Raw genomic sequence first — 208171 nt, 5'->3', positions numbered from 1 at the left:
TGTTCCCTCCTTCAGGGGAGAGGTCCTACGGCTCTGTCCTTGAGACCGCCCGGGTGGGCAGCGGCTCCCCGGCCTTCCCGCTGGAGGCGGTGGGACTGACTCACCGCGAGCCCGCCGCGGGGCTGACGGATCTGCGGCCGGCGCCAGCCGCCCTGTGCGTTCTTGGAGGCCTCAACTGGGTCCCAAGGGCACGGGGTACGGGGCGAGAGAGGCCATGAGGTGTTGCCGCCTCAGGCGGGCAGAGCCAGGGGAGGGAAGGAGCCTCTCAAACCGGCAGCGTCGCTGCGGGCGCTCTGGGAGCCTTTGATAACGCTGCATGCATAACATTTACGGAGAGAGAAAATTCTCGGCTTGTAACGCTGGCCCTGCCCCCAGGAGCCCTCCCGCGCCGTGGAAGCCTTTGAGCCATCCTTACTCCGAGCTGGGTGGGTGAAGCCTCAGCAGCTTCACGATCACCCACCCCGCTTTCCCTGCCTCACTGATATTTATACAGGTTTAGCTGCCTGCGACACTCCTGCCCGTCCCAGGTTTGGGACAACCTGCCCCGAAGCCACGGCAGATGGCCAGGCAGTCTCATCCAACTCGCCTTCTTCAAACTGCAATCTGAAATGGCATCTTACAGCTGCTCTTTAAAAAGCACCTTTACGAAGGTAATAGGTACGTGGTTGCAAGGAAATCCAAATTGTCCACATTTCTATAAGCTGCCTAAACATATTTCACTGCAAAACGCCTGTGACAAGGTCTCCATTTTCTTAACTTTTAGTGGTAATTCGTGACCTGACAAATTAAAGAACTAAACTCCATTTAATCTGTCCCTGCATCTATTTCTCATGGAGAAACTGTGGACAGTTTACTAGATCACAGAGAAGTTGACTGGCTACTTGCTTGGAGTTTCAGTTGTCCATAAATCCACTCAAATTAATCTGCATCAGTAATGGTGATAAAACCAACAGAGGAAATTAACACAAAGTAAATTACACCTTATCTATTAATAGAGTATGAAAATCTCAAGGTTTATGATGCATGACTTAAAAGCTATTAGTAGTCATTAAAAAAGGGGGAAAAAAAACCCCAACAACCACCACCTATTATGTAGTAACTGCTGAAAATCTCATGCAGTTGTACAAATGCAAGGGAAATATAATCCCTACTTGGAAATGCTATACTCTATAGCAATGGACAAAGCCCAGGATCTAGAGAAAGTAACAGCACTGTGAATGCTTCTGTTTACAAGAGTTTTTAATGTGTGTATTACAATGTGATCAGAATCTCAGGTAGTGATAGGATTAGGGGGAATGGAATGAAGCTGGAGGTGGGGAGATTCAGGCTGGATATGAGGAGGAGGTTCTTCACCATGAGAGTGGTGAAGCCCTGGAATGGGTTGTCCAGGGAGGTGGTCGAGGCCCTGTCCCTGGAGGTGTTTAAGCCCAGGCTGGATGAGGCTCTGGCCAGACTGATCTAGTGTGGGGTGTTGGAACTAGATGATCCTTGTGGTCCCTTCCAACCCTGATTGATACTATGATACTATGAAAAGTGAAAAAGGGAGCGAGGAGAGGTGGAAAAGTTTATTTGCAGCTTTTCCCTCCATAGTCACACAAGATGAATTTGGGACACTGAGGACTGGCCCAGTGGAAGAAGTAAAGCAGATCTTTAGATATCAAGGCATTTTGTCATTTTTCAGTTGTACATTTTGCTCTGTGACCTCACTTCACAATAAACCAGGAAGTGTTTTTGTGTTGCCAGCGAAGAAGCCGACTGCAGAATTGCAGCACCACGAGTGTTTCGCTCAGCTGTACTCTAAACAGTTTCTGAGAACGTTCCATTCTTCTTGTAGTTCAAATATTAGCACTGCTATCCATCATTGTGCTGAGGGCCTTCTCATCCATGGGAGAGATCCTGCCAACAGAGGGAAGGAGCCTGCTAAGAGAGGTTGCAGCTACAGACAGGAGCACTGGAGGAGAGACAAAGGATCAAGAGTTTAATACAAAGAGGTAGGTTTACAGAACTGACAAACGTATGTAGGTTTGTAAATACTCACAAGTTTTCAGCAGGGTAATTAAACAGAAGATCCCAGATTTATGAACTACACAGTCCATAGCAGCCAAACAATGAAAATTAAATAGGAACATTTTGGAAAATTTAATTGCCCAGGTGTCCTGGGGTGCAAGGTGTTGGCTTTTTGTTTCCACCTTTAATTACTGAGTCTTTCTGGATTAGGCAGCCCATATAATAAATCCTGATATATGAGGTCTTAGGGAAGCTCACAGTTTTTGTATCTGACATTTTCCCTTCCAAAGACAACAAGATCCAGCACCTAGCATGCTCACTTACATGTAAATCAAAGCTGGCATCCCTATCCAATCAGGAAAGTGAGATCCAATAAGCACAACTGCAAGTGCAGAGAGCACACAGACAAGTAGGCTGCTCCACGTGCCAAACAGCACAGGAATTTCAGAGTATCAGCTCAGAACTGGAAGCAGATGTGTCACTACAGAATACTCCAAACAATTTAAGTTCAAATTAATCTATGACAGTAATTAATCTATGACAGTAATTTGCCAGTTACCTTTTAAAAACCATCAGGAACACTCAATAAACCAGGTAGCTCTCTTGTCTGAAGACATACTTAACCACACCCTATGCTGTCCTGTTTTCAAGAGGCTCTTGATGTTGAAAACTCCTTAAGCAATCTTACTGCTTCCCACAATTAACTATTAGAAGATCACAGTAAGAGCAGCTAAGTTTCTGTCCAGTAGTCTTTATTTTTTAAGTTAGGAAATGTTGGGAAGGCATTCTTGTAATACCAGTGGACTACTGTGACTAATATGCTGTGCTTAGAGTGTCAGGCATTGAAGAAGTTAACATTTGCTTCTATCTGTTCTTTAATGGGAGACATTTATCTCGTTAAGCAGGTATTCTTTCCTCCCTCAGGGCTTCACCCTATTGCATCCATTAGCCCTTAGAAAGTGCTTGCAACACTGCATTCACACGCAAGCTGTCCAGTTTGGGGAGCAAGGGCTGGTTGCAAGCAGCTTCTGCCTGAAGAAAAACCTACTGTTGTGGTATCTTCTGATACCGTTTGCACTAGATACACACATTTGTCAGAAATCTCTGACCTTACTAGGAAACAAAACACAGTTTAGGAAGCAAGCTGCTGCTTTTAGAACTCAAGCTTGAAAATAGAGAAAGCTCATTTTAAGCTATTTAAAGAAAGTAGAAAAGACACTTTGTATCGCTCAACCCTGCGCTATTCAGTTTCAGCCCTTGCTACAAGTACTAAAACTGAAGGCCGGCTGCAAATAAAACTGTTTGCTACGCAACTTTGTAAACTACATCTTAGTCTCAGTGGTTTGAGGTTCTTCCTTGAACAGATTATAGACTCTGTAACTGCTACCAACTACATTTTGAGGCTGATGCACCAACTCATGTAACCTTGTATAAAAATCAGCAGTAAAAGAGATTTAGTTTTACTCCTGGCTTATTACCTACTTGTTCCCATATTGCAAAGCCCATCCTTTGTTATTTAATAAGGAAGAACATGGTGTCAGAAATCCACATTCCAGCTGTTGTCTCTAAACTATTACTTTGCTCTATGGTGTACATCCACATGCCATTGGTGTATACTCCAGTCTTGAGAGCTATCTGGTACTGACATCTCCTTCCCTCCCTGGGAAGTGAAAATGAAATAGTAGTGTGCCCTTCTGTGACATTTCTCAAAGCTTGTTTGTAATCATTCCCTTTGCCCCCGAAGTGTCATGGGCCTAGTTCAATTTTGCTGTATGTGGAAGCACAAAGAGGATCAGGATGCACCTGCAAACTTACAGCACATGATATTTCCTTGAATTGAAGGTTCCAAGTTGGCACCATTCATGGAGAGTGTTTCATGTAACAATAGGCTGCTGTTGTTCTTTCCAGCTCAGTTTACACACAGCTCAAGATTCACCGACACATAAATAAACTGTACTCTCCAATAACTTTCAACTATCTGTGTAGTGTGAAGGGGGGCAGGAACTGATTGCATCTTCTAGAAATGCATAAAGAAACTAAAGTGAGAGATAGTAAGAAATGTATGAATAAACCTTTCCAGTAACCACAGTTCACAGGTTTATACTTTTGAGAGGAATTTAACAACAAGTAACTGGACCGTTACATGAATTCATTATCATGAATGACCATTGAATGAATTTGTATCAAATGATACACAGTAATTATAGCTGTTGTCAAGAAAAAAAGGCTAAAAATTACCAGAATCAGGCAACCACAGAGTTACAAAGTTAGGCAACCATGAAGAGTCTGTTTTGAAACCAAGGCAACCAGAATGAAAGGTCCTGTAGAACAAACCTTCAAATTAGTCTCTAAGTTAATTGTTGTTAGTATCAACTTCAGGCATTGTTCTTAAAAGGTTTGGGTAGGAACGGTAACAGAAGGCAAGGATGATCAGGGACATATTGACAGATGATAGAAACCAAACATAACCTTTAGTCACCTTAAGCTGATCATAATACATTATGATGCTAAACCACACAGTTCTAGACGTTAGGATATTCACTGCCTCTCAAAGACCCTTACCCACTGAGATTGCACAGTGAAATTAAATCCTATTGTACCTTTAAGTGAAGGCAAAGAAGCCATATTCCAATCAGCTTTAAAGTAAGGGTAATGATCACTAGTAAACGCTGTAAACAAGGATATGCTAATTATGACTGCGTAAGCGAAGGACTGTCTCAACAATCAGTGTGCTAGCTTTGTGGGGGTACTCTTTATTACCCTTTTCTGCACTGAATAAGACAAGTATCTCAGTCTTTGCACACTGGGAAAGGAACCCACACTTGAGACTACAGGTGTCATGCTGACCCTTTGATTCAGAAATATTGTTTAAAACAAATTATATGCCAGCACATTCCAGAACCTAAAAGGGGCCTGCAAGAAGGATGGAGAGAGACTCTTTACAAAGGCCTACAGTGACAGGACAAGGGGCAATGGCTTCAAACTAGAGAAGAGCAGATTTAGATTGGATGTTAGGAACAGGTTCTTTACTACGAGGGTGGTGGAACACTGGGACAGGGTGGGGCCCCATCCTGGAGATATTCAAGGTGAGGCTGGACAGGGCCCTGGGCAACCTGATCTAGTTGAGGATGTCCCTGCTGACTGCAGGGGGGGTTGGACTAGATGACCTTCCGAGATCCCTTCCTGCCCAGACCATTCTATGATTATATGATATCCCTTGTAAAGAGATCTTTAACTGTAAAAAAAAATTCTGAGCAGTGGAAGACCAGCAATAGCAAATGCTGTTTCAACAGTTTAACCTTTCCCCCAGATAACTGTCTTATCACTTCCTTGATGCTGTCAAGAAACAGGCCTTCAGAATAAAAAGACTCAAACTACCCAACAAGCGTATCTGAAAATTAAATGACCACCAATAATTAGGCATTTGCAATGCTACTTCTGATATGAGCTAATGTTTTAGAAGTAAAAATTGTAGCTGGAATTTCAGGGGGAAGTGTCCCTTTTCCCATTAGATAGAACATTAGACTAATTTTGAATTTGGCAGCTTAACTACAACCACTATGTTATGCTGACAAAACACAGGAGTAACTTGCACTTTGACCCATGGTAGTAAGATTCTGAAGAGCTACCAATGCAGCATTTGCATTTTCAATGCCATAGCAAGTTGAATTCAGAACCACCTAAACTCAAAGCAACAGCTGATTAAAAAAAGAGAGAACATAAGCCAAACAATAAAGCTACACAGTTTAGTACATTAAAACAAAACCAAAGACAATGGTATTTGCATAAGGTTCCAAAAATATACAGATGGGGGGGGGTGTTAAAAAATAAAAATCACTGTACATAACTCTGAGGCTGCTAAAGTGACCCAAGAGACTGAACAGTGCAAGACATGCTTTTGTAGTTACAAGTTCAAAACAGAAGTGCAAAAAGAACTTAAAGCTTTGTCTGAAGCCATTCACCTTTTAGGAAAGCTTAGAATATTGTCGTCAGTGTTACAGAGAAATTTTCATCCCACCCCCCGACACAATACTCACAAAATAGTTCATGTTTTTCCATAATACAGCATTTAATTCAAACAATGTCCTCCTGATCTTGGCTACCGTAGGGACAATTTGTTGGACACTTAATTAGATGTTGGCCTGTGAATCAAGCGATGCAAAGGCAGCTTCTCAGTTCTTCAGCTTTGGCTAACAATACCTGCGCCGGGCAGGGAGCGGAAGTGGCAGACAGCCTAGCTTGAAACTCTCCTGCAGCTAGCTTCGTAAGACCACCTCGCTGTAGGAAAGTGGTTGTGCTGAAAGCAGATGCTAAGTTATGGATGAGGAACAAAGAAATTGCTCTCTCCCAGAAGTTAAGAACAATTTCAGGCAAGTGCTTTTAGCAGGTTGACTAAGCTGTGCATGCATCTATCCATGCAAATGTAGAACATGGCTCCCAATACCTAGAACCAGGGGGTGTGCACGTCAAGACTGGATAGAAGGCCCTTCACTGTAAGTTTACAAAAATATATAGCCAATACCATAACTTCAGAAGTCAGTTTTACTCATTACAGAGATTTCCAAAAAGTATTAACTGCTTTTCAGACATTCTGGACAAGGTCACTTGTAACAAAAAAGGTCAAGTTCTCCAAAAGAAGATTTTCCAAGTGGATCTTTCCTTCAAGTGAACAGGACATCTGGTTTTACGTTTAACTTTTTGAGTCATTTAAGACTGAATTTATTATGGATTTTATGTGAACATATGCATAAACACAAATAAGTTTACTTTGAACACATCTGCACAGAAAGAGATTAACCTTTCAAAACATAACAGAGCAGGTCTGGTTAGTATGTAACTATTGCAACTCAAAGATTCTGTGCATTAGGCCCACCCATACAGAAAGCAGGGGAAAAGTCTCAATGAAAGAAAATTACTGTTCAAGTCTAAGTGGTGTTTTGAAGAGCCAGCAGCCTATGTGACACCATGAAGCTAGTCACAGTATCCAAACAAGCAGACCTGCTTGGGCTACTAAAGCAGTGTATCCTCCTGAAGGTGTCATTCGCTCCCAAGTTATTTTCTGTTCCGAAGGCGTTTAGATTTCCTAGGACAGTCTGTGGATTCAACCGCCTTCCGTTTTCTAGGAGATTGTTCATTTGAGTTAGAACCTGAAGAATTTCCTACTGTGCTCTCCATCACCTCTCGCAGCTTCCGTTCAAGCTCAGCCAACCGGGCATTCTGTTCACCTATGATTTGGGTTTGCTCAAGCAGTTTCTGATCTTGATCTTGGAGTTGTTTCTGTTGCTCTTGCACTTTGATGCGAATCTCTGAGATTTCTCGCTTTAGCGACGTCAAGCCTGTGCCATTTGCTTTTACTTGCTGCTGCAGTTTGGTGACTTCCTGTCTTGAAGGGCTCTGCTTGGAAAACAGCTGCATTGTTGTCAGTGCTGCAGAAGGCCCTGGAACTTCAGAGAAAACTGTGATTAATCCTCTATATCTTCAGCACACAATTTCTACCTTTGTCTTAGTTTTCATAGGTTGCTTATCCCTACTCCCCAAGCATGAATCTTAACACTGGTTGCAAGTTACATGAACATGTAAAGAGATTTAGTCATTTAAGTGTCTAATAAGAGCATAAGATATCTCAGAGTGCAACTGATATTTTAAAACCACTTAGGTTTTCAGTAGGCTAGAAAACAACTCATTCATTTTCTGTATTTAAGCCCCCCTCCTTTTGCAAAGTTAAGCAGTGATATTTTGTCATCTAGACTTAGCATCACAGATGTTAAGTCAAAACCCCACAACATTTCTATAAATTACTTTTCACAGAATAGTTAAATAAACACATTTCAATAGAGCAGCACAATTCTGCTGTCTTAGCTGTAGACAGCTGAAGCTCTAAAGCTTTGTGGTTTGGGGCTTAACAAGATATTTCAGTTTAACTTACTTTTTAGAAGAAGGGGATTTATTTTCCGTGCTTCTTTAGAATCACTCTTCCTAAGTACTAAAACCATACTGGAATTTGAGCTTGGGAATGTTGATTTTAATAAAGTTCCTGCAAATCAAGGAAACTAACAGCTACTGTATAATTTCTTTCACTTTTTCTATCATAAAAGATATCCATCACTTTCTATCATTTTACTCTTCTAGCAATGCTGTGTAAGAAAGATGCAAACACTAAGCACTACAAAGACAGAACAGTCTGGCACAGCCTATAACAGTCATCTTCCTCCTCCTCTTTTTATCTTTAAGATGCCAGCATAGATACAGTTATGTGACACTAAAGGGTTGCCTTTAGATAGGTTATACTCCTCCCTCAACACAAGATAGGTTTTTCATGCCACATCAAGCCTTGGCCTTGAAAAAGCAATTGAGATCAGCTGTGGTTTTGGGAAATACTGCTTTGGGAAATGAGGTGTAAGTAACAGGATAATTAAGAGGTGGTATACACATTTATGGCTAAAAGGATGGACAAGACACACCAAAACCAACAAGCAGCTCCTACAGGTAATCCTACAGGCTTATCATTTTTGCTTAAGGTGTAGGTTGGGGTTTTTTGATTTATTATTTTCCACTTGTTTGTTGGGATTTAAAAAATTTTTTTCAGTTATCTTTTCTGAGAGTTAATTTCACAGTTCCTAAGAACTGTGAAGATGTTCAGCATAGGGATAACACTACAGCTCTAATCCGCTGCTTTTGGCCACTATATGAGGCAACTACCTCAGACCTGGTCAGACTTTCCAGAACTCTTGTGAGCCAGAGTATATGAAGGACCAGTTTGTTTGGTCACCAGTTGCCATTTTAATTACCTTTTTGCTATTACCCAGAACTATTTTGCTTTTTAGCATACACATTAGTGCTCCAGGAAAGTTAAACTAAGCACATACATTCTAGCTCTCTACACACTACAACAGCCTAGGCTAATTCATTTGCTGATTGTCCTAAAAATAAAAGGCATCAAGTTGTCATTTCATGTGCCAAATTTCAACCAAATGCAATGATAAAGTCTCATTCATTGCTGGCACAAAAGCGTTTGTTTAATGAATACACACCATGCATAATTCTAACATACATTCAAGTGACTGTTCTTTTGGTAGGACAAAGGCTCCTTAAATTTCAAAGCGAGTGAATTTCAGTTAGCATTCTTAAGAAACAAGTATCATCAATATTTATGTAATAAAGCTCCCATTTAAGGGAGGGAGCCTTAAAACAATACAGTGCTGTCAATTTTTACAGAGAAAAGCAACAACTCAATAAAAGTTAACTATATGTTGGAATTAATACCTGGGGCAGTTCCTATCAGACGTCCCGATACATCTGACCCAGGCATCTTTCTTTTCAGTATTGGAACAATCTTCTCATCAAAATATTCCATAGCCATGGAGGAAATGTCCCTTAGTTCTTGAAGAACTTCATGAGCTCTCTGAGGAGCTCTTGTAGAGTTTACATACCTTAGCACACGATAAATTTCATCTATTACCTAAAACATTTAAGAAGAATTAGGATTTTCTGATGAAGGCAATATTATCTCAGATCATTCTAGGAGTTCTGACATATTTTTAGTACACATCTACTGCATGCCATGGTGTGCTTCAGTTTTTTTTTTAAATGAAGTGTTTGTGATATATCAGAGAAGCTGTTCACTTGTCTATCACAACAACTCTCTTCAAACTCAGGAAATAATGATCATTTTGTGAAATTCTGGTTTGCTGCATCCATACTTGACTCCTGAATTATATAATCTATACTCAGCAGAGCACAAGAATTGTGTTTTGGAGAACCTGAAGCAAGATACTCTAAGCCACAATGCAGAGCAGTCACTCCCCCAGCCTATTGTGAAACACAAGAATGAAGTAACACCAATTATCATTATGTCAGCCTGAAGAGTTCTGAATATTTAAGAGAGTCCACATGCAAACATTCAAAATATTTTAAAGTCAGATTAAGTCCAAAATTATATTAGTTTTATACATCTTTATAAATTATATTCATTCATAGAACATTGATCCGCTACTGGCAGAGAACATAAGCACCCTTTTAACAGGTTTCACAAGCTCTTTGATTAGGGAACGTAGAGATGGAAAAGTGGTCAGGTAATCTAAGACTTATACTCTGAGGCAGATCAAGATAGGGGTGCTGGTCTCTTAAAACAAAAACTACTGACACAGGTATTCTGCACAGGATTAATATTTGCATAGTCTCCTGAAGAACACAGACAATCATAAGACAATACAATTGCATCTGGTGTTTTAATGGAGGCTTAGCTGAAAAGTTGCTGAAGTTAGACAAGACTGAAGTGTCTTGTCATTCAAGAAGCTTACAAAAGACTTCTCTAATTTTACCCATACTGTATCCATTAACAACAACATCCTCAAAAAATCTCTTCCCATCCTCAAAAAAAAAAATAATCTTGCAGCAGGACTCTGCTGTCCCCAGGAACCTTAACACAGCATGCTGAACCTGAAACCAAAGATTCACATATTCTAACATAAAATCACTTCCTGACAGTTCTGTAGCAGCTTCATTCAAATGAAATTTCCTGAGGTGAGGAGGGCAGGTTGAGGGGGGGCAAATCACAGACTGTAAGTGAACACTAAGCCTTGAATCTGCTTGGCCAAAAAAGGGTGGTTCGGTGAATTGGTAGCTGTGCTGAAAGCACTGGCACTACCAAGCTCATACACTGTCAGTAATTACAGAAACCTTCTTAGCTGTTCTATCAGAATACAAAGTCCTTATGACTCAGTGCTCACAAGGCAAACAGCTAGCAAGCTCACTTGCCCAACTCCTGAGTGCTCCAGGCCTAGATTTAAATGTTGCCCTTCTGTCTACTGTTAAAGCACCACTTCTTTTACCATGTAACAAGGACTGAAGTTTGACTATATTAAGTTTATTAAAACACATGGTATATATAAAGTTAAATAAGAATTCACATTTAACTATGATTTAAAATGAATATCAAGTCAACAAGACTACAGAGAAATCAAGTTACCTCTTCAAGAGGAAAAAAACCCACATTTCATGCTGGCAGCCTATCTTAACAGAAAGATGCCTGCCATCCTACATCCAACAGCCAACTTTTCCATTCATCCCAGGACAATTTAGTTATCTGCCCATGAAAAATTAATACCAACATATCCAAAACTCACAGGGAAAGATCAATGATCAGAGCATTAGGCTAATGTTCACAACTCTTGGTTTGACCCTGAGCTGTACCAGTCTACCTCAGAACATGATTCCCTCAATTCCCCTGTGAAATTCTGATTTCAGAACTCATAAAACAGTGGTATCTCTCTAATGTAGACTCTCCTTGCATAACCTACATTTCATGCTGTGGTGGTACTCTGAAACACCACAATTGTTTAGTAGTATTAATATTTAACACATTTCATCAATGCTTAAATGCAGTTTCACCTGCTGTACAAAAACACCCCATCTACCATAATAGTGGACAGTGTTTCCACAGACTAAATATCTTAGTTCAATTGATCTGAAGTATTCAGACCCTTAAAAAAGCTGCCTAAAATCTTCCTGATTGTCTGACTGCTTAGTGTTACCCACAGTTTAAATTACTGCATCTTCTGATGACCTGGCCTCCAGCTGTGTTGTACAACCAACAATCCAGCATTAAACCCTGCATTGTTAAAGGCAGGATAAGATGTCTATGCCACAAGTCCACCATCCATCACAAATGAAGAGAAAATGGAAATCTGGTTTAAAATAAATAACTTAGAGGCTGGTTCATTCATGTCAGACTGGCAGACTCTGGTTTTAGCAGAGTACTGGTATGTGTGTATGTTTGCAAGTATCTGAAACACTTTCAGAGTATATTTGTGTGCACATATATAAACAAATACATAGATCTCTCTACGTAAATTTGTCCCTGCTTAAGTTGCACAGTCATATTTTTTAAGCACATTATACATTCACATATTATAATGCATATTTTACCTTTCCAGGTATGAAGCAACAGAGATTGGAATCCACATACTTCATGAAAGTCATATTTAACAGAGAGAGTCTCGTTTCTACTGCAGCAAGGATGTCTGCATGTCGAGCTAACGAATGGTTTCTTCTCTCTGACTCCCGTCTACAAGACAGACCATTAAGGGACACCAGTTTAACAACAAGTCAACGAAAATGCAACCATGAAATCACTTCAGGTTAGTTTCACACTTAAAATTCTCTGAGGTTTGAAAGTGTAACCACTAACATTAGTTCTGTCTTTATGGAAGAAAAAAAACCCTAATGTAGTTTGAGAACCAGCTAGTAATAGCATACTGCGCTTTCTTAGCCACAATTTGTTCTCTTAATTACATCTTGTGTGATCTATAAACTCTGCAAGTAATTTAGGACTATTTTAAAAACAAGTTTTCAGTACTAACTAGCAGTGGACACTGAATCAGTGTGAGTATTTTTATGCCTCCATATTCCTATACAGAAATGTCATCAATTTAATGTTATTAGCACTGGCTAATTTAGGCTGAGATATAAACTCTTTTGACAAAGGTTCTCTACAAAACTAAGTAGCATTTATTTTCTTCACTCTGACTGGGAAATCCGATAGGACACAGCAGCAGCTGCACTTAGTGAAAAGAAAAGGCATTGCTTTAGTGAGAAACTAGCACCCAGTAATGCTCATGTCAATCCCCTCCCTTTTCCATTTAATCCTTGGCACTGAAAAACAACTGATTTTTTTTAAGGTGGAATCATAGATAAGTATAGTGGGTTGACCCTGGCTGGATACCAGGTGCCCACCAAAGCTGCCCTGTCACTCCCTGTCCTCAGCTGGACAGGAGAGAGAATATACCTTAAAGGTGGTTGTAGCCAGGAAGGGGTTGGTCTCTTCTCCCAGGCAACCAGCACCAGAACAAGGAGACACAGTCTCAAGTTGTGCCAGGGGAGGTTTAGACTCAAGGTGAGGAGAAAGTTCTTCACCGAGCAAGTTGTCCGTCATTAGAACATGCTGCCCAGGGAGGTGGTTGAGTCATTGACCTTGGAGGTGTTCAAGAGGAGATTGGACGTGGCACTTGGTGCCATGGTCTAGTCATGAGGTCTGTGTTGATAGGTTGGACTCGATCCTCAAGGTCTCTTCCAACCTTATTTATACTGTGATAACAAAAACCTCATAGGTTGAGATAAGGACAGGGAGAAATCACTCAATTACCCTCATGAACAGAACAGGCTCAACTTTGGGAAATTAATTTACTACCAAATTGGAGAAGGGCAACTAGAAATAACCCTAGTGGGGTTAAAAGTCCTTCCAGCAAAACTGCTCCAGCATGGGCTCCACTCTCCACAGGTCCAGGCAGGAGTTTGGTCAGCACAGGCTTCCTGTGGGGTGACAACCTCCTTCATAAAGCACATCCACCTTGCTTCAGCATGGGGTCCTCCACAGACTGCAGGTAGATACCTGCTCCACCACAGACTGTAGAAGGACAGCTTGCCTCACCACGATCTTCACTATGATTTGCAGGGTAATCTCTGCTCTGGTGCCTGGAGCGCCTTATCCTTCACTGACCTTGGTGTCTGCAGAACTTTATCTCTCTCAGTCCTCTGTCTGCAATTGCTTTTGCACAGTAACTTCTTCCCCCTTCTTGAATATGTTATCACAGAGACATTACCACAGTTGTTGATGGGATTTGGCTTGGCCAGCAGAAGGTCAGTCTTGGAGCTGGCTGGCATTGGCTCTATCAGATACAGGGGAAGCTCCTAACAGCTTTGCGCTACCAAAACCTTGTCACGCAAACCTAATATAGCAGCTCATCAGCCAAGGCAGCTGGTCTTGAAAAGGAATGGCATTTATTCATTCCTAAAAGTCCTTGCTTGATTTGCCAGAGGAGTTGAGTAAGTCTTCTCTATTTAGAATACCAGACATTTCTCCCACAGTCCAGTTTGCAGTTTACACCAACTTACATTCATCCACACTATTATTCTGCAATTAGATCCCAGATTGAAGGTGCTTTTGCAAGTAAATTAAACCCACATGTGACTCAAATTTTCAAGACATACAAACAGAATTAGCCAGCAAGAAATTCCTTTTCAATGGTCTGCTTGAGAGTCCAGAAGATTTAAGTTTAACTACAGTTTTAACTGGTACATACCTTGGAAGCTGAGCTTTAACTTGCTTTTGACACAAGTTGTGATATCTTTCCACTTTCAGAAATCCCTGATTTAGCATCCTTTGGCAAACCAAGTCCATTCGCTTACAAACCTGTATTTAAGCAAAAAGAAAAACTTAGGGCTCAATTAAGGCCACAAGTCAGGTCTATTATTACCCATAATTGCTGGGGAGATTTTAATGGAAGTTGCAAATGCCTGTATCTGGCTTTTAAACTTGGTCTCTAGAGTGATTCTGGTAGATCAAGTTGTTATTTTGTAGTCTTAAAGAAAAGAGGAGCCTTTAAAAACAAGTTTTCTTTCAACATTGAAGGCCTGTATTTTTGAAGACAGCCATAATTAAGTTTAAAAACTTATGCAATACAGTGCATGTGAAGCAACATTCTTTTTGTATATAAAAAGAGGCTTCTCTGTTTAACAGATTCTTTTATTTGCTCTGTTGGACACATATAGCCTCATTTCCCCCACCCCCATTTTTAGGAAGAAAGGACATGAATAGATGCAAAAGATATAAACTGATACATTTAGAGCTTCACAAAGTAACTAACTACAAGACAAAGCCACCTTACACAGAAGCTTAAAGCCATTTCAATTCTGAATGTGCAAGAGCTTAGTGAACCAACTGTCCTTTGGAATCAGTTTGGGTTTTTTTTTCAGTTGGTTAGTTTTGGTTTTTATTTGGTTGGTTGGGTTTGGGGTTGTTTTGGCTTTTTTTGCTGTTTGTTTGGGTTTGTGTTTTGGGTTTGTTTTTAACTGAAGGACACAATTCCCACTGTGACCTCTCTTTCCAATGCATTAGCTTTGTCTTGTCTTTTTTTTAAGTAGTGGACACCACTTCTCTCCATATTGTACTCAATTCAGAATTGTAAAGTCTAAGTTTATACCTTGGGAAAGAAGATTCTCACTGCTCCAAGAAGAGCCTGCAATTATTTTGTTTATATTTAAGGCACTGCTTAAAGTTCTACTTTCTGCTAGTTTTCCTCTAGTCAAGGCTAGTTTAAGTTGTGTAAGACCTGACCATTTTCATACAGATCTCTGTTAACAGACCATTAAGCAAATGCTGCCCATCTGCCTGGGCTCTTTGGTGTTGGATCTTACTTATTAACAGTCACAGAAGAATCAGATAAGCTAAGTACAGAGGTACAGTGTCAGCACTTTCCCCAATATTCACTAAATCTGCTAAGTCACCTCCAGCATATAAAGGAAACCACTAGCCCTTGAGGCACAGGAAAGAGGAAACTGTCCTCTTTCTTCAAAGATATCAGCTGCCTCAGGGATGCCAAGATCAGGTATCATTTTTGAGCTTTACAGCTTACTTGTAGTTCTAATGCTACCAAACCCCTGCACTACAAAGTAATACCTGCACAAGGGCTCTGTGTTCGCTGCACAGTTACTCAGCACAAGAGAAACCCAATCCTAGACACACTATTAGCTACAGAGTAAGCACGGAAGAGCGGGCTTACCCATGTGTACACTGACACCTGGTGGCATCAAGGGCCGTCCTGAAGCATGCTAAAACCTTCCCACATCCAAGACAGTAAATTTCAATGGGTAACACAAACTGCACTCGGTTTTTAGCCACTGTTTTTAAATAACCTTACTAATTTGCTTGCACAATGCATAAATGAAATTATTTGCTCCACTTTCTGGATATTACCCATGTTTGTGCCAATAATCAGTCTAGAACCAAAACACTGAATAGATAACACCAGGAACCTGAAGTGTTTGCCTGCAGCTTGCTTTCCCAATCATCTCTTAACTCTCAGCTGGTTCCTGATGTCACTATTAAAATCATATGGCACCTGTGTTTATAAGAACAATATAATTCTTCTGGACTGTGTAGTCAGCAGTCACACAAAAAATCAGATTACTACACTTTAAGTGCTAGTACCAGCCCAGGAAAATTTGATAACAGCTATGCAAAGGACCATAAGTAAGTTAAATAGTTAAAACATTTGCTCATATTTATTACTTGCAAATTTTTATGGGCATTTTCTTATTCTAGCCATAAAAGCTGAAAGAAATGGAATTTCTTCAAATGCTGAGTCTAACCAGACACTGTGTTCAAATTTCAGTGCTAGAGATTTATTCCAAGTGCACAGGAGACGAGGTGGTTGCTTCTTAGCATGCTGACTTCTATGTGATAACAGCTTCTATGACAGAACTCATTTTCCACTTCATTTGTAAACAAACTAAACTGACAATCTGCTAGGATACTACCAGCTTCCCTTTCCTCAGGCGTGTCTTATTTTTGCCAAGCTTCACTAACAGATAACCAATATCATAACAGAGATAAAAATAACCTAAAGTATTTAGATTCAATGTATGTTCTTTTCCTTAAGAGGCTATGCAGACACCATGTTTCATAAGGCCTTTCTAGGGTAAAAGTATAAATGACAAAATGTTGATGACTTCAGCAAGAACCTTTAAACTAGAAATGGCAGTAAATAGATTTACTGAAACTGTGGGAAGATTAAAACAGTGTTGTGCAAAAGCCACCAGCCCTTGTTTGTGCCGTGCAGAAAGCAAGTAAAATTGTGCACCCAAAATCTGAGACACTTCTGATGTGTCAAAAGCCAAGATAACCTTCTCCTCAAAGTGTTCAGAGAGGTGGTTATGGATCATTTGTTTGGAACCACACTTGCTGTAGTAATAGCCTGAATGGAAGTGTAGTTCCAGGCTCAGACGTGAGAGTGAAAAGAAATCAGGACATAAGAATTTCATTATTATCCCACTCAAGCAAAAATTCCAGAGATTCTGCAAGTCATTAAAAACAGCAACAACAACAATCACAGTAAAAGAAGCCCTCAAAAGCTGGAAGATAGCTAGCTTCCCTATCAGCATGCAAACTAGGCTGCAGCTTGTCCAGAACATTACAACTCCAGGCATAAGGATCTTTTGGGTTTTCTGTGTTTCTCCATCAGATGAAGCAGGTGAAGCAAATACTCAAAAGGGCTGAAAACAAAGTGCTGAATGTGAAATGCTGCTGCTTTTCCTGTCATTCAATTTACCTAACAAAACCTTGGGAACTCAAGATGTGCACTGAGGCATCATTTCAGACAAGACTGCATTCTGATCACCTATTATTGTTTAGTCTCAATTACTTTAGGTCTATTTCACTGCTTAATCAGTAGGTGCCTCATTTATGTCTTTGAATATGGTAACACCACAAATAGCAGAGAGCATTAAGCACAGGAAAGCCAAGTGCTGCTTTGCACAATGAGGGGCCCCACAGTCTTGCTTTGCCTGATGACAGTCATCACAAGCAGGAAACATGCTTTACCTTGTCCTTGGGTGACAGAGAAACACTTACAGATGTCCAGCCTTAGATTATGCTCCTCATTACACTCCACATAAACAATCGAGGTTCCCACCTCTCCTTTTATCTGAAAACTCGTTGATGCTTTATGTACTCTCATCTAACCAACTACTTAGTTTGTCTTCTTGTGTGACTCTAGATCCAACACCAGTTCATCTCAAAGGTTTTGTTGTGGTTTGCTTGGGTTTGGGTTGTGTTTTTTAATCTGTTTTCTGGTTTGGGCTTTGTGTTTTGTTTTGTTCTTGGGGTTTTTTGGTTTGGTTTGCTTTTTGTTTATCAGTGAGCTAAGGTGATCCAGAGAAGAGAAGACAACATCCATTTCCTTCAATGCTGGGACCCAAAGAATGACTCAAACTGGTAGCTTAGGGAATCTCATTCTATCTATGCCTGTTTGATCAAACAAGGTTGACTGATGCTCTGCATCCTGTCTTCCTACCTTCCTCATGATGCTTTATCCCACAGAATGACACATTCTAAGGGGCTTTTGGGGCACATTTTTCAATATGCACGAGACCTGAGCATTTTTATCTCTGTCACTCAACTAGCATGGTCTTGCAGTGTATCTTTTGCAGAATACCACTCATTCTGAGACACACCCATGCATCTTTGATAAGCAGCTCAAGGCAGAGAAGAAAAACTTGCTGTTTGTGCAAAACAGATCTTAGAATACTGTGTCTCCCAAGGCTACTTGCAGCCTTTAAAAATCTGAAAGTGATGGCATTTCATTATGAATTTACACATACCCTATGCTATTTTTAAAGGCTACTTTAATTCTGTCAACAGCCTCCAGCCTCTTCCTCAACATGAATGGCCAAAAGGAACACCTTTAGTTCTTGAATGGCCACCCAAAAGACCTAGCCAATCAAGCTTATGTGGGTATGAGCTACACTTCTGACTATGTCAAACTTAGGAGGGTTCTGTTCCTTTTCATTACTGCTGGTTAACAAAGACAGGTGTACTTGCTTCTCAGAAGGACACTCATAATGCCTCCTGATGTGTTTAAGGGCACAGTAAGGAATTTGATGGATATTAAGTTTCTCATCTCTGTCTTGAAAGATAAAAACAGAGAAAGACCCACTGGATAGTTTCCCTCACTTTATGTATAGCATTGCTCCATAGATTTATCCAGCCTAGTTTTGCGTATTTCTGAAGCTTCTGAACAGGACAGTCTTATGAAAACAAACAAAATCAACCTGCAAGTGCTACATAAGGAGCACAGAAGTGTAACATCTTATTTCTTAAGTAGCATCGACCACACTGACCACCACCATCTTTCCTATCGTCAGCTTCACTGCGGACAAGGAATTGCTTACAACCACTAACTTAACTCTACAGAAAGACAAGACACCCCCTTCTACTGCCTGGGATAGCTCCCACAGGTACTGCCTGTGCAAGAGCAGGAGGTGGCAAAGGCCATGCCTAGCGTTGCAATACAGAGCACGCAACATTAAGCATACCCAGACAGGGTAGGTACTTCTCTTGCCTTTATTCAAACTCTAAGCACAGCAGCAGAAGCTGCAACTCTAAAAAGCAGTACCACCATCTTTTTCTCAGATCCACCACTCACAGAAGAGGCAAAAGTCTTTGGTGGACTGATAACATGCTAGAAATATTTAGGCACTGTTGTACTCGGTGCAGCACAGAAACAGATTTTCTGCTTGAACAGCTTCCAGTTTAAAGTTACAGTCAGGATGCAACACTTCAGGTTGCTGATCCAGGACACAGGCAGCCTCATTTTCTGCAGAAATGTGCTTGTTACATTATCCAGTTTAGACTAATAGAGCTCCTAAAATAGAAGCAGTACATGTGCGTTTACTGAGGCTTACGTAAGCTGTGCATTAATTCCCTATTATTCAATTTACAACTTCATGAAAAATTCAGTCAGATAGCAGTTTATCATATTATGTCACAGTTTAAACATCAGGCTTCTTCTGGAGGCAGTTACAGATTGACAACCACTGATCTCCACACTGACAAGTGGGCTTTTTAAAAAATATTGTTGGCATTACGAAGTTCAAAGGAAGAGGTAATATCTTTATTAGATCTACTACTGTGACTGGAGAAAGAAAGCCGCTTTTCAGGCCGGCAAAGGTTTTGTTCTTAAGGTTGTTCCTTGGTTTTGTTTTCCTCCCACGTTTATTTCTAGGTAGGGTCGGGTCCTTGGAGCAGCATGCTCACCGTCTCCTGCACTTGCAGGCTTAAGCTCTATAATGACACAATAGACTAGTCCCCCCAAGAAAAGCAGTCACTAGGAGAAAGAAGCTTTCGGCAACCCAGTCATTTCTCCCAGAGGATGAGCGGAACGAGGGAGATGATAAGACGTTTAGGAATGCGCGTATAGAGGCACACACCTACACGCCCGCAACCGATTATCGGGGGCGGTTTGGGAAAGAGAGAAAGCCCCATCCTGCCCCTTCCCCGGCGAGAGCAGTAGCCCGGCGGGGGGCGACAGGGGCCGCTGCCGACACCTCCCCACCTCTCCGCAGCGCTGCTCCCGCCCCGGGGCCGTCGGCGCCCGGCCAGTGAGGCAGGCTTTCCCCGGCGGGCCCGGGCTCCAGCCGCAGCAGGGCTCCTTGCTCACTCGCCCGCCCCGCCGCCTCGCCTCCCCTCCCCGGCCCCTACCAGGCGGAGCTGGCTCGTCTCATCGTAGGACAGGAAGCTGAGGATGCTCTCGATCGCCACGATAGGCAGCCCCATGAGTGTGTTGCTCTGAGGCGGCGGCTCCAAGGGCGCCAGAGCCTCGGGAGGCTCCGAAACCGGGGGCGGGGAGAGCCGAGCCGAACCCAGGGCGCCGCCTTCCCCGTCCGACAGGAGCCGCTCCTCCGGCGCCGCCATCTTGAAAACCGTCCTTCCTCCACGGAGGGAGGAGAGCGAACCTTCCTATGACGACATTTCCGCCCCCTTTTGTACCGGAGGAGGGTGGGCGCTCCGCCCCGCCCGGCCGCTTGGGGGCGGCCGACGGGTGGGAGGGGGCGGGCGTTGGTCCTTCCTCAGTGGCGCGGCCCCGACAGTGCCCCCTGCGGGACCGCCTTGAGCTGCTCTGAGTGTTCGCCGCCTCGCACCACGCCCGGCGAGATCTTCCTGACGGCTGGAGGAGGGCCCGGAGGCCTGGTGCAGGGTGCATAGAATGCCCCACGAGTGCTAGGCACCCACTCCCACGGGGGCAGATTTAAAACAAAAGGCTGAAAAATTAATCTGTCGTACCGTGTGTCATGAAAGATTGAGATTGGCTGTTGGTGAAGGCAGTGGCATAAAAAAGCACCAGCAGGGTTTGAGAAGGGTGTCTGGACACACAGTGAAATACTGCTGTGTCTGGTGGGCTCCTTCCCCGAGGCACATCAGCAGCCACTACTGGCTGCAGTTGAAAGTGGCCCTCTGAGCTACCACACCAGCAATCTGACCCTGCACGGCTGGGGTTTTGCATGTTAGTCTTACGTGCATCACTGAGAAGCTGCAGGACTTCTTTTCTTCCAACTCTGTGAAAGAAGGGATTTGAGTAAAGTCAAGGAGTCTGCAGAAGCTCACACTAGCATCTTGAGCTGGAAGGGACTGATGAGGATCACAGAATAATTATACTTGGAAGAGACCTTTAAGATCATCAAGTCCAATCATTAACCCAGCACTGCCAGGTCACCACTAAACCATATCCCTCAGCACCACATCATCATTGAGGCCTGCCCCTCGCTCTATACAGTCCAACCTAGAAGTTAAACCACATATATTTATCTAAATGCTTCTTGAACACCAGCTGGCTCGGGGCTCTGTCCTTTCCTGGGGACCCCATTCCCATGCTGAACCGCTCAGCACCTTGATCTCCATGCCCCCTCCTGAGGAAACCCTGTGAGCACTGAACACTTGGAAACTTGGCTGCTGTTGTTGCTCTGTGTCTTGTAAGCGAAGCACAACTACTTACTTCTTACAAATGTAGCCCAGGCCTTTCTGTTCTGCATATAGACTGGTGAGCACCCCTTTTGTGTCCAGTCTGGGCCTATCCTGCCTTAGCCAGGATGCAGAAAGGGAGCTCCAGCTGCCAGGGTGAACAGTGGGTTTGCATGTCTGCTATTTGCCCTTGTGTGTCACAGCCAGCTATCAAAACCTACAGCTGATTGCCAACCACTGCTTGGAAACAGATGTTATTGAGGAGGTGACACTCTCAGAATAAACCAAGCTGCTTCTTTATTTGCCTTTAATCCTGCACGTTACAGAGGTTTGTTTGATGTAATAGCTGGAGCAGCAAAGAGATGGGCTGTTTCTGCAACATTCCCTAGTGCCTCTGAGCATGATCACAGACACTTACACCACAGTTTCACAAACATTTTAGCCCAAAAGAACTTGTCACAGCTGTTGAAAAGTATGATGCCAGTCTCCCCTCTTTCTTCAGCTGCTGATAGTGATTTTTTTCTTGTCAGCAGCACAGAGCATGTATGCTTGATTGGGAAACTGGTGCTGCTGAAGATTGACTTGTCAAAGAAAGTCCCTAGTCAAATGCTCAGAAGTGGTGGTAGCAAGGGGTATGGGAAAACACCATAATAGGTGTGGGGAGACTGGGACCACACCAAGGTAGTACAGCTTAAAATATTACAGGACCAAAGCACTAGCTGCAGCATCCCTATACATATTTTCTCAGGCATTCTTCTTCTCTTTGAAAATGTATCATATTTTTAGTGTGCAAATTGCCCCTTTCCTTTGGAAGCCCAGCTGGAAGCTCTTTCTTAGAAGGAAAAAATATTCAATGGGAAAAGAATGAACGTAGGAGCACGGCACAGGCAAGGGTAAGCCTTTGTGTGTGTCATCCTAACAGCACTCCAAAAATGCACACTGAAATTAATATTTCCTTTTTGGGAGCAGAACACTCTGTGCCTTGTATGGATTTGGAAGTGTTTTGCTTCCCCTCACCCCTCAACTCATCAGTGCCACTGTAAAATGATCTGGCTGTCTTGGAACAAGGGCTTTATTCTTGTGCATGGTTTAAGGACTTGATCTCCTTTCACATGCACACTCAGCAGTTGAAAACACAAGCATGAGAATTCTTTAAAAACTTGTGACTTGGCATGTGAAGTTCAGGCTAGCAGCCCATTAATGCTTTCAAAGCATGTCTTTGGTACTTCTTTCATTCTACCTAAGCAGATGTAATTTAAGATAGTTTCAAGAATGCTTTTTTTGTTTTGCCATATAACTGAGTAGTCAGCAGTGATGAAGCTGCACCTCCAATACAGTGTTCTTTTTTGGGCCCATTACTACTAGAAAGACATTGAGGTGCTGGAGCAGATCCAGAGAAGTGCAGCAAAGATGGTGAAGGGTCTGAAGAACAAGTCTTATGGGGAGTGGCTGAGGGAACTGGGATTGTTTAATCCAGAGAGGAGGAAGCTGAGGAGAGACTCATTGCTCTCTATGACTCCCTGAAATGAGGTTACAAGGAGGTGGAGGTCAATCTCTTCTCCCTAGTATCAGGAGATAGAAATGGCCTGAAATTGTGCTAGGGGAGGTTTAGGTTGGATATTAGGAAAAAATTCTTTACTTCAAAAGTGGTCAGGCATTGTACCAGGCTACCCAGGGAGGTGGTGGAGTCACCATCCCTGGAGGTGTTCAAGAAACATGTGGACAAGGCACTTTGGGACAAGGTTTAATGCCCATGGTGGTCTTAGGTTGATGGTTAATGTATTCTCATCCAGGTGGGTTTTGAAAGTCTTCAGAGAAGGAGACTCAAGCACCTCTCTGGGCAGCCTTTTTCCAGAGTTCCATCACCCTCACAGCAAAGAAGTTTCTTCTCATGTTGAGGTGGAACTTCTTGTGTTCCATTGTTCCTTGCTCTCTTACTGAGCACCACCAAAAAGAGACTGTCACTTTCATCTTGACACCCACCCTTAAGGCATTTCTAGACATTAATAAGATCCTCTCTCAGTCTTCTCAAGACTAAACCACTCCAGTTCTCTCCATGTTAGAATGATACATATATCATTCCATCTGGAATGTATCAATCAACTTTGAATACTGCATCCAGTTCTGGTGTTCCCATCATAAGAAGGACACTGTGCTGCTGGAACAATTCCAGAGGAGGGCCACAAAGGTGGCAATAGGACAAGGGGGAATGGTTTTAAACTGAAGGGAAATTCCAGAGCTGGATTCTGGAACTGGCTTCAGGAACACACAGAACAAGACCAAAGGCAGGTTGGACAGAGTCCTCCTTGGATGCCAGGCACTGAAGAACAGATCTTGACCCTTGTGATCCCTCAGCTACATATTGACTATGATGTATGTGGAATGGAATATCTTATTGGTCAGTTTAAGGTTGTCTGTGCTGTCCACTCCTCCCCCCAGGTATGGCCTTTTCTTTTCTGCATCCCCAATGTAGTACACAAGATTCAGCAGAGACCTTGGTCAGCATACCAACTCTTGGTGTTTGGTCTGTTGCAAATTTAGCTAAAAGTATTTTCAAATCCATAAGACTGAGCAGTTGTGCTTGGGGAATAAAAAAGAACAGTTTTAATGTAAGACCCAAGGGATTCCTTTGAGTTTAGTATCTTACTACATATTTACACTATGGTAAAGATAATTCACTGAAGACATCAGTAATATTGCTCTCCTTCATTGGTTCAGCTCACTGACATGAGAAACTGCACCAATAATGTTGATGTATAAGAGAAAGGTGCCTCCCAAAGTGTCTTTTGTCACTAAGAGACTGTGTACCTGCATCTGCCAGGGTTCTCTAAAGCAAAGTTGGATCTGATGAGGCACAGGACTATAGCTCTGTGTGAATAGGAGCAAAGAAAATACATCAGCTAACCAGGAGAATACATTGAAAAAGACATGGTCTGCTGAGTCCTGCAGGCACTGCACAAACAAGAAACTGGAGGGGACCTGATCTTGAAATAATTTTCTCTTTTCTGAAATCCTTCTATTTTCCTTCTCTTTTGACTCTAGAGGGACTGCTAGCATGAGCTAAGGCTGACTTTGTGGCAGCTGAGATATAGGGAGGAGGCAGCAGTAAAATGGCAGTGTTAATTTAACTCTCCATGTTCTCTGACCCTCCAGCAGGGATGAAGCTTCATCATCACACTGTGGTCAATCAGGTTTATGGTGAGGAATGGCATTCTGATCACCGTATTCTTGTTTGCAGCAGCTGAATATATATGTGCTTAATGAGCATATTTTTTCCTTCCCTGTTCTTCCTCACTGACCAACCCCCTGATGGGGCTGAGTGAGTGGCTGCAGGCAGATATGGCTTTCTCACATCACTGTAATTGCCTTAAACAGACATTTTGTCACAGAGGTTCTTCTGTCAGGATCTGTGCTGAGATAAATTGACAGGGATCCAGAATGAGTCTAGTGAATATGATTTGGTTATTGAGAAGAATAGCAGCTGTGTATGATGCATACAAAACAGTAATTTGTGCCAGCCTACATTTGGTTTAAATATGCTGAAGGCTAATGGAAGAGAAGGCTTATTTCTCCTCTCTTTAAGACACAGTGGAGACTTGCTTTAGCTGGCTGGTTGTTCAATCAACTGTGGAAAAAAATATTCTGAATTTAAATTACATGGAAAAGGATTTTGAGTGAGGGAATCAGAATTTTCTTCCAGCAAGTAACTTGGCAAGTTGGTGAAGCTTTAGTTTACTGACATTCAGTAATTCTTGGTTGATCTAGAATAAATGGAATACTTTCATTTACTGTGAGTGATGCTTGCATACAGTGGTATTAATGTTGCTTTCTACTTCTATGGAATCCTCCTTAGAACCTCGTTAAACTTTCAGCTTAATAGCTGATGCAAGGTCCTGCATCTGGGTGGGGGCGATCCGAAGCACTGATATAGGCTGGGAAGCAACTGGCTTGAGAGCAGCCCTGAAGAAATGGACTGGGGGGTGTTGGTGGATGAGAAGCTCAACATGAGCCACCAGGGTGCACTTGCAGCCCAGAAAGCCAATCACATCCCGGGCTGCATTAAGAGAAGCATAGCCAGCAGGTCGAGGGAGGTGATTCTCCCCCTCTACTCCGCTCTGGTGAGACCCCACCTGGAGTACTGCATCCCGTTCTAGAGTGCTGTGTCCAGAGAAGGGCCACGAGGATGAGCAGAGGGCTGGAGCACCTCTCCTATGAGGACAGACTGAGAGTTGCGACTATTCGGTCTGGAGAAGAGAAAGCTTCGAGGAGACCTTCTTGTGGCCTTCCAGTATCTGAAGGGGGCTACAAGAAAGCTGGGGAGGGACTTTTTAGGGTGTCAGGGAGTGAGAGGAATAAAAAATCCCAAACCTAGAAATGGGTAGATTCAGACTGGATGTTAGGAAGACGTTCTTCCCCATGAGGGTGGTGAGACACTGGAACAGGTTGCCCAAGGAAGCCCCATCCCTGGAGGTTTCTAAGGCCAGGCTGAATGTGGCTATGAGCAACCTGATGTAGTGTGAGGTGTCCCTGCCCATGGCAGGGGAGTTGGTACTAGATGACCCTTGAGGTCCCTTCCAACCTCAACAATTCTATGATTCTGGGCATAGGTTGCAGCAAAATTGATGCAAATTTCTCAAGCAGTGTTGGGTGCTGTGGCTCTGTATAATCATTAGCTCACTGAGCAATGTGATTGAGGATGTACTTTGCACAGTGAGTGCATGTGTGACTCTCACAACTTAGATCATGGGATTAATTTACAGGGAGTATGCAGGTTAACCAAGAAACATTTTTTAATTAAGGTTACAGGGTCTGAACCTGACCAACTTCACTTCATATACTCCATACTGACACTGGTATTCACTTGACTATTTTGATAAATCTCTTTTCATTTCAGCCTGCAGGTCTTCTCTTTATGATTTTCTTTCTCTGCTGGGGGGTGGTCATTGGGTGATAAGTAACTGACAGAGTTTAGCCTCAGGTATGGGCTAAACATAGATAATGTCACAGCCAAAGTGGACTTCATGTGACACCAAAACATGCCTTTCAACAAAACACAAACCATTCCAGTAGGGGCCTGGTAATGTTCTTCATTAAACAGGCACTGCTGTTGATAAATTCTCTGAAGAGGGTGATAGCTGAACAGAGTCATTTCAGTTGCCAGACACATGTCTTAGAAGCAGCTTATCATCAGGAGGAAGATTTATCTATTGTATTATTCCTCAATGCCAAAAACCACCCCTTTGCACTTAAAGATTTGGATTTGACAGAAGTTGTGGCAAGCCACTGTGTCTTAATTTACAATTTACACCTGCTAATTGCTTCGTGGTGTAGCGTTTTGAATGTGGCATAGAGCAAAAGGCTTTTCCTTTGGCAGGGATAATAGGGGATGTCATAGCCAATGTGGTTAGCAGATTCCTTTAAGGCTTTCAACTACTGAGCTTCTTTTTTTTGCATCTGGCAGGCAGACTCTGTTTATGGAATCATAGAATGGTCCTGGTTAGAAAGCACCTCTAAAGGTCATCTAGTCCAAACCACTCTGCAGTAAGCAGGATCATCCTCAACTAGATCAGGTTGCCCAGAGCCCTGTTGAGCTTCACCTTGAATATCTCCAGGGATGGGACCTCAGCTACCTCCCTGGGCAACCTGTTCCGGTGTTCCACTACCCTCATAGTAAAGAACTTGCTGCTAACATCCAATCTAAATCCATGCTTCTCCAGGTTGAAACCATTGCCCCTCATCCTATCACTACAGGCCTTTATAAACAATCTTTCTCTGTCCTTCTTGTAGCTCCCTTTCAGGTAATGGAAGGTTGCTATTAGGTCTCCCCAGAGCTTTCTTTTCTCCAGGCTGAACAACCCCAGCTCCCTCAAGCCTGTCTTCATGGGAGGGGTGCTCCAGCCCCTGATCATTTTTGCGGCCCTCCTCTGGACTTGCTCCATCACATCCATATCTTTCCTGTATTGAGGGCTCCGGAGCTGGACACTGTACTCCATGTGAACTCTTACCAGAGCAAAGTGGCAGAATCACCTCTCTTGATTTGCTGGCTTTACTCCTTTTGATGCAGCCCAGGGTGAGATTGCTGCATGTTTTCCCCCCAAACTGCAAGGCCTGTGATATGATGCTTTAAAAAGGAATTGTAAAAATGCAACATGAAATAGTGAAAATCAATCTAACAACCTCTGGTGGAGTAGCAGAACTGTATGAAGGTGCTGCAGGTAGGAAGCTATCATTTCATTTTTTTTCCTGTAGCTACTTTTTTTGTTTGTTTATGAGGAAACCTCACCACACTGACTGGTTGAAGATTTTGCTTTGCATCACAGTCTGGAAAAGGCTTATGTCAAGCTGGAGACTAGCTGTGTCATAAACTAGCTGCCAGAACTTCAACATAGCTGGAAAAAATCCAAGCTTGTGAAGCTGCTGTGCTGTGCCCCAGCCCGTTGAGTTTAGATGAGCAATTCTCTTGGCATGTTCCTTTCTTTAATTTTTTTTTTTTTTTTTTTTTGGTGTTTCCCCCCCCCCCCCCCCCCCTTCAGCAATCTAAATTCCAAAGCTTTCCATTCCTTCTGCACTCTTTTAAGTCATGCCCCTCAAACTAGAGCTCAAAACCTTTGCTGGATGTTTAACGGTAGGTGGCAGTGGACAGCAAATCTAAACCAGGTGACCTCCTCCTGTTGGTGCTGTAGTGCTGATTTCCGACAAACTCGCTCAGAAAATGCTCAGGGACAGTCTAGGAATTGTGTTCACCATTTTTTTGGCTGGAGAATCAAAGAGGTTATTAAAATGTAAACGGCTGGAAGGCACAGCTTTTAAAAGTTACTGCGAGGTATTGCAAAAGAGTTGTTGTCTGGTGTCTGTTGCCTGATAATCCTCCTAATTGTGTCAGGACTGTTAAAGACTACCTGACTGGTCTGGAGGCAGTTTTAGGCAGACTAATAGAGAAGATGATGAGAAGCTTCTGTTGAAATTGCTTAGATACAGCACTGAGGGAATTAACTGAAGTTTTGGAGTCTGAAGTAGTGTGCTGAAGGCCAGAAATACAGCAGTGTCTTCCCAGCCCTCTGCCCCCTGGTGCAATTGTATGGCAAGACTAACGGCAAGAGAAGGTGACACTTGATTTCTGCTGACTATCTTTACTGACAGTACTATCTGTAATGTCTTTCTGCTACTCATGCTGCTATACTCAGCTCAGGTGAGGCTACAGCTTCAGTACTGTGTTCAGTTCTGAGTGCCACAATGCAAGAAACACTGATGTCCTGGAGTATGTCCAGAGAAGAGCAACGAGGCTGGTGAAGGGTTTGGAGGGTGTGTCATATGAGGAGTGGCTGAGGGAGCTGTGGTTGTTTCGTCTGGAGAAGAAAAGGTGGAGTAGAGAAATCATTGCTCTCTACAGCTGTCTAAAAGGAGGTTGTAGTGAGGCCAGTGTCAGTCTCTTCTCCCAGGAAATGGGTTTAAGTTGTGCCAGGGGAGGTTTAGATTGGATATTAGGAAAAAATTTCGTTATTGAAGGAGTGGTCAGGTGTTGGGACAGGCTGCCCAGGGAGGTGGTGGAGTCACCATCCTTGGAGGTATTCAAGAAATGTATAGATGTGGTGCTTAAGGATATAGTTTAGCAGTTGTGGTAGTTGGGCTATGGTTGGTCTTGATAATCTTAAGGGTCTTTTTCAACCTTAATGGTTCTAGGATTCTGTAAGTACATCTCTTGTGGAGAGAAGGTGAAAAATCCTATGATTATATGTTTTCCTTCTTTGGTGAGGTTTTTTCCTTATCTTGGTTACTTTTCAAGCCATTCCATGAGTCAGAATTTCCCTGGGACCCTTGCTGTGACTGCTTCTAGGGAACTGCATGTGGTCTTAGTCAGCTGTAGCATTTTCCAGAGAGGCCACCAAGATTAGCAGGAAGCAGGGAAGAGGTGCAGAGCTTTAGCTCTCTATGCCATTGGCTCCAGATCCTACGGATCTCGTGTTCTTTACCTTTTGGCAATAGCTCTGTATATGCAGGAGTGAGAACCTTGCCAATTGTTCTGCATGTGGTTCTGTTATCTCCAACTGTTGAAGACTGAACAACCCCCCCCTTGTGTTCTGAGGCGGGGAGAATCATCAGTAGATGAAACCAAAAATCTTAACTCCCCCTCAGTCTTTTCTGTAATTAATAACCTGTCATGGGAAATTCATGTCATACTTTTCTAGTGAAATCATGTCTAAATTGCTGTAAGAGGCAGAGATGTGGCATGCTGTAGGGAGGGCAAGCAATGCTGCTGAGATACACACAGATGCAAGTGGTTCTGACCCCACTTTACCTGCAAACCTGGTGAGTGTTGCCTCCTCTGTTGGAGGGAAGCTGTGATCTAAAGGGTATGACCAGATGGCACCAAAAGACTCCATTGCAGGGTATGAGTCACAGAACCTGGACAAAACCTGGCACAACATAGTTGCACCCCTTGAAGCTTCATTTCCTTAGCAGGGATGGGGTTGCAGTTTTGTGTGGAAGGTACCAAAATTTGAAGTTGTGCCAACTGAGACTTCTGTGCATTCACATGTGAGAAATGTGCACTGGCAAAATGTAGCTACCCTGCACATAGATGCATCAGAAACCTCTTTTCTAGTTGGCTTTATCCAACCGTTTTCACTTTTATTTTACAGGCTTAGAAGTCATTATTCTAATATTATTATTATAAATAATTGGTGTCTGTATTTGGGGAATAAATGAAAAGATTGTACCTCTTGTTTTATCCCTTACCAGCTCCTAAAACTTCAGCCAAGATTAGCAGAAGAATGTTGGCTCTCCATTGCCACATGCTTTGGCCTGTAACATTTTCATCTTGTAAAATAAATTCAGAGTCTGAATTAAAACAAAACAAAACCAACACCCTATGAATTAAATGAAAACTGGGATTAGAAACCTTCTGTATGTAGGTTAACCAATGTGTCCAGGCAGTGGGGAAGTTAGCCACAGGTAAATCAGGCAGATATTTGCAGTGTGTACTCTACAAGAAACACAGAGGTGCTGAAGTGAGTCCAGAGAAGGACAACAAAGCTGGTGAAGGGTCTGGAGAATAGGTCTTCTATGAGGAATAGGTGAGGGAATTTGGGTTGTTTAATCTGGAGAAAAGGAGGCTGTGGGGAGCACCTCTGCTGTGAGGTTAGGCTGAGGGAGCTGGGGCTCTACAGCCTGGTGAAGAGAAGACTTGGAGTGTGACCTTATAGCTGCCTTCCAATACCCAAAAGGAACCTACAGGAGGGCTAGAGGAGGACTTCTCATAAGGCTGGCTAGTGATAGGACAAGGGAGAAAGGTTTTAAGCTGGGGAAGAGTATGTTTAGCCTAGATCTTAGGAAGAAGCTCTTCAGTATGAGGGTGGTGGGACTCTGGAATAAGTTGGCCAGAGAAGTTGTGGATGCACCCTCCCTGGAAGTGTTGAAGGCCGGGTTGGATGACATCTTGAGCATCTGAGTCTAGCTGAGAGGTGTTGGAATAGAGGGTCTGTAAGGTCCCTTCCAACCTGAGCCATTCTATGACTTGTCCTCTATGATTCCCTGAAAGGTTGTAGTGAGGTGAAGGCTGGTCTCTTCTCCCTAGTAACAAGGGACAGGATAAGAAGAAATGGTCTGAAGTTGTACCAGGGGAGGCTTAGGGTGGGCATTAGAACAAACTTCTTCACTGAAATGGTTCTCAAAGACTGGAACAGGCTCCCCCGGGAGGTGGTTGAATCCCTGTGTCTGTTTTAAAGGGTGTGTTTTAAAGACAGAGATGTGGTGTTGAGGGACATGGTTTAGCACCAGACTTGGAAGAGTTAGGGAATGGTTGGACTCGGTGATCTTAAGTCTCTACCAACCGACATGATTCTATGAGTCTACGGGTACCACATAGGCGGTGTTTTAAGAGCTAGGCAGGAGCGGCGATACAGGGCTTTGCTCCTGGGTTGCGGGTGAGTGTTCCCAGACCTTCAGTCGAGCAGCCGCGGAGACACAAGCCGGCTGCGACGGGCGCTGCTCGGCGGGGCGGGTTTTTCCCAGGACTAGCGGCTTGCCCGCGGGGCTTGCGTAGCCGGGGGCCGCCGCGAGGCGCAGTAGGGTTGGGGGCGGTGCTGTGACGTCATGACGTTGCCAAGAGACCGCGCGCTGTTTTCGCTGAATGCCCAATAGGCGTCGAGGGAGGTGATGTCATGCCGCAGGCCGCACCTCTTCATTGGTCGCACATGCCGAAAGGGCGGGATCGACCAGAGGAGGGTAGCGGGAGAGGCCCCCGGGGGCTCGGGGTCCCGCACCCCGGCAGGGCGTCTGCGGGTCGCGGAGGACCTCTCGCCACCGGAGCCGCCGCCTCGTTTGGAAGAAAAACGTATCTGGGATGGGGAGAGTTAAAGTTGATCACGGCCGCGGGGAAACCCCCACTACCCGTCCCCACCGCTCCCTCCGCAGGTGGTTCTTCTGAAAGCGAAGCGCTCCCGGAGGTGTGTGCCAGAAGCGGAGAGCTCTTTGTACTGCAGGTTTTAAACGGAGGCGAGACACTTCTGGGACATCTTTTAAATATTATTATATTTCAAAGCACTGCAAAAAAAACCAAAACAAAACAAAAAAAGAGGTGTCTTTTGTTTTTCTTTGCTGTAATTAGACAACTACAAAAATAGCTTCCTGATCTTTTTTTAGCCCCTTCCGTCCCCAGGTGTGACAGTTTTGCATTAAACATCACTTGATCATTGGATAGGAACTCCGGGGGAGGTTACCAATGCTCTTAAAGTTTCTTTACTGCTTCCAGAAAAGGGATGCTTATATACGGATCAGAGCTGAGTTTTGTTCTCCCTTCATCTGGGAACTTCGAATCTTCTTTCCTTTTATCCTTTCTTTAATTACTGCCAGGATTTTAATATGAGTAGGAAAAACAGATGGAGCTGGTTTTCCTGCAGAGAGCCCTGTAACGGTGCTGAGGTAGGACATTATCTTTCCAAACCTCCCCTGAGCTTTTCATGTACTCGGGATGGAAATGGTTATTCCTCACATGGGTTCAGCGAAGGGAAAACTTTTTTTTCTTTTCTTTTTTTTCTCTCGCTTAAGTGGGTGTAAAAGATTTGTGGGGCTGTTTCGTTTTTGTTTTAGACAGCCCAACCTTAATACAGGTCTCTTAAGACTTTGTTCAGGTATCTCAAGGTTGTTCGGGGAGGTTTGACTTGGCCACTGTAGCTCGACTGCCGGGTTCAGATAAAAACAGCAAAGAAAGTAAACCGGACCTGGAGCAGGATGCCAGGCTGGCCGGTACACGAAGAGCTAAAAGGGGATTATCGGTAGGACCACCCGCTCGAGGCGGTGGGAAAGGCAGGGACGTGCCGATTAGATTAAGTAAGGCTCTCGTGTTGAAGCTTGACCTTGCCCGGTCGCTTCCCACCCGTGCTTTCGTGATGCCGATCCGAGGAGGCTCCCTAGGGGAGGTAGCGGTGCTGCGTGTGCCCCTTCTGCCCGTGAGGCCCGCAGGCCGGCGTGTTTCGGGGTGTGTGTGTGTGACCCGTGGGGATTCACATCTATCTCCTATTGCCACAGCCCCACGCTGAGTCCCGGGCCTTGCAGAGGGCTAATCCCCACCACGCTGCCCGTGGAAATTGCGCCCGGTGTCTGCCGGGGCCAGGTGCAACGCGGCAGCTCCCCAGACCCGGGCACCCTCTGCTGGGGGTAGAAGGCGGGCCGGCCCCCGCGAGAGGCGCGCCGGCCCCTCCCTGGGGTGGGCGGCGGGCGGGGCGCGCCGGCTCCTCCTCGCCGGGCCGGGGTTAGTTTCGGAGCGGAGCCGGGGGCGACTGTAGCGGTGGAGAGCGGCGCCCCGTGGGAACAAAGCGGAGCACGAGCGGCGAGGCCGAGCCGGGCGCGTTCTGCAACAGGTCTGTCCGCGCGTCCCGGCGGCAGCGCAGGCCCTCCGCCTCCCGGGTCGCCGGTCTCCCGCTCTGGGCGGCGAGGCCGGCACTGGCCGCCCTCATGCGGTTCGGCTCCAAGATGATGCCGGTAAGTCCCGGACGGGCAGGGCTGTGGGGGCTCAGCTCCGTTTCGGAGCGACGGGTGGCGGCCCGAGGCCGTCCCTGGGGACGCGGAAAGTTAGAGTGTAGCAGCGGGAAGGAAAATGGATCCTGCAGACGTGGAGGGGGGTGGGAGGGTAACCCCCCTCCCCCTTCTCCGGCCAGCGCGGGATCCGCAGCTGCGGTGCGGCCGCGCAGGGGCTTCCCCTCCCCCTCTCAACTGCCTTCCACCCCCCCCCCCCCCTTCTCCCCCCCCTCTAGTTTTTCCTTTTCTTCCTCTTCCACACCGGGATCAACTTGTTAGACGGGCCTGCTGGAGTAGAGCCAGGGTGGGGGGAAGGGGAGGCCGCCCTCGGTAGCACGGCGGTGGGGCTGGAGTATGGGGAGGTGGGGGTGTCACAGCGCCCGGGACATTCACGGCTGCTGGAGGGCGGATATAAGGCTGGCCCGGTGGGTGCGCAGCTACCTCCTCTGAATCCCGCTTTAATTTTTTTTTTTTTTTTGTTTAATGTTATGAAGTTCTTAAAATTGACTTGCGCTGTGCTCCCTCTGCTGCTTTTTGAGGGGGTGTCGGGGTCTGCTGCTTTTTGAGGGGGTGTCGGGGTGGTGGTTTTGTTTCCGAGTGCTCGAACTCCACGAGGAAGATGGTGTCCATGTTGTTTACGGTTTAAAGCGATTAGGAGTTCTTGGGGGCTTCCATCGCCGTCTGTGGGAGAGTTTCGGGAGTTGGTGGTGGCTCTGTGTGTGTTAAACCAGCCCTGCTCTGTGAGGTTTTTGAGTTCTAACGCCTCGAAAAACATAGAGAGGACCACCTCCTGATGGAGTTTTAACGTGAGTTTTAAGGCTACACCGGTTTTGTCAGCTGAAGATTGTTGAAAGCACAAGCACGGCAACTTTGCTTAGTTTTCAGCACAAAATATGCAAAAGTGATGACGTAAAATCCTTAATTTCCCTGAAAAGTACGTCTGCTCCTGAAGATATGGTTTGACCAGCAGGAATGCCTCATCAAGTTTATTGTTCCAAGAGACTGGAATATGTACAGAAAGTGCCAGGGTGCTTAAAACCTGCGAAGTCTGGGCTCAGGGTGCTTAAAAATGTTCACCATCCTCCCCCAGGCGATGTGGCCTTGCAGTGCTTGGTACCGAGTAGCTTTGCACGCATACCTGTTCCTTTCAACAGCACTCTTCTCTTAAAGATTTATTTCCAATTTAACTCTTCCAGGAGCTGCCTGAGGCCAGTGAGAAAGGAATTGTACTGGGAGGTGAAACTGGGAGTTCCTACTGAAGGGATAGGGGTGTTTCAGGCATGCTTGTTTTGCTACTGGTGTGAGATGCTTCCTCCGCTTTTAGGAGGAAATAATGAGCGATAATTTGATCTTTCAGAACACTAGAGAAGGCTGGGTGACTGTTACTGTAGCTAATGAGGGAGGAACAGAGAGAATATGAGCCCAACTACAGATTAAATAGTCTGTTGTGCAACTGTGAAGTTGTGTCTGCCCATGAAAAAAAGAAATAAGAGAAACAAGTAGTAAGTGTAATGAGGTGTTAATTCAACCCATGTCAAAACCGAGCGAGGTAAGCATCCTCCTATAACAGCAAAATCTCCAAGAGATGCTGTTGCCAGCCAGTTTCTTGTCACTGAGTTCAAATAAAGGAGAAAACAAGCAGGAGCAGTCTTATCCCATCAGTGTTTGCAAGTGACAGGTTCCGGAGTGTGCATTGCCCTGGTGGCTCAGACTTCGCTTTGGCTAATGACTCAACTCATTAGCGATTCCGGTTTTTAACCATTAAAGAAAGGCATGGATGCAGCCTTTTCACACTGTGTATACTGCGAATAATTAAAGGTTTGTGAGGATTGACTGTGGCTAAAGGAATAAAAAAAATAAAATATGAGTATTATAACATTAATTCACCTTAAAAAAAACCAATGGCGAAACAACAACAAAGGGGAGCTTTAGTAGAATCTTCAGAGGGAGAAAATGTCCAACAGTTATATTGAACAGTGCCAAAGGGTTTTGAAGTGCTGTGGTCCATTGACTGCAGGGCAAATAAACAGCCATTTACCACTTGGAAAACATGTTGCAGTAAATATACTAAAGTGAAGGTGAATAACAAGTCTTATGAGGAGCTGAAGGAACTGGGATTGCCTAGCCTGGAGAAGAGGAGGCTGAGGGGAGACCTCATTTATTCTCTACAGCTCCCCGAAAGGAGGTTGGAGCGTGTGTGGGAGGTTGGTCTCTTCTCTCTAGTATCACATGATAGAAAAAGAGGAAATTACCTGAAATTGTAGCAGGGGAGATTTAGGTTGGACATTAAGAGAAACTAATTTCCTGAAAGAATGATCAGACACTGGAACAGGTTGTCCAGGGAGGTAGTGGAGTCACCATCCTTGGAGGGGTTAAAGAAGTGTGTGGATGTGGTGCCTTGGGACATGGTTTAATGGCCACGATAGAGTAAGTACCACTATTTATTGTCTTCTGTAAGTGGTTTCTACAGATTTCCTTGCCTTTCTTTTTAAAATGTCTCCTTCCCCACCTAGCTAGTTCTCATTTCTCTTTATAAAGAGTTTATAAGAGATTAGGATGGGAAGAGAAAGGAGGGTTTTAAGAAAGACACAATAGACCAGGTCATCTGAGTGCTCTTTTATTCACACACTAATGAGGTGTTCATGGACTTGAGTATCTTTATCTGCCTTGTTTGAATGAGAAGTAGTTGGGTGCAAAATGTTTCTTGCTTAAGATTTCTTACAATGTCTCTTTGTCTTTCCCACCCTCCAAGTGAAACTATCTGTATAAGACTCTCTGCTCAAGGTCTGTCTCTCCCTCGCTTCAGAAGATAGTGTGGACACGAGATTAAATGACACAGGATGGTTTGTGACCTCAAGCACATACAAGCAAGGGTGACTCCAGCCAGGAATTCACCTCTGCGTAGCTGCCAGTGAAAAACTGGGAAAGTGCTGTAGCAGCACAACTACTGCTCTTGGGAGACTACCCCGAAATGGGAATGTTTTCCTTACAGTGATAATAGATAGGAGTTAAACTGCTGCTCTAACTATGTGTTAGGACAATGTGACTAAAAGCCTACGTAAGGGTGTATGAAGTAATTTACACACAGCTGTACTGATGAAGGCAGTGATTGGGTTAACACCGGCAAGCTGTGTGAAGTTGTCTCACCTTTCAGCTGGGAAGGCTTGTGGGAGTGTGATTGGTACTGTTAAATAGTGAAAAGGAGCTGGCAACACTTTCAAAAATAGCTTATTTTTCTGCAGCATAATTGATCTCCCTTATTTTACATTATTACTCTAAAGATGAGCATGTTTTGAGAAATAATTGGTGTTATTATTCATACAGGATAAAGGACTTTATGCAGATAGTAGGAGGTAACACAGACTGAGCTCCCCTTCAATGCCCGATGAAGGTTTTTGTATCAAAACTCTTCAGTGAACTCCATAGAGTTCCTTTTTTTTTCAGTTTGACTTACGTGCAGTAGTTATTGGGAGCCTCCTTGAAATTAGGATGGACCCAGACACACAGATATGTTATTAGGTTATATTATTTAGGCTCCTAAACTAGTTTTGCCTTTTATAATTGGAAATGGCTTAAACTTCTGAAAGGGAAGTTTCCTGATAGCCATGTATTCTTTTCTGGTAAGTGTAACCCTACACCTCTGCCATGAGTTGTGCATAGAGGATTGGACTAGATGACCTTCAAAGGCCTCTTCCCTTAAAGGCTCTTTAGCTCGGAGAAGAGGAGACTGAGGGGTGACCTCATCAATGTTTATAAATATGTAAAGGGTGAGTGCCAAGAGGATGGAGCCAGGCTCTGCTCGGTGTTACCAGATGACAGGACAAGGAGCAATGGGTGGAAGTTGAGGCATAGGAAGTTTCATGTAAATATGAGGAAAAATTTTTTCACTGTGAGGGTGACAGAGCCCTGGAACAGGATGCCCAGGGGGGTTGTGGAGTCTCCCTCTCTGGAGAGGATGTGTTCCTGTGTGATCTGGTGTAGGTGATCCTGCTTTGGCAGGGGGGTTGGACTGGATGATCTTTCGAGGTCCCTTCCAGCCCCTGAAATTCTGTGGTTATGTGATTTCAACTCAAAGCACTCTGTGATGAAGCCATGGTTTAGTTAGTCATGAGGTTGGACTTGATGATCTGAGGTCTTTTCCAACCTTATTGATTCTATGATTACTTCTGAAGTCTATTGAATGCATTGTTCCAAGTGACATTCTCTGAGCTATTGTGTCCAGTGAGCACTGTGTTCAGGGCCAGGTTGGATGAGGCCTTGAGCAACCTGTTCTAGTGGAAGGTGTCCCTGCCCATGGTAGGGGGTTTGGAACTAGATGATCTTTAAGATCTCGCCCTATTTCCTTTAGACCTTTAATTATTTAAGCTCTGACCAGGTTTACCAGCCATTGCTGCTGGGTTTTTCTGCCTTCACAGGTTTGAAGTCCACAAATAGGACTTCAGGCTGTGCACTCTTCCTAGTGTGTGCCTGATATCTTCATCTGATTGAAGTATTTAGTCTCAGTGTGTTTTCAACTGAATTTCCATTTGATGTTGTTAATCTAAAAGTTTTAATATTGTGGTTGTATTCAAACATTTCAATGGGGTGTTCAGTGTTTCAAGTATTTAGCCTGGAATGCTGGATGGAGCTCAGGTGATTGTTTTGCTGAGCTTTCATACCACTAAACTTCTCCTGCCTCTTGCACTTCTCTGATAGACTGTGACCTGTCCTGATGCACAATAGGAAATATTGCCTTGAGGTTTCCAGAGTACTCCTTCTTTTCTTCCTTTTTATTTCCCCCTCCTCCATGTTACAACAGGGTCTTCCTCCCCACTCCCCCTTTGTTCTGTCTAGTGAATAATTATCCCAGGAACAAGTTTTAAATTAATTAAATTTTTCCAATTAAATTTGCAATACCTTAACCCCCCATTTGCAGTTTGTGCTCTATCACACTGCAGTATGCTAAACATCTATGCTGCTTTGTGTGACTTTTATCAGAAATGGGGGAAGGGCCATATTACAAATTCATACCCAGATCAAGCTGTGGAGGCCATGCGAATAGCTAATTGTGCTGCTTCTGATCTGTTCAGCAGATCAAGGTGTTAGTGCTTTGTGGGGCTCTTGTATGTAGTGTTTCAAGGATATGCTGTTTCACTGATATGCAGTGATGAAGTTTGGTATGGGTGGATAATTCACAGGATTTATTTATGGTTCCTCTTGGTGTTGCCAGGTGGGATCTCTGCTTTATTAATAAGCAGGTCTCCTCTGTGGGATTAATTTGCATGCAAGTCAGCTGGACTTTTAAAGAGGCAGGTATAAAGGTTATTTCATCAGAATAAACTGACAGAATGGCAGTGTGCCTAGCATTCCTTTCAAATTATTGATTAAGAAACTCGTCTTGAAAGTGCTCTGTTTGTCCAGCCACTGTCCTTGTTAGTAGCCTGCCTTGGGAAGTCTCCTTTCCCCCACGCTGTGCTTGTTTAATGATGGGCAGAGTTGTGCTTCCCTGCTGTACAATCTCTCTGGAGAGGCAGCTGGATAGCCCTAAGGAGATATGGTTTAATAGCCATGGTGGTCTTAGCTTGATGATGGGACTTGATGTTAGAGGTCTTTTCCAACCAAAACAATCCTATGATTCTATCTGGAGACTTGGCTCAAGCTACCTCTTGTGGCTTGGTGGCACAGCTGAAGGAGGACTTTGCTTCCTTTTGGACTTGTCCACTTAAAACAAAGGAATCCCCAAATCCTTTTAATCTCTGAGCTTTGGACTTCCTGTGAAGTGTAAAAACTGTGGAAATTGGAAGGTGCTCCTATTCATGAGGTAATCAAGCAGATAAAACTCTGCTCTCAGTTTTATTGTCTTTAGGCCTGGTTTCTCTCAGCTTAGTCACTTGTGAGTCAGGCAAAGTCCTTTTGATCTTTAGTTCTCGAACAGCTGGGCGATATTGTGTGTAAAGGTCACTAGAAATCCTGGACATCATGTGAAGTATACTTAATTATCTTACTCACTGTTGCTTAACTGCTTCAGAGGTTTGGGGCTTCTCTGTGGAGCATGAAAAACCTGAAATCCTGCTTAAATGTTAGATAGAAGTGTCAGATAACTGTTGCTGTAGCTCAGGATAAATGTTCATGGGGAGGGAATGGTGAGCAAATTGGGAACAGTGCAGCAACTGTGACTCTGTCATGATGATGCTGGACACATGAAAAGGCTGAAACCAGTCTTCTGCTGGCTTTTGCTGTTTGGGGGGGTTTAAAATGTTTAATTCTGTTTGTTTGGTTTGGTTAATCTTTAATATTCTGGGTCTTGCTGCCAGTGTTCAGAGTTAGTCATGCATGTGTCCTTGCCAGTTGTTTCCCCATAGCAGTGGTGTTATGTGGACATTGAATGTGGTTGCATATAAAGGGTGAGCCCTTTGGTTTTTGCTTCTGTGGCCTTAATACCAAGAATTTTATTACTGAGGGGGTAACATCATTTCTGTACCAATTTCCTCTGTGCTACAGTAATGCTTCCAGATCTTAATATGATATGATCCTTTGACAGATGGCTGTGTGCAGTGCTCTAGCTTTTATTGGCATCTATTTTAAAAGGGGGATTAGGGGATCACTTTTTGTCCTTTTTTTTGTAATGACTTTTTTTTTTATATCCTATTCTTCCATCCTTATTTCATCCTTTTTCAAAACAAACTAGATACACTTTGAAATCAAACATGCACTGCAGTTATCCATTGTTCTGCATGGTTAGCCTCAATTAGGAATTTGATTCAGGAAAACTTTTTATGTGCAGTGCATCTGAGTTAGTACCCAAACAAGCAGAAACATGGACATGCTCACATTGCTGACTTGAAAGCCTCTGACATTACTGAGTTATTCAATATCAAACATCTGGTCTGTATGATACTAGATGCTATGGATCAGAGCATTTAATTAAGGGGAGTGGACACTGCAGGGAGGTTAAGCCACTTGTAAAGGGTCATGCAGTGAGTTCAGCCTGGGATTTGGGAGACCCATAGAGTGAAACCAACTGGTACGTATGTGGCTGGAACATGAGCCTGTCATAGCCAATGTAAGTATTAAATCATCTTGCTTAAGGTAATGAGAGTGCCTGCACTCTTATTTTTGTGGGGTTAACCATGACTGGGGTGAAAACCCACCACTGAGAACAGTCCCCAAAAGAGGTGCTTGTTCATAGAATCATAGAATTGTTAGGGTTGGAAGGGACCTCAAGGATCATTCAGTTCCAACCCCTCTGCCATGGGCAGGGACCCCTCATACTAGACCAGGTTTCTCAGAGCCACATCCAGCCTGGCCTTAAAAGCCTCTAGGGATGAGGCTTCTACGACCTTCCTGGGCAACCTGTTCCAGTCTCTCACCACTCTCAGGGTGAAGAACTTCTTCCTAACATCCAACCTGAATCTACCCACTTCTATTTTTTCTTTTTCCCATTGCCCCTAGTCCTATCACTCCCTGACACCCTAAGTCCCTCACCAGCTTTCTTGTAAGGCCCCTTAAGATTCTGGAAGGCCACGATTAGGTTTCCCTAAATCCTTTGCACATGTGTCAAGTCACTGTTCCCATTTCACAGCTCAAGGCATCTTGGATTGGATTTATTTTAATGTTTTAAATTATTTTACTGTTGTTGCCTTTTTTTTTTGTCAAATAAGTTAGGAGATTTTCCTTGTCTTGTGATACTTTTATTTTGTGAAGCTTAACTACATAAAGAGCAATTTGGATCTCAGCTTAAATGACTGGGGTTGATTTGTTTGTTTCGCTTTTCTGTTGCAGTAGTGTCAAATCCCATTTGTTTCCTTAAGTTGAAAGCCAGGGAAGAATCTCAGGAGTTTTTCTTAACTTCAGTTTTCTTCTGTCATTTGAAAGAGGAGAAACCATTTTTTTCTCCCCCTTAGATTTTCTTCAGCAGATTCTTTTTTAATGCTGTCAGTGTTAGCCCATTTGAGCTCTGTGTTGCACCAAATCACCTCTGTGCTGTGGTACTCCAGAGGTGCAGCAGCCTGCCTGTCTGTGACCATGGCACAATCTTGCAGTCTGTGCAAACAAGGAGCCTGAAGACTCCACGTAAGCACTGGTGTAGGGTATCTCTCTTGCATTCTGAAGCTGCAGAGGCTTGGCCTTCTGCAAGGTGATTGTCCCCTTCTCTAGTTTCAGTAGACATAAGCTTCTGCAGCAAGACAGGGGTCTCACCTCCCTGTTCCTTACTTTTGCTGGACAAATTTGAAGTTGTGCAAATTGTCAGGGCTAAAACTTTGCCCAGAAATGTGCAACAAAGCTCTTATTCTCTGTAGCTGGAGATCTTATTCAGCTGTTTCTGTCATACCTGTGCACAGTGATAACTTAGTGGTAATTTCCTTGCTGCTTGGTGGTGATGGCTTGTTTGCTGCCATTTCTCCCCCCCTCCCCCAAAGTGTGTGCAAACACCTTTTTTCCCCCTCTACTCTCCATCCTTTGTGGGTGTATGCTGACCTGAATGCAGAACCTCACCCAGATCACTATCTGGACCATGCAAAGCAGAGACTGATGGCTCCTGCCATGACTTTTCCATGGATGTGAGACCTGTTCTTGCTATCTTTGGGCATCTCAGGGCTGGGAAGACCCTCTAAAGGATGGGAATCCCACTGTTTGTTAGAGGTTCTCTAATCTTGGCTGCAGTAAGACTGTGTGTGTCAGGAAAAGCTGACATAGCAGGGGATGTAACTGATTCCTGGCTGCAAAAGAGGGAGGGTGTTGCTGAGTTGTGAAAGGAAGGCTATGCAGGGGCCAGGCAAAATACTCCAGACCTCCTTGGAGAATGCCAGAAAGCTCTTGTGAAATACTGAAAACAACACAGTGACTGCTTTGGGTCATGCATGATCTGTGTTTCTGAATAGCATTGCCTATGTGTCATGCTGCCCCATAGCTACTTTATCAGGATAGCCATGCTGTGTCTTCCAGCCTCTTGCAAACACATTTAACTACAAGTGAAGGTCTGTGTGTGGAAGCCGTGGAAACAACACTGTATGCCTCTTGCCCTTACCTTCTTATTCCTATGCTATTGTATGTAGGTCTTGCCCACAAGGCCTTTCTGAAGTGTGGTTTCTCAGTGTTGCCCAAAACCCCATTGTGCTTCTCTTGCAAACAGCATTTAGTGAGGTTGGGTTAGAGAAAAAGTTTTCTACCTCCAAGGTAGAAAACTCTACCTTTCAGGGAAGCCGAGTGACCAAATATAAGTGGGCTGAAGGGGACAATTTCTGGAGTTCTTGCAGTAGAAGAAGCCTGTTGAGTAGCCTGGCATATAAATGTTGATTTGATTAAAGTTTACTCTGTTTAATTAATTTAAAATAGCTGTGACATCACCTCAGTGACCACTATTTCATGCAAGGCTGCCTGTGAAGATCATAGTCCTGACTTTGCTGGTTGCAACATGCAGCAAGCCTGCTGCCTGGCTCTGGTAACTGCTCTCCCTTCCTTCACTTCTCAGCCGGTGTGTCTGTGTGTAGAGCCTGGTGTTGCCTGTCTCGAAAGAGCTCTGGGGAGTGAGCAGCACTTAAATAAAACCTGTCAGACAGTGATCAACTGCACAATCTGTTACTCTGCTGCTGCTTCTGTTACTGTAGCTGAATGCTTCCTGCTGGAAGTTAGTGTGTAGAACTTCACATTGAAGAAGCAACGATTAGATCAAGTAGGGTTAACAGGCTGGATGAAAGGGTGAGATTTCTTCTTCCCACTTCTGATGCAGTTGTTGTACATATCCCATTATAATGGGAGTGACTAAGGCCAGCTGACCATCCATATTTTCCAATGTTGGACTAGCCCCACTGGTTCCTTTTCACTTACACAGTAACAAAGAAGAGCCATCTGTTCTGGTGCAAAAGCTCAATGTGTCTTCTGTGCCAGCTGACTGTGTGCTGCCGTAGTGTAATGTTCTTCAGTACCCAGGTGAGACCCCACCTGGAGTACTGTGTCTAGGTCTGGAGCCCCTGTTACAGGAAGGATCTGGAGGTGCTGGAATGTGCCCAGAGAAGGGCCATGAGGATGAACAGAGGGCTGGAGCACCTCTCCTATGAGGACAGACTGAGGGAGTTGGGTTTCTTCAGTCTGGAGAAGAGAAGGCTCTGAGGAGACCTTCTTGTGGCCTTCCAGTATCTGAAGGGGGCTACAAGAAAGCTGGGGAGGGACTCTTTAGGGTGTCAGGGAGTGATAGACCTGGGGGGAATGGAGCAAAACTAGAAATGGGTAGATACAGATTGGATGTTAGGAGGAAGTGTTTCCCCATGAGGGTGGTGAGACACTGGAGCAGATTGCCCAGGGAGGTGGTGGAAGCCTCATCCCTGGAGATTTTTAAGGCCAGGCTGGATGTGGCTGTGAGCAACCTGATATGTAGTGTGAGGTGTCCCTGCCCATGGCAAGGGGGTTGGAACTATTTGATCCTTGAAGTCCCTTCGAACCCTAACAATTCTATGATCTTACTAATTACTTCCTGTGTGTTTGTAGCCCAGAAGTGGTAGGACAAAACCCCTTCCTTATGGCTTAGAATTCTTCTTTATGGCTTTGCACTTCAGCTGTTGTCAGACAGATATGATCACCAAGCACTGGCATCTCATGCTGGTTCTCTTTGGCATTGCTGGTGGCTATGTGGTTGCCTGTGTTGCTGTTCATGCGCAGGCTGCTTGCTCTTGGCAGTCCTTGAGGTCTGACACGTACAGCTTATCCTTCAAGGTGATTCTTCATTCTGCATTGCAACAGGAGTGTGTTCCCACCCAGAAGGGGTGGTGAATTGGACAGAGCTCCTCTTCTGCAGAGGCATGGTGTGACATTACACCTAATTAAATTAATAGTAGGATGCTGCTCAAATGGATGCTCTTCGTCCTTTAGTTTCCATCCCCACCCAAAGCCACATGTCTTTTGTAGCTTCTCCTTGACTTGAGTAAACACTTGGGTGATGGCTGAGAAGGGAATTCTACCTACACTAAAGGCAAAAAGCAAAAAATGGCTTCCATGGTGGAAGTGATTTACCTTGTGACTCTGTAATCACACATAGTGGGGTGGGATTTGGGAAGAGTATGGCTTGCCTCTGGCAGCTCACTGTTTAGGTCCTCAGCTAAGCTGTAGCAAGATGTATGTTTTCCCTAACCTTCCTGCTGTTTTGAGAAATGATAATAGAAGGGAACTTCTCCACCATCTTTGGATGTTCTCGTTCACTGGGGGGATTAAGTTGGACTAAACCAAACATACATCTGTCCTAGCGAGATTGAGAAGCTCATATAGCAGGAAGCCTCTGCTTCCTGGAGGCAAATATATAGGAAGCTGCAGTTGACCTTGAAAGTAGTAAAGCTCACAAACTGTGCTATGTGGTCTGAAATTCCTGGTGTGGGTTGGTTTGTGGGGGTTTATTTTGTTGTTGTTTGTCCTGAAGGCAGAGGTCGAATGTGTTTCAAGGTTGCAGCATAATGTGAGCCTGCAGTGGGCTGAAATGTCCCTCAATTTCACACAGTAGCAATTCACTTCAAGATACCAGACTGGTCAGGCTATCACAGAACAGCCTGAAGAGTGTATCATGTGATTTCCCTACACTGCAATTACTTGTGTGCTTAAACATGTGTCATTGTTTCAGGTGCAATACTTTGCCTCCTACCATGGCTGCTCCCAGGAGCAGAGCCCTCTGTTACTGGTAAATTTAAGATAGTAAATTTGGTTGATGTGGGGACCAGGCACCTGTTGCATGATAAATATGGATCTGTGTTGCAGGTTCTGGTGGCCTCAGTGCTTCCTGGTGTGAAGATTGTCTTTTTATTGCTAAGATTGTTATACAGTGGCTGGAAAAGATGAAGATGAGTGTTTATAAACCCAGTAGAGAGTTGGTATCTTATGCAGTGGGTGGTGTGCTGTGGGTGGTACAGGTGATAGCCCGTTTTGTTTAGGTGTAGGTTGTGTTAAACATGCTTTCATCCCTGATGTGGGTGTAACTTTTTGCTGTTCTCCAGGAAGAGTCCAGGTTTGTACAGTTTTTCTTAGCCACCAGGAGAAATAGTTGGCTTGCTTTTCGTTGTAAGGATATATGTGCTTCTTAAGGGACTATTTTGAGAGGTGTAATTCTCAAGTGCCCTGACAGGCAGGCACACTTAGTATGGCTTTTTATTGGCTCCTAGCCATCTAGGAGATGAGGGGAACAGTAACACTTATTCCCAGCAGGGTGGCTGCAAAGCTCTAAAGAAGGGAGAGCAGCTTAGTTTTTCTTTCTTCCTTCCTTTCTTTTAGTTTTCATTCTCCCTCATTTTGTCATTTTTGAATTTTTGTTTTCAGTGGTACAAAGACTGCCTCTGGGTTCAATGCAAGTACAGAAAATTGAGATGATTCAGGCTTCAGCTTGAGTTCATAACCCTGCTCATTGTGCTTGGATGTTGCCTTGGCCTTAGGCTCTTGACAAGTGCAATGTGTGTTGTGATACTGAAAAATGGGAGGAGGAGCAACTGCAAACACCTGTGGTTATGTTGTATGAGTTGGACTGTTGTCCTTTTGCAGAGCATAGTATTTATGGTCAGAATTATGTGGTGTGTGTATGTATATATATTTTTTTTTAATCTACCTGAAATGAATTGATTTCTCCTTGTGTGCCAAGTGTTCATAACTCACTGATGCATGCAGAACATGAGGCAGAGTCTGCCTGAAGGGGCAAGCCTCCAAAGGCCCAATTTTCCAGGAGAGGGAGGAGCAAGCTCCAAGTAGGACACCAACAGCACAAGCCTAAACTCCAAGTGTAGGCTTGCTTTTCTGCCAGTCAGCTTGCAGCAGGTTTTGGGGAAGTGTCCAGCAGTTCAAAAGTGGTGGTTCTAAGGAGCCATGTGGGGGAAGGATTTGGGGAGAAAGGGGAAAAGTACTTGAGGAAGGAGGGAAATGTGTGGAGGAGAGGAACTTCACAGTTGGCAATGGGAAGAAGGCCTACGAGAAAGCTGGGCAGAAAGTTTTTGCAAGGGCTTGTAGTGATAGGATGAGAGGGATTGGATTTAAGCTGGAAGAGGGTAGATTTAGACTGGATATTAGGAGGAAGTTCTTTATAGTGAGCGTGGTGAGACATTGGAACAGGACTTGATCCTCGAGGTCTCTTCCAACCTTAGTTATACTGTGTGATACTGTGATACCCAGGGAGGTGCTCCCTCCCTGGAGGTGATCAAGTTCAGGTTGGACAGGGCCTTGAGTAATGTGGTCTAGTGGAAGGTGCTCCTGGCCATGGCAGGGGGTTTGGAACTATATGCTCTTTAAGGTCCCTTTCGAACCATTCTATGTGTGGTAGTGCTGCCCTGTGGTACAATATGAAGCAGCCATTCAGGGTTTGTCCCTCCTGAATTCCTGCAGTTATTTAATTGGTGCAAATCCAGGTGTGGATTCAGGTCTGAGCAGAATGAGCTGTACATGATGTGTTGCAAATGTGGGTGCTCAGTAAAAAGGCTGGGGTTTCCTATGTATGTTATTGAACCCAATGGAGTTTATATGTCTTAAAACCCAAACAAACTGACCTGTATCTTCTAGAACATTTCCTTCTGTTTAATGCTGATGTTGCAATAGATAACTGCAGCGCAGAAAGTACAAGTGACTTCAAAAACCACACTGGATTGGAGACATTCTTGCCTTCAGTGATGTGCAGTAGCTCAGCCAGGGTGCTTGGGAATGTGTTCCTCCTGTGCTCAGCATTCACCCAAAGCAGTGACCTCATTTGCATGGACCTTTCTGATCCCTGGCTTGTGGGAAGACTTCTACTCTGTTCTTGTGGGTGAGAATGACTGAAGGAAAACATCAAGCTGGAAAGTGTAACTTGTGCTCAAGGTATTTTGTTTGGAAAGGTCTCTTCTTGATGACCTTGGGTGGAATACCCTCCTGAAAGGGGAGGATGTAGGTTGAGAATCCTGTACTGACCAGTCCTGACGTTTCTCAAAGCAAAAATGGATTTGACTGGTAGGGTGATCTCTAAGGTTTGGCAGGAAGATTTTAATTGCATCTTCCTCACTTGTAAGCCTGAACTGAGGCACTTAGTTCTGTCTTTGAGGTTGTAGTGCATAAAGTAGGAGGCTTGTTAAACCTACATCCATTAATTTCAGATGATAACAATCAGTGCCTGGCCAGAACTCAAGACTGTTTCCCTTGCAGCTCTTCAGATTCCCCTAATGACAATTGAGATGCTTGCCTGGTAGCGAAACGTAAGGTGGCATTTGTGCTGTAAGGTTTGTCCAGTTTATAGCAAAACCAGATGGCTTTTGTTCTGTTCTCTTCTACACTGAGGATGAGAGGGGGGAGAGAAAAAAGGCAGGGGAGGGGAAGGCTGCTGCTTTGCTCTTTTCAGCTCTTGCTCCCCGTCTCCCCAGAAGTGCACATAGATGCACATTGTATTTTGAGTCTGGGAAAAAGTTGGCATTTTTACCACAGATAAAATAAGCACATTATGTGTTTTTCTTTTTAAACCTTTAAATTTATCTCTACGAGCAGAAACTACCATGCTTTGGAGAGCTGAGGTTCAATCTTGTTTTCTTCTGTGATACAATTGAAAGGGGAAAGGGCTGTACTTTATATAGCCTAGGAATAATCCGAACAGTCCCGTGGTGCTTCCTACTGTACTCCACCTACTTTGCAACATAACTTCCTTTCTCATGGCCAAAAGCCAGTACAATATAAAAGGAGTAGTGTGTGTGGTGAGTGAGACAAGAGCCTCACTCCATGGATTTGGGTGTGGCTTTGGGCAAACACTAAATTTTACTCTGCATTTCTGTTGAACTTGGCTTTATAGAACAGCTGAATATGAAAAGGATTTGGGATAGTAATCATCCCCTGTGCCAGTCTTCTAGTAAGTCTATTTTAATCTTTGCTTACTGTAATCTTTTGCTTACCTTAATCTTTGGGTACAGCAGGTGAGGATGTTACCTGCTGAAGGGTTGTTCTCAGGTTCTGAAGAGCTTGATGTGGAAAAAAATCACTGGATTTATTATTAGGGTATACTTTGCATTGAGTGGAGAGCCATGACTGTGCACCAGCTCAGAGCAGGAAGATGTGCTGTTGTGCAGGCTGCCTTCTGTTGTTTAGAAAGTTGCATCAGGTCAGCAAAAATACCTTACTTTAGCAGCTGTTTTCTTTGTGGCTATCTGAGAAGGTGCAGCATCTGTGTTCCCACTAGGTAAGATGCAAGCCTTGCAATTGAAATTGTTTGGAGGGGTTTTATGTCTACCAGGGAAGACTAATTTGTGGTTAAAACTGTGGGTATACTGTCTGGGGGTGGAAGCAATTATTTCTCATTTCTGTCACCTGTACCTAAAGTGTGATAGTTAATCTGTTCATTTAATCTTAGCTAAAATTAACTTCTATAAATGTATTTCAGTGCAGGATGTAGATTACATTGTTGTCATTCTTTTCCATCCCACACAGGGTTTCAAAGAAGCTGTTTCACACATTTGAGAGATCTGTTTTCCGTATTGTTGTGTGGGGCTGCTGTATGGAAAAGTCTTTGAAGGGCATGCTGAGGAGCTCCTTTTTGGAGGCTTGTTTATACAGCACTTCAGTTGTACATGCTCCCTGTCTTGTAGGAAGAGATATTGTCTATGTTGAACCATTTGCAGTGTAATATAATAAGTGGGATAACAATGGAGCTGATATTACTGCCAAGCATTGCACTGTCAACCTGAAGAGCGATGATTTTGTTTTTTAAATGCCTTCTCATAAATGAGAGTTAAGAAAATTTGTTATGCAAGCTAAGACCATTACTTAGCTGTGTTGTGGAAATATAAAACCCCAGCACTGGCATTGTGTGGTTAAATGCTATTGGATTTCAGACTAAAATGCAGAGAACACAGAATGTAGTAGAGAATTGTACTTGCTCTAATGGAAGGTAATGAAATGAATCACAGTTTCCAGAGGCAGTGTGCTTGTTTGGCTACCAAATCACGTTCTTGCCTCTGTCTTTGCTTTCTCATATACCTCAGTTTCTCTTCCCTAGGAAGCTGCTTGCTTGTGTCATAACTTCCTGGTCATGAGGTGCTTTGAAGATGAAAAATGCTGTGTGAATAGATGGCACAGTTTGTATTGTCTATTACATGCTGTGCAGGAAGGCTGCATAAAGTTAGGAATTCAGCAAATAGTGACAACCAGGGTTAAGTTAGGTGTGTTAAAAATCTGCTTGCTTATGGTGTTTTGTAAGGGACTGAGTCTGTTGTTGAAATAGAATATAGAATGGTTTGGGCTGGAAGGGACTTCTGAAAGTCATCTAGTCCAAGCCTGCTGCAGTGAGCAGGTACATCCTCCACTGGATAGGATTTGTCAGAGCCTTGTTGAGCCTGATCTTGAATATCTCCAAGGATGGGGCCTCAACTCCCTCCCTGGGCAACCTGTTCCAGTGTTCCACTGTCATGGTATAGAACTTGTTCCTAAAATCCAATCCAAATCTGTGCTTCCCTAATTTCAAACCATTGCCCCTCCTCCTGTCACTACAAGCCTTTGCAAACAGTCCCTTTCCAGCAGCTACTGGAAGGTTCCTATTAGGTCTCCCCAGAGCCTTCTCTGTGCTGAACAGCCCCGGCTCCCTCAGTCTGTCTTCGCAGAAGAGGTGTTCCAACCCCCCCAGTCATCTTCTTGGCCTTCCTTTGAACCTCCTCCATCAGGTCAATGTCCTTCCTGTGTTGAGAGCTTATCTGAATTAGATCTTTCCCTAAAAACTGTTTAGGGGGAGGGGGGAGGAAATGTTCATCCTTTAAACTCAAGTAGTTTCAGGACTTTAATGAAGCCCTTGTATTTTAATTTGCATCATGTGCAGTAAGAGAATTTTCCCCTCAATACTTGTCCTGAATAATTTAATGTTATTAGTGTACTCGTTCCAAAATGTCCAATTTAACAGCCTTTTCACACCAAAGATGTGTTTTATGGTAAGAGAAAACACCATCAAAGCTGAAAAGTAAATTGCATTTCTCTTCCTCCTCTCTTAATCAATAATGGAGGTCTTCTGATCTAACTGATATGAGGTCTTTGATATGGAACGATTTCTTGTTGGATGGATATGAATTGTAGGGCATGTGTTTGCTCAGGTTTGTATTCCAGACAGGTTGGGAAGCTGGTGTTTGTGTTTTGTTGGGTTTTTTTTGGGGGGTGGTTGTTAATTTTGGAGGGTTTTGGTTGGTTGGTTTTGTGGCTTTGCTGTTGTTTGGGTTGGGTTTCAGCTTGGGTGGGTGGATTTTGATTTTGTTCTGGTTTATATACAGCAAAGCAGGAGCCAAAATGTAGTGTTGTCACACACCAGCCATTTTTATTTCACTTTCAGTTGAACACTTACTGGCAGTTGTTGAGACTTGTCACATCCAGTTTAATACCAGTGCAGTTGTACCAAACAATCCTGTTGATGACCTTAACAGGTCAGGTCTGCAGGCAAATTAAAAGCTGTTTGGGGCTGATGTGCGGAAGAGAGGATTATAGTGGGGTGTGACTTGCTTTAATTGATGCCCTCTTTTCTCCTCCTGTTTGGTTGCTTTTCTTGCTACATTCTCTCCCTGTTCCCTGGGTGTGTTACCATCCAGACTCAGTGGCTGTATTTGGAGGTGATGCGTAAGTAATATGGCTCGGAACAAAATGATGTATTCCATGCTGAGAGGAGTCAAAAGTTGTAATTCCTCCCAATTTGGATCTTCTTAGCTTTGTCTTACCTGGCGGGCTTCTCTGAGGCATAAAGTCCTCCTTTATGTTCGGTGCTCTGCTTTGCCATTCAGTTGTTTGTAAGTCCTATGTCGCAGTCCCTTGTTGCAGCAACTATCTCTTGCTTTAGCTCCTGTGTCCTTGGTCATCTCTTTGCCCTTGGTATATTCGATCAAGCTGCCTCATTTGGTGGCTCCATAACTGCAAACTTTTATTTTCTAAGCTGTAGCAGAGTCAGCTGAAATCTGTGATGTGATTTTTAAGAGGAACTGCTTCAGTTAGGTACACAACACATCCCTGGTTTCTTGCAAGTATGCCACAACACTGGGAGGCTTTCATACTTTAAAGATTTTCAGTCCCTAAAAACTGAGTTCATCTTGGGGGTGGGGAATGAAGGGGAAATCTTTAGTTCAGAATCTACCCAGGGACCAGGCTGCTATTTCAAAGTGCTCAGCCTGTATGTTGGACATTATTAAACTCAATCTTTAAAAAGCCTAAGAGAGGAAAAAATAGTCCTGATCCAAGTCTATATGGAATTGTCAGACATCGAGGATTTGCCTGGATGATGCCTTTGAAAGAAGTGCAAGGTCTGACTGAGACTTGTCTGTCAGTTAACTGCATGTTGTTTTTTTCCCCCTTTTATCTTAATTCCTCATATATAATTGCCTTAACATCTTCAGTTTGGGAGAGGAGCAAATGACTGCTTTGTGCTCTAGCTTAATGGAACCTACGGGTTTCAAACTTCTGAACAAGGTGTCCTGAAAACGTTGTTGTTTCCTGTGGCTTTTGTTTTGCTGCTGCACAGCAATATAAACATGTTGGTTGGGTGGTTAATAAACGTTGCAGTTGAATTGTTCCCCGGGGAAGGATGATTTCTTGGTATCTCAACGTGAGGTGGTGCAACCCGCAGCAGCCACCAAGAGTTATGAGCAGCACCAAGAAGCCACAGTGGGCTTTTGGTTCATACCAGCTTCTCTACCTTTTCCAGCCTACTCTGTGATGAATACTCCCTGGTCACTGCTTGTCACAGGCTTTGATGTGGCCAGGCAGGGAGCAGGCTACACCCAGAGAGTTCAGTTTTGCAGGTCATGGAGCAGGCAGGGCTAGCTTCTTGCTTCTCCCCAAAAGGTGATAAATATGACCATCATTTTGGTGGGAGAGGAGGGACACAACTACTTGGGGGACTTCTAAATCATTTCAGCACTGTCCCTGGAGATGAAGTGAAATGGATTGAGTTAATTGTGAAGGTCACATCTATTTTTTTAGCCTTTTAGTTGCTTTAGACTCTGAGGTATGTTTTCAGGGAAATTGCAGAGTGAACTTGCTTCCCCATCTCCTGATTCCTAGAATACATGGGATAAAAGGAATGCAGGCACTACCAAGTCTCAGAAATGGCCCTCACACACCAGGTTTGAGTGCTGTTGGCTTAATGTATTAGTAATTATCCTGAGCATTGTGGATAGAAATGGCAGCTCGTGATCCTTCCTGTGTAGTTGTCTGTGTTGGTAAATCCTGAGGATTAACAAGGGGATATAAACAGGAACACTGGAGAGTGAACAACCCTGCTAAGGTCAAACTAGGTCTGGGGTTTTGTGTAGTTCCATGCTTTTTATAATTTCCTCTTAATTCCCGTCTGTGAGCTCATCTTTAAAAATGAACAAATGTTACTGCAGACACAGCCTTGTGCAAGTTGTTGTTCTGAATGTGAGGCTGTGCAGCACTGAGTGTGAAGTGTTGATGTTTTGCATACCTGTATTACCCTTCTTGAAAGCTATTTGGGAGCACCTTTTTTTATGTTATACTTTTCTGCCCCAATTGTTGTGGTTAAGTGAAATTCTTACCTGGTGGCACATGGCATCCCTCGCTGTCAGCCTGCCCTAGAAACTCTATATTGAAAAGACAGCATGCTCAGTGACAAAAAGGTTAAAGCTGAGTATCAGAGTTCCTGCTTGGAAAGCTTTGTCTCTTAATTTAGGTCAGTACTTCAGTGCACTCTGCTGTAAACAGCACAATGGTTGCACCCTTCTTCACTAAATGATAAATGTATGTGCTAAGCTGATCCTACCTGACTGCCTGCCACCCAGCTCTGGGCCACACACAGCATACTGAAGAGGGAGCAGCATTAAAATAAATTCCCTGCCACCCATGGGCAAGCAGCTGTGACCCTGGCTGGCAGGCAGGATGTTCCCCTCCTAGAGCAAAACTGTGGAGTGAGCAGCAGCCTTGATTTGAGCTAAAGTCCTCAAGCACTGGGTGTCCCACTCCATCTGTCTGCCTGTCCTCCACGGGATTCACTGATTTCCAGCAGTCAGTAACTGGAATTTTGTTGCTGCCTTTGTATTTTCTCCATCCTCTCTCCTAATTCCTCTCTGTGCAAGCTCCAAGTGTTTGTTTATTTTTTCTATTCTTTTCTGCTTGTTTCTTCCATAATGCCACAAGGTTGGGGGCTTTAACATTTTCCTAAGGATTACAGGCAATTAGTTCTGATTTCTCTCTCTTTTTTTCCTTCCCTAAAAAAAAAAGCAGCTCTGAATATTTGTAGAAGGTCTTCAGCAATTTATCGGAAGTGGCTGTCTTGGGAAGCTAGGCAAAACCATAAATCAGAAATTCCCCATGCTTCTGGTTCAGTGCCAGGGCCTGAAATAGTATTCTCAGGTGTTTATACTGTCACAAGTGGGACAAATCCTTACAACCAACCCTGTATAATAAAACACTGGGGACCAAGTGTGAAGTATTTCTTGTCTCTAAAAGAATGCATAGCTTCTCCTGTAGAGGTGAAAAAGGCTTTGGAGATGTCAGGCTTGTGCATATGGACAGCTCTCTTGTGGGAGGATCCCTAACACAGGGGGATCCTAAAACTGAGTGAGATGAGGTTAAATTTCACTTTGCAGTGTCATCAAAACTACTTAGTATCATAGTATCAGTCAGGGTTGGAAGGGACCACAAGGATCATCCAGTTCCAACCCCCCTGCCATGGGCAGGGACACCCCACACTAGATCAGCCTGGCCAGAGCCTCATCCAGCCTGGGCTTAAACACCTCCAGGGATGGAGTCTCAACCACCTCCCTGGACGACCCATTCCAGGGCTTCACCACTCTCATGGTGAAGAACTTCCTCCTCACATCCAGCCTGAATCTCCCCACCTCCAGCTTCATTCCATTCCCCCTAGTCCTATCACTACCTGAGATCCTGAGCAGTCCTTCCCCAGCCTTCCTGTAGCCCCCTTCAGATACTGGAAGGCCACAATGAGGTCACCTTGGAGCCTTCTCTTCTCCAGACTGAACAGCCCCAACTCCTTCAGTCTGTCCTCACAGGAGAGGTGCTCCAGCCCTCTGCTCATCCTCCTGGCCCTTCTCTGGACACCTTCCAGCACCTCCACATCCCTCTTGTAATAGAGACTCCAGAACTGGATGCAGTACTCCAGGTGGGGCCTCACCAGAGCAGAGTATTCACACACAGTCACAGAAATGCTGTTTGTGGTATTGCTTTGTTGGTTTGTTAGTTGTGTTTAACTCAGAAGGGTATTTATACTTGTCTCTTGCCTAGTTTGATTTGGACTCTCTCTGACCATTGAATCATAAGGATGTATAACACTTTTACCCTATAAAAATGAGGACAGGCAAGGATTTGTGTCTTAACCTGCAAAACAGCTTTTCCAGACGTATGAAAAACCCCTGAACTGTGTAGCCTGTGATAAGGTTTCTATTGCTTGAAATGCTTAGTGGAATTAATTGCTTTCTGAAGGCATTTGACTGATTTTTGTGTTGCTGGAAGTCGTGGGACTAGCAACCATTTGATATAGAAGTTGGGAACAGGTCTCAGAAGAGAATTAACATAAATTTTTAGCTAGCAGCTAAACTTTGATAGCAGTTTAATATTAATAGCCCAGAGCGAGGTGGTGTTCAGAGGCAGTAACCATCAACATTTTCTGTCAAAGAAGGCAGCTCATTTGTAAAATGCTCATTTTTTAGCTGTGGCAGGAAAGACATGAGCAAGAATAGTATCTAGCTGTGTGGGATGTTTAGATATAGTAATAACTAAAGATCAGGGATCCTTCTGGAGTTGTGAAGAGGCAGCCAAGTAAAATATCTTTGCTTCCCTGTGAATGGTATTTAAGGGGGGACCTTTTGTTCAGGCTGAGACTAAGGCTGCAGCAAGCTGACAGGCTGGAGAGGTGGGCTGAGGAGAATCTCATGGAGTTCAGCAAGGCAAAGTGCAAGGTCGTGTGCCTAGGCTGGGGCAATCCTCAGTATCAATACAGGCTGGGGCATGATGACATTGAGAGCAGCCCTGCAAAAAAGGACTTGGGAGCACTGGTGGATGAGAAGCTGGACATGAGACAACAATGTGCACTTGAAACTCAAAAGGCTAACAGCATCCTGGGCTGCATCAAAGGAAGTGTGGCCAGCAGAGGTAATTCTGCTGCTCTACTCTGGTGAGACCTTACCTGGAGTACTGTGTCCAGCATGAGAGATGTGGACTAGCTGGAGCAGGTCTAGAGGAGGGCCACAAAGATGATCAGTGGGCTGGGGCACATCTCCTATGAAGACCAGCTGGGAAAGTTGGGGCTGTTCAGCCTGGAGAAGAGAAGCCTCTGGGGAGACCTTATAGCTAGATTTCAGTATCTGAAGGGAACCTACAGGAAGTCTGGGGAGGGACTGTTTAGAGGGGTTTATAGCAATGGGATAAAAGGCAATGGTTTGAGAGTGGAGCAGGGTAGATTTAGGTTGGACATGAGGAGGAAGCTCTTCACAGTGAGAGTGGTAAAACACTAGAACAGGTTACCCAGGCATGTAGTTGAAGCCCTGTCCCTGGAGACATACAGATCAAACTCAATGTGTCCCTGGGCAGCCTGATCTAGTTGGAGGTGTCCCTGCTCACTGCAGGAAGGTTGAACAAGATGACCTTTGAGGGTTCCTTTCAACTTAGTGCTATCTGTGAATAGTGTTTAGGGGGGAGCTTGTATTCAGGCTGAGACTAAGGCTTTAGCAAGTTGACTTGGTTTTGTAAGAAACCTTCTGATGAAACGTGCTGTGGAAATACAAATCATGTTTCAATAAACTGCCTATGTAGTTAGCCTCAGTCTTTTTTTTTGCTGTAACTTTTCTCCACTAGAAAGAACACTTCTGAACTCCAGAGGACTGCTTCTCCAGCTGTGTCAAACGAGTTCTGTGTATGTGTATAGCAAGGTGGGAGGAGTTCTGACACACCACTGCAAGAGAAAGGAGCGAGCTGTAGGTCAAGATTTAAAAGCCAACAATGTAATTTAGTTGAGCAGGGAATTCCTTCTGTGGTGTCTCACTTGCTTGTACCTTACAAAGAGATGTTGGGTTTGTTTTGTAATTCTGTGTGCTAACAATGCATGGCATGGTTGTGTTGGAAAGAATGGGAGTCTGATGTGCAGCCTGGCTTTGTGTTGAAGAGTAACCGTGTGTTGCCTTTGTCTTTTCCAGATGTTTCTGACAGTGTACCTCAGCAACAATGAGCAGCACTTCACTGAGGTGCCAGTCACCCCTGAAACGACCTGCAGAGATGTGGTAGAGCTGTGCAAGGAGCCTGGTGAGAGTGAGTGCCACCTGGCTGAAGTGTGGTGTGGCTCAGGTAGGTTGAATTACTCCATGTTCACTGCATCTAATAAGGTAGCACATGGAGACCTGACGGACTTGGTGTCCCGTCCTAAAGGGTTTCTGCCTCACAGTTGTGTTAATCTCTTTATCAGACCTGCTGTACAGTGATGAATCTACAGAAAGGCTCACACATACAAATATGAGTTCAAAGCAAAAGGGGAGTCAAACCTGCAGGTGTTCTTGCATGAATGCAGCCCACCTCTGAAGGGTTTCAGGGAGTTGCTTTTTTGTCCTTCTCCCCACAGTGGGAACCCAGTGGGGTTTTTGAAGTCTCAGTAGTTCTTTGACTCCATAGCTGTTTTCCCTTGCAGACAAAGGGAAACTTCCTTTTTCTGATGACAGCTTTGTTGTTTTCGAATGTAGCAATTGAGTTGGGAAGGGAAGGAGTGTTGCCAGAAGTCATAGGAGTTACCCTATGTGAAGTGCTCTAAAGAAAGTATGTAGTAGGTGTGAGGAAGAATATTAAAAAGTTACTTTTGACTGTCCTGTGTCCTTCTGAGCCCATGGAAGGGTTTAGGGTGCGTTGTTTGGTTGGTTGGTTTTTGATTTCGGTTTGGTTTGTTTACATCTGTTTGGTGGTGGCTTTTTGCTTTTACTGCATTCTTGCTGCTAGCTGTATTAAGGAGGATTTGAACTTCCATCTTACAGTGCTTCATTGGAACTGGAGAACATGTAAACAAGCAAACCAAAAGCTGAAGGGTGGCTAACTTTTCATAGTGAAGGACTCTAGGCTATTTCCTGTCTCCACAGGACTCTGGCAGTTATCCAGCTGAATCACAGACAGGACTTTAAATCATGAAAAAATAAGACTATTGGATCCAGCTTTTTTGGGGATGCTCCAAAGATGTTATGGAAGAATCAGATAAGAGTTTGTTCCTGTCTTCCTCTGTTGTTGGCTCAGGCTCACACCTGTTCAAAGAAGTCTTTGAGCCAGGTGTTTGTTTAGTAACGTGAGATACCAGAGTTGTCTCCTGGTTTTCAGTCCCTTCTGACAGAGGTGTCATGTCTCAGATATTTCTAAGTTTGACTAAAACAAAAAGGCATCAAGTTGTGGTTTAATTTTATTTTTCTTTGCCTTAGAAAAGGCATTTTCTTTTGCTCTCACTCATAAAGAGAAATTCATCAATACAACATGGGAAGTATCCAGCTTTGTTTAAAGTATCAAAGTCTAGAGGGGAAACCCAGTTAAATCAAGGTTTATGTGAAACTACTGAATTTATAGTTAGCCTTAATCCCACACCCTATTGAAGGGCACAGGTTGTGATCATGAGGGAGAGGGTTCTCCTGTTGTTACTGAAGTTGGAGCCCTGGAGTAGACAGTTCCTCTCCTGGTGTTTCCTGAACCTGTATTGTTGATTGGCTTTTAAGGTTTTGATGTAGAATATGCTAGAAAGGACAGTGAGGTTCTCCTGAAGTCAAGGGAGAGCACCTGTACCAAGAGGCAAGTGAAATCTGCTGCTACTTGGTGTTCAAACAGTCTTGTTGAGAAGTGACCTTTTGTGTGAGTGGGACCATAAAATATGTGCAGGTTTATTTGTAAAACCAGGTTGTCAGCCTCTCTGGTATTCAAGGAAAGATAAGGAAATAATCTGGATCCAAAACCGTAAGATGGAGTAGAGAACTTTACCTGAGCTTTCTCTTTGCAAGGATATCATAAGATAGCACAGGAAGAGATACTTAAGTGTTACTTGCACAGCTGCACTGTAATAGCAACATAAGAAATCCATTTATAGAGTGGAAACCTTGGCCATTCTTGTTCCCTTCACTGATCCTGCCCTGTTGTGCAAGATTGGAAACAGTTCCAAGTTTCAACTTGGTAACAAAAAATGCTTCAGTCTCACACCATGTAGTTATTGCACTTAAGGTAGGTATTTTCTTAAGCATCTGTATAACATCCTGCAGCAACCATTTGCAAGACATGTTTATGTATTTTGGATTTCTTAAATTGTTTTGGGGAAGGGGAGAAATACTTCCAGCTTTTACCTTATCTCATTTTAGATGCCAGCAAAGTTCATGATCTTATTTTTGGCGTGATAGGTCATGGCTTCTGTTTTGTTTGTGTTTTAGACTGAACAAACTGAACTTTGTTTTAAAACCAACGTGGCTCACAGCGTCCAGCTTTCTGGGGCAGAAACAAAAGATTTATTCTGGAAAATGACTTCTCAGACTTCAATTACTGAAATCCTTCTTAGATCACTTGTGTCTCTCTTTCTGACACTTGCTCAGGAATTCTAGCTTCTGTTGTCAGACCTTCTTAAGCCTACTTTGAATGATTGCTGCAAGCGTGCTTGAGGCACTCAGCTCCCTGAAGGGGGCAAGTTTACTACTTGCCCTGTCCTCCCAGTTTAGCTTGAAATTTGATGAGTGTCAGGACAAACTTTCTTGATCTATTATTGCCAGAATTCAGTTAGGTGACTACCTTGGCCGCTGTAGAAAGAAGTCAAAGGAGGTGTGCAGGTGGGGGGGAAAAACGATTATAGAATTAGAATAGAATAAACCAGGTTGGGAGAGACCTTCAAGATCATCATTTATTTCTTTCTTTGAGGCAGATGGAAAATAAAACATAAAGCCAAATTGTTTGCCCTTTTTTCTTGAGCTTTCCAAATGTGGTTTTGTTTGGGATTTGAAAATCTCTCTGACCTTCCTTTTGAAGTCACTGAGTGGTATTGACAGAATCCTTGTGCAAAGGCCATCTCCCTTGATTATAGAGTTTCAGTTGGAGTGTTGCCGAGCTGCTAGAAATCCCTCATAAGCCTGCTGTATATTCTTTATGCTGGAAATCTGTCAGGGATCCTGTTGGGGTTTTGTTTTTTTGCTATGTTTTTCTTTCTTTTTCTTTCTCTTGAATTAAGGTTTAGCAGCTGAAGAGTGTGTTTTAGCTGTCTAGACAAGTAACCGCCAAGAGACTGCTTTTTCTGTAACAGTGACCTACTTGCTTATTCTGTAAAGCTAATCTCTTTTGACAGTGACTCCAGAAATTTTCCTTCCTAGATTGCTTGAGCACAGCTGCAGCATTTTCATTTAAAGAAACACTTTTATGTTAAAAAAGAGCTTTTTACATGCTGAAAACATATGTTAGTAGCTCCTCTTCTGAGGAAACTGAAAACATTTGTACTGAACACCCAACATTTTTTCTTCTGAAGTGGTTATTCTGTATTAAGATAGTGAATTTAGAAGACCCTCCTTTGAATGTGAGTGAACTTAATTAATTAATCTCTCATTTCTTTCTTTTCTCCTCCCCCCACTATCCTTTGCTTAAATAGTGAAAGGAGGCATCCAACAAAAGCCATGTGGGGAAGAATGAAACGGGTGCAGAAGTGGCAGTGTTTAATTTCAGTATTTGTCTGCCTATCTTATTTCTCAGGCCAGCAACAATACATTCTGTTTGCCTGGCACCCAGAGTGAACAGATCTAACTTGATCAGGAGTCTCAGATGTTGTCATCACCTGTGACAGGATCCTGACTATGTGAAGTTGACTACTGTAATATATTGACCACACATTTACCATCATTTTTGACATAGGCATAAAAAATGTATGGTAAGAGGTCTAGAACATCAGAAGTAATTGATTTAATGTAAAGGTTTAAAGGCCAGTAAGTAATTTTAACCAAACCTTGTCTGGGAATTGCTCAGCTATGAAGTGTGTAAGATTTGGAAGAGTGGTAGTACAGAAAGGGAGGAGCAATAGTAAATGAAAGCAGCAGATACAGACTTTCACTGGATTTTTGTAGTATCAAAGGGCAACTGATAAGCCTTAAAAACTGGAGATGTGACTGACCCTTGAACTTGGGAACAAAAGCAGGAAAAGACATTGAATGAATCTTGTGCATGTAGCTTTTTAAGAAACACCATCTTACCTTTCTGAAAAGAATAGCAAATTCTTCCTGGAATTGCTTTTCACTGTCCAGTCTTTTTCCCTGAGTGCCACAGTATAAGAAAGACACTGAGGTCCTGGAGGGAGCAGAGAGGCTGGTGAGGGGTTTGGAGGTTGTGTTCTATGAAGAACAGCTGAGGGAGCTGGGAATGTTTGCTCAGGAGAGGAGGAGGCTGATGGAACATCTTATTGCCCTCTACAACTCCCTGCAAGGAGATCATAGTGAGGCTGATGCTAGTCTCTTCTCCCAGGTAACTGGTGATAGGATGAGAACAAATGGGCTTGGGTAGTGCCAGGGGAGGTTTAGATTGGATATGAGGAAAAACTTCTTTCCTGAAAGAGTGGTCAGGCACTGGAACAGGCTGCCCAGGGGAGTTGTGGAGTCTTCCTCTCTGGAGATACTCAAAACTTGCCTGGATGTGTTCCTGTGTGATCTGGTGTAAGTGATCCTGCTCTGGCAGGGGGTTGGACTGGATGATCTTTTGAGGTCCCTTCCAGCCACTGAAATTCTGTGATTCTACTACTTTCTGTTCAGGATCTGTGGAAAACTCTCAAGGCCCACCCTAAAACTACCACAGGAGCATGGGCAAGCTAGGAGTCACCTGGCTTTTTCCCTTTTCAGAACGCCCCATAGCCGACAATGAGCGGATGCTGGATATCTTGCAGCGCTTCGGGATGCAGAGAGGCGAAGTTCGCTTCTTCCTTCGGCACGAGCGCTCTCCGTGCCGGGAAGCAGGTAGGTGTTGATCTCGGCTGGTTCGTTTGTCTTAAGTTTCATTTCATTCCTCAAGGTTAAGCAGAGAGCTTGTGTAAGTTATTTATTAATGTCAGTAGGCTCTATGGTGCTGCAGCCCTTTTTGGCCTGAGCATTGCTTTATGACTAGAGAAAGGAAAATCATTCGTTTTAGTTCATCTTCCTTTGCCCACAGCTGGGGACATTAAATTCATCTGCAGATTTCCTTGATCCAAGCACATCCTGTGCTAAATTCTTGGGAAGAAATCCCTTACAGTGAGGGTGGTGAGACACTAAAACAGGTTTTCCAGAGAGGTTGTGGATGCCCCTTTCCATGAAGTGTTCAAGGCTAGGCTGGAGAGGGCCTTGAGCAATCTGGTCTAGTGGAAGGTGTCCTTGCCCATGGCAGGGGTTTGGGACTAGGTGCTCCTTAAGGTCCCTTCCAGCCTGCCCATTCTTTGATAGATACTTTAGCCACAGCTAAATATCTAGAGATCTACGGTAGTCTCTTGTTTTCAATCAAGTAACCAAACTGTTGTACAGCAATGTAATTCATTATTTGAGCTTAAGGTGTTTCGTTTGAATAACACTTTACCGGGGTGATAAACTCAGCATGCTTGGCAAAAGATAGAGTTCTTTGATGTTTCTCCCTCAATCTGCACATCAGTATTAGTCTCAGGAATAGCATTAAATGGACTGCCCAGTCAAGTTCTCCTGAGCATATAATATCTATGCTTTGTAAACACCTAGAAAGAAAAAGATTTTTTTCCTTTTCAGGTTTTGTTTTTGCTTCCCTGTGCACTCTGTATTAATCTTCTCAATAGAATCCTCAAGAATTTAACTCAGTCTTCTTCCTCCTCCTCTGTTTTCATCCCTGGTAATCTTCATTGTTACTGGAAATGCTGCACTTATGTTAAGTGATATTGTACCCAGCATGTTTTAAAACAGCTAAATAATATATCTTGAGGTTTGAAATGTGTAGTGACAATAGAATGAGTACATGAAGAGTTAAACCTGTGCCATCTCTACCTACTAAAGACCTTACAGTGCAGTCTAGTTGTCAGAATGTCATTTTTAAAGTCCATAATGCATTACTGGCATTTCCTTGTCCACAGCATTGCTAAGCAATATGTCTGAAGAAGAACAAGGGAATAGCTAGGAGCTCTGCAGTTAAGTCTTGCTGTAATATGCCCTTTAAGTAGGTATCATGTGGAAAAGAAGCCAACAGAGATGACATCATGCTGTAGTGCTTGTATGTCTTACAGGAAAAGGAGTGAGCCTTGTATTTGGCATCTGAGCATAATTTGGACATAATTTGATGAAAACATTAAAGTAAGATTTCTAGTTCAGTAGCATCCTCACTGTCACAATGACTGTCAGGAAGAAAACTGTGTGCTTTTCAACTCTCATGTGCAAACAATCATCTGTATTCAGTGCTGCACCTTTCATGGTAGGTGACTAACCTGCAACTATTGTTACTCGTATTTTCTGTGAGACACTTGACAAAGGAATATCACAATATCTAGATGCTGGTTTTAAGCTGTTGTGGTCCAAATGCCTCTCTGAATTAACCGTATATTTGTGTGTCATTTGATGAGGGGCCCAGGTTTTTGTGACAGTTGATCTTCAATGCATGCTTATGAGGGGTCTCCTGACTGTGGGAGAAATATTGCTATAGCATACTGTTGGTTGCTTCCTGTTTTTAAACAGTCTTAAAATAGATGTTGACATGGAACAGCAGCCTCTTTGTGAAGTATCTTGTGTCACCAGTTAGGTTTATCTTAGCTGTAGCATGGGAAAAAGTTTCTAAAGCAAAATGATTGTGCTGTGTCTCCTTGTGTGCTGAATGCCGTGTCTAAAGGGACAAGAAAAATCCCCAACTACCTTACCACCTTTGACCATACTGTATTTCTGTCTAGGTACAGCACCCAATACCTTACCATCTTTGACTGTACTGTATTTCTGCCTAGGTACTGGACAAAGGTCTCAAGATCCAGCCCTAAAAAGAAATGGTGTGAAAGTGCCTGGTGATCGAAGAATAGAGAATGGAGTAAGTGCTTGATGCAATGACCAGTATAGTGAAAATGGAAGCTTCACTTCATTTGAGATGCTGGTGCAAATCCTACCCTGGAACCTAAGAGACTGTTTTGGAGAGGTTTCTGGTGACTGCTCTAAACCAGACACACAGCCTCTAGCAATTATCACCATTGATTTCAGTTCTGTAGATACCCCTTGAGTTCCACGGGTTGCCATATCTGTTTGCTGCTCTGAGATCACCCACACAAATTCAGCATGCTTTCCATTTTCTACTCCCAGTGAAAACTTTCCCTTGTTTTTCTTCAGTTCAGTGATTATTTTCATGTTCAGTTTTGTGTCAGAGATCTTAGTTCCAGATTGTTCCATCAATGTGCCCTTCTGGCTAAGAAGGCCAATGGTATCCTGGGCTGCATTAAGAAGAGTATGGCCAGCAGGTCAAGTGGAAGTTCTCTTCCCCCTATATTCTGCCCTGGTGAGACCACATCTGGAGTATTGTGTCCAGTTCTGGGCTCCCCAGTTCAAGAGGGACAGGTGTATACTAGAAAAGGCCTTTGAAGATAATTAAGGGGCTGGAACATCTGATGAGGAAAGGCTGAGAGACCTGGGGCTGTTTAGTCTGGAGAAGGGAAGGAGGAGAGGAGATCTTACTAATGTTAATTAATGTTTATGAATCTGAAGGGTGGGTGTCAAGAAGGGCCCAATCTCTTCTTAATGGTGTCATGTGATAGGACAAGGAGCAATGGATACAAACTGAAACATAGGAGGTTCCACCTCAACATGAGGGAAAACCTCTTTAGTGTGAGGATGATGCAGCACTGGAACAGGCTGCCCAGAGAGGTTGTGGAGTCTCTTTCTCTGGATATTTTGAAGACCCCTCTGGATGTGTTCCTGTGTGACTTGCCCTAGGTGATCCTGCTATAGCAGGACAGTTGGACTCCACGATCTCGAGAGGTCCCTTCTAACCCCTATGGTTTCAAGTTAAGACCAGTTAGTGTTTCAGCATTGAATCCACTCTGTCATTTATTCTTGGCCCAGAAGAAACTGAGATGGTTCAGTCTAGATTGAGGCACTAGATGTGAGCAGGTGACTAGTGTAATGTTAGTGCTGCCTTTGAGGGTGGTGAGGTGTTTTTTTTCCACCCACTGTATTTTAACTTCATTTCCTTCAGCTTGTGCTGAGGTGCTTTGAATTGTAACGATACGCCTAGGACCACAGATCCATCCTGCCGTGTGCTAAGGATTCTGGGTTCAGTCAGTCAAAGGTGATTCATGCTGAGCTTAATTATAAAGAGTTCTGAAATGCTTCTTTAAAGTGCGGCTGGGATTTTGTTAGAAATATTAATGTTTCAAGAGATGTCAGCTTATGAGTGCTGCTGGATGGGGCTGTGCATGTGTTTGAGATTACAGCTCTTATATTTACCATAGAAATATACTTAGGCCACACCTTGAGTACTGTGTGCAGTTCTGGGCCCCTCAGTTTAAGAAGGACATTGAGACTCTTGAATGTGTCCAGAGAAGGGCAACAAGGCTGGGGAGAGGCTTTGAGCACAGCCCTGTGAGGAGAGACTGAAGGAGCTGTGGTTGTTTAGCCTGGAGAAGAGGAGGCTCAGGGGAGACCTTATTGCTCTCTATAGCTACCTGAAGGGAGGTTGTAGCCAGAAGGGGGTTGGTCTCTTCTCCCAGGCAACCAGAACCAGAGGACACAGTCTCAAGCTGCACCAGAGGAAGTTTAGGCTTGAGGTGAGGAGAAAGCTCTTCACAGAGAAAGTTGTTAGCTGTTGGAATGTGCTGCCCAGGGAGGTGGTGGAGTCACCATCCCTGGAGGTGTTCAAGAGGGGATTGGATGTGGCACTTGGTGCCATGGTTTAGTAGTCACGAGGTGTTGGGTGAGAGGTTGGACTTGATCTGTGAGGTCTTTTCCAACCTTACTGATTCTATGATTATTTTGGTGGATACTCAGTTGTTGTTGCTATTTTTTTAAAGAGCTCTCTGCACTAGCTCTCTTGAGTTGCATGCTAGCCAAGGAATTCCAGACTTAGCCTGCTTTGGTTTTCCTTTGACAGGTCAGTGCTCCAAGGATGGACATGACACTGGCAGAACTTCAGGAGATGGCATCACGCCAGCAGCAACAAATTGAGGCTCAGCAGCAAATGCTGGCTAACAAGGTGAGTTTGGAGTCAGACTGCTTATAATCAGGAACCAAGGCAGTAGGAATCACGAGGTGGAGGGAGGGTTGGGGATTTGCATTAGTGATTTTGTTTGGGTTTTTGTTTATTTGGGTTTTTTTTTGTGGTTTGGGGTTTTTCTTTTGTTGTGTTCTGGGGTTTTGGTGTGTGGTTTTATTGTCTTTTTGTTGGAGGGATTGTTTGGGGTGCTTTTTGGCTGCTGGGGTTTTGAGTTTTGGCTGTTGCTTTGTTGGGGGTTTATTTTGTTTGGTTTGGGCTTTTGTTTTCTCTGTGTGGTTTGGGTTTTTTTCCCCCTTGGGTGGTTTGTTTTTTGTTTCGGGTGGTTTGTTTGTTTTGTCTTGTTTGGTTGGGTTTTTTCTCCTCACCTCTTAAAAAGAGGGAGCCAAAGAAAGGAGCTCTGTTTATAACTTTGGAAGTCAACCTATGCAAATATTCAGTAGTAAAACATTCAGATAATGCCAGTGGTAGAGGTGATTGTACAGCTTACTAAAAGGGTAGTGATAGAGCATGTGACATTAATATATTGTCATTCATCCTGGTGGCTCTGCCAGCCCTGTTTGTGTTCCTTATGGTGACCAGCTATTCACCAGCTTGATCACTGAACAAAGCTTTTGTCCCTGGGTATAATGCTGCCCTGTAATGATATCTTGCTTTCTACTGACAGAGTTCAGTGTGTCTAGTTTCCTGGGGCAACTGTCTGGAAAAGGTGGCATCTATGTGATAAGAGTGACTAGGAGAGTGATGTGTGAAATGCTTGCTGAACAATAACAGAAAAGCTAATGAGGCACACAAGATGTTCCTGAATTGTTTAGGGGGGGTGGGAAATACTCAGAACGGTGGCATGGATTTCCTGTTTGGCTTCAGTGCTTTTGGTACACACTGCTTCTCTGCAAAAAGCATCATTTTCTATGGCAATGTCAGAACTGTGATGTGCAAGCCCATCCTGAAGAGCACTCAGCCATCCTGAAGGATGAGTTCCCATGGTTTCAGTAAACATATCTCAAACTCTGGCTTCCTAATGGATCTGAAACACCCATGAAGTCATGGCATGGCCAGTCAAAACAGCCAGTAAAGCTTCATTTTTTCCCTCTTTTCTGGTAGGAAGTTTTAAGAGATTATTGCCTTCTGAAATCAGATGCAATATTAAAAATAGATTCTGAGGGGGAAAATAGACTTTCTTTTTAGACACAAGCTGTAGGATCTATTCTTTTGTTTGGCATTTTCCTGTGTGGGATTGACTCTAAACTAGTGCATGCACCTGCAGGTGCTGCTTGGCTTTCTCTGGAAGGCAAAGTTGCTTTTATTGCTCTTTTTTGTTTATTCAAAGTCCCTGTTTCTAAATATGACTGCTGACTTCTGTTTGCTTGGTTTGGTTTGCAGAGGAAGTGTTGAGTTCTAATGTTAGTAAGCAGTGGTGATCTTGACTGCTAGTGTGTGCTTGGGAAAGTCTTAGCAGTTCTCTTCTGGAATAACCTATCTATCACCTCCAGAACTGGAAGCTGTATTTGATGGTCAGTGGTTTAAAGGAAATCTCTATAAGTGATTTAGTGGTTACTTTTAGCTCTAAACTTATAGACACCTGTAAACTGAAATTGGTAGCACACCATTTTACTCACACTCTTGGAGAGGCAAAAGGATCCTCTTCACTGAGATGCTGTCTGCTGTATAAATGGGGAGCAGATCACAGCAAAGGTTTTCCCCATGTCTTGGATCATCCTCTGTTGTGATAGCAGTGAGTTGTTACCAGGAAATGGTGGATTTTCAGTTCATCTCCTCAAGCAGATCCTAGCAAAACTACAGGTGAAAAAAATTATCAGTGATTGATCATGTGGATATGATTATGTCCAGAGAAGGGTCAGCAAAGCTGGTGAAGGTTCTGGAGAACAAGTCTTACGAGGAGCAGCTGAGCAAACAGGTGGTTTAATCTGGAGAAGAGGAGGCTGAGAGGAGACTTTATTGCTCTCTACAACTCCCTGAAAGGAGGTTGCAGTGAGGTGGGAGTTGGTCTTTTCTCCCTAGTATCAGATGTGAGGAGGAGAGGAAATGGCCTGAAATTGTGCCAGGGGAGGTTTAGGTTGGAGATTAGGGAAAACTTCTTTGCTGCAAGAGTGGTCAGGCAGTGGAACAGGCTGCCCAGGGAGGTGGTGGAGTCACCGTCCCTGGAGGCATTAAAGAAATGGAGTTGTTTCTACAAGCAGCATGGACAAGGTAAAGGGGAAATGAATCTTTAGCTTCTGCAACTCAAGAGCCAAGGACTGATCAAATGAAACTGGCAAATGCTAAAACTTCAGCAGTTTGGAGTAATTTAATGGGAGAAGAATTTACCAAGGGCTGTTAGAAATGGATGCTACATGGATGTTTCATGAAGTTCTTGTACTACCAAAAGGTTGTACCTAGGGCTTGCTCTGTTCTCCCATACTTCCCTTGACACTCAGGGCTGTCAGGATACTGGGCTGCTCTGAGCTGCTCTGGCAGTTGTTTTTAAGTCTTGATACAGTTTCTGTCAGTACCTCACAATAAATTAGATTAACAAAACCCCAAGCAACCAAATCCTTGTCTTTAATGCAGGAACAACGCCTGAAATTCCTGAAACAGCAAGATCAGCGACAGCAACAGCAGGCTGCTGAGCAGGAGAAACTGAAGCGATTAAAAGAAATTGCTGAGAGTCAGGAAGCCAAACTGAAGAAAGTGAGAGCACTCAAAGGCCATGTGGAGCAGAAAAGGCTCAGCAATGGGAAATTAGGTGAGTTGCTGCTTGGGGAAAGTATCATTGAGTCATAGAGGTTGGAAAAGACCTCCATCAAGTCCAACCTGTCACATAAGACCTCATGACTACTAAACCATGGCACCAAGTGCCACGTCCAATCCCCTCTCGAACATCTCCATGGATGGTGACTCCACCACCTCCCTGGGCAGCACATTCCAATGGCTAAATCCTCTCTCTGTGAAGAACTTTCTCCTCGCCTCCAGTCTAAATTTCCCCTGGTGCAGCTTGAGACTGTCCTCTGTAGTCTCTGATTTTTCACGTCTTATGAAGAAAAGCTGAGGGAGCTGGGATTGTTTAGCCTGAAGAATAGTCTTGAGAGGAGACCTTGTTGCTCTCTACAGCTATCTGAAAGGAGGTTGTAGTGAGGCTGGTCTTGGCCCCTTCTAACAAGGAACTAATGAGAAGACAGGAGGCACTGACCTCAAGCTGCACCAAGGGAGGTTTAGGTTGGATGTTAGGAAGAATTTCTTTGCTGCAAGAGTGGTCAGGCATTGGAACAGGCTGCCCAGGGAGGTGGTGGAGTCACCATCCATGGAGATGTAAATAAATAAGTAAATGTGGCAATTTGGGATGTGGTCTCGTGGTCATGGAGATGTTGGGTAGAGGGTTGCACTTAATGATCTTAAGGGTCTTCCCCAACTTTAATGATTCAGGGAACTGCTTGAAAGAGTCTAGTGCAGAGCCATAAAGTTGGAACACCTCCCTTCTGAGGAAGCTGGGGCTCTTTAGCTTGGAGAAGAGGAGCCTGAGAGGTGACCTCACTCAGGTTTATAAGTATGTGAGGGGCAAATATCAGGAGGACGGAGCCAGGCTCTGCTCAGTGATGTCCAGTGACAGGAAAAGGGGCAGTGGGTGCAAACTGGAGCACAGGAGGTTCTATGTAAACATAAGGAAAAACTTTCTCACTGTGAGGGTGCCAGAGCACTGGAACAGGCTGCCCAGAGAGGTGGCAGAGTCTTCTTCTGTGGAGACATTCAAAACCTGCCTGGATGTGTTCCTGGGTGACCTGCTCTAGGTGCTCCTGCTCTGGTCTTTTGAGGTCCCTTCCAACCCCTAACATTCAGTGTCTCTATGAACTGTGGGTCTTGGAACTCAAATACCTGTTGATTTCAGTGATTTTTGAAGAGGTGAGTCGAGCATCCCAGGATATGTTTAATCTTGACAATTTCACATCTTGTACTTGCCAAAGAACCTCCTGAATGACCTAGAATAAAATCTATTTTCCTACTGGAATTTTATATATCCCATAAGGACACCCTCTGTTTTGAGCCTGGCTTATCTGCTCTTTAATTGCAGTGCAGTTTCTTTTGCTGATTTGCATACCTTTACAGTAACTTTCTCTATCCTTGGTGTTAATACCTGACACTCTTAGGGTTATTTTCTTGGCCTATAACAAAGCTTGGCTTGATATTTGTATTGCCTCTTATGCAAGAGTTAGCTTAATGGCCAAAGTGGATGAGTATTTTCTTTTTAAGCATGGAAATAAGGCTGGTGTCTGGCTTGCTGCAGTGCCAGTTGGGTGCTTGCAGTTCAGCTTGTGTATGCAGTATTAAATAGGGATTGTGGACTTCATATCAACATACATCCTTTTTGTCCTCACTCTATAGATACTGCACAGAACATGTCATTCCCAGCTGGTGTCAAGTGAAAATACATTGGTTTATTAAAGTAAAAGATAGATGTATTGTTAGGAAGCATGATGTTTTACAGATGGAGAGAATGCTGTCTGGGTTCTGTTACATGAAATCAACATCTGTTTAATGCAACAGAAGGATGGTAGAGTAATACAAGATCTGGAAGCATGTCTGTCTGTGCCTCCTGCACCTTCCTGAGCAAATCTGGTTTTGATAGTTGCTTGAACTCTGAGTCCTTAAATTTTATTCTATAATGCAACAGTTTTGGCAGTGGGATCTGCTGCTGAGAGCCATTTGTAACAGATCCCCAAAAGGAGGTTGTAGTGAGGTGGTGGTCAGTCTCCTCTCTCTAGTATCAGGTGACAGGACAAGAGGAAATGGCTTGAAATTGTGCCAGGGTAGGTTTAGGTTGGATGTGATGAAAAATTTCCTTACTGAAAGAGTGGTGAGGCATTGGAACAGGCTGCCCAGGGAGGTGATGGATTCACCATTCCTAGAGGTGTTCAAGAAACTTGCAGACATGGCACTTTGGGACATGGTGTAACAGACATGGTGGTATTAGGTTGATGGTTGGACTTGATGATCTCAGAGGACTTTTCCAATCAAAACATTTCTGTGATTCTGTAAAGCCCTCTGAATCTTTGTTTAATACAACAGCTCAAGTGTTTTGTCACTGACTTCCTGTAACCTAAATTCAGAGTCTTAAATATCCTAACTGTGCCTTGTGGTTGGGTAATTGCCTTCCTGTGGAATTCAGTGTTAAGTAAATTTAGACTTCTAGAGACAAAATTTGACCTGGTAGAATTGTTTTGTTGGTTTCCATACTTGACAAAGGGGTGGGGGAATGATCTTTTCCTTTGCTGTCAGAAAGTAAAAACTGTGCAGTGCTTTGTGTAGTCTGAATTTACCTGCTCTTGCTAGCACGTTTGCCTTTACAAATGCTCAGAGGAAAGGCTGGTCTGACAGGAACCAGGAGTTAGTGGCAGCTGGCTGCAGCCTCTCTGCAGCACTGCTCTAGAGGCTGACAGGGTGCTCTCTGTCCCCTTAACCACTGCTTTGGAAGCAGCCCACGCTGGGCTGTTTCTCAGGGCAGCTATTGTGCTCTTCCGTCCTCTGCAGTGGAGGAGATTGAACAGATGAACAGCCTGTTCCAGCAAAAGCAGCGCGAGCTGGTGCTGGCCGTGTCAAAGGTAGAGGAACTCACCAGGCAACTGGAAATGCTGAAGAATGGCAGAATTGATGGTTACCATGACAACCAGTCAGCTGTAGCTGAACTTGACCGCCTGTACAAGGAGCTGCAGGTAATGGAAAGCCAGCTTGTGACCCAGGACTCTTCAGGGCCAAAAGTTGGGTTGGGTTGTTTTGTATCTTGTCAGAAAGAAATCCCGTTGCTCCTGTAACTGACACAGCCACGTGGCTGCCTGGGTGCTGATGATGGAGGGTTGGTTGTACAGAGCTCAGTGGGAAGGAGCAGGCAGTGTCTGTATCTTTCCTTTCTGCAAAAGTTGGAGACTAACCAAGATTTTCTCTGGAGAAAATAATCTTAGTTTGCCGGCGTGACTTGACTTTTTAGGAGGCTTTTTCCTCTTGGTAACTGCTTCCTGTTCCCTATCCTGAAAGTTTCATTTGTTTTGATTTTTTTTGTTGCTGTTGTTTTCCCCTCCTCCCCCTGCTCCTGCTTTGTGAATCTATTCAGTTGAGGAACAAACTGAACCAGGAGCAGAATGCCAAGCTGCAGCAACAGAGGGAGTGTTTGAACAAGCGCAACTCGGAGGTGGCAGTCATGGACAAGCGTGTTAATGAGCTGCGAGAGCGCCTGTGGAAGAAGAAAGCAGCTCTGCAACAGAAAGAGAATCTACCAGTAAGTAAGGGATAGCTAATAGCAAACAAAATTAATTACCTTTGTAGCCCATGCAGTCTGAAGGAAAAACTTGCTTGTGGGGAAGGCTGCTGAGACGCCAGACTTGTGGTGGTTTTTATCCATACGTGGTGGAAAGTCTTCTATTATTAAAGTACCTTTCAGGGCACATGGGTGTTAACCTACTTACTCTTTATGGACAAGACCTTCAGCTGTTGTGAATTTTTGGGGGGGTTTAGGTAATTTCTTTTTTCCCTATTGCTACCTCCAGATTTATATTTCTTAAAGCATTTTCTTTAACTGCCTTTTAAAAAATATTGGTGTGTAGTTTCCTACTTCTCTTTATCATTTACTAAAATGCCTGTTTCAGGCTCTGCTGGATGGATACTGCAGGATAGCATTCTTGAAGTTTTCTTTTCTCCTCCCCAGGTTTCTTCAGATGGGAATTTACCACAGCCAGTGGCTTCTGCTCCAAGTCGAGTGGCAGCAGTAGGTCCTTATATCCAGTCTTCTACTATGCCACGTATTGCTTCCAGACCTGAACTCCTGGTGAAACCAGCGTTTTCAGATGGGACACAAGCTTTGCAAGTACCTGATGGTCCGCTGAAAACACAAACTCTACCCAACATGAGAGCTGGGAGCAGTTCACAAGCCAAAGTTCCTGCAGGTAACAGCTTACACTTAAGAGATTTTTCTCCAGAAACACTTTTTCTTACCTAGCAACTCTGTCTTCCTTGGTTGGTTGTTTTGTGTGCTTGGTGGGTTTGGGGTTATTTTTTTTTGGTTGGTTGGTTTTTGTTTTGCTGGTTTGGTTTTCTGTTTATTATTTGAGCATTTATTTATTTACTTATTTGTTATATTTTTATAAGTGTTACTTGAGATGTTGATCTTACTACTTGCAGTTTTCCTGCGCTGGTGAATATGTTTTGTTAGTACTGAAGTTATGACTCAACATGTTATAAATGAAGTAATTCTCTCAGTGAGCAATTTGTTACCCAGCATAGGACCTAGGAAGACTTTTCTGTAAGCTAGAAATGTGTTTGTTAATTTTTGGCTTTAAATACTCTTAAAACTGAAAAGTGTTTTGAGTTTCTAGAGGCTGTTCCAGGAGGTATGTATACACACACACACATATATATGGGTCATAGCCTGGTGCCTAGGCTCAAAAACTATCAACCCAAAGTTCTCTGCTCCTGCATTTTGGAAATGACACATGTATTAACCAACATTAAAAAGCTTTTGAAAGAAGCAGGTGATGGTAGCACAGGCATAGCAGTAAAGTTGCTGGTGTGTTGCTGGTGTAGTAATATGGAGAACTCTGAGCTCAACACTCGGTGTGAGGCATGGCCTCTCCCGCTGGGAGAGTTAATAGGCTTTTGCCTGGCTTCTCTCTTTGGGTTTCTCCTATGAGATACAGTTCAGATCTGTGAGAGTCTGAGTCTGGAGAAAGAGCTGCAGATATTTCTTCTGTGCTATCTTGGGAGGAGAAGACTCACTGTTCAGCTGGAAAAAGTTAAAAATGGAGACTGAGCTTGTAGAATAGCTCTGTTCAACATCATCAGTGGCATTGGTGAGGGTACAGAGTCTGCTCAGCAAGTTTGCTGACCATACTGAACTGGGAGGCTTGGCTGATGTGCCTGAAGGCTGTGTGGCCATTCAGTGAGACCTGGAGAGCTGGGCAGAGAGGAACCTAATGAGGTTCAACAAGGATAAGTGCAGAGTCCTGCACAGGGGAAGGAATAATAAACTGCACCAATGCAGGTTAGGAAGCAATCTGCTAGAGAGCAGTCCTGTGGAGAAGGACCTGGTAGATAAGCAGTTATCCACGGGTCAGCAATGTGCCCTCGTGGCCAAGAGGGTCAGTGGGATCCTGGGGTGCATTAAGAGGCGAGTGTGTCTTTGACTGCCAGTATTCAAGGGAAGAAGGCAGTCTGAAGAAGTGTGAGTGCTGTAAGTGAAGATGTGTGCAAGGACAAACTTTTGCTGCTGCTTTGATGGCTTTTTTTCTGAGCTTGGTTTTGCATTCTCTCTTTAAAACAAATGAACAAAAACTCTAGTGATAGGATTTAATGCAGTTAAACTGTGACACTTGCACACTCTCTACACCTGGCTCTTACATAAACATTATCTTAGCTTAATCTTTTTCACCTGTTCTCTCCTAGGCTCTGTGGTTCCCAGTGCAAAAGCTTCCCCAGCTGCCACTGACTGGAGTAGTTCAGCTGCAGACAATCATATTAGTCAAGGACCAGCCTTGACTTCTGGGAAAGGAATTGTGAGCAGTGAAGGACAAGGTATGTTCCTATGTGCCTGGCTAATCTTAAAACATGGAGGATCTAGTTAATGTTGTCTGTCTCTTCTAAATGCTTCAGTAAATACAGGGAATTCCTTGGACAGCAGATAAAAAATAGAATGTTCTCAGATGGCACTGGATTGGAAGGTCATCTTGTCCAACCCCTCTGCAGTCAGCAGGGATACCTCCAGCTAGGTCAGGCTGCTCAGGGCCACATCAAGTCTGATCTTGAATGTCTCCAGGGATGGGGCCTCAACTACCCCTCTGGCCAACCTGATCCAGTATTTCATCACTCTCATTGTAAAGAACTTTCTCCTGCTGTCCAACCTAAACCTACCTTTCTCCAGTTTAAACCATTTGCCCAGCCTGTCTTTGTAGGAGAGGTGCTCCAGCCCTCTTGATCATTTTGTGGCCCTCCTCTAAACCCATTCCAGCAGATCCAGGTCCCTCTTATGTTGGGGGCCCCAGAGCTGGATGCAATACTCCAGGTGAGGTCTCACCAGAGCAGTGTTGTCAGAATTACCTCTCCCAGTCTGCTGACTCTGCTTCCTTTGATGCAGCCCAGGATGCTATTGATCTTCTGGGGCTGCAAGTGCACATTGCTGGCTCATGTCCAGCTTCTTGTCTACCAGTATCCTCAATATTGCTGTATAAGCTTTAGTATGTTGCAAGGATTGAAAAAAACCCAAACCAAACAGATAAAACAGCAATAATAAAAAATGAAGCAACAACAAAACACAAAACCCCCAACCTCCAAACTCATTTCAGGTAGTGAAGTAGGTACTAATGCCTTCATACACACTCCTGTTCAATTTGGCAGGCCCTTGAATCCTTAGTGCAGGAGTAGGATGGGTACAAAAAGCATCCTTGCATACATTTGTCTTGAATATTGCACAGAGCAGGACTCTTATTCCTAGAGTTGTGTTGCCCTTCCTGAAAGTATTTCCCTTCTCTCTATCAACAGCTGAAGGAGAAACTTTTTTACGAGACAAAGAGAAGAAGGTGCGTCCCTTCTCCATGTTTGACTCTGTGGAGCAGTCTGCTGGGCTGGGCACCCTGAGAAAGAACCAGAGCAGTGAAGATCTCCTGCGAGAAGCACAGGTATGCAGGGGAGCTTGGAGCGACTGCATGTTGTCTGAGAGGGTTTGCTGCACAGCTTCTCAAATAATGCTGTCAGGAAGCTGTAAAGCACCTGGGTCGTCTTTTAAAAGACCCATTCTAAGCGGAGGGGAGAGAGCAGAAAGTCTTGTAGGCATTTAATGGCAGTTGATAACTCAAACCTGTTCCCTACAATTCTGTGGTGGGGAATCTGCATCTCCACTGAGCAGATGAATGTCTGTTACTGGTATTATTGTCAATGTGTATGTATTTTGGGGTTGGGTTTTATTCCCCTCTGCCAAGAATATAGGATTATATTATATCCTACTACTAGTATAGGCTTTAGCATGGGTTGAAATAGTTTACATACTTATTTCACTGTTTGATGCAACAGTGTCCTTCAGATGTTTGATTGCACCTACATCTTGGAAGGACATTGAGACTCTTGAACATGTCCAGAGAGGGGCAACGAGGCTGGGGAGAGGCCTTGAGCACAGCCCTGTGAGGAGAGGCTGAGGGAGCAGGGGTTGCTTAGCCTGGAGAAGAGGAGGCTCAGGGGAGACCTCATTGCTGTCTAAACTACCTGAAGGGAGGTTGTAGCCAGGAGGGGTTTGGTCTCTTCTCCCAGGCAACCAGCACCAGAACAAGAGGACACAGTCCCAAACTGTGCCAGGGGAAGTTTAGGCTTGAGGTGAGGAGAAAGTTCTTCCCAGAGAGAGTTGTTGGCCATTGGAATGTGCTGCCCAGGGAGGTGGTGGAGTTGCCATCCCTGGAGGTGTTCAAGAGGGGATTGGATATGGCACTTAGTGCTATGGTTTAGTAGTCATGAGGTATTGGGTGAGAGGTTGAACTTGATGATCTTTGAGGTCTTTTCCAACCTTATTGGTTCTATGAAGAGCACAATGTGATCAGGTAGAGGTGAAATAAACAGAACAACTGTGGGTGACAAGTGGAAAGCAAGCTTCTTGCCTACAGATACTACCAAGTGCCACCCCAAATCTCTATTTGCTTGCTGATGTAAATATAGCTGCTACAGAAAAAAATAAGGAGAACAGATTCAAAAGTAGAAACAACTATGATGATAAAATGTTACAAGAAGTCTCTTGATGTTTCCAGTGTGTTTGGGACACTGGATTACAGAGTGTGGAACAGTGTTGCAGCAAGTCCTGGATACTGTTGTGCTGTGAGCATCTTTGGTGCTTCACAGCAGAACTCCTAAAGCATATTTTGCTGTTTAATCTGAATGATATTTTTTTTCCCTGTCTTTCAGACAGCCAATAAAAATGTAACCAAGGTGCCACCACCTGTCCCCACTAAACCAAAGCAGATAAACTTGCCTTACTTTGGTCAAGCTGGTCATCTGCAACCTTCTGATGCTAAGCTGGATGGAAGCCTGCAGAAGCTGCCTTTGGCTGTTGTAACTATGGGGAACAAAAAACAAACAGTGGCACAGCAGCCTCCACATCCTTCTCAGCAGATACAGCAAAGAATTTCTGTACCTCCTGCAGGTCCTTCCTCTAGCCCGGACCAAATTCTTCCCTCCTCCAAACAGGAGAGTCCCCCAGCAGCAGCTGTGAGACCTTTCACACCTCAGCCGTCCAAAGAGACCTCGCTTCCACCCTTTCGAAAGCCTCAAACCGTGGCTACAAGTTCTATCTATAGCATGTACACCCAACAGCAGACTCCTGGGAAGAACTTCCAGCAGGCAGTGCAGAGTGCTTTGACAAGGGCACAGACCAGAGGACCCCACTTCCCAAGCGGTAAGCGTGTGGTGCTTTATCTGTCATCAGTCCTCAGAAACCTCGGGTAGATGAACGTGCAGTCTGGGTCCCTGCTGCACAAAATAGATGTGGACAGGCTGAAAAGTGTCCTGAATGATCAGAGGACTGGCAGACCTGTCATATGAAGAAAGGCTGAAAGAGCTGAGTTTGTTCAGCATTGAGAAGAGAAGGCTTAGGGGGGAGACCTTATTGCCATGTACCAGTACCTAAAGGGTGGCTGCCAGGAGGCTGAAGACTCCCTTTTTACAAGGGGTAACAGGTACAAGTTTCTTCAGGGGAGAATTCAGATGAGACTTTAACTATTCTCATGGGGAAAAAATTCAACACTGGGAATCATCTCCCCAGGGAAGTAGTGTATTCTGCACTGGACAGTGTGAAGGCTCAACTTGACAGGGTGCTGGGCTGTCTCATCTCAACTGTGCTACTACCTAGAAAGATTGGACCAGATGGTCCTTGGGGTCCCTTCCAATCTGGCATACTGTGATACTTGCCACCCAGTCTGTGGGTATAAAGCTGTTCCTCAGGGGGAATGAAGCAGGTTAGTGCAGTTGTAGGAACCTTGGGTGGATCTTGCATGCTATGTATCAGCATGAACAGAGTGCAGAGAGCCTGCCTTGCCTTTGTGAGATAAGTAACAATCAACCTGGTTACCAGATGAATTCTTTTCCGTCCATCACATTCTTCTGCTGCTCTCCCCTACCTAGGTCAATCAGGTTGCATGTTCTTTTCAGGTTTGGGGATCAAATATTCACTACTCTTTTTCTTTTCCTTCTCTGCACTGCTCTCTGCAGTGTATGGCAAGCCTGTGATGGCAGGAGCTGGGGTACAGAACCAGCTGCCGCAGACAGAGAATGTCTACTCGAACCTCCAAGGCAAGCCAGGGAGCCCAGAGCCCGAGATGGAGACAACAGCTTCTGCTCATGAGAACCAGGAAACAGAGCGAATCCCTCGTCCCCTGAGCCCCACCAAACTGCTGCCTTTCCTCTCCAACCCCTACCGCAACCAGAGCGACGCCGATCTGGAGGCCCTGCGGAAAAAGCTCTCCAATGCACCCAGGCCGCTGAAGAAACGCAGCTCCATTACGGAGCCAGAAGGACCTAATGGCCCCAATATTCAGAAGCTTTTGTATCAGAGGACCACTCTGGCTGCAATGGAGACTATCTCAGCTCCATCACATCCCTCCAAACAGACAGCTTCAGCTGCCAGCCCTGAAAGCCCGGCAGAAATCCCAAATCCTTATCTCAGTACAGAACCAGAAAAGGAAATGGCTGCTTCTATGCCAGAAGCAGCCATTGCTGAGGAAGCAGAAGACACAGCAGCAGATCAAAGCCAAGATGTTCTTTCCTCTGGAGCTTTAGACACTGTACCTGAGGGAGTATCTGATAGTGATGAACTCACGCAGGTGAAAATGGAAGAACCAAGCCTAGAAGCTGCACTGCCCCTGGAGGTATACATGGAAGAATATCCTCCATACCCACCACCTCCCTATCCATCAGGGGAGCCAGAGAGCTTGGGAGAGGACTCGCTCAGTATGAGGCCTCCTGAAGTTACTGGGCAGTTTTCCTTGCCTCCTGTAAGTATTAGCTTGTGTACTCCATTATCTTGAAGTCTGCCATAAATCCTGCCCTTTGCATTGGAGAGCTTAAGCAGATGTGGGAGAACAAATAGTCTGGAAGTCTCTCTGTGGGTATCTGTTCTACTTGTGTGATGTTCTTATCTCTAGATTGAATGATAGTAATGAAAAGTCTCTCTCTCTAGAATTAATGATGATAAAAAGAGTCACTACAACAATTAATGATGATTCATTGCTCTCTACAACTCCCTGAAAGGAGGTTGGAGTGTGGTGGAGAATCAGTCTCTTCTCCCTAGTTACCAGGTGATAGAATGAGAGGAAATGGCCTGAAATTGTGCCAGGGGAGGTTTAGGTTGGAGATTAGGAAAAAATTCCTTACTGAAAGAGTGGTCAGCATTGGAACAGGCTGCCCAGGGAGGTGATGGAGTCACCATTCCTGAAGGTGTTCAAGAAATGTGTGGACATGGCACTTTGGGACATGGTTAATGGCCAAGGTGGTCTTAGGTTGATGGTTGGACTCTGTGATCACCGTCCCGGAGGCCTCCAAGAAAGGATTGGATGTGGCACTTGGAGCCATGGTTTAGTTGTCATGAGGTGTTAGGTAAGAGGTTGGACTTGATGATCTCTGAGGTCTTTTCCAACCTGGTTGATTCTGTGATTCTATGATAAGTTTGTTCCCTTGAGGCACAGATAGAGGTTTCACAAGCATTTCCCACTGTTGCTGGTATGAGATGGAAACTGATTAGCTTAGGCCTGAATTGAAATAGTTTATCTGAATGTGTCTTGCTTGAAGGGAAAGTGACTTGTTCTATTTCTGCTTTAAAACCTCATTTCCAGGCATCAACTGCTTGCATTTATCCTACTGAAATGTTTCCTGATTACTTTTTTCCCCCTTTTGAACCTGATTTAACATCAGTCAGTTCTAAAACTGCATCAAAATGGAGTCTCCTTGGGCTAAGAATAGGCAGCACTTCAGCTCCTTTGCTTTGGAAGCTTTGGCGTGTGTGGTATGGTGTCACCTGGCTGCTGTGGAACAAAACTGCTTACTGCTTGCTTTACTCTTGTGAATAGTGTTTGAGTAACTTGATGCATGAAAGTGGTTTCTCTATTTTTCCCCCTCCATCACTTCAGTGCAGAGGAGTTTAAGAGCTTTAAAATGTGCCTTTCCTTTTTCACCTAGTAATTTTTTGCACGGCAGAGTCATTGCACGTTTGCATGCTTTAAGGGCTGTTGGTGCTCCCTTTTGACAAGGAGAAACTTGAGTGGTAGGATTTCCTAAATTGTAAGAACTTGTTGCTGGCTGGTTTTGTAATAATTCTGTGATGAGGAAAAATTGAGAAACCAGCCCAACCTCTTGATTTCATATTTAAATACTTGGTTGTGCTGACAGGCTCTTTCTTTAGAAAGGCTGTGCTGGGGAGAGGATGTATAAATCAACAGGCAAAAGAGCATTTTCTGGGAATCTCTTCTTATATATCTTATCTTCACATGTTTGCTCTTGCAAAACATGACTCATTCCTATTCATCTTTGCTTGGACATCTGTCAGAAATTTACATACCCTTGTGAATAGTGTTTATTGCTGCTGCACAGCCAGCTGGGGAGAGCACTGAGCTAATGCCAGCATGCTCTCTAAAGGAGAGAGTCCAAACTCGGCTACAGAAATATTTGGTTTCCAGTATCGCAGGCAGCTTCTTAAACATTTCTACACCACCCCCTAGGTTTTTTTTCTCCAGAACTGTTTTTTATGTCCCTGTGTACTTCTGCTAATGTTAGGAAAATGCTAGGAACTTAACATCTGGGCTTAAAAGGCAGTGTACTTCATCGAGAGCACCACTTGGTTTGTGTAGCAGCTTTGAGAGAGAATGCTAAACGGTCTGAGTCTTTTAAAATGGCCTCTCCCCCACACCCCCTGCCTGACCTTCAGGGATTTGGGAATTCTATTATTTTGTTGATGCATTTGAGATCATAGAAGGGTAGGGACTGGAAGGGACCTCTAGACATTATAGAAGCATAGAATGACTTAGATGGAAGGGACCTTAGAGATCATCTACTCCAACCTCCCTACCATGGGCATGGGCACCTCTTAACTAGACGCAGCTGCTCATGGCCTCATCCAACTTGGCCTTGAACACCTCCAGGGACAGGGCATCCACAACCTCTCTGGAGAACCTATTCCAGAGTCTCACCACCCTTGTACTTGAGACCCTTAGGATCCAATCTAAACCTACTCTCACTCAGCTCAAAACCATTCCCCCTTGTTCTATCACTAGACACCCTTATGAAAAGTTCCTCTCCAGCCTTCCTATGGGAATTTAAAATCAAGTCCATCCCCCCTGCCAAAGCAGAACCACCTGGGGCAGGTTACACAGAAACGCATCCAGATGGGTCTTGAAATTCTGCAAAGGAGGAGACTCCACAACCTCTCTGGGCAGCCTGTTCCAGTGCTCTGTCACCCTCGCAGGAAAGCATTTTCTTCTCATGGTGAGGTGGAACTACTTGTGTTCAGTGTGTCTCTACTGCCCCTTGTCCTGTCACAGGGCACCACTGGCACCTTCTTCTTGACACCCACCCTTCAGATATTTTTAACCATTAGTAAGATCTCTGTTTTCTCTTCTCCAGACTAAACAGCCCCAGGCCTCTCAGCCTTTCTTCATCAGACAGGTGTTCCAATTCCTTAATCATCTGAGTAGCCTCCATTGGACACTCTCTAGTATATCCCTGTCCCTCTTGAACTGGGGAGCCCAGAACTGGACACAAAAGATGGCTTCTCTATTTGGGTCACTCAGTGAGAGGTAACAGGAGAGATGTTCCACAACACACTGGAGCTGCTGTATTTGTCCTGTGTGGGGAGCTGGTACAAACCAGTCTAATTTTCATATTAAACACCGCCTTTGTTGGTCACTTCTGTTGTCATTTCTAAATAAGCAATTCTGTGTACTTCTATTTTTCTGTTCCCAGGGGAGGGGAAAAAACCAACCAGTAACTCTTCTGTTACCTTTTCACAGGGGAAGAGGACAAACCTGCGTAAAACTGGCTCTGAGAGGATTGGCCATGGCATGAGAGTGAAATTCAATCCCCTCGCCTTGCTTCTGGATTCATCTCTGGAGGGGGAGTTTGACCTTGTGCAGAGAATCATTTATGAGGTACTGAGCCTAACTTGTAAGGGAAATAGCTGGGTCAGTCTGGGAAGCCACAGCTTTTCTGGACTGAAATAACAGTGCACAATGCAGAGCTCTCCTTGAGGAGATCAGTTTAACATAGCCACTTTAGAGGCTGAATTTAGAAGTGTGTTAAATCCATGCTAAATAGCCATGTTTAGCATCAAGATCCTAAGTTTGCAGGACAACTTTTGTCTTCATGTCTTGTGTAGTGTTTTCATCCCTTATTTGGCATGTTATCAGATAGTTTAGCAAGCAAAACCTGTGTGAATTTTGCTGACAGGTGAAAAAAGGCAAATAGAAAGTTGTTACAACTGCTTTCACTCAGTTACCAAGGAAATATTTCTCTGACCCATTCTAGGTTCTCCCTGTTAGATAAGATTGCAGCCTTCTTTTGTGAGTCCTCTTATCAGAGTGGGTGCTGCTGCAGTTTTCAGCCTGTTGCTCATGTCCTTTGTGTGGATCAAAATCTTATTTCAGAATAAGACAACTCATGTTTATCTGTGGTGAGCTTTTTGTTCTAGCATTTCAATAGTGTGTGACGGGCTCCTTTTCTTGCTGAGCAGGTTGAAGACCCCAGCATGCCCAATGATGAAGGGATTACTGCTCTGCACAACGCTGTGTGTGCTGGGCACACAGAAATTGTGAAGTTCCTGGTGCAGTTTGGTGTGAATGTGAATGCTGCAGACAGTGATGGATGGTAAGTGACACTTTCTTTAAGTGGTGCCTCATAGATGCTCTCCATAAGAGTTGCTGCTTGGGTGGGGGAGCTCCTACAGGTCCCACAGAAGGTCACAGAATCTCAGAATGCCAGGTTGGAAGAGACCTCAAGGGTCACCTGGTCCAACCTTTTCCAGGTAAGAGTGTAGCTGAAATGAGATGGCCCAGCACCCTGTCAGGCTGAGTCTTCAAACTGTCCAGTGTAGGGGAATCCACTGCTTCCCTTTAGGAGATGATTCCAATGCCTAACTGTTCTCAGGGGGAAAGTTTTCTTCTGGATTCCAATGGGAATCTCCCCAGGAGTAACTTGTGCCCATTGCTCCTTATCTTTTCTTCTTGAAGTAATTCTCTAGCTTGTAAGAGGCCTGAGGTCAGTAGGCTTGGAAAGTGGCTTTTTACTGCTGATTTATTGTTATTTTATTTTACTGCCCTAATGAATGTTCTTAAAATGCTAATGTCTTACAAAAGGGGTAGCAAAACTAGAAATCCATATGGAAATCCAGCTTTAGGGCTCCAGCAGCTCTTGGTAACTCCTGCTACTGTTCAAAGCAATTGCTCTTGACATCCTGGGTTAAGTGCTTCTAGTGGGAAGCCTTCAGCAATACACTGCTGATTGCTGGAGGCTGTGCACCAAAGTGGTTTGCCCTTATGAGCAATGTGTCATCTTTTCTTCTTGCTTTACAGGACCCCCTTACACTGTGCAGCATCCTGCAACAATGTGCAGGTGTGCAAGTTCCTGGTGGAGTCAGGTGCAGCTGTGTTTGCCATGACCTACAGTGACATGCAGACAGCTGCAGACAAGTGTGAGGAAATGGAGGAAGGCTACACACAGTGCTCCCAGTTCTTATATGGTAGGTGGTGACAGCTGAGTTCTGGAGTGTGCCAGGGACTCACCTGGCACTCCTGGGTATGTTTTTGGATGAGGAGTATTAAGCTGTGTGCTTACTTAGCTTGTGTGAGTGTGCCTCAAGTGCACCATGCCTTGTTTCTTCTGGAAAGAGAGGTTTTATCCAACTTCTTACTTCATATGTTGCCTGGTGCCTTCAAATGAGGAATAGCTCCTAATGTGCACTTTAGAACCACAAAAGGCACTGAAGAGTTCTGCCTTAATGAAGATTAGTAAGCACTGAATTTGGCTTCATCTTTCTGGCCTCCTTCTTCACTTGCATGGAAAAAGAAATCCACCATTATTATAGCTAGATTTTATTCAAACACCAAGGCTGTCTTTTAATGGGGAGGTTGAATCCACCTAGGGTGTGGTGAGTATCAATGAGGATTTTAATTACTTGGTGTTTTATATGTAATGAGGTTTCAAATTACTTCTCTGTGTGTTTTGTATGTAGTTCTTGTCCTCTAGGCACCTACCAGCTGGAGTGGTGTCACCTATCTGTTAGAGGTTAGAGTAATTGTGATTTCATACAGTGTAAAAGACAACTTCTCTGGTTCTGTGGAACATGGGAAATCTGAGTTTCTGTAAGCTGCTTAGACAGCATCTTTCCAAACAATCTGTCCAGCCATCCTTGCTTACTCATATCTCCTGATGCTAAAACAGGCTTCTCTCTGAAGGGTGGGAGCCTGTTTAAGTCAAGTCAAAATCTGTGGGCTAAGCAAAATTCTGCTGAGTTTTGATCCAGACTCCAAGGGTGGTTATCAACAGCAAGTGACCAGGGAAGAGTATTGGGCAAGTATTATTTTTAATCTAGCCCTATATTTCATACTGGTTTTAACTCTGAGATGAGCTGAGAGGCTAGTACAGAATCATATTCAGCATGAAGAAACACATTCCTTTTTATTTATGGAGCTTTTTGGACTAGCTATCTGGTGATCTCACTTGTTATACTGTTTTGCTGTTTTTTATTGGGTTTGGGATGTTTCTTTTGGGGCTGTGTGTTTTCAATAAGTCTTGAAAGGACTGTGAGGCTTTGGCTTATTGCCAGCTTTTCCAGAGGGAAACCATTGAAACTAAGGTATCTATTGCTACATTGGCTGTTCAGCTATCAGGTTTCCATATTGGCCTATTAGGAACTGATCCTACTGCTGAGACTGTTTCTGACTGCCTGCAGTTACAGTGCACCCACTGGCTAAACCTGGTGTTTGCTAGAAAAGAAGTCTGGGGATGTGTATCTCTGTTACATCCAGAACAGAGACCACACCTCTGTGAGGTGAGAAACCTGGGTGTAAATCATTGATTCACCTGCTCCCTCTTTGGTGTAGCTGATGCACAATTCTGAACAGCATCAACAAGTAGAAAGGAGTTTGACTAAAACCGCTAGGCCTTTAGCACTGCTGCCAGGACAGCTCTGGTGCTGCTTAATTAGCTCAGTTTTCACTTCCTGAGATTTAATGGTTGTGCTGTCTCTTAAGAGCATGTTTGTCCTGCTACCCTGGTGTGACTGGTAATACTGTTTTAGAAGGCCAGATCCATTTGTGTGAAGCTCCTCTTTGCCTGCTTTGATGTTCAGTGCTTAGGCTTACCTTCCACATGGGTGCAGAGCACAGCTTTTGCCCAGCTTTTAATTATACCAAATGCAAAGCAAAGGAAGAGTTTTCTCAGGGCAGAACTAAGGATGTAGTGGAAGTAATTGTACATGATGAGCTGGGGTACAGAAATAAAGAACTTGATTGGAGCAGATGCTTCCCTCTGCAAAGGTAGGTAAGAATCCTATACAATAGGTAGTAACAGGTAAGAGGTGGAAAAGGGAATGACAAACTTTACAATACACAGTGTGATGTACTCTCTGCTCCTGGCAATATACCCAGTAGGACTTGGTATTTAAATATGGAATAATTACCTAAGAGAAAGTCTGTTTAGCAGTTAAGATGCCTTTTCTTGTTAGCTGCTAACAAGCTGAGGAATGTGTCCAGAAAGAATAGTGTTTCTTTGGCTACAGCTGCAAATGTACAGGTTCTAACCACCACCTGGTCCAGAAGCAAACAGAACTGTTCCTGAAGCCAGTGTTTGAAAAAAAAAAAAAAAAAAAAAAAGATTTAGTGGCAGAAATTAAGAACTGCTGAGATAAAAGTCAAGGTGAGTCAACCAGAAGCAGCTGGTGGGTAGCAGACAAATCTTTCAGGCACTGGTGTGAGATGCAGCTTGAGTAAAAGTTCTGAACTAAAGGGACACAGTGGCAAATGACACTCAAAGCATCAAAATGACAGCGGTGGTCAGCATCAGCAGGTACTGCTGTCTCCCTTGGACAGAGAGAGGTTACTGATGAGCTGGGAGCACAAACGAGTTTCATCCCTTGGTTCTATGCTTGTGCTAGTGTTCCCACCTATCAACCAGTGCTTCTCCCTGCATTTACATCTCATCTTTTTGAACAGGTGCCAGGAAATGAATCTGGCTGCTGAGTGCAAGAGCTATAACCTCACAATGCCACCTGTTGCAGGTGTTCAGTAAGCTGATCACAACAAGATGCTAAGTGTGATAGGAATTGAGGGTGATTTGTTTTGGGTGGTTGATTGTGGTGGATTTTTTCCCTGCTCTCCAGTAAGAATACAGCAGCTTGTCCAGTTGTCATCTTCTTTCTTTAAACAACTTTCTATTGAGCTACTCTGTGGTTTTAATGTTGCAGGAGTCCAGGAGAAAATGGGCATAATGAACAAAGGAGTGATTTATGGACTCTGGGATTATGAAGCTCAGAATGATGATGAGCTCTCCATGAAAGAGGGAGACTGCATGACAATCCTTCGCCGGGAAGATGAAGACGAAATCGAGTGGTGGTGGGCACGGCTGAACGACAAGGAAGGCTACGTTCCCCGCAACCTGCTAGGGGTAAGTCCTTGAGCCTTCCAGAGGCAAAAAAGCCTCACCCCACTCTATGGAGTACACACAGCATTATTATTCTCCACCTAGGCTAGGTGCAGTTTCAAAGGTCTAGAGGAAAGAGTTGATGCTCTCCATTTGCTCATTTGGGAAGTTGAATACCTTGGCAGAATGAATTAACATTCTCTGTGTAGCTGCCTACCACAGATGATGATAATGGCTGCATAAGAGAACAGCCTGTCAGCACCTTGCTGTGCATAACAGGTTCTAGTACTAACCTTGTCTCACTATTAGAGGAAAAAAAACCACTTACTTATCCACATCTTACCATGTTAAGGCTTTTTTGAGCATGTGAACAGAACTAGGTTTTCCCCCCCCCTCTCTTTTAGAATGAGATACAGTGGCACAAAGGCCCTTAAAAACTGAACCTCTTATGAGGAATGAGTCCTTCCCTATCTAGATGTATGTGATCTGAGGTGGCTTTGCAGAGAGGTTTAAGACAAACAGTGCAAAATTCTGTTTATTTAGGTTAGTTGGGCTTTTTTTTCCCTCCTAGTCTTGAAAAAGAGATCATATTGCCAAATAGCGGCAGATCTTTGCTTTCTCCTATGCTTTTAACTAATATTTAACCATATGCCAGTAGCCTAAATGAATGCAACACTGGAAATGTTTTATTCTCACCTTAAATGGTGAGACACTGGTGTATGCCCTCTCCTTGGAGGTGTTCAAGGCCTGACTGGAGGAGTCCTTGAGCAACCTGGTCTAGTGGAAGGTGTTGCTGCCCACGGCAGGAGGTTGGAACTAGATGAACTTTAAGGTTCCTTCCAACCCACACTATTCCATGAATATATGAATGTCCTCATCACTGTCTCTGCTGCCTCCTTGGTGAAAAACAACTGTGTACTAACAATAGATACTTTAGCCATAAGGAGAAATATGAGGACACAACTGAGTTGCTAGAAAGCTACAGCTGATGTCTAAAAATCCCTTTTAAGCTTTTTTTTTGGATACATATCTAGTTGCTGCTGCTAGAGATAATCTTTATTGTTAGCAAAACCTCTTACCTGCTGTGAATTTTAGCAGATTGATGTTTGATGCTGAATCTCCTTCCTCATGCAGTTAATCCTTAGATACACTCTGCAAAATCTAACCAGTTTGAGAGTATCTAATGCAAGATCAGTTTTCATTTCTGTATGGCTTTCAGGTCAGGCCTGCAGTACAGTACCTCTCACTGTTAAGATGGCTAATATGTCTTGTTATAGAAGCCTAGCTCTAGTTGCTTGTTATTTGGTTTAATGATGACATCCAAGCAAAATCCTACCTGTGATTTTCTCTGCCATCCTACTTGATTCATTAGACAGCAATGGTACTGTGCACAGGAAGTACATAGGGAACAGGAGTTCTTTTGTCATGTTGTTGGTTCTATAACATTCCCTCAAACATAGAACTTCTGCTCAGGATTTTTTTTGCTCTCCAGCTGCAAACATTTTGACCATGAGAGCAGCCCTGCACAAAGAAATCAGACAAAGAATCTTTTTTTCCTTCTCTTTTCTTTTTTGCTTTTCCCTCCCTGCCCCAGGGTGAAATGAACAAGTACCACATGTACAAAAGCCTGTGCACTCAGCCTGAGCACAGGTGTATAAGAACATGAGGAGCATCTGTGCTTCTGCAATAAAAACCACAAGGCAAAACACAGCTTAGACTGGGGATCTCAACTCATCCTTCTAAGCACAATACCATCTCAACAGAACCTTTGGGGAAAGCAATCCAAGCCCAGTATTAACTGTTACACTTTTGTGTCTGTTCAGGTTTTTCCAGTACTGCTCCCAGTGTTCTGTGGTTATTCTCAAAAGCAATTACTGACTGAATAGAGCAGCTGAAATCTAGGCTAGGAAGATGTTGGGTAGTTTAATGTATTCATATATTAAGTTGTATTTTTATAACAGCTGCTTTATCCTTTTGCAGTATGGGGCACTGAATTAACAGCAAGGTGGAAATTATCTGTGTCAGTACACAACTCTTCTTAGTAGAAGCTTCCTAAGCTGTCTGAGAGCTCTGAAACTGAATGCAAATAAGATATGTAAAGGCTGAAAGGCAGTGAGAGAAAGCAAATGGGACCTTAATACCTCTCTATTTCCATTTGCAAAGCAAAAATCCTGTAGTTCACTGAAGACAAAAGTCTCTTGACTTACAAAGCCACCTGCTTTTCCTAGCCCACCCATCAGGGTAGAGCTGAAGCTACTCAATTACAGTGCTGTTCAATACATTCCTTTTGTACTGATGTGGTTTTAAGCACTTTTTAAGCTTGCCTAAGACTGCTAAACTAAAAACCACCCAGAGCACTCACCAATAGGAACCATGCTTCTGCTGCTAGGGATTACTTTAGGGTTGCAGCACCAAAGAGAGGTTTTAATAGGAAAGAAAAGGTAACCTTCTTTTTTTTGTAAGAACTAACCTATCAAATCTCATTTCTATTTTACCCTCAGCTGTATCCAAGGATTAAACCTAGGCAAAGAAGCTTGGCATGAAATAGTACAGAAGCCAGATTCTCAAAATACTAATCATGGATGACTTACAAACAAATTCCATTTTGTGTTGGTTCCAATATCATGAGACTTATTTCAATGACAATGTAATTTGAAAGCTATGAAGAATGTGCTTTGAAAACAAATGAAGGATTGATGCATTAGCCAATGGATGAGGGCATTCTCCAAGAAGAAACAACGCTTGCAAGCAAACGAAGTTCTGCTGCCACTGGCCTGAGCAAGCCCCTCTGTTCAAGCACTCCCTCTGATTGCTTCAAGCATTGCAGAAAAGAATCTCACTTTTTTCCCCCCCCTACATTACATGCAAAGACCTTTTCAATTTACCTCTGAAGGACTGGTCCTGAAAACAAGACACCTTGGCTTTATGAATTCATCCCCCAAGGTTTGTTCCGGATGGGAGAAGTTTTCCAGTACCTGCATGGCACCCAAATGCATCTTGCTGGAGAAGCAGAACGTTTGTTGAAGAAGCTGAAGCAAAGTGCATCTGAACAGTGACAAGCAAGAGACCAATCCATTTAGCAATAACTTTTAAAAATGCTGTAGCATCTTAGGAACTCCATGTATTCAAATTATGTGCTGTAACAGACAAGGTAGTTTTAGATTCCTCTTTTTACAAAGAGCCTCTCATCTATTTATTGTATTTTGTACTTTGAAAACTAAGTGTAGAAACTTCCTGTAGTCCTTGACAACTTACTTAATTTTTACTGGATTGTGATACCATTAAACTCTTGTCCCCTCTCCAGGTTTAACTCTGGGTAGTGTGGTCTCCAGTTTTTATTGGCCTACCTGAATGTTACCAGTGAGGCATGCTGCTGTTCTGCATCACAGACTGACAGACAGAGGGGTTAGAAGGAACCTCCAGGGGATCATCTAGTCCAACCTTGCTGCTGAAGCATATTTGCCTAGTAGCAGGTTCCACAAGAGGTTTAGACTGGATAGTAGAAGAAGATTCTTCACTAACAGGGTCCTCAAACACTGGACCAGGTTTCCCAGGGAGGTGGCAGAATCCTCATCCCTGGAGACATTTAAAAGACAGCTGTGGTGCTGAAGGACAGGGTTTAGCACCAGCCTTGACACAGCTTGATAATGTTTGGGTTCTATAATCTTAAAGGTCTTTTCCAACCAATATGATTCTGATTCTGTGATTCTCTGTTCCTGATAGGAAAAGCTCTGTGCTGATCTATCATTAAGATAAAATGTTCTTATTTGCTCAGGCTTACAAATTTTGTTTCCACTGATTTTTTTTATACCTTACTGTATTTCAAAGGAAGATAAATAAGAAACAGGAAATGAAGATTCCACCTCAAAGAGTATGGCTGCCAACAGCCACCTCCTACAGGCAAAAATATGGTCAGGAGGGAAGGGCTTGTCCTTCAGTTTGGTCAAGCATACACCAGCTACTCAAACACTTCAGAAAGCATTCAACCAGCATAATGCTGGGGCTTGACAGAAGGCAACAAGCCACCCATATCATACCTGAACAGCTGCAGGAGGATTGTGCAATACCCTCCCTTTCCTAGTCTCAGATGTGCAGGATGGAATGGAGCTCTTACTTGAAAAGCACTTAAATCAGTGGTGAGCTTTCTTCCAGAAGTCATGTAAAACACCTTAAACATAAAAGAGATTAGCAAAGCAGCAGTTCCAAAAGTTGCACTGCTGGCTAACAAATGAGCTTTTGTACAGGGTATAAGATACAAGAGTAGATAAAGACTGTCAGATGCATAAAAATGAGGCTGCAGATTCTTCTTTGGTTGAAGTAGAACACTCTTTCCTAGACCCACATGTAAAATTTGCCATCCAGAAGTTAAGGCACATTCATGTTGGGCTATTGTATGCTTGTTTGAGTCTCTTCCTCTTGGTCTCTTGAAGTCAGTGGCTCAAATGACCGTAAAGCACAGCCACTGCAATGAGAGAGAGAGAGAGGGGAACACAGCCCAAGGATCAGTTCAGTACAAATACCTGTGGCAAATATTTCTAGCAGGAGGCAGAAAGCCTATTGTTACAGAAGTAATTTTAGGCTCCTTCCTGAGCAATATAAATTTAAGCTCACTGAAGTCAGAAGGCACACATTCCTCCTTGTATAGGTCCATAAGTAAGTTATAGTCAGGTAATAAGCAAGTTGAACTTGTGTAGGAGGAAAGTTTTATCTTCAGTCCTTTCTAGAGGGTGCAAAAAAAGCAGCAGATGTGGTCAGTACTGTGAGTCATTCCTGCACCTACATTTTTCCCCTGTTGACAGAAAAGGCATAGAGGTAGCCCTCAGCCAAAATTACTTCCAGTAAAGGAGAAGTGGCATCAGGTTTGAGTAACTTGGAGTGTTGTTAGAGAGCACAATGGCCTGTGGGTACATTTATAAGAAGGGAAACCATTGTGTAGGCTGCTTCCCAACTTTCCTGCTAGAGCAATCCAGCATGTAGCTAATCTGTTACATACAACCAGCCTAGCACAGTCAGAATGGAAACAGTCTCTACTGTTAATTCCTCCTCCTGCAAAAAGGTGACAGCAACTGTGTTACAGCTCAATGAACTTACATTAATGAGGTTCAGTTCTATCCTTCCAGTTTTCTCAGTATCCAGTTTTCTAAACATTTCTGTAGCAAGGGAGAGATGACAGACAGGGATGAGTATAGGAACTAATGGGAAAGCCTTCCTCCTCATTGTGCTTCAGGATCAAAAGGAATTTATTCTCACATTCTTAAATCTCTGGCAAGTCACAAAACACTTCAAAGCAGAAAGGGCCGCTCTGAAATCAGGGCCTGCTGTGCATAAAATGGGACTGAACATTTTTCACAGTTTGGTCTGTTTGAGAGCACTGATTGTCAATTTCTGAGTGTTTAAACTGACTTAGTTTTCTATGCAAACCATTAGGATGTTGATTTTAAAAAACAGTCTGGGTCTAATTCATCAGCCTGTCCTAAAAGACTGATTCTTAGTTCTAGGTTGCTGCATTTATAGCTTAGCTTTGAAGTCACTTTGGTTTCAGTGCAAAGTTTTCTGTAGGATTTACCCTAGACTTGAAAACACAGAATCAGAGTTATAGGGGGTTGGAAGAGACCTCTGGGGATCATCTTGTCCAACCTTGCTACTAAAGCAGGTGTGCCTAGGGCAGGTTGCACAGGAACAAATCTAGAGGAGGCTTAGGTTGGATAGCAGAAGAAACTTCTGTAGTGAAAGGGTTCTCAAAGGCTGAACAAAGCAAGAGCCTGCCTAGCTCAGCCTGTACTCACTGAATAAAGTCTCCAGCCGAATCAGACACCGGACAAAGTTGTCGAAGTCAATGATGAGGTCTTCATCAGCAAAACGAGCCACAATGATTTGATGCAACTGGCAGTTCAATTTGAAACCTAAAAATAGAAGGGCAAGGGTTCATAAATAAAGAGGTACTAAAGAAAACCCACCAAAAGCCCCCAAACAAATAACAACAAACCCAAACAACAACAAAATGAACACCCCCAAAAAGCTCCCAACTCAACTGCTTTAATTCAGATAGCTACTTCTGGACACAGCCAATAGCTCCCGCTCATGGTCCTTCCCTAGATCACAAGGCAGCTACCAGACTCTGCCCACCCAGACCTGAAATGAATCAGGGGCTACGTGTGAAGAGTATCTGAACATGTGGACACAGCACTTCAGGACATGGTTTAATGACCATGCTGGTATTGACAGTTAGATTTGCTGATCTAAGAGGTCTTTTCCAGCCGAAACAATTCTGCCTCTGATTCTAGCTTTGGGACAAAAAGAAACACTACCTCACCTTACATGTTGACAGGAGGGGAGGGCTCCAGCAAGCCCAAATGTAGACACTGGGATGGCCCCAGAAGATCAGTAAATTGATCTAGGATTGTATGGCTCTGTGATATGCCCATCATCACTGTACCTCAAGATTTGTTTTCCAGTGGTTGTAGCAGCAAACTGACTCTTAATGCTCTTGTAAGCATCACCCTTTGGTCAAGCTGTTTCCATTCCCTAGGTGGCAGTATCCCAGGTGTACCAATTTATGCCAAACCCACACATACACAGACACATTGAAAGACAGCAGTATGCTCTTAAGAGACCAGGTTGTGCTTAGAATCATAGAATCACAGAATGGTAGGGGTTGGAAAGGACCTCTGAAGATCATTGAGTCCAACTCCACTGCCAAAGCAGGGCAACCTAGGGCAGGTCACAGAGGAATGCATCCAGGCAGGTCCCAAAAGTCTCTAAAGAAGGAAACTCCACCACCTCTCTGGGCAGCCTGTTCCATTGCCCTGTCACCCTCAACAGTAAAGAAGTTTTTAAGCTTCTCCAAAAGCTGGTCACTAAAGACAACTGCAAACCTGACACTCCTTTGAGATGCTTTTAGTGGGCCTTCTACCCAAAGACTGCTCAGCCCAGCCTGAGCATCTGGATTGAACTGAGGCCTTTCAAGTCTGGGAAGACAGGATTTTTTTGTTTTACAAGCAATATAGAGGATGCTAGTGAGCATCTGTCAACCCAGCTTGAAGCTGATACAAACCTAGAAAGACACAGACCAATACAAATTGGAACAGGCTGCCCAGGGAGATGGTGGAGTTTCCTTCTCTAGAGACTTCCAAGATCTGTCTGGTGGTGGAGTTACTCTGCTTGGAGCTGTACAAGAAACATGTGGACATGGCACTTCAGGACATAGTGTAATGGCCATGGTGGTGTTAGGGTGACAGCTGGACTCTATGACCTTTGAGGTCTTTCCCAACCAAACCAATTCTATGGTTGTCTGAAATACCTGCTGTTTCCAGTGCTCTCCTCATCTCGTATGAATTCATGGTGCCAGATCGATCCACGTCAATTTCCCTGTAAATTTTCTGCAGAACACAAAACCTGAAGTCAGAACTTGTCAATAATTCAGAGCATGTTTTGGCTTCCATCAGAGGCAAAGACTTTGAAATGCAGCCTGCACGTTACTTGGGAGTTGGCCTGAAGGACCACTTGTCTCCCAATTCATCTAAAAGCTGCTTTAGGATCTTGTTTTAATGGAGCAGCCAGAGGGGATGAAGGCTCTGGAGAATTCCTTGACTGCTCATGCAGAATGGCACTGCTGCTGCCAAAGTGGCAAGGCTGACACCAGACTTGCACTGTTAAATGGGGAGAGTAAGTATATTTGTGATTCAGACATGAGTTAAAACAGAAAGCCCTCCAAGAATAAGGCAGGAAGGGAGGTAGCCTCTCCTTCAGCCCTTCACTGAAGGGCCTGAGGTTCAAGCAGTCATATTCCGGGACACAGACAAACCCGGGGGACCAAGGACACAAATGCATTGTGGGCTGAAGTGGCAGTCCCTGCTGTGGAAGTGTGATGGTTCCCATTCTACGAGGAAAATCAGTCTACAAACACCTCCACCACTGAACACCTCTCTTACCTGGTATTTCTGAATCTTTGTCCAGAGGGTGTGGAACTCCTTCAGTCCCAGTTTACCGCTGCCATCATTCTTCTTTGAGTTAAGGGCAGCACTTTGGAAGGAAGGAAAAGGGCTTTCCCCTCCCTGTGCTGAGCTGACTTACATGGGCACTTGTGATTGAATGCTTAAAAGAAAACAAATAATTAGGATTAAGGAAAGGATGCAAGTCCTTTCTGAAGGACTGATCCTGATGAACACACTATAGCTGTCCAAGGTGTCCTTCCAAATAAGATGACCACCTCATGAACCAGTAGAGGTTGGGGATCGACCTGTTGGAGAGCAGTTCAGAACGGGATGTGGAAGTCATAGTGGATAGAAGGATGACCATGAGCCAGCAGTATGCCCTTGTGGCTGAGAAGGCCAATGGTACCCTGTGTTAGAAGGGGTGTGGCTCTCCTCCTGCTCTACTCCACCCTAGTGAGGCCACACCTGTGTCCAGTTCTGGGCCTCCTAGTTCAAGAAGAAGGGAATTGCTTGAAAGAGTTCAGTGCAGAGCCACAAAGATGGTTAAGGGAGTGGAACATCGCCCTCATGAGGAAAGACTGAGGGGGCTAGGGCTCTTTAGCTTGGAGGAGACTGAGAGGTGACCTCACTCATGTTTATAAACATGTGAGGGGCCAGTATCAGGAGGACAGAGCCAGGCTCTGCTCAGTGAAGGGGCAGCAGGTGACAACTGGAACAGAGGAGGTTCCATGGAAACATAACTAAAGACCTTTTCACTGTGAGGGTGCAAGAGCACTGGAACAGGCTGCACAGAGAGACTGGAATCTCCTCTGGAGGCATTCAAAACCCACCTGGATGCATTCCTGGGTGACCTACTCCAGGGGATCCTACTCTGGCAGGGGGGGTTGGACTGGATGATCTTTTGAGGTCTTTTCCAACCCTTAACATTCTGTGATAGAATAGAATTAACCAGGTTGCAAGAGACCTTTGAGATCAGAGTCCAACCTATCACCCAACACTATCTAATCAACTAAACCATGGCACCAAGCACCCCATCCAGTCTCTTCCTAAACACCTCCAGTGATGGTGACTCCACCACCTCCCCGGGCAGCCCATTCTGTGGGCTGATTCTGTGAGTGACTCATTTTAACTGTGACCAGTTCACAAGCTCTTGCTGCTTCTCCTTTGGCAGCTCTCTCTCTCTCTTTTCAGTACAAGTATAAAACAGCCAAGCTGATGCCATTTTGTTCCACGTAGCTGATTCAACACCTGCAGTTCCAGAAGCATAAGTCCTAAATCTGGATTATAAACAGGAAAAGCCACAACCAAGCCTGCTATTTGGAGAACTTCAGCTCTTGCACAGACAGCTAACAAAATAACCTGCTCATGGCATGGCTCCTGCTCAGGGGTTCCTACAGAGTGCCATATTTTACACCAAATTACAGCAGAACATTTTATTCCTGTCATTTCCCCTTTTTCTTACTATGCAATTCAACTCCCACAGCACAGAGAAGCTGAACACAACTATTCTTAGACTTAATACCTTCATCCTAAACTTCTGCTTTTATTCTTAGGAGTAAAAGCTCCCCAAATCCAGTGTACTCTGCTTCCTGTATTTCTCTTGTTTTCTATTTGCTAAGTCCTCATGGCTCTACAATGCCTTTACCAAATACCCAGGCAGACAGCAGAGCAGTGAGGTGCACCCAGAGGTGCATGTTCAAATTCCACACCATGCTGAGAGCCAGTTGCCTTTTCCCAGTACAGTCATCATTTTGTCCCCAGAGAAGGCAGAACATGCAACAGCTGGCAAGACTTGAAAGCAGATTGTCCTGTCTGGTAATGGATTTCCCCTGCTGCCTGGGAGAATGCATGTGGACATAGCCTGCAGTAACAGCAAGGGCAACCACGTTTATTCAGGGAAACCAGGGAAAAACCACCTCAGGAGTCATTAGTACATCAGTATGGGCCCACCACAATGAAAGCAGATCACCTGCTTATGCACAGGCAGAAGAGTATCATCCAGGAACAGCCTTAAACCTTAGAAACCTGATCTAAAAGGGATCCCTGCCCATGGCAAGGAGGGTAGAACTAGATGATCTTCAAGGCCCCTTCCAGCCCAAACCATCCTATGACTCTGTGATTAAAGGATACATCTAACAGGTCAACCATTATTTTACATGTCTCAATGCTGAAGCCATCAGATTTAATATCTTGGCCTGTAAAGAAAGAGCAGAAGACAGGATTATCACTGTGTGCTGTGCCACAGCACCTTCCTACCAACCTCATGAGCTTTACAACCAACTTTTTTGCTTCCCTGTGCCTGGTTGCTTCCTTTGCAGCTCAGGGTAAAAGCCAGCTGTGATGTTTCCCCAGCAAACAGCCCAGTTAATCTAAGCTTGTAGGTGTGCTACAGAAGAAAGAGATTTTCTGCCTTGTCTGCCTACAAAGACAAGGGTGGACTTCTGTGCACAAAGTGGACTTCTGACCTATGGATGTCAGTAGTAGGTAGCTTCTTACAAGGAGAGAACATCAAATCAAGCCTGCTAAGCTACAACACACCATTTAGCTGGCTGGTGCACACAGACATCCAACACAGTCATAGAATCATTGAATCAATAAGGGTGGAAAAGACCTCAAAGATCATCAAGTCCAACCTGTCAACCAACACCTCATGACTACTAAACCATAGCACCAAGTACCACATCCAATCCCCTCCTGAACACCTCCAGGGATGGTGACTCCACCACCTCCCTGGGCAGCACATTCAAATGGCTAACAACTCTCTCTGGGAAGAGCTTTCTCTTCACCTCCAGCCTAAACTTCCCCTGGTACAGCTTGAGACTGTGTCCTCTTGTTCTGGTGCTGGTTGCCTGGGAGAAGAGACCAACCCCCTCCTGGCTACAACCTCCCTTCAGGTAGTTGTAGACAGCAATAAGGTCTCTCCTGAGCCTCCTCTTCTCCAGGCTAAACCACCCCAGCTCCCTCAGCCTCTCCTCACAGGGCTTGTCCTATTTGGCCAAGATTTCACTTTGGAAATTAGAGAGACTTTTTTTTTCAACCACTGATTTCTTGAGCTCTGTAATGGAAAGGAAAATAATGCAGAGCCAAGCACTGAATCACTTCACAGAAAATAAAAGCCCAGAGTTTCAAAGTTTCTCCTCAGGGACACCCCAGACCATTAGCTAAGCTACTGTTTGATCCCTGAGTGACTCAATACCAAGGTAGCAGCAATACTTCTCTTGATTATTATCAAGCATTAATCAAATATGTTCATCTTCCTGGCAGCCACATTCTGGGAGAAAAGGCACCCCTATGCTTCTTGCCAAAGCACACCTCCTGTGAAACACATCTGCAGTACCCTTGAGGTGAGGAGAAAGTTCTTCACAGAAAGAGTGATTGGCCATTGGAATGTGTTACCCAGAGAGGTGGTAGAGTCACCATCATGGAAGTGTTCAGAAAAGAACTGGATGTGGCACTTGGAGCTATGGTTTAGCTGCCATGAGGTGTTAGGTAATAGGTTGGACTTGATCTCTAAGGTCTTTTCCAACCTGATTGATTCTGTGATTCTGTACAGCCCCAGTGTTGCTGCAGACCCCTGATGAAGCAGGGTAACGTGACCATGGCCACACAGAGATTCAAGCCACAGGCCTGGGGTAGAGCCCAGAGCTTCAACTCTGCCCAGGTTTGTGGTGTGTTTTGTGCTCTCACAGCCACAGTGGAAACCTGCTGGTGGGCAGCTGAACCTGCAGCTGGAGGAAGGTACTTACGCTTAGCCATGACTTTATTCAAGATGCTGCGCAGTTCAAAGGCAGAGATCTCTGCATCCTGTGTTTAAAAGGAAAACAAGTTTTTCAGTGCGAGCTGTAGACACCATCTCATAAGCAGCCTCTGCTTCCTTCAGGCAAGATGGCCAAGTTCAAACATCCCTTGGAGTTTGACTCGGATAGGAGTGCAAGCGCTGAGCAATCCCTACCCTCCCGTTCTCGAGCACCACCAATTCCCAGGTACCTGCACACCAGGCTGCGGGGTCTGCCCAAGGGCTCAGGCAGGCAAGAGTCTTGGGGAAAAAGCACAGCCCAGCCCTCATCTCCCTGCACCAAATGTTCTGACCAAAGGACAGAGCTAGGGACTTGCAGAGATAAAAGTCCAGCAGGCAGTTCAAAGAGAGTGAAGGTTGCTGGGGGTGTGTGACATAGCTGCCGTGTAAGCAGATGGTGACTACATACATTTTTACAGGAGTGATTACTCACATGCCTGAGATGTAACTCAGCACAAGAATCAAACTCCATCCTGGGGGAGATGTTTCTTTTACCCACTCACCCATCTTACCAGTAGGATGTTAACAGAAAAGCACTCACACTTCCTGCCAGCTGCCCAAAAAGCTTTTTAAAGCTGGCATCAATGTCGTCTTCACTGATCTCGGTCTAGGAGAGAGAAACAGAATATGGAAAGGAGGAAGTTTCCTGCCTGAGAAAGCCTCCTGCAATGACTTTTATTAGAATAAAAACCTAAATTAAAATTAAACATGTATTTTATTTTTTAAATTGCCATCATAGAATGCTTTGGGTTGCAAGGATCATCTAGTTCCACCCCCCCGCCATGGACAGGGACACCTTTTACTAGACCAGGTGGCTCAAGGTCCTGTCCAGCCAGGCCTTGAACACCTCTAGGGCGGGGGGGGGGGGGCAAATCCAGAACTTCACTGTTGCTACTCCTGGAGTAGCTGTCTTCATGTAAAGAAAAGAAAGCAAAATATAAGTTCTCATCTGGCTCAAAACCAACCCAAACAAACAAACAAAAAGGCAAAGCAACAAAACAAACCCAAATAAATAATCACAGAGAGGGGCAGATGCATTAGTAGGCAAAACACCCTCAGCTCCAGCAACATGAAACAGATGGTGAGCCACTATGGAAAAAAACACCCCATGTGAAAAGCCTCCAATAGCTAAAGGGCTGTGCTCCTGGAATTCTGGGAAGCAAAGTGGATTTCCAGTGGCTCCAATTACTTCTGCAGAGCACCTGATCTCCTCTACCTGAGAAGCCCAAGCTCAGGATAAAGGGCATGGTATCTTTCAATTATTGCTCCTAATGATTTCATTTGCTGGACATTCAGCTAAGGATAGTGGAAGATCTGTTTCCAGAGTGGGACAACAGTTCTGGGTAACACCTACAGACCAGCACTGCCCTGCACAGAGAACAGGCACCAAACCCCCACTTCCTTACAACAAAATCATCTCCATTTAAAGCATTTAAGTTACATATACCTCGTCAAAATTGGCCTCGATTTCATCATCGATAACCCTAGAAAGAGAAAGAAGTCAACATTAAAACCAAAACATGACACTTTTCTGATGCCCTTCCTTCAAGTTTCAGTTACAAAGAGATTCTTTAAACTGTGGGAATAATGATGAGTGTCCAAAAGTTACTGGATTAATCAGCCACAGATACTGCATACCTTCAGTGAGTGACAGCAGGAGTTTGCCAGCTATGGCAACAAGAGACAGACAGGATTTTGAGTCAGACATAACCCTTGGGACACTTAGTGCCAGTGCCTACAGACCTTAGGCCAGGGCCAGGCTGCTGGGTGCAAATCAAACTTTATCTAGTCACATTTTCTTATATTATTCTTGTCTTTTTCCTTCAAACCAGCAAGAAGTGAGAGCATTAGTCATATGAACATGTCAGAGTGGGAGGAGAAGTGTTTCACTCTGTCCTCCAGCTGCTGTGGGAGCATCACACCTACAAAGGTGCATAAGCACTGCTGAGGACCCATCAGGAGCTGTGTGACTTCACACAGCTGAAGTCCCAGGTTTTTTCACCACCACAGAAACATGGATCAAAAGACTCCAGAACTGAAGAAAGGTTTCTGCTTGCTTTGAATTAGGGAACCCAGTAGGAAAGATCCCACACCCCTTCTCAAGGCCTTGGCTCAGTTGTTCTTTAAGATGCTTTGTGGCTTCACAGCTTAGAGTCAGTCCCATTAAAAGCCATTTTAATTTTATCAAAGGTAGCCTTTGGCTGAGCAATTATCTTGATTTTTTTTTCCCAGCCTGGTCTCAAAGATGCAATAGCAATGGCTGTTGTCAGTGTGTTCCCAAACAGCCAGGAGCACACACATTTGTGTCCAAGCAGAGAACCCAGTCTGCCACCCTCTGGAATCGTCTTCTCTCCACAGACCAACTTGTGCTGTGGCAACCAGTTGCCTACAGCCCAAGGACTTACCATGTCTGCCCAGGTAGGGCTGGTGGTGACAATACCAGCACTAATACTGTAAGATACTGGCTTATTATTGTGTCACCATTCTAAATATGGGGAGGAGATACATTAATTGAAGGGTGACCCAGCACTGGAACAGGCTGCCCAGAGAGGTGGCAGAGTCTCCATCTCTGGAGACATGCAAAACCCACCTAGATGTGTTCCTGTGGGACCTTTTTATAGGTGAACCTGCATTGGCAGGGAGCTTGTACTATATGATCTCCAGAGATCCTGTCTAACCCCTAGCCTTCTATGATTCCTCCCTCAGCTGCACATGGGGAAACTGGAGACAGAGAAGAACTTGCCACAACCTCACCCGCAGAGGGCAGCTGCGCATCCCTCCCCCCACTCCCTGCGGGAAGCTGCCCTGGGCTGCTTCATCCTCCCATGCCTGTGAGAGGGCCAAAACAGCTACATACGTGGAGTTTGCATTTTTCTCAGAGAAGACTCTCAGGCAGAAGTCCCCATTCTTGTTGGGCTCAAAGGTGGAGGGCACGATGATGTACTCTCCCGCAGGGAGCTTGAACCAGTTCAGCACTTCCCGGAGGTTGATAAAGGTGTTGGATTTTTCTCTTGCTTTGTTGGTGAGGAAGAAGTTTTTGCTCAGGTGAATATTGGTCTGGCCAGAAAACTTATGAGAAGCAAAAAAAGAGGAGGGGGAAAAAAAAAAAAAAAGAGAATACTCCACAGTCTGCATCTATTTGCATTGATCAATTAAAAATATAACAGATCTGACAATTAGCTAGGCATAGAATCAATAAGGTTGGAAAAGACCTCAGAGATCATTGAGTCCAACCTGTCAACCAACACCTCATGGCTCCTAAGCCATGGCTTGAACACCTCCAGGGATGGTGCCTCCACCACCTCCCTAGGCAGCACATTCCACTGGCTAACAACTCTCTCTGGGAAGAACTTTCTCCTCACCTCCAGCCTAAACTTCCCCTGGCACAGCTTGAGACTGTGTCCTCTTGTTCTGGTTGCCTGGGAGGAGAGACCAACCCCCTCCTGGCTACAATCTCCCTTCAGGTAGTTGTAGACAGCAAGAAGGTCTCCCCTGAGCCTCCTCTTCTCCAGGCTAAACAACCCCAGCTCCCTCAGCCTCTCCTCATAGGGCTTGTGCTCGAGGCCTCTCCCCATCCTCACTGCCCTTCTTGGGACATATTCAAGAGTCTCAATGTCCTTTTTAAACTGAGGAGCCCAGAACTGGACACAGGACTCACCATGGGACAACAAAAGGTTCCTGTTCAACAGAACCCAAAAATGATAAGAGAAAGGGAGTGGGTGCACCCCCCCCCCCCACACCACTCCTGAGCCAAAGCATTCTGCAGACCATCTCAATAAATCATTTTGAGTCATGCTTATGCTGCTAATGGGTGTCTGAAGACATTTGGCACATTCTCCCACCAACTACTTTTTCTTTAAAGTGAAGGTGGTTTATGACTCAGAGTTGGTGCCACCAGGGGACTGCCTCTGAGGTCAGACTATCTTAAAGATGATAAATCACTACTGGAGGGCTCCAAGAAGAAATGCAATTATAGAAGCGTATTTGGAGCGTATGATCTTCCAGAACAAACTGTCCTGTGCAGGGTTTTACAGGTGGGCTAGCTTAGCTCCAGAAGCAAACATCAGGAATGTGCATAGTTCAGAAAACTCCCCCTGCCTGTCCTCCTGGATTTTTTAAGAGCACAAAACCTGTCAGACCTGCTGCCGTGGTGGGAGGTAAAATTCTGCCTTTAGGGAAAAGTGAAGTCAGGAGACTGCAGCTAGAGCACCTCTTTGATGGAAATCAGGGGTTTGGACCACTAGGGTGAGAGCTGAGCAGCTGAAAGAGTACTGCTAAGGCATTCAAGAAGTACCTAAGAAATTTAACTAACTGGCAGCACCATTTCCTCTCCCAGTGAAGCCATGTGTAATGTAACAGCAACTAGTTTGAGCATAGCCTTGGGAGCTGCAAAGTGCCCTGGCTGCTTTGCATGCACCCTCATAGGTACAGCAAACCCCACAATGAGGTTACCCAGGCATTTTGCTCAAGCTCACCCTTCTTCTGGGGAGCAACAGCTCAAAGGTGCCTGCAGCCCTGCCTCCTATTCCATAGGCAGCACCACTTTGCCACCCACTCTGATGCCCAAAGCATGCTCTGAGCTACCTGCAGAGAGAAACCAACAAAGATGGTGCTTAGGGAAATACAAATAAACACCTCCTTGGAACGCTACTTGCGTGTCAAACACAAACTCTGCATGAACCTGAGAAAAGCAGTTGCACTCTAGGTGAGCAGATGTGGGTCTGGGCTGGGAGCAGACCCATGGAAGAGCAGCTCTGTTGAATTTCTGCAGTACAGAGAGCTCTTATCCCAACTCAAGACACACTGAAAAGGCAACATGGGCTCAAGGCCCCTTCCAGAGTAAATGGCTTCTAAGTTTACTCTGCAGTCAGCACTGTCCTGCAGTGAAGGAGGATCCTTTGAAACATTTCTTCCTATAAGCCATTCAGCCCCAACTCTGCACCTTGACCACCAATTCGTGTTACATACCTCAGGAGGCACCTGCAAGGAGAAAAGGAGAGTTATTTACCTGATGAATGGCAGCACCAGGGCTGCTGCTTCTCACCACTCATTGGCAGGTACATTCACACTCTGGAAACAAAGACTTGGCTTGAGGAAGCAGGTGAATGTTGAGCCCATATCACACAACACTGACTGCTGGCTCAGCTGTCAGCTCCCAAATTCACCCTGGAGGCAAGTGAGGCTCACCCAGGACAGTGTGGGCACAGCCTGGCATAGAAGCAGCCAGGGTGGTTGTGGTTTCCTGCTGAACTTCTACTCTGTGACCTGCTATGATATTTTTTGTAGACAGTTTCTCTACTATTTTGTCCCATTTTCTCTTTCACACCCTGACCTTGCCATCATCAGGAGAGAAGACAGGGGCTGAGCAAGACAAAAATGCAGTTTCCCCATATTCCCCATAACCTGTAAGGATCTAGCTTTGCTTTAAAGCTTATTTGCCTATGGGGACCAGACTCTCTGACAAGCTTTCCCAAAGCTGGGATACCAAGAAAGCAACAGAGCAACGTGAAGGCAGCAGCACTAGTCCCATTTTCAGTGCCAGCTAAGCATTGCTGCTTTGCAGCCCTGAATAAAATGTCCTACTTAAGGAGTTACCATGGACACATCTCTGACCCTTAACTCAGCAGAAGGAGTTCTACAGGTGTTTGGGGTGGTTCTACTGCTGGGTTCACACTCCCCAAGCTTGCAGTATCCCAGCCAGGAACGTACTCTTGTGGCCAAGGAGGCAAATGCCATCCTGGGGTGGATTAGAAGGGCTGTGGTTGGGAGGTTGAGAGAGGTTCTCCTCCCCCTCTACTCTGCACTGGTGAGGCTGCATCTGGAATATTGTGTCTGGTTCAAGAAGGACCTTAGGGAACTGCTTGAATGAGTCCAGTGCAGAGCCACAAAAATGATTAAGCAAGTGGAACATCTTCCTTATGATAAGAGACTGAGGGAGCTGGGGCTCTTTAGCTTACAGAAGAGAGACTAAGAGGTGACCTCATCACTGTTTATAAATATGTAAAGGGTGAGTGCCCAGAGGATGGAGCCAGGCTCTGCTGGGTGATGCCCAGTGAGAAGACAAGGGGCAATGGGTGGAAGCTGAGGCATGGGAATTTTCATGTAAATATGAGAAAACAATTTTTCCCTGTGAGGGTGACAGAGCCCTGGAACAGGCTGCCCAGGGGGATTGTGGAGTCTGCATCTCTGGAGACATTCAAACCCTGCCTGGATGCATTGCTGTGTGGTATAGCTGATCCTGCTCTGGCAGGAGGGTTGGATTGGGTGATCTTTCGAGGTGCCTTCCAGCCCTTAACATTCTGTGACTCTGATCACATGGCTGCCACAGCTGCCCTCATTCTGCCACTTCTCACCACAGCCTGACAAGTGAAGGTCAGACTGGCTTGCTGCACTTTTAATTTTTACATTTTGTTTGTTTTAAACACTTTTTCTGCTCCTCCATTTAGAAGCACAGAACGTGATAGCTGAAAAGCAGCCTCTTTGGGTCATCTGGTTCAAACGCCCCTGCTCAAAGCAAGGCAAATATCACAGACTGGTTTGGACCTTGTCTAGTCTAGGTTTTACTATCTCCAGGGATGAAGATTCCATCATCTCTCTGGGTACCTGACCCTGTGTGTGACCACTGTTTTAGGGGAGGATCATTTTCTAAACATCTGTGTGGACTTCTTGCTGGGGCTGGTGTCCAGCTCAATTTTGGCTGAAAGCCCACTCTAAGAATTGCACTACCTCAGCTGCAGGGTTGCTTTTATAGCCCTTTCATAGCTTTTCTTTTCCTTCCATGCACTTACAGTGCCTTACTTGCCTCATAAATTGCAAAGCCAATGGTATGCATGTCCTCTCCCATCTTCCTCTGCTTCCGCCGGTGCTTCTGAATCAGGCCAACAAGGAAGGTGCAGCCTCTCTCAGGATCATCAGGATCCTCATCTTCTTCCTCCAACTTGATTAAATACTGTGGATTCATCCAGAAAGTGTCTGGGAAGTAGATTTATGAAAAAGCACTCAGATGCTTCCTTGGAGACAACCATGCTGATATGTACACATCAGCGAGGACAGATGCAGCTCTGACTTCCAAAATCAGGTGTGAGAAGGATAAACTAATACCCCTCTCCCCCAGTCTTTACAACCATAACTAGACCCTCACATCAGGAAGGCACATTTCCCAAACACTTGCAGGTTGTGGATGTCAGTGCTAGCTTTCTCATGTACATCCTCCTCCCTCCACAGGCCGTTCCCTCCCAGAAGCAGCACCCAAAGAGGGCAGGTCTAAAGGTCACGGTGCTGACCGCATGCTCTTACTCGGGTAATTCCTGCAGCCCCCTGCAGTGGCGCCTCGCCTCCAGTTTCCATCCAGCTTCAGCAGGCTCCACTTCTTGTACTTGTCGCTTGCCAGGGTGTCTGGAGTCAGGTTGCAGATCTCCAGGCGGGAGTAATGTCTCAGGAAGTCGTTGAACGCCATCCTGTGGGAGGCAATGCCACAGGCAGCGTCTCCTTAGGACGGACCAAGTTTTCTGTAGGACTGCCCTGTATATCTCCCCCCCCCCCACTGCAGTTCAGCACTAGGATTTGAAGTGAATCTGCTCATTCATCTTAGGGAAGGTACTGAGAGAAGTTCCATGGTATGAAAAGAACAGAGGAGAAGGCATTCCTTTCAGCCTGAAAGGAAAGCCAGTGCCACTCACCAAAACTCCCCATCTTCGTGCCTCCTGGTCAGCCGCTCCCGCACCCCAGGGTCAACACCGCTCCAGTTTGGGCAGCTGAAATGCAACCCCCACGTCAGCTACAGGGTACACTAAAGATTAAATCCTAATGTAGCCTGTCTGACACAATGATTTCTTTCTTATAACTCTACATGGCTCTACAATATCTAGGTGACAGCAGCTCCAAGGCTCTCAAACCAGCAGCAGAATTAGAACACAGGGACCTGGAGTATTCAGTACCTCACTTGTTATATATCCCCAGTGTGCAACAAACCCAGTTTTATTTTCAGAAAGTGATAAAGCCTTAACCAAGACAGAGCTTTATTCTAGAAAAAGAAAACCCCAAACCAAACACTGCCCAGCCACAGAAGTAAGCAAACTCTGCCTCTCATTCTAAGAACAGAAATGGATCTTAAAAGCCTGTTTAGAAAGAAAGCTTTTGGTAGCTTACCACTGAACCTGGGCTGTTAAAGAGGCAGAGAGTTTTGGAGGAACTACCAACCAAATGACTGCATCTTCCACAAAGGCAAGTGTTTGTTTCAAGGGCACCACATGCTGTGATGCCTACCTGGGAGATGACAGTGGTTGGATGCTTTGTTAAAGCAGCTTGGAGCAAACATCGCATTCAGATGTGACTTAGAGAACTCTGAGGTAGGAAAAAGAGTTGACAGGAGAAGCATGATCATAGCCCTGCACTACAGGCCTGTGGTTCCAACTCACTTGTCATTCCATTTTCCAGTCCACTCCACTTCCCCCCAGGGATTTCTGATTCTGATCAGCTTCTGCACTGTTCCTCGGAAGTTCACCTGATGGGATCAGAAGTGTAGGGAGTGTTACTCAGAGGCTCAGCTCTGTGCTCCTCCCTTTTCACTCCTTCTGGGGCAACAGGACGTGACAAAGTATCTTGATGCTACACAAACACTGAAGTGTATAAAAACAGAAGCTGATTTGGCTCTTAACTCTTCCAGAGGTTTATGGTATGCACAAACCAAAGCTTGTAACCAAAAATAATTACCTGGGCTAGAATTTCCAGCAAAAGGAACATAACACTGCCACAGGGCTGCCACGAAGGAGGTGCAAGTGAATATTTCTCTGATGTTTTCATCAATGTATAAAGTGCCTTTTCACATTCAAAGAATCATAGAATGGTTTGGGTTGGAATGGACCTTAAAGGTCATCTAGTTCTAACTCCCTTGCCATGGGTAGGGACACCTTCCACTAGACCAGGTTGCTCAAGGCCACACCCAATCCTATCATGAACACTTCCAGGGGGAGGTATCCACAAGCTCCCTGGGCAACCTTTTCCAGTGTCTCACCAGCCACCCTCCCTGTAATAAATGTCTTCCTACTATCCAGTCTAAATCTACCCTTCTCCAGTTTAAAGCCCCTTGTCCTATCACTACAAGCCCTTGTAAAACGTCCGTCCCCATCTTCATGTACTGCAAGGTTGCTATAATGTTTCCCCCAAACCTTCTCCCCTCAAGGTTGAACAGATGCAACTCTTGCAGCCTGTCCCAACTGGGGAGGTGCTCAAGCCCTCTGATCATCTTTGTGGCCCTCCTCTGAACCCACTCCAGCAGTTCAACATCCTTCTTGTGTTCAAATGCTTTCTTCCCCCCTCTGTACAAAGATGGGCTACTCCCTTTGGTCCCAACCCCTCTGACCAGAACAAAACACTGGAACAAGCTGCCCAGAGAGATTGTGGAGTCTCCTTTTCTAGAGACCTTCAAGACCCACCTGGATGCATCCCTGTGAGTTGCTCTAGGTGATCCTGCTTTTGGCAGAGGGGTTGGATTCCGTGATATCTGGAGGTTCCCTCCAACCCCACCCTTTCTGTGATTCTGTTGACCACATGAGTGGTCAGCATCAGCAGCTCCTCACACTGCACCAAGGCCCTGGCTTGTTATCTGCTGATCTCTGCATGCACTGAAGCCAGGCCAGACAAAGTTGTGTGAGATTCAGCAGGAACACCCAGCACTGATGAGGAACACAGCACTAAAATGAGGAAGCAGCTGGCTTGCTTCCAGAGGCCACAGCCAAGGAAACTGCAGAGAGCACCAGCAGCACAGTGTTCAGAAATGATGCTTTCATTCCCAAGATGAATTATCCTTACAAAGCCTGCACCTATTTCCAGAGGAAAAGCCTGTCTAAATCATGCATGTGTGTGAATTAAGGTCAAACTCCTCCTTTGCTGCTTTTGCTGTGAGAAGAGGACCAAATTCAAGAACATAAACCTGCCCACCAGCAGTCTCCACTTCAGCACAGCCTGTCAGCAGCTCTCTACATCTCTCTCTCTGAAGTTTCAGAAACAATTGGTGAAGTAACCAAAAAGTCCCTTGCACATCTGGAAGGATGCCATGATCTGCTTTCATTTGTTTACACTTCTAACTTCACCAGTCACCTGCTCTTGATCAGGCACTCAGTGTTCAAATGCCATGCCCTGCAGGCATGTTTGGCAGGCATTGAAGAGGCAATCATTTATTGTTTTTAACTTGGCACACATCTCTCACATCAGAAGGATGGGCCAAGCTTTCTTTCAGCAACAGGACAAGAGGTAATGGGCATAAACTTTAGCATAGGAAGTTTCACCTAAGCATGAGGAGCAGCTTCTTCACTTAGAGGGTGGTAGAGCACTGGAACAGGCTGCCAAGAGAGGTTGGGGAGTCTCCCTCTCTGGAGTCACTCAAAACTCTCCTAGGTGCTGTGCTGGGCAGCCTGCTCTAAGTGAACCTGCCCTGGCAGGGGAGTTGGACTCGATGATGTCCATTCTGTGAGCTCACTGTGTATTCAAAGCGCAGTGCTGCCTGCTACACAGACATGTGTTGAGGGGTTTGGCCACCAGAGGGTAGTATGCCCTCTGCACAGAGCTCCCCACCACCCTACTTGCTAGGAAACAGCAGTAGGTATGGAGATGAGGAAGGGGTTTGGCCAACCCCCCCAAAAGGTCAAGTTTGCATTTAACCAAAACATGACAACTAATTCAGTACTTCTTCAGGAAAACAGGGCTCATAACCTGCTCTGGAAAAACAGGTGAGACTGGAGAATTTGCAACCCTGAAGGCAATTAGTGTCTGCCATGGCCCAGGCTACATGCAAAGCCTGCTGCTTTTCAGCCCTTTGGGGCAGTGCACCTACCTCCTCTGCCCCAGTGACTGAGTATGCATGCCCCTTCACCAGCTTCTGGGACGTGACTGCCTCTGTCTCTGCCGCACTGGTGATCTGGAGGAACAAAGAAACTTGGTGAGTGTGGCTTCCTGCATTGCAAGGGATCCAAAGCAAGGCTTCCCCCCCTCAGTGGAAATTTAATCTCATTGGGAGACTGCAGAGGTGGTTTAGCTGCTTGTTGTAGGGCTAAATTTGCCCCCTCAAAACCAATCAGGAATTCACTCCCACAGGATGGAGGGTTACCCCCAGAATAAATCACCAGACTGGCTCAGAAAAGTTTTGGAAGCAAAACAAAGTTACATTTACTAAATAGACTAAATATGAAATTATATAAGGGGATAAAACATGTACAAAATGTATTTACAGCTCAACAATCAGAAGCACACCCCTGGGCAGCCCACAGGGACTGCTAGCAACCTCCTCTTCCCTGCTACCTTCACAGACACAGTAACAGTCAGCTCCTTGCACAGAGGCAAGGAGAGGGATCTGTGTGAGAGAGGAGGGAGAGGGGAAGGCAGCATGTGGCACTGCTGAGGGTCCCAGTGCCCACATTTGTGGCATGGGGTGCACACCAGAAACCCTACACCACAGCAAAGCTCCCTCCTGGCTCCAACACTTGGTACAGTGCATCTCTTCTCATGCATTTCTAAGCGCTCTCTAAAGAGGACACACAATAATGAGCTCCATATTCTGAGGGGACTGGGAAGAACACAGCGGGTGAACTGGCCTGAGGCCACCCACCCATCACCAGAGATAACACCCAAGTCCAGCAAGCTCCAGTGTTTTGCTTCAAGGTCAAAACACTCCCCTGAGCTCCACAGTGGGGCAGGAGGTTCCTTTTCCCTTCCCCACCTTAGGATCTGCCATGCAAGAGAGCAAGGGAAAAGGACATGCTTTGGATACCATAGGTACCTGAAAACACCTCACCCTCTCACTCCTTTTGCAGCCATTACGAGTACTCAGGCAGTCTGCCCTATGAACACTGCAGGGGACAGTCACCTCTTGCTAGAAAGTGATTGAAATCTTGCTGTGGCAATGCTGAACCCTCTATAAAGTGTTTGGCTGTCACTGCCTTCACAGCATCTCAGCAAGTGTGAGATCTTTAAACAAGCACATTTGAAGAGTAAGATCAAGCAGGCAGGATCCCTGCTGTCAATTTGTGTCCTATTACTGCCTCACAGCACACTCTCCACATAATGCTTAACCTTTGGGTCCCTATAAAATCTTCTGGGAGAGAAATAGTTTTTCTCCTCAAAGTCTAAACTCGCCAATAACTAGTTTACAATACAGAAAGTGTCAGCACTTACCCACAGTGAAACATACTTACTCCCTCCCAACCCCAACAAAAGAGTTGTATCACTCTGGGGCAAAAATCCACATGTCAGATTCTTATCTAAATGCCAACAAGTAAAACAAGTCCAGAAAGTGCTGCAAAGTTGCACTCTGGCATTAACCAAGTACTTCTCCTGCTGTGAAGCTTCCTCCTCCTGTGACTCTGATTGAACTTAGGAAACATTTGAGTTTATATTATGACTGGAGTTCTCCTAAACAGTTTACTTTCCCTTTAGACACAGCTAAGATGCAATCTCATTTGGGAGTAGGGTTATTGTCACATATAACAATACTTAGACTCATTTTACTAAGGCTAGAAAGTTATGCTAAATCCTTGTATGCAGAGCCAAAGCCCTTCTTTTCTGCCTTGTGCAGGTTCAGGTTTGGCAACACATTTTCCCATAAAGCCTTCTCAAGGCCTGGCAAAACTTTGAGCTTTGCTGCTTCAAGAAGAGAGCCCAGATTTTGGGGGAATGCTTTGGAGACAGGCTACAGCAAGGACAGAGCTATTACACTCAGCTTACAAAGTCTATATTTTAACCTGTTCTCAGGCATAACTCCTGCCCCAAGAGGAGAATTAGCCTTCATCACACTCCTGCATCAAGTTCTCCAGGCATGAGACAGAGAACCATAGGCAGAGGGGACCAACATCCTTTGTGCACCTCCTGTGGCTAGAGTACAGGTTCATTTCCCAGATGCCTGAAAAGTGAGAGTTATGTGTCCAGCAACAAGCCTGCTAACTCACATCAATGGAGCAGCCGAGAAGAGAGCCTTTCTGAAGTGCCTTCTGAATGATTTTGAAGAGGTTGGGTGGTGCCTTCTGCAGCTCATACCACTCTGCAATCCCACCGGTGAAGTCCTCAAAGCCTTCAGTGGTGGTGCCACCAGAGAGAGACTCATAAGACCCATTCAGCCTGCACAAAAGGGAACACACACCATCAGCCACCAAGCTCTATATTTTCCCCTTCTCATGCACAACTATCAGGTTCCCTATTCTTGTCTACTGGAGAGGGGCACTAAGCTGTGCCAACTGCCACAGCATTTCTGCTTTCTGCAGCACCAAGGCAGCTGTCAATGTGTCCCATTCAGCTTTGCTTCTCAGACCTCTATGCTTGGAAAGCCCAGCATAAAATCTTGTATGATCATGTATAGAGGTTGCAGGCTCAACCATTTATTCTCCTTAGTATCAAGCAACAGGACTAGAGGAAATGGCTACAAGCTGCACCAGGGGAGGTTTAGGCTGGATAGTAGGAAAACCTTCACTGAAAGGGTTATCAAACACTGCAATAGTCTGCCCAGGGCAGTGGTGGAGTCATCATCACTGGGGGTATTTGAGTGGTGTGTGGACATGATGCTTGGAGATGTGGTTTAGTGTTGACCCTTCAGTCAAGGGTTGGACTGGATGAGCTTTGAGGTCTTTTCCAAGCAGATATTCTAGGATTCTGAGACTCACTTGGCATAGGCCTTCTCCAGCAGCGCGCTCCAGAACTCGCTGCCCTCCGCAGAGTGCACGAAGAGCAGCTCCCCATTCTTGGTGGGCAGCCTGTCATCCACCACCACATCCACCCACTCCCCATACTGCCAGAACTGGAAAGAGAGCACAAACACCTTGTCACCATCCTATGATGTGTACTTCAGCTCACCAGTGTGCTTATCTCCTGACACCAATTTCCTAGAGGAAAGGCAATCCCTCTCACACCCAGCTGTTGAAAGAAGGACCACAGGGACAGGCCCCACACCCAACAGTCTTCTTCCTTCCACCACCATAACCTTTCATATCTATTTATGTGCCTGCCTCTGACATCCCTCAAACTGCTCCAGGAAACACCATACTCATACACATAGCTGGCCACACCACCTCCTGGACAACAGCATTGAGGGGGAAGGCTGTTTTCCACCTACCTGGAAATGGAAAATTCCTGCATATTTCTCCTGGAAGCTCTGGTCTTTGGGAACAACACGGGCCAGAATTTCTTCATTCAAGGTGAGAGATGCAATAGCAGCCAAGAGCCAACAGTCCCCTGTAAAAGAAAAAAAAGAAGGGAAAAGGGACAAGGGGGAAAAGGGGGGGAGGGGAAAAGGCCACTGCTCATTATTCAATCTTTATTCCTTAGTTTTCATACTGCACAAGGATTGTGTGTTACATCCAGTAACACCTCAGCTGTGGTGATGTGATTCCCTTCACCACTTTCTCTCCAAAGCAGACCAAACACACACATATAAATACCCACCATTTCCAGGCAAGTGTTGCATTTCCTCAAGACCATAGCAATTAAAAAAAAGTAAAAGCAGGCTTTGTGTGCTCTACCAACACAGCTACAAGTCATGCTGGGACTGTTTGAAAGCAAACTTAATCTCCAATCGAGTGTCTGCAGGTTAGGAAGCAGCATGGGGAAAAATCGAAGGGCAGGTCCTGTGGGCGCACACAGGTACTCAGGGGTGCAGCTTCCCCTCAAAAGGCCGGTGTTTTTTCAAGCATAAGCTGTTTTCCTTTCCTTCCTCCATGGAGTCCTATCCTATGCATAAGCTGTCTTCAAAGGTCTCTTGCCTGCCTCCTACCAAAAAGGAGCTCCTTTCACCTTGTGCCTCTCTGGAGGCTCTTGCTAAACAGAGGCTTCTCTGTTCAGTCCCACACCTCACCTCTGGCACTAGTCACCAGAGAGTCAGGAAAAGTCTGAAGGCAGGCACTGTTCCCCACACATCTCTTCACCTTTCCTGGGATGGAGCCAATATATACCAAGCCTGTACACCACAGCCCCAGGGCCTAAGCTGTCTGGACAGTACTTTTCCACTCCATTTCCTACCAAGCAGAGGGAAGAGGAGACCATGACTCTGTAAACATTACCTCTACTTTTTGTAATTATTTTCAGAAACCAGCGTTATTTTAACTGAATAAAAGGAAAAACCCAAACTCTTCCACTCAGCCATGGGCCTCCAGCAGCAAGGTGATCGGAGATTTAGAGACCCAGCTGATCCCAACTCCCACAGCCCAACACAAAACCCCTTGCTACCATTACCATATCTGCCTTTGCTTTCCTTTATGAAAGCAGGAAAGCTGCTGCTACACATTAGATTGCCTAAAATGGCCCTGCAGAACACGTAGGGTTCAAGAAACAGAATCATTAAGGTTGGAGAAGTCCTTTAAGATCATCAAATCCAACTGTCACCCACCACCACCATGCCCTAGTGGTCTCAAAGTGCCATGTCTACATGTTTTCTGAACACCTCCAGGGACAGTGACTCCATCACGTCCTTGGGCAGCCTGTTCCAATGCCTGACCACTCTTGCAGGAAAAACTTTTCCTAATATCCAGTCTGAACCTTCCCTGGCACAACTTGAGGCCATTTTCTCTTATCCTGGCACTAGTTACTTGGGACAAGAGACCAACCCCCACCTTGCTATAACCACCATACCTGCCAGCACGTCAGAGGCCGACAAAGCAGTGGTCTCTACACAGCCATCTCTCTCCTACAGGAAAAGCTGGGATGCAAATGGATAGAGTCCCAGGGAGAGCTGATTCTAAAGCAGCTCTTGAGGTCCATCCTCAGGCCCAAATCCATAACCATTCACAGGCAACCTCCAACTCCCTCCAGACCGCCCCTTGCTTTCACAGCTGATCCCCAGCAGCAGTTCTCATGAATGAATTTGTCCCATGGGCCCTTTTCACATCTCACAAAAGGTGGAAGAAGTGAAATGGAAGAATAATTTAGAAACCTGAGATGCTTTTACTCTTTCATAACCTAGAAGGGAATAATTGAACATAGAGCTTTCCCTTCAGATGCTTGTACTGCAGTAAAAACATGATGTCAGAGAATGTTTTTCAAACAGAAAAGTCACCTTGCCAGTCTCTTGTGATAGATTATGAAGCAATGAGGATGTTCCTTCCCTCCTTTGCAACAGCACATCTACCTCATCCTGCAAAATGTTGACTGCTCCTCCTTCATGTAGTGTTGAGAGCCTCTTGCCTGGGACCTGGACTCCCTCTGGTGCCATGGTGCATTCAGAGGCACTGCCATACACAGCAAATGTGCTTGCTGGGGAGAAGTCTGGGGTAAGAAGATACTACAAAATGTGTTTAGATGGGATTCTCTGTCATCCAGCCATATGAGGGCTTTTACCAGTTAGCCTTCACAACAATTCTCTTTACAGAGGAGGATGTTAAAAGGGCTCTGCAAACACACCCGTTGGTCAACAGGCAACAGGACTTCAACTTCAGTTCAGCTTAGATCTGTGTTCTCCCACATACATCCTTCCCACACAGTTACAGCCTGCCCACACAGTTATGCATGTAGGTTTTTGTTTATCGGTTTGTCCTGCTATTTGCTTGGTCTTTGGTGTTTTGCCTGTTGTTGTTTTTAGGGGGTTTGTGCATGTTTTGGTTGGGTTTTGTTGTTGTTTGGGTGGGGTTTTTTTTGACCAAAGGACTCTTCAAACAAACCTTACAACACTGTAATCGTTTGGGAGAGACAGCCCAGAGATCCCTCCTGTACTGATAACCCCTGGTTTTATCAAACCTCCAAAACAGGTAGTTTCTGAACATGAGCTGGGGTTCCTCAAGTCCAAGGGACAACTTCCTGGTAGAGCACAGCCCTGGCAATTTGACCAGAGCTGACCCCTGACTTTGTGGGGTCAGGATGAATTAATAATACTCTGTTACTTCTCAATTAATACCATTCCATCTCCACTCCCTCCCCCTTCAAGTTGTTTTCCTCCTCCTGGTGTTCACTGCACAGCAAAGCAATTCATTAACCCAAACAAGCCTTACAGTCACCTTATTGAGTTAAAGAAGGTCACAGCTTGTGACAGGACTCTTCTAGGACAAGCAAGAAGTGGGGCTCTATGTAACTGGCAGTAGAAACAGTATGTGCCAGAGACATTGTGGGGAAAAAGGGATGGATGTAAACCACCTGTGCAGTGGGGTCAGCACACATTCCAGGAGAGCTGAGTGTTCTTATCAACACATCAGCCCTGCACTCAGGCAGATAACCCTTGGCCTCCACCACAAATATTCCTCTTCTAGCACCCAGGGGCCCCTGTGTATCAAAGACCAACAAAATCCTTAGTGAGACTTTAAACTTCCAACAAGCAGCAATTTCAAAGCATCATGAACACAGGGAACAGTCATGAGTCAAGTCACAAATACACAAACTGATAGCTCAGCTGGTCCCATCTCAGCACAGAGGCTGGACAACTGATACCTCACAGACAGGTGCTTGTCTGAGCATCAGAACAACCCTGGCACAATATCCCACATTCTGAAAGGCTTTTACAGACACAAATAACTCAGAGGTGAGCTGAATCTCTGGTATGTCATACATACACTAAACCCAGTACAGGTATCCATCCATACCTAGACTACCAGGATGCCTTCATGGGGTTAGGCAGTTTCATGGTCTCATTCAGACAGCATTAGATAAACCCAGAAAGTGAGCAACTTTGCCTGCTGAGCACCACTGTGCCAGTCCTAAGGAACATGTAGGTAAACCCACACATCTCCCACTGTGTGCATGCTCTAATGCATGGGTGGAAACAGCTCAAGGCACATCCTACACCCCTTGATCAGTCAGCTGTGGAGGTGTTTTTCCTCCCTATTGCTCAGCCTGCAGCATAAGCCAGAGTTCATATTGCACAGCCCTACTCAACCAGGCAAACCTGAGCACTATCACTCCCATTTGACACCAGTGTTACTACCATCAGAAAGACTCTGCTGATTTAAGCTAGTAGCAAGTCTGGCTCAGATAGTAGCTGTCCCACCGCCCTTCCAAAGAAATACCAGCTTTTGTATTCCATAAATAAGGCAGGGATTGGGGGCATGCAGAGGGTAGCTTAGAAAGAGTAATTGAATAACTTGATATGACCACAGCAGGTCAAGAAGCTGCTCAAGTATCTAGATTAAGAGTAAGCTCCCTTTAATGCTGTAATATCTCACTGAGTCTAGAGATTTCCTCTGTAGTTAAGAAGCACTAAAGTCCAAGTAGGAGAAACTGCCCCCCTGAGGACCTCTAAGCCCATAAACAGAGTTTACAAAGGATTTCCTTTATTTTTTAGCTGTCCCCTCACACCAGTCATGAAGAGAAAGAAACAGCAGATTTTGCTGTAAAAACCATTCTATTGAACTTTATACTGGTTTGTAAGGAGAGCTTAGACAAATATAAATCTTAAGTCAGACACCTCTGGGGAAGGTCTTATTGAGATTAAAAGGCAGATGCAGCGTATATGGGAGAGACAGCTTTTGATTTCCTCACTTAAAAATGCTCAATGGTCAGAGATGATGTATCTCTCCCTTTCTGGGTAGTCATAGCTGAAAGTAAACCTGATAATTTAAACCCTGGTTGGAAATAGAACACGGCAATACCTGGAATTTTAGCCTGCACTGAATGAGCCTGAGTAGAGTCTTTAACAAATACTATTAACTATAAGAACTTGTGACAGTGACTACCTTTTGATAGGGAAAGTCCAAGAGAATAGAACAGAATTAACCAGGTTGGAAAAGACCTTTGAGATCAAGTCCAACCTATCATCCAACAGTATATAATCAACTAAACCAAGCACTCCATCCAGTCTCTAACACCTCCAGTGATGGTGACTCCACCACCATTCCAATGGCCACTCACTCTTTGTATGAAGAGCTTCTTCCTAACATCCAGCCTAAACCTCCCCTGGTGCAGCTTGAGACTGTGTCCTCTGGTTCTGGTGCTGGTTGCCTGGGAGAAGAGACCAACCCCCACCTGGCTACAACCTCCCTTCAGGTAGTTGTAGACATCAACAAGGTCTCCTCTGAGCCTCCTCTTCTCCAGGCTAAACAACCCCAGCTCCCTCAGCCTCTCCTCACAGGGCTGTGCTCCAAACCCCTCCCCAGCTTTGTTGCCCTTCTCTGGACACCTTCCAGCAAGCCAACATCCTTCCTAAACTGAGAGTCCCAGAACTGGACACAGGACTCAAGGTGTGGCCTAACCAGCGCTGAATACAGGGCTGAACGACCTCCCTGCTCCTGCTGGCCACAATGCCATTGGCCTTCTTGGCCACCTGGGCACTCTGCTGGCTCATCTTCAGTCTACCATCAACCAGTACCCCCAGGTCCCTTTCTGCCTGGCCGCTCTCCAGCCACTCTGACCCCAGCCTGCAGCACTGCATGCAGACAGATTGCTGATAAGAAGAATTTGAAGGGATGCTAACAAGGCTAAAGTTAATAATGGATAATTTTTGTAAAAGCACAATACAATAAACAGAACAAGGTCATCAGAAAAGGGAATATTATGTGGCTGTGAGCTTATTTCTAATAAAAAGAAATATCATTTGTTCTTGTCATGCTTCCTTTCTCCTGTTGTCAATGTTTTATTTCTATATGTCCATCTCTGCACATACCTAATCTCTAGTTGAAAACAGGAATGTCACACAACATTAATTGCAGAGCAAGCACAAATAGCCTTAGGAGGTTAAAATTTGCCATTCTGAAGAGGAAAGACAGACAAAGCATGAAGTACCTGGTGGGCTGGTAAGCAAAAGGCAGCTCCCTCTGGTCACTGCACAGCTCATGTAAGAGTATGGGGTCAAAAGGAAAATGTACATTCAACCAACCACAGTCACATCCTTATTTAAAAGCACTCACAGTTATAGACCAACCAACTACTGAATGCATTTATGTTAATATCATGGGACTCCAGGAAGTTTTTTGGTTAAAGACATGAGGCTGTGGCCACCCACTTACAGTCAAGTGGCTGCTGGTGTGGGAAACCCACACATTCTAAATTCATTCTATGTTTTCCACACATTTTTATGCAGGGAGGAGACATCTGTGTCTGAAGAACAGATGAGATACTACGCTGTGTACACTCCACTGTTGTGATACCATAGTGACATCCCCCCAAAGAAGGTGGCTAAGGGTGAATAAGCTTACTCTCTGTAGTGGCTTTGGTTCCTGCCCTCTGCTGTAATGAGTCACCACATCCCCTGTGCTGCCAGTTCTGAGCCAAACACCAGCCCCAGCTTCAGCTCTGATACTGTAAAACTAACTCCAAACACATGCCTTTAAAAGTTTCTCCTAAAATGCAACAAAACCAGAATAAAGCATAATCCAAAGCCTGAGGGGAAGGGGGTTGGGGGGAAAGGGGGAAGCTGTTTGGTAGCCCCCTGGTTTTATCCAGGGAGGTTTCTTGTGTTGTTTATGAGTTGTAAATTTATGTAAACATTGTATATTTCATACACAGTCATTGCATTTCATGTCTCTAGATTTTAGTCTACTTGTAAATATAGCTTCATTTGCTTCCACCTGAGCTGGTCTGGCAATATTATTTTGGGGATATCTGCAACCCTCCACACAGAGACAGAGAGAAAGAAACAAGGCAAGAGAAGAGAGACACGCTGTGTTCCCTAACTATATAGAAACCTGCAGGACCAATGAAATGGAATAAGTTCCTTTCTTACATTCTGTTCAGCCCCTTTGAAAAGTCCATCCCACAGGACTCAAACTCTCTGGCAAAAAGCTTATTTACAGTTAAGACATTAGTCTTAACCTATAACAGAAATCTTTCATTCCAGGATTCTTCCTGCTACAACAGCTGGACAAAAGAGCTGGAAGCCTGCAGAAGGCACAAAGCAACTAAGTGCCTTCAGAAATGAGCATCTATGCAAAATGTCAGCTGTTGAAATGCCATCACAATAAACTGATTTCACATTGAACTACTCCCTTAAGTTTCACAATAAAGGAGGCCAAACGTCTGGCACCTGTGTTAATCACTGGGACATGCTTCATGCCAAAGCAGTTGTGGTGGGAGACATGCTATCAGGCAGAGAGAGAACACATGAAGTAAGCTGGTGACACACCAAGAACTTCACCAAGGGCACAATGGAGCCTAATCCATGCCATAGATTACACTGGTGCATGAGAAGAACTGCATGCCCAAACTAAGCATGTGTTATTGTCAGGGCTTTTGGCACAAACTGGATCCAGTTGTTAAAGCACCCATCTGAGTAACTACTGAAAGAAAACAAACGCCACACACATGAAACAAGCTCCCCTGTCCGTTATATATTCAGATGTGAAAACACAAATAGCAGCAGGGGAACTAGAAACTAAGAAGCTGGCTAATATTATGCTGATGAAAAGCAAACAGAATTTCATTCCTTTGCCAATCCCACTGCAAAAGCACAGCATACAGCACGTATTAGTCATGCCTCCCTACACTGAGGGCTTTCCTTCAAGCACGCTATCAGTCTAATCTACAACCCTCTCCCTACAGTGATGGAATAAATAGAAACCTTACTTCACTCACTGCACTTCAGCTCGTTTCCTCCCACATCTGTCCTCCTCCTCTGCCTCCATGCTGCCTTCTGGGAGGAGAGGCACAGAGACCTTCCCCTAAAGCTCGTTCTTCAGGGCAAAATCAGAGAGCAACTCCCAGACCAGGATGGCTGTGCATACACAACCAGGTTAAGCCACTCTCTTCCAGCTGTCCCCAGGGGCTTCCCTACAGCTCCCAGGGCTCTTCCAGAATGGCTGACTCTTGCACAAACTGAGTGGCAGCCATAGCAAAAGCAGAGGGCTTACAGGCTGGCACACCCCTCCTGAAATGTTTTCCCTGGGAGCTGGTGAGCAACTGGGAATCCTTCCATATAATTTGTTTTCCTCATACTGCATCTTTCTAGATTTCATGGGGTCCTTCCTGCTCAGCAGCACTCTCTCCCAATGGGGAGAAGAATGCTTTGCTATGGACTTAACTGCTCTTCTAAGCAAACTGTTACAGGCAGAAATTAGTCAAACAGAGAGATTAGTCAGGCAGAGAGATGCTGACAGGAAAGGAACTGGCAGTGATCAGAAAAGCCAACAGGAAACCACCTTGTATCATTCCTGCTCAGTGCACACAGCAAGGCAGTGGCCAAACACACACAGTCCCTACCTGGAGCTGTCAACAAAAAGCAATAAAGGTCTGCTTTGATACCAGGAGAAGAAGGTGGGATACAAAGGGCTGTTACTTGCAGGGTGAGTTATAGCCTAGTACAAACTGTGGTGTGCTGGGGTAAGCACCTGCATGGAAAACTCAGCTTTCTGCCTCCACCTTACCTAAGGCCCCTTGGCAGATGTCTGTGCGAGTGGCTCCGCCGGCTATGAACTGGGGGTTGGAACACAGCTCCTGGGAACAAAAGAAGCTTTGCATTACACATACCCACAGGTAAGGGAGGGAAGGAGGCCCTGCTTGCAGCAAATTTGAACAAGTGACTGACCACAGCAGATGAACACCATGAAGATGGAGCAGGTAGGAATGAGTGAGGGCACCAGACATGCTAAACACAGTGACAACAGCAGCTGGTGACAAAGCTTGTGGGTGGCCATCTGACTTCACAGGATGTGCCAGCAGGTTCACTGTGTTTTCACACCTGGTACACACACCTCTCTGCTACTACCTTCCTGCCACTGACCACATCAGGGTCTTTCAGAAGCACTCAGGCACCTCAGAGTCCATCTGACCCCATGGCTCCCGTGGCTAGGCAGGGCTGCTCCTGTAGCCAGAGGCACATCCTGAGCAAGGTCCGCTCATCTCCCTGCTGAGGAAAAAAAGTCATCCAGAGGAGCAACTCTAAAGCAAGGGGGGTTGTCTGCAGGGAGCAGTCAGGTAGGAGCACAGCCTCTTCCCTGCTTGTTTTCCAGCTGGAGCAGGTTGCCCTGCCTGCCTGGTCACCACGCCAGCCCAAAGCCTGGGCGAAGGGGCATCCCCGGCGCGCTGAGCAGCCCCAGCCTCACACAACGGTCGCACCAGGATTTTGCAGCCGCTGCTTTAACCTGGGGCCGGTGCCAGCCACAGAAATGCGCTTCCATCCCCGAATTAACGCACACCCATTTAAAGCGGGCGAGGGAGAGAGACGGCTGGTGAAAAGGCGTAGTGGTGCCAAGAGAGGATGCTACCAGGACCCCGAAACCCTCCCGCACTGCCGTACCGTGGGTCTCTGCCAGACGACTCCCTTGGTCTTGTACGAGTTGGGCCCCAGCTCTCGGTAGCCGAGGGCGGTGGGACCGGCGGGGAAGGACGGGTCCTGGAAGAGCCGCCCCTCCTGCAGGCACTCTTGCCGCAGAGCCCCGAAATCCTGGCCCAGGTAGGGGACGGCGTGGTCGTGCCGCCCCTCGCCTGCCGCCACCGCCCGCTCCTTCGCCAACATCGCCGCCATCCCCGCCATCGCTCCGCCGCTGCGGCCGCCGCCACCACCGCCGCCCCGCCCCGGCACTTTCCGGCCCCTCCCGGTCTGCTCTGACATTTCCTCTCCCTCCCGAAGGATATCGCAATTGTTGCCAATACTCAGAGCCGAGACACCCTCCCGTTTGCTCGAGTCCCTCTGCACCGGGAGCCACTCGTCCCCCCGCTCTGACTCACGGGTGGAAGAACTTGCTCCTCTTCCCCTCATGGACGTCTTCTCCTCATGGACTCGAAGCAGAGCACATATTCTTCGCAGCTGCGCACCTCATCAGCTTCGCACCTGTGCCAGCCCTAACTGCCATCTTCATAGGCGGGCGCCTCATCAGCTTCGCACCTGTGCCAGCCCTAACTGCCATCTTCGTAGGCGGGCGCCTCATCAGCTTCACACCTGTGCCAGCCCTAACTGCCATCTTCATAGGCGGGCGCCTCATCAGCTTCGCACCTGTGCCAGCCCTAACTGCCATCTTCGTAGGCGGGCACCTCATCAGCTTCACACCTGTGCCAGCCCTAACTGCCATCTTCGTAGGCGGGCGCCTCATCAGCTTCACACCTGTGCCAGCCCTGGCTCCCACATTACCCACACATATTCACCAATTATAGAAATTAAAATATCAATATTTTCTGCATAAACCTCAGAATTGTCCTTGTCCAAATCTGCAAGCTTAGACAAAAGTCAAAGGGAAAAGAATGGATGGATGAGGATGAACTCATCACACTCTACACCTTCTTCAAAGGGGGCAGTTGAGGGGAAGATACAAGTCTATTCTCTCTGGTGACTAGCAATAGGACACAAGGAAATGGAATCAAGTTGCATCAGGGCAAGTTCAGAACGAACTTCAGGATCTGGCTCAGAGCCTAATACAGTTACACATGTACTCTGGATTGTCATCCTGCTGCAGATGTTGCATGCAATAGAAATAACCTACAGCTTGGTTTGCTGGCAGTAACCAAAGTGTTTGTCACTGTCACCACTGTCCCGAATCTATCTCCAGTCCCCTGTGCAGCCCAAACTGCATGCAACAAGCTCCTCCCCAACACATCCCCCCACCCTGAGGTGTGGGGAAAGGAACATCCCTGTCTTGGTGGTGTGCTGCTGCTAAGGATGGCTGAACTGCTGCTGCTGGTACATTGCCTAGTATGACAACCCTCCAAGGGAGAATTCAAACCATTTGTTTCATATTTTAGATCTGAGTCAGAGTGTGCTGGATGCCAGACAGCATTCCCTGGGCCAGCAGTGCAGAGGCTGAAAGCCCTTAGTGCTGCACCCACTGCCCAGGCTGGCTGTCCAGCTGCCTCAGAAGGAGAGGCACCACCTTCTGTGGGTCATAACCCAAGCCCTGGACACACTAAATGTTTGCTTGGAGCCACCCTGTCAGGCTAAACTGATCATTAATGTTTGACAAAAATTCCCCAAGAACCATAAAATACCCATCTGCACCACTTGCAGAGATGTGGTGGGAAGTCTTCCTTGAAAAGTAACAAGTCAGAAGTTTGTCTTCATTGTTGATGTGTGACACAATGCACTGGGAAACACTGAGCATTTGGCTCACTGGTTTTGTACTTCACTCACATTTTTCTGCCTGCACCCCACATAGGTCCTACTAGATGATATTTCATGGTCCCTTCTAAACCATTTTATGATTCTGCTTACACAGTTACATGGGAAGCTGTTGCTATTAAATGAGAAAATAAAATAAACATTGCCTGTTCAATTCAGTGTAGCAGAGGAGGCCCCAAAAGCTTTTTGAGGTTGGATACGAGTTGGGTATGATCTTCACCAGCCAGCAATGCCCCTGTGGATCACAGACATGCAAGGGAGCAGTCCTGTTGTCACTCATGAGGTTGTCCACACCTGGTCAGACCAGACACAGATCAATTTCCCTCTGCTTTGAAGGTGCCTCCTCTTCCTTGAGGATCAGAGAGGCTCACTTAATAAAGACAGTAATGGTATTTCTGACAGAATATTGAGGCACATGGGAAATCAGTCACACACACAGAACTGGAAGTGGATCAAGTCATGGTACACGCCATAAGTGCTCTCTGAAGAGAGCTCATACATGCTGTGTGCACTCTATTGCTGGTATGCTCTCAGCCAAAGTCTCCAGCATGGCTGTGATAGAGCCGTATCAGGACATGACACAACACCAGAGGATGTTTTTGCTAGACTGTTTTAATTCATTAAGCCCTCGCAGGCAGGATGCCATCTACTGAACCAAGAGACAATCTTACCTCACCACCTGCGAGTTTAACTGGCAGTGAGCCGTGTTGCATCCTGTCGGTCAGATCCGGGAGCTGTGGGCCCGCTCAAACGGTGTTCGTTTGGCTCCACACAGTGGTTCAAATCGGTACAGCTGCCACGAGTCCTCGTTTCTCAGGAGTCACTGTAAGAGAAAACCAGTGTCAGTTTAAAGCATTGCTTTTCACCGCACGGATTTGGTTTGTGAACACTTCTAGCCACTTCCTGATAGAGGGAGAAGTTTAAGCTGGGTTGAAGTTTGTCATATGAGCACTTTGCTTTTCCTAGTCATCTCCCCTGTGTCCTGTAGATGACATTCACAGACTACTCTAGGGTCTGCTGGCAGCATGTCAACAGCCTCCACTTGGACAACGATTAAGATGATCAAGTGTGTACAAGTGAGTTATATGACTGCTCTGCGCAGAGTTACCAGAGTTTGCTTAATGTCTCTGTGGTGGGACAGGGGTTGGGACAGAGCCAAGCAGAAAAGCAGGAACAGAAAGAGCAAAGCCAGAAGGAAATGTGTCCAGCAGGGATTCAATCAGGCAGCAGGACAGGTACCTGGAGCAATGCAAACAAGAGTTGTATTTGCCAGCATGGTTTGTTAGGCTTGTCCCAAATGTCTCACAGTCCCACAGTAATGCTTGTAGGTACCCACAGTAATGTTTTTAGGTACAAACAGCAGCCCCAAGAATAATTATCCAATAGCATTCCTCTAAGGCTGGGAAACTCCAGAAAGAAAAAGAAATCTTACTTTTTCTTAAGCTCTTTGCACACCTGCATCTCTTCAGAAAAAAAAAATCATCACCAGCTCTCAACTGGTGATTTCCCAACTGGTTTCAGCTGCTGCAGCATTCCCATGATGCTTTCTGATAAGGATTATCCAGTTTACACTTGCAGCCTGGAGACCCAGATGGGCTGCTTCTTCCCAATGGCCACACTCAGCAGCTGTGAGCAATTCAGTGTTGTTCTGCTTTGCAGCATCACTCTCCTCTTGCCCACCTGTCCTCCACTATACACAGATATTGGGGAAATGGGGAAGCAACTGGCCAGCTCCAGAAAGGGGCAAACAGGGCCATGAACCTGCTGGGCTCCTGCTCTTCTCCTCAGGCATTGCCTGGTTTTCATCAGGAGGGGTAGGTTTGAGACAGCAGTGCTGGTATTTCACAGGGAAGGGAGTTGCTTTCCTTTCTGGAGCAGGACTGAGCTTTCCCCATCAGCAAAAGACTGGCTGCAGCATTGGCCAACACAGTTGAGAGATGACAGAGAGACCTGGGTCATCCTGGAAAATGCAGCCACCCTTCCCAGCTCCTTATGGTGCTGAAACACCATCCTTAGATCAGCCCAGTTGTGTTGCAGAGTTTCACACCTGGGGTGCAGAATGTCATCCTCCTCCTCAGCCACTGTCTCAGCCCAGAGAGGGAAAGAGACCAACAATTTTCTGTCTTTTATAAACAAGTGAGCAGGACTGCAGCTGATTTCAGATACACTTGCCTATAGAGAACCCCCTAGGCTGCAGTTTGCAGCAACACCTCCCTCTCCAAACACTTGGATAAAAATATTGCAACCTCTAAAGCAATAATCTTACAGACAAGCATTTAGGGCCTCTCATAGCTCACACTCAAGTGCCTATTAGTAGTCATTCCATTTTCCCCAGTAAGAGGAACCCATAGATCTGGAAAAGGAGAAGGGAAGCTCTCTAAATCAAGCTAATCCCTTTTCACACTGTAGAGTCTAAAATGCAGTTAAAGCTGCTTTAATTCTCATTAGTAAAGTGCTGCAGTATGGGAAAACCATTTAATTTCATTTCTCTCTAATCCACTACAGCAAAAATATATCCAGAACTGCTAGATAATTGGCAGTTATTTTCTTCCTAAAGATTTCCACACACAGAGAACAGTTCTGATTTTGTGGAATTTGCAGATGAGACATTTTCCTGATGCATTTGGTTCTTCCCCACTTTTCTCACCCTCATGCTGTTGGCAAGAAAGGGGGGAGAGGGGAAGGAAAGCAGGAAGAACCAAACAAAAATATGCAAATCCCAGAAGAAATGAAGATGGTGAAGAAGTTCTTCAACATGGGGGTGGTGAGACACTGGAGCAGGTTGCCTGGGGAGGTGGTAGAAGCCTGGAGGTTTTTAAGGCCAGGCTGGATGTGGCTGTGAGCAACCTCATGTAGTGTGAGGTACCCCTGCCCATGGCAGGGGGGTTGGAACTAGATGATCCTTGAGGTCCCTTCCAACCCTGACAACTCTATGATTTTATGATTGTCAGAACTTTAGGTTCTGGTTGCTGTTTCCCTAGGGGTTGATGCCACTTCAGCAACATTAGTTTTTTTTTTGAGAGCCACAGAGAACCTGAAAGCTTTTTTCCTCCATAACTGCAGCAACAACTGACAGCTCACTATTCAGACATCATCTTTTCTTCTGCTTTATATCCTCTAGATGGTGCTTGTGTATTACTTTCTACACAAAATAAATCATGCTGCTGCTAATCAAGCTTGGAAATGGATTGGAAGTGCTTTACTACAGGTCACTAGGAGGGGAAGGTTGTGACTGATACATTGAACCCACCTGGTCAAAGCTTCCACCAGCCAAAATGCTTGCCCTCAGCCTCTTCTTAAACATGAGATACACAACAGAAAAAAGCCCTGGAGCACATTTTGCTAGCATTTGAAAAGGCTAAATCTGATTGTTTCCCCCCTGCATTACACCTAGACTCACTGATGATGCACATTGTGTGCCTACTCATGTTTGCTGGCAACTGGAGTTACAGACCACATAGCTTACTAAATGTCTACAAAAGCACATGGGAAACAAAGGATTTCTGATGAAAATGGCATTTCCCAAATGCTGGAGCACCATGCCAAAGCTGGCAGCTTGTAATAACCACAGCAGAAGCAGGAACATGCTTCTGGGCCACAAGAACAGAGGAAAATTTTAGCACAAGGGGCTGGTGCAGGAAGGGAAAGGGAGTAGTATTCTACCTCCTGAGAGGAGAAAGTAGGTAGTTCTGTGCAGGTCTTTTTGACAGGAAAAATTTCATCCTGAAAAGAAAAAAAACCCCCACCCCTCCCCTCAAACCTTTGTTATTCCTCTCAACACTGTTGTTCCTCTCAACCCTTTGTTATTCCTCTCTTCACTGTGGTTCAGTACCCAGACACACCTACAAGTACAGAGCAGGTAAAATTGTGGCCATCCTTCTGCTTTACCCTATTTCAACAGTATCAATTTGATTTTGGGATAACCAGGGCAGTAATTCCCCTCCCCTAGCTTTCTCTACTCATGCCCACCTAAAACTGGCCAAGTAATTTTGTTTCCTCTTTTGCATTCATGCTCTTCAAATATTTGCAAACAAGCAGCCTGGCTAGCCTCTGTTTGGACTCCTTATCTCAACAGATTTCAGTCCTCAAAAATTCTCTCTTCCCTTCCCCACACCTCCTGTCTAAACTTACCAAGGGATAGTCATCATACACGCTCTTTGGCAAACAATGGTAGTGTTTACCTAGCTTAGGTGGACACACAGTGGCCTTCGCTGATGGAACCTTGCCATTAAACAGGAAGACTGCAGGGAGCAGCTGTGCTCCATGGAAAATTTCTCCTGCTCCAGTTCTTGGACCTGCAGACATTATCAGCCACATTGCCAAGGAGATGTGCCCCCCTGTGTCAAAATGGGGTTGCCAGGTTAATATCCTGGGTTTTGTATTTTTTTTTTCCCCACTGGAAGAAGAGGATTTACTTTTTTTCCCCCCTCCAAGGTCTACAAAGCCTTCTGCACCTAAAAATTTGTTTTTCATTTGTGAGCACCTTGTAGAATAGAATAAACCAGGTCGGAAGAGACCCTCAAGATTGTGTCCAACCTCTCATCCAACACCACCTAATCAACTCAACCATGCAACCAAGCACCCTATCAAGTCTCCTCCAGAAGCACCATCAAGAGACTATAAAAACTATAGAATCACAGTATTATTTTGGTTGTAAAAGACCTCTAAGATCACCAAGTCCATCCATCAAACTATGGCCACCACAGCCATTGAACCACATCCCGAAGTGCCATGTCCACATGTTTCTTGAATCCCTGCAGGGACAGTGATTCTGCCACCTCCCTGGGGAACCTATTCCAAGCCTGATCACTCTTGCAGGAAAGAAATTGTTCCTAATACCCAGTCTTGCACTCCCCTGGTGTAATCTCCTGGCCATTTCCTCACATCCTATCACCTGATACTAGAAAGAGACCAACCACCACCTCACTCCAACCTCCTTTCAGGAAGTTGTAGGGAGTAATGAGGTCTTCCCTCTGCCTCTTCTTCTCCAGGTTGAACAGCCCCAGTTCCCTCAGCTGCTTCTCACAAGACTTGTTCACCAGACCCTTCACCAGCTTTTTTACCCTTATGGTAGCTCACTTCTCAGTAGCTGAGCTTAGACCTTTTTTCTATTATTATTTATTTGTAGATGAGAAAGGTACAGGGACTTGTGTCCAAGGTGACACTGGAAATGGGGAACAGGAGTTACCAGCTTGCCTTCAATCTGCTGATATAGTTTTCTGGTTTTTGCCTAGGTCACAGCCTTGGCTTGTATCCTTGTCCTCTGCAGGTCATATGGCCAAGTGGTCATCTCTGGGTCTGTCAAGTTCACACCTTTTATTGCTAATGAGCTAACTCAAAATGATACAGCTCTGACAGTACCAAAGAGAACTGTTTTGAAAAGATCACTTAAGCCAGAGGTGGGTTCAACTTCCCCCTGGCTTTAAAGCTCAATGATGTCACCATTGCCATGTGGAAGAAGTTCTTCATAGAAAGAGAGATTGGCCATTGGAATGTGCTGCCCAGGGAGGTGGTGGAGTCACCATCACTGGAGGTGTTTAGGGAGAGACTGGATGGGGTGCTTGGTGCCATGGTTTAGTTGATTAGATAGTGTTGGATGATAGGTTGGACTCAATCTCAAAGGTCTTTCCAACTTGGTTAATTCTATTCTATGTAAGCTGCAACAGCAGATATCCAACTCCAGATTTCATGGCTGCACAATGCTCCAACAGTACAGAACCCAAGCTCAGAAAGAAGGAGAGGAGTTTTAAACTGTCTTAGTATAGTATAGCATCAGTCAGGGTTGGAAGGGACCACAAGGATCATCTAGTTCCAACACCCCACACTAGATCAGGCTGGCCAGAGCCTCATCCAGCCTGGTCTTAAACACCTCCAGGGACAGAGCCCCAACCACCTCGTCTTCATCAGGATATTTGAACCACTGGTCCTCAAGCCTGACTTTCAGCACAATGAATGCACACAACTGCTCTTCATGTGTACATAGGTGTGTCTGCAAAAACACTGGTTCCCCTTGCCCCTTGTTAAAAGTGTGCTCCAAAGAGAGACAGCAAAAAAGCAAACAATGTAGGAGCAGCTCAAGGCAGTGCCCACAGACCCAGTTGTGCCAGCTCCCTGCCCGAGTTTCTCGGGTACCTCTCAGGTACATATTTACACTTCTAGTGCCTACTCCCTCTGGGGCTTTTGGAGTGCTTAGGGCAGCCCCAGGCTCCACCCAAGCCTGTTACCTGCCTGTATTCACTCACTCTTGCCCAGGGGCCAAAGACAGAGCTGGACTGGACGCTGAGAGGGTGGGTAGGCATGTCCAGGCTTGCGGCAAGGCTGTGCCAAGAAAGAGCAGCTGCAGATGGGCTTGGATCCAACAGCAATGCTATCAAGTATTTGAACCAGGACTACCAAGCTTTGAAGCAGCAGTGCCTGCAGTCTGGCACCCTATTCAAGGATGAGGAGTTCCCAGCCTGTCCTTCTGTGCTGGGCTACCGGGAACTGGGACCATATTCCTTCAAAACCCAAGGGATAATCTGGAAGCGCCCCCCGGTAAGAGCGATTCATAACTGCTTCAGGTCTGATTAGAGGCCACCTGAACATCCATGCTGAATCAGTGGTGAGCTGCAATATCCACTATTTCTGTATGTGCTGTGGTTTTCCTCTGTCTTGCTTTATCTCCATGGTTAACAGAAATAAGTTTGAAAATGAGGAAGGAAAAGAGAAAGCAAGGGGAAGTGGTGGGTTCCCCTACTCTGAACAGATTTAAGGCTCAGGATCACAGGGTGCTGGGCCATCTCATTTAAACTACACCACCAGCTACAGAGGATGGACCAGGTGATCCTTAGAGTCCATTCCAACTTGGCATGCTGCAATTCTGTGATCTTCTAAGCCCTTTTTAGAGCAAGAAATCCTGTAACTGCTCCACAGGAACCTGCTTCCTACTTGTCCATCCCAGGTGAACAGGGCTACAAGGCCAGGGTACAACCCAGAGATGGATACAAACCCCACTGTGCAGCCAGACAGAGTGCAGAGCATCCCAGAAGCTACCAACCATCAATTGCAATGGCACCTACACCAAGGTTTTGCTATTGTGTACCCTAGGATTTTAGGCTAATATTTAAGCCCTGATTCAAGCTACCTGTAACAGTCAAAGAGCAACTAACTGGAACTGTTATTACCCAAATGCATATAACCTAGAAGTGGCTTTTAATTAAAAACAACATCAAAAAAGCAATTTTCGTCAGGAAAGATTAGATGCTGATTTGTTGATAAACTGCAAAATCAGGACTTCAGTGATTTTTTTCCCTGCACTCTCATTTTTCAGCCATTTGTTTTCTGTCACTGCTATGCTCCTCCTTTGTCACTTTGCCCCTTCTTGCAAGATCAAGAGAAAGTGGAAAACAGGGGAGAGAAGGCAAAAACCCCAAACAATTTACCCTCCTCTGGTGGGAGAAAGGAGAACAAGAAGGGGGGCAAACTTCAAGGCTTCTTTTTCTGTTTTCTTAATTATTATTTTTCCACCTGAAAAGTGAGGAAAAAACCCTTCCAGGTTAAATAACTCCAGGTTTCTACCCCAGCAACTCCATTTTTCCATAAACACCCCATTGTGACATCTGGATATTTCAGCAACAAGTACTGTGGCTGTGTCTCTGTGGCTTTGCATACTCTGGGAGAAGATCAGCCTTAGAAAACTCCTTAAGTTAGACCTAAGACTTGGGCTTCTCATGCAAGAACAATATGCAGGCAGAGAAACAGCCACAAGCCACAGCTGACTGTCACTAGGTGCACCACTTAGGAGGGAGAAGAGAAAAACCAACACTAAACCTTTTCTGGGTGGTAGGTAACCTACTCCTGACTCATATTCACCAAGAGAACTGCCAGGCAGCTGGATAACCACAGAAGCAAAAAGGATGTAGCTAAACTCACACCTATTCCAAGAGAAGGTTCAAACACTGCCTCTTCATCACACACTCCCCCTAGAAATCCTGGATTGTCTCCACAGGATATTTGGAGCTAACACGAATCATAGAATCAACCAGGTTGGAAAAGACCTCAGAGATCACCAAGTCCAAATATTACCTAATTACCTAACATCTCATGACAACTAAACCATGGCTTCAAGTGCCACATCCACTCCCCTTTTGAACACCTCCAGGGATGGTGACTTTACCACCTCCCTGGGCAGCACATTCCAACAGCAAATCACTCTTTCTGGGAAGAGCTTTCTCCTCACCTCCAGCCTAAACTTCCCTGGCACAGCTTGGGACTGCGTCCTCTTGTTCTGGTGCTGGTTGCCTGGGAGAAGAGACCAACCCCCACCTGGCTACAACCTCCTTTCAGGTAGTTGTAGAGAGCAATAAGGTCTCCCCTGAGCCTCCTCTTCTCCAGGCTAAACAACCCCAGCTCGCTCAGCCTCTCCTCATAGGGCTTGCCCAAGTCTTCCTCAGCTTGGCTTGCCAAGTTAGGCTTCCTATGAGCTTCCCCTTGCTGCCATCCAGAAGCTCATTGGAGAAGGGGAAGGATTTTGCCTATATAGAGGAAATATAAACTTCCTAACATAGGGCATGAATTGTTGGAAGGTTCAGAGTTGGCATAGAAGGGATAGTCTCTGCTATAACCTACTCGACTGGCCACAGAGGGGCTTGTTAATAAAAGTATTTGTGTGGTTGGCCTCCCAGAAGTGTGGTCAGGGTTGGGGAACATACTCTGTGACAATGGCAGTGGAGATCTGGCACTGCTCCAGTGCCAGACCCAGCTGTGACAATCACAAGCTCAATTGCCCTGCTTGAGTCAAAAGCACAGCAAGGTAAAATCAGACATAAAAGCCGAGTTTGAATTTTCACCTCTGTCTCCAGAGCCACAAAGATTCTCACTAATATCACTGACAGAATCAAGCAGCAAAGGGCTTCAGAATTTGCCTCCAACCCCACCCCCCCCACCCCCCAAGCAGTCTTCAGTTTAATAAGGCAGCCTCTTTCTGACACCATGCCAATCAGGCAGAGGATAAAAGGTATGCATTTTAAAGAAATAGTGAAAGTGTTTAATGGTTTTGGGGTTTTTTTGAGCAATGCAACAAGAAATGGGAACTTTTCAGACAGGAACTGGTGATGCATACTTGGGAACTGTGTCTTTTCAGGAGTTATGTGCCAACCCTCAGTTTATAGTTGGAGGAGCTACTCGAACAGATGTCTGCCAAGGAGAGCTGGGTATGTACAGAGCTTCTGAATTTTGGTTTGGAAGAATTAAAAAGGGGAAAAAAGAAAGGCAGCTTCATTTAAAAATGCCACATATATGGATCATTTTCTTGGCTATCTCCCAGACACAGTGTAGAGAGAGGTAGATACCCATGAAGGGGACTCAGACACCAGTATTGCTTTCTGAAGTAGGGCCTGTTAGAGCTGTATCAGAACTGGAAGACACCAAACTAACTCCTGGAGATAGGAAACTAATTATCCCTTTGTGAAGCAGAAGACCAGCTTGCTTTTCACCTCTTGAAACAGTCCTGGACACCAACCAAATCATCAGAGCATTTGCCTCAAGCAAGAGAGTGGGCTTCACGCCCATCCCAGCATGAGCAGCTCCAAAGATGGGGGACAAGGAACACTAGGAAAGCTTCACTCTCTAGCCCAGTCTTTAGGGATTTTAGTTGGAATGCAGAGTAAGCTCCAGCCTCAGTTTGACACAGAACAAACACACAAGCAAGGAGCAGAGCAGGAACTAGTTTCGTACTGGGGCTGGGTCAGTGATGAGTCATTTTGTGCCAAGCAGGGTGGCTCACATGCTTGCAGGCATGAGTTAGCACCAAGGACCACATTATAAAAAAGAACAGTACATGATCAGAGCACATAAACTTTGTAATACTACCTGCAGCAAGCAAACAGTTGCAAGCCCTTCATGCTGAATGCTCCTTCTGCTTGTTCTGCTGTCCTGCTGTGATCAGGGACAGGAGACTCCAGGCACCAGCCATGCTGTTCAACTGCAGCAAAAAACCCCGTGGTGCTGCTCAGCTCCCTGAATTGGAGCCTAACACTGATGAGATGTCTCTCAGACAGCACTCATCCTCTCCTAGAGATCCATCATAGCAAGGTTTTCTTACCCATTTGTCTCCAGTGCGTGCTGTTGTCTAAACAGAGCTCCTATGCAGGTGGCTAGAAGGGAACTGCAGGGAGACCTTATTCCCTTTTCAAATAGCTGCTGCAGCAACCTTCCCTGCCTGCCTTGCTGATAAGATCCAGCTCCAGAAGACAGCGACAGCAACCTCTGCTGACTACACATAGAGGCAAGGAGGCTGAAACTCTTGTAATGAGGATTTGATAGATTAGACACAAAGAAATCAGCCTCTCTCCCTCCTGTGCTGCTTACTGCAGTACTCCTGACCTTCCTGGTCTTCCAGCCCCATCCATTGCATAAATGAGATTCAAACAATTTCTGCAAGTCATTGCCAATAAATAATACCAATGCTGATCCTGTAAACACAGCACCATTAAACCAATTGCTAAAAAACCTCCCTGGTGTGTGGGCCTGTGCTCCAAACACTAAAAATAAGGTGCCCAATCATACATTTGCTCCAGGATATTTATTTGGTGGATGCTGGAACAGAGTATGGGGAAATCACTTACTGTATTTTAGGAGAATGGTTCAGATAAGTAATAAAAATGACACTTCTTGTCACCTCCAATTTGGGAAGGTCCTATAACAGCATTTAAAATAAATATAAAGATCATATGCCTGAAGTAAAACCTCATTTTCCTTGATGGCTTACAAGCTAAAGGACTGAGGAATATTACCTGTTCTTAAAATAGAAGAGGCCAAGGCATTATTTCTGTTAAGCCTAGAACTGGAATGAAAAATACCCTGAGCCCCTTTTTAATCTCTGTCACCTCCTGAATGTCCCTGTAAAGTCCCAGTCCTTTGTGCTAAAGGACCTTTCATTAGAGAGCAAAACTCCAAATCCATCAAGTAGTGGTAATGACAGAAATGGACTTCAAAAGCTCCTGTGAATCTGAGGACACTGCCTTGCTCTGGGCTTTCCCAAGTCAGCCTTAGGTGGGCAGCACTCCAAGTGCCACTCCTGAAAGCTACCCCTTCACCTAGAAGGAATGAAACCCTAACTCTGATTCTGGTTTTGTTGAGAGCTTCCTCTTCTCTTTTCCCTCTCAAAACAAACAAATAAAAAGAAGATGAAATAATCAAAGACAATTTGTTTCTGCAAGGCTGCTTACAATCACTTCAGCACTCCCTGACCCCTCACAAAGACAAACTTCAGAACGTAGACACAGGACTCGCCTTCTAGCTCTCAGGTGTTTGCTTTGCATTTCTGAGCCATGTGATGCTTTTTGGAGTATTTGATCCAATACCTTGGATATCAAAGTCCTTGTTACTAAGTCCCTCATGTAAAACACTTCTGTTGAAACAGGCCTTGATTACATATTTACATAAGCCACCTATGTGACTGGTTAACAAACCCTGCAGGGAAATAGAGCCTATTTTTAATAATCTTCTCTGACATTATTTTTCCCCCTCCCCCTTTTAAGAAAAACCTAACACTGCAAGGTCTGGGTTGGTGTGAACAAAAGGAACAAGAAAACCCAGAGTTAGTCTCACTCCATTAAACCTATTTCTTTGACAACAGCGTTAAGCTAGATGAATATCAGCTTGGGAAGTTTGATGGGAACTTGAAAGGCTTGAAACAGTTTAAACGTTCTTTGAACCACATCTTTTTGATAGCCAAGCAACAACTTGAAATGCAGTCACATAGTCTTAGTTATTAAAGGTGACTTACAAAGTTTTCTTGCAGCTGTCTGAATATCTTAACCCCAGAATTGTTTGCAGAAGTTCTTAAGAAGCAAGTGGCACAAATTTAACTTAAATAACATAAACCCTGCTGAAATGCTTTCAGTTTAATATTCTCTTGCCAGATCCACAGCATCTATATTCATGGGGTGCCTTTTGTTATGAAGGCTCAGAGGGTGCTTCAGGCTGTCAGGTGGAGAAGTTCCTTGCAGCTGACACAGATGCACCAGTTCACACCAGCTGAGGACCCCACTCCACGCATGCTTTCTGCCTGTGTTTTCTTACAAGCAAATCTGAGGAGATTACAGGTAGAATGGAGCACAAGCCAAAGCCTGACAGCACTGAGAGAGATCTGATACATATTGAGGGAGCCTTTGGAGCTCTTGCAAGCAGGAGAGTGCTAAACAGTATTGACTATTTTCATTTATTTTTGTAGAACCACAGAATCATCCAGGTTGGACAATACCCTTGAGATCATCAGGTCCAGCTATTAACCCTACTCTACCAAGTTCACCACTTAACAGTATTGCTGAGCACCACATCTAAATGACTCATCTACCTCCCTGGGCAGCCTGTTACAATGCCTGATTACTCTTTCAGTGAGAATTTATTTCCTAATGTCTAGCCTAAACCTATGTGGAGGCCATTCCCTCTTGTTCCATCACTAATTACCTGTGAGAAGAGACCAGCACCAGCCTCTCTATGTTGTCCTTTCAGGTACTTAGACAGGGTGACAAGGTCTCCCCTCAGCCTTATCTTCCTCAAATGAAACAATCCCAGTTCCCTCAGCTGCCCTTCATCAGACTCATTCTCTAGGCCCTTCACCAGCTCAGTTGCTCTTCTTTGCACCTGCTGCAGTGCCTCAATGTCTTTCTTTTACTGAGGTGCCCAAAACTGAACACAATACTCGAGATGCAGCCTCACCCATGTCAAGTACAGGGGGCCAATCACTTCCCTACCCCTGCTGATCACACTATGATGCAAATCATTTTGCTACAGACATTCATGCATGGCCCTTCTGACATTCAGTCCCATGGACACAGGCTTGTTGAAGACCCTTATTCTAGCAGATATACCCTCTAGATCTCAAAATATACATTCACTGACAACTACAGAGAGAAGAAATCCTGTTCCTTTGCCTCTGTACATAGCTGCACAGCTTAATTTATTTCCATAGAAAACTTTTGGAAGCCTTCTTTAGAAATCTCAAAGCAGGAAAAGCCTGCACTGCCAGAAATTGTAAGGCTAGCAGATCAGTGCTTCCTTGATGTCTGCTAGGATGCCCCAGGTACTAAGAGCTCTGAAGAGCAGCTTCCAGCAGAGACTAAAGCTAAGAGTAAAATCTGCTTGAGAAATAGGGGAGCAAGAGCCACAGTGTTATATTTGGATCCCAACACCCGGCACTGCTGAAACAGCAGCAAGCCAGGACAGAAATGGTTCTACTGTCCAGGTAGATCTTGGAACCAGACACTTGTGGGTTTGGCTTATACTCACTATCACTAGGTCAATGAAGAGTTTGGATGCTCTATGTCTAGACACTTTGATGTCAGTTAAACAGAAACTGAGCACAGCTCTGCAGCAACTGAAACTAATCAAATTTCTCATTTATTTTATGGTCTCTGCAAGTGCAGTGTGTGGGTAAACATCATCAATAGAGAGATTGCTCAGCTCCCAGATCACTGAGGATTCAGTATTCTCTGCAACAATTCGATTATCTCTGTAAACTGTGAGGCAGCTGCATAGCACAGAGGACATGAGCCATCTCAGTCCATCAGTGGGCAGCAAGTGATTTTGTTTCAAGTGCTCTAATGGTCAAAGTAATTCCTCAGGGCTCAGTAGCAGGGCCAGTCCCATTTAAAACCTTTATCAATTATTTGGATAAAAGGACCAAGGGCACCTTAAGTAAGTTTGCAGGTGACACCAAGCTGGGTGGGTATGTTGATCTGCTGGAGAGCAGGAAGGCTCTTCAATGGGATCTGGACAGACTGGATAAATGGGCTGGCAACAGTATGAGATCCATTAAGGTCAACCCCATGCAACATTTCAAGCTTGGGCAAGAACGGATGGAGAGCTGCTTGGCAGAGAGGGACCTAGGGGTGTTGATTGATGGCCAGCTGTACATGAGCCAGTAGTGTGATCAGGTGGCCAAGAAGGCAAATGGCATCCTGGCTTGTATCAGGAATAGTGTGGCCAGCAGGTCTAGGGATGTGATTGTTCTCCTCTACTCAGCACTGTTGAGGCCACATCTCAAATACTGTGTTCAGTTTTGGGCTCCTCATTACACATTGAGGTGCTGCAGCGTGTCTTGAGAAGGGCAACAGAGCTAGTGAAGGGCCTTGAACATGAGTCCTGTGAGGAACAGCTGAGGGAACTGGGGTTGTTTAGTCTTCAGAAGAGGAAGCTGAGGGGAGACCTCATTGCCCTCTACAACTATCTCAAAGGAGGCTGGAGCAAGGTGGGGGTCAATCTCTTCTCACATGTAAGAAGTGACAGAACAAGAGGAAATGTCCTCAAGTTGTGTCAAGGGAGCTTCAGGCTGGATATCTGGGAAAAAAGTTCTTCACAGAAAGAGTTCTCAGGCATTGTAACAAAATGTCCAGGGAGGTGGAGAGTCACCATCTCTGGAGGGGTTTAAAAGATGTGTGGACCTGGTGCTGAGTGATGTGGCAATAGCTTAGCAGTAGTGGTGGGATTGTGAGCTCGGACTTGATCTCAAAGTTCTCTTCCAACAACAACAGTTCTATGATTCTACACACACACAGAGCTATGCACAGCCAGGCTTTACACTTAGCCTTTCCACCAAAACTCAAGCTCAAAACTGCTTATTCCAAATTAAAAAAAGATTACCAAAAAAAAAGAATAAGAGAATTGCACTTTGCTAACATTGCCAATTACTTTGGATCTAGGAATTAAGCTGGATACTTTTTAGCACAGTGAGCAGCAGCAGTAAACACAGTAATTGGCACTTGTCTGAAACTTTTGCTTATGAAATGTGAGACTGGGCAGGAAGCAGTGTGTGTGCCTGCAGGTGATTTTAGCCCTGCAAGATGAACACTGAGAATAGGTATTAAAATAAACTTCTATTAACTAAAATGTTCCAGCTTCAAACACATACAGTGTCCAGAACTGCCTGTTTCATATTGTCATTTTTTTCTGACTATCTCTCCATTGGAAATACATTCTAATTAAGTATCTAATTCATTGGTCAATTTGCCTCACTTCACCTCCCTACAAAAATATTAATCACTTTTGAGGAAGGGAATCAAAGAGTTTGCTCACAGTTTGAAAGATGACTTATAACCTGCAGCTGAATCAGGACAAGTTTGAGTGGTCCTACCTAAGCTGTCTTTCTGGGGAGCTTGTGCTTTTGCACTATCCTGCAGGCACAAACAAAACTCTGAAGTTTGCTGCTGGCAAAAGGATGTTGACTTTGGGTAAAAAGGAACATTTACTGTCAAATTGCACATTTTTAGAACTAGCAATATACTATCCAGTAGGGCTGAGAAATGTTACTAAGAGGCCACAATCTCATTGTGATGCACAGGAAGAAGAAAAACTGTGTAGTTGGTATAGCTCCTTGGTGTAGAGAGTTTCCTGCACCCTCTTTGTCTTAAAGCCAATTAGGGTTAGGAACCTGAATGTATGCATTGCTTGTATAGAATCATAGAATTGTTTTGGTTGGAAAAGTCCTCTAAGGTCATCAAGTCCAACCATCAGCCTAAGACCACCATGGCCATTAAACCCAAAGGCCATGTCCACACACTTGAACACCTCCAGGGATGGTGACTCCATCACCTCCCTGAGCAGCCTGTTCCAATGCCTGACCACTCTTGCAGTAAAGACATTTTTTCCTAATATCCAACCTAAACCTCCCCTGACACAATTTCATCTCATCACCTGATACTAGGGAGAAGAGACTGACCCCCAACTCACTACAGCCTCCTTTGAGGTAGTTGTAGAGAGCAATGTGGTCTCCCCTCAGACTCCTCTTCTCCAGACTAGGTAATCCCCAAAATATATATTGTATATGTTTCTATATATAGGTAGCCCAGGCAAACCTTCCTTTTTGTTAAGTCACTGCCCAGCAGACAGCTCCTAGCTGGTTCCTTTTGGAGGGCATGGCTAATATTTTCTTTAGCCACAAGCTCAGCCAAAATTATTTGGTCCCCAAGTAAGGTTTTAAAAGAACAGGACTCTGAATTGCTCAAGGCAGACATAGATATTTTTAAGGCCAACTTCCCACACTATTCTTTCCATAAGTGCTTTGAGCAAACTTGCCCCAAGTGCTTCCCCAGGTTAGACTGCATGGCAGATCTGCAGGAGGTAGAAGTGCCAGTGCCAACACCACTCACTCCCCCAGATTCTAAGACATTAACACAAATTGTAAGATAGCTGTGAAGGATTTCATGCTGCATTTGGCATGTTATGGGGTTGAGAGTCTGAAATTTCCTAGTTCTGAGTCAGAGAAGTAAAAAAACACTTTAAGGAAACCCCTCTCATTTCACTGAATCTTCTGCCTAATTGTGCATACAACATACACCATCCTCAGCAAAGCCCAGCAGAGTTTCTTTTTCACTGGCTATAAAAATGTGGCCCAGATCGGGCAGGGAATATAATTCCAGATATTGCACATTGGGAGAGCACCAACTCCTCATGGTTACAGACCTTGTCAGGTCCTACTAGCGGGGAAAGGACACAACAGAGACACCAGGGTCCTTATCCTGCCCCCACCTCAGAAACAGCCTCTTGTACCTCACATCATGCTAGGAAGAGCTGGGACAGCAAGAAAATCTGAGGTAGCTGGGAAAATGGGGGCTTCAGTTCAAACTTTATAAGGCTTTCCACCTTCCTCCTCTGAAGAGCCACTCCCCAGTCTTATCACCATTATTTCTACCTCTCCAAGCAAAAGTAGAAATTGTAAGAGCATAAGGCATGCACCTGCACCAAAGAAAAGCCTCAGAGAAATAGACACAGAGGACCTCTGAGTGTCCTCAGTCCCATTTCCCCCTGTATTTACATTTTCTTGGGAGAGGGAGTTCTTAAACACACATCCACCCCCCTCACCTCCCTTGTGCTCATCACATTTTACTTGGTTTATACATAGGTTCCTAAGGCTGGGAAGAACTCTCCAAGCCAACTTTCCAACCCATCTCTCACAGAATGCAAAACAGTTTGGAGTATAATTAGGTCAAAGATGAGCTTGAGAAGGCTTTTGCTCATACTTGTTCAAGGTTGATGCTTTTGGACTCCCTTTTCTATATGCACAGTGGCAATTTTTTCCTATTTCCAGTTTAAGCATCTCACAACCCTTTACATTTAGTTTATCTTCTCCTCTGCAAAGGAAAACTTACCCTTCCAGCAAAAGCTTTTGGCTCAGTTGCTCTCCTGCAAAGTAACATTCAACCTCCATCACGCCTCCTCTTCAAACTTCTCTTGCACAGCATAAACAGGACAAATTCTTTTAGTCTCTCCTCATGGCAAATGCAGCTGGATGGGGAGAAGCAGGAAATCCAAGCATCTTCTACCCTCTTCTAGTTTGAATGTCCTTTCTTGACTGTGGCAGCCATATTAATGCAATCCTGGGGAAGGCTCAAGCAGCACCTCAAAATGCTAGGTTTCGCCTCCTCAGTGGAAATGCCTCTGGGCTGGTGCAAAATCATCCAGCTCAGATGAGATGCAGATCATCACACTGGGGACACTTACTTGCGGGTGTTTCTTAAATGATGTCTTGGCCAACTGGGAGCAGCTGTTTCTTGTTCAGCTTATAGGAGGCACCTGAGTGTCTCCCAGTGGGGTACTGGCAGCAGCAAACACATAGCATCAAGGAGGTCTGTGTGTCTTACCTTTACAGTTGTAATTCTTCATGGCACTAAATCATAAAGTCCAAGTCAACATAAGGAGTTAACTGCTGCTCAGAGTTACTAAATAATGCCACAGATGAAGCTCTTGCCTTGATTTTTCTGTTAGCTTATTTTGTTCTACTGAAGTAAGAGCTGTTGTGCCAGTTCCTTCTGCAGAATACACACCTGCACAAAGAAAGTATGTCTTGGCACAAATAATCCACAGGGGATCAGGAAAATATTAGCACCTTCAGAACAGTTTTCTTTCCTAGACTTTCTGTATACCACAGAAACAGAGAATCACAAAAGTCCTTCCTGCTGTTTGCAATATGCAAATGCTGTAAGAAACCTCTGAGTCAATGAGTTTCCCAGGGGCACCACCTCAGGTGTGATAGAGGCTTCTACTTACCCAGCTTCCAAACCACAAGCAGCAAGTGACCAATTCAGCAAACAGCTCCCACTGCAAGACACCCAGCCTTTGGGGAGGCCTGGCCATGCCCATTCTTTCCAGTATAAGTAGTGGGCCACAGAGGGGACTGACCTACTTGCAGAATTCCCAGGAGACTTCAGCTCCCATCAGACTCATGGGCAAATCTGTAGCAATAGCCCTAAGTGATGCTTCAAATTCAGATCTTCAAAGAAAGGGTTAGGAAGGAATAGCCACCCAGATCCTGCCATCCATCAAATATTCTCCAAAAGATAGCAATGGAAGTCCTGCCACCCTTCAATCATGACAGAGCTTTTGCCCTCTTTTGGACACCTTCTAAGACCCTACCTTTCACAAGGGCTTTCACAAGGGACTTTTTATGAGGTCTTGCAGTGATAGGACAAGGGGGAATGGCTTTAAGAAGGAAAAGGAGAGATTTAGACTGGATATTAGGAAGAAATTATTTAGGGTTTGGGTGGTGAGACACAGGACAGGTTGCCCAGGGAAGTTGTGGATGCCCCCTTCCTGAGAGTGTTCAAGGCCAGGTTGGAGGAGTTCTCAAACAGCCTGGTCTGGTGGAAGGTGTCTCTGCCCATGAAGGAGGAATTGGAACTTCCAATTGGTCCCTTCCCCTTCTATGATTCATTGCCTCTTCCAGCCTAGCCAGGCTTTGCAATCCATGCACCCAAAACGCCTTCTTTCTCTGGCTACGTTCTTGGTCTCCTGAGGGCATTAACAGCCTGCTGTCACAGCTTCATTAAAAAATCAAAATAGCAAAGCCCAAACTAGACCATTAAAATGGTCAGAGGCCCCAAGATACCTGTGTGGCCTGGATGAGTGGAAAATGAGAGAAAGAGATAAATTACACAACAAACCATGAATGGATTGCTGAAGCAGGAGTCTGGCAGGACCTTGCAAAGCACTTAGTGCTGGCATTTTAGTCTAGATGGGAGTGTGATGCAATGGAGTAAGGATCAGCCCAGCAAAGCTCAGTTTATTAATGAACTTTTCTGCCTTGTAATGCTTGTGGGTTTAGGTGATTGTTGGCTCCTAGCTGCCATTGCATCTCTCACTTTGAATCCTGACATTCTGCACCGTGTTGTTCCCAAGGACCAGAATTTCCAGGAGGACTATGCTGGGATCTTTCATTTCCAGGTACTGATATGATCAGAGTCTTGAGAATCAAAGAGGAAAAGATTAGTATTTAGCTAAAACCATCTTTGTGTGTGTGTGACACTACATACTCAAGAATTACAATGTGTAAGTGAAACTGGTGGGGAAGAAGGAAAGAAAAGAACAGGATGAAGTAATGTTAAATGATACCTGCTCACTGGGTGGGTTCTGCTGTCTCAGAGCTGATAGGACACTGGTGAGTTACACAGGTTTTGTAAACTGAGCCAAACCATTATGCCACATGTGTCAAGCCAAGATCTGTCGCCATTGACTGTTGAGAGTGAATTCAAGCTGATGAAATTCCTTCCCTCTCTCTCTCCCTCTCTGCCCTTCCCCTTTCCCTTCCTCTCCTCCCCTTTCCCTCCTCTCCCCTCTCTTTCCCCTCTCCTCCCCTTCCCCTTCCCCTTCCCCTTCCCCTCCCCTTCCCCTCCCCTTCCCCTTCCCCTTCCTCTTCCCCTTCCCCTTCCCCTTCCCCTTCCCCTTCCCCTTCCCCTTCCCCTTCCCCTTCCCCTTCCCCTTCCCCTTCCCCTTCCCCTTCCCCTTCCCCTTCCCCTTCCCCTTCCCCTTCCCCTTCCCCTTCCCCTTCCCTTTCCCTCCTCTGGTGTAAATGTTTCTAATGTTCAGGGGGGGAAAAGAAAAAGAACAAAAAGAGCATGAGGAATGTTTCACACATTCCCCAGTGTTTCCAGAGAGGATTGGCACCACTGAATGCTTCCCTTTTGGGTGACCACTTCTTGCAATGCTTTCACAGAGGCATTGCTTTTGGTTTTGATGGATTGGTTGGGGTGTTTTTTGGTTGGTTGGTTTCATTTGGGTTTAGGTTTTTTGTTGTTGGTTGGTTGGTTGGGGTTTCTTTCTTTGGTTTTGTTGGGGGTTTTGTTTGGTTAGGGTTTCTTTGATTTTGTTGGGGGTTTTGTTTGGTTGGGGTTTCTTTGGTTTTGTTTGGCTGGGCCTTCTTTGGTTTTGTTGGGGGTTTTGCTTGGTTGGGGCTTCTTTGGTTTTGTTGGGGGTTTTGCTTGGTTGGTTTTTTTTCTTTACAGTAGATTGGTGCTTAAAAGAGTAGCCAAGAAAAGACACTTCAGAGTATCTCACCTGCATGCTAGCTTTCTGGACTCTCCACCACATAAGCTCTGCATGAAACACAGTGTTCCAGATGTTATGTGGAGCAGGTTGCTGTTAATACTACCTACAAGCAAAAGTTAATACAGCACTAAGAAGCAAGCTCAGCACTTCACAGGGATGAGAAAAGTTTGCCTGTATTTCAACAGGAATGAAACCTTACAGCAACTTATCCAGGGGGAGGTGATGGCAGGTGAAGGAGTAGGAAGGTGATAGTATGGAGATGTTATATACATATCAGCCCTCATCATATTTTGTTTTCTTCTCTTCCTCAGTTCTGGCAGTATGGGGAGTGGATGGATGTGGTGGTGGATGACAGGCTGCCCACCAAGAACGGGAAGCTGGTCTTCGTGCACTCAGAGGAAGGCAATGAGTTCTGGAGCGCACTGCTGGAGAAGGCCTATGCCAAGTATGGTACCTAAGTAGGAGGAATAGAATAGAATAGAATAGAGTAGAATAGAATAGAATAGAATAGAATAGAATAGAATAGAATAGAATAGAATAGAATAGAATAGACTTCACCAGGTTGGAAAAGACCTTCAAGCTCATTGAGTCCAACACCATCTAATCAACTAAACCATGGCACCAAGTGCCTCATCCAGCCTCTTCTTAAACACCTCCAGGGATGGTGACTCCACCACCTCCCTGGGCAGCACATTCCAATGGCCAATCACTCTTTCTGTGAAGTGCTCCTGAGTGTGCAGAAGCTCACGTAGTGTGGTCTTAGATACAAAGTGCTTGACTGAAATGCAGCCTCTATTCCAACCATTATTTACAGTCTCCTCTAGGTCCATAAATGGTATTCCAAACTTTCTGTTTCAAGGGACTTTAATTCTGGTACTCCATGTCACTCTGATGATCACACAGACTGACAGTCTAAGTATATACTAAGTATGTGCTAACAACATGCTAAACTATAAACCTTCTTTCTGCAGTGCCAATGCCCACAGGTGGAGAGGGCCCCTTATATATCTTGTCATGTCTCCCACAGGCTGAATGGCTCTTATGAAGCTCTCACAGGAGGCTCCACTATGGAGGGCTTTGAAGATTTTACTGGAGGCATCTCTGAGTCCTACTTGCTGAGAAAGGCTCCTTCAAACCTGTACCAAATAATCCAGAAGGCTCTGAGAGCTGGGTCACTGCTTGGCTGTTCCATTGATGTGAGTGACTTTCACTGCTTTCCTCTGTTCCATACATAACAAAAGCTCAGACTGATATTAGGCATAGGTAGGAAGTTCTGAACAAAAAGAAAACTATAACTAATGGAAGATTTTGATTGATTTCTGTTATAAAAGCTTAGGACAAAGTTCTGAATAACCAAGACTTGCCATGCCTCTCTTTTCCTAAGACATCCTGTGATACTTAGAGCCATGAACTAGGGACTGATTTTCCTGAACTCCATTTTCCTTGTCTGAGTAGCTTTTCTCACTCAAAGGCTGTGTAATTTCAGCTCCAGACACTCAGCAGCTGGAGACCAACTCTTTGAGACACTTTGCTGGAGCCTGAAGTCTGATTCTGGGCTTTGGTTTTCATTGCTGAAGATTATTGACACACACAAGCTCTCTCAAGTTACAGATGTTTGTACATGGTTTGGAAACTTCATGCCTTTCACATCCTGTTTCATTACCTTCTTTGAAATCCTGGTTCATGGCATATAGGATTACCGGAGTTCAAACTTTGATATGCTGGATCTCAACCAAGGCAGGCTGGATCTTAGATCACATGAACACGTCTTTGCAGGTGACTGGATCTGTAACTTGAGCTGAGGATTTGATTTAATTTTAGATTTCAATGTACATCCTTGAGTTTCTGCTGTGCTAGAACTGCCTATTTAGGGACATGAAGCTGTGGAGGTGAACTTTTGCTGTGGATCTCAACTCCATTTAATATACTTTGCGTCAAGAATATTGATATTCACTGTGCATACCACTTTGGATATCTTCTCCCATATTAATTTGCTCATGCAAGCTGAGTTCAGACACAATATATAGTCCTAAATGTGTACAATTTTATTGCCCCAGATAACTACTGCATCTGAAATAGAAGCAATCACAAGTCTGAAGCTGGTAAAGGGACACGCTTACTCTGTCACTGGAGCAGAAGAGGTAAGCCAGCCCCTCCAGGGTCATCATACAAATCAGCTTGAGGGTGCAGTACTGCAGTGCCTTCAACTTTCTCATGTACTTCTGTCACTGACCAGGCAAAAATGTTATTAACTTATGCACCCTCTTACAGACAAAAGAAAGTTCCTTTAGTACTTAGGTAGGTCAGAAGTGCTATACTGGTAGTTACATGGAGTATACTCTGCTGTCTGCAACTTGTATTGTACTGACAGACTGGAATACAAAACAGAAAGGTGGGCCAAGCTGTTGCTGAAATGGAGTGCACTGAATGGAGAATCAGGAGAGGAGGCAGCCTTTTCCCCACGTGTTTATGCTGCATGAGGTGGGAACATGTTAGTTGCCTGTCAGCGCTGATGGGAAAGGAGTAACAGCCCCTTCATGAGCACTGCTGTTAGTCTCACCTTCATCATGAACCCTAGATACTCCTGCTCCTCTGAAACTGGAATCATTACAGAGGTGTCCATACCAAATAACTTCTTTCCAAACTTGCAGTGTTGTTTGACATTTCTTTCAAGGATGGAGAAATTCTGCTGGTTTGTAGCTGATGTTTTTCCTTGCAGGTTGCTGCCATTACAGTAAACGGTGAGTGCTGCACCTAAATGCTCACTTGGTGGCACAGAATGATGTAAAATAAGGGTGGAAGGCATCTAGATGTTTTTTACCTATTGCAAATTGTAACAGACTGCATCACTCAAGCACAAATTGTGTTTTATCCTGTCTGTAAAACTATTGTCCTGTGATGATTGGAATAATGGGAGAGCTCAGGCTCTGCTCTGTTTGTTGTGGATCTTTTTAGGTCTGTTACCGAGGACGGCCAGAGAAACTAGTGAGGCTTAGAAATCCCTGGGGTGAAGTGGAATGGACTGGAGCTTGGAGTGATAAGTAGGTTTTTATATGCCCTTTCTTCTCTCTCTTCATTGTGTTTTGGTATGATTAAAAAAATTAAATCAGGACTATGCAGTTAATCCAATCACAAAGAGCATTTAGGAGAGATATTAAATCAGTTGGAATAAGCCACTATTAATTTATTAGCAAGGTTAGATATTGATCCACTCTGCCCAGAAGATATTCTTCCCTGCCTCAGGAAGAGCTTTCTAATCAGAGAGAAGAGCCCACCTTTTCCTTGTGAGCAGCCCAGTGCAAGCCATATCTGTGTCATTTTGCAAGACAACTTTTCTCAGACTGATCCTACTGATAGTGCCAGAACCTTAGCAGAATATACAAATCAATCCCTTCCCTGGGAATTACAGCAGGGATAAACCTTTGTGCCACTGCTTCAACTCTAAGTTGCTTGACTCTGAAGCAGGCCAGTAAGGGGTTTCTACTAGAGAATCTTTCAAAATCTGCTGGGATGCGATCCTGTGTAACCTTCTCTAGGTGAACCTGCCTTGGCAGAGGGTATGAACTCGATGATCTCCAGAGCTCCCTTCCAACCTCTACCCTTCTGTGATTCTCTAATCTTGAAAAAATGGGCATGTTGACTGAGCTGAGGATCCAGAAGTCTGAAAAGCTCTCAAAAACTATCTGGTCTTCAGCTATCTTGGAAGCTCAGGAGAATAGCAGTGACAACATCTCTTATTTGTGTATTTAGGATGGTATAAATTTTACTTGCTTTTGGGCCACAGATTCTATTTTTGCATGTAATACTTCAAGATTTCCTACCCTGCCTGACTGCAGTCCTGATGCTGATGCTGTATCCTATCTAAGGATGAAGAATAGAGATAAACATTACAATTATGCTTACTTTTATCAGAGCTGCTTTGCTCAGCCCCGAGATAAGGTGCCTCAGGCAGGCACACATGCCAGATCCTGATTTTATTACACCTGTTTTGCCAGGTGACATCCCTGCTGAGGTAGGTGTAGAACTGCTTTGTTACATGGGAGCAGATCAGAGCAGATTCCAGCTTGCTACACCTCAACATCAGAGTGGGATAAAAGCAGTGCTGTTTTCTGCAGTATTTTCTAATTCCACCTTTTTGCTTGCTTGTTCTTTTGTGACCCAGACAGCAGAGCTTATATCATTTCCTTAGGGAGGCCACCAGGCATATGCCAATAGATCTTGCAAAGGAGAAGCTCTGCCTGATTGCAGCCTGCGTGATGCCTAATCCAGCCAGTCTGCAACATTTGTACATTCTGGCACCTGGCAAAGATGATTCATTTCAAAGGCTTTTGTTGCAAATATGGTTGCAGACTGATTCCAGCCCTGTATAGTCAGGTTGCAGTGTGTAATACCACTGGGAGGGGCAGAAGGTCTAGTTGTTGAAGATATTTCTTCAACATGAACCTTTATCAGCTGCAGCCAAAGAGAGAGTCTAACCCTGATCTTGCAGGATAAACTAGAACTGAACAGTTTGCTTTTGTGCTTTCTCTGCAGTGCTCCTGAGTGGAATTATGTTGATCTCAAACAAAAACAGGCTTTGGATAAGCAAGTAGAAGATGGAGAGTTTTGGTGAGAATTGTTCATCTGGTGGACATTTTATGTGCAAATATGCTCCTTAAGTAGTCCTTTCAGTTGGATGGAGAGAAACTGCCAGCAGCAAGGGGGTTAATAATAACATGTGTGCATTGTTAGCCTCTTGTTTATCTCCCTTCAACTTCAAATATTACCTTTTATTAGTACTTACATAACTTAGAGCTTACCCAAAACATAGAGACCAGATGGTAATAAAAGTAATGAGGTGGTAAGAATGCACCTCAGCTGCTCTGACGTTTGACATTTGGTGTTTTGGGGGCTTTTTTCATTTCCTAAATGCTACACACAAGTGAAAAAGTTTAGATTACCATCTTGGGAAGAGTCTGTTCACCCTGATCTAATGGAAAGCCCTTCCCAGTTAGCTGATTATATGGGTCAGTACAGAGCCCATGCCACTCTGTCCTAGACTATAGGTGCCTTAAGGTGCTGAGAAATGAGAACAGACCTCTGCTTGTGGCATAAAGTGATAAAGGTCTGTCACCTGTGCAAACCTACTAGGAATGGTAAAAACTAAAGCAAAACACCAAGCTGAGACTGTTTTCCTACATCAATACTTCAATAAGGGCCAACTCTACTCCCAATAAACAGCATCTCTTTGCACAGTTTCAGTGAATTTACTTACTAAGGATGATCCATGAGGGATTGCCCACAGCTGGGGATGACAGGAAATGGTATGACTGAGCCCATAATGTGTAACAGCCGTTGAGAACAACTATCTCCAGAAGACACAGCTCAATCAAAAAAGCCAGTTCCAAGTTTCAGAGTTCTGTTAAACGCAGCTTTGGGCAGCTCTGTAGTTTACTGCTCTGTTGGGGGAGACATCCATTTGCTGTCACCTTAACTATTGCAGGCTGACGGACTAACCTTGGTCTTTTTGTGCACCAGGATGGCCTTTTCAGATTTCCAAAGGCAGTTCACCCGCCTTGAGATCTGCAACTTGACTCCAGACACACTGACAAACAATGAGGTCAATAAATGGAACCTGACCCTGTTTAATGGGCAATGGAGACGAGGTTCAACAGCTGGAGGCTGCCAGAACTACCAAGGTGTGTGGCTAAGTGGGCATTTGGTGAAATACCAAACAAAACAACACAAACATAAATGCTTCAGAACTGGAGGGGACTTTGGTGAGAGGGTCTTGGAGAGGCAGCCCTTTCTGCAGGGTCAGACAGTAGGCAAACACTTGGCAGTCCACATGAAGATCTAATTTACACTTAGTTCCTTGTCAGGGATTACCAACCTTCATTCATGGCTTTATTATTTTTTTCTCTCCTTCTGCTTTTTCTTCTTACAAGGCTTTTGCTACTGACTACAGTAATCCTCCACAGGGCTCAGTAAACCAGGCAAGCGTTGCAGTTCAGTGGCAGTGTTGTTTTCCATTCCTTTTCAGGTTAGACCTCTAGGGAGATTGCCTGGCATTTGGTCTTCTTGCAACAATAACAGCCTCAGCCAAGGATGTTTCCTGGAGATAAATGACTGGATGGAATTAGCAGTATCAGCTCCTCCTTACCGGGCATTACTCTCCAGGAAACACCTTGGTGCTTTGCTTTGACTTGGCTCTAACTGACTGATATTCAGCATAGCTGTGAAAGTGTAAAACCATATGGGTTGTCAAGAAGAAGGGGCCAGTCTCTTTTTAGTGGTGTCCTCTGATAGGACAAGGGCCAATGGGTACAAACTGAAACAGGAATTTCCACTTCAACGTGGGGAAAGACTGAACCAGTGCTGGAAAAACTGAACCAGTGCTGGAGCTCTGGACCAGGCTTCCCAGAGAGGTTGTGGAATCTCCTTCTGCAGAGACTTTCCAGACACACCTGGATGAGTTCCTGTGTGGCCTGCCCTATATGATCCTACTTTGGCAGGAGGATTGAACTTGATGATCACCAGAGATCCTTTCCAACCCTCGCCATTGTATGATTTTATAACTTTGTGTAAGGCAATTGAAAGGACAGGAAAACTCCAGGCAAAAGTCCTTCTCAAGGGGTATTCTCTCTAATTCTAATGACAGCAAACTTTGCTACAACAATAAAAATATCTCCTCCTTTTTGTCTCACCTTGGGAACTCTCAGCAACATACTGGACCAATCCTCAGTTTAAAATTCGGTTGGACGAACCAGATGATGACCACGAAGGGAGTTTGAATGAGCCATGCTGCACTATCCTGGTGGGCTTGATGCAGAAGAACCGCAGGAGGCAGAAGAAAATGGGAGAAGCTCTGCTTAGCATTGGTTATTCAGTTTATCAGGTAAAGTTTGCTCCTGATTAAAGGCATGATTCCCTGGAAAAAAAAATCAGCAATGTGTTACATCTTGAAACTCAGCACTACAATAAGAACTGGATTCTGCAAGATGTTTTGAATCCTTCTCATTTCTTCCTGACCTACATAATATGGGAAGATCCAGCTCAATTTAAGCTCAGCCTTTGTCTCACTTTAACAGGAAAGCAGTGTAAAAGTAGAGGCAATAATTTAGCAAGGGTCTCATTGAGAGCCTTCTTTTACAAACTCTGAATGGGGGCAGGCTCAGGCTCCTGGCAATTCCAGATAAGTGCTTCTGATTACAAACTCTCATTAGTGCTCAGCAGTCACTGTCTTATCTTTTCTCTTTCTCTTCCTCCCTCTTCCTCTTCCTCTTCCTCTTCCTCTTCCTCTTCCTCTTCCTCTTCCTCTTCCTCTTCCTCTTCCTCTTCCTCTTCCTCTTCCTCTTCCTCTTCCTCTTCCTCTTCCTCTTCCTCTTCCTCTTCCTCTTCCTCTTCCTTTATTTTCCCTTTTCTTTTTCCTTTTAATTTCTTTTTCCTTTTCCTTTTCTTTTTCCTTTTCCTTTTCTTTTTCCTTTTCCTTTTCTTTTTCTTTTTCTTTTCTTTTTCTTTTTCCTTTTCTTTTTCTCTTTTTCCTTTTCTTTTTCTCTTTCTTTTTCCTTTTCTTTCTCTTTTTCCTTTTCTTTCTCTTTTTCCTTTTCTTTCTCTTTTTCCTTTTCTTTTTCTTTCTCTTTTTCTTTTTCTTTTTCCTTTTCTTTTTCTTTCTCTTTTTCTTTTTCTTTCTCTTTTTCTTTTTCTTTTTCCTTTTCTCTTTTTCTTTTTATTTTTCCTTTTTTCTTTTTCTTTTTCTTTTTCTTTTTCTTTTTCTTTTTCTTTTTCTTTTTCTTTTTCTTTTTCTTTTTCTTTTTCTTTTTCTTTTTCTTTTTCCTTTTCCTTTTATTTTTCATCCTTTTATTTTCTGGTTCAGTAATTTTGCTTGGGTGGGGTGTTTTTTTTGTTTGGTTTGTTTTGTGGTGCTTGTTTGTTTGTTTATTTTGAGGTTTTTGATTCTCCTAGTCTCCTAGTTTCTGTCTCTATAATGTGTATATAATGATGTAACCTGGGGAAAATCATCCCTACATGTAATATAATATTACATTAAATTACATTACATTAAATCATATATGCAATTAAATGTTGTATAGATTCCTCTAGATGGAGGTCCTGTTTTCCTTTTGGAACTGCTCTAGCACAAGCTAGAACTTCATGTGTAACTGATATTTCAATATGTAAATGAAAATGAGGAAAATGTGTCTGAAAGAGGCTTTATCTAATTTATGTATTTTTTTTTCTAATGGTAGTTGTGGGTACACAGCAGCCCTGTAACTTTGTCTCTTTCTCTTCCATTCAGATTCCTCAGGAGGTATGTAATCTCTGACAAAGACTTCTAGATGAACACCTTCCGTAGCACTGGAGAATTTAGCTACAAGGAAGACTTCTTCCTTACTCATGACAGTTCTTCTGAAGAGCTTTGTTCTTGGATCACTGGACCAATATCTCAATTTCTGAACAACTGTTTCCAAGGGACCTGGAGCACATGGCTTTATTACAGACAGCTGAGTCCCAATCTTCATTTACAGTTGTTGAAATTTGGCTTCCTCTAAATTTGTGTAACAGAGGTCAGAATTTGTCTGCCTAGTACACGTGAAAGCAGAACAGGGTCTCTGCAGTCTAAAACTGAGAAAATGAAGCTAATGTGGTTTAGAAGAAATGCCAAACTCTGTGGGTCCAATCCTTTTACATTTCTGAGCTGGACATACCCTGCTCAACCTTCCCTAATCCTCCCAGCTGTCAATGCTGAGGTAAAGAGACTTTTCATTCCTGAAGAAAGAGACCCCAGGGGTGCTTGGCAGAAGGAATAGCCTATACCCATTACTGAGGTCCAGCAGCCCGTCTTGCCAATTTTTTCCTCAGCTTTTCAGGCCTTTTATTCTCCCTCAGTAAATGAATGTGTGGTCATGTAGCAATTAACTGTGTTCTTTTAACAGCCTTGCAGATGCAAAGGGAAAATATATCAAAAAAGATATGGATCTGGCTTCTTAATCTTTGCATTGCCACTTAGCTTAATATCGAGTGAAGAGAAATGTTGGGGCTGTTGAATAAATACCAGATCCAATCTTCAGAGCAAGAGTGTTAAAAATGCCATATTTTTGTATAATTTACAACAGATGTTCAGTAACATCTTTGGTAACATACTCTGATCTTAGCCAGCCAGAAACCTTATAGGCATGCAGCATTCCTCACCTTGAGTCCACCACACGTCACTCTTTGTGGATCATTGAATCGCGCTCTCTGCAAGCCATCCCTGTGGAGCAAAAGTCAGGACTAGGAGGTTTAGAACAGAGATGTTATTGTTGTGCTACTGTTTCTTCTTGGTGTTTTTTTTATGAGCTATACAATGTTTCATTTGCTTAAGAGTATGTTGGTATTAAGGAGAAGCTGAGGACTGTTTTCTACATCATCCCATGGAATATCCTTAGCATTATTAGTATTACTAGTGGGAGTTGAGTAAACCATCTTATGTGGCCTCAGAATACTACCTCTTGTGATTACTACTTTGTCCTGTGAATTCTTTCTTTTTTTCCTCCTACCTGTTTATAGAAATCAGAAACTACCATTCCTATGCAATTAGAAACGTAGAATGGTTGGGGTTGGAAGAGACCTTAAAGTTCTAACTCTCCTGCCATGGGCGGAGACACCTTCCACTAGACCAGGCTGGTCAAGGTGTTGAACACCTCCAGGGAGGGGGCATCCACAATCTCCCTGGGCGATCTGTTCAGTGTTTCACCACCCTGAATGTAAAGAATGCCTTCCTAATATCCAGTGTTCCATCTTAAAGCCATTCTCCCTCATTTCATCACTACAAGCCCTTGTAAAAACTCCCTTTCCAGCTTTCTTGTAGCCCCCCTCAGGCACTGCGAGGCTGCTATAAGGTCTCCCCAGCGCCTTCTCTTCTCCAGGCTGAACAGCCACAACTTGCAGCCTGTCCCCTTAGGTGAGGTGCTCCAGCCCTCTGTTCACCTCTGATCATCTCCTCTGAACCCACTCCAATGCTTCAACGTCCTTCTTGTGTTTTAGAACATTTATTCTGTGAAATAAATTGGTCAAAAATATTCTGGAATGTAGTTTTGTCCCCTTGCAGCCTGTGAAGGCAAAAAAGCTCAACACCTGGGAAATTTAGAATCGTAGAATCAATAAGGTTGGAAGAGACCTCAAAGATTATCAAGTCCAACCTCTCACCCAACACCTCATGACTACTAAACCATGGCATCAAGTGCCACATCTAATCCCCTCTTGAACACCTCCAGGGATGGTGACTCCACCACCTCCCTGGGCAGCACATTCCAACTGCTAACGACTCTCTCAGTGAAGAACTTTCTCCTCATCTCCGGCCTAAACGTTCCCTGGCACAGCTTGAGACTGTGTCCTCTTGTTCTGGTGCTGCTTGCCTGGGAGAAGAAGCCTCCTGGCTATAACATCCCTTCAGGTAGTTGTAGACAGCAGTAAGGTCTCCCCTGAGCCTCCTCTTCTCCAGGCTAAACAACCACAGCTCCCTCATCCTCTCCTCACAGGGCTGTGCTCAAGGCCTCTCCCCAGCCTTGTTGCCCTTCTCTGGACACGATCAAGTCTCTCAATGTCCTTCTTAAACTGGGGGGCCCGGAACTGGACACAGGACTCAAGGTGTGGCCTCTAATCAGTGCTGAGTACAGGGCACAATGACTTCCCTGCTCCTGCTGGCCACACTGTTCCTGATACTGGCCGAGATGCCATTGGCCTTCTTGGCCACCTGGACACACTGCTGGCTCATGTTCAGACAGCTGTCAACCAGTACCCCCAGGTCCCTTTCTGTTTAGCTGCTCTCCATCCACTCCGACCCCAGCCTGCAGCACTGCATGGGGTTGTTGTGGGCAAAGTGCAGCACCTGGCACTTGGACTTGTTGAATGTCATGATGCTGGACAGCAGCTACTAATTTCACCAGCTATAAGCACTCATTATGATATTTTTACATCACAGATTTTAAAGAGGGATGTAAAATAATTTTATTTTACAGAGGAAGATCCTTGCCCCTTCTAATTATCTGCATGACTGCTCCCCATGACAGAATCCTGGCAGTTACCTTTATGTCATTATTCATAGACTCATTGTCTTACACTGTGAAAAGCTCTAAAGCACTGAAATTGAAATAGGCTGGGTGACTTACCAGTGAATTTTCAGATGGCTTCTAACCAAGCCCTGTTTCCCACAGCTGGAAAATCTCTCAGATGTCCATGCAAGCCGTGCTTTCTTTGCGAGGAACCAACCAGCAGCTCGGTCTGATCCTTACGTCAACCTGCGTGAAGTCTCCAGCCGCTTGAAGTTGCCCTGTGGAGAGTACCTCATAGTGCCATCCACTTTTGAGCCTTACAAAAACGGAGAGTTCTGCCTGAGAGTCTTTTCAGAGAAACATGCTAAAACACAGTGCGTATTTCCTGGGCAGAGCTTCCTCTGCTGGCAAGGCACATAAAGGAAAATTCAGGTGTTGCACCCTCCTTCTCATCTTCTCCCTAGTATCAGGTGATAGAATGAGAGGAAATGACCTGAAATTGTGCCAGGGGAGGTTTAGGTTGGATATTAGGAAAAATTTCTTTCCTGCAAGAGTGGTCAGGCATTGGAACAGGTTGCCTGGGGAGGTGGTGGAGCTCTGGAGGTGTTCTGGAGGTGTTCAAGGAACGTGTGGGCATGGCATTTTATGATGTGGTTTAATGGCTGTTGTGGTCTTGGGTTGATGGTTGGACTTGATAATCTTAGAGGCCTTTTCCAACCAAAACCATTCTATGATTCTATGATCCTACACTCAATCTTTTCACTTAACCAGCAAAATAGGCTCATTTCTAGGACCTGTTTCCTAACGTAGTCTACTATATGCAGCATATACACCCATGACAGAGTCATGGCTCTTCAGATGGCCTCCACCATATCCTGCCACTCCACTCAAGTAGTAACTACATCCCTCAGAGCTGTGAAGTAGAAGCTCCCACAGTTAAAGGGTGCAGGATGTGGCAGTACGACGAGGAGAGGGTTTTAAAAGTAGTTGTATCCATAGCAGCCATTAAATGAAAAAAAAACCCAGGAGTTTTGCTCCCAGACAAGAACAACCAGGCTGGATTTCCAGGGAAGATACATCCAAAGAGGTTCAACAGACAGAGGTGGGATGGGAAGCACGGGAGGCAGAAAACCTGTGAGCTGTTTCTGTGCATTTGTTAACACCTTCTATTAAGACATCTTGTTTGGCAATCTCTCTAACTTTTTGGTTTGGTTTGGTTTGGTTTTTCCCCTCAGGACAACAGGTGATGTGGTGTCTGCAAGCCCATATGAGGTAAATGTCTAAACTAGGATGATTATTTTCTTTTATTTTTTTTTCCTAGCAGACTTTTTCTTCATAATGTGGGGGCAAAATAAAGGCAAGAGTTCTCTTTCTCCTCTGAGCTGGGATAACAGTGTGTGTTTTGGCAGGGAGGATTCATTACATATCTCCCTGTCTTAGTTTCACATGTACTTGAGCCTATGTGGCTCAGTAACTCACCCTTGCAGACCTGACTGGAACATGAGGACAGACTGAAGGAGTTGGGGCTGTTCAGTCTACAGAAGCGAAGGCTCCGAGGTGACCTCATTGTGGCCTTTCAGTATCTGAAGGGGGCCTGCAGGAAGGCTGGGGAAGGACTTCTCAGGATCTCAGGTAGTGATAGGACTAGGGGGAATGGAATGAAGCTGGAGGTGGGGAGATTCAGGCTGGATGTGAGGAGGAGGTTCTTCCCCATGAGAGTGGTGAAACCCTGGAATGGGTTGTCCAGGGAGGTGGTCGAGGCCCCGTCCCTGGGGGTGTTTAAGCCCAGGCTGGATGAGGCTCTGGCCAGGCTGATCTAGTGTGGGGTGTCCCTGCCCATGGCAGGGGGGTTGGAACTAGATGATCCTTGTGGTCCCTTCCAACCCTGACTGATACTATGATACTATGTTAAATTGTCCTTCTGTGTAGCACAGGGAGGAGAGGGCAGGGAGTGCACAGAATGATGCTTTCCACAGAAAGAAATTGTCTTCCTGAAGCCCAAGGGAAACTGCAAAAGCAGATTTCCAAGGAACTGCTGAATCGCTATTGCCAGGTGCAGCAACATTATCACTGAAGTTATCTTATGCAACTGTCCTGGTAGCAGAAGAAAGCTTTTTCATTAATCTTGGAAAGCATTTGCTCTTAAATGAAGCCAACCCTGAGCTGGCTGTGATTTAAGTAGGTCAAAGGAGATGATTCTGCTGCTCTACCCTTTTCTGCTGACACCTAACTTGGAGTGCTTTGTCCAGCTCTGGAGCTCTCGGCACGGGAAAGGCACGGGCCCCTCAGCGTGAGGGGGAGCCCAAAAATGGCGGGAACGCTTCTCCTGTGAAGGAAGGTTGAGAGAGCTGGGGTTTTTCAACCTGGAGAAGGGAAGGTTGAGAAGAAACCTCATTGTGGCATTTTAGTACTTAAAGGGGGTCAATAAAAAATATGGGGACAGTCCTTTAGCAAGGCCTGTTTCAACAGGACAAGAGTTAATTCTTTACCACAAGAGTGGTGAAGCCCTGGAATGGGTTGTCCAGGGAGGTGGTCGAGGCTCCGTCCCTGGAGGTGTTTAAGCCCAGGCTGGATGAAGCTCTGTCCAGCCTGATCTAGTGTGGGGTGTCCCTGCCCATGGTAGGGGGGTTGGAACTAGATGATCCTTGTGGTCCCTTCCAACCCTGACTGATACTATTAATGGTTTTAAACTAAAGAAGGGGAGACTATGACTAGATATATGGGAGACTTTTTTCACAGTGTGGGTAATGAAACACCAGCACAGGTTACCCAGAAAGGCAGTAAATGTCCATCCCCAGAAACATTCAAGGTACAGAACAAGGGGACACAGTCTCAAGCTGCGCCAGGGGAGGTTTAGACTTGAGGTGAGGAGAAAGTTCTTCACCGAGCGAGTCGTTCGTCATTGGAATGTGCTGCCCAGGGAGGTGGTGGAGTCACCATCCTTGGAGGCGTTCAAGAGGAGATTGGACGTGGCACTTGGTGCCATGGTCTAGTCATGGGGTCTGTGGAGACAGGTTGGACTCGATGATCCTCGAGGTCCTTTCCAACCTAAGTGATACTGTGTGATACTGTGATACTGTGATACTGAGGTAAGATTGGATGGGGTTCTGAGCAACCTGATGCAGTTGATGATGTCCCTGCTCACTGAAAGGGGGGTGGACTAGATGACTTTTAAGAGTCCCTTACAACTCAAACCATTCTGTGATTCTCAGTAGTGCCTCTGCTTTGCCAGTGCTGCAGAGCAGGTGGTCATTTTCTGTGGCTGTAAATAGCCTCCTGTAAAGCTGCTTTACAACATCCACAGCTTGCTTTCTAGAACCCCCTTGTAAACCACACTCCTGTTCATCTCTTTCATGTAGCCTCATGTGGATAACAAAGATATAGACGATGAGTTCAAGACTCTGTTTCAAAAGCTCTCTGGAGAGGTAAGTGGATTAAAGTGAAGGAAAAAGACTAGGACCTCTCTGTCACAATTATGCAAATATTTGGCTTGCTGATTCCTTTTACTGTTTGGTCTTCAAAAAACCAGGCAGCTCTCCCCTTTTATTAACTCACAGTTTCAGTCCAATTCATTTTACAATAGAGTAGTTTTACAGAATTGTTCCTCTTATGAGTGCAAAATGTGATTTGTGCCCTTGGGAATGCAGGGCATGGAATAACTTTGAAAATAGGGGTGATGGGAGCGAGGGCTGCAAAAATATTACCCCACAGTGAAATAAACTATCTGTGGAGTTAGCATCTAATTCCAACAGTTGCTTCATTGGCCAGTTCCTTCTGTTTTGTTTTGAACCCCCAGGAACTGGAAAGCCATTGGCTGAACCTTCTGTTTATGGTATTTGACAAACCTCCCGTGGTAGTTTTAGGCTATGCCTTTAAAATGTTGTTACAGATTTTGAGCAGAAAAGTAAAAGACTGTAAATAAATCACTACTGGGTGAAAAAGGGAAAGTAAAGATAATTATAAATGATTCCATTGGAGAGATATCTACCATAAGGCTGGTTGGACCAAAACATTCTGTGGGGCTTTTCCTATCTTCTTACATTGTTGCTCTGGAGAGGAATCTAAGCCTGCTTCTGCTTGGCCTTGGCTGCATTGTTTCTGTGAAGTCTAACAGCTACTTTTCCTCTGCTCCTTTCTCCCTTTTGGACAGGGGGTGGGGGAGGCAGAGGGACAGCTTCCCCTGCTCGTTGACCAGGGTTGTTGTGTTGTTTGTGAATTGTAAATATCTGCAAATATTGTAACTCCTGTATATTTTGTACATATTCATTGCATTCCATTGTAGATTGTAGTTTTGTCTGTAAATACAGCTTTCATTTGCTTCCAATTGATCTGGTCTGGTCTGCTGGGGGGAAGTTTCAACCCACCACACCTCAGTATCTACAAAGCCCTGCTGTGCTAGCCTGTGGCTGTCATGTCAGATTTTCTCTTAACGAACAGGTGGCCACTGGCCTTGGAGAGGGAAAACATCTTGTTAGTGAGAAAGACCTTTCTGAGAGGGCAATTTTAGTATTGCCTGGTTGCAATTTCTGTAAGCCTGGAAAAGTCCCAAATGCTCTCCTGATCCTCTTTAGGTGAGAAAGAAGAATCAGTTCAGTCAAATCTGTCAAAAAGACAACATTTACTGGGTCACATCACCATGGCACCTAACAAACAATTTATTTCCCACTTGAAGAGCTAGGAAATATGATTTCTGAAGGTCTCCTTCATTTACATGCCTCAGATACAGAAGAAGAGTAGTCTCTGAATGTGTTACATGGTTGAATGGCCATGCTGGTCTTAGGCTGATGGTTGGACTCAATGGTCTTAGAGGTCTTTTCCAACCAAAACTATTCAGTGATTCAATGATTCTATGTTTGGCAGCATGGGAGTACATCTTGTTTCAAATTTTCTGTTTGCACCTAAAGTATGTTTTGTTCTCTGTCCAGGACAGTGAAGTGACTGCAATTGATCTTCAAGCTATCCTAAACAAAGTTTTGGCAAAGAGTAAGTAACCTCATGAAGTTCCCATTGAATGGAGCTGAGAGTCTGTGCTTGGGTCCATCAACACAGAAACGAAGTCTCTGCTAACAAAACCCAACTCTATCTGCTAAGAGTGATGAAAAACTGAGTTTGTGTCTTCCTCCATCTGTGTTTCTCCTGACTTCCTGAATCTCTAATATGGGGCAGGGTGGGGAAAAATACCACCTGGCACTCCATTTCCAAGCACTGCCAGCTCATAACTCACAGAGGCACTCCACTGCCTGTGCCTTCTTGGGAGGACAGTCATGGGATGATATTAATGTGCTGCTTCTGTGGACAGATAGAGGCTTACCACGCTCAAAACCAACAGCATCCCCAGCTCCTGTGCTGACAAAGCCATGTTAATCAGCTGAAGGGAAATAGTAGAGGAAATGGCAGAGCATTTACCTTGCTAACAAGGTTTTAAGGTGGTGGCTGATATTGTCAAGCTTGTCTGCAGAGAAAATATTTGTCTAAAAGTATTTTACTTCTTTTTTTGTACAGGAAAGGATATTAAAAGTGATGGATTCAGCATTAACACTTGCAGGGACATGATTAGCCTTTTTGATGTATCCTTTGAATGCCATTTGATCACCTTTAAAGTTTCTGGATCTCCTTTGCAAAAGTTCCTGACAGGATGGGCTGAGTTTACACTTCCACATTACTGGAGGCGTACAATTCAACCAAGCAGCTCTATCAGCTCAGGGTGGCAGCAACCTGAACCATTTAACTACCGCCTGCTTCTCCCACCTGCTCTGCTTCTCTCACCTGCTCTACATCTCTCATTGCTTAAAATTTTGTCTAAAAATAGCAGGGAGAAGAAGCAGGGACCTTCTGCCTGGATGCACCTGTGCAGTTTCGAATGCATACACAGCATGCTTGGCAGGAGATAGGCCATAAGCAAAACCTCAACTGCCCTCCCTAAGTCAGGCACTGCATATAAAGCACAGAGCTGGAAAGCCTGTTCAGAGGGGAAAGTCTACAAATACCTGCTGCACCTCCTCTTCTGCATAGCCTGCATGACATGTGGGACCTACTAAGTTTTGCACAGCCAAGGGAAAATGAGGTCAGCACATCTGGCCAGTACTCCTTTGACATGCTGGGAAGGTGGCCAGTGCACTGGGAGAGTCAAGACATGTCTCATGACATAGTCATGCTGAGGTCAGCAGGGATGAGCTGTGGATCTTGGGGATCCCTCGCTGTTAGGAGAGGTGATAGCTTTGCCCTACACTCCACAATCTCCCAAACCCAATAGGGCAACACACTAAGTACGACACCATGGGGGCTAGCTCCCTGTTTCTGCATAATTGTTCACAGGAATGGATGTTCAAGGCCCTGGCGGACATGGAGACTATTGACTCTCTCTGTTCACTTGTGGTTCCTGCCTCTGGTTTCTAACACTTGTCTTCTGCAAGGCCAGTCTGTTGTGGGGTTTTGGTTTGGTTTCTTATGTTTTTTTTTTCCCTTAAGGGCTTTAATCTGCTCTTAACTGTACCAAATATGAGTACATCTAATGGTGCTTATATATGTAGCAATCCCATATACCATTGCTTGAGAGTGCAGATAGCCCAGAAATTCTTGGCATGCTTTAGCTAAGCAAATGCAAAGCTGTGGGCATGTCTCTATGAGATGGAGATGCATCACAAATGAGAACTAACATGGTATTAAGATGACCCTGTGGTGGGTGATGTGTTTTTATCAGAACTGGTTGCATTCCTGTTTTGTGGATGATAGAGGAATCCTAATTTTTGAACCATCCCTTAACACTCCCAGACCAATGGGACCGGCACCTTGGGAATTAGAGAATTCAAGACACTTTGGATGAAGATTCAAAACTATTTGGTAACATAATATTTCTGACTGTCTCCCTTTCCCTCTCAGCTCTCAAACAGAGATCCAGAACTGCGACAGGGTTAAACCACCATAGGCAGATATACTCGGAAGCCTTCCTTCTCGTGGCTGGAGTTTGTTCCAGGCCTCAGAAACACCTCTGATTGGAAAGACCACAAGCAGATCCTCTTTAACCTTGGCCCCACCACTCTCCATAATTTTCAGTACTTTATGGGAAGCCAGATTAACCTTCTTTCATTGTGGGCAAAGACTGTGCTCTCTGCTGTTTGCTCTATTAAAGCTCATAGGAACATATCTCTGCTGTTGCAATATATTTTGTTGCTAACTGAGCAGCAGCAAATAATAATAAGAAACACACAATTTTAGGACCTACAAAACCCTGGCTTTGTATTTTTTTAATCTTAAGGAAGTGCTGAATTATTTTTCTGGCAGGGGGTTTACTATCCCCCAGAGTTCACCCAGAATCAAGCAGTTTAAAGGAAGGACAAATCTGGACATGGTTGGTTTGACAACAAACAAAGGCAAGCGTGCTGCTGGCATACCTGATGCTGGTCAGCATAGATCAGCTGCCCTGGAGGTTCATGAAAAGATGTTGGGCTCATGAAGAGGCACTTCTGTCCTAGGGATGGTGGCAGCAGAGCAAGCCCTGCAAAGCAATTCCAGTCTGAGCTGCTGGTCTGGGGAGCATCTAATTCTGGACAGTAAACCTACTGGCATTAGAAAGCATCTGCCATCGTGTCTGAAATATTAAGCAAAATGGACTTTGTCTGTTGCAGAGTTTGCCAAATGATAGGATATTTTTTCTCAATGGCCTGCCTGCCACCATGTAACATGAAGGCAGGCAGGCTGCCAGCCTGTGGGAATGTGTTTCCCAGTCTGCTTGCTTGCCAGTAGCTGCTTGAAACATTTCCCTTGCTCATTAACATTTCAAAGAATAAGAGCTTGGGCCGGAAGAAGCAGTCCCTGTCCTAGCTGTCAGAAACCTGAGGCAGTGCCCACACAGCAGAGCAATGGTGTGGATGCAGTGGAGGTAGGCATGATTGTCCTGGTGTTAATGTAGCCACACAGTCAGGGAGGATGGCAGGGCACAGGCTGCAGAGTGAAACAGCAAACCAAGGTCAAACCCTGGAGAAGCCCTAATTATTTCATTCTGGCTGCTAACTTCTGGTGAGTCTCCTGTTAATCATGTCTTCACTCCTGCTGTTGCCTGTCCATGACAGACAAAGCCCTCCTGCCTGTGCTCACAGGTATAGATTGGGGTTTAGGAACAATTCCTTTCCTGAAAGAGTGGTCAGACATTGGAACAGGCTGCCCAGGGAGGAGGTGAATTCACCATCCCTGGAGGTGTTCAAGAAATGTGTGGACATAACACTTTGCGACATGGTTCAAGGGCCACAGTGGTCCTAGGTTGGCAGTTGGACTCAGTGATTTTTGAAGTCTTTCCCAACAGAAACAATTCTATGATTATATGATTGCTGCATGGGTGCACACCGAAAAGTCATCTTCACATTCTCTTCTTCCCTTCTGTTCCAGGCAATCTACAAGAAAGTGGACAGGGACTACTCTGGTACCATTGACTCCCATGAGATGCGAAATGCCCTCAGAGAGGCAGGTGAGTATGATGCTAGGGGACACTGTCAGATTACCAAACACTGGAAGAGCAGTGGAGCATTTTAGTGCCTTTTCTTCCCTCCTGTGTCCTAGACCATAGTGTTGACAGTGCCATCCTCCCTTCCTGACAGTCACATGTCACTATGTCCTTTTGCTGTGATATACATCAGCACCTCTCTTCTGTTCTGCAGCATGGACCCCTGATACTTTTGTCCATGCTGTGACCATTGCTTATCCATTTGATTATTATCTGCTCTATTTTTGGACTCATTATTTCCTAATTTAATTGTGCTCTTTCAGAGCTATGTCCAAATCCTCTTCCTTTATTTTCTCCCACCACCTGTCTCTACACTAGAGAAGGTACAAGCCTAATCAAGACCTGCCCCAAAGATAGCCTCTCTGATGTGTGCTATTCACTTCTGGAGCTGTGCTTGCCAGCTCAGAGGCATGTAGAGCAGCACTTGTCTTGTGCTTGGTGGAGTTGATGTGAATGATCCAGAGACAGAAATAGCATCAAGATGGGCCTGAATAGAGCCCAATGTGTTTTATGAGCAGTTGGCTTTGCTGCAATCACTGCTACTCAGCTGCAGTGCCAAGACTCTCCAATTAGGGGTTTATCAGGGGAACACAGGACTGGTCATGCTGTGAAACAATGTGAAATATGCAGTCTGACAAAATGCTGTGAGAGAACTTTATGCTTCTCTTCACCCAACACAATGGGTTTTGGAAAGGACCCACAGCAGAGGTGGGTGATGGAGTCCAACAGACCTTCTGGACAGAACAGTTCTCAGTCCCTCACCCAGGTCCGTCTGCAGCCTGCAGTCACTTCAAGGACAGCATATTTCCTTGCTGTGTCAGTGATTTGTGTGCCTCCCACATCTTCAGGTTTCATGCTCAATGATCAGGTGCAACACAGCATTGTCCTCCGCTATGCCTGCAGCGAGCTGACCATTGATTTCGATGGCTTTGTGGCCTGCATGATCCGCTTGGAGGCCCTCTTCAGTAAGTGTCTCCATTCACCAGCCAAGGGGAATCCCTGAAAGCTCTGGAGTTTCATTAAGTATTTGCTATCTTTTAACTGTGAACCTAACAAATTGCATGTAAACATGAGAGTGCCAGCAAGATGGTGTCTGTTGGAGAAAGCTGCAGAGAAACAGCAAAAGCCTTTCTGTCTGAATGAGCATGGAGGATGGGGGACATGTTTTCATAACCTACCATGCTCTTCTGCTTTACACTTACCTGCATTTTATGGTCAGTGCTCTGGCCCACTAGTTGTTCCAGCCCTGTAAATGGTACTATTTATCATTTATAATCCTCACTCAGACCTGATTTACAGGTTTGTCCCCAGATCATACCAGATGCTACTGCATCAGATTTATGGTTGTCCTGCTGCCAACTCTCAGTTTGCTGCTGTAGATCTGACTATTCCACCCCATGAGGCAGCTTAGAAATTACTTGTAGGAGGAAAGAAGAACAGCTGTAATATTATCTCACAGAACCAGTCTAAATTTCCAGCAGACCATGGCAAAAAGCCAGACCTCTATATTTTGGCAGACAGTGTCTCTACATGCCAAACTGTGTTTTATATAAATTTTTCTCCCCTCCTCTCTTCTACTTTTCAGAAGTATTCCATCTCCTGGACAAAGACAAGAGTGGAGTCATCCAGCTCTCTCTGGCTGAGGTGAGGCTTACATTGCAACACCATCTGGTTAAGCTAAATGAAAACCACTAAAATACATTGATTTAGACTCTCTATTATAAGTGGTGAACTCCATAGTGCTTCAAAGGGAAAAACTTGTTTATGTGAAAAGTTTCTTCAGCTCAGAAGGCTCATCCTAATTAGTGGAATGAACATCTTACCTTACATGAGCAGAAAAAAAAGAGAGTAAAGATACATTCAAAACCCCTAAGGTTGCTTGAGACGATGCTGATGCAATGTGTTTCACTGTCTCCTTTTAGAGGGCAGTGGTCAATTCATTAGATAATACACAGCAGGAACCTGTTCTTGTCTGGCAGAGAATGTACTGATCAACCTGCCAGAATTAGAAGAGACCTTTTAAGATGTCAGGTCCTTGTTTTGTTTTTTCTTTCTTTTTTTTTTTTAGCCCACATTGTTTTGAATGTAAATTTCTCCTGCTGAAGCTGTAAGAAAAGCAATCAACTTGAGTTTTCCCTTTGCAAACTACAAACATATCGCAGGAAACAGCTGGAAGGGGCCCCGAGAGGGCCATCCAATTAGTCCTCTCAGCTGAAGCCTGTCTTGAAGGGAGGAGGATGGCTAGGAAGCCCTGTGACCCTCAGCCACAGTTAGCTAAATCTAGCTGAAACTGTACATTGCATAGCCTGACCCTAGACTTCTTCAAAGACCTCAGGGCTTACCCTGGAGCAACCCCACTTGCGACATCCGAGGCTGATCGTGTCAATAAATGTCCCCAAAGTTACAGAGCAGATGGATCCTACATGTACAACAGATTTAAACTCAGATTCAGCTTTTCCCAGCTTCATCTCTCAAAGCCATGGTATAGTGCCCTGCTGGCATCCTGTGGACCTTCCAGATGGCCTGACTTCTTGCTCTGTTTCTTCCTCAGTGGCTGTGCTGCACACTGGTTTGATCCACGGTCGATAAATTCAGCAGAGACCACCGAGGCTATTCTGAAAATGGAACCTCTTGCTTGGCTTCTCCTTGTTGTGAAAAGCAGGGAGAGAAACTTAGTCTTGTTACTGGCAAAACTAAAATGCTCTCCTGAAAACTATAGGAGATCATTTATAAAATAAATGCACTCTTCAATAAAAAAATGACAAACCAAAAATCAAACCCAAACTCAACCTCTGTTACTCTGTGTCATGCTGAAAAGTTTTTGACTTAATACAGGTGGGCCCAGGGGGCCTTAGCTTGGCTTCTGATGGTCTGTTTAATTTCAGCAGTGTTCATTCAAGATTTTGGAAGGGATCTCCATTGTCTGTAACATCCAGCATACATTTCACTGATAGAAACCCATGCTCAGAGCACAGGCAAAATTGGTGTTGCTGCTCTGGCTACCTCTCTTCCCAGCCAGTTATCCACTTTGGCTGTGCCAAGTGTCAGCAAACACTGGAGGTGAGGAGCACAGAGGCATATGATGAGCTGCTGAGAGCATCAGGGGGTGGACACAGCCCTGAGCATGAGTAGGGAATCAGGCAAATGTGATGGCACTCCTCCACAAGTCTTGCTTCAGTCTTCCAGGAAGAGGAGGCAATGGAAGACAGGATGGAAGGCAATGGGCAAGCTGCTGCAGCTATTTTAACTAAGATCTTATGAATGCTTGTCCATACCTGTATTTCAGTGCCCAAAGATGGAGCCTGAAGTTTTAGGTGGTGAGTGGCTGGACCACAGAAGCTCACAAAGGCAAGTGTGAAGGCAAGAACATAAAATGGATGTGTAGGTGTCTAGGAGCATGAGTGTGTGAGAGACATGCTACTGTAGATCATGATTTAAGAAGGAAACTGAAGCTAATAGTTACTGTCTAACAGTGCTATGCCTTCCTAAGATCTTGTAAACCCTTTTTCCTTGGGAAAAAATAAAATCTGTGCCTTTAATTTCACAGGATTACAAGGGGTCAGAGCAATGCAGACAAGATAATGCAGCAGTCCTTTTTAGCAATTGGAAAATATTGCTGGAGCTTGTAGTAATGATCTGACAAGATGATGTGTCTTTGATGCTTCTCCCGGGGAGCAGAAAGAGTGCAGGCAGAGAGTTGTGTCCCCAAGGCAGATGTGGGGACAAGGCTCCATCCTGCTCTCCCTTCAGTGCCGTATGATGGGCCTTTCTCCACAGCTGTTTGTTGCTAAGCTTTTTCTATAAGCAGAATGAAAGCTTTCATTTGCTTCCTCAGAACTCAGAATGCTTTGTGGCAAACCCCAAGCCTCCATTTGACATCTCCCAACATTGCTTTGCCTTAGCTACGGCAGTCTGTCTAAATGGGATGTGTAACCTGTTCCAGTGTACAGTTCTGACTTTCTAGTAGATTGTATTTACTGCTCTCATTTAGAGGTCCTCTTCCAGTAAAAGAGAAATAAATGCTTAGTCCAAGTTGCAGGATTAAAATAGCCACAGGCTTTCCTCTGCTGTTGTTGAGAGTCTACCGCTGGTCATGACATTCATGCAGATGTTTTAGATTACATCAGTTTCTCACAGTAGATATTTGACTGCTGACCAACAGTAGACCTCCATGCACCTCTACCTGCCTGGAAGACAGAGCTAGCTGGGGCAAGATGAAGTCTCCAAAACGTTGAGAATGTTCTAGTGAATGCTCTGCCTGTTCAATGAGATGAATGTGTCCTTCCCTGCCCTGTATCTTGAGTATGCAACATGTTTCCTTACCATGCAGCAGGGTGAGCTAACAGCTTGCAGCTTCAGATTTGCTTTCTGCTCACATGTGCTATTCATGAGTTCATTCCAATTATGATCACAGTGAGGCCTCTCTCCACAGGACTAGGAGAACTCAAATATATGCAGAAATCTATTGCATGCTCCCATTTCTTTCCCCTTTACATCAAGTGAGATGTCTCCACCACAACAATTCTCATGGTTATCTCAATGACTTTCACCCTCCTGTACTGGATGGGCAGAGTGCTGCACTCCATCTTCCTTTATCTTTGGGAAGCAGGCAGCTCCAGAGGAGCCACCTCCTCTTTAATTTTTTTCTTTCAGCATAGTACTTGACTATCAGGTCTCAGAGAACAACAGCTCAAAAATCAGGCTTTCCATGGAACTGAATGCACTTCTCACTTTCACTCGAGGCATCTGCAAAAAGATGATTAATGTCCACCTTACTTTCCTTCCTTGTGCTGCAAGCTGTCCTTATGTCTGCATTTGTCAGTTCTCCCAGTTAGTCCTGATGGGGCTAAAATGCCTTTTGACTAAAACACCTGCAGCAGCTCCTGTGGAAGCAGTGGGGTATTGTGGACCGAGCCAGGGCTTGGGACTCTGCACTCTGACACCTTGTGTGTTGGCTCTGCTTCATCTTTGGAGCTGTGAAGCGCTGCAGGTCCCATAAGATTGGAGTAGCTCAGTTGTGGGCAATTGTAATGTAGGGAAATCACAATGGTTCATGAATTTGTGATGCATTCCCTGTCACTATGTGCTGTGTGACATTCTCAGCACTTTATGAATAAGGTAGGGCAAAAGAGACCCCCATGGAAACTCTGCAGTGGCTCTCCGGATCTTCCCCTTTCTCTATTTTCCCCTAGAAATATTTTCACTTGCACTGCAGCCCCATGAACTGAAAACCTGAAGTCTGTACTTTGCTCCTCTCAAATGTGATTCACATTAGACCCTGTTCAGAGTTCCAAACTCCTTATGCACTAATTGTTTTGTGGGTGCCTACAGAGGAGCTTCCCATGGGCTTAAATCACATCACACCGGCACCTAACACCAGCTATGGGCCAGAGTAAATATCTGCATGAGGTGCAAAGACACTGATGGAGATTTGGGATGTTAGCTAGGAGGATACAAAGAATCAACCTCATACATGCAAATTCTCAGCCACCTGCTCAGTCTCCCAGAATGGGAGATTGAGAGGGGGATCTCTCCTTTCCGTCATTGCAGGATAATGATCAGATCTGTGGCGTAGCACAGAAGGAGCAGTCCTTTGCAAACTGCTTTTAATTCTTTACTTCAGACAATCCTACTGAACCTGACTCAATGCTTTGTTTTAGTTCTTCATTTCCATACAATTCAGACAACCTGGCAGGCCTGAAAGCCCTGAGATACTGCATCGTTTTTCTTTCCATCTCATTCGCAACGCATCCCAAAATCCCAGCCTGCTGTCATTGTTATCCAGGCCTAAGCTTAGAGATTGAGATTCCAATAAAGTCCACAAAAGCCAGTGAGATTCTAGGTGCAAAAAAGAACCCAAATTCCAAAGCTTTTTAAGTTTCTTCACCACTAATGATGTCCCCAGCGATAGTTAATCTTCAAGTAGTGCCCTGCTACTGCCTGACAAGCTTTGTTGCCATGGTGTCTGTCTCTCTCGATATAACTGGCACGTAGAGCAGATAGAGCAAATTACTTCACTTGTTACTGTTGGCCACTCGTTAACTCCTTCCTCAGTCCTTGAAATCCTTGATATCTTTGATGCAGCTCTTACCTGAAGTGCAGCCCCCCCCCCAATCCAGTGTGGCATCAGCTGCCTGTGTGGGTGGGAGGGCTTGGCCAGTGTGGTTCTTAGGGAGGGTTGCGTTGGAAGAGAAAGAGAATGAAGCAGAAAATAATTGGTAGGAACGAATCTGGGAACTGGACTAAAGAACCACTGGGGTAACAAGCAGGAAGAAGGTGAATAAACAGCCAACCATATTTTGGGTCACATCAAAAGAAGTGTGACCAGCAGGACAAGCAAGGTGATTCTGCCCTTCAACTCTGCTCTTGAAACCCCACCTGGAGTATTGCCTCCAGTTCTGGGGCCTTCAACACAACAAGGACATCAAAGTGTTGAGGTGGGTTCAGAGGAGGGCCACAGAGATGATCAGAGAGCTGGAGCACCTCCCCTATGGGGACAGTCCGAGAGAGTTGGGGCTGTTCAGCCTGGGGAGACCTTATAGTGCCCTTCCAGTACCTGAAGGAGGCCTGTGAGTAAGCTGGAGAAGGTGTCAAAAGGAACATCACCCAAGTGCAGTGCCACATACAAGTAGCTCACGTAACACAAGTACGTGCTGGACAGCATCCCCAAGAAAACTGCTACCCATGTAGAAAGCCCCACAAATCCCTCCAAACACATGCCTTCATTGTGCCTAAAACCACATAAGCACATTCAACACATTTCAGTGTAAGTGGGTGTTTTCTATGTGTAGCTCCATGGGGACAGTACTGAGCTTCCCACCACAAATATCTGGCAGTGGTATTGCAGACCGTGAAGAGTAAACAAGCAACTGACCTTCACACAAGTGAGAGTCTGTATTTAGACACAAAAGCAAAGAATCTGGTTTGTTACTAGGTACCCTTAGCTCTCCTTGTCTTTCACATCTCTGAAAGAAGTCAGGCTGCTGCTAGGTCTGCTGAAGCTTTTCAGGGAAAAGGAGTAGACAGGGCAGTGTGACATTGCTTTGATTGCAAAATTATCAGTGCTGCTTTTAACAATGAATGGAAGCCTTTTGCCACAGTTTAGCTACAGAAAGCACAGGATTTGGGCTTGCCAGAGATTTTCCATTTCTGTGTGTTGTTTTCTCTGCACTCCCTAACTACCTAACTAGCCAGCACTCTCAGGCCAGTTCTTGGGTGCAGCTCTCCCAATACACAAACTTTAATGTCATGTGTCATAGAATCATAGAATCACTTTGGTTGGAAAAGAGCTCTAAGATTGAGTCCAACCATTATCTACCTCTACCAACTCTGGTGCTAAACAACGTCCCTCAGCACCACCAGGGACACTTCCAGGGATGGGGAACCAACCACCTCCCTGGGGACTCTATTTCAGTGTTTGAGAAACCTTTCAGTGAAGAATTTTCTTCTAATATCTGACCTAAACCTCCCCTGCTGCAACTGGAGGCCATTTCCTCTTGTCCTGTTGTTTGTTACTATGGAGAAGAAACAGACCCCCACCTCACTGCAGCCTCCTTTGAGGTAGTTGTAGAGAATGAGAAGGTCATCCCTGTAGGCTTGAGTGGAAAAGAATAACTTTCCCTTTATTTAAAGAGGCTTATGTGATAATTGATATCAGTAAGATACCTGGCACAAGCACTAAGCCAGCTTAGCTCTATGTGTTTGTAAAACTGTGTGTGTATTCTCAGGTGCTAATCACACTCTCAGGCTGCTGTGTAAATTTACCCAGTACACATGCTGAAGCAGGTATGGTCTCTTGGGACTTTAAAGGGACTTTGTGACCAACACACTTTATGGCAAATTGTGTCTTGCTTTGGCTTAAAAGCTCATCATACTTGCTCATTAATTTGCAGGCAGTTTGAGCTCAGGAAATGCAGTCCTTGTCAAACACAGGACTGATTGCTGGTGGTGACCAGCGTTGCGGCATCCCATGGGATATCCCTTGGGCCCCTCACTATAAGAAAGACATCAGGTTGCTGTAGAGAGTCCAGAGAAGGGCAACAAACCTGGTGAACGAAGGTCTGGAGAACAGGTCTTGTGAGAACAAGCTGAGTGAACTCAGATTGTTTAGTCTGGAGAAGAGGAGGCTGAAGGAAGACCATTGCTCTCTAACAGCTCCCTGAAAGGAGGTGGGATTGAGGTGGGTGTTGGCCTCTTCTCTCAAGTATCAGGTGATAGAATGAAAGGAAATGGCTTGAAGTTGTGCTGGGAGAGATTTATATTGCATATCAGAAAAAAATTCCTCACTGAAAGAGTGGTCAGGCATTGGAATAGGCTCCCCAGGGAAGTGGTGGAGCCACTGTCCCTCTAGAGCTGTTCAAGACTTGGCACTATGGGACGTGGTTTAATGACCGTGGTGGTGTTTGTCTGTCAGACTTGATGATCTTAGAGGTTGTTTCCAACCGAAACAATTCTATCATTCTATGATCCTCCCCCTGGGGGCTGTTTCAGCATGGAAGTTTTGTCATGTGAAAGACACTCTGCCTTGGGTGGCATCTTCTGCTGGAGAAGTCTTGCCTGAAAGATGGTCACTATGAATACAGAAAACTAGGAAAATATTTCCTGTTTCAGAAAGAGTCAGCATGGAATTAATCAAACAGAAGGAGACTAAAGGAAAATGAGAAAATTACCAAGTACCACCCTGACCTCTAATTTGTGAAGCACCTTAAGACAAAATCCTGAGAGAAGGAGCTGTCTGAAGCAGCAGATGTGAACATAATAACAATGAAGCTGATTCCAGCAGAGAGTGCCAGCCTTCAACTTGTTAATTTAATTTGAACTCATCTCAGTTTGGGGTTGGGATTTTTTGTGTGTCTGTGCTGTTGTACATGCTGAGAATGCTTCAATTTCAGATGTGCTGGTCTGTTGCATGAAAGCTTCCCACAAGACATTACCTAACCAAATTTTACTCCAGTCCAAGCTGAGTGGAGCACAAACAAGGAACGAGCTTCATGGGGAGAGAAAAGAAAATGAATTTCACAGTTCATGCCTTACATTGTATGGTGGCACCAGGAACATGATTAATCAGAAAAATATTATGGCTTTAAAGATGATGGGGGTCACACCAGGGATTTCCTGCACAATCTGTCAAGCTAGCAGAAAGGTGAAGTGCAGCCTTCTCAGTTAGGAGGCTGAGGTTCAGTTTCCTTCATTAGTTACTTCTAGGGTTTCCTTGGGGCATTCATTTAAGCTGTGCCTCAACTGCATTTAGACCCCGACTCCAAAGCTACACTGGCTCAGACTTGCCTATGTCCAGTTGCTGGCTACCTCCACCCAGAAGTGCTGCAGGTCTTGTACCAGAGCTGCTGAGGTCCCTGAAAACTGTGTGCAGAAATATTGAAATTTTGCCAGTTCTCAGGTTTTATCATCTAGCTCAGACTGAAGGCTAGCCAGATTCCACATACTAGATGATTGTCTAGAAGAGAATCCTCTGAGAGACTCAGTCCAAGAGGCATGTCTGAGAATGCCTAAAGCATCTCAGGAGGACCCAGTTCATTTTGAAACACAGTGACAGCACTGCTTTAGTCTGAAATATGTCTATGGAAGAGTTGTTTTCCTGTACTTTCACTGTTCCCCATCCCCCATAGATGGTGGTGTAATGGTTTAAGCACTCCTCTAAGATAGATGTGAGAAGCGTTGCTTCAAGCTCTCTTCTCTTTAGATACTGTAAGTCAGGAGGGGCTCTACTGCCTAGCCCAGAGGTGACATGAAAGAGAAGGTGCCTCTCTGTTCCCCCTCTGGAAGTTATGGCACTATACAAAATAAATTCAAATGTTTAGATGCCAGAAATACAGACAGTCTGGGTGAGATGGAGCACTCTAAGGGGTAGATCTCCATGGTGAAATGTAGCCTGCAGTCTGACCCCCTAAAGAACTGCTGCTCAAGTGTAGGAGCTCAATACAGATGGCTCAGTGGCAAATATCTATGAGTTCTGCATGCTGGGGGATCCCAGTGACCCCTTAGAATCATAGAATCAATCAGGTTGGAAAAGACCTCAAAGATCACCAAGTCCAACCTGTCACCCAACACCTCATGACTACTAGACCATGGCACCAAGTGCCACATCCAATTCCCTTTTAAACACCTCCAGGGACGGTAACTCCACCACCTCCCTGGGCAGCACATTCCAAAGGCTAACAACTCTCTCTGTGAAGAACTTTCTCCTCACCTTGAGTCTAAACTTCCCCTGGTGCAACTTGAGAGTGTGTCCTCTTGTTCTTGTTCTTGTTCCTGGAACCAACTGTCCAACACTATTCCATTTATTCTGTCCAGTGTTATTCTTCAGTACCTGATGTCCTATCACCACTCTGTAGAGCTATGTAAAAGTGATGTTCTATTGTCAGCAGGGATGTATGATTTTTTTTTAAGCCCAGGAAGGTTTTGGGAACATCTTATACCTGAGCATGTCTTGAAAGATCATTGTATTTGTCAATCAGGACATTGCCTCCCTAAATTCCTACACATAGAACAGATGAAATTCAATCAAATCCCAGGAGTGTGATTTTTTTGGGGTTGGTTGGTTGGTTTGTTTCAACTTTGTTTTACTCTGAGTGGACACTTCCAGTTTGGGATTCCTGGGGAGGGGAAAAAAGTGTAAGTAAAATACTGTTGATTAGGTTTCCTTCATGTCATTTAAAATTTGCTGGCAATATGGTGCTAATTGGCTTGGAGGTACTTCATGGAGAAATGCTTCCATTCCTGAATTCAAGATCCTTGCATGGGTGGATGGAGACAGCTTAATCACAACTCAGAAGATGAATGGACCTGTCTGAAGCGCCGAGGTTCAGTGTCCTGAGCAGAAAGGGATCAGCAACGTTTTGCTGTCGATTTTAGCGGGCTGAGGTATTCTCAGGCACGTAGTAACTAATGCCCCATGCCACTGAAGTGGTCAATAGAGAAGTCTGTGAACACAACTAACTCATTCAGAGAGACTGTAAAATCAGTTATACCACCAGCAGATCTTTAAAGTACCACAGGGCTAGGCAAGACTGAGCTGCAATGCATCTTCAACCTCCACTCCCTAAACATTTGCTTCTAATTAATTTTCTTAATCACATAGCAGTGCACTTCCTAATTACACTGGGGAACCCCTCTTGGATTGTAACAGAGTCTTTATCTATTGCTCAGATTCTTCTGGCTGTCACTCCAGCAGCAGACTCCCTGGCCTCATTTTGTGCTGGCCTGTATGTCTATGTGCACAGACTGCTTGGGGAACGCTTGACAGATCCTTCAACTGATGCAGCTACATCTCTAAGGACCAGATGGATACCCTTATTCACACTGAGTTACTACTTGAGTACTGCCATTGAAATCACTAGGACTACTGTAGAGACACTGCTTGATGTAAGGGTTTGGTTAAGAGCTCCTATAAACACAAGCCAGAGGAAGCTTTTTGCTGTGCACATCTACAGTTTTATTGGTCCTACAACACCCAGGAGCTAGACTATGTGTTCTTGAGTGCCATCTAATTGGGTGAGTAACTAAGTCCTTATAAACAGATGGCATGCTCTTAAAAGAAGGAACACCATCAACCCTCAAATTAACCATTTTCATAGAATCACAGAATGATAGGGGTTGGGAAGTACCTCTGGAGGTCATAAAGTCCAACTGCCCTGCCAAAGCAGGATCACCTAGGGCAGGTCACAGAGGAACATGTCCAGGCAGGCCTTCAAAGTCTCTAGAGATGGAGACTCCACAACCTCTTTGGGCAGCCTGTTCCAGTGCTCTGTCACCCTTACAATAAGGAAGATGTTCCTCATGCTCAGGTGGAACTTCCAGTTTGTATCCATTGCCCTTTGTCCTATCACAGGGCACCATGGAAAAGAAACTGGCCCTTTCTCCTTGATGCCCACCCTTCAGACATTTGTAAACATTAATAAGATCTCTTCTATTTTCACATGATACTGGCAGAAATGAGGTACCCAACCCCTTAGACACTGCCATTGTAACTGGCATAGACATAGGGAGGTATGGAATAAAACCATGTAAGAGTAGCTTCAGGTGAACCAAAATCTGGTTCTGAAGGCACAGGATTGGACGTGGCACTTGGTGCCATGGTTTAGTCATGGAGTCTGTGGTGACAGGTTGGACTTGATGATCTTTGAGGTCTCTTCCAACCTTGGTGAGTCTGTGATTCTGTAATGCTGCCCAATACACCTGCCAGGCAGTAGTGTTCTTTTTGTTTCACTCAGCTGCACACAGGATGGAGGTTAAACATCTGAAGAGTGTTTTGTGTTTTGCAATGGCACCAACATGCCTGAACACAGTGCTGGTGTCTCGGGGTTTCCACCACTACTGGGCAGTAGCTGCATTTTTCCTCATCCCCATATTTTGCTGAAACCAACCACAAATTTCATCACAATGCTTGGTAGATTTGCTATCTCTTTAGCTTCTTTGTTTTCAAGTTCTGTAAAACATGACTCTCTAGTTTACCAGCAGCTCTCCTCCCCCATAAAATCTCACTTGCTTCACTCCAGCAGAAGATGTTCAATATCATATTGAAGCAATACTTTAAAGCCTGATCAAAGGAAAGCTATTTTACAAAATGTTAATTAAAATGCAGGGCTCACTGTCACTGGATGTTGTTGGCCTGTGATATTTGCCAAAATGAGAAAAGGGATCAGACACCTGTATGGATGAAACACTGTAACCAGTGGTTTAGCAAGTAGGGATAAAACATTTTTTGGAAGAGTCTGAACCACGATTTCAGGCTTTGAGCTGACCTCTAATATTAGAGAGGGAGTGCAAAGCTGCTGGGAAGTTTAAAATACCCTTCCATCTGTGTGGCTACTCTGAGACACTTGATCTTGGACACTTTGAGAGAGTGCAGCCCACTGGACAGACCACAGATGACTCTTCAGTGTTTGCTTCACTTGATACCAAGTAGACCTGTGTAGTCATTTGCTGCACAGTTACCATCCATGTTTTGCTCTTCATCCCTCTGCATAGCCAGGAGCCTGATGTCAGCTTCTGCTCTGCTGAGCAGAGAGGAGTTGACATGCCACAGAGCAGAAGGAACGTGTGCCCTCTCAGGAACATTTCACTTTACCTCCTCCTTCCTTTGCTGCTTTTACTGCATCCTGCAGAAGTGCAGCTGAGTGGTAAGTTAGATATTTATTCTTACTTACAGATTTATAAGGCAATGGAGACTGTGAAAGGTATTTGCAAAGCACAGTCATTGAATTGGCTGAAATGTTTGACCAGTAACCATTGCACTGGAACAGAGGACACCCTCTTGAAGTGCAGTTGTCTTTTCCTATAAAAATAACTCTCAGTGTGTGGGATTGAGGGGACTAGGACACATATTAAAGTTATGTCACATAATCCTGGTCTCTGCCAATTGTGGAAAACCTCTCTAGATACCTAGGGCTCCCTTGGGAAATGCAGTGTGGGGACAACCCATGTTTCTGATTTCAGGATCTGATGGGAATCACAGAAGGGTGGTGAGGTTTGGAAGTGAAAATCAGATATCTAGTCCAATTCCCCTTCTAGAGCAGGCTCACCCAGTGTAAACCACACGGGAACACACCCAGGAAGGTTTTGAATGCCTCCAGAGAAGGACATTCCACAACCTTCTGGGCAGCCTGTTCCAGTGTTCTGTCACTCTGAAAGTAAAGGTTTTGGTTTCCTTATGCTTACACCAAACCTCTTGTCTTCTAGTTTGTGTCCATTGCCTCTTGTCCTGTGACTGGGCACCACTGAGAAGAGTCTCCTGTTCTCCAAACATCAACCCTTTAGATGTTGATAAGTATTAAGGAGATACCCCCTCAGCCTCCTCCAGGCTAAACAGCCCCAGCTCTCTCAGCCTTTCCTCCTAAGGTAGATATTCCAGTCCCCTAATCATCGTAGTGGCTCTCCACTGGACTTTCTCTTTGTCTTTCATCAAGTGGAGAGCCTGGAAGTGGATCCAATACTCCCGATGAGGCCTCACCAGGGCAGAGTAGAGGTGGAAGAAAATCTCTCTTGACCTGGTGATTGTAGTTCCTGGATCACCTGAGAGCATCCCCTCATAATTCCTGTTTTCTAAGAACTCTAGAAAATTCCTTGTGGGGTTGAATAATCACAGAATCATAGCATGCACTGGGTGGGAAGGGACCTCTGGAGGTCATCTAGTCAAGCCTCCCTGCAGCAAGCTGGGACACTCCCAGCTAGATCAGAACCAACTGGAATTTTAAATAGCTAGTCTGATAGAAATCAATCCCCAAGGGGATAGCACCTGGACACCCAGAGGGACATATAATCCTGCCTGCAAATGTGCTCCTTAGTGATGTAGCTCTATAGGCTGCAACACATCTTTTTCATCTAGCCCTTTTCACATCAACACAGGACTCCAGACTGCTTTTCCCTGTCAGCCATTCCAGCAACCACGACCTGTGAGACAGATTTGCTTTCAAATTGGATGAGACATGTACCAGGTGCCGCATCCATGAGCACTGCACAAACAATGAAATCCAAAAATTGCCTTTCAGCAGAGCCTGATTAGAACCAGCATAAAATAGCAGCCAGGGACGCCTGAGCCTCAGGATCCATCTTACTACTTGCCCTCTGCAATGTACTTCTGCTGGTGGCTTTCCCACCACTGTGCTTCCTAACAGCACAAATGGAGCATGGCAGGCTGTGAAAGCAAAGGGTGGTTATGCAGTTGCTATTATGGGACCTGGGAGATGTGGGCTGCACTCTCCACTGTGTCATAAATCACCTGTGTGATTAGAGAAGTGAGTGAAGGAGAATCTCATGAGGTTCAGTAAGGTGAAAAGCAAGGTTCTGCACCTGAGTTGTGGCAATCCTCAGTATCAATACAGGCAGGGGAATGATGAGATGGAGAGCAGCCCTGCAAAAATGGACTTGGGGGTACTGGTGGACCAGAATGTGGACATGAGACAACAACGTGCATTTGCAGCTCAGAAGGCAAATCACATCCTGGGCTGCACCAAAAGAAGCATAGCCAGCAGATCGAGAGAGGTGATTGTGGCCCTCTACTCTGCTTTGGAGAGACCTCACCTGCAGTACAGTGGCCAACTCTGGGGCCCCCAACACAAGAAGGACATTGACCTGCTGGATCAGGTCCAGAGGAGGGGCATGGAAATGATCAGAGGGCTGAAGCACCTCTCTTACAAGGACAGGCTGTGAATGAAGATATTCCTGAAGGTAACACACAGAGAATTCACCTTTCTCCTTGGACTCTAAGTCTAACTTGGTTAAGCCTTCTTTTAAAAACTCCTAAATTGAGCTCTGCCTTAGGCTACAACTCCTTGAGTTCAGGAGCTTAAATGAGAATTGACCACTTGAATATTCTCTTCAAGAAACTGATGAAATAGCGAAACTACAGTGCAAGACCTCAGACATGACAACATTTATCTCACTTTTACAGTGTACTTTCTAAGACATTCCAAACTGTGCAAATCTAGCTGTTGGAGATTACAACATCATGCCAACTCTGCAAGTCCTCTTCTGAAAATTAAGAGTTCCTCTGCATGCAGGCTGGCAGAACCCTATGTCACCCACAACATCCATATGAAGTTATAAGCTCAGTTTCCAAGTTAAAGAGCTGTTAACTTTCTCAATGACACCCACCAGGCTGAGTAGATGTCCTAGGCCATCAAGATGAATATGGGTTCTGTTACACAGCAAGAGCTCTGATTTTTGTGGGGTTGGGTTTTTTGTTTGTTTGGGTGGGTGTGTGGGGTGTTGTTGGGGTGTTTCTTTGTTTGGGTGGGGGTTTTGTTGGGGTTGTGTTTGTTTGCTTGCTTGTTTTCAGCTTGACTTCTTTGCTTCAAGTGAATTTACAAAGTATTAATGTTTGAACTCAGCACACAATTTGTCTGGTGGCATAGGAGGGAAATAAAATCTGGACCATGCTTCTCAGGGTTTATAGGAGGAACAGGAATATAAGGCAATAAACCATGGGTTATCACTGCAGTCACAAGTTTGACTCTAATACAAGTAGAGGTCAGACCAGCTAATAAAACAGTTCATTCTTTCCAGTTCAGATTAGGAGGCTGCTTTAATCCTCAAAACATCCTTGTCAAATACACTCACATATGCCAGTGCCTGTGGCTAGCTCTAAAAATAATCATGATGATTAAGTTCTGGATATGAGTTGAACTATGAGGTTCATGACTCACAACATGGGAAAGAATCAAGGGGATATCACCAGTTCATACTCTGGTGAAGGAGGTTAGTATCATCACATCAGGTATTAACAACTACTGAACTGCAGAGATCCAGTGAGTACTTGTGCATGGTAGGACTACTGAAATGATAACATGCCAGCTCCTTCTGGCAGGGCCTGGAAATTTTCAAGCAGGGTGTTGTGGGTTGAAAATTCTCCCCCAACATCAAATTTGCCAGACCAGCTCAGCTGGAAGCAAATGGAAGCTGTATTTACAAGCAAAACTATAATCTATAATGAAATGCAATGAATATGTACAACACATACAGTATCTACAGGTATAGACAACTGATAAACAGCACAAGGATCTCCCTGGTCAAAAGACCAGGGGAAGCTAATAGCTTCTCCTTCCCTGCCTCCCCTTTCCCCCTTGTACATAAAAGGGACAAGAGAAAGGAGCAGAGAGATGTTTTGTTAGACTTAGCCAAAACAATGCAGCCCAGGTCAAGCAGAAGCAGGTAGTATCTCCCAGCCTGAGGAAGTGAGGAGAGAAATCATTTACCAAACTAATTCTTATGGTAGATAACTCTCCAGTGGGATTGTTTGGAAGTATCATTCTTCTCTTCTTTACACCCAACAGAGATTTATTTACATTTTACTACTTTCTGTTCAAGATCTGTGAACAATTTTATAGGCATAGCCTAAAACTACCACACAGGGCTTTTATTTTCTCAGCTGCTCAAAAGCAGTGGAAAACTTCAGGTCCCCTTGGGCTCTGCTGTAATGTGCTGCTGGGTGCTTTTGACTGTCTGGTGCATAGGGGCACTGGACAGATAGGGGCTTCCTTGGAGTTCAGGACAAGCTGTAATAGAGGAGAATCAAGGCAAAAGACCCTCACAGAGCCCATTTGGAAAGTTCCTTTGCTGAGAAACCTTTCTCTTTTTGTAAAGGTTTTGGTTCATGTTTTTAAGAAACATGAGCAAAAGCTGAGTAAATGATGGAGAGGTTAGGCTGTGCTGCCACCCAATGAGATCTGGACAGGCTGGAGAGCTGGGTGAGGGCAAACCTCATGAAGTTCACGAAGTACAAGTGCAGGGTCCTGCATCTGGGGAGGTATAGTAGCAGGCACAAGAACAGACAAGGGGTTGCCCTTCTGGAAAGCAGCTCCACAGAGAAAGACCTTGGAGTCCTAGTGGACAGCAAGCTCTCCATGGGACAGCAATGTGCCCCTGTGGCCAAGAGAGCCTGGGATGCATCAAGAAAAGTGTGTTCAGCAGATCTAGGGAAGTTCTTCTCCCCCTCTACTCTGCCCTGGTGAGACCACACCTGGAATACTGTGTTGAGTTCTGGGATCCACAGTTCCAGAGAGACAGGGACCTGCTGGAGAGAGTCCAACAAAGAGCCATGAGGATGATTGCAGGACTGAGTATCTCTCCTATGAAGAGAGAGTGAGACCTGGGGCTGTTTAGCCTGGAGAAGAGAAGACCTGAGTGGGGATCTGATCAATGTCTATCTGAGGGGCAGGTGTCAAGTGGAAGGGGCCAATCTCTTTTCAGTGGTGTGCAGTAATAAGACAAGGAACAATGGAGACAAACTTGAACACAGAAGGTTTCACCTCAACATGAGGAGAAACTTCTTTACAGTGAGGGTGACAGAGCACTGGGACAGACTGCCCAGGGAGGTTGTGGAGTCTTCTTCTCTGGCCAAAACTGGGATAAGTCCTGATGCAAGGACTGAGCTTGCATGTTCTCTTGCCTGCTGTGTGGTCAGTGCCCGACCCCTGGCTGAGTCCTTCAGCTCTACACACCATGGCTGAGTCCTTCAGCTCTACACACCATGGCAGGCAGCCAGAGTCTGAGAGACATGGCAGCCAAGGTCCTTCCTGGAAGGACCTGTCATCCTGTGGGGCAAGGTATCATAGGGCGTGGAGACAGATGATCCAGTAGAAAATCAGACATCGCAGGTGAGGGACTAGCCAGGAGCATCGTTAGATGAAACTCTCAGGGTGGAAGTATTGTTTTTTATAAGAGCTGAATGTCACTGTGAAAAATTTTTATATGCTGAAGAATAAACAGCATCTTTTTTATTGCTGATTTGAATCTCTTTCGATGCTTTTGCAACGCCCCAAGGCTGACATTTCATGTTCTTATTATATTCATTCCTTAGTCTGGTTTTATCTTGGGTTGGTTTGGAGCTTTTCCTCCTTTCTTTTTTCTTTCTTTTTTTTCCCTTATTTGATAAAGGTTTTCTGTATGTGACCTGAACACTGCAAGATAAAGTTCAGCTGGGTAATTTTAATGAAACCTGGGAGGGTGGGAGAGAAAATCAGGTAGTGCTTGAGAAAAGTGCTTCTATTTCATACTGTGTTTGTCATGGGCTGAGCTGAATCTGCTGCTGATGCTCAATACCATGCTGGAATTAAATTCTGATTCATCTTGTTCACAACCTGTAGTAAGTGCCCATATTGACCTTTGATTGTCAGTAGTTTTTTAATACACATCAGAGGTCAAATAAGTAAAAGACCAAGGAGGGATGGCCAGGGGACATGACGAGGAGCAAAGAGGGAGGATGTATGAACGCGTTGCAAGCGGCAAGTACATGCCTGTTATTTAACGACAGTTCAGTCCTACTTCCTGCCCTCAGGCAGCCTGAAGCTAATAACCCTGTCATCTGGAGAGATAATACAACACTGATCATCACCATTTCACTAAATAAGTAATTTAAAATTAATTATATCACATCTTAATAAGACCAGATCTGGTTGACTCCTTGCTTATCTTGCATGGCACTGTCAGTAATGGAACACAAACATTTTAGAGATAAAGCTGCGTACACTTGCACACTAACTGATGCTGAGTGTCCCTCTGTGTTATCTACTCTCTGCACCTCTCTGACCTCCTGGAATCTTGATGAACTAGACTCACTGAGCAGAGAAACCCAGAGATTTTTCCCCCCTCTCATTTTGCACTGGCATGCTGCCATCCTGCAGCGGTGCACCCTTCCCACTGAGGCTGCTGTTGCACTCACCTCAGCTACGCCAGTTTACCTCAAGGCTTAAAGGGCAGCAATCCAAATACAAGCCTGGAGCTTGTGGCTCAGCTTTCCCACATGCAACTATGCTCCTAAGCAGCTTCCTCAAACGTTTTGTGAAGCCCAGAGTCTGCTGGTTGATAAAGTAACCTGTCGATTTTGATAGCCCAATGATGGGAATGACACTGACAAGCTGCTGAGAGGAGGGCTGGAGTAGTGGGCAGGTAGCAGAGCAGAGGGAGATTTTGACCTGCCTCTCTGATAGCTACTTAAGAAACATTTCTTCCAAATGGCTGTTGTTTTGTCAGCAAGAGCCTCTGTATTGGGCTAGTGCATTTTCAGTCTCAGAGTAGCGCTGAAGCAGGATGGGAATATCAATTAGTTGATTCAGTCTTGGCCTTCAAACCTTGATTTGGAATAAAGGAGAAGCAGGGATATTGAGGTAATTTCCTTGGGCCAGGAAAAAAAAATCTCTGCCAGTTTATGGCCTGGCAAGCTACCAACTGGACAATTTTCAGGTTTGGAACTAGTTTCAGTAATCTAGTTAAATATTCTCCCTAGAGATCTTCTTGGTCCATGAAAGGTCCAGCCTTCAGAGACTTCCAAGCCAAAGGCATGCAACCTCCTTCATCCTTCCTCATCCTCTGTCCTGTTTTCACAGAATCATAGAATTGTTTCCTTTGGAAAAGATTTCTAAGACCATCCAGTCCAACCATCAGCTTAAGACCTCCATGGCCATTAAACCATGTCCCAAAGTGTCATGTCCACGTGTTTCCTGAACACCTCCAGGGACGGTGATTCCACCACCTTTCTGGGCAATTCCTTTCAGGAAGGAAATTTTTCCTGATATCCAATCTAAAGCTCCCCTGGCACAATTTCAGGCTTTTTCCTCTTTTCTATCACATGATACCAGGGGGATTTTCACTCTAGGAAACAGAACCATTGCCCCATTAACAGTATTTATCACTTATAGTACAGAATCATAGAATCATAGAACTGTTCAGGTTGGCAGAGACCTTCAAGATCATCAAGCCCAACTGCTTGCCTAGAGCTCACAATCCCATCACTACTGCTAAGCTATTACCACTAAGTACCATATCCATGTGTGTTTTAAATGCCTCCAGGGATGGTGACTCCACCTTGGAGCTGAGCCCTGGGCAGCCTGTTCCAATGCCTGATAACACTTGCTGAGAAGAAATTGTGCAGGTATCCAACCCGAACCTCCCCTGGCACAACTTGGGGCTGTTTCTTCTTGTCCTGTCACTTGTTGCATGTGAGAAGACACTGACTGCCACCTCACTCCTAACTCCTAGTAGTTGTAGGGGGCAATGATGTCTCCCCTCAGCCTCCTCCTCTGAAGACTAAACAATCCCACTTCCCTCAGCCATTTATCATAATGTGTTCAAGGCCCTTCACCAGCTTAGGTTTAAGAGAATTCCTCTCTTATCAGCTGTTTACTTGATCTTTTTCTTTCCCCCAGTGAAACACTCATCTCTTCAAGGTACCTGAGCCTAATGATCTAATTTGGAACTGCTATTAGATGTTTAAAAAACTTTAATCTGAATTCAAGGTCGATGGTAACAAGACTGAATTATAGACTTAGTTGAAGGAAATAGATTTCATTGTGTCCCCAGAAGGAATCTGGTTATGATTAATGTGAAGAGGGCAGTACAGCAGTTGATGAGAGCAAAGATTGCATATGGAAGGCAAAAATTTACCATCTGAATTAATTTGCTGTCTTTTATTGCCTAGACCAAGTATGAAAGCTCTTTCTCACACAGACACAATAGAGAGATGTATGATGTCCCATGGCAAGGAAGGATTGGCAAAAGGAAGTGTTTGCTTTGGGTTTCTTTTTAATAAGACCAGCTTTCTCCACACAAGGTCACGTCACACTTATTTCACCTCTGTGCTGTCACAGTGAAGGGACACATCTACAGAGGCATGGCATGGGTGGCTAAGCCTGCACTGCAATAAACCCTGCTTTGACTTCAAGGCTGGGGAAAGAGATTTATTTATCTATTGGCCAAAGCCCTGAAGTTACACAAATCAACAAACTTTGCAACACTTGTATCACGTTGATCTTTGAGCTCACGGGAGGCCTGGTGGGGCAGTTCAGGCTGGGTGCCTCCTGTTACTGCCACATAAACTACACTTCCAGTGTCCTGAGTGTCCAGCCCAGTAAGGTGAACACAGGAAACAGCATAAATCCTGCACCCTATAAATCCATCTGTGAAATTATTCTCTTCCTCTTTCTTCTCTCTTTGCTCCTGTGGGAGATGCTTCTTATCGGGTAATGGTGGGGGAGTATCTTGAAGAGAAGAGAAGAGAAGAGAAGAGAAGAGAAGAGAAGAGAAGAGAAGAGAAGAGAAGAGAAGAGAAGAGAAGAGAAGAGAAGAGAAGAGAAGAGAAGAGAAGAGAAGAGAAGAAGAGAAGAGAAGAGAAGAGAAGAGAAGAGAAGAGAAGAGAAAGAGAAGAGAAGAGAAGAGAAGAGAGAGAAGAGAAGAGAAGAGAAGAGAAGAGAAGAGAAGAGAAGAGAGAGAGAGAAGAGAAGAGAAGAGAAGAGAAGAGAAGAGAAGAGGAAGAGAAGAGAAGAGAAGAGAAGAGAAGAGAAGAGAAGAGAAGAGAAGAGAAGAGAAGAGAAGAGAAGAGAAGAGAAGAGAAGAGAAGAGAAGAGAAGAGAAGAGAAGAGAAGAGAAGAGAAGAAGAGAATTAACCATGTTGGAAAAGACCTTATCAAGTCCAACCTATCACCCCAACACCATCTAATCAACAAAATGCCAGGAGGAGAAGAGGGGGAACAGCCTCGCACCTGGCCAGCCTAAGACTAGCCTTGTGGGGGGGGAGGAAAGAAAGAGCCCTGGGGTTTTTTGGGTAGACCCTCAGGTGGGGAGAAGGGAAGTGTTGGGAGACCTTTGGGTGTGGTGTAAGGAACTCTGTATGCTTTGGGATTCTTTGCCACTATGCTTTGTAGTTTCTGTAAAACACCAATTGCTTTTCCATTTAAACTGTCCAGTCCATTTGTGTGGGTGTCATTCTTTTGTCCTTCTCAAGGCAATAGAGGATCTGTCCAGCCTTAAACCAGGACACCTGGACAATCCAAACTGGGGCTAGGAGCTGCTCTAACTTGTATTTTGGCTCATGGAATCCTACATGCTTTCTGCATCAGGATAAAACCCTGAAACAGAGAGATGCTGTGACTTTGAGCCTCGTCTTCTCTCTTGCTGCTAAGATACGTTTGGGACGTCCACTGAACAGCTCCTTCGCAGGGGAATTGAGGAACTACAGGGTCCAGGCTTATACCTCATGTCCTGTTCAGCAGGAACTGAACAAGAACTACACATTTGCCAAGGGACTAATTTAAGATGTATGTTTGGTTGTGTTGGTTTTTTTCCTCAGCCACTCCACACAGACACAGAGGTCTTGTCTGCAGCGTTATGGATGGCCTTTTTCTTCTCCTCCCCTGGGGCCACATAGTTTTCAGGTGCTTTTGTCTTTTTCATATAGGATTTTTGCTGTATCATCCTCAGTTGAGACAGATCTACCCAAGCAAGCAGAAACATTTTCAGTTCTGCAGCTTGGATCTGGAGTTTCTAACGGGCTGCCCAGGGAGATGGTTGAGTCACCATCCCTGGAGGCATTCAAGAGGAGATTGGACGTGGCACTTGGTGCCATGGTCTAGTCATGGGGTCTGTGTTGATAGGTTGGACTCGATGATCCTCGAGGTCATTTCCAACCTTAGTTATACTGTGATACTGTGATACTGTGATTCTATTCAAATCTCCAGGGTCTTACAATTGTTCTGAGAATAAGATGTACACCCCCCGTGGACTCCTGACTGTCACCAGTGGCATGATGCAGTGCCTCAACAGGGCACCTCAAAATGCCTCACAGGCACTCAAAAGCACCTCACAGTTGATGCCTGAATCTTTGGCTCTCTTCAGCAAAATGGATTTTCTTTCCCCACTCTGTATCAGACTGTTATGTGCAACAGTGATAGCTAGCCCCATGTATTTCCTGGGAAGTTATGCTCGAGAGAACTGTGGCATGTGGCAGAGCCTCCTGTAAGAGACTCATTCAAGCTACCCCTAAGCTAAACATCAGGCAGGTGGAGGAGGCTGTCTCTTTTAATGGTTTTGTGCATGCAACCTGTCAGGGCTTGTGAGCTTGTCTGAAAATACTGATTGGGCTTGGAACTAGATGATCTTTAATGTCCCTTCCAATCCAAACCATTCTATGATTCTATGGTTGTATTTGGATCTTCAAATAATAGAGAGAGGCTGCCACAGCTACACTGAGGAAGAAACCTCAGTGGAATTCACTTTGGGAGTCTTGCTCAGAGGAGATATCCTGGCTGCTCAGAGGTAGGTGGTATCATAAATAAATGGCAGTTCAATTGAGAAGGTGAAAGAAGAGATGAGGAAGTATATAGACTATTAACCAGAGTTTAAAATCCCCAAGGAGAATATAAACCATGGTGTATCAGAAGTATGGCACAATATTGAAGGTCAGAGGAATTCTGTTTTCAAGCCACATTGCTGACAATCATAAGAATAAAAAGAAGAGATAACATAAATAGCCTTGACACTGTGTTTTCATTTCAGACTTGGTATAAACACCTGCAGTATCATTGTCAGTCAAGTCTCTCCTGCTTAGGCAAGACCACATTTTCACATGGTTTCTGTGCTTTTACTATTTCCCTCACACCCACCAACTCTGAAACTGTGCAAGGCTCCTCCTGCATCTCTCTTTCCTTTCTGTAAAATATGGGTGGTACCACAGGAAACAAACCACTCTGGATGAACATCATCATAGTGGGTGCTGTGAACATAGCTTAAACACCTCCAGGGAGGGGACATCCACAACCACTCTGGGCTTTGAGAATTTACAGATGCAGACATGGCAAAGGGGAAAACTGTGGAAAAGAGAAGGAAAGAAAAGCTATCTATGAGAGTGCTGAAAGACACAGGAGGTTCCACCAAAACATGAGGAGACACTTCTTTAGTGTGAGGGTGACAAAGCACTGGAACAGGCTGCTCAGAGAGGCTGTAGATTCTCCTTGTCTGGAGGCTTTCAAAACCCACCTGGATGCATTCCTGTGTGGCCTGCCCTGCTTTGGCAGTGGGGGGTTGCACTCGATGATCTCTGGACATCCCTCCCAACCTCTGTAATTCTGTGATCCTGTGAAAACTGAGGACCTCCAAACTCCAGGCTTGTGCTGTTGCACAGCTGCTCAAGCCAGTGCCAGGTGAATACAGAATACAGGTGCTCTGGGTTTCTGTCATTTCCTACCCACTGTGCATTTCATATGAGGGTCTTCTAAAACAGGAAGCATGGGAGGGAGTCACTGGAATGAAAGTATAGAAATGATGTATGAAGATGGCTTTCCCTTGAGAAATTAAAAATAACTGTTGCCTTTGGCAAGCAATCAGAAGCATGCATCTGGTATGCTATTAGGAGATGAGTACATGGAATAAAATGAGACTAGATATAGCCAAGTCTTTGAATAAGATAGAGAAGGCAGCGATGGGTGGAGGAACTGCAAAAGGAGACCTTCATAGGCTATGTGATATTGTAAAGATGCAAGAAAGGGGAGACAGGGTTGTTTTTCCTCTTTCTGTTAGATCCAAGGGGGTTGGGCTCTTTTTGGTCTTCTCATCCAGGGGCCTGCTGAAACTTCTGTGTCTGAACATGGAGAGATTTTAATTGAAATGCTGTAGCTTTTGAAGGCAATCCAAAGCATAGTCTTGTACTTACAGATCTGGTACAAAGCATAGAAATAACAGACTTTGAGAATGGCCATAGTAACCAGACATGCACAAAGAGTTTCTAAATCCCAGTAGCCCAATGGATAATAATGCTGGAGGCAGGTTCACGCTGTAATTTGTATTCAAAGCCTGAACGCTACAGAGAGACCATCTTTTGTACCTGGAATTCAGAACAGGCCCACGACAAAGATACAGCTGGAAGTTAACAAATAGATGTGATCTCTCACAACCTTCATTTTTGAGATGACTCATTTCAAGGTTTAATTTTCTCCAAGTAATACACAGCAGTCTGCAGGAGGAAGTGAAAATTGGGGGGGGGAAAAAATTGCTAAGGAAAGATTGTTAGCTCTTATAACACAGTAATTAACGGGCAACACATGGAATTATTAATCACAACAAAGGAAAGGAAGAACATCTGCACACAATACATAATGAAATTGTGAGCCTCCTTGCCACGGGATGTTTTGGGTATCACAACTATGAATGGGCTGAAGAAGCAATTAGAATCAGGGGGGAAAGGTCTCTCAGAAGCCATTAAGCTTTGGGAAATGGGAACAGCTTCCAAAAATCCCTGAACTAGTGCCTGGCAGTAGGTAGAGGGTACAGTAGGGGAAGGATCAGGCTATGCTTATCCCATTCCTCAGGCTTTTTGCCTGCACATCTTCCCCTCTTCAGACTCAGAGACAAGAAGCTGAGCTAAACAAACCTTTGGTGTGACCCCGCGTGGCTCATCTCATGCATTATACAAGGCACAGTTCCATGCATGCTAGGGATGCAATTCACATTCACATGGAGGAGCACCAGCTCACAGCCTTGCAGATTCTGCTGAATATTTACAGTGAGAATTTCAACAGAACCTAAGTGGCTGAGTTCATGCATTCACACGGTGCCATTTCACCCCAGCTGAAATTACCTACTGCCTCTTCTGCGAGCGGCTTTTTGGCTGGGGTGCAATTTGATAGGCAATTAGTCAAACATCCTCTCCTGCAGTATCTGTCCTGTTGTGAACAATTAGCATTGCATGAGGGAATACATACTGAGGCTTGAATTCTGGGGATTCCTGTCAATTTGCATTGGCAGCATGCTTACAAGAAAGGAGCTGACAGGTCCAGCTGGAGTTGAGTGTTGGCAGCCACAGAGGCAGCCACACACCAGCCCACAGATGGTCCACTTCTTGCTCATATTCTTAGCTTTGCCTGCCTTGAGCATCTTGGTGATTTTATATAAATCTTATGCAACCCACTGAATGTGTTTGAATGTCCAGTAATGAGCTCCTTGGTGTTTTCAGCTATGGGCTAAGACCACCTTGAATACTGGCTTCAGTTTTGGGCCCCTCACTAAAAGAAAGGCATTGAGTTGCCAAAGCATGTCCAAAAAAGGTCAACAAAGCTGGTGAAGGGTCTAGAGAACAGCTCTTATGAGGAAGTGGCTGAAGGAACTGGGCTGAGGAGAGACCTCATGGCTCTCTACAACTACTGAAAGGAGATTGTTTTGAGATGAGTGTCAGTCTCCCAAGTAACAAGTGACAGGAGGAGGGGAAATGGCCTTGAGTTGCACCAGGGGAGGTTTAGGGTGGAGATTAGAAAAGACTTCTTCACTGCAAGGGGCATGGCTTAGCACCAGACTCTGTAGAGTTAGATAATGGTTGGGCCTGATGATCTCAAAGGTCACTTCTGACCAAACAATCCTATAATTCCATGACTCTGTGGCAGTGAATTTTTCCTCCATATTAAAGCCCACTCATGAGTTAGCTGGGCATCTTGCAAGCCCTTGAAGAGATTATTTATTTTCTTTAAATGCAAAGCCTCAACCAGAACTAAAATTTCCAAGGTGAGTGCAAGAAGAGGTCATTTGTTTAGTGATCAGAGCCCATGTGTTGAAGAAACTATCAGATGCTCTCTTTTCTTAGCTTTGTAAAGCCATTTAGCTGTGCTCTGCAAGTAATTGGCTTTTAGTACTCTGGCTAATCAGATTCCTTCTTGGTTTACCCTGAACTAATTAACTCTCATCTCTTCAAATTATTCCCAGTGCAGCTGATCACCTAAAGACCTCCAGTCCCTGTGCAACAGCTGCTGTCCATAGCTGATGAAATGAGACATTCTCCATGATGAGATGTCTTGCCCAAACAGAACTAGATTAAAATACTAAAGAGTGCCAGATTATTGTACCAAGGAACAGCCTTTTCTCCAGCTGCAAATTCTTCCTCTCCAGTGGACTCTGCCTAGAGTTCTGGATGCTGGTTCTGTGTAATATGGGCTGCAACACATTACCAGGAAACAAGACTCCGTGCACGTGAGGCAGTTCAGCTTGATCTTTGCCCTTCAGTGGTTGAAGGGCTGTATGTGGTAAGACAGACTACAGACTTAGATGAGTTATAGGGTGCAGAATGCAACTTTATTTTCCATGTATGAACAGGAGCCCTGGGTTATATGCCATTGTGCTCCCCTGCAGCTCTTAGGCAATGGCTTGGATGCAAAGAATGGTTGCATTAGTGGAGTTTGTAAGAGGAGGCCAAAGCTACACACCGATACTAAAGCACAGAATTTGTTTCTGAGACCTTTACAAATGCCAGGCACAAGCAAGCAGAAATTATGTAATGCTAAAAGATCTCATGAAGTGGGGTGTTCTTTAAAAAACAGAGAGCTAAGGCCACAAAAGGAGTTTGAGTTAAGCATGCTTGTGAATGCCACCCCAGGGCTTATGTACTTGCAGTGTCAGAGCTGTGAGTGTATGACCAGCATCTTCCCCCAAACACTCCAAAGAGAAGCTACAGAAGTTCATTGTTCAGAAAGCTTTTGCTAATATTTCTTTCTCAGATACTAAAAGAGATGCTGTAACCTGCTGTACCTGAATTCAAACCTGAGACTCAACATCATGTAAGGGAAGATGGTTAATGAATACCAGCTGAAGATGTTTGCTTGCCCAAGCAGCTCCAGGTGGTGTCCATTCAGGAGACTCAGACTCTCTCTCCACCTCTCAGATGGCCATGTAATCCTTTAATGTTACTCTTGGTTATTATTTCCATGCCCAGCATTAGAGCTGTCAACATTAACAGCTCCAGCACTGGAATAAGTCCCTGTTTAAGCCTTGACATCGAACCCAGGCGTTCAGAAGGTGCCCTTTCTCTGCAAACCATCCCAAAATGCAGATCTGAGCAGCTGCTGCAATCAGAGGCATGTGAAATTCATCTTTGGATCTGAGTGTTGCAGCACAGCCTGCAAATCTGTCTGTTATTAACCTTCCAGATGGCAAGCTGAGGAGACATCCTTCAGAAGATGGGTGTAGGATGAAGTTTAATGAATGGTCACTGACCTTTAGGATCAAGGCATAGCAATCTATGTATTATGCCAAGCATCACAGGTATCATAGGAAATTGCTGGAATGTTGGGAAAGATCTTTGCTTTTCCTGAGCTGGGACATTTTTCCAATCAGATTCCAGCAATCTACTTCAGATTTGGAATGCTGCTGATCTGTTTTTCTCTCAGTGATCTTAACAACATCCCAGACCCCCACATCAGGATAGTTGGATGGTCCCCCAGTGTGAATTGCTCAGAGTCTCCAAAGCTGTTCTCAAGCCTTATTTGTTTCAGGACACCCACAGGAAGTTGCTCAACTAATGAATAGAATAGAATAGAATAGAATAGAATAGAATAGAATAGAATAGAATAGAATAGACCAGACCAGGTTGGAAGAGGCCTTCATGTTAAACAGAGAGAAATTGGAGAGGATGGCTAAGCAGGAGGACATTTTAAATCTTTTTCTTTTGTGGTTTTCTTTTTCCATTCCATTTTGTGTCACTTAACATTTCAGGCACCAAAAAATGCTCTTCTGTGCTGAGCTTCATGAAGCCATTAGGTTTCATGATCTTGCTAATATTCTGCCCTTTCCATATGCCTGCCTATCTTGATTATAAGCATTTTACAGACAAAGTCAGCAAGCAACATCTTCAGCTCCTCTCCTGAAGATATTTATGTTGTTTTATCATGAGCTCTTGCTGTTCCATGTCCAAGTGTAGAGCAGTTCTTGGCAACTTTTTGAGTTAGACTCCTAGTGAAACCCCAGATGCCCAGGAAACTATCATTAGCTTCTGAGGTAAACAATTGAGTTGGCTCAGTATGCTTGTTCAGAGGGAGGTGGCATTTTTGTTGTGGCCAGAATATATCTATTTGTTCTTGTGGGTGTGAGGTAGCTTGTCTGGGGTTCAGACCTGTCTGGAAGCCTGGCTTAAGGAAGCAGGCCTGTGTCATGACATTTTGCTGGGAGATAACACCATGTCTCCATGCTGCATTAGAGCATAAGTAGAGTGGATTCAGCCCTGCCTAAGCAAGACTGCAAAGATGTACTCTACAGAGCACTCTAAGTACACAGAACATTTTACACAGCTCCTGGTCCTCCACTCTGTTCTTGAACATCATAGAAGCAATATTCAGGCTGCTGAGCTGAGGGATGAGCCCTAAGACTCCCATGTCTTCTTGAGCACACCAACATAATAAGGAAAGGTTCAGAGGGTAGTTTACTTGATTCTATTCCCAGATTCTATTCAAATCTCCCTCTTACTCCACATCTTCCAGACACATCAACCACAGGGTCTGAATTTTGTCAAGGTGAGAAATTCTTTCAGAGTTTTGCTTGCAGAATTGTCCAGACCATAAGGAAGCCTTTGCAAGTACACCAGTGCTGCTATAAGTGCCAGGCTGCATGCCAGGCCTGGTGCTGAACACCCACAAGGAGGCATGAGGGTTTACAGTGAACTGCTTCACTGATGTAATTTACCTTGCATGTTAGCTACATGGCTCTTGAAGCTGCAATCACACTAATTTGATAGTTTTAAGAGCATGATTCTTCATGGCTGCAAATTTCTTGGATAAAACAGATGTACTTTGCATAATGCCATAATGCAGAAAGGATAACTGCTCAGTTTGCTTCTAGTTACTTTGAAAATGCACAAGGCAAATGTGTGAACTGGAGTTTGGGAGCACAGCTTGGTCCATAAGAGAGTGACTGGCTAGGATGGATGAGATTTATGCCATCATTTTGTCATACTGAACAACCTTTGCCCAGAAAGACTTGATCTCTGGCAAGGGCCAGGGGATAATTAGATTTATTCCTACTCAACTATTGAATTGTTATGCCTCATCATGGCCAGTTCAGTTCCTCTGCTGTTTAGGGATTCAGCAACAGAAAACTCAGGCTCACTATATAAAGGCAAAACAAAATTCATTATCAATTGATACACTGTGATTTTCCATGATGAAAAGGAATTAATAAGATGCAAGCTCATCCAGTTATCTTTCCATTAAACCAGTTGCAACAAACAACATTGCTGTTATCACAACAAATCCATTTCACCATGCCACTGTGGCATTCCAAGTTTACACTGCTCAAAGACAAAAGGATTTGTGCTCTGCTATATAACTCATCCATACAGGTTTGGAAAGGAAATAGATGATCTGAGTATTGAGCTGTGCAGATTTACAACACAGTAAAACATCCATGCACAGAGCAAACATCCTCATCGCAGTGGAAGGAGCGATGCACACCACAAGGAAATGGAGACTTATCTCCCAGGCCAGCAAATCCCCAGGATGTTATCTACAGGGAAGAGCAAGGTCTCAGCACCAGGGAGTATGAGATTTACTACAGACAAAATATCTAATGACTCTCTGTAGATTTACATTTTGGCTGTTCTGACCAAGATATCTAGGATGTACCTGATTCTCTTCAAGCCCCACTAGATGTGATTGCTGAGATATATATATGGAGCAACTTTTTTCCCCTTTGTGCTGGGATGCACAGTAGAATGTGGGGTAGATTTTTCAGAAGTTGTTTGAATAAGTGTCAGTGAATAAAGTGTCAGAGGCATAATGTCATCCTTCGGTACATGGATGTGAGTTATGATTTCTTTGTAATGCTTTCTTCTTTAAGCTTTTTAGTGCTACTGGTTGTGACAGCTTGTAAAGTTTTAAACAAATCCTTATTTCAGATGAATGTAGAACTGGTGCTGGTGCTGGAGCATGTCCAGAGAAGGGCCACGAGGATGATCAGAGGGCTGGAACAACTGAGGGAGCTGGGGTCGTTCAGCCTGGAGAAGGGAAGGCTCAGGGAGGACCTAATCCATGCCTGAAGGAAGTCTGCAAAAAGGCTGGAGAGGGACTGTTTATGAAGGCTTGCTGTGATAGGATGAGGGGCAGTGGTTTGAAATTAGAGAAGAGTACATTCACATTGGCTGTTAGGAAAAAGTTCTTTACAATGAGGATGGTTGAGCACTGAAACAGGTTGCCCAGAGAGGTGATTGAGGCTTCATCCCTGGAGGTGTTCAAGGTGAGGCTCAACAGGGCTCTGGGCAACCTGATCTAGTTGAGGATATCCCTGCTCAAGGCAGGGGGGTTGGACTACATGACCTTTAGAGGTCCCTTCCAACTCATCTGATTCCGTGATCATCAAGTGCAACTGTCAACCCAGCACCATGATGCCTACTAAATGATGTCTCAAAGTGTCAGGTCTACATGGTTTTTGAACACCTCCAGAACTGCTAGAAGCAACATGCAAGTGTGTGAGATCATTCTCCTTCCCATGTGTAATTAGTGACTATTTCCCATTTCAGGAGTTAGCTGAATGGTAGCTGAAGGGGAGCCACTTATTTGCAGGTTCCTGATTTGTTCTGTTATTAGGAAGAGCAGAAGCAACTTTTTGCTTCTCCTTCTTTAAAGTCATTCATGACATTTCTTGAGTTGTAGAGAAACTAGTGCTAATGTTGAGTGAGCAGAACTTCATATGCTGCTTAGGAAAATGCCAGGGCTCTGAACACATTTTCTCAAAGAACCAAAGTGAAGGCCAAATTCAGCAGCAGCTAAAACCTCCCTGTTGTACAGCTGAAATTACAGATCTGTGGGCAGTGTTAAGCAGAGCTTTCATTCCTCAGCACTTTTAAACAGTCTAGCACAAACATGACAATGATAAAAGGCAGATATGTGTGACAGCTTAGGGACTAAATCTGGTCTAATCTACTTGAGTGTAAATCACTTACTTCAGTCACATAGCTCCAGAGAGTGATCCCAGGGTGAGGAAACAGAATTTTGCCCCATTGTACTCCCTGTTTTGTTGTCATACCCTATGGTTTGTGAGGCTGCACCTCAGTTTTGTTCCCCTCACTACAAGAAAGACATTGAGGTGCTGAGATGAGTTCAGAGATGGAAAATGAAGCTGGTGAAGAGTCTGGAGAACAAGTCTTATAAGAGGAGACAGAGGGACCTGGGAATGTTGAGCCTGGAGAAATAGAGGCTGAGGGGAGACTGTACTGCTCTCTACAGCTACATGAAAGGGGGTTGTAGTAAGGTGGGGGTCAGTCTCTTCTCCCTAGTAGAAAGACACAGGCCTGAAATTGTGCCAGGGTAGTTTTAGACTGGATATTAGGGAAAAGGTCTGTACTGAAAGAGTTGTCAGGCATTGCAACAGCTTGCTCAGGGAAGTGGTGGAGTTCCTGGAAGTGTTCAAGAAATGTGTGGGCATTGCATTTTGGGACATGGTTTAATGACCATGGTGGTCTTAGACTGATAGTTGGACTCATGATCTTGGAGGTTTTTTCTGACCAAAACAATTCTAAGACTTTATGTCTTACCTTGGTAGTCACAGCAGAGCACCTCTAAGGTGAAACTGTAAACTGTACATTCTCAGCCAGGACTTTTCTGTATGTGATATAGCTATGTGTACTCACCTGTGATCAGGCATAGGAGGTAAAAGCATCAACATGGCCTCTGTGAGAACAAACAGGAGTAAGCAGAGAGGCTGAAAGTTTCAGTAATGATCATAGATTCATACAATCATAGGCCTGCTTAAGGTGAAAAAACACTTTGCAATCATTGAGTCCAACCATTCTCTAACTCCACCAGGTCTGGTGCTCCACCATGTCCCTTAGCACCACATTTCTGTGTCTTTTAAGCACCTCTAGGGATGGGGATTGACCACCTCCCTGGGAACCTGTTCCAGTGTTTGAGAACTCTTTCAGTGAAGGTGTTTCTTCTAATATCCACCTTAAAACTCCCCTGGTGCAAAAACTCCCCTGAGGTCAAAAGCAAAGTCTCCATGAGCTACAAAGGACTTGTGATCTTGGTTTACAGCAGATGCCCAAAACTGCCACAGCAAACCTGCTTTTGCTTGGATAGCAGTGAGAATAGACTGACTTCTGAAGGTAACAGCAAAAGAAAGCCTCTCCCAACCAGCACAATTAGCCAGTTAGTTCTTATTTTATGCTTGCTGGTTTTATGTGCATGAGCCATTGCAGATTTTGTGTGGCATCATCATCAAAGGCTGGAACAATTGCAGCTCTGAAGCCGCTGAAGGAGGCAGAGAGATGAGATGCTTTGGATGAGTGGGGGCTTGAGGCACACAGGTGGATCCCCAGTCCCTTTGCTCTCACAACAACTCATCAGATAATTATAATCATTTAGGATACTTTCTGAGTAGCCCATCAATTCTTGTGAATGAAATTGCCCTAGTCAGCACTGCAGCATGTTAGCACTAAATCACCATGGTACATAATCCAGGAGGTAAAACCCCTAAATCTTCTGAAAGGTTTGCTCTTCTGAGTAGTAATTTAACAATCTTGTAAGAAGCTGAGATAGAAGAGCTTTCTGGCAGAGAGATAAAGACTAGGCAATGAAAAAAGAAAGTGTCATGTACATTTCTGAATCAATTGTTCTGTCTAACTTACACTTCTAATGAATTATGCAAGGTGACTTCTCTCTTTTTCCTTCAAGCTAACCTGGGACCAGGCACTGTGATTAAATCTGTAGAGAGCCCTGCTCCCTAACATATATTTGTCAGATATGCAAGGGAGTTTGCAGAATAAAATATATATAAGCCCAGGATTGTAATGTAATGCCTATGTTGAGCTGCATTTGTATTCCATGTCCAGTGCCTGCTTACGGAGACAGCTGAATGATTATCAGTATTTGATGAGCAACTTATTTGCAGTGCTCCTCTACATACTTCTCAGGCTTTGCTCAGTTTGGGTCTCTCTCTCACTGGTTTTGTGGGTAATGAATGAAAATCTTGACCCAAAGCCCAGATAAATAATTGTAATCCACAGAATCAGAATTGGTTTGGTTGGAAAAGACCTCCAAGGTCATCGAGTCCATCTAACACCACCTTGTCAATCTAACACCACCTTGGCTGTTAAACCTTGTCCCCAGGTGCCGTGTCCACGCAGTTCTTGAACACCTCCAGAGATGGTGACTCCACTACCTCCCTGGGCAGCCTGTTTCCTCTTGTTCTATCACCTGATATTAGGAAGAAGAGACCAACCCCCCACCTCACTCCAACCTTGCTTCAGAGCATTCTAGAGAGCAATGAGGTCTCCCCTCATCCTCCTCTTCTCCAGACTAAACAATCCCATTTCCCTCAGCAGCTCCTCATCAGACCTGGTCTCTTCACTTCTGTTTATTTGGCCTTGAATAACTAAAGGACTAGACAACAAGCTTACTCAGTACAGATGCTGGGTCAGGCAAATTTTAGTTTTCCTTTTCCTGTGCAGATATTTTTCCTCCAGGAATTCAGTAAATGTTGCCTAGAAACACCTGTGCCTCAGAAACATCTGAAGCACAGCAAAACAGCCATAGATTCAGGCAAAAACCCACAGCCCATCTGTTCCCACCACACTGAATTTGGGGAGGCAATTCCCATACATATATTTCTACTAATCAAAATGCTGTTTGATCTGGTTTATCCTTAAAGCTTTTTTAACTGTGTGTGGTTGGTTAAAAATTTCCCCCCCCACACCATTAACTTTGCCAGACCAGCCCAGCTGGAAGGAAATGGAAGCTGTATTTACAGGCAAAGCTACAATCACAATGGAATGCAGTGAATATGTACAAAATATACAGGAGTTACAATATTCTGGTGCTGCTTGCCTGGGAGAAGAGACCAACCCCCCCCTGGCTACAACCTCCCTTCAGGTAGTTGTAGACAACAATAAGGTCTCCCCTGAGCCTCCTCTTCTCCAGGCTCCTTCAGCCTCTCCTCATAAGGTTTGTGCTCCAAACCCCTCCCCAGCTTTGTTGCTCTTCCCTGGACACATTCCAGCATCTCAACATCTTTCCTAAACTGAGGGGCCCAGAACTGGACACAGGACTCAAGGTGTGGCCTAACCAGTGCAGTGTACAGGGGCAGAATGACCTCCCTGCTCCTGCTGGCCACACTGTTCCTGATAGTGGCCAGGATGCCATTGGCCTTCTTGGCCACCTAGGCACACTGCAGGCTCATGTTCAGCCTACTATCAACCAGTACTCCCAGGTCCCTTTCTGCCTGGCCGCTCTCCAGCCACTCTGACCCCTCTCCAGCCACTCTGACCCCAGCCTGTAGCACTGTATGGGGTGTGATTCACCTAAATGGTTTCAGTTCACAGAAAAACCAAAGCTCAGGGAAGTGCACTCATTGTATTGTAAGGAGGATTAAACATAATGTATGGCTTTTGAACTCATTCTCCTTTGTGTTTCTTTGATGGACCTATGACCTAGGCACAGGTAAAATGATTTCACTTCAATAATCTAAGAGGAACAGTTTCTACTTTCAGTGAACTCCTTCATTGTGGCACTTCCAGGCTGTGCCCAGGAAAATTTTTCCACAGGTGTTGAGCAAAATGTGGAAGAATGTAACTAAATTACCATTGGATGTAAAAGGGAAAGTAATGATCAGGTTTAAATAACCCCATTGGTCTGCTCTCAACCCACCACAGTCACATTAACATCTTTGCTGTCACTGGTGCAGAATATGTGCCTTGCAGATGAAGGTTTCTGGATGATGCCTTAATTAAAGTGCATCCTCTCTAATCTGGAATGATGTCTGTTTATTTCAAAACTAATTACTTCATTATGCTTTCCTCTGCTAAAGAATCTTTGGTGCCCAAATGAGGCAGAAAACTCTTTGGGGCAAAGACCACACATAATGAGGTAATGTTCTGTTTGCTAAATAATATATTAGGAAGGAAGCTTGTGACTAAAATGCAGGCTGATGGTTTGCCATTCGATTTCCTGTGCAGGTAAAATTTTACCATTTATCCCATATTTGCAGTCATAAATAATCTTCAGCCTCACATTCATAAATAAACCATGAGATGAAATACAGCCTGTTGCCCAAACAGTCTCAGCTGTTAGGAAAATAATTTCTGACCTGGCTGTGATGGACTGAACAAGAACTCCTGGATTCGAATCAGGTCCTCTTTTCTTAGCAAGCACTGCCTAGGGAAAGAGCAGAAATATCCTGTGAGACTCTCTTTAAGGCATTTTTGCCCCCCTAAAAGTTCCAAGGGTAGCTTCTTAACCTGTATGAAATCTCTTCTGCACCATTCTGTGACAGGTAAAGCTAAGTGGTCAGCCAGGAACTGATATTTATTGCTTCTTAATATTCAAACTGGGCAAAAAGAGGTCAGACTTTTACACATTTTTAGTGCTTCAGGAGGACTAGTTTCCCAAAGATGAAGAAAAATAGGTGAGACTGATAGTGAGGGGGGGAAAAAATCAGAAGGAGTAAATGTAGTAAAGAACTGTGAGCTCTTTCAGGAAGAGCTCATTAACTAGCCAAAAGGCTGCGATTCCAGCACCAAGAAATATGACAGCATTGCCTGAAAGGCCATCCAGACCCTGGGAAAGAAATTAAAGCAAAGATTGGGGATAAGCAGTGATGTACAGTCAGTAAAAATGGGTAACATGTAACAATCAGTTATAAATGAGAATTTGTGATGCATGGGGAATGAGGAAGGGACAAAAAAGACACAACAGTGAATTACTGCAGTTCCTTTCTGGCTGGGCACAAGGCAGTGTGGGCTTTTTGTTAGGAAATTTGTAGAGAGATACTGCTGTGCAGAACAGTGGTAGCTCCCTACAAAGCCAGCATTGGGGTTGTAGGCTGTCATCACCCAGCACAGAGTAAGCCCTTTGAAAAGGGTCATAGGCTACTATGAGCTTCTCAACAGCAAAAGCAAGACTGAAGTTGGTTGTTCCAAGGAAGAGAAGGTGCCACCTTTCCAAAGAAGAGAAGGACAATTCTCCATGTCTTTTTCTAGCAGGACTGAGGAAAGCCTTTTTGAATGCAGAACAGGCTTCTGCCTTCCTTGCACAGGAACTCAGCAGAGCTGAGCTGATGGCAGTGGCTAGCAAAGATGGGGACTCAAATGCCCCCATCTCCTTGTTGCTTGCAGGACAGCAGCAAGCTCAGCTTAGGCTGTCTCTGTCCAGCAGAGTATTTCCCTTACAGCAGAGTGGTGACTTGAGCAGGTCCAGGTCACATGGACTACTGGCACTGGCAGCTAGGACCAGGCAGCCTGGTGCGCCTCTGTCATCTGGGAGTCCTGGAGGTGCTCAAACAAGCTCCTGTTTAATACTCTTGGAGTGAGAAATGTAGGGAGCTTGGTCCACTGAGCTTACCTTGGAGAATATCATGAAGTGGTATCAGAGCATTTTCATGGGAAGAAGCACAGTTATAAAGGGAATCTGAAGTCCAGACATGAAGAGGCTCTGAAAGGTCATTGTTTGGGAGCTGAAGTTGACAACTATTAGTTGGATAGTTGGGAATCTTATTTTAACATGGAGAGTAGCTGAATGAACAAACTGCCTCAAGAAAACTGGATGTGGTTTTGAAAACTTAGCTTGACCAAACACTAATATGCTTCAGCATACAGAATACAGTTGGGCAGCTGAGAGGAATGTCATAGCCAGAGTCCAGGGAGGTGATCAAGGCCCCGTCCCTGGGGGTGTTTAAGAGCAGGCTGGATGAGGCTCTGGCCAGCCTGATCTAGTGTGGGGTGTCCCTGCCCATGGTAGGGGGGTTGGAGCTAGATGATCCTTGTGGTCCCTTCCAACCCTGAATGAAACTGTGAAACTATGAAACTATAAGGTCTGATTAGGTGAAGATCTAATTAGTACTAAGTTTTGAAAGCCTGTCATCTGAACTTCTCACCATCATCACCACCATACATTGACCCACTCATGTATACAATACCTGATGCTTGATGCACCACAATTGTGTTGGCAATGCTATACCAGAGAAATTAGTTTATGTTCCAGTTTGTTCTACACTTCAAAGCAAGCAATTGCCTCATATAAATAATATAACCTTAGCACCTAATTACAAAGGAGGGCAAAGCTTTTAAATGGCATTAAACTTAATAAAAAGGAATAATTAATGTGATGTCAATTAACCTGTTGATGAAGACTAGACCTGAATGGATCTGCTTTTCATTAGCAAGCATGAAGAACCAGACAACTCCCATAGGGATTCAAACACCTGAAAGTCATCTTATTCAGAAAAAAAGGCAGAACACTTTCTTCTTTGTAGCTAAGTGGGTTTTCAGACCCTGCTCTGGGGAGCTGCTGTCCCTGGAGGGTGCACTAGACCTTGTGCAGAAGAAGACAGCATGATTTCGGAGGCTTTTCCAGTCCGTGCTGTTGCCATGCTGCTCTCTCCTCCTACAGGCTAGAGAGGCCTTGCTCTTTCCTGTCTTCCCTTCCCAAACAGATTGGGACAGAGAAACTCACCCCAATTCCAACGCTGCCCCTCTTTCTCACCCTCCTCTCCTGCCTTCAGCTGCCCAGTGACTCTTCACCTACAGATTTCATTTCAGGGTCTATAGGGGGGAGAGACTCCCATCAAGTCACACATGGACTTATCCTGTCGTTCTTGCTATGCCCCCTCCACACTCCTCACCTTGCTTTTAGAACTGCTGATGTTCTGTTTGTTTGGTTTTGTTGAGGATTTGGTTGGAGGTTTTTTTTCTGAAGGAGAATAGCTAATCCAGCCTAATCTAGTGTAGCCTTCCCTTCCATCCAAGCTAATCCTCTTGTTGCTATGAATTTCAGGGTGGCAACAGTACGCAGTAACTGTGATCATGTTTTTTTCTAGACAGTTTGAGATTTGCTATCACCTCACCTGACAAGGGCTGACAGATATTCAACTACCAAAATGCAGCACCAAAAAGAAAGAAAATAATAATAAGAAAAGAAGCATCACACGCAAGGAGAAACCTGAATGAACCTGAGCTGCCGAGAGAGAAATGAGCAGCAGATACAATTGGCACAACACTGGAGTAATGTTGCTATAGCAAAATCAAGTTATTTTTGTGACTACATGAAAAAAGAAAACAGTAGAAAATGCACATGGAAATTAGAGATGATGTGGTCAGGCTGGGAAATACACAGAGAAGGGCCAGAAGAATGATCAAAGGACTGGAAGCCCTGCCATGTAAGGCACTGCGTTTGTTCAACCTGGAGAAGGCTTAGGGGAAACCTTACTGCCACGTACCACTACATAAAGGGTGGCTACTAGGAGGATGGAGACTCCCTTTTTTACAAGAAGTCACATGGGAAAGACAAAGGGCAGCAGATGGAAGTCATTCCTGGGGAGATTCTGATTGACTCCCAAAAGGAAAATTTTTCCCCATGAATCATAGAATCAATAAGGTTGGAAAATACATCAAAGATCATCAAGTCCAACCTGTCACCCAACACCTCAAGACTGCTGAACCATGGCACCAAGTGCCACATCCAATCCCCTCTTGAACACCTCCAGGGATGGTGACTCCACCACCTCCCTGGGCAGCACATTCCAATGGCTAACAACTCTGTGAAAACTTTCTCCTCACCTCTGGCCTAAACTTCCCCTGGCGCAGCTTGAGACTGTGTCCTCTTGTTCTGGTGCTGCTTGCCTGGGAGGAGAGACCAAACCCCTCCTGGCTACAACCTCCCTTCAGGTAGTTGTAGAGAGCAATAAGGGCTTCCCTGAGCCTCCTCTTCTCCAGGCTCCCTCAGCCTCTCCTCACAGGGCTGTGCTCGAGGCCTCTCCCCAGCCGCGTTGCCCTTCTCTGGACACCTTCAAATGTCTCGATGTCCTTCTTAAACTGAGGGGCCCGGAACTGGACACAGGGCTCAAGGTGTGGCCTAACCAGTGCTGAGTACAGGGCAGAATGACTTCCCTGCTCCTGCTGGCCACACTGTTCCTGATACAGGCACAGGCACACTGCTGGCTCATGTGCAGCCTACTATTGACCAGTACCCCCCAGGTCCCTCTCTGCCTGGCCACTCTCCAGCCACTCTGACCTCAGCCTGTAGCACTGCATGGGGTTGCTGTGGGCAATGTGCAGAACCTGGCACTTGGATGTGTTCATGCCGTTGGACTTGCCCATCTGTCCAGCCTGGCAATGTCCCTCTGCAGAGCTCTCCTACCCTCTGACAGATCAACACCTGCCCCCACCTTGGTGTCATCTGCAAATTTACTGATGATGGACTCAATGCCCTCATCCAGATCATGAATAAAGATATTGAACAGGAAGGGACCCAGCACTGATCCCTGGGGAACATGGCCGCCAGCTGGCTGTGGCACCATTCACCACCACTCTCTGGGCTCAGCGCTCCAGCCAGTTCCTAACCCCGTGCAGAGTGCTGCTGTCCAAGCCATGGTATCAAAAGCCTTGCTGAAGTCCAGGCATACTACATCCACAGCCTTCCCCGCATCCACCAGGTAGTCATCTGGTGATAGAAGGAGATCAGTTTGCCCTTCCTACATCCATGCTGGCTGGGCCTGATCCCTTGGCCATCCTTCAGGTGCACACTGATTGCCCCCAAGATGATCTGCTCCATAATTTTTCCTGGCACTGAGGTCAGGCTGACAGGTCTGGAGTTTGCAGGTTCCTCCATCCAGCCCTTCTTGTGGATGGGGATCACATTAGACACTGGGAATCATCTCCCAAGGGAAGTACTGGATTCCCCTACACTGGACTGTTTAAGGCTCAGCTTGACAGGGTGCTGGGCCACCTCATTTTACCTATGCTACTACCTAGAAATGTTGGACCAGATGGTCATTGAGGTCCCTTTTCTTTTCTATCTCCTTTCTCCTGGCTGCACTGTCATACTATATGGGTGTTGCTTTACATTGTGGATTTTCCTGAAGGTTTTGCAGCTTGATGAGGACAGATGTAGAAGAATCCTAGTGTAGCAACAATGACACAACCATCCTTCTGTAGCTTTTGCATGGCTTTACTGCAAAATGGATGTAAACTGCTGCATCTCTATCAAGAAAGACAAAAATGTGTAGATATGGATACAGAAGATGCATGGAAATCAATTCTTGCTGAATTCATATGTGATCATGTGTTATGAAGTTAAGGTTTTGCATGGCATTTGGTTAGGGCCCAATACTAAAAATCTCAACAATCTACAAGCCATCCTATAGTGCTACAAAATGGTGACATTTTGGCTTCTTTTTGGTTATTCTGCTTCTAAGATTACAAAGGTACAGGTGTGTGCACTGGAAGTGGGCTCCAAAAGCAGCTTTATTCTTGTCATAACCCTTCAAAGAACGTGTGTGAACACATCTTTGTTGTAGCAGTAGCTGTGGGATTGTGAGCTCTGCACAAGTGCTTGGAGGTGATGCTCTCAAAGGTCTCTTCCAACCTCAACAGTTCTATGATTCTATCTGCCTCAGATCTTTCATTCTTCTCCCCTCTCACGGGAACTCCACTCTGATTCCTCCTTCTTTTTTTTGTGTCCTAAAGGAATAGATAAAGCTGCTCTTTATGTGAGGAAAAAGGTAGCACACATTACTTTTCTACATGGTTAATTAAATCCTTCTAGGCAAACACACTCTGTCTACACTAACCCTGCGGAGTCATGAGACACAAGGACCTGAGTCCCCCTGGGCTGTGGAAGCAGATTTCTTCTGCATCTGGGTGGAGAGCTCAGCTGCTGTTTGGACAAGGGAGGGCACATCCCTTCTGGTTTGAAAGAGACCCTTCTTATTAAAAGCGTCTTGCTAGTTTACACAGGTATATAATTCTGGCACATGGAGGTACAGCACTTGCTAGGCAAGCACAAGATCCATGCTGCTGAGGATGAGCTCATGCCCTGAAACACCCCTCCAAACCCTGGCAATTTTTGCTAAGAAATATTGAAGGGACTTGGACTTAAATTACAGATGATCAGGGGGCTGGGGCTTGCAGTTGTGAATTCAAGTACCCTTTGGGGGAGCTGCCTGTAGCTCTAAGTTTAGGCAGCAGTAGGAAGGAAAGAATTTGTGTCTTGCTGTCCTTGTGTGGTTTCCTATGTATCACAGAACCACAGAATACAGTGGGTTGGAAGGGACCCTTGAAGTTATCTTGTCCAACTCCCCTCAGCATGCAGTGGGAACATCTCCAACAAGATCAGGTTGCTCAGGGCCCCATCAAGTCTGACCTTGAATGGCTCCAGGGATGGGGCCTCAATCACATCTCTGTCCCAATGTCTTCCAGTATTTCACCATTCTCATTGTAAAGAACTTCCTCCTCATGCATGACCTAAATCTACCCTGCTCCAGCTGAAAACCATTGCCCCTCACCCTATAGCTCTAAGACCTTCTAAACAGCTCCTCTCCAGTCCTCCTGTAGGTTCCCTTCAAAATTGAAATGCTGCTATACGGTCTCCCTGGAGCTTTTGTTTCTTCATGTTGAACAGTCCCAACTCTTGCAGCCTGTCCTTGTGAGGTCCTCCAGCCCTCTGATTTTTTGTAGCACTTCTGTGGACCCACTCCATCAGGTCCATGTCCTTCTTGTGTTGGGGGCCCCAGAGCTGGCCACAGTACTCCAGGTGAGGTCTCACCAGAACAAAGCAGAGTGGCAGAATGACCTCTGCTGGCCACACTTCCTTTGATGCAGCCCAGGATGTGATTTGCCTTCTGGGCTGCAAGTGCATGCTGCTGGCTCATGCCCAGCTTCTAGTCCACCACGTAATGGCTGGGCTGCAGTCACATGTGTGCCTTCCCATTCTGCTCTTGGTTCCCCCTGCCAGACTTCTGAAAAGGGATGGAAAATGTGATTTGGGAACTTCACCAGTGGGAAAACTGATGGGGTCAAGGACCTTAATTTACACAGATCAACCTTCAGTGAGCACAATTTGTGAGCTGGAAGTGAAAGACACAGGGTCCTTTATGCATAACTTCATGTATCATAATACAAAGAAAATTGACTGTGTCAAGTGTGCTGTAGGCATAGAAAAATTAATTGTGAGTTTATACTTAAGGGTGATGAGTACCATTCATGCTTAGAACAGTGCTGCAAATAGAACACTGCATATTGTGTTTTGTGTTTGCTAGCCTCTTCTTGTCCAGAGGGATGAAAAGAAAAGCACTCATGACGAATTTAAATTGGTCCTGGAATTACTTCTCTTTGCATTCTTCTGCTGGAAATTACTATCAAATGGAAAGTGAGGGGCAGATGGAGTCACAGGACTAGTGGCAAGCACAACTTGGCTAGAATCAGAGAAGTAAAAAACTCTTCATCTGTTCAGCTAAGCCACAGATCTCCCAGTAAGTGTGACACAGGTGAGCTCTCCAGTTCTCCAGGTATTTTTTCTCCCCTCTCTGCAGTCTCCTCTGAACTATGTTGATGGAAATACAGTTCTCTGTTAATTAAAACTTTTCATTAGTTATGTAGGTCGGAAGGAAACAAGAAAGTAGTTCAAACTCCACCCTCCCTATGCTGCCAGTGTTTCTAATGAAATGTAATTAGCACTAATTGGTAAAACTACACTGATGGCTGGTTATTAATGTTTGTGTATTGGTCCCAGATGTGGTTTTATGGCTGTCAGTGCTAATGGTTCAGCGAAGGAAAAAGAATTCTCCTTTCATATTGCTGTCATTTTCTTCAGGGGGCTCCTCCTTCCAAAGAGCAGTGATTATGTTTAGTGCAGGGAAAGCCTCTTCCTAAATCCTGACATTGTCAGAAACTGAACGCCTTCAACTCCCATTTGAATTGGGTAGGAGCTGAAAGCAGCCAGCACTTAACATCTGCAGAATCAGGACTCAACAATTTTAGCGCTGCTTTTCTTGAGCCATCATAATTGCTAGAGAGTGGTTCAGAATTTATCAAAATAATTATCCTCCTAATTGCATACCTGTTCTTGAAAGCACACTTATGAGGCAAGCCTCTCTTCTAAGCAATCACCTCAAAGTATTCTGTTTAGAATAATTGCTTTGCTGCAGTCCCTGCAATTACTGAGTGGATGGCAATCACCACCTTCTGGCAGTCACAGGTGAGAAAGCTGGCCTTTTTAGGCAGGGATGAAATGATGAAATCCAGGTTTCCCAATACAAACCTACCCAGAGTGGTGTTGGGTGTAGCCTTTTGCTGAGTCAAGCAAAGGCAACCTCATGGTGAAGAGGAGGGTCTCCAGGCATGCTCTGGTAGGGTTCAGAGCACACTTGATGATTGGAAAATGTTTAGGAACTCATTCCCTCCAATATTAACAGTAAAACCTAACCACAGAATCATAGAATCAACCAGGTTGGAAAAGACCTCAGGGATCGAGTCCAACCTCTTACCTAATACCTAACACCTCATGACAACTAAACCATGGCTTCAAGTGCCACATCCAATCCTTTATTGAACACCTCTAGGGAGAGTAAATCCAACACCTCCCTGGGCAGCACATTCCATTTCTTTCTGGGAAGAACTTTCTCCTTACCTCAAGCCTAAACTTCCCCTGGTGCAGCTTGTGACTGTGTCCTCTTGTTCTGGTGCTGGTTGCCTGGGAGAAGAGACCAACCCCCTCCTGGCTACAACTTCCCTTCAGGTAGCTGTAGAGAGCAATAAGGTCTCCCCTGAGCCTCCTCTTCTCCAGGCTAAGCAACTCCAGCTCCCTCAGCCTCTCCTCACAAGGCTGTGCTCAAGGCCTCTCCGCAGCCTCGTTGCCCTTCTCTGGACACATTCAAGTATCTCAATGTCCTTCTTAAAATGAGGAGCCCAGAACTGGACATAGTACTCAAGGTGTGGCCTAACCAGTGCTGAGCACAGGGGCAGAATGACTTCCCTGCTCCTGCTGGCCACACTATTCCTAGTGTGAATGAGACTATACCAAGTCTGGCTCCTCTTGTACCTCTTTTGTCCTGGTTCTGCATCCTTGAGCACTCTCAAGCACTTTCCTGTGGTACAACACCAACAACCATCAGTTTCACACTGCAAGAGCACCACTCAAGACAGTGATGGCACAGGTTTTCATGTTGCCTTGGGTGCTTGGATGGCACTTCTCACACCTTCACACACAGAGGAAATTATTGTATTGTATTAAAGACTCAGGGCCAAATGCTCTGTAAGGTGGGCACAGTCTTCATGTTCTCCAGTCCAGAGCAGAGTCAGCATTATTGCTCTTTCACTTGGCTTGGAGTCTGAGACTACTTTTTGGGTTGGATGTATTTAGCTGCAGCTTTCAATCCAGCCTTTTATCCAGCATGTATCTCAGAACAAGATAATCAAATAAATGTGTGTGGAAAGACAAAAATAAGATAATTAATTAGACATGTTTGTATGGCAAGATAAAAATAAAACTCTGCAGCTTCAAATGCAGGCAGAATGTTTTACTCATGAAGATCGTCAAGCTCCAGGAGGAGACCAGCCAGAATCTAGCTGAGATGCCCACCCTACACTTGCTAGAAGCAGCCAGGAGCCTGGTGTGTGCACCAGCTGGAGGGGAGCTGAAGCCCTCTCCCTCCAGTGAGGCTGCAGCCAGCCAGAAATGCCTCTCACCACATGGCAGCACCCATGGTGATCTCCCCCTGCTACTGGCAGCACTGCCTCAATGTTTACTTGCTGAACAACAGGAACCTGCTTCTGGTGGGCAGGGATGAGTGCTGGCACTTTTTATCTTCATTCTGGAGGATGGCTGCTCACAAGAGGCATTTTTAGCTGCAGAGGCAGTGCA

General features: G+C 44.8%; 4 protein-coding genes across 7 annotated transcripts; 2 read left to right on the top strand and 2 right to left on the bottom strand.

The window, feature by feature from the left end:
- Positions 1–4091: 4091 nt before the first annotated feature.
- FBXO28 (F-box protein 28) lies at positions 4092–20299 on the bottom strand. Of its 2 annotated transcripts, XM_068153545.1 has the most exons (6): positions 20045–20299; positions 14088–14197; positions 11935–12073; positions 9271–9466; positions 7934–8041; positions 4092–7451 (listed from the first exon to the last, which is right to left on the bottom strand). In XM_068153545.1, exons 1-6 carry the CDS (start codon positions 20255–20257, stop codon positions 7060–7062), a joined length of 1158 nt encoding a protein of 385 aa, XP_068009646.1. In that variant the 5' UTR covers positions 20258–20299; the 3' UTR covers positions 4092–7059. The 2 variants fall into 2 exon arrangements, with proteins under 2 accessions (XP_068009646.1, XP_068009647.1); XM_068153546.1 differs by lacking the exon at positions 7934–8041.
- A 12758-nt stretch (positions 20300–33057) lies between these two features.
- Positions 33058–89342, top strand: TP53BP2 (tumor protein p53 binding protein 2). Of its 3 annotated transcripts, none has more exons than XM_068153541.1 (18): positions 33058–33280; positions 56398–56545; positions 61069–61182; positions 63150–63229; positions 65279–65380; positions 67970–68144; positions 70922–71103; positions 71499–71663; positions 72090–72327; positions 73823–73951; positions 74915–75051; positions 76319–76808; positions 77621–78402; positions 81409–81546; positions 82128–82261; positions 82966–83132; positions 85857–86056; positions 88534–89342. In XM_068153541.1, the coding sequence occupies exons 1-18, from the start codon at positions 33254–33256 to the stop codon at positions 88573–88575; spliced, it is 3450 nt and encodes a 1149-aa protein (XP_068009642.1). In that variant the 5' UTR covers positions 33058–33253; the 3' UTR covers positions 88576–89342. The 3 variants fall into 3 exon arrangements, with proteins under 3 accessions (XP_068009642.1, XP_068009643.1, XP_068009644.1); XM_068153542.1 differs by lacking the exon at positions 33058–33280 and adding an exon at positions 47964–48119; XM_068153543.1 differs by lacking the exon at positions 33058–33280 and adding an exon at positions 48178–48446.
- On the bottom strand, positions 89137–121144 carry CAPN2 (calpain 2). The gene is made up of 21 exons (XM_068153544.1): positions 120888–121144; positions 120016–120085; positions 111858–111976; positions 111409–111542; positions 110701–110869; positions 108594–108677; positions 106180–106265; positions 105442–105516; positions 105059–105219; positions 104565–104734; positions 102731–102742; positions 100620–100831; positions 99210–99246; positions 98304–98369; positions 97713–97770; positions 96097–96161; positions 93964–94032; positions 93333–93411; positions 91819–91935; positions 91124–91182; positions 89137–90494 (listed from the first exon to the last, which is right to left on the bottom strand). Exons 1-21 carry the CDS (start codon positions 121122–121124, stop codon positions 90471–90473), a joined length of 2103 nt encoding a protein of 700 aa, XP_068009645.1. The 5' UTR covers positions 121125–121144; the 3' UTR covers positions 89137–90470.
- A 7820-nt stretch (positions 121145–128964) lies between these two features.
- CAPN8 (calpain 8) lies at positions 128965–165285 on the top strand. The gene is made up of 21 exons (XM_068153540.1): positions 128965–129233; positions 131821–131890; positions 141781–141899; positions 143312–143445; positions 144028–144196; positions 145058–145141; positions 145956–146041; positions 147534–147608; positions 148518–148678; positions 149702–149877; positions 151279–151290; positions 154175–154386; positions 155248–155284; positions 157372–157437; positions 158938–158995; positions 159515–159579; positions 160784–160852; positions 162395–162473; positions 163358–163474; positions 164095–164153; positions 165061–165285. Exons 1-21 carry the CDS (start codon positions 128997–128999, stop codon positions 165082–165084), a joined length of 2109 nt encoding a protein of 702 aa, XP_068009641.1. The 5' UTR covers positions 128965–128996; the 3' UTR covers positions 165085–165285.
- Positions 165286–208171: the final 42886 nt, after the last annotated feature.

This window comes from Melanerpes formicivorus, unplaced genomic scaffold, assembly GCF_026170545.1.
Source record: "Melanerpes formicivorus ecotype bairdi unplaced genomic scaffold, bMelFor1.0.p_v2 SCAF_26, whole genome shotgun sequence".
NCBI lineage: Eukaryota > Metazoa > Chordata > Aves > Piciformes > Picidae > Melanerpes > Melanerpes formicivorus.
This window is presented reverse-complemented; position numbering and strand designations above follow the sequence as displayed.

What these genes read in the sequence shown, in the direction of transcription:
- FBXO28 (XM_068153545.1), bottom strand. Translation starts at nt 20,257, where the DNA reads ATGGCGGCGCCGGAGGAGCGGCTCCTGTCGGACGGGGAAGGCGGCGCC. An exon ending in AGACGAGCCAGCTCCGCCTG is followed by an intron (nt 14,198 to 20,044) that starts GTAGGGGCCGGG and finishes GCTTAAATACAG; the next exon opens with GTTTGTAAGCGAATGGACTT. An exon ending in GTTGCTTCATACCTGGAAAG is followed by an intron (nt 9,467 to 11,934) that starts GTAAAATATGCA and finishes TAAATGTTTTAG; the next exon opens with GTAATAGATGAAATTTATCG.
- TP53BP2 (XM_068153541.1), top strand. Translation starts at nt 33,254, where the DNA reads ATGCGGTTCGGCTCCAAGATGATGCCG. An exon ending in AGGACCCCACTTCCCAAGCG is followed by an intron (nt 76,809 to 77,620) that starts GTAAGCGTGTGG and finishes TGCTCTCTGCAG; the next exon opens with TGTATGGCAAGCCTGTGATG. An exon ending in TGCAGAGAATCATTTATGAG is followed by an intron (nt 81,547 to 82,127) that starts GTACTGAGCCTA and finishes CTTGCTGAGCAG; the next exon opens with GTTGAAGACCCCAGCATGCC.
- CAPN2 (XM_068153544.1), bottom strand. Translation starts at nt 121,124, where the DNA reads ATGGCGGGGATGGCGGCGATGTTGGCGAAGGAGCGGGCGGTGGCGGCA. An exon ending in TTCTCGGCTGCTCCATTGAT is followed by an intron (nt 108,678 to 110,700) that starts GTGAGTTAGCAG and finishes TTGTTCCTCCAG; the next exon opens with ATCACCAGTGCGGCAGAGAC. An exon ending in TAATGGTTGACCTGTTAGAT is followed by an intron (nt 94,033 to 96,096) that starts GTATCCTTTAAT and finishes AACTCAAAGAAG; the next exon opens with AATGATGGCAGCGGTAAACT.
- CAPN8 (XM_068153540.1), top strand. Translation starts at nt 128,997, where the DNA reads ATGTCCAGGCTTGCGGCAAGGCTGTGCCAAGAAAGAGCAGCTGCAGAT. An exon ending in CTGGGATCTTTCATTTCCAG is followed by an intron (nt 141,900 to 143,311) that starts GTACTGATATGA and finishes TCTCTTCCTCAG; the next exon opens with TTCTGGCAGTATGGGGAGTG. An exon ending in GTAGAAGATGGAGAGTTTTG is followed by an intron (nt 147,609 to 148,517) that starts GTGAGAATTGTT and finishes TTTGTGCACCAG; the next exon opens with GATGGCCTTTTCAGATTTCC.